Below are 288,358 nucleotides of genomic sequence, written 5' to 3'. Positions count from 1 at the left end.
ATCAACTGGGGAAGCTGGCGAATAACTAGCCAATCACAACACCTCTGTGCAGACAAGGGTCATTAGGGTTCAACATGATTTGGCGTCTTCATGTCCTTCTTATCTCTGAGTCAGACATAACTAGCCAAGAAGAACAGACGTTAGTTTACTAGTTAGTTACAAAGAATATCAAATTGTCACTAAAATTATAATAGTCTGTGTAGCCTGATTAGCATACATTTTAGTAAAGAAGGAACAACAACTAACACGAAAACAAACTGCAACAATGACTTACTGACCATTTTTCTTTAGCAAAAAAGCATAATTTTTTCAGCATGCCTACATTTATACTCTTTATCCAGTTTTCACAGGAAGTGGAAGGACAGAAGAGACAGAAGGAGGGGAGGGAACATCGTTGTTAGTACAGGACGTGTGCCTTTGTCCAGGGGCCAAAACGACACCCTGATTAACAGTTAACCTTTAACACTAAAGCAAAGTCAAACAGCAAAATATCGTGTGATCCTCGGAGCAGGGCTTGTTGCCAGACAGCTCTGAAAACACCCAGGTTCCATTTAAACTCCGAGCCAGGTTGAAGCAGAAAGGTCACAGCACACACAGAGGCACACGTTGCTGGGTACACACAAACACACACACACACATACACATACACACCCTCACACATACAACCGTGTGACTTCATGGGGAAAATGGTTGAAGAGTGAGAGAGCAGTAATTGCACAGCTTTTTAGAAAACTGTGGATGTAAAAAGGTCATGTAGACAAAGTCATGCACTGGTGTGAGTGAGAAAGAAGGCGAGACTGTAGTTACTTTATCTATCTCAATTGTTGTATAATTGTTTTATATCATATCAGTGTCTGAGACTTTATACTGGCTGCGATTTTGGTTTCTTTGGATGTTTATCTACCAGCCAGAGCTCCTTTCCAAGCCTCAAAGCTGCTGGTTAACTGCTGGCAAACACTGTGGTCATGATGTGATTTCATTGTTTCTCATAACCAGATGGAGACACAGCTGGCTCCTGGACACAACAGCCTTATTAAACACACTTTATTAGTGTTGCTTGGCAAATTATGAAACATCTCATTTGCTAAAATACCTTTGCTTGGGTCATGGTATCACGCTCGGGACACATTCTAGCACACATTCATCTGCAAAACTGCATTTTTTTTAAATTCCACAGGACACTTAGTCAGATATACAGAGGTACTGTCAAATGTCATTTGGCCAAAAATGACAGATAAAACACAGATCGTAAGTGACATCATATAGAAGACGCTGCTATTTTTGCTTTCAACTCTACTTCTCAATGCACACAAACTCATTCCACACATACCTGAATATCAGCAACAACAAGGGAGTTCGTTAAGATCCCCACCAGAAATAGCCAGAAGGCAATTATGCGATCACTTCCATGTTTGTGTGTGGGGGGGGTGTATGCATGTATGATCGTCAATCAGCTAATCTTCAATACTACTGTAATGATCAGCCTATTACTTACGCACATCCATGACTATATACTAAAGGACCCGATTCAGATTTTTGGAAAGAACCTTTACTGCACGTCTTTATGTTTTTATGGCCACAGGCATTATGTTTTCAGATTATCCTGTTCTTGTGGGCACAATGTCTCAAGATCGCCTTGAGGGAATTTCTTCAAGCGTTGCACAAAGGACCACTTGGACTCAAGAAGAACCGATAAGATTTTGGTGGTCAAAGGTCACAGTGACCTCATGTCCGCCTCATTTTCAAGAAGTCGAATCTCAGGAACGCCTGGAGAGGATTTCTTTAAACTTGACACAAATGTTCACTTCAGCTCAAAGATTAACTGATTACATTTTGAAGGTCAAAGGTCAAAGGTCACAATTAACTCACTGAACACATTTTTGGCCATAACTCAAGAATTTGCAGTTTGCTAGTGGGGATCTGCACCTCTGTGGCTTCTAGACACCGCCAGTTTTGATGCCCATGTTCCCGTTGCCTACCAACAACAGAGGTCTGTTCGTGACCTTTTTAAGAAAACGCCTGGACATACATAGAAAAATCTATAAATATTAATTTTCTGTGGTATTGTTATTACATTTTAATTGAGACTAAATAAGGCTGTATGCTTTGGTGAGATCTGTTCCCAAACTCGACACAACCCAGTGGGTTTGGGTTGGGTCAGGTTGGGTTGGGCCTTATTTCACACATTTTCTTTCATTTTGCTTTCTTCCAAATTCAGTTTGTGCCTATTGCAAACCCCCCCCCCCCCCCCCCCCCCCCATGTATTGTCCTTGTCACTGCCAACTCCTACTGTTTGGTCTAATAAGTATTATTTTGTATTGTACATGTTCACTACCTCCACACCACCTCTCCCCCTTGCACCCACACGTGCTGTGTTGGATAACCCTAACCCTTAAAGAGAGAAAGGAAAGGTTAAAAAAAGAATGGATGCTGAGGAAGTGAAAAAAACAACTAGCCTCAGGCAATTACAGCTTGATTGCACAGGAGAAAAAGCGGGTGAAGTCAGACATGTGGAAACACTTTGATGATGAGCACAACAAAAAAAATGAATCGATGGGTTATGTTCAGTGCAAAGGCTGTGACACCAAATACGGAAGCAAAAAAGATGGCCAATTCAATGCTGCAAAGGCATGCTGATTGATGCCATCAAATAGTGATGCAGAGGCAAATGCTTGTTAAGAAAAATGCTGAAAATATACTAGCGAGGGTCAGGTTCTTAAATATTCATTTTTACATTAAAAAAGTCAAGGTAGAAATTTAAAAACTATTACTTTAGTGTGTTAAAATGTTACTCAATGTCAATGGCATTTAGAGTGATTCTGACTGCTTGGGAAAAAATTAAAAGTGTTAGATTTCAAAACAGCCTAAAACCATGCATGTACTCCACATGGTTCAAAAGCAGCTTTCAGTTTACTTTGGGTGAACTGTTTTAACGTGGTGAAGGAGAAATGTCATAATTATGAGACAAAAATGACTTTTGGCTCACAGCTTCTATGGACATCAGTGTTGTCTGTAAGAGTACTGTTAGATGTCTCTCTTGTTAATTGGAGTTTCACATATTGACATGGCATCTCCGGTGTGAGACAGTCCATGATGAAACCGCCAGGCTAAAAGCTCGGTAGCCTTGAAATGCACTGGAGTTTAATAGTGTGCATGTTTGTGCATGTCTTGACCAACTCTTGACATCATGTGATTTCTGGTGCTGTCTTAAGAGGGACCTGGACCCCAAGCTGGGGAGCCAAAGCTCAAGGTTGCTCTTCTGGACAAAACACGATAAAGTGCCCTCTAAAGTGCCCCCACAGAAAATGTGATAATGTGCCATATAGGTGGCCTGCATGCTGAAAATGCCTTTAAATAGTTAAATAATTCCCTGAGTGTCTGTATGACAGAGTTAGTTAAGTTAAACAAAGAAGTCTGCAGCATCTGTGTTAGTGGGGACACAGTCTCCACTTTGTTATTTACTGTAGGTTGATAGGATGTGTTCATTTTCTTATAATAGGCTCGTGTTTTCTGAAAAAGCACAGCAATCTTTTCCGAGTAAAAAAAAAAATCCTAATCAAAAGTTTTTTCTTTTCATTATTCTTCTCATGCTTCCTTTCTCTGTCTGTCCTTCTGACTTTCCTGTGCTTGCTTTCCCTTCATTTGACAAGTGAACACAGCAAAGTGACACTGACGTTTCAGTTCAGTGAGATCTGCAGTTTATAATGCACACACATACACACACACACACACACACACACACACACACACACTTAAGTTCTCCTGGCCACTGACCATTTCAGCCCACTGACTCAGGTTTGGTTTGACTGAGAGGTGTGACCTGGGAAATCCCTGGTGGGACCACTAAAAGTGGCTGAGGCACAGCGAGAGAGAGATGGGGGTCATGGTGGGGTTGGGACATCTGGGAGGGAGACAGAGATGAAAAGCCTGTGGAGCAAGGGGGAAAAACACTGAGTTGCTCTCCAGTTTTCTTGTTTTATTCAGAATTTTTTTTGCTGTCTACAGTTGTGCTAACTTTAATCAACACTATAATGCCTCATCTTGAGGCTTACTTATTATGGTGGCAATTACATCAACATCCTTTCTAATTACTGTCAATCTTATACAATTTTTACACCAAAATTAGCACATACATATGAAGGTTTTTTGAAATGCGGGAACCCGCTAAAATAGGCAATTGAGTCTTTTCTTACTGCCAGTAGTTTTGTGTCGAGGTGTGTGTCAAAACTGAACGAGATGGTGGACCCAAAAATGAAGCAAAGCAAAGAGAGCAAAGCAGAAAGAGTTTGTAATGTGTTACTTGCAAGACAGGCAGGTCACAACTACAGACCAGAAAACAAACAAATCCTACAAGGGCAAATGAGCAACAAAAGTCCTAAAAACTGAATCCAAAGTCCAGCAAATGCAGCAAAGATCTGAAACACAGGGGATGACCAAAGGACGGTGACAAACTGACACAGAAACAGAGAAATACAAAGAACTACTCAGACACAGGTGGACTAATCAGTCACAAGTTAAACAAATGCTAATCACAAAGGGCAGGAAAAGGACAGTGACAGGAAGTAAAGTCAAGACACATGAGGGAGGATCAGGACTGCAAAATAAAACAGGAAATGACCAGATAAACCCCAAGGCCGTGACAGTTTGTTTGTGAGCATGACCATTTAACGGCTGGATGATGCAGTAAAACATGCCAAGACACAGAAGGTGTAGAAAATTATAAGGTGTTTATTCATAAAAACAAATGTTGAAAAAAAATGTTGAGCCCATAAAATTATTTAAATAAGTCTACTTACTGGTGTTTCACCCTTAAATAAACACCCAAATATACAGATAAACCCAGCTTCTTGTCCTCCCAAGTTGCGGCTCCGAAGATAGTCCAAAGCTCACCAGACCCACCGCCGAAGAGGCTGCAGTGATATCTTGCCAACCTCGGCCAACCCATGACGACCCCCCTGCTCCCCCTCAAACAAGTATGTATTACTCAACTTGTGTAGAAGAGCAGAGAGAAAGACGTTTTTAAAAGTGCCTGAGTGTTCAGCTCTCGGTACTTCTGTGGCCTCTAACTGAATCTCTGTGTTTTAATGTTTACTTCTGCTTTATTTTATCGTGCTGCTTTGTAACAAAAGCTTTTAAATAACAAAATAAACATGGAAATTTATCTTGAAGAATTTATAGGAAATGAAATGTGTTTATCCACCATTTTACAGCTGCTCACCATCATCAGTCCGAGTGGTTAGTCCTGTTGTAAAGGTGATCCAAATCCCTGCCGTCGTGGGCCGAGTCAAACCAAGTCAAACTAAGTAACAGCAAGCAGGCACATATGTATGGATAAAGGCTAAAAAGACACAAAACAGGTGGTCAAATAATGTTTTCTTTACCTGATGCTCATTAGCTCAGTTGAGTGGCCTGTAGTCTCATTTGTTGCAGTGAGTGAGGATGCCGGCTTTCACATTTCTCTTCAAATTATTGAAATCTCCTCGACAGAAAATATTCTGGATTTATGTCACTCAGTTTATTCTGTTGGCAAATGGTGCAAAAGACAGTTTTAGAATTCAGGCAGTGAGTGGTTTTCAATAGGCTCTGACATAAAAGTGTGTGTGTGTGTGTGTGTGTGTGTGTGTGTGTGTGTGTGTGTGTGTGTGTGTGTGTGTGTGTGTGTGTGTGTGTGTATGCACGCACATGTGCGTGTGTGTGTCACAGCTCAGCAATGATCCAGTTTATCAACCACGCTAAATTAGACAGGACATTCAATCACACACACATTAGAATACGGTGTTGGAAGACCAGCTGCTTTCTTTTCACACCGACACACACGTCAGTGTGAGGTGACACACAGGTTCATACACAAGCACATATACACACACGCACGATAAAAGTCTGGCTTATGGCATATTAGTGTAGGTCAGTGACTGACTAACCAACCGACTGACTCACTCTTGCCATTGTGTGTGTGTGTGTGTGTGTGTGTGTGTGTGTGTGTGTGTGTGTGTGCGCGCGTGTGTGTGTGTGTGTGTGTGTGTGTGTGTGTGTGTGTGTGTGTGCGTGTGTGTGTGTGTGTGTGCATGCATGCATGCATGAGAGTGTGTGTTTTAGAGAGCATGGGTGAGAGAGTTTGAACCTATGGTTAATTCAGCATGGCTGATAAACTATATCACCACACACACACACACACACACAGTAATAAGGTGCTTAGAGACCATCTGTTGCCTTTCTCAAACTGACAGATTTGAAGAAGCGGGAACACACTCACACGCACACACACACACACGCACACACACACACACACACACACACACACACACACACACACACACACAATGGACTGACTGACTTGAAAAATAAACAGTTAATAATTTCCTAGTTTACCAGTTGACTGGTTGGATTATTCACAATCTCTGTGACCTGAATCTATTTACTGACGGACAGCCTGCGCTGCATACTGAATGCGTTTAGTGTTGATGTTGTGTTAGAATATTGTTTGTCCGCAGACGTCCAGACTGTATAGATGTTGTAGACTTCAGGAGGTCACACAGCATCACAAACAACTTAATTTTCATCGGTTTGTTCTTAAGTGAATGCAGATCACAGACCACGCCCACCACACTCACTCAGAGTACATAAACCTCATTCCTGCCAGTTTTGTGTTATTGCTTTCAATAACTGCCACAAACAGATCCGAGTTTTGTATATTTGTCTGACACATATATTAGCATGCCTCTCTCTATACTGCAATCACACCTCTGTTTTTAATCAGCTGACGATGTGAGCACCGTTATCAGGCATGAATGTTGCTCACGTTCATCGATTGCAAACTGATCAGTTCAGATTCAGTTCACCAATCACCAAAAATATGAGCACGTTCAATGAACTCTCCTCTTTTAGTGTGTTCATGCACTTGCAGCTGTGTGTGAGAGAGCATTAACATTAGTGTGTATGAGGTTTGGCTGTTGTTGTTTTTATTAGATGGGACTCCATTAAATGTGTGTGTGAAGACAGTCAGAGTAATATTCAGCAGGATGCAGGTGGAGGTCACGTATAAATCCAACAAAATCTATGAACACACTCCATCTCCACGGCAACCGCCAGAACCAAAGTTATAAACTTGATAGTGGTGGCCGTCAATTCTGAGAAAAGTAAAGAGAGAGTGAAAGAAGACTGAAGTGAAGTGAGCGAAAGAAAGGAGGATGGCTGACAGAGAGAAATAGTGAGCTTAAAGGATATACAGTAGTTCCTGTCACCACACATCACAGACCACGTCTGCTGCAACACTACACTAACTTTATGATAGTTTCCATTTTCACACTCAGTCAAACACTTTCCACAACCTCTGTATTTATAACCACTCACAGACTGAGACGCGCTGAAAAATCCCCATCTACGTGTCATTAATCAAGAGCTGAGGTGTAAAATCTTATTCTGTTTGAAACTAATGAAAACATGTGCCTGTTGGCTGGGGTAATCTCATTTGTTCCCTAAGCAAATCCATTTGTTCTGAGAATTCTTCTTGAGCTTACCATCATTTTTTTTTCCATACTGTAGTGCTGTGATCTTCATTTTTGTATCTGTCATTTGTCTGAAAGGTGCTGCCTTCTCTTTTCACTCCCACTGTTTTATTTTTTGTTTCTTTGTCAGCAAGATGAGTTATTTCCTTCCTCCGCCTCCATTTCTCCTCTCTTTTCTTTTTCCCTTTATTTGACAAAAAGGGAGTTAATCAGTATGCAAAAAGGGACCCAAAAAAAGGTAAATTGAAATGTCATTTTACATTCATCAGCACAGAGGGTGGCAGTAGCTCCGTCTGCACGTGTTGCTGTTGCTATCTCTCCTTGTGAATATGAACGTGTGTTTCTCTGTTTCAGGACAAATGAGTGTTGACAGTATAACCTCCTATATGAGGCCTTTGGAGGTTTTTCTTATTTTCTGACACAGATTTACATATTACAGAAACTGTGTCTACAAGTACATTCATTTTCTGGAAATGTCATGACATAAATATTCACTTATGTTTCAGTCAAATGAAATTACAGAATACAGAGATAACTTCTCCCTTTTCTATTATTTTCCCTTTTTTAAGTACACATCATGGTTAATCACTAATTTAACCAACTAATTGCTTTTTCTATTAAAGTAATTTGTCCACTGACTAGTGTTTCTGGTAAACATCAGAGTAGCTGCAGAAAATCCAATCCTCCAAAGACACACAGAAAAGGTTAATGAGGAAGCCACATTTAACCCTCTATTGTGCACATAATGATTAACAGTTGCTTAAAGAAAAAAGTAATGTTTCTTGTCTTATCAGTAGACCAAGCAAATATAACTTGAAGAATTTCAAAAAAATATATTTTTGTTAGGGTAATGTTACCATGTACTTGGCCCAGACAGCTTAAATGCTATTTAATTTCAGTTTACATCAATACAATGAACAGGTTTTAATTGTGCAGTAGATAAGTGGTTGATTTTATCTGTCATGTCAAGGGTTCCCCTAGACCGGGGCATAACAAACTACTTTTTTTTTTTAGATTTTCTTTGTTTTTGACACCAGGTTAGTCTCTGTAACACTGTTTTGCAGCATGCTACAAAGACAGCATCTAAACATATGGACTTGACTAGACATTATCTCTAAACATGGTGTCAGAAGCTGATCCTTGAGGATGCAACAGGACACAGCAACTGTTGGGTCAAATGGCTTGATCCTATCAGAGCTAAAAAAAAAAATAAAAAAATGGGTGACAGAAGGTTTTCTCAATCCCTGTACCAAAACCAGTGGACATAAGAGGAGAAACATTTAACAAGCGGACACAGCACAGTTGGAAACATGTAAGCACCACGTCACTTTATGATTGCTTTTTCTTGAGAAATGTCCTTGTGACCAAAACTTTTTTTTTAATAAATCAATGCTGAGGTGATGAGTGTTCATCACCACTCGTTGGAAAAGTCAGCCAGCAATAAAACGGGAGACGTGTGTAAACAGGAGAAAATAGCCAGTGAGTTTCATGAATTCGTCAGAATTCCGCGGCTGCTGCTTATCGATTATGAAGGTGTGAATACACAGTGCAGACAGGATGTTGTGTGTCTCTGAAGCAAAGTCAACATATTTTTAGCAGCTGATCACTATCACAGTGTGTTTGTACAGAGCCTCCTCTTTACTCAGGCAGGCAGAATGTCCTCCTGTACAGTCTGAGACCAGTGGGGCCTAACTAATCCTAACTGCTTGTACCATCTTACAGAGAATATGAAACGTGCTTGTTTTGGCACTGATAGTAACCAAATATATTAGAAGAACCACCCTGTATAAAATCTAATTTGAAAAAGTTATTAAAACCACTGATATGAAGAATTAGTTTTTGTGATTTCTACCTAGCTATCTAGCTAGTGCACCATCATGTTGTAGCATAGCGACGTTGTTGTTTGTGACTTTGTGGCTTTTTTTGGAGAAGGAGGAAGATAAACTTGAGACTTGTGGGTTCCACTTCTTATGCATTTGAGCTGATGTGGGGGAACCTTTGAACACCAGTTAACAAGGATGTGTGCAATTTGGTGGTCAAAGATGTACAAAGTGTGCCTGCGTGGAAAGTTGGGTTATTGCAATTATGGACATGTGCAATATTACTGCAAGGGAAAATGAACACAGGAAAGTTAGCTTGCAAACTATTAAGTCAGCAAGTAAGAGGCAAACAAACAATGGAGTAGAAACACAAAAGCTGATTTCAGAAGGAAAAACTGAGAAAAGTGAGATGAGAAAGAAGAGGCAAAGCTTCTTTGGTTTTTTTCAGAAAGATGAAATAGTAAACACGAGTTGTAACCATGGATGTAGTAAGGAGATTGCGCCTGTGATGTAAGTCAAACTTATTTAGTTGACTTATGATGAATTTACACACCTTTTTTTGCAGACATGAATAATGTTGTCTGTGAGAAGTTGCACTGTCACCTTTTATAGCTTACTGTATTTTCATTTGTTAAAGTGCGCCGTCACCTGTTATACTCTATGTATACTCTTATATACCTGCTGGTGTGCCATCACCTGTTAAATATTTTCATCTGTGTTATGGTGCACTGTCACTGTTTATGTTTTCATACACCAGATTTTGAAAAGTAGGCTAGTCTGTCATCCTCTTGGCACTGCTATTATGCAAAAAGCTACATGCTTTCATTTCTTTCATCCACAGCTGACATCAACTTATATTACGTCTGATTGTGATGGGCAGAGCTCATTTTGAAAATCTCGCGCTGGGGCTCGGTCCTGACTCGGCTGTGTGTTGTCTCAGGGAGGTTTGATGGTCAGCCACTTTAACTGAAGCTGGCTGTCTCACCAGGAAGAGAAATAAAAGAAAGAAAGAGGAATGTGTGAGTTACAGTCCACATATGAGGTCAAGGTGTTAAATCACAGACTGAAGAGCTTTTGAATAAAACTTCAAAGGAAAGCAGAGGAACAGAGGATGATGGAAAGCCAGAAAAAAAAAACCTTAATGCACCATGGTAAATCTACATGTTATACCAGATCCCTGTCTTGACTTGACTTCACTTGACTTCACAATACCATGTCATGTTTTATTTGGCTTATATGTTCATCTCTTTTTCCACTGTCCTGGTCATTTCCTGTACTTGTTCTTCTATAATACCTATATGTGTGCAGGGCTTATGATACATGTATACGCATATGAACTGTGTAACCTGTCACAACCAAGTATCCTGCACACATGTACCTATACACACTCATTTCTTTATTCTCAGCCATACAAACTCCTGTTGTTCAGACAAATGTAATATCATGTCTGCACACAAACATGTCTCTGTGACTCCCACGCTGAAGGTGAGCAGGTCACTTCAACCACTGAGAGGATAATTAGAAATCAACACTGATACAAATCATTGCTGCTCCCATCCTGCCAGCCTCATTATGAATGTGTGTGTTTGTGTGTGTACTTGTGAGAGACACAGTGATGTTGGTGAATTGTTCAGTATTTGATCACTTCATAACATAGCACAAGGTGCAATAAACCTCTGGATTTAATGGGCACCAGATATTTTACAGCGAATATCTTCGTTGTTGTTCAAAACTGACTGTGATCCAATGAGACTGCAGTGAGATGTCATCATCATAGAATTAACAAAATTTTCCATTCACTGCACATTTTTTTATTATTATTTATTTATTTATTCATTTATTTATTTTTTGTGCTCAAAGAAACACCTCAAGTGAGTGTGCAAAATTTTGCAGTGACATTTTTGAGTTACTTTTTTCAGTCACTTTCCACTTTTTAAGATACCTTAGAAATTATAATATTATATTAAGGCTTAAAGTTATACACAATTAAGAGAGTGGCTATTTGAGTGACAGGTGGGCACCGTCACAGGTGGCTTGCCACGAGGTAGCTGCCTCATTCAGCCCATCTTAGCAACACCCACGCTCCAAATCTTTGCCCATTTTTAGCTGAGAGCTAAAAGAGAAATCTATAATATACCTACTGTAACATCATAAAATGATGATGATAGGTCATCTATTTCTATTCTAGGCTGGAATAGCTGTTTTTGTTTGCCCATTTCAGGTTAATTCGTGGTCAAATTGATGCCAAATGTTGGCTTAATGAGTAAGTGTCTGTTTATGAGTTGCAAGAAATCATTAATAATTCTGTAGATGGCGTAGATGTTCATAACTGTTAAACTGAGCAAAATATTAATGGGGTTTGGCAGGCGGTGAGACAGGCAGCCACTTATCTCATGGTCCAGAGTGTTATTTCAGAGCAGTGGGCTTTTGCTTTCAGGATGATGGGCTTAGCTTTACATAGACAGACAGCTGACAGCTATAAACAGCTGATCGCCTTACAGTGTAAGAATCATTGTTGCTTGTTACCGTCAATTTACATTGTTGTGCATGTCCTCTGCTCCTGCAGCGCTCCCTAAAGTTTGAAGGGGGCGAAGGAAAACAACTCACTTCAACCACCGATTGCATATCAAATAGGATTTTAACCTTTTTAATATACCGTCTATGGCTCTAACTCATTATTTAGACTGCTTTTTTGGACGCACAATTGTTAAAATTGCAGGGGTAGGCAGTTTATTTGTCATTGAGTCATTGTGCAAATGTTCCATTTTAACCTTCAAGCACAGCTAAATTCAAGTGGTCTACCAATTTCAAGCCACTAATCCATAACGTGTAATTTGACAGCCTGGAATTGGACTCCGAAATCAACTTTCTTCCTCGAGAATCGCTTACTGCACCTTTAAGTAGCATCAGACGCTGCAAAGATGGTGACAGTGGAGCCACCACACTTCAAGCTGGGTCTTCAAAAACCTACAGGTGACATCACACAGACTATGTCCATGTTTTATATGTCTATGTATCCACACCATAAAGCACTGATGTCTGTATTCAATTCATGAGTTTATAATAGTTATTATTAACAAGTCTGTATTGTCAACAGGCCAGAGCAGGCGACTACCCCGTGGCCTTACAGGGTCCTCAAAAGCACCACGCTTACCCTGCGTGAAGTTTTGTGTTAATCTAATTAAATCTTTGGGGAAATATCTCTATTAACACAAAATAAAAATTAATAGAAAGCACATTGAGTCAGGTTCTGCTTTTGTCACTTAGCATACTTCCGTAGTCTCATGAAATCTTTCTCTTTGTTAAAATGTTATTTGAGAGTCTTGACTTACCTCGGTTGCTTCGAGACAACCCTGCATTTTTCAGCTTTCTAAGAACAAAGACTTTACACACAGAGATCTGACCTGAGGAAGGCTGGAACCATGTAGTGCAATCAATTACTCACAAGATTAAATCACATGTTAACACTGGAGTCTGCAGAACTTCCAAAACTCTTCTTTTTTTCTCTTTATCTTCACCACTCTCTCCATCACACACACACAGACACACACATTTTATCTCCACAGTTATTCGGTCACTGACCTTGTTACAGACTTGATAATAGAAATAATAATTGCTCCCTGGTTTAATCCCAGCATTCCACTGGGCTTACTGGTTTTAATTTAGCCTGTCTTTCCAATCTTTGGCTTTCTAATTGGGCGATTGTGTGAAATAATGAGATATGGTATAAGCCATTATATCGTAATTATTTAAATCTCAAATGGGTTAACAGTCTGAGACCATATGATAACACAAACAATGACTTTTTTGTGTGTTTAATGAGATAAAGGAATCCATAGCACAAACAACAAAATGCCTTAATTAGTATGGTCTCTTAAGGGATTAGTCATATCCACTGCAATGTAATTTACACTGAACTAATGTGCTAATCATATTGTGAGATTGACTGTTTTTGTTTTCTGTACTTAATAGGTAGCATGCTGGGTGATTATCTGCACTTTCACAGATATTTAATGACTTGTTTCCAGCAGTGACTTTAACATAGCAAACACAGTGCAGATTCTGTGTCAGTTATATTCTTAACTGTAAATTATTCCCTCCGTGAAGCATCAGATTGACTCGATGTATCAGAAAATCTCCCCAGATTAATTCTGTCTCTCACTGAGCAGGATGATCATAAGTTAATATAGAAAATAAGTTCCCTTATCGGTGTCGACACTAGTTTAATTTTATGGATAAAAGATCATTGGACATTAATACCATTTGGTGTCCTGACTGTTCGCAGGAGGGGAAACTTTCAGTGTAATGGCTAATTTGGGAGCTGTAACATAAAAGTAATATAAAGACAAGTGTGAGGACTTACCTGTACCGTTCCTACGGTGCCTCACTTAATAGGAAATTAAAAATCACTGGGTGGTGGGTAAAATAGCTCCCTGGAATGCTGAGTTTGAATAAAATGTGAGGATGAATGTATGCAATAATTGTAGGATTTAACAGTAGAAGACATTGTTCAACCCACCTGTGATCTCTCTCACTCTGTCCCTCTTTAATACAAACCTTCCTTCCTCGCAAAAAAACATATAGCATATAAAAAGAATTACAAATCAGATTTAATTAAGGTGAAATATTGTCATCTAAGTTTTTGTACACTTTCCTGAATTGGGTTTGAAATGGGGTGTGGTTGTGCTCAAAAATTTATTACAAAAAATACACAATTAATTAAAAACCAAAATATAAAACCTATACACATACATATATATATATATATATATATATATATATATATATATATATATATATATATATATATATATATATATATATATATATACATATATATATATATATACGAGCAGGAAGTCAGTCAATTAGGAGAACATTGGATCCAAATACCATTTTCCCATCTTACAATACAACAGGAGTTTATTTTGGCCCTCCAAAGGTGGGAGTTTGGGCACCCCTGCTTTAGATTGGTAAGATGGGTCTTGCCAGGTGCTTCTTTTAAATAAAAGTAAAGGTAATAATGTGTAATGGCTACCATGGTGCTCATAAAACAGGATAGACTGAGGGTGGAGGACGTCTATGACTTAACTCACCCAGAAGTTGCAAACTCCAGCGCCACTCAATCATTTCCCATATCATTCCTCTTCCTTCTGTGTCAAAGCCAACAATGGCAGTTTAATTAGTCCCAGTGGCCAACACTCCCTATCACCATCGCTCTGTGTCCTTTCCACTCTCCATTTTGCTCTCAGTCTCTGTGTCTCTGCCTCTTTCTTCCCTTATTTCTGTCAGTCTCATCTGCCCCGTAACAATACAATAAGCCTGTGAACTTGGCAGGTCCACTTTTATGCTGATTGCATCATGTAGTCTGTCATTCTGCTGCCACATATCTGCTCAGAGAGGGAGATCACGGCTACAGAGGCCGATGGAGAACGTAATCTATTCTACCACTGGGACAAATTAACTGCCATTGCCGGCTTTGATACTGAGGTGAAGAGAAGTGATGCTGAAAAGGATTCTGGCTTGTGAAAACCCATAAGTACAGTAAGAGACAGGTGGAAAAGGAGGCAGAGGGAGCATTCTTAAACAAATGCATCCACTTCTCAGCCTTACTGGGGTATTACTACTATTTACACCTTCTTGCAAGACATCTAACAGCAGTAGAACCTTATTAGATATAAAGCTTGCTCACAGTGGCATTTGCAACTTTCAGAAAGTACACCATGTCATTCTGCTGCTGCATTTTTTATTACAGTGATGTTTGGTGGCTGTTATGTTTTGTTGTATTTTTAGTTGAAGTATTTAATGTATTCCCGTCAAGTTGGCACCCAGTGGGCATGCTGCTGACCCACACTCTGCTTAATGTGAGCAGCAGGGAAAGGAGTGAAAGCCAGGCTCTTAGATGGCAGGGAGAGGTCGTAACTGGTGAACTGATGCCTGAAAGAATGATGCAAAAAAGTTAATAACTGGTTGTAGCCATGACAGAGAGGGTTGTGCCACATAAACAGCAGGATACCCCGATGATGTCACTTAGACAAGAGCAGCATTGGCAGAAAACAAACTGAACACAGAAACTCTGTTAGTATTCATATAAAGGTTTATATGGTTGAGCAGGCCGATGATGTGAAGGGCAAAGATTATGGAATAACCTTGAGCTCATGTAGCTATAAAAGAAAACACATTGAAGCTTCTGGTTTCTCATCCAATTCTGTGCAAAAAAAAACAAAAAAAAAAAAACATGCCACACCCAGTGACTCTATTTGCACGGACAAAGCGGCAGTTGGATCATGTTGCTGTGGGCAGAAGAAATAGAGTTGGGATATGTCCATTAGCAGTAGAGGTCTGCACGCGTGTTTTATCGCACGGATATGAAATCTATTTCTGTGTTGTGAAAGCAGAAATGAATCAGACCTCACAGAAAAGTGTAGGTTAGATAGAAAAGTGTAAATTCCATTAGGAAAACACACCCAGATAAAAGTCTAAAATGACCTTGAGTCAGTGATTAATTCATGTCTATCCTTGCTTTTAGTGAAATTCAAGTCAGTGGTTCAATACCTGACTAATGCTGTGGAGTTTTTTCTTTTTTAAGTCCCATTTTATTGTCAAATTGGCAAAGATGTTTTTTTTTTTAATTTGCTTCCATTTTCCCTATTTGCATGTTTGCCATTGTAATATTGTGATAAAAAGAAATGAAAGACAACCTTTGTTTGAAGTGTGACATCCAAGCAGAGCTCTGAATATTGTAATGTTCGGTTCCACTGTTTTTTCCCCCCTATTTATTTATATTTCCCTGTAGATTGAGGTTCTGCCAAACAAATGAGTTCCTGCAGTTTTTCCACACAAAGCTTTATAGTTACCTTCAGGGCTAGTTGAGCTAATGTTGGTGTGGCAGTATAAATTTTCACAAATCCAACATCAAAAAACAGTTACTGGCATCCAACCTACTATTCTCAGTATTTAGTTGTCTTTAAATGAGGCTTAATCTTCACCCAGAGTCCTTTAATATTATATTAGTCCAATGTTGCCCAAGCCTGCTGGTCATCTTAGCCAACCAACATGCTAATGGTATGTTGAACATGTTGACCTGCAAAACAGACACTTAAACAGAATGAGTTTGACGTCGGGTCACAGACAGCTGGTACTGATCCATCCCTGAACTTGAACCATGCTTGTTGAGTTTTTTGAAGAATTTATTAATTTGTTAAATACAACTTAAGGTATAAAACAAGAAGGTCCCAGCTTCAGGAATAAAAGAAAAAAAAATAGTAGTTGTGCAGTTACTTGCCCTGAGGCTGGCTTGTCAGTATTTCAGAATTACAGTTAGTTCATCAAAGTGTGTTTTTATACACACATTAAAATTTAATATAATTTGTCTCCAATAAACACAATGCTGTCTATCCCTGCTGTCTAGTGTGCATTGCAATTAAGCAATTAAAAAACATTGCAATATTCGTTCCATTTCTGTTGTCTCAGGATAAATATTATCTGGAAGATATTTTATTATTATTTATTCTTGCATTAAGGTACCAGACACATTTGTGTGTGCACTTGCAGCATGCATGTATACCAGAGTACAACCTCAGAAATGTGCCTGTTTTCAAAGGACAACTGAGACTGCATTTTAAATGGGGCTATTTGCTATAAATGCCCTCACAAAGGCAAGCTCATCTCAGGCATGCTTTCTATTTGTTGTTGTTGCTGTTGTCGCAAAATAGTCGCAATCTATATCAAAATGATATGCTTATTCCACACAAACTCATTCATCATTCATTCATTCATTTTCTGTAACCGCTTATTCCGTAAGGGTCACGGGCTGCTGGAGCCTATCCCAGCTGACATTGGGCGAGAGGCAGTGTACACCCTGGACAAGTAAAGCAGGGCTGACACAGAGACAGACCACCACTCACACTCACATTCACACCTACAGGCAATTTAGAGTCACCAATTAACCTGGCATGCATGTCTTTGGACTGTGGGAGGAAGCCGGAGAACCCGGAGAGAACCCACGCAGACACAGGGAGAACATGCAAACTCCGCACAGAAAGGCCCTGCCCCAGCCGGGGAGCTGGGGGATGGAACTGAGGACCTTCTTGCTATGAGGCCACTGCACCACCGTGCCGCCGTCTACATGAACTATAAAAAATAATCTGCTCTATTCAGTTCAAAGAATGTAAGAAATTATTCTTTTAATTTGTCATTAGGGCCCATCTTAATAGTGTGCACTGGGGCCCTCTGTAACTACCTTACACCACTGAGTGCACTCTTGCAGTTTACTCTCTGATCACATGCTATTTAAACTTAAACAGCATTCAGAGACACTTGCCTACATCCATCAGTCACATGGGTGACAATTGCTTTTTCATCCTGTGTGTCATAGTAGGCATCGGGGATGTCTCACAAAGTCCCAACAAAATGATGAGTGTATCAGAATACTTTCATCTTCTCTTGTGTAGTTTGACAGCTTTTATGACATGTTCTGTGACATTGACCCATGGGAGCAGTCTCTTGTGCGCAGCTATAACCTGCTTTATGTCAGCTCTGAGTGAAGCTCCAGTGCCATTGTTTCTCCAGCAGAATAGTGGCCCATTTGTTTCTTCAACAGCATTGAGCATTACCTCAATTTCTGCATCACCGCACCGCCTCTATTTCACTTGCTTCACTGCCGCTTTGGTCCAGGAGATGACGGAGGTGAATGATGATCTCTATTGTGAAACATGGCAGTTCTGAGGTGGTGCCATCATGTTAATTCAAGATAAATAGTCCTCCATGAACACACTCTCCATTTATAAATAAATGGGTTTCATCAACATCCATTCATACATAGATGGTTCTGAACTATATAAACTTATTATAAGTAATTTATGAACATTTAAAGACAGAAATATCTGTAATCCTGTATAACCTTGAATAGAGCCTGGTTCAGGATTATTTTATTGACTTCCTTCTCCATGGTTCTGACATGCCAGATGTAGGTTATGATAATCATATGGAGATGGTATGGAAATGAAAAATTACCCCTATTGTTACCAGAGCACCTGAGAATGCAACCGCAGCGCTTTTACTACAGTATATGCAAATGAGCAAAGTGTTTCCTATCTGAGAATATCAGAGCATAGACTGAATATGAAAATGCCCTCCCTCTGACCTTAATTTAACACAGTATTTTCTATTGACCTTGATTTAGTTGCTGCTCCACTGCTTTTGCCTGGAGCTACCGAAGGTGAGATGTGATTACAGTAAATTTGATCCCATAAATGGGTCCAAATGACGCTGTCACTTTTATGGAAACCTAACATTAGGATGACTGATTAGGTCAAATTTAGGTTGAATAAATCTACAGCCGGTGTAAGTTTCATTACTACCTGTGATGAGTATAGAGTATTATAGCTGGATTATTGGGATAATGAGTGAAGTCATTTCTTCTCAGGGTTTTTAAAAAATATGTTTTTCTTCATAGTGCGGTATGATGATTCAGGGATTAAAGAGAGGACTGCTGTTGTGGCTTTTACACTAGGTGTCCCAGTGTTAAGGGTTTTTTGTGATTTTGCCTGACACGCCAGATGAATAAATAAATTTTGGGTACAACACAACTTAACATATGTCTACCATTTGTAGACATATTAACGCAGAAATGTCACATATTATAACTTTAAATCTCTGCATCTGTTTTAAATTAGTCATGGTACAATTATAGTTGAACGTGCAAGACCAGTGCATGTAGCTCACTTTGATGTCGAGTAAATTATCTGCAGGACTTCAATCATTTTATTTCCTCTTCAAGCATTGAATTCACCGCCATGAGATATACTGAATGTTTTGTATAGAAAATGATACAGAGTACTTTGCCCAAATGCAATGGGGAAGGAATCAGTCCTTGTTTATTCTTTTGTCACATTCATTATCGTGGAGACAGCTGATTAGAATTTGATGAAATGGGAATGATGTGTATTCACCCCACAGCTTTTGTTTACTGATTGGCCTAAAGACTGCATAATTTGTGGTTGACATTTATACGCATTTGCCTTGATTCACTCAGGTAATGAAACTTTTGCATTTGTTTTATCGTATTAGACTGTGATTGTAGAGATTGCTATTAGCACGTGTGAGTTTTGCACCACCTGTAAACATGGTGTTTTGTATGTGATGAGTGGTGTTGAGATTACAAGTTTAGAATGGTTGCTGTGGTTTGGAGTTGTGTATGATCATAAATAACACATTCTTCAAATTATGGACAGTTTAATTCTATATAGACTCATGTTGAGATTAATATCACTTTGTTTAAGTTTTGATGTCTACTGGCTGAAGAAGTCATATCATATCAGCATACAATGGATCCAACAGATTTGGATAAGGCAAAACATCACTATAACAATATTAGATAGACTGCAAACATACATGAACAATCCAGTAAGGCTTTATACAGGAAGATGCTGGCAAACTTTAACTGCTGCTAAAACAGATCCTGTACCACAAAAGCAGGAAAGGGGATAAAGCACACAAACACACAAGAGGCAAAAACTTTTGGCTCCATCACATCTATTTGCATGGGGCCTAAGAGACGACCCAAAAACTGCGCTCTTTATGGCCAAAAGGGGACACTGGTGCATGTTCTGACCGGGTGCAAAACTGCCCTCACCCAAGGGCGGTACAGACGGTGCCATAACAAGGTGCTCCTGTCCCTCATGGACACAGTAAAGTGGGAAAAGATGCAGGAAGAGGCCAGCAGGAAAAGGACAAAAGATGACCATCACCTTTGTTAAGGAACCACAAAACCAGAAAACACCAAAGTCCAAACTGTTGCAAGCTGCCAGCTCCTGGGAAATGAGGGTCGATGTGGGGAAGAAGCTGCAATTCCCAGAGGTAGTTCACACAGCTCTTCGCCCAGACGTCAGTCTTTGGTCAGACAAAGATCGTAAGATTATCCTCATAGAGCTGACTGTACCTTGGGAGGAGGGCTGTGAAGAGGCCAACAAAAGGAGTGCAGGAACAAGGCTTGGAAAGCATGGCTATTCCCTGTGGAGGTTGGTTGTAGAGGCTTCCCGGCCAAATCATAGTGGAGGCTGCTGTCATCTCTGGACCTGGATGAGAAGAGCAAGAAGCAGGCTGCTTGAAGGATGAGGAAGGAGCCTGAAAAGGCCTCTTGTTGGATCTGGCAAAAGATGGAGGAGGAGAGCTGGAAGCCATGAGCAGTGGGGCAGTGATTTGGCCACCACTGCCAACCCACCAACTGGAGAGTGATGTGTTTAAGGGTCAAAACACTCAATGAAGGTTGGGAACCACCTGATGACCTCTGCTCCTGGCTGAAAGTTACGGTCACCTAGCAAGGTGATCGAGGAAAGCACCCACCAGGTGTATCCTGCAACACAGGAGGAGAGAGAGGGATACGGACATTGATCACACAGATGGAGAAGAGCAAAGGACACCATTCACACAGAGGGAGAGAGATGGTCTGCATTCACACAAAGAGAAACAAGATAAGAGGTGAGGTTAAGTGTCCTGGAGGATATACATCCCGATCAAAGATGTCGTGAATGAGAAAGAGAAGAACGAGAAGTCCTCGGATGGTTGATGGTCCATCACGTGTCTGTACTTGAAAAGAGCAGAAGGGAGGACAGGAGAAGACTGATAAAGAAGGAGCAAAAGATGGGCACATAGCTTGGAAACTCATGCCTATTATTGTTGGACTGTCACCAGAGAGAGGTGATAGGAAAGTTTTGTTTTTTGTTTTTTTGTTTTCAAAAAGTTTACAGCATTTTCATGTGAGGGAATTACACGAACTTTGACAACAGATCTAAATGTTATTCAGTTGAACTGTAAATGGGTGCGGCTTAACTCATGAAAAAAAAAGCGTTTGCCAAATTGGATTTTCTACCTCTGTGAAAAGTTAGTGCCCTTGATTGAGAGAAAAGAGTGGCATAATAACACAAGACAGGCAAATTGGAAAAAACATCCATATTTTTAGGCACCAGTCTAGTTTAGTCTTTCATTATTCAGTGAGTGGGAGTCTATTAGTGAAACAGGAATAAAAGCGTTTCATTTTACAGAGTTTAATTTACTGTAACCTCTTTCTCTCCCAGCTACAGTGAATCAGGCAAGTCACGGTGTGTCATGTGAGGAGCAGTTGTAAAGCTGTCTCCTGTGCTAGAAAACTTTGATCAGTGAATCTCTAACATGAATAAAATGTTCATCTCTCCTTGTTAGACTTTTCTTAATCCCATCACAATTGTAGCCTCACTGCCACAGTCCTTTATCACATCATATACACGTAGGCGTTGAGGAAGACATCCTCGCTGTCTGTCTTGTTAAATATAAAATATAACACTTACACTCCGTTAATTATCAACCATAGCACAGCAGGCTGTACGAAAAGGAGATCATTTTTATCACAGTGTTATGTAGGTGTTCTGATTGGACATTAACAGCCTGTCTGGTCTAACAGCTGAGTGTTCAGTGATGGCCTCCAAAGTGCCGTAGCTGTTCCTGGTAATTGGCCTCTTCAAGTCTCAGCCAAACTTTACATGGAGACAGAATATAAATTTAAAAACAGTCATATTTTGTGATCTAATGATGGTCAGCTTAAGAATTAATAACCAAAGAATATGATTATAGAGCTTAAAGGAGATTGGCTGCAGAAATGTAGCTCTAAATACAATCTCTTTTGTGGCTGCAGTGCATTGTGGTATAATGAGACTCCAATATTGCAGAAATCAGTGAGAAATCGTTATCTCTGTATGTTTTACAATGGAGTTTTCATTGTTGAGCATTGATGCAATTATTTACTATCTATAAGAAGAAAGCACAAGCTCATAGAAAGCTCTCTGATTGGATGATCAGGTGGAACAAGTGGTTCACTCCTGTGTCATTAATGGTAACTGATAACTGAATCATACTGACAAGCAGGTGAGCCAGGAGAGGCTAATGTAGGAGTGCTGGTAAACTTGCTTTTTACCATTTCAGTTTGTCTTCTCATGTTGTCTCATCTCTGCATTGCTCTGCGGCCAGAACAGAGACCACTGTTCAACTGGTTTAAGCTGGGGTTCCAAAAGTTTTGAGCCTTTACAAGTTGCAGAAGTGCATTGGAGAGGGTCAAGGGATTCAACTATGTAATCGCTGCAAGAGAGCGGCAACAGATGACCTCTTCTGGAGGAGAAAAAGTTCATGGTAACTGACGTTTATAATTAAAAATGAATTAATAAAGTTCATATGAAGTTGAGGTGGTGGGTATAAGCGATGAAAAATTTTACCATTCACTATACAGACCCCTAATTAGTAGGGAGATGAAAATAAATTCACATTTGATGAAAAATTAAAAGGACACATTCACAAAATTAGACACTAAAACTGCAGACCCTCACTTCACAGACAAGCTCATTAATGTTGAATGATTTTGAAAAACCCTGGATTATGTTCAATTCCAAACTTAGAAAATGTTTTGCTTTCTGCGATATTTGTGCATGGCAACTACAGTATAATTAAGACTGAGGAACGATTGTGGTTATGGTTATTTTCTGCCTTGAAACTAGCTACAGTCAGGGATCAAGAACAGTTTCCAAATAAGAATCAATTACAAATTTATAATTCCAAAGGAGTCATTTAGAAATTTTATTTTTTTTATTTTAATTTTACTATGATTCTGTTTCTTGATTCCTACATAAATCTAACTTACACTTGTTTCAAATTAATCCATGTACTAATACTTGCCTTATAGCGACCTGGCTGGTCTGAGCCATCCTGTGTTCTAATGCATTTGTCTTATTAAATAATGAGTCTAGCATTATTCTGAGCTTGACTAGCAGGTGACAAGCACAAATTGCGAGTCTTTTAACAATGACCACCATTTAGCAAATGTCAGTCTCTCCGGGATTTCACAGGTCTTTTTTGGGATTGTTGCAGCATTGATAAAAGTTAATTACAACAACAAATGTACACCCCTGACAAAATAAATACATAAAGGCAACAAAATAATGAATAATAAAACAAAATACTGAGTTGGTTCACTGAGATGTACCAGTGTGATGTTTGCACGGAGGCCTGCTCTGATTGGTGGAACTCACAGGAAGCTACAATGATCAATGGTCATATTTTTTCAGAAAGTAGCAGAGTTTTGACAAATTTGCAAGGTTGCACAAAATTCATGGGGACTAGTTGAATTTGCGTAAATTGTTGCAATCGCAACAACGCAACTTCCTGGAGGGGCTGAAATGCTGCAAAATACTAAATACTAAAAAGTATTGGATACCGTTACAGTAAAGTAGCCTCAGCTAAACTACAAAATATTCAAGGAACCAGGAAAGAGACCACCGTCGTTAGTTATCTAGCTAATGCTACCTCGGCCCCTGAGACACAACTCAGGGGTGGTGAGAATTAAAGATTTTTTATTGCAGGGATGAAAGGGGAATGGAGGTGGAAGGAGTCAACAGGCTAATGCAGAGGGCAGTGCACTTTGCTACTGGAGTTGGAGATGGCTGAGAGATAGCTGGTTGAAAATAGGCAGGCAAGGAGTGCAGGCAGGGAGATGAACGTGGTCCTGAGGCACAGGGGGAAAAAACACCATTAACACAGAATCAACGCAAGGAAAAAGTAGATCTCTAGAGAAAATGTGAGGCCAGAGCTCTCATGCATTGCGGACTGAATGAACCAGCACTGGAAGAGTGGAGATCAGGGTTGATAGAGTGGAGGGCTGACGAGGCACAAGTGAGCTGACTGGGAGTGGTGATGAGATGATTCCTGTCAGGTGAGGATGGAGCAGAGCCAGGAACGAGCCAGGAGACTGGAGAGGGATCACCACGCCCACTGGACAAAGATGGAAGAAAATAGCCAGGAGACACAGAGGGGAGAGGGAAAACACTGGGAGATAACAGGAAGCACTGCCATGGCCATGACACTACCATGTGCAGTGCATCCACGTTACAACACTTCACAAGAGGTCTGAGTAAAACCAGTCAGTCTTACTGTTGCCAATTCATTATCATGGCCTCTGGCGAAAAATCCTTTCTGTGGGTGAAAAATTTTGAAAATAATATTAATTGAACTATTAATCTAACTATGTGTTTGTGCATAAAAAAGAGAGTAATAGCTGAACAAACAATTAAAAAACAACAAACTTAAAATGTTATCTTAGGAGAAACACTTTCATCATAGTTGGTATTGCAGTAATCCAAAAAGAAACAAAAAATAATGTGGTTACATTACTTTAATATTGTGATTCTTAGATTAAGATAGTGACGAGTAAATGTATCAGAATACATTTTTAAAGCAACCCTCCCAACCCTGGAAATTACTCAGTGAACTACATCTCACACGATATACGTCATCATCACCAATATCACCTACCTGAAGTGTTTTATCAAGTGACTCCTTATCCTTTTATCAGCCATGTAGAGAAAGAATCTTAGCATCATAGCTTCAGTGGTTAACATTAGCTTTTGGAGGAAGGAAGTCATGACATCACTTATGCGATTTCCGGCCACATAGTCTTTCTAATTACATATATTCATAGTCCTATACTCCAACAGTTCATCCAGTATGAACACAATGAGATACCGATCCAATGACTTATATGTCAAGATGTCATGTCAAAAGACATGCACTAAAGACTGGCGTGACAAACAGTAAGAAGCACTCAACAAGCCTGATTTAAAAAAAAAAAACTTCAGCGAGCTGCAAAACTTGTAATGGGGATTTTCAGACAACACCTCTCAAACTTGTTGACTCTCCCTCTAATGAAAGTACCTCTTGTCATCTTCCTTTGGTCTTTGACGGGAGTAAAAATAGAAACTGACGGGCAGGGATAGATAAAGATTAGCGTGTAACAATAACACAGATGGAGAGACAGGCAGCAAATAAAGCTGTTTTCCCTTTCTGAAGGATGTATTACAAGGTAGAGAAAATGTGTGGAAATAAAGAGACGCTTGCTTATCTCATTATTTGTGAGAAACAGAATGAGGAAAGAAATAGACACTGACTTTTTAGCATTTATTTGCATGACCTGCTGCATTCTTTCTCCTCTCCTATTTCAAATTCCTGCTGGGTTTTAAATGGAATCATTTGGCAGCAGTCGCTCTTTAATTCATATTACCAAAACCTCATCATGTACCTGTGATTCACAACAGCCTCCTTATTATGAGAACAAAACCACTCCAGCAGACTTCAATGGGAGTCATTCAGAGTGATTCTCGCCTTCGAATAATTTACATCTTCTTTCTCCTCAATTCCTTGTACAAATGGACGTCTCTCACACACACACGCACACATTTACAATAATTTTCATTACTTAGAGAGCCCTTTAGTGCAGGGAGAGAAAAACTCTTTAAACAGCCATGGCTTTTCAAGTGTCAATCATCAGAAATAAGAAGGAGGAGGTGGAGGAAATGTAAAGAAATCAGGGAGGACTATAGGAAAGCTTTCTGTGTAAACCACCAGAAATGAAGGAGACTGAGAGGAGGAGGAGAAAAGACAACATGATGAAGCCTCATGAGAGACAGCTTCTGGTGTCAATCACCACAAGATGAAAAAGGGGAAAAGAAGGCGAGTGCAGGGAGACGTGTTTAACATTCTCCGTCCATCATTTAAAAGTGTGCTAGATGAATACCTTCCTGCTGTTTAAGTGTTTGGAGGAGATGGGAGGGGTGAGGAGGAGAGACGGAGGGGCGAGGAGAAAAATGGCGTCATTAGAGGGAAAATGAGAATTGCACCCGCTAGAGGATCTCACGGCAGTATTACCTTGTTGGATTGGAAGCATGACAGATGGACATGGCAAAGGATTTGCACACACACACACACACACACACACACACACACACACACACACACACACACTGGAGCACAAACTTACACTGCTGCCCACATATTTATGAAATGTAATTAATTCAGCTCAGCAGTCTGGGGTACAATTATGCCTGTGCATCTTTATATAGGTGTATGAATGTGTCATGGTGAGCATTATTTCTCATAGACGGTGCTTAGACAGGTCTCAGAATAGAAAAATAACAGTCTGTCAAATCTTGACTATAAATGTGCAATAAGCACACTCATAACATTTAGGTTTCCTGGACATATCCCAAGAGACAAACAGAAGGGTTGATACTAATACTTATCACTTACTTTCTGGGAAAGTTCCTAGAATTGCTTACCAGTGACATCTGTAGTGCTTACAATTGCCTCAATAAGTGTATGTTTCTAGAGGAGAAGAAAATAAGACTGAGGCATGCTAGCTGCTCTGCAAAGCTGTACTTAAGCACAGTGGTGCCTTTTTTTCTTAGTTATTTTCTATTTTATTTACTCTAACAGTGTGTCACATATAATAAGATGTCGGACCCAAGAACGCAGACAGAGGCACAGCAAAAGTAATTCAAATATATTTTAATAAAAAAAAAAAAAAAAGGATGTTCCTCGGACTGATACACGTGACTGGATCTGTTTGCCTTTTTGGAGTCATCGTTTGTTTTAGACGAGCCAAAGATGGAAAAAGTGGAACACAAAAAATTCCATAAAGTTCCTTGTCCCTGCACTGGTCATTGTTTACAGTCTGATTAGCAACTTGAGATGCAAGAATGGGCTTGACAGCCAGTCTCTTTCAATAGATATCTGCATGTATGGACAAAAATAGTAAAATAATAATAATGCTTCATGCTGCCTCTTTTGCTTTCCACATGGACTGTTTATCTGCATGCAACCAAAGAGTGCTTAAACATGATTGGTCAATACTACTCAGACTTACAAAAGGAAACTACAATGCCTTCGAATACCCAAATCTTTTCCATTGCCTACAGATTGTAAAATTCATATGCAGATATCTGCTTGCAGAGATTATGGACACAGTAACATTTTGACCTGATGTCAGGGGATTACCAAACACATCAGGATTCATTGTCTGGAAACAATACCATTTTTTATGTTGAGATATTTCACTGGATGAGTGAAGAATAAGAAAAAAATCAGAGGATAACCAGAGTAGAGTAGAGCAAAGTAGTAGAATTGATCATCTGGGAATAATGATAGCATTCCTATAGCCATGCTGCTGTTGTGGCTGAAAATCACAAAGCAAAATACCTACTGATTCTTAACAGAATCACTCCAAATACATTTATAGATCAAGCATTTTATTGTGTTGCTGCACTGATTGTCCTTATAAATGTCCCATAGTTAAACCCAGCATCAAGCAGTAGTTGTGATTGACACAGAAATGACATTGCAGTCTTCTTAACAAATTACAATGATTGATCTAATGACATTGGCATCAAAGCAGAAAACTTTGAAAATTACACCAATCAAGTAAATGCTCCATTTGTATGGCATGGCGCATTTTCTGTGATGGTTTGGTGGTGATAAAAATAAGCTCTGTTCAACATACCAACACCTTCTTGTCAGTCAGGAACGAAGCATCAGATCAGGCGGAGCGCTGAAGTCGCACACACCACCAGCTGATCAGTCCACCCATCTGACAGCTCATCGGCTGATCAATCAGCCGACCTTTATGATCATCAATCACACTCAAACAACTCAATGAAGCGCCCTTTATGGTCTGACAGCCCACACTCTGCTGATCATTCATGTCACTGCTGCAAACTCCCTCCTCTCCACCTGTACACAGGATGCTGCCTGACCTGGTTCTTGTTTTGTTTTAGTTTTTAGTTGAAAGATATATTGGTAACACTTTATATTAAGGTGTCAGTAATAACGGTTTGTTAATGGGTAATAAGGCCTTTATAAAACAGTTATTAACTTTTAAGTAGTCCTTTATTATACTCTTATTTACTGTTAACTAATGCATTATGGGGTTGCAGGATCTGAAGTATGAACAGTGTTTATTAAGGTTAATTAACCTTGCATGCACTTATTTATTGTTAACAGATGCATGGTGGGGGTGCTATATCTGAACAATTAAGGTTAATTTTTCCTTTATTATGCTCTTTTTAAACTTAAACCATACACTTATTACAGACACCTTGATATTAAGTGCTACAAATATATCTAATTTTTTAAATAAAAATTATGAAATAAATACTCCAAAGTCCTTTAAGTTTTACCACACTGGGGTGAAATTGATTTTCAAAGTCAATACTGGACTACAATATGGACATTAGACACAACTGCAATGAGATATGGGGTTTATATACTGAAAATACACCCATTTAACATTAATATTCAGCAGCACTGCCAGTGACATACACAGTGAGTCATTGGTATGTACAATTAAACTGCAGAGGTCAATAAGAAAAGCAATCAATTCTAAGGACCTTATGAAAAGTTCATCCCCTGCTTATGGAACAGCAGTGGAACAGTAGAAGTTGGTAATGAAGTTGGATTCTCTAGAGGAAATCTGTGTCCAGGAAGGAAATGAGTAATGCTCTCTGTCTATTAGCAGCTGCTATGAGGGTGGTCTATGGCGAGGAAATTAACCTCCGACTTCCCAGGGGAGTCATTCTTGTATAAGATGTAAATGTATTTAACCTTCACTCGCCATGTGACCGTTGACTGCAGTCCTCTGGGGAAAAACTGTTTTGTGGTTTCAGATAGAGTTAAAAGAGTTAAAAATAAGATGCAGATGTAGGTTTGAGGTCAACATTTATGGAAATGACCTTTAACACCACAGCTTCAACACTGTGTTCAGCTGTAGAGGTTAATAAGGACATTTTCTGGAATATATTATTTTGTTAATCTATCTGTTAATATCATTGTCCTCACACAGACTAAGGTTTTTGTTGTGTAAATGTTAGACATGACTCTATTTAGACATGACAGGACTGTTACAGGAAGATCCCCAGTGCTCACACTGTAATTGGCACATGGTGTGCAGAGGGATGAGTGTCACTGTTGGAAAACAGAGGTGTGTTAAAAATGATGAAAATAAGGAGAAAGGTGACATCTTTTTCCTCACAGGTTGCATTACTGATGGATTTTAATAACTCTCTTTGCCATTGAAGCCTTAATTAATGCAAGAAGCGTACCTTCACATTACGGGATCATTTGTTTCCTGTTTGCTCAAATGCAGGACACATTTATTCTTTCAGCAGCATCTGCTGAACAACAGATCAAAAGCACAGTTTGGTGTGGCGTTTAGCATTAAAACAAGATATATTACGACTAGACAGCCACTCTGCTTGGAAATGGAGGCTCCTGAAACGAATAAAGCTGAAACCAGGCTGTGCTGATCAAATATAGACCAGCATTCTGTTACTACATCGCCTGTTTCTCACCTAAAATATTTTCAGAAACATATTTTAGTGCACTGTTTAGATGTAACAAGAGAAAGTTACTCACCAGGCTACCATGTTGAAAACGGACAGCAGAGAGGGACTCATACACTAACATGCACAATGAACCGAAGCTGTACATACACAGAATGTTCCCACTGGTGTAAAGAACGTTGCCTTGTAATGTTCCCAGAACGTTCCCAGACAAGAAGTTCTTTAAAGGGCAGGGGAAATTATTTGATGGACTTTCAGGGAACATTTAGGCTGTTTTGGGAACATTTAGCTAGAAATTATTCATTTCCAAAACATTTTGAGAATGTCCCTGTTCGTGTAAAGAATGTTGCCTTGCAATGTTCCCAGAATGTTCTGATTTGTTATTCTTTAAAGGGTAATGCAATGACCGTTGATTCATAAGTCCTCAAGAAAGTACTTATATGACCAAGAGGGAACCATATGGGAGTGCTCTCTTGATGTCCCAAATGTCCTGATTGTAATGTTGCAGTGGGACAAAATAACCAAACCAAATAACCAAAAAGGAACATCTTTCTAAAGTCAGCTTTGAACTGCAGCACTTTCATAACCAAAAGAGAATGTTTTAGGAACATCCCCACTGCTCTGTAAAGGTTCTGCTCATCACCTTGAGAGAACTTTTAGGGAACATTATGCAAGGTCCCCAAAACATCCCCTTCTACATGGTATAAACTTTTCACTTAAAGGTTAAATTCTTAAGTGCAGCATTATGTCCCTATGATGACAGGATATTACTGAACTGATAGCATACAGCATGATGCACTGCATTTTGTCTTGGGCTGGAAATGGTTTACTCAGGTGTAGTTCTGTTGGCTTAACACAAAGGATTATGTGAAACTTTTTCTTGCATATTTCAGCCAAGAGACATATGGTTCTCAGAGGTGTTATTGCTGAAAGTTTCAGCCTAGTTTCTGGACTGTGATCACACACTAACAAGCTATAGTATGTTAACACTGCAGGGATTCAGGAGGACTTGGCAGCATAAGAAATTCAACACAAAATGAAAATTTCTCTGTCCAAACCATCCCCAGAATGCTTCTGCAGCCCAATTTAATTTTCTCACCACCCAATTTTAGGTCCTGGCCCAGTCTGTGAGAGAATAATCTACAGCATCAATGTATAATTAACTAGAAAGGTCAAAAGATCCATCTGGTTTTCAATTAGACTGTTATCTCCTGAGGATGGGGCTAGTATTTGACTTCCTTCTATAGAATGGAAGTCACCGAGGTCAGCGAAATTAATGTCTCCCATGTCTGAACCAATCCCCCGAGAGGATTCATCCTCACTTATTCAGTAGGTTGGATATGACGTCTTTCTCCGCTATTAAAGTTTTTTTTTTTCTGAAAATCCATTTTCCTCATTATATGACCCACTTAGACCCTTATGTGAAAGTTCTAATTAAGTCCTCAACGAAACACTCTCATATGAACTGGGAACCATAAGAGAATGTTCACTTAACCTCCCAAATGTCCTCTTTGTAGCATTGCAGTGGTACCTTAAAATTACCAAAATGAAACATGCCCCTAAAGTCATATTGGGAGTGACTAACTTGGATCTATATGCAAATGTTCTGATTAAGTCTTGTTTCATGCAGTGCACTGTTAGCTTTAGAATTTAGATTTTACAGACAAATTTCACCTGATACATGTCTTAGAACACGGTTCCCAAACTTTTTCATGTCAAGAACCTCACAATAGATCTACACTAGACCACAGACCTCAGTCTGAGAGGATTTTGTCCTAAGGAATCCCTTCTGACTAATTTTTGTCTGAAGATTGAAAAAAAGTCATCATAGTCAATCAAACTAAACTACATTTCTTTCCTTGTTGCTCCAACTTCGAAAAAAATGTGCTAAAAGTTAAAGTATTCCATTTCTCCTCTTTCTGGGGACCTCCTATAACCCACCCCGGGGCCTCCGTTGGTCTCCGAAAACCAAAATAGTTGTGTTAAACGCATTATTACATCATTCAGTACACTGAGGTTAGTGTATGGACAAATGCTGGTTTACTTCACAAGAACTGCTTGTTAGATAGTCGAAGAGCTTTGGAGAACTGCTCATGTTCTCCAATAACAGACAGAATGTTTGAGTGTGTGTGTGAGTGTTTGGTCTGGTGGGTGAAGATGAGACGGGAAATTGAATTTCCCTCTCTCTGTTTTCACTAGTTAAACTGAGCAGACACTGTACAGTTTATGTCCTATTTCAGCCCCCAACTTATTTTAAGAATTAGGGTAATTTTGTCAGATGGGTTGTCATTTGATGTGCAGTTTGAGAGGGGAATTACACGTTACTATTATTCAATCAGGAGAGACAAGTGACTGGAATAAAGATAAAGTTTATTATAACAGATGATGTGTGATAAAGTCTTGACAGAAAGTCTTTGGCTGTTGGACGCTATGGGGAGATTTATTGTTGAAAGGTGTCTGCCCTGAGTAGCAACAGAGATAAATTCCCCCATGGAGTCCAGACACTGGTGGTGGCTGAGGACTCTGCTGAGACTGGGAGGATGATGAAGCTGATAAATCTGCAAAGACTGGGTGGTGATAGGGAGGTGAAAAAAACATACCTAAAAAGACTACAGAAGGATGATAGCTCAACAATGAAGGTGTGTTACTGTGCTATCGGACAGATGTGACCAGATGATGAGATAACACAGTAGACAGCCGCAGACGATGACAGCAAGAGATTATAAATGAGCATCATGAATAACAAGTAAACTATAAGCATAAACATGCAAAAGGATAGTCTTCCTGACCGAACCTTTACTATAGTTTCATTTCCACTGCTTTTGGTGGAAACTAGACATGTATCTTATTACCACTGAAAATTAATGACGCAGTGACAATTCTGAAATTTAAGTGGGCTTGTTACTCGTTATTTTTGTCTTACCTAAAAACAGTGGACAACTGCAGAGCATAGCAGACATATAAGATAAAAGCAGCCTATTCCCTGGATTTTCCAGTAACTTTTGTTCTAATGTCACCTGACTTTATGGTGACGTAACAGCCTTATTCCACCAGGCATTATTGGGTAGCATTACAGCTGCGCAACAGAGTGGGCAGGAAGTCAGGCACAGAAAAAGCAGAGAGAAGAGGGTCAGTTTTCAAAATAAAAGACCCGGTGTAGATTTATGATCATAAGGACAGACAGAAAATTAACTATTTAACGAAGTGACCTACTTATCCATGGTAGAAGCACAAAAAGCAATGAAATCTGAGTAAAGAGAACAGAATCAGGAAGGCAAAATGCTCAGCTGCTGAAACACTGTTGGTCAGGGCACACAGCCGTGTGAAAGACGAATCAAAACCACGGCACAGATGTCAAATGAACTGCTAAGACAGTTCAAACAACTGTTCATCAAATATCCAACGTGGTCTACTACTACCTCCTTCTGTCTAAACTATCAGCAAAAGTTAGTTGGTAAAAATGTAGGTTACAGAGACATCAGTCATTGCTGCCCTCTGGTGGTCAGGACTATTAATAACTCTTATTAATGATAAAGGGTACAGTGATAGATTAAAAATTTTAAAGTTGTCACCACGATAATATAACTACACTAGAAAAAAATATGGCTACACTGAAAATATAGCTGTGTGCATTAATAAGAGAATTGTATTACACATTTAACATAAAAGTTACTTTTCCCTTGTAACTAATCACTTTTATATAAACTAATTAGTAATTCAGTAATTTAAATACTTTAGAAAGAAGTCACTAGTATCTGTAACTAATTAATACATTTTAATAACTTGCCCAATGCCTGATTTATTGTGATTAATGATCTGGCCCTCAGATGATCAATTAGATTTCTGTCAGGTCAGAAGTTCTGGTTTGCGGTCTTTCAGTTTGAGCACTTCCATGGTTAGATTTCCTTCATGGCTGCTGTCAAAGAACAAGATAAAGAACATGTATAAAACTATAGTGAAATACTGCTAATATTACCAAAGTATATTTTATACATTGTGGCTGAAAGTCTTCAGTGCAGAACAAACAGACCATGTTGTCTACATATTCCAGCCATCTGTGGCTCCATAATTGCAAGATTGTTTGAATTAATATTATTGGAATTGTCACAGGACAAAAACCAACCAGGGGGATTCCTTTCATCTGAATGAATGCTGGTATGAGATTAAGGCTTGATTAGACATTGAATATCTTTTCTTGTTAATCATGCTTTTCTTGTTTACATGTTTTTGTTTCAGAGCAAACCTCTCTTTTGTTGACAATGTTGTACTGAAAAATATGAATTATAGATTTATTGCGTCTATTGAGGATGCTGAGGCCATGTATTCAGTGTTACAAAACATGGCTTAACTATAAAGTGTTCATAACTTTTCTATAGCAACGGAGGTGTCAGATCATCATCTGTTTGCATCTCTTTAAAAACCTCATTAGCGCTGTCTGACCTCGTCACTGCACTTTATAATTATTACAAACTAACTAAACTATCCTACCTACACATAAACAGATCACTGCAGCCATGACAGCTATTCTTTTTTATGCAAGAAGAATTTCTGTGTGTCTTTGTAAAAGTAATTAGCTTGCAGCTTATTATATAGACACGTTCATTTTAACAAAACAAATCAGTAGTTATTGAATTTGTAGCTGAATAAATGCATTTGAGGAGTTAATTCTGTGCAGGTTATTTCAGCAGTGTGTGGTGCCTGGCCCGCAGCTACCACCAGCCTAAATGGAAAAGTCATAATTATTTCTTTAGTTGTTTACTTTTGGGGGGAATAAGTGCTTAATATATTTGAGCTGGTGTGAACGCAGTTAGTCCGAGGCAAATCCCTCAGCCTGTTTTAACAAACAAATGCGATTACTGCACCGAAGTCAGTGTCCAAAGTCGACATCTGATTAATTATTTCAATATAAGCATGTTTACTGCTGCGCTCCTGACGATTTATTGTCCCAAATGGATCAAATCTAAGCAGTGAGCATGAAAGTGGTATTTAAAGGGAAATTGATTGGCGGTAAAATCAATGCCATGTGTCTGTCTGTCCTTCTGGCTGCCAGTGTTTCATAATTAACTGTCAACCCATTGGCTAGTTGGACGCTCATATTGATTCTGATTGGCTTTTATCCCTGTGGGTTTGTTCTAATAGCTCTCTCTGAATGTCTCTCCCTCTCCATCTTTGTCATCCAATTGGCCTGTCTCGCCTCAACGCCGCAGGCTGATTGGTCACTTTGGCAGACAGCTGTCTTTGATGTTAAAGACAGTCTTTGTAGCCGCTGGTGACTCTCTCTCTGTGTGTGTGTGTGTGTGTGTGTGTGTGTGTGTGTGTGTGTGTGTGTGTGTGTGTGTGTGTGTGTGTGTGTGTGTGTGTGTAATATTACAAAGTGAGACCAGGCCCAACAACAGTAATTTTAACGGACAGTGTGCTCTCATCCCTCCTCGAGCTCTACACACACACACACACACACACACACACACCATACATACACAAAACACATCATTCAGTTTAACTCCAGGCCAGTGACAGGCAGTGGCAGATGACAGCAAACTACACACACACTATACACACACACACACACACACACACACACACACACACACACACACACACACAGACAGGGAGTCATTTCTGAGCTTAGCTTCACTGCACACATTGGATGACAGATGTGTATTGTTTTACCGACGGTCCTTAGATAACGTGCACACACACAGAGACAGGTCAATTTTCCTTCCTCACAGTGTGTGAGTCATCCCTGAGCCTCCTAACATGGTGACGTTAACCTCACATGTAGTTCAACCGCCTCTGATGGTTTCATTAGGCACACCAATATAAACTGATCATACTTGCTGTATTAAATTTAACCTGCTATTTACCTTCACCAAATTTAAGTGAACTGAGAAAGCAGATTAAATTGATGTGTCTGTGGGTTTTTTACTTATTATTATTTAGGCCTGCACTGATTCATCAATGTAATCGATGTCATCCATTTGTGTTGACATGTTGCTAGGAACTGCTGCGTGTAGTCAGAGCATGGATTCATCTAGAGAACAAGCTGCAGAGATCAAGCCTCTCCACCGTCATCAGATGCAACAGTGTGGCTCTCTTTAAGCTCCACTAACTGGACATGTCTTAACACAGCAGGACATCTGCTCTGCATGAGCACTGGAAGTGAAGCACCAAGCGATCTGTCCTCCTGCAGCAGGAGTGAGACAGCATCATCCTGTTTGCTTCCTGTAAGCACCCAAGCATGATATATGAAGACTACCAACAGGTGGAACATGTTTCTGTCAGTAGGAGTCACTTAAGATCAATTTTCTCAATGTTTCTTCATTGCCCCCGTGTTAAAAATGATGTCTGCACCGCTGCTGTTAACTTTACAACATGCGTCATCTAACGGTGTTATTCAGCCACTTTGTTCTATTTCCTCGTCCCACATTGATACAAAAATGCACTGCCAGTTATTATCTTGCCAGCATTAAATAAATATTGTAAAAATACTGATCATCCAGTTCAGTGATTAAATTAATGCGCAGGTACTTTTGAATTTGAAGTTCAGTAATTTTCTGATCTGACATCTGACATGGAGTCTATTAAATAGGCTGGAATTTAGACTAACTTTAAAATATGTAACTATTATCATTAATCTAATGCACATTATGTATCTGTTTTTCTGGATTATGATTGAATAGAATATTGGAATACTAATGAGACAAGTTTTATATATTTATTCTAGGTAAATTAATTGTCGTATGAATTGAATAGATTAATCGATTAATTGAAGAAATAACCTTAAGAGCTGCAGCTAATAATTTTTTTTTAAAATGTTTAATCTATTATTATTATTATTATTATTATTATTATTATTATTATTATTATTATTATTATTATTATTACTGGAGCTTCTTGGACCTTTATTTAATAATACAGCTGGAGGCAGATGGGAAAGGGGGGACAAAAATGGGATGACAAGCATTCAGAATCAGACCTGGGCCACTGCTTTTTGGGGAAGAAACATAAAAAATCATGTGCACTAGTTCCTCAAACACATACCTGTTTGCCTAACTTGCAGCCCACTTAACCTAGTTAGGTGTGGAAGCAGATGCAATGTTGAGTGAAGCTACAGTGGTCAGGTGCACTGCAGTAATAACCAACGTCTGACACTACACCTGGAAACACAGCGAAAATAGAGCACTTCTTGTTACTTGAAGAAGCCTGTAGTTATATGTCACTAAACATTTTCTAGCTATCTAATTATTAGGTGCATCAGATGTTATGAAGTGGTGAAGCACACCTGATCACTGTAGCTTCTCTCAACATATCATATCATTTTCTTGTGTCAGGTGTAGGTCTGGTGTGCACCATAAGGTGTAGTGTAGGTGTGCCCCAGGGGTTAATGTTCATGTTACATATAAACAAAACACACATTTTCTGCACCATACGTGCATGACACCTGTGTAACCACTGCATGGCTTTGAAAGTTGTAGGTGAAATGTCAGATGTTGGTCAGATCAGATGTGTTGTCAGGTATTACTGAGGCTTTTGAGGTACCTGTGTGCATCACCACCCCTAATATACTGCTGAAGACCATGGGTTCCACCAGGTGAGCTGCCAAAATTTGCTATTACCAAAATGGCTGAAAGAATTAATGTCACAATGCAAGCATCAAAAGCAAGGCTACAGTAAAATAAGAGTATAAAATAAGAAGGAATAAACAGTTGCTCCATGAGGAACAGGAGATGACTGCAGAGGATGTACACTTTGATCTCTCCTGATCTTATCAGCTCCTGACAGGCTCAGAGGTAACATGCCCCGGAGCTTCCTCGCGGTCTGTACAAGGTTCTCCTGCTCACATTACCGTCCAGGGTTGAACCAGCTGCACAGCACAGCAGTTGTGTTGCCCCAAATAACAACATAGCATGACTGCCCTGCTCCCTCTGCTGCTGTTGAAGTATATGATCCTGAAGACCACGGGGGAGAGCCAGCAGATGTGCGTCATTACTGTGGCGAAGGGTGGTAGGAGATTTCATGCATGATGGGCATGATCTCTTATTCTTGTCACAGATAATTAATTCTCTCCTCTTGTTATCAGTTTTGTCAAGTTTACCTATCAAAAAAGTCACATAGCTCACGTGTGAGGTAGGTCTGGATATAAATTCCATATATTGAAGGTGAACTCCTCCAATTTTAGACATCAAAATCAACGTTTATAAAATCATTAGAAAAACTAATCAGCCTGTTAAAACTGTGAGTCTGTCATCAGGATTATATCCACACACTCCACTTCTTCTTCTACATATCAGAAAAAAACTGCATTTATTTTGACTCCCTCATCTACATCAATTATTGTAATCTGAATTTCTCACAGAATTCTGATATTGGTTATGGTCATGCTGACAGTATTACAGTCTTGCTGTGAGAATAAATATCTTCTATGAGCACTTTTCTCAGTTGTGCAAAAGCAGAAGAGCTACTTTATCTTCAACAAAGTACGAAACAACTCCTAAGCTCATGTGGTTCAGTACAGTGAAAATAAGGTATTTTATCTCCAGACAGTATTAGAGCAGTCCAGTGTCACAGCACCTACTGGTAAATAACCTCTTCTGGAGATGTTATCATGATGTGCCGCAAATTTAGCCGTGCACTGATTCCTTCATTATCATGCTGACAAAAACCTGTTCAACTAAAGAAGCAGTTGTCATTATACTGTCACATACTGGATGTTCTTCTCCCTCTACATGTAATTGTCAGTTGGGGCACCGCTGTAGCACAGTTGGTAGAGCTGATTGTCCCTTATTGAAAACTGATTGTACTTCTCATTTCTCAGTAAACAGTTCACGTTTCAAGTTCTAGTTTCAAGTCTTCTTCTATGCCACATGATGTTCATTTAGTCAAGTATGATTCCATTTAGAGCAAATAGAAGATAAATCGGGGTATGCTTTAGGGAGGGGATATCTAGTAATTGACAGTTCATTCTCAGTGAGTCTGTCAAACTAGACAGAGCTGATCAATTATGAATCAAGATTTGTGTGAATTCCTCCCCTAAAATATGTTTGAACCTTATTTTATTGCACTGTTTACTTGTAATACAAGTAAGGATCGCAACCAGGTAGCTGCAATTTTGGTCTGGTTTCCAACAAAGCCGTCCAAAACTCTGATCAAACTGTCAAACCAGGCAGTGTTGATCAGGTATGGATCAATGTTCTATTACTACATTGCATGTTTACAGAAACATTTTAGATGAAACATATTTTCTGTTTAGTTGTAATACAACAAAGACTGCGACCAGGCTGGCCACCAATATTTTCATACTGAACAGATGAGCTAAAACCAAGTGCCAAGACTGTGGATGCCAAGGTTACAAAAAACAAAGATGGCAAGCCCCATGGTGGTAATTTAGAGGATTCAGAACAGTCGTCCACGAACCAAGTAGTGATGTCATGGTCAGGTCACACTTGATGCTAACACAACAATTTACAACAAACAACAAACAAACCTCTACTCAAAATAAGTTAACAATGCAATCATTGGCAATGAATGTCCAATTGTTGTCAAAAGGGTTAGTCCAAAAAAACTCATTCTTATACAGCCCACTTAGTCTAAAATAAACAAAAGATGGAATAAATGTCTTCCCTCCAAAATGCAAAAATATAAATCATGAACTGCAAAAAGAAAAACCAAAACTCAAACTCACTTCAATTGATAGTCAGGCCTAGAGTTGGTCTCCAATAGTCATATGCTTGATGGTTATGGTTCTCTCCTCTCACTGTAAATTCCTTTCAAATCCAAGTGGGAGAGGTACAACCATTAAAAATGAGTTAAATGTCCTTTTCCCACTTTCTTTCATGCAGCAACGTGCTCACATAACTCACCCAAGTCCCCCTAACCAGGGATTGCCACCAGATGTGGCTTTGTGTGTCCCAGTTTTGTTCCGTCACACAAGCGACTGCAATTCCCACCAGCAGCGTTTCAGAAGCGTTTCAGCAGCGGAGCGTTTTGCCCATCTGATTACATTTACTTGCTCTGATTTTGTTAATTAAGTCCTCTTTCCTTGCTCTTTGTGCTTTTACCATGGATAAGCAGGCTACGTAGTTAAAAAGTTTATTTTCTGTCTGTCTTTATGATTGTGAGTCTGCACAGGGTCTTTTATTTTGAAAATTAGCCGGATTCTCCCTGCCTTTTTCTGTGCCTGACTTCCTACTTGTTCGACCTGCTCTGTGCTAAATGATGCGGCATCTGTGAAAAATATACTCAGCATGTATTCTCCACGGAGCGGAGCACTGAGCCGCTTCTGGGAAGCGCATGAAACACACCACGGTGCTTCTGGTGGAAACACAAGTATTGTCTAGAATGGCCGTGAATTGGCTCGCTGCGGCACAACCGTGCCTGGTGGAAATTGTTTGTTTTTTCTGTAAGCCACACCCTTCTACACCTGTGATCCTATAGATCACCTGACCAGTGTTTGCTATTAGGAAACTATTAATGGCAGACAAGTAATAGCAGGTGTAACATGGATAGAGTACCCAAGAGTTTTGAACTGTCAAGGGTTTCCAGTAATAAACCATATAAGTTGATGTCATATACAACTTCCTCTTCCTCTCAGATGTACTCACTTCATGTCGATCCACCGCTCCAAATGAAGAGCTCAACCGTGGCTCTTTGTATTCATCCTGAGGTTGTGTGTGGTCTGTGAATAATTTAGCATATTAGTTTCTGTACCTTGAGAATTGTGTGTTAATTGAGTTCAGGTAGCGGTGCTGCTAGTTAATTACATTGAATACCAGCGTTTTCTTAATCACACGGTGCAACCTGCAACCTGAGTACCGCACAAGAGGTTCAACAAATCTGGAACGTGTGAATACAGGTTAAAGGTGTTTCTGGCCTTGGGGAACACGTGTTTCTTTATGCAAACAATGTAATGGATGGGGATGTTTTAGGTCATAGTCTCAGTGTGTAAATGATGGATTAAGAAATGATGATGGATGGATTGACGGGGTGAAAAAGAGGGACTGAAGGATGGGGAATAAATAAGCTAGAGAAGACAAGGAAATGTCAATGTGTGTGTGTATGTTGGTGCATGTTACAAATATAGACACTTGTCAGATTGTGCACGATCAAAAAAGTTGAATGTCATGGGTGACCTGTGAAAGAGGAAGAGAGAGACAGAGGTGTGTGTGTGTGTGTGTGTGTGTGTGTGTGTGTGTGTGTGTGTGTGTGTGTGTGTGTGTGTGTGTGTGTGTGTATGAAACAGAAAGAGCTTGCAGAGCTCAAAATGTCAACAGCGTGGCATGAGGGCACAGACACTCAAAGCTGTTTCTCTAATGCCAGTGAGATGATGCCAAGCCACAGGCTGAGCATTTGAGTGTGTTTTTGCGTGTGTGTGTGTGTGTGTGTGTGTGTGTGTGTGTGTGTGTGTGTGTGTGTGTGTGTGTATGGAAGAGGTAGAGCAGCTGTTTGAAAGGTCAGAATATCCACAGAGGAAGCGGATACAAAGAGGGGAGCCAATGAATGGATGATGGGAGGAGGGATGGAGTTGGGGAGATAAAGAGAGGGAGGGAGAGACACTCTGATCAGTCAGTGCACAAGAGAGGAAGAGCCCCTAAAAATGATGAGGTAATGATGAGTCAGCCTTTTCTTTTTCTTAACTTTCTTTTTTTGAAGTAAAGAGCTTCCACTGTTCTGTTATTCCAGTCTCATGTGTTTGGCTTGTGCTTTATCCATTACTCTCTTTACTGACACCCAAGATCAAGAAAAGTACAGTACTGAAAGTAATTATTAGCTTTTACATTCTATGGTGTGTCTTGTGATTTACATAGATTTGATTGACACCTGAGCAACCACATGTTGATTAGCAAAGGCCTCCGAGTTGCATGTGTTCAGGTTATTTATTCTATCATATATTGCCTGCATGAACACTTTGTAATGTGGCCAATCAACCTTTTTCACACTATTAACAGCCATTCTGCTGATCACAGCAGTGAGAGAGTCGGAGCGTGCCGATATGGAAACGCTGGTGTGGTATAAACACTGTGTTACAGTGAGAAGACTGATTGATCCGTGTTATATCCGCTCCTCTCCTCTGTCTCATCTCCCTCTTCATCTCCCTGCAGGTCCCATGTATTAAGGGGTGTTCAATTTGCACGGGAAAGTAAGAATTTCAATTTCCCAGTTTGAAATTTCAACAGTGTGCTGGTGTTTACTGTAGTGCAAAATATTCTCAAAATGTTCTCAACTTTTTGTAAATATAGATATGAGTGATCCTGGGATTTCAAATTAAAACATGAATATCAGGCACCACTTGGTTTAATTTTAAATATTTACAATTATTTATTTTTTTTAAAATGGAGGAATTATACAGCTGTCATGAAAAACATCTGTTATAGTAGTTTGTTTAATTAGATGTTCATGCTAAGCTTTTGCCTTCTTATTACCTGAGTGTGAAAGGTTTGACTGTCAGAGATGTCTTTTAAAACAATATTCTGAGATTTTAGTGTCTTCAAATTCAGCATGCAGATCAGAGAAAGGTACTGCTCTTATCTTACACTGGTCAAGACAGAAAATAAATGTATTTCCCAGAATGTGAAACTATTGCGTCAATGTAAACATGGTGACTTCTGTGTCCCCCACCTCTCATCTTTAAAAAAAAAAAAAAAAGACAGCAAAACACACACATATACAATGTTTACTTTAATTTTTATCTCTAGTCTTAAAAAAATTAATTAAAATACCCAATTTGCCGTCTGTCAGCCTCCACACTGTCTGGACCTGATCTTCTTACTGCAGTATGGATGTGATTGAGGTGGTCCAGGCTACACAAGTTTTTTAAGCGTAAAAATAAAAACTTTCCAAAAGCGAAGATGCTGAAATTTTGGGTGAGGGGGCAGAACTTGTTTCCAAGTATTGCAAGTAGTTGTGTAACCCCCCGGGCTTCCTGCTAAACCACTTGAGTTTCCTCAGTCACGCCACATTCTGGGACAGCCAACACTCCACACCAGCTCAGGTGTCGTCCGCCCTTTTCTTAATCCCTCAGAGGGCGGATTGCCACTTTGGACTGAGCTGTACGGTGAACAGCCAAAACCAAATGCACCAAAATGTGTGAATCCCCTGAAACTTAGAGGGTGTCAGCACTACTTTTTACTGTACTTCTTCTGCACGGTGTGTGGTAGTTCAACGTGTGTTGTTTTGGGTGATGTGTTGTGTGTGTTTGTGTGTGTGAGGATTTTACATGACTTCATCATTTTGTATTCGAGAACAAGACTCTTAGAAATAAGGGTTCCAAAGAGGTTAATTCTGAGGGGCTGAGGAACTACACAGAATCATTTGCTTCTGAAGCACCCTTTTTTGAACGTGAGGGTTCATCAAAGATCCTCACTCTCACATATTCAAACATTTCATCCCTGTTTCAAGTGGTATTTTTAAATGTATCTGTGTCTGGAATCCCTTTAATCAATTCATGCATGTGTTCTTTTGTTTTTGCCTTATCTGTAGACAATATGGTTCTTTTGGAACCCTGAGAAGACAAGAGGGTTAGAAGTGAAAGCCTTATGAAAAGCTTATTTTTGGATCCCACTTGGTCTTGAAATACAAAAGGGTTCCTAGTAGACCAACCTGGGTTGGTTCTAGAATAAACCCTTGGAATATCAAAGAGTTTTTGGGTGGGTTCTAGATTAAACCATTGAAATATATAAGGATTCTCAGTAGAACCACTTGGGTGGCTTTGGAATATAAATTGGTTCTTGGGGTTCATATTAGCACCCTTACAAGGTGGAAGTGTTCTGGGTAGAACCAACCGAGAGGATTCTGAGTTGACCCATAACACCATAGAAGGATTCTCTGTAGGACCTTTCACAGGAGGTTCTGGGTGGAACCTTTCACAGATGTTTCTTGGTATAACCTTTTATGTTTATGAAAGGATTCCAGGTTGAATCTTTATGAAGGCCTCTACTAGGAATCAAAAAAGGGTTCTCCTGCGGGTACAAGCCAAAGAACCCTTTTTGGTTCTAATTCATTAGAAATTAATGAGTGTAAGATCTCTCTCGGGCAAACTGGTACATTTTCCGGTGTGAATCTGTGTCAAGTGAAGCCCCGAGCAGCTGTATATGTTCACCTACCAGGGTTATTGTGAGGAGAGACACAGTTAATTCCTCTCTGACCTCCACAGCTGAGATAAACTCCTGACAAATGCCGCCGTCACTCCAGCAAAGCTGTGTGTGTTTACACACGTGCATATGTGTGTTTTCCAGTGTGCGCACAGCTAAACTCTAAATCTCTAATATCCTCTTGTGTGCTGAACATTACTTTAACAGCAGGTGCTCTTAATTATATTTTCCATGATTACAGGCCCATTTGTAGACCTCTGTCCTTCTCTAACCTATTAGAGAAATTACCTCATAAAAAATTAATGAGAGTAATGAGATTACACAAGCAGCTCCACTGAGGTCTTCATGACATAATAAACATGGTACTGTACAAAAAAGTCAACATTTAGCGCCAGAGGCTGTAAAATATTCTAATCTGTGCGAAAGCTGCTCACCCAGGGTGAGTGCACACAGGTGAAGTTAATTGTTTTGGCTGATTAAAGTCACACCGGATTTCACCTCCCTTTCATTAATACGAGCAACAGGAGGGATGTATTCACTAATCAATCCCACCACGTTTTAGGCAGTATTCGAATTAAATTTATTTAAAATACGTATTTAATTACTTTTGAGCAACAAAAAAAAAAAGATAATTTGTAACACAATACTTTAAGAGCCATTTGTGTTTCTGAAATAGTTAAAATAGGCTACATTATTTAATGTCATTTTATTCCCAAATAAGACACATATTTTATTGCCAGGTTTAAACCTAACCTGCACAACATTTAGCATGAGCACGGTCACCGGTGGCTTTAGTGCCAGTTCTATGTGCACCAACTCATGTGACACACTTATTGTAAACTAGAAGAGTGCAGTCCAAGTTTTGCTACCATTAACGTGACCTCCACATACGTTGTCCCAAACTGAAACAAGATTTCACTGATGGCTCCTAGAGGCCGGTTAAGAAGAGCGAGAAGTCAGCTGTTAATGGTTGTATAAAACAGAGCAGCCAAAAAAATATAATTATTGCCTTGCAGTTGTATATCTCCATACAATGTATGTAGTGAAGACTTTGAAGGAATTTAATATGGAACTTACAACTATATTGACCTGTAACTTTGAAGGGATTAATTAAAAGCTATAATGTATTTTTTTTGGCAAAATGGAAGTAATAATTGTACATGTGTGGTTCCAGTGAATAACATCCAGTGAGTGATAGAAAGCTGAACATTATGTTGTCACAGCGAAGTTGAACTTTTGGATATAAAATGTCATTACCTAATCATTTTACCCCATTAGATATTTGTGTATAAGTTCCCCTTTGCACAGACACACACACCCAACTCTCAGACAACATACTGTATGACTCCTGCTCACAAGACTACATGCTACATAATTCAACAATTTAAGACGTGTGTCTTGCAGCTGCAAGGCTCCTGTGGCACATGTCAAGCACAGGTCAGCTCAAAAAGTAACCAAAAACCCAGACAGAGTTCTTCTTATTGGAGGAGCAGAAGTCATCTGAAGACCAGCACACTGCTGCATAAGAAGTAGAGAGTGTAATTAAGAAACCAGCAGCAGCCGTGTTCATCAACTCACCTGAAACTACTCTCATGAGCCATCAACCACGCCTCTCTGTCTCCTGCAGCTGTTAACCACACCCACCTCCACAATGTGTTTAGTGAGGTCACTGTGACATTTTTGACTTTTGATCAACAAAATATAATCAGTTCATCATTGAGTCTAAGTGGATGCTTGTACCAAGTTTGAAGAAACTGCCTCAAGATGTTCTAGAGATATCACTTTCACAAGAATGAGATGACCTGAAAACATAATGCCTCTGGCCACAGCTTTTGCCGGCACTGAGCCAAGGAGCTCACAGAGGTCCTTCAGCAAAAACATTGCCTGATCACTCCAGTTATATCATCTCATGGGTTTGAATCCCGGTTTGACATCATCTGTGTGGAGTTTGCATGTTCTCCACTTGGCTGAATAAACATATATGCATATATGTTCCAATCCGACCTATTGATTCAGGTGGGTTAACTGCAAATAATTCATTTGACTGTATAATTGTACTTTGTATGATCACAGTGAAGCTGGCCTTGCCTTTTAGAGCAAGTATGATGGAAAATGAGGGTCGTATTTCAGACATTACATTGCCTGCACCAGTGATATAATTTGCCTTAGAATAGATTTTATTTACTGTTTGTGAGTCACAGTGTACATGTGCATGAGCCTCGAACTCCCTCGAAGCTTTGGAAATATCACTCTGACTTTCTGCAATATGGATTTTTTTATGGGGGTCATGAACACTAACCTGATTATTCTGAGGGCCTGTGACTCAAAAAGGTCAAGAGCCACTGCTGTAACCCCTTCCCATTTACAGTGACGACCCACAAATTGAAATTGTAGGTCTCTTTTTAACAAGAGCCTGTTAAAGCCTCTATGTGCCCTTGCAAAAGTAAGTGTTCTACACTGTCTATTGTGGATACTAATAATCTAATAAAGCTCATCTTTCTCTCTCACAGTGCACAATAACGCCCTCTGTACATCAACACAGAAAATGTGCTTGTCCAGTGTTTCTGAAAGTTATGGCACTCTCATATCTGTGTGTTAACAACAGAGCTGGAGCCAGAGGCAGTGTTGCCAGTTTAGCAACAAATCTAGCAACTTCTGGGGAAGACCACTTCTCATCTCCCCTGAAGAGAGTTGTCAGTATTTCTCTATGAATGTATTCTTGTATGGATGTGGCTCTCTGGACTGACGGTTCTCAGTGAGTAGAAGAGAGCAGCGGCACATTCAGTAAATCAATCAGCGGCCAGACAGAAACGTGAATGAGCTGTGAACGTGCATACTGCAAGACCAATCAATCTTCCCCAGTCCGAGGGAACCCCTTCTCCTCTGTTTTTTAAGTTATTTAAATTGACTTTAAAAGTGTTTTTTCTTCTAAAAATACCCAGCTGTTAAAGCTAATCACATTCAGTTCTCCGCACTTTGACTTCTTATGGAAATCTCATATACAGAGGTATACGGAGGGTATGTGCTTGACGTCACAGTATGTCGAAGTCGCTGTGGTTAAACCCATTGAGCATAAATGCGACTGAGTGGCAGCATTAGTGTTCAGCTTGAATGCCATGAAAACACAAAAAGCACATCAAAAATGAGAAAGAGCTGTTGTGTGATTGACTGAACAAATAGATTCAACAAGAAATTACAGTCTTCCAAAGGCTGAAGAAAAGAGAAGCAAATGGACTGCTGCAATTCTCAGAAACAACTGGGATCCACTGAAACATGGATTTGTGGTTGCCATTCTGTGACAGGTATGTTGGATTTTTAGTAAAGTCACACCTTAAGCTATATATTGTATTAACTAACCTTACTCATCAATTAAATATTCAGCATCCTGTATTTATATTCTGTATAACTGAGATCTGTGTTCTACAATCACACATTGCATCACATATCCTCACTCTCCTATCCTCAATGCTGCATGTGAACATCTCTCCAGTAATGTAATAGAATAAAAATATCTGTATATACCTGTCCACATACAACCAGAATATCTTTTGCTGTCCTCATCACTTGAATTTTTCCAAAAAAAATCTCACCTTTAAATAATATTATGACCAAGTAACCCAGATTTTGTATGCCTTTGTTGCTTTGTGTATTTTCCCCAGTATCAAAATCAGGTAGGCCTGCGTATAAATGTCAGGAAATGCAATTACTGGCCGAAAGTTCATGGACCAGTGGTTTTCTGGTAATTTGTAAGAATCACTGTAGAGTCCAACTGCCTTTAATTTAGAGATGATTTCTTGTTTTACTCCTGCCACTCAGTCCGCATAAGGCGTAATGCTCCGGTGGGGAAAGTGTCAGTCTCTTTTCCATTTTGTTGCATAGTTACACAATGTCATCACTGAAATGGAAATCAGCACATGACTTAGCAATAGTGACATCTAATAGTGACTATTTTTCAGCTTCAGAAGTGCTGGTAAGCAGATGTCTGAGCTTTGAAAACAGCTAAACAATGCTAAGCTAAATTCCAGACATGAATTTGGTATTAATTTTCTCAAGTAAACCTCTTCCCAAAAATGTCAAACTCTAAGTTATGAGCAATGATACATTATCACAAAGCATTCGTTCATCCATTCAACAACAGAAATGTTGGTGAACGGATGACAAACAGCAACTTGAAGCATGTGACAAAGAAAAATAACAGAATGAACTCAAAATGCCAAGGATTCCCTTTAGGGGAATATTACTTTATGATCATTTGAACGTCTCATTAGTCATATAGCACGTAGCTACACATTGTTTTCAGTGAGGAATGCTAACCAATGCCAGCCAGTGTAGGATTTATTTTTTCCCACAAAAAGTGACAAATGTCCACTGAAGAAATCAGTGAGTGCAATGCAAAATGTCAATCGTCCCTCTCAGGAAAACGCTGCTCTCGACTGATCTGATGAACCCATAACTCAAATAGTGACAGTCTGTGGAGTTGTACAGTTCAGTGTATATCTATATTGGCATTTACAGTCGATTCACTGACATTTAGGGCTTTAGTTTTTCAAAAAAGTCTCCCAAAGTTTGTGATGCCTCCCTTGTTAAAGTTTTTTTGAATGTCTTTTAGGTTCTTGCCATGTGTAAAATACGATACAAATGTAAAGAGGTTAGAACCATAGGCAAAATTAGAAGACAGAAAAGAGAAGATTAGAGACTTTTTAACCCATTTTTAGCCCACACAGGTCGGTGCAGCAGTGCTTTTCCTCCTCCCTTTTTTCTTTCAGCCTTTCACTTTCCCCGTTATCTGCCTGCACCAAACTGTGATATGGAAGAAATGTGCTCTTCTCCTGTTTGTTTCAGAACAACCTCTTATCAGTCTGGTGGCAAAACTGTGAAATTATACAAAATTGTACCTAATTTTGATGATAAACTACTACATGTTGAACCTTTAAGTAGCCCCACGATGCTGCAGCTGAACCCACTTTGCCTCTGATCTGCAGATCATGGTAAGCGGGTGTGAATAATCCTTCTCACCAAAGGCTGCTGGGCCCCGCAGTGTGCTTTCCCATCACATCAGAGATCTGTGAATGCTAAGATGACATCAGACTGACAAGTGTTAGCTGGGCACTTGACGTCTGACTCGATGTTTCATGTCAGATCTGACACACAGTGGTTCAAAGGTGCCGCATCCAAATGCAGCAGTCACCTCGGGTCGAAAGCCTTTCACCGGTCACAGTGGCCGTAAATGCCAGTGAAATGCCACCAAACGGGATGTTAAGTGTGTGTGTGTGTGTGTGTGTGTGTGTGTGTGTGTGTGTGTGTGTGTGTGTGTGTGTGTGTGTAAGTGAATGTTTACAGGCTTGTATTGAAGCATTTGTGGATTGTCTGGTGCTAATCTCTCTTTGTTGATTTGTTTCTCGACTGATCCATCGATAAAGTCTCACTGATTGCAGCGCTAATCCACATCTCTCTCACAGACACGCACACACACACATACACACACACACACACACAAACAGGTTCTTCTCTGGATTGATCCCACTGATAAAACCTAGCATAAACAGCTGATTAAACTTGTACGCGCCTGCACACAGTGACACATGCACACACAATCATCTGCACGCTGTGTCACATACAGAGACAATGGGTGTCTCCTGGTTGCTATGGTAACAGACGGGTGATAATTCGTATATGAAGGTTATCGTCTTTCTTCTGTCCCTCTTCTCATTCATTTTTATTCCCTTTCATCTCTCAATTATCATCTTTAACCTCAAAGTCTTCCTTTCCTTTTATAATATAATTTTGTCTTCTGGTCATAACATCTATCCTTAGCTGTACTCTTCCTCTTTTTCTTCCTCCCCACCTTCCAAAACTCCTCCTTATTGCCATCCTTCTCTCTTCTTCACCTCACCTTTTTCTCCTTGGTGGTATTTTATTAACAGCTCCCCTCTTTGCCATCTTATCTTCTGCTTTTGCCTCCTTATGTGTGCACACCTCCTCACTTTCTCCCTCCTTGTCTTTCTCCCTGCTTTCTCATTCTTTCTTTTTCATAATCTTTTATTCTTCACTGTAAAACGAAAAAAAAACTATTTGTTTCGGCTGCCTTAAACTTTTAAGTTGACTGAATTTGAAAAGACAACTTAAGGTAATTTTGTAATGATTCAAAACAAATAAACTTCACTAGACAAAAAAACTTAGGCTTTTAAGTTGAACCAACAATTCTTCAGTCACACTGATGAACATTTCAGACAAACTTGATTTCCTTTCACACTTTCTCAGTTTAAATAACCTGTTTTTTATTTCCCACAAAGAACTTTACAACTGCAGCTGCTCCTGTTGGAGTTACTTTGTTATACAATATCTGAAACTGCTGATTAACTGATTAACTTTTACATGCAGTGGGGCCGGGACTGAATTCATGTTTTCATAATGGCAGATGCTATTTGACCCCAGGATGGAATAGCCAGTGTGACTATTTGCACTCGGGTGTATATAGCCTAGTATGGTACACAAAAGCATCCAGGTGTCTGTAGCCAACAATGCTATTTGCACCTGGGATGTAAATAGACATTGTGGCTGTAAAATAAATAAAACTGCACCCCTCTTGGCATTTTCTTCTCTCCCCCCCCCCACCCCCCACCCCCCGTTTGTCTCATTTTTTCTCTCTCCTCCTGCTTTTCTAACCACTTTACATTCTCCTCTCCTCCTGTTTTCTCTCCTCCTTCCTTCCCTTATTATTATCATTTTCTTCTCTCCTGCTCCTTATCCCCTCCACTCCTCTTTTCTTCTTCTCAGTATATCAGCTATAACCCAGTTTAGTCTTGTTTTCCCATTCCAAATACTGTCACCTTGCATTACCTCAGAGTTTCTACTGGGCGTCTCTGTGGATTATTTATGTGCACCCGTCTCTATATGTGCTTGCTCCTTCCTCCTGCCACCACATGCTCAAACAGCAGTGAAGGTCTTGGGCATTAATATTCAGGCCCTCCAGGCATTTGGTGCTGGAGATGTTTGGTGGAATATTGTTTTTAAATTTATTTTCTATCTGTATTTATTTATTCTTTCTGTGATGAGATTGAACAGGAATTCATTCAGCAGTAATATTTACGCCCCAAGGCGTTCTTAAGAGTTGTTTTCAGATATTGGTGGAATATTGTGGTCTTTTTTCTTTGTTTGGGACACTGCTCATCTGGCATCCTGCCCTCTGGTCCTTGTATAATCAAATAACAGTAGCGATAGTAAATATAGGCTGTCTTATAGGCAGTCGCTGCCAGAAACAGAGTGAAGCTGAAAAATGGTCCCCAACTTTTTGACTCAGTCTGGCCCACCAAAACGCCTACAGCGATACACCAGCATCCACACAACCAGTACCACGCTTTATGTAAACAATATTACTAAACAATATTGGTAACAACCACACCACTGTTAGGAAGAGGCTGGTTAGAAGGAGCACATATTCTGTCCACTACACATGCCCTATCACAACCTGGATCAGTATTATAAATTAGTAGTCTATTTGCCTGTGTAACAATAGCCACACGGCAGCTATTTGGCAATTTACACCCAGCCCCCTAATTTAGCTATAAAGCCTCCACTTCTTAATTCATTCATGTATAACAATGAGTTCAACATTTTGAAAGTAGCATGTCAGCCTTTTTTCAGTTTTCTGCCCCATTCAGACTGTGATTGGTCAGATCATGAAAAGTGATCCTGTCACCGTCCTCTGGCTCTGGTTGCTCAAACATGTCTGGATATGTCCGAGACTAGACTAGACTGCTAGACTGAGCAACAGACATCAGGCTTTTTGCGTAAGTACCGGAGTGCAAATGTGACCACCATACATATGCATGAGCCTGCTTAAATTGTGACTTGTTTCAGGTAATATGACCACTGTTCCTATGGCGGCACGTTAACATAGACTAGTCGACTATAACTGACTTTATGAACATGGCTGTTAGTCCAGTAAGCCTCTCTCTCTCTCCTTCTCTCTACCTCTCTCTGGAGGTTCCCCATTGTGCATTAGCAGTGTGCAAAACATTTACTATCTTTAGGAAACAACTGAAAAAAGCTGCCCATCCCTGCAAAAAAAATGTTCTTTTGTGATAATGCTAAACTTAAAAATAAAAAAAAAAACATTATGCTAACAAAAAGTGGCAGAACATTGTTCTGGTGCCCTCCAGCAGGACTACATCTCTGCCAGCGAGCCAACCTTGCCTGTCTCATCTTTATTGTCTTCTGTCTTCTCGCTTCAGCTGCAAAATCGTAACAGTTGAACTGGTATCACTGGGCTCACTGGGCTGCTCTCTCTGCTCCCTGCTGCCAGTGCCTTTAGGTTCAGATGACTGACTGGTAACAGCGCCAAATGAATAATTTGTTATTTTAAAACACTTGGCTGCTTCAACCTCTTCTTCCACTGCATTTCAGCACCACCTATAGCTTTTGGGGGTTTTTTTTCTCTTTTTGTTAGTCCGTCTTGCTCCACTCCACTAACTGTCCAGTTTATCGAAACTTACCAAAAGTAATTGGCTGGTAGACGGAGGCTGACAGATGTAAGACCACAGTGGTCTGGCAGACCACTCTCCTGGGCCAGTCAGCCACACAGCACTTATTTTCATTTAAGCAGAGCTGAGGTTATTTAAAATATGTAAATTTGATGTTGCATCAGGCCAAACTGTCAAATGCCCCACCAGGAAAACTCACAATGCTTCAAATGGCCAGTCTGTCATTGGTCACTGCTGCTTCCAAATAGCCTTTCTTTCCTCATGCTCATGCATCCTTAAGATTATACTCAAGCAGTGTTTTTATTGTTTATGGGTGTTATCCTGCAGTTTTGTGTTACAGGGTTAGAAAGACATATCAGGCCAATACTTGACTTTTTCAGACAGATATTGTCCACTCAGTTTCACCCACCTCTGTTAAGACAAAGGTTCCCAATGAATATACGGTATCAGCTGTCTGAGAAGAGAAATTATCATTGTGGAAAGAGAGCAAATGACTCAGAAAATCTGGAAGGCCTACAACGAAAGCTGACTCAGGCTGTGATCACAAAGGATGCATTTTTAGCGGCATGACCTTTTGTAATTATTTTCAATGGGCTTGAAAGGTTTTGTGTGTTTTTTCGTGCCTTACGCCTGTGCACCCGGTGCCTAATCGAGACCTCACTCCACAGTTCCAGAGCACTCCACTGTTACACAGTTTGTGTAACTGGGTCATCTGCACAGTAAACTCTGGTTAATAGAATTATATAACATATGTAAAAATATAGTTTTTACCTGCCCACTGCTCCTAACATAGGATCTGTCAAATTTAGAGAACGTATTTCACTATACATTGTACTTAGGGCTGCCACTTTCAATATGAAAAAATAAGGGACACCTTGTCAGCGACTCCAGGCGCAGGGACACAAATCAAGCAGGGGGTCTTGGGGCTCCCCCATGAGATTTTGAGCGTCAGAACAAATTGTTTTTTTTCTGCATCCATTTCAAAATCCTCTCTTCTGAGCATGAATATAAAGTAAAGGAAGACTCAATGAGAGTATATGACAAAGTAAGTCCACATTGGGCCTCTGCTCTTTTGTACTCGCTCCAGGTCGGACAGTCCACCAGAGGCGACAGCAAATAGTCAGAATGAGTACAAGGTCCTTTTGCCTTATACTCATTCCTACTGACAGGACTGATCTACTCATGGTCTGTCTGCCATTTAGATCTGTATTTGGACAGCTTCTCTCTTTTTACAGGTGGAGTTGAGCTTAAGGTTTTTGTCAGCATTAAAACAAAAGATTTAAAAAAGTGTGTCTGAGTCTCCGTAACCAGGGCAATGATGCTGAGTGACAGACAGCCCACCTGTCAATCTGATTTAATACTTATCTGCTATGCATCCTGAAACTGTTTAGGTTTTATTATTTTTCATGTAGTTCCAAGTATGTGAAAACATAATGTTATGCGTCAAGAGGAGGGTTTGACTGAAAATCGACTGTGCATTTTATTTTCTAGTACAGGACAATTCTATATTATACAGGACAGGTGACAACCCTTGTTGTACTGTGTATGACTTTGTATGTGAAACATAAAGTTGATTTATCTCACCCTACCATACAAGGAAAGCCTTCAGATCTGTACACTGTAAAGTTCAAGTTCAAAGTCTCTTCTCTATCACTTCTGTGGTCCCCACTGTGAATTCCTTCAGCTATATTTCAGCATATTGGCACTTTCAAAGCTGGTTACCCTAAAGTCCAGTAAGTTAAGCTAACACACATACAGCCACACATGCAGACTCTGCTGTATGTGTGACCTGTATCTTTCTTACTTTATTATTTGTCCTTGTCAGGAATGTTTTGTTGAACATGAGCTTATAATGTTGTGTTGAATATTTTAGTATCCATCCTGCTGTTTCTCATTTTGTGTACTGGCACTGAAAGCTAAAAGCTGCTAACTTAAAGTGACGGTGAACTAATAGTCACATTTTCTTGTCAGGTTTGTTTTGCTGTCTGAGTGTTTATGTTCTGTTTTGAATATTTTATTACAAAACCCCTTTTCACTGGTGTGCTGTGTGAGGGTTGGGTATAATAAATATTTATCATAATAGATTTCAGTACGCTTGCACTCGAAAAAAGTTTTTATGAGCTAAATGCTGCTAGCTTAAAGTCAGACTACGCTAAGCCAGCAGAAGCCACCAATTACATTTGCATTGTATTTTTTTGAACAGGGTATATTTTTAGATGAAATGACCATCTTTGTGAATATAGGCAGTTCCAAGTCATCATTACCAAAACCAAAGAAGTCAAATGGACCATGGCTGTAGTTTCGTATTTACCATATTCACACAGCGGCCATTTTCTTCTGATGTCACGCTCAGGGTGTGAAATGCAATGCTGTAATGGTGTGCTCCAGGTTACAAGTTGCGGGACATCAGGCCATATTTTAAGCTCGAATAATATATTTGATAATTAATTAGATACGATAGTGTTAAATGATACGATAGGAAAGACGTAAATTAATTTGAAAATATCACAAATATCGCAAATCTTGGACATCTTTATTTAATGCTAATCATGGAAGTAAAATACACTTGATGTAATCAAACTTGCAATGTATGCTAATATTAACATTAACTGTCTTGCTGTCTCTTCACCCGACCAAAGAAGTGTCCTGGTTAAGTTAGTAATGATCTATCTGTGATGAACGATCTGTCACGGGACCACATATTTCTGGGTAATTTTTCATAGACACTTTTGCAGCGTGTGTTTTGCATGGCAGTTATGATGTCAGTAATGTTAGCTAGGAAGTAGCAAATGGGTTATCAAATATGTTACTTTAGTTTGAAATATGGCCTGATTTCCCTCTGGATTTTCACTATCCATTGTCTTTTTATTTGCTGATCTACTGGAAAGCGGTGAAATGATGATGATTTGTCAGATTCCTTCGCCTTATGTAACCTTAATGGAGATTAATGGGCTCCTTTGCACCTGCAACCACACCCAACAGTGATGTCTCTGTGTACTGATATACTCTTTTCAGCTGTTTTTTTTTTTGTTTTTGTCGTTTTGGGCCATCTGTTGCAGCAAATTTGACAACACCTGAGCAGACACATCTGTTTTGTCAGGTATTAAACCTTCGAACGGTCAAAACATGACCAAACAATTGCTTCTTTTTAGTTACTGAGACATAAAGAATGAAAACACTCAAACCAAAATAAGTTTAGCTATGGAAGCAATGAATTTTGCTTAATGTGAAAGAAGTGAGACAGCTTGTAATAAAAATCTGAAATTGTACATTTTTGTAGTAGTGTTTGATCAATTTTTTCTTTTTCTTGCTGACATTATGCATTTAATCTTTGTGTGTGTGTGTGTGTGTGTGTGTGTGTGTGTGTGTGTGTGTGTGTGTGTGTGTGTGTGTGTGTTATATTTGTGTGTAATTCTAAGCTGGCTCCTCAAAATTATGATGTTTTGCTCATTTGGTTTGGCATCTGTGAAGCTTTACTTTAATACTGGGCTTTGCTAAGAGGAGAAATGAATATTTGAAATGACATTAATAGGATGACTTCTTCCACGATATTGATGATTTTATTCTTCTGTGAGGAAATTACAAAGTTTCAGAACAAAGTTTCTTTGGTGTGCAGCCCCAGCTACTGTTCCTCTCTCTGTTTTGTTTTGCTTGGAAATGTGTGGTATTTTATGGCATGGTAAGAGCACTTTCCTGTATTATATTTTGTACTGACAGTGTATAATATAAAATATAACCAAGTGCAAAATGAGCGTAGGGATTCTAAGAACAAGAGGGGAGATGGAAGAATGATGTTATATCTGTGTGAGAAGATGAAAAACAAATGAAGAAATAAAATATTTGCAACTCTGTCTTTCCCCTAGATAAACATCTCTTTCCCTTCTCAACGGGTTTGATCAGAATCAATCATTTTACCACAGTCTCCCCATTTCACATCTGAGAGCAGCCCAATTCCCACTCTGGATTATGCATCAGCCTGTAGATATGTTAGGTATCTATTCGTTGTCAGCCTGAGGACGCCGGCTTGGGGATCCCATGATTGCTTACCCACTACTTCCAGCGTGCAGCCATTTTTTTTTTTCTCCCAGTCGTGGATGCTGAGGCCCGGATGATATCTCTGAAGCTGCTGAGAGAAGTCACTGAGGACAAACTCGGCATTAAACTTTCAACAGAGCAGAGAAAATACTTCAACAGTGATTCAATTTAATGTTGTTCTGTTCAGTTTCTTCCCGAGTCATATTTCATTGAAATCACTCTGTAATAATGTGACACTCGCACACACACACGCACGCGCGCACAGAGACTGATTCATTGATTATATCATGTCTCCTGCAGTCATGTTTCACTCACATGTTCACTCTGTAATAGTGTAGCTGGCCTACTTATGGCCTGATTGAAACCTAATGAAATTTTTTAATGAGCAGTCTCTTTGTGACAGCCTCTGGAGGGCGAGGCTGAACTCACACACCCCTGTGATGTGCGTATGTGTGTGTGTGTGTGTGTGTGTGTGTGTGTGTGTGTGTGTGTGTGTGTGTGTGTGTGTGTGTGTGTGTGTGTCTGTCTGACTGTCAATGTGCTCGTTTCAGCTTGCTGCAAGACTTGAAGATATTTGTGCAGCAGAGAGTGTGGTGCATGGATGTGAGTGAAAGTGTATGTGTGTGTGGTGTGTGTGTGTGTGTGTGTGTGTGTGTGTGTGTGTGTGTGTGTGTGTGTGTGTGTGTGTGTGTGTGTCTGGCTACATGCGCGTCCAGTCTCTGAGGCCTGTGAGGGATTCTGGGAAGTGCCACGAGAATACAACACACCCAGAACAGGATTAGCTCAACTTGAAGTGATCAACCTCAGAATAATTAAAATATATTTTTTAATCTTAATCTGCACCTCTCTGCCTTCCTAAAAATAAAGGTGCTAACTAGAACCATAAAGGGTTCTTCGGGCGGGCAACCCTTTTTGGTTCCTGGCAGAACCTCTTATAAAGGTTCCACTTGGATTCCTTCCAGAGTTCTACCTACAACCCAACACAAAGGGTTATACCTAGAACAATTTGTGAAAGGTTTGACCCAAAACCCCCTGTAATTTTTTTAGACTGTTTCATCTCTAACACACCAACAGGGGTTCCACAGAGAAACCTTTTATATTCCAAGGGTTTTATCTAGAACCCACCCAAGGGGTTCTGGCAAGAATCTCCTTATATTATTTTATAAAGAACCCTTGATGGATTTCAACAGTCCCTGAAAAACTTTCTTCCAAAAAAGATTACTTGGTTGTAAATGTCTACTGAGACCCCCTTTATATTCCTTGGGCATCTTGGGCATCACAGAGAACTCACTCAGGGGGTTCTACCAAGAACCTTTTTATACTCCACCCAGAATCCACCCAGAGTGTTCTACAATGAACCCTTTTATATTCCAAAGGTTTCAACCGGAATTTCAAAAATCATCTTTCCAAAAAGGGTTCTTTGGCTGAAAAGGGTTCTTAATCCCACAGTTTTACAAAGAATGCTTGACAAACATTTTTCAAAAAAGGGTCCTTCAGTAGAACCTCGGCCCTTCAGGAACCCTTTTGGAGCCCTTATTTCTAAGAGTGTATCAAGTCCCTTCTCTTCCTATTCTTCTGCTTTGCATGCGACTCCAGTCGAAAATGTTTGCTCCGTCCCTCCCCTTCTCTCCTTCCTCTCTCTTCTCCTGCCTCCTCCCTCTCCTCTCTCCTCCTCCTCCCCTCTGCCCTGCTTCCCTGCATGTAATTTTAGCTTTTTAAAATGTTTTCTCTGTCTCCTCTTCCCCGTGGAGAGCAGGAGCACATAAGTAAAGAAGCTCTTATCCTCGCGCCGACGAGTAGATAAGAATAGGAATTACAGAGGCATTCACTGGAGAGAGCGATGGAAGGGGGGAGTGAGTAGAAAGAGAGGGATTGAGTGATCCAGACGGAGAAGAGGAGGGAGGGTGAGAGAAGGTGAGACAGAAAAAGGGAGGAGAGGAGGGGATAGAAGAAGGGGAGAGGAGGAGAGGGAGAACGACAGGAGAAAACAGAACCGCACACAAAGAAAGGGACATGCAAGCTGTGCTACGCCGCTCTGGGCTCGCTTGTGAATCTTTTTTTTTTTTTTTTCTCGCAGCTTGAAGTTAACAGAAGCGTGACTGATAACAGGGAACTTCTTAGATGGTTCAGCCGAGGACGGGGCCAATCCCTTTTCTCTCTAGGCCTATCTAAGCACAGAATATACAGGATCTGATGAAACTCTCCCTCGTGCAATAACAAGAAAATGTCATAGACAGAAATAAAAACAAGGCCAATCATCTTCGAGCTCCCCGTGGCCTCTAATGATATCGCTGGGTAATGCAATGACTGCTACATTATGAAATGTATCTGTAAATGGGGAGAAAATGTAAATTAGCTCAATTCCCTTCAATTTAATTCAATACTTTTATTGTCCCCAAAGGGAAGTTTGGTTTTTGCAGAGAGGCAGTGATTCAAGGACCTCTGAGATTCCACATCTGATGGCTGATACTGTCACTAAGCTTAAATGCAGGGCTGTTGTGTAGATGGCATTTTCCCTGCAGTTATTTAGGTTTGCTCAACAGTGTGGTATGCAGTGTTAGCTCACCATTTTTTTGCTTTTTTTGCAAATTACTTCATTTATGATAGATTGAGTGATTTGCTGCAGCAATGCTAATACCAGCCCAACACTGAGGGAGTTTCAGAACAATTTTCCTTCCCGAGAATCTGAGCAGAAATCTCAAATCTCAAATTATCCGTTAACGTGAGGGGTTAACAGATCCAATCTTCTCCTGTAATTTGTTCTTAGAATCATTAGGGTCGCCCCAAAAATTTCACGTTTGATATGTGTAACTCAACATGTCTAGTTCAACATGTGTAGTTGTATAGGTTTACTGACTTGTAAAGTGGATTCAGTACATTTTGTACCTGCACTCAGCAGGCAAGCCAGCTAGCCATTGTGCCATACAATAATACCTTGTCAAGCTTTTATAGTGTGCTGGCCAGCTGACTGTGGAGAGCCAACTGTATGACTGATCAGTATATATATTTTCTGTTCCTACCAAGACAATGAATGGCACAGAAATAGAAGCAAACATACCCAGCTTTCACTCCACCACACAACTCAACACAAAGCAGGGTCAAAAGCTTCCTTAAAGGGATAGTTTGGATTATTGTATGAGGTACTTATCCATAGTTAGTGTATTACCTACAGCAGATGGAAGTTTTGGAGAAGCAGAGGGGAATACCACTTTACATTGCTATCGGACAGTCTTTTCAACAGGAAACAGCTGTTATATCTCTCCAGAACAACCAGACTTCTTTGGCAAAATCAGTAATTGCAGAACACAGGAGTTGCTAATCTACTTATGCCAGGATTAGTTGGTTTGTTTTATTGTGCGACTTCGGTGTTTTAAAAGTTTAGTTTGAATTCACCAGATTGGTGAAGTGGTTCCAGTAGTGTCTGCTTGACTTGAGATGCCGTCGGAATTTGTTTAAGAAGGACGAAGGATGATTAAAGTCTTTATTTGATATGCAGTTTAAATGGAGACTGGCCAGGGACAAACCTGGACTCCCGATGAACTGATTCTGCGTCACTAAATTATTACTGTCTTATGAGACGTTGATATGCGCAGTCCTCTAAATGTTGCTCTATGATGAATGATATCCAGTCAGAAACTGGGCCGCAATTTCTGGATGTTTGACTTCTGAAAGCAAACCAGACCAGTTGGAAAATTGAAACAATGCATCATCCTCACGTTGGTTCGATGCAGGAACCAGACCCTCAGGTGTGAACCTGCCTTAAGTCTCTGTTGTAAGTGTTGTTTTTTATAATGTAAATCAAGCAGGGCATTTTTAGAATAAGAGACCCCAGTGAGGACAAACCACAACCACTAGTGTTAACATCTCCATGTGCTCCATTCTTTATCTCTGGGCACCAGGGAAGCCAGATAACACACGCACAGAGGTGAGTCTGTATTGTTCATGGGTTGATCTTGAGATTAGACCCACTTCTTACTGCTGTGTACTGCAGTATCTCACAGATCATGTGTAGATTACTGACAGCATAATTCCCAGGGCTATCTGAGCTAATCTGCTGTGTTTCACCTCTGAATAAAACAATCCCAGGTCACAGCCACAGAGCAGGCATGATAACTGATGTGCTGCTCAACAGATTAAATCTATTGTGACCCGGGGCCACCTGCATACTAGATGAGGTCATACTGTATGTCACTGTCTGTGGACAGAGCTGATCTGGTGTCTTCTGGTGCAGGAGGCGAGTTTTTAGAATCATTAGAGACAGACAGATAGAAGGAAAAGACAAAGACAAAGACAGAGAAAATTGATGTTTCTTCAGTTTAAAAGAGTTACTTCTTGTTTTCAGTCCTCGCAGTCCCTTCTAGCAATATAGAAACAGCTATGGCTTAGTGATCCTCACACAATACAGAGCTGTGTACCCAGTCTATAACAGTAAACTTTGAGGATGTGTGTGTACGTGTGCGACTCATGCTGGCTTTAGCGTTATTCTCCACAGCAATAAAAATAAAGTAGTGTTCCTTGCAGAGTGTCTCAGTATTGTGTCAGATATGTTATCATCACTCTCCATTTCTCTGCTCATCTCTCCACTGTCCCACTGCTGATATTGATGTCGCTGATACTCAGGACAATATTAGAGGCAATATCAACACCTCTCTAAAGAAGACGGATCTCTCTGTTGAATCTCTAAGCACCACAGATGCCTCTACGACTGTGCGATGTAAGAGATTTCAAAACATGAGGAATGTTTGCAATCACTCTATTTGAAGGGGCGCGTGCGTAAGACTGTCATTACACTGTCATAACAATGTCATGACAAATAACATGAAAGAGCCTTTATGATATGTTATGTTATGTTATGTTTATGATTGTTATCATTATGTGCAATTTCATTATGACATTAATCAAGCAAATGACATGACAACTTGACATTGACCAAGACAACATAACCTCTCAATGGCAACTTTAGCTTTATATTTTAATGATATGTTACACTGTCAGGTTGGTTTTGATACTGGCCATCATGAGATCAGTGTAAGTATGTCATGCATACTTTCCTTGACCTCAAGTAAAGTGGTACGTTTTGAACTTTTAACAAAGACGCCAGCTGATGGACAGACAGCAGTTAGCTAGTTTGCTTGTTGCTGAAGTAGGCTAGCCACTGTCTGCTGTTATCTGTAGCTGGCATTAGCTAATTAGCTCGGTTTGCCGTGGAGCTAGCCACCTAATTAGCCAACTGAAGTGTGGGAAACCAAATCCTGCAAGAAAACCACCTTGGTACTGCATTCCCTATGAAAGTGGCAACCATCGGTCAACAGTCATAAATATTCATGGACTTATTATGCTTCTGACAGATGTCATGACAGTCTCATGCACACCTCTTCAAATAAAGTGTTACCAAAATATGTTCTGATGTCCTACCCACCATCTCACATTGAAAAACTTGTACTTTCAGTACAAATGGCTCCATGCACCAGGAAACAAACCTGCGGTTAATAATGTCATGCTGTATTCACTGAGCTATACAGAGCTACGTGTGTATTCATGTAGCTCTTGCATATCTGTATGTGTTAATGCATGAGGATACTCACATTATCTCCTATTACCTGCTATAAAGGAGGTTAATTGCCTTTGCTGCCTGCCAGGTTTTTATTTGTTAATATATTAAATGGCCATAATGACCTGATTTGATAGCCCAAGGAAAATAGACAACCTACAGACACACACACATTTAGAGCCACATACAACAATGTTTACCTGCATTTGCACAATACTATGCAAACATATTAGAGGTCAGTTAGTCTAATTATGTTTGCATGTGTGATGAAAAAGGTGATTCATCAGCTTTTGCTGCAGGTACTGCGCTTCATATGAATGCATATATTGTCTGTGAGCTGTGTGTTAAAAAGGCAAACCTGTCCTTTCCTTTATAATTTATGACTGGGGATGTAAAGCTTTTTAAAACTCCAATCTCACACATTTACGTGAACAAGATGAAATGTCAGTCAGACAACAATGGCAATGTAGCAACACAACACAAAGAGACTGTGTTATATAAAGGTCAAGGGGGGGTCACCTTGAATCCATACCTGAAGATTTGACTGAACAATTTTTCCTCTCCATGGACAGTGGCACAAAGAAGGTGCGAGACATCATACTTGGGTGCACAGCATAAATGAAAAACTGGCTAAATGGGGTCACAAGGTATCAACGACTGCTAGATTAAAACAAGACTTACCTACTACTCTGTTGCAGGCCACATTTTGACATTTCCCATGGCTCAAACACTGCCATCCATAGAAAAGTCTCATCATAAACCATCTGCAGATTAACTCCATATAAACTTTGTTATGGTACACTAAAGTGTGGCGCAAAGCAAAGATGAATAAATACACCTTATTGGCTGCTGCTGTATGTCACAGCTCTGCCTGCACATACTGGAGAGTTCAAGCCCTGCTAGTAAACAAATGTAAGATGCAGATTTAATTACAAAATTGACTGTGACTTGTTTAATTCTGAACAGATTTTCATGACATTTGGTTGGTTGGTTTGGTTGTAAACATAAAACCTACACATGATTATTACTGGAATTAAATTTGGTTATTTGGGGTAATCTATTTACCTCTATGCCAACAAATTAACCTTCATAATAGCCACAACTTCTTCTGGGACATGCAGGCTCTGATATGTGAACAGGCAACATCAAGAAACAAAATAAAAAAAAAAAACATCAAATGTTCTAAATAAATAACAAAGTTTAAATTTAAAATTAAAATTTAAAATTTAATGTTTGAATTAAAATTTAAAAGTTTGGACTTTTCATCCCATTTATTGTTTTCTCATTACGTTTATACAGTTAGGTGAAAGAAAGACGCTAGGTTACAATGCAGTTACACTATTTTATGCATGCTAAAGAAAACTGAGACTAAAACAAAAGCATTTCATTCACAACTTTGCATACATGTAAGAAAACATGCACTATACTATACAAAAAATTTTATTCAAGCCTTTGCAAATCCACACTGCAGCAGGTGCTTCACTATCTGTCGCTTGGTGGAGATTTGCACTCCGCTAAATGTCCTATTCTAATTATCAATAGTGGCATGTATTGTATGAATACCAGTAAAACGTGTGTTTGAGAGTGCCTGTTTCCACTGCAGTTGTCAGTATACAATCATGTATTCTGTATATACATGCACGTTGCATGCATTATTTCTGCATCCAAAACAACTTCAAAGAATGATCCTTCAGGGCCTTCGTGCAGAATTGCATGCGTATTGTCTGTTCTAAGTAAAACATACAGTATCAAACTATTCTTAATGGTTAAATTAATATCTGGTGTGCAGTGAGATGATCTATTTATGCCCTCCCTATAATCAGTGTCATAGCAAGTCCTTATTAAAGCTCAGATAATCACAATCCAAGTGATTAATCATTGAAGCCAGTAGAATTAGAACATTATATCTTTGCATGCAGTGAGAGAAGAGACGTAATCCAATTAGTTAATATCTGATTACATGGTTACGTGTTAGTTTTATTTATGGGGTCCAGATTTCAATTCACATATAGGCGCATGATGGCCTGCATGGTTTTACGTCTTTATGTCTATGCAGCCGTGTCTTCCATGGCCTTCATGTACATTAGACATGTGGAATCTATAACAAGCTCCTGGAGATTTGAATTATAAATCTCTAAAAACAGAGGAAGAGTTGCAGCAACATGACAGGCGAAAAGAGGAGAGACGGGTTTTCTGCTGCTCCCCAGTCAGTGTGTGTTGCTCATTTAACACTGTGTTGATGCACCGCACTTTGCTGGATCCCTCAGCAGTCAAAGACACTAACAGGCTTTTAATTAATTCACTATTTCCACCAAGTGATGGTGGTTACGCAACAAAATCCTGCTGTAAAGTCAGAACTCATGTGGGCATTTCTGGAAGACTTGGGAATTGTTTTGGTAAGTAATAAAATCTAAATTTTATGCATGAATCGCTCCTTTTAAACACACCGTATGCAAGTTCTGCTGCTAGGGGTCTCTCATATTAAAACAGTAACAAAACGTAGTTTGAAGTAACATTTTGCATCCGTTTTATGTACACCACACCTTCTCCTACACACTTGAAAGAGGGGGTAAAGCAATCAGTATTCATGTGGTTGCAATTCACAACCTCACCACTAGATGCAACTAAATCCTACACACACTGGTCCTTTAAAATGAGTTTGTGTTTTAAAATGTCATTGCTTCATTTTATGTAAAGCACTTTGAATTGCATCTGTTTAAAAGTTGTAAGTGTAACTGCCTTAGACTTGCCTGAATTTGTAGATTTTGTTATCGTGATGGGAAAAGAAAAATCAAACAAAAATTGACAAATGGATTCTGCACCTCTTTCTGAAAACATTTTTAATCACATCAGGGATTGCTCAAGACTGATATTGCATTGAAGGATGATAATTAGTATCTACTTGTAATATTTTTTAAACTTTCCTTTGGTTTCAGATAATGTTGTCAGATGCCTGGAGCCTCTGGTGGAAATCAATAAAGTATACTTGGTCAGGGTGTTTATTGCTGTCACTTGGAAGATGGAGAACCAGCAGAGTGGAGGGAGGTGGAATGTGAAGAAGCCTGAGGCGAGGTTTGAGTTTGCGTCTCTTGGGTCTGCTTCCTGTCTCCCTGCAGCCCACTTCCTGTCTGTCCATCATTCTGCAGCTACGATTGGGTATGACACATGGCCCCTGCGTACACACCGGAGGTCACGTTTACTGAGACTTTTGCGTTTTGTGTCAGACACATTGTGCGCCTGGAGGCGTGCATGTTATTTATCAAACAGGCCCAGATCAGCACTGCCCTTGTCATCTGTGCGTGCCTCGCGTGTCATCAGTGAAGGGCGATTTTCTCTTCTTTGCTAATGAATTCATGCATCAATAATGTACAAAGATTTTTGTAAGTGTGATTCATTATGTTCAATTTGCTGGGGTTCACATAATTAGAGGAGCGTGCATTGCAGTTCTTTGCCTCTAAAGCTGCAGATGCATCAGAGCCGCATCTACGCCTCACATCCTCTGGTGCAAGCATTTGCTCTACAAAGTTGCTCCTGCTGTACTGATCCCCCAGTTGTGGCAGCCTGGGTTACTTCTTTTCCTCAGAGATTTGTTAACAACTCCTTCTGTACCACAATTCATTTTAGGAGAAAAAAATATTTTTTTTTTTTCTAATTTGGAGCAATTAGCAACTATTTGTATATTTTCATATAGATTCATGCAAGAAACTTGTGCTGCTGCTTGAATCTGGCTCAGACAGTTCATTACAAGGACATCTCATCCATGTTGGTGCCAAACTTGACTTTTTAGATCTTGATGTCGGCAGTCAACAAGTTTCCACTCAAGGTCCAATTTGCTTATGCTCGAACTTCTAGAGCCAATACATTTTGCTCACAGCATTATTGATTTTCAAACTTTCCATCATTCTGAGCTCTTTTGGGATCTCTCATCTATGCTGGCTTCACATTTGAGCTTTGCTGTTCATTCTTGAATTGAAACATGGCGCAGTTTCATCTCTGTGTTTAAGGTTAAGTTCCACAGCATTACTTGTTATCTATTTGTAAATACTATATAAAGGTTTACATGTTAGATGAGTAACATTTTTCATTTTTATTCTGTATTAGCATCTTTGACACATAGACAGTATATAACTGGAGTAAAGTGCTGGTGTATTAGACAGCTTCATCAGCTTCATCCCTCAGCCTATCAACTGCACATGCTACAATCCTACGGCTACCCACAATGTTTGAAGGACGCCATAACACAAGTTACATTACACAAACTAAACAAGCTCTCTAGATGGAGAAAACTCTGACTGGATGAGCATGATCATCAACTGAAACAGAACTTTTCATCACTAAAATAAAGTTCAGTTTCAGCTTCAATAATAATACAAATAATAGTAATAATCAAGAGAAAAAGTGCTGGTCTTGGTATCTGCAGATACCGTAATTCAGAGTTAAATCGGAACTGAAAAAAGCAGATCATGCATCTCTATTTAAAGTACTATGCAGGGTTTTCCTAAAATAAAAAAAATTGTCTGCCTTAATCATCAATTATGATCCACTAGAAGTGTGTGATTGTGGCTGCATTTGCAGTGATCCTGACCTCTTCCTGTATTTCCTTACTTTATCATTATTTTGCTGTTTTCAGGATGTTTCTAGCCATCAGCCTTTGGGCAGTGGCACTGTGACTCTATAAAAACCAACAGTTACATAGTTGTCTCCATCCCTCTCCACTCTGCTCTCTGTCATGAGTTGTCTGTTTGACACACTCAGGCAGCACAGACTGAAGAGCACTGGCCTCAGCTGCATTCGCCCAAAATTCAGCAACCAAAATCTCTGCAGGGTTGTGCACGTTTATTTATATGTAGGTGTATGTTATTTCTGTTTAAATACTAACATCCTCACCACATGTGAGCCTGATTAAACGTGTATCCATGTGCCAAATTAAGCTCCAACGTTGGGTAACTTGAATGAATTCATGCTGTCATTGTGTTACCTGTTACCTATAGAACACCGGACAGCTCCAGGAACAAACATCATCATCTTGAGCAGTAAGTAAAGGCATGTTATATTATTAAAACAAAAGATCTGCTGTTTCAGAGCCGCTGCTCAGAGACACAGTAGTGTTGGCCTGTAATGGACTTGGACTACGGAGCTAAAGTGCTTTGACTAAGTGCTCCATCTGCCTCACTGTATCTAACACAGGTATAACTGCTTCCCAAAATAGAGCAACATTGGCGGACACTCCCAAAATCTCATCTTTCTTTGATGAACGCAGTGGGCACTATTTGAAATGCGCTGTATATATCTGCAGATCAATCTATATAACTGTTTGGAGGCATAACTCAGTGTGGTGGTGTGACATATTGCTGAAAGGAGAGGAGAAATGCACTGCTTTCAAAAAGCCTATTTCAGCCTAGATTTGAAGGGAAATGTGAAGGTAAACAGTGTTTAAAATTCATCTTGTCGGCTCCTTAACGCTGCTCTTCTGTGCCATCAAGTTTTTTGTCAAATTCCCAAAAAATTAAGCAAAAGCACCAAGCACTGGAAATACCAGTTTCAGTCCAAAGATTTCAGTGTCAACCTTGGAAAATGACAATTTCCTGACAAGAAAAAGGAACAAGCATAAACAAAACTTGAAGTAACATATTTCACTGTATATTATGTTTTTAGAACGTCTTGTGACCTTGTGTAATTCATCCTGTCTGTCAGCCAGGCTCTATCCACAACCCTTCAGAGTATTTCCTTCAAGTGGTTTTCTTAAAGCATTATCAGCCACTGTGAGGATTTTTCACTTTTGCCCATGAGTGCAGCTCATTCCACAAAAAGTCATTTGTAAGTTATTGCTCAATCTGGCAGTAGTGATTCATCTCACAGCACATTACATTTTTCCATTTCAGCACCAAAATGGACAATTAGACAAGTCTCAGGCAGCATACAAACTGCTTTCTGTCAGAGATTTGACAGACCTCACACCAACATATGATACTAATATGTCTGTGTGTTATGATGAGGCTTTAAATCTGATAAATTGTGGTGTGCATATAGAGTCAGTGGTCCTGCTAGTGTTATGTTTTCATGTGCTGTCAGTGTCAGTTGACATAGCGTAAAGAGCGAGACAGTCCACATATGGAGGAGGTGGGGTGGTTGGAAGGGTCAAACAAACACAGGACTTTCACCCAGGGGTCTGGGGTTCATGTCCCATGTAAAACAATCAGGCTTTTCCGTTGTCATTTTTGTCATTTATTTTTCCATTGCCTCTGATAACACACTGTGCTGTACAAGTCAGGCCGAAGATGGACCAGCACTGCTGACCCACGGTGTCATCTCACCAACAGCAGCCAATTCAGACTCAATTCATGTTTGTGCAGAGAGAAAGATATTTCTCTGTGTTCAGCTCTCAGTGCTTTTGTAGATTCTAACTGAATCTCTGTGATTTAAAGTTTAATTTCTCTCCAGTGGTGCTGCTTCTACTTTCAGGTATCTGCTTTATTATACTGTTTCATGTTTGCTTTGAGCCGGACTGCTGGTTCTTAGTAAAATCATTTAAGTAGCAAAATACAGCCACTCAACTCCAGCTATGTTTGTTGTCTTCGATCTTCAAGCCTGATGTAGTGGAGATGGAAAATCCCTGCTGTGCTGGTTGATGCACTGAGTCAAGCCAGCATATGTGTATGGAAAAACAGGTATAAAACTCAACACTAGACAACAGTGACTTCTTTTTTACTCACATAATAGAGAAAGAAAACACAATGCATAGTGTTGTGACTATAAATCTGCAGTGACACAAGAAGTAGTAAGCAGCATGACATTTGCCTTTAAATGATAAACAAACGCTGTCGCCGTCACTGTTTTTCTTATGGTGGTAAGAGTTTGATTACATCTGTGATGACTTCGTCTTCACTCCAGTCCATTAAACATCTGTATTCAGGCGCACAGTCATGCAATACTGCGCAGAGAAAGGTTTTTGTCCAAGGTAAGTGATGTCACAAAGAGCTGTCCCATTTATCAGAGAGCATTTGGAACTCTCACACCCTCCTGCACTCACACATTCTGAGGTAATGTCACAGCTGATATCTATTATTCTTTGAGGGTTCAGTGCTTAGGGCTCAGGGGGGCACTGGAAGTGGTCCATAAAACTTATTGGTAGCAATGAGAAGTAGTACTACCTGAGAGGCTAGGTTCAGGGCTAAAAAAAATCATCATTTTCTTTCCTTTAAAATAATGAGGAAAGCTGTGGGTATACAACACAGTTTCAGGATTTACACAGAGGTAAGAACTTGACTGATGCAGTGAAACAAATCTGATGGTGACTCCACACACATAAGTCACCAGACAGCGTTATCAACACACTGAGTGAAAGACATTATCGCCATTGAAGGCATTCACATTTCAGTGTGTAAGTGAGGAGGAGGATGAGAGAGAGAGAGAGAGAGAGAGAGACGGTGTGTGTGTGTGCATGAGTGAACGAAAAAGAGAGGCAGAGAGTGTGTTTTTGCATGTGAGAGGGAGGGCGAATGGGAGAGGGGCTGAAATCATTAATTCCTGGCATTGAGGAAGGGAAGCTCGGCCAGTGTGAGGAGAGACTGTGACACACACATTTGTTGTTTGTGCAGATCAACAGTGCCCCCTGTGTTTGAATCAGAGAACTGTATCATCACTGACTGAACAGACTCTGAACTTCCGTATCTATCTATCTATCTATCTATCTATCTATCTATCTATCTATCTATCTATCTATCTATCTATCTATCTATCTATCTATCCTATTAGATGCTCTCCTAGTTGATATTCTGTCTGCTAATCAAGTCGTCTCTATCTGGTTTTAATAGTGCTCTGCAACCCTAAAAGACATGCACAGTAAGTGAAGGGAAAGAATAAAAGTAGAGACACACAGGGAGAAGAGTTGATGAAGACATCAGTCTGTCCTCTGAGGGAAGTGTGATATTACATTGGAACCCAAGCAGCAGCAGCCAAGAGAGACAGACAGAGATGAGGAGAATACACAGTCTACAAGGGAACAGGGATTGGTTTTTAATCAGTTTACATTGTTAAAGATATATATATATATGCGGCGCATGCAATGGCTAAATTGTAGCTGCATTGCTTTCAAACTATTTAAACTAATAATGGCTATGTGGACTTTGTGTACCACATATTATGGTACACACTGGTGCCAACCTGCCATGTCCTGAGGAGACTCTCCTGCCCGCTGTGGGGGGAGGGGGCATCATTTCTTTAAAAGTGGCATGTATTTTCTGTTGCTAATTATGCTGGTCATGTTGGGATCTCCTGTGGTGAGGGTTTTCTTTCATTTGCTCTTTTGTTTGTTATTCTTATGGTGACAAATATGATGAGCTGGGGTCAGAAATTGTGGCGTGGTGTGCGCGTTGATTCACTGACCGCTCCTAACACACTATCCCGTGAGAAAATGTTGAACTCATGTACCGTATATTACATAGCGGATGGAGCTTCGGGTCTTAAAAGTTTAAAACTGCATTCTTTCTAATGGCCAGCAGGGGGCAACTCCAACTGCTGCAAAATGAAGTCTGATAGTATGTCTCCTTATGGAAAAATAACCTGATTTCTCACTTGATTTATTACCTCAGTAAACAGTTTCCTAATGGGTTTATGGTCTCGGTCACTAGTTTCAAGTCTTCCTCTATACAGCATGATGTTCATTTAGGAAGTTGAGGTCCCATTTGGGTAAAAGAGACGATAAAGCAGAGTATGTTTCCAGATGTGGCTAGGGCATGAAGCTCAGATCAAAAAACAAGAACTAGTCAGTGCTGATGAAATATGGATCAATGCTTTGTTACTACATTGCTTTTTCCTCACTTAAAAGGTTTTCAGAAGCACAAATTAGTGACTGTTTGGCTCTAATACGAGAAAGTTTGTGGCCGCCGTTAATGCCAGCTGAGCGAACATGCAAAAATCAAGCACCGCCCAAACCTTTGAGCTCCACATTCTCGTTAGCAGAAAACCAAGATGGCAAACCCCCAATGCCAAACTTGAAGCTTTGAAACAGTAGCCCACAAACCAGTGGGTGACATCACGATTGGTTCACACTTGGTTTAACTTAAATGCTGTCTAACTAACGAACCCGGTGGACACACGTTGCAGCAAGCAAGTTGGGGGTTTTTGAATTACCGCGGTAATTGGTGGTGGAAGACGAAGAGGGCCAAGGAAGACAAGGAAACAGCATTATGATTTGAACAGAGATACATTTTACCATTAGTTGCAATCAATATTCAGCTCCATCACATTTAGGCACAATGGGGAAATAACACATGCTGATTTGTATGAAGAGAGCATAAAATAACAATGCATGATTGTGTCTGTTGTACACTTGCACACACACACACACACACACAAAAAGATAGGCTATATATGAGTGAGTGAGAGGCTCAGCTGTGTCTCTCAGAGAAATGGCAGCATTAAATATTCACATGATTGGCTGCACTCATCTGATGAATTTAAATCTAATAGTACATTGACCTCCTTGTGTGTGTGTGACACACGAAAGTGAATTGAGCTTCTTTAGCAGTTAATCCACGACTGATAGCGCATACTGTAAGACTCCATACTGTGAAACACTCTCACACAGACTCTCTCTCTCACACACACACACACTGTATTCATGGTGTTCTTATACTTGGACTAAATTAATTACCAGAGCCCTAATCCGAACCTCCCTCCACGCTCTAAATTTATCCTGATCCCCAAACCTATGGCTTTGTTCGCCGCAGAGGTCAGTCTATAGTTAAATCCATCAGTGGACTGAGACTAATCGTGTGAATATTTAATGGCTCCATTTCTATGGATAGCTGCCTCTGAGTCACTTCTCAGTCAGTGCGTTCAGAGAGCATGTGTGTGTGTGTGTGTGTGTGTGTGTGTGTGTGTGTGTGTGTGTGTGTGTGTGTGTGTGTGTGTGCGTGTGTGTGTGTGTGGTGTGATGGTTAAACCAGCCCATCTTACAAACAGACCCAGTGATTTCTTAATGAGAGTTTCTCACTTGTAAAGGTCACAACAGTTTCTGGCTTCACTCAACAGTCTGAGAGGAGGAGATAGAGGAGAGGCCAATTAATGCACAAGTTTTCATGTCGGGAAATAAATCCCGCGGGATCACAGCGCAGTAAACCACACTCTGTGGGCTCAAAGGAGCTTCAGAGTTTCAGACCCAAATGTGGCTGAATGAGATCATTTTATATTCTTGGCCAATCAAATCTAATCTAATCTGTGTATTCTTGGGATTTAACCAAACGCACAATTCAGACAAAAACTAGTCTGACTCACCGGATGCACAGCGTCGGTATAAGTCTGCCACTGGCCGCTTGCTTCAAGCAGCTTTGCGGCGTCTTCATCTTCACCGTCTCCACGAAACAAGAACAACCTCCAAGCTGCAGCTGTCAACTGTCTACTAAGTGTCGCATTAGAAAAGGTTGATGGAAATGACAAAATTCGAACATTCGGAAATTTCCCCAATTTCAGAAAAAAGCTTGAGGTGTTTTGCGACGTTTCTGAAAAAGAGTTAAGGAGCTTAATGAGAGCTGGAAACATCCAAATAAGTTCTGACTTAGAGCAGAAACAGCTGATCAGTCATGTGAGTTAAATGCTTGCTGACAGTCTCTCTCCCTGCTCTCACGGCTCTATAATACATCCATGATCGCTCCACACAGATCTGATGTAACCTTCCTCATATTAACACATGAAACAAACAAAATGTCATATTTCCATCCTGTTTTTCACTTTTTGTCATTTTTCACCATTTGAGGTTTGTTTACATCTTCTTGTTGCGTCCTCTTCCTCTGCAATGGTATAATAATTTTTCAAATGGAGAACTGCCGCCACCTGCTGATTATCTCAATGAACCAGCTCTTAATCACACAATGGCAGTGGATGACAATAAGCACTCGCTTGCATTTTCTTTTGCGGATTTACCTGAAATTCAGTTAAAATTTGCCACACATTTGGATAGAAGGCTACAGGTCATATAAAATGTGCATGTGAAAGCAGCCTGAAGCATGTTTTTACACCTCAAGTTAATTTTCTTCTGTGACACTGCAGTTAATTTAGTGATGACTATATATTCCTCCTGTTATCTGTCACACCAGTTTTAGTTTATAAATCCAGCTACTTGAGGTCAGACAGTTTTTGGATCAAACATCAACATCAGATACATGGACTGTACTAAGTCGCGTTGTTTGGTGTCTGCTGATCAGGCAAACATAGCCACCCCCATCGCCAGCATACACATGCACTCTTCTTCTGTGAGGAGTGTTTTTAGACAGTTTAGTCTTTCAAATAAAAACAGCAGAAGTAGCCTTTTGGCAGTTTTTAGATGGATGCAAACAGCTTGTTGCACCAGAGGTAATGAGACCTCTGCTGCTGAAATATAGTCCTGTTTGCAAGGAGGTCATAAACTGGGAACTTACAGTAAAATATCTGGTTGTTGAGGGTCAGTGCTTACAAAAACTTAGAGTCACTCTGAGTTTTCCTGGTTTCTCAGTTCTGCAGGAGATTAATCGGCTTCTGTGGACTTACTTGTCATGCTATAGAAGTTACGTTTTTTTTTTATGGCTTGTCTCACATTAAAGTACTTTTGGTCAGCATTAATAACAAAATGACTGGTTTGATTAAGCGTCAAAGAACTACTTTGTGCTCTTTGCAGCAGATCAAAGAAGAGAAAATGTGCATCATGTAATAGATTTTTTTAATTTTTTTTTTCCAATGTTGAAAATGACTTCAATGCAAGTGGTGAAAATTGATTAAGTGCTTAATTTGAAGAAATCAATAAGCCTCATAAAGAGCTATTATAGAACATAATGATTGGCTTTTATACTAATTCAGGATAATTAACATTTCAAGGCTCTCCTGAGGCAGCATCGTAAGCTTGAAATTGGTTGGTTTTCCTGCATGTTGTACACAAGTGTATCACTGCTTTCCATTTATGTGCACCCTATTGATCTGCAGCCACCGAGCAATTAATCAATTTTCAGCCCCTGCATTGAAGTGGCTGCCAACTTTTCAGTTTTATTTTTTCCACACTGTTCTCAGGTCAATAGTGTAATTTATTACTGAACAGTAACATATGATATATATACGTTGTTTATGCAGCTTCTATGCACCTAAATAGCACATCACAGCAACCTCAAACAAGCATTTAGATTTCTCTTGTAGGCAATGATATTTTTGCTTAAATAAGGTATAAATTTAATTTTATTCTGCTGTTGCAACTTATTTTGAGTTACTATGAATAACAATGTCACATAATGCCAACAAAATACTATGAAAACACAGCTTACCACCTTGGGTTTTTAGTTCTACCGAGCTTAAATTTCAGTCAATTACCACTAAACACTGTTTTATAGTATTAGAAATATGTAGGGCTGTGTCCTACTAAAGATTTTCCTAGTCAACATGTAGTCGTTAGTTCAAGCCATTAGTTGGCTGGTCATTGCACATTTATGATATTCATTTAATTATTTAAATATACATTTTTTAATATATACACAATGCCTTGATCTGGCCATCCATGTTCCACGCATTCCAATAGATCCTTGCTCCAAATCGGGTGGTCCTCCTGGTGTAGGCTGGTAGCACTAAGGGCCTTGCCTAAGGGCCCTCACTGTATAGATGGTATTGCCCTGTCATAGTCAGTAGCATTAGCCACTAATCTAAACAGCTGCTACACATGAACATGTATGTATATATATGTGTGGATTTATATATGTATGTATACACACAATGCCTTAATCTGGCCATCCATGTTCCACACCATGTGGAACATGGATGAACTGTGTATCAGGCGTAAAGTGCTACAAAACAAAGTTGAGCTGGCCTCAACTTATTTTGGCGCTCCATGACACAGTGACACATCAACCAATCATATGTTTTTATTTTGGTATTTCCACTTCTAATATCCCCACAATTCCTGTGCCATATACACAACAGAAGAAAAAAAATTTACCACTAGCCAGTTTACAATTTTATCTTACCGTACTGTTATCTCTTACCAGTGCTTAAGCTACTCTTCAGTGACGACTTGGCGACAATGGAGCTGGTCAGGTTTGGCCATTTTGCAGCTATGTTGCCAGTAGTGTGAGCATACACATCAGGGGCAGCCCTACAAATATGTAACAACAAGATGCTAGTGGGTCTGTACTTAGGCACAGCAGTGAGTTAAATGTTAATGTTAGCATGTCAACATGCTTAAAATTAAAATGTTTACTGGGTGATATTGATTTGGTGTGTTGCCAACAGTTGCTAAATAACATGATTAACAGATTGATGAAGTGGTGGATCATGCAGACCATCCAGCCAGCATTCCCATCCCCAGAACCTTGCCATGAGCATGGTTAAAAAACAAAGTCTGTACTGCACTGTACACAATTTATCATCATTTTTCATTGCACAGATACACGTTTTAAGAAGCTTGTCCTCATTTTTCAGCTAAACTTTATGGATTTTTCATTGAAAACTGATGACATTTGTCAGAATTAAAGCAGCTATCCTCCTGCTGGTTACTTTCTGATGCTTTCAGCAGTGAAGGACGCTTCCAGCAATTTATTTTAGGGGAACAATTGACCATGAATTTTTAAATGCATCTCAAATTGCCCCCTTAAGTCCAAATCCCCACTACATTAATGGCGTTTTGCCTTAATATAACAACATGATACCTGACAGTGCTGTTCCCCTAGTTCAGCAAAGGACAAAGATTTTATTTCTCCTCTGGAAGGAAAGCAGATTAAATTTGTATGAAAAGCAAAGAAAGCATTGTTCTGTCAGCTTGTTTAAAAGTGAGATGCCTGTGCAGAGAATGCAATCACATCACATGACCCTGCTTCTTGTATCTTATTTCTCAGAATAAAATAAAAATGTCAAATGTGTCATGGACCAGCCCTGTCTTCTGGAAATTGTTTGTACACAACTAATTTGCAACAGCAATACATTTTGAGGGAAACATAATGCAGACCCAATTACATTATCTATTAACATAATGAGGGAATGTGGTTAATTAATGTACCTGGCAAGTCACAAAAAGTTTGTCTCTGAACAAACAAATCAGCATATTTCATTTGTTTTCTTGTGTTCATTAGTTGTTTTCCTTGTGTCTGAAAGCTGTGAAGTAAACTTACAAATACTTAATTATGTATGAACCACACTGGTCTTAATTGTTATAAGCCTCAACATTCATTTGACCGGACACTTTTATCGATCTACTCCCTGGGACTAGAGGGGAGTTATTGAACTTTGGGGAAAGTTACAGTGTCGCTGCAGGAGGCACTTAACTGAGTCAATAATGATAAGTTTTCTAAATGTTGCCACAAAATTGCAGCGGACTCTCTTATGGAGCCTCGCTACAGCTGCATATAGCTCTTTATTCCACTTGTTTTCATCCAAGATACTCTGTCCTACATGCCAGTGCTTCTTAGAGCTTAGCCATGGACTTTAACTCGAAGTGCTAAGCAGAGAGGAAGGAGTAGTCTACCTGTTGTCACTCATCTGATTTATACTTTATTAATCTATTGTGCTCGAGGTTTGGTGGACTGCTTTTACCAAAAATGTTTTACATTTTCTTTTATTCAATTGCTTAAAAATCAAAAATGCAGACAAGTGATTCAAGAGTGAAGCCAAAGAAATAATCCATGACCGTTATTTTTATATAGCTGCTGACATGGCAGCTCCCCTTAAATCTTAATCGCCCCCTGGTGGCTGGCTGCAGGATAGATCATAAACACAGACCCCTCCATTCTAGTAGATAGGAAATGGTACAAACTAAACAGCAAAGTAGATGTCAAATAAATTGTTTACTAACATAGTTTCTGCCAGTTGTCACTGATGCTTGTTAAAGTCAGGTTGGTTTTAATTAGATGGTATGAAAAGGGGGTTTCACATCATGATTGACAGCTGAGCCCTGCTCACAACTGAGTCAGCCGGCTGCTGCAGACTCTTGCTTCAAACGATGGCCACACTTGCCTCTGGGATAATTTCGTTGGAAGAAATGGAAACAGGTCTTTATTTGTTTCTCACATATGAGCATCTAACCAGGGTGAATCCATACACAGGCTGTTCCATCTTTACCGTCTAAAATCTGATTATCTCATGCTTCTAAAACAGGAGAGACCTTGTAGTAACCAACCATGAAAAAGCATTCTTATTCTGTTTTATATTAATATACAGCTCCAGTGCATAATTAGAACTGCAACAATCTCATCTGAACGATTTTCTTTCTATATTTATTAGTGTTTTGTCAGAGATGATGATGATTAAAAGGAGGAAAAAATATGAGGAAGCCCTCAAATAAGGTTAGGATCTTCTTACTTGTACAAGAATCTACTGATACACTGCACACAGAAAAATCATTCTGTATGTAGTTGAGTGTTGATACCCCTCGTGCCAAGTTGTTGGCAGTAGGTGTTTCTGGACTAGAGGAACTTTTTCATAGCTCTAAGAACAGTTTTTTATTGTGTCTACATTGCAAGAACTACAAACAATCATTTTGTAGAACTTTGTTTGACAGACTTTTTTAGCTCCTAATTAGACTCTGTACTCTACAAGCACAAAAGGAACCTTGAGTGACCTAAGTGTACAGTGATTGGTCCAGACATGAGTGTGAGACATTGACTGGTCATACACGAGACAATCCAGCAAATTGCTATACTAACCACTGGTCAGCTTACAGCACTTCAGCGTTTGTATTGATAGTGTAAATGCAAACACAAAAAAGCCATTAAGGGTATGTAGTTCTTGGGGCAGCTCCCCAGTGGGCAGTTTCTTTCAGGGAGTCCCCAAAATGTTTGGTCCTAAAACCTAATGTTACTTCAACAGACATGCTTGTCCATTTACAATGTTGAGATGGCATTTCTAAATCTTCACTGGAATATAAATCCTGTCTCACACAGATGACTTTCTCTAAATTTGGTAGTCTGTAATGGTGGCTATTGTCTGCGGCATCCCACAGGGCTCACATCTTGGCCCACTACTCTTGTTTAGTTTTTATAGGAATATAATAATAATGTTCGTTTTGTGTTGTCTGCATGTTCTGTACCTTAAAGGCAAGTGACTGAAGATGCTCGAATGACCACATATATTATATCACACACATGAAAAGCAACATGTTCTGTGTCGTTCTTCAGCTAAATTACTGTAAAGTCCCTCTCCGTCTAGCCTTCCAACTCCATCAGCTGGATTCAGAGTAGACTCAATAGAATTTCAATCAATACTAAACCATTGGGAGCACTTTTTGACCTCTACTTTACCCAACAAGTGATTAAAGTAATTTTGTCGGCCTTCCTGCAACTGTGAAATATCAAACTGATTTATTGCCTCATAATTCCTTCAACTTCAGTTACACACAGGATCAAGAGTGTAAAATTAAATATTGAAAACATTTTCGTTATTAAAAGCAGGGGTGATTAAAAGTTAGACATATCTAGATTCCTTATAAGGAGAGAAAAATGAGGAAGTGTGTGTGTGTGATTGTGTATGTGTGAGTGTAGTCCTTGGGGAGCAGGGGAGCAGAGGGCAGCTGCAGCTATTTCTAATAGGTTTCTACAGTTTGTCTCTGGAGAACACGGACACACACACAGAGTCATTACTGCTCTGCTACCGTTCTCTGGGTATTTTGTAACCTTTGCTCCACCTCACAACAAGGAAAATGGCAGAGCCAAACCAGACGAAAGAAAGAGGTTGGAGGAGTGAGGGAGGGAGGGGAGAGGAGAGGAGAAAAGGACAGAAACAGGAGAGCGAGGCTTGACTCCGCAGACTTCCAGCTGAAACACTCCAGCGGGGGTTGGCAGCTGCAGGGGAAACCCTTTTTAACAGTTTTCAATGGAATTGCTGTGATGGACGGATGATGGAGTGATGCAGGGACAGACAGTTATGTTGCTTTTAGATTTGGATAAAACAGATAAAACTTTCAAATCCTCACACACTAATACACTAGTAGGTCTTTTAGACATGTGCTCATTGTTGTTATTGGTTGTTATTGATACTGTTCAAATTACAGCAGTGGTAACCAAAGGATTTAAATCCTTTACCTTACTAAAAGTACTAAGAGTACACCATATAAGTACTCGTAAAAGTTTAAAATCAGGAAAAGGTATGTAAGTATTAATGCTCAGGAGGCTAAGGAGCTTTTAACTCTTTTAGTATAGGACAACAACTAATGATTATTTTCATTATGGATTAATCTGCTGATTATTTTCTCCATTAACTGATTGATTGATTGAAAAATTCTGAAAATACTGAGAAATGCCATCACAACCCAGAGCCCAAAGTGACACCTTCATAACATTTGTTGTTTCCCTTAATATATATTCACATTATTACTATTCACATTTATTCAGACTTGTTTTTGACGGTCAGCTCTGCAAATGTTTCAGCTGGATTTCAGCTCCTCGCTACATATCTGCGACCTGTTACCGATAGCAGTATTTATAAATTTAAGGCCAGTAAAATGAGGTCAGCACACCCTCTATGACTGCATGTGTGTGTGTTGCAGTAACCATGTTAACTGTGTGGTCACAGTTATACAGGGCAAGCTAACTGAGTTAACCAGTTCACTTATCACTTGGCAAGGCTGCTAACTGAAACAAGAGTCACTGTGCTTCTTGAACCTGACAGCACATCGTCAACGACTGCTGTTCAGCATCAATGGCTGAAACATATCAGAGTGGAGCGACAGGATGCGGAAACAAATGCATACTTTCAAAGTAAATTTTCAAATCAAAAAATAATCATCTAAACCACTGTCTCTTTCCAAAAATCATGACCAGGTTACTCAAGATAATCCACAGACCTTGCTGTGAGCAGTTTCAGCTTTGAACTACTTTGTTTCGTGCATAAAGGAAAGTAGTTCCAGTTCCTACATTTAACTGTTCACACCAAGCTCTGTGGATTATCGTGAGTAATCAGGTCAAGGTTTTTGGAGAGAGGCACTGGTTTTGAAATGTATTTACCCAAGTGCAATTTAGTCCCATTATATTGGAGAGAAGGCAGACATCTCAATGGCCAATATCTCCAAAGTTCGGCAACTCGCGCAAAAAAATAAAGGTCAATAAATAGCACTAAAGACCAGGGGAAAATATGTTTTTTTGACTTGGGGGTGAACTATACCTTTAATAAGTGGTTATGTATTGTACAATTTACATTGAGGTTCCTTTTTCCTAGTTAATGCTATAGTAACTTGTTAGTAAGATTAATTAACAGTAAGCAGCAACTGGATCTTGCCACACACTGAGCACACATTGATATATTAAAACTGTGTTATAACTTACAGCATTTACAGCCTCATTAATAACCTACTTATAAACTATTTCTGAATCATTTATAAGGGTGGTCATATTATAAAATGGTACCGATACATTAAATCTATATTGAAACTTGGGACATAAAGACTAAATGGTGTGAAACAAGCAGAGTCAAGTAGATTTGGTCTACTGCATCTCATTAATCCTGTTGTTTTGGCCGAGTCAGCAGCGCTGCTGTCTGACTGCATGTGAATTCATGTAATGATACACACAGCAAACTGAAACCAAGCTGCAAATGGACGTGGATTACTTCACTGTAAAATGTGAGTCATCACAGCAAACAAGGATCTCCCTCGTATGATTCTGCTACATATCTGAGGATAACCAGGCTTTTCATTTATTAATGAATTACTTTTAATTAGCAACAATTCCAATAGCTTTCTAATCACTTGAACACCTGTGGGGGAGAGAGAAATATCAGGAACCAATAATACAAGCCAAGCTTGGTGAATATCTAATTCATTTATTACACACCTGGAAAATTAGGTCATTAGAAAATAAATACAAATTAATCAGGTTGGTTGTTTGTCTGAAAAAGTCAATTTCCTGCTTCATTTCAATGTGCTTAAGGGAAATAATGCTGATCCAGTTCAATGCATTATGGTGAATTAAAAATAGATTTGCTCAATAAGGATAGACAGAACCTGATCATCTGCTACAAAATCAATACTGAATTATTTATTTTTTCTATTTTCATGTCACCAGCTATAACATGCTACGAGCACCGAGTGACAATACTACAAAACACCTTTACTGCTAAGGGTGTGTTATGTTTTATGAGCACATTTGTCAGTATACTCGTGACAAAATAAAAGCAGCTTGCATACTCATACTTCGATTAGATTGTTCAGTCTTATATCATTATCTTATTTTTTAATATATATTTTAAAAAACAGGGTAAAAAAGAGGAGAAAAATATTACTCCCATATGTTCCCACCCATTAAGATTTTGTGAAAATGTTTATGTTCATTTTCCATTTTTGGCTCTATACCTTTGTAGCCGGTGGCTTCTTTGCCTCAAATCCATCAGAGCCTCCAGCTGAGAAAATTAACTTGAAAGTGAAAATGCTGCTTTTTGCTTTAAGCTACAAACGAGAAAGCAAAGAGAGTCAGTGGAGTGCTATCAATTTAGGAAGGACATTTCTGAAAAGCCAACAATGGCACATTTATCCTGAAGGCTTCGGGCCCCCTGAGGCTCTGAGGCAGGTGCTCATTTTCCCAAGTTGAAAGCCATCTTTGATTTGACGAGAGGATGCAGATGAGCATCCGTATGTAATTATTTTACAAAAACTGGTTTTGAAAAAAGTCATAAATTCTGCATAATACTGTGTTTTTCAGATCCAGATCACTGTTTATTCAAAAAGAGCAATTTGTCTTGTGAGTCTCTAATGCAGGATACTGCCAACAAGTACCCTCAAGCAAAATAATGTCTATTGAGTTCTTCTCCAGAGATGATGTGCATGAGAGTAGCTTCAAAAGACTATATACACAGAGGTCAGATATCAACACCAGTACACAGCAAAGACTTATGTACTGACTGTATTGACCTAACTGATCATTCACTAAGCCCCTCCTCCGAACAGCAACTGTCCAATCACAGATTAGCAACCGTAACTAGGCATCACAGGCCTGTCAAGCTTTGCATTTCTCTACATGTTGAAGCGGTATGCCTGGGCCTTTAAGAAGACGATCAACATCCAATCAATGTTTGCTACAGCTTTAGCTTTAGCCTCAGTCTGTTAGCATGAACACTGCGTACGCAGCCATTGAGCAACTTTACATGTTTAGGACAATTTTACAGGGTTCTTCTTTTAAAATGCGTCAGATGGAAACATTAAAAAGTCATCAGATTTCTCAGCTGACTCAAGGAGTTGAAGCATTAGCATAGGATACATTAGCAACCTACACTAATGAAATCTGCTAGCGAGAGTCATCGTTATAGCCGACAAAATCGACAGCCATCAGCTAAAAATGAAAAGCCTGCATTTTTACCAAGACCGAGGTTCAAAAATTACTGCCAGTTTCAATGTAAAAATCTGCCACCATTATGCGCAGTGCAAGAATGGAGGTCTGGGCAGGTGTAGTGACATAAGGAGGGCGAGGCTTAGCAAAGGGTCAATTCACTGCTCCTGATATGAAAGGACAAGCAATCTACCAACTCCTCTAACAGCCACTAAACAGTAGGCCTATATAAGATATTCTCAACCTGTGGGAGACACTGCACAATCCCACAATCTGCCATGATTGGAGAAAGGAAAAAAGGAGAACCCTGGACCATTCTGCTCACAGCCCACATGGTATCAACTATTAAGCTGTTTTAGGTCATGTTCTGATCCTGGTATTTGTGGCTATGTTCACCTGGTGGAGACATCTGCATCTTTGACTGCCCTGTATGATGCTGCTGAACAACAGGTGGAGCCTTTAATTTGAAGGAACTGACCAAGACCGAAAGTTTACATTGATTTTTTTAACTGCAGAAACCTTGTGGAACGGTATTATGGCTGCACTGGGAATGTCACAGTGCAACACCGATTTTTCTATTCTGCCAACTGTTCACAATCAAACTGGCAGTCTAGCTACATGATTACAATGAGTCGAGGTTGAGCTGTCACTGCAGCTGCACTTCTTGCCATCTTCACCGTGCCGCTAGCCGTTCTTCTTTCCTTTTGGCATTTACGACACTTGTAGGCGTACATGCTGCACCTGTCAGGTCCAGAGGATTTGCATTGCTGGCAAGGACCATCACCTTTTTTAGAATTTTGGCATTAACTTGGTACCTAATTATTGATTCCTGTGACATCTTTAGCCTATATATGGGAGACATCATCAAACTGCGAGTTAGCTGGATAGGATGGATGGATGCCTGCCTCTGAGCTCCTGTTTCGGAGGAGAACTGCAGCCAGATTAACACCAAAGTCGGACCCCCCTGTGGGTTTTTGCAATGATATGTCACTGACACGTTAAAGAAACAAATACCACCAGTCAAGGTATTTTATGATGTATTTTGTATGCTATTACTTTGTGTACTATTACTAACCTGGTCAAAAGTGCCCCTCTCTGGCCCTCAACTCAACAAGAAACAAAATGTGCAGTGTGTGCCAATCTGTGGATTTTTACATTAACTTTTTCCTGTTCTGTAAAGAAGGATGAGATATTTTTTCTTGATACATGTCAAAACTTAAATCAACTTGAAAGTTTTTTTTTTGTCATAATGATAGCTCCTGCAGTAGCATCTCTCCTCACAGCTCCTTATGAAAAAGAAGAAACATCTCTTGGCACAGAGGCTTCATGCTCTCCTACAGATTCTCCAGTTCAAAGGGCTGGCAGACATTTTTTTGTGTGAGTTTGATCTCCTTTCTGTCTGTCTTTCGTCCTACCCTTTTTCCCATTTTCTCTCAGTCTATCCAGACAAATGCCACCCCCAACCTTCTTTTCTTCCCTTTCTTCACAGATATTTCCCTTCTTGCTGCCCGAGTCCATTCTTTCTCCTATCGCCTCCATTTTCCTGTTTTTTTCCTTTTTCTCCTCGCTCCTGAATCCCTCCTCCACCTTCATTTCTCAGTCTCACCCCTAAACTGCAACCTCCCATCATCTTCTCCGTCTGGCTGTCTATCTTAAAAATCCAAGCTTCATTTCATCTGTCTGGTCCTGCTTTACAGCCTCATGACCGCACACACACACAAACTGTGCAGTGACCTCAGGACCACACACACTACAGCCATCTCATAAAGCCAACCAATCAAAACTGTTATGCCACTCGACAGTGTTTAGTGTGTGTGTGTGTGTGTGTGTGTGTGTGTGTGTGTGTGTGTGTGTGTGTGTGTGTGTGTGTGTGTGTGGCTAACGTTATATTGGTGGATGACACCAGCAAAGCTCAGTATATTTGTTGTTCTCTCTTAAATTCCAGGAGTTAGTAACAGTGGGAGCAAGTTTCTCTCCACTTTTCTGATTCCTTGGTGCTTGATATTTTTCAGAAACTTACAACTCTCTTTAAAACCTCATAATAAGTAGTTTTATGCTTTTTAGAAAAACTACTTTTAGCAGAGTAGTCCAAACTAGCCCAGCTAGTTCAAATCTAATTTAAAATACAGAATTTGGCTTTTCATTTCTAACCACCAGCCGTCAATTTTTCCATCTGAAATGACCACTGCTCCAACTGCAGCTAGTAGTTGGTTAGGCTAAGGTTAACAAATGGTGCCTCTGACTGACTTTTTAATGTTCCAGATAACTTGTTTTAAAATAAAAATCGTGTAAAAGTGGGTATTACATATACACTTGATGTTCTACATACATTATATCATGCTAAAATAGGGAAGGGCTACGGACAGAAAACACCTGCTTAGAGTTAGTGAGAGGTCATGGTTTGGGTTAAAATGTTCACTCTCACAAGATCTTTCATGGGTCTGGGCGTCTCCTTCTAGACACAAGAGCCAAAATGGCAGCCGCCTGTTTACAATCTTTCTCATTTTACGACAAAACAATCATTAAAATGAGCTTCTGAAAAGATTTTAAACAAGAATTAGGCAATGTAGTAACATAATCTTGATGCACATTTAATGAGCACTGGCTAATTTTAAAGAGAAAATGGGAAAACAATATGTGCAGCGCCCTCTAGGATAAATGTTGTAAATGCTGAATGTTGACTGTTGATCTGCAATGGCTTGTCTCCAAATTCTGGTCCTAACTTTTATTACCATGGTTACCAAACAGTTAAGATATGATCTGCAAATGAGCAAGTTGCTGTAACACGACTTGATCTATTGTATTGTGGATATAGATGCCATCACTGACTGTGTTCTGTCAAATAACCTTCTGCCTTCTGGAAACGGAAATTCACTGGCTTGTCCAGTTCAAGGTGAATGTTGAAATATACTGCCTTATAGCAACCTGATAGATCAGACACCAGCACTCATGACAGAGCAGATGAGGTGACACAGCAGCCGTGATGGAGGACAGATGTGACACCATCATCTCTCAGGTGGAACAGAAGTTTTCACCGTAAACTGTTTGACTGCTCATTTTCTTCACTTCTTGTCGGGTTGATTCCTTCCCCTGAGCCTCACTCTGATGTCAAACCGCAGCCACTTCAGGAACCAGGGAGAACTTGAGGTCTGAGTTGCATGCTCTGCTCCTATACACTCCGGGCCTCGGGGTGCAACAGCAGTCCTGTCTCTGTTATCACCCGTCCACAAGCGCCTCTAAGACAGGGCTTGTGCTGACACTCACACAGTCTGCTGAAAAATCATCACAAATCCTGTGTCTGAGGCAGACAGAAACTTTTCCACCTCAAAGAGGATAAAAAACTTGCACCCTCAACACCCTGACTGATTTCACTGGACCTGCTCTTCACTGAAAACCAGCTGATTCAGCACCTGCAGGACTGTCAAAAATGAGGCTTCTGAAAGGTTCGCCCACGGGAATTACTGCTGTACCTCTTTCTCTTCATCCGAGCTGCAGCATTGGTGAGTTTAAGTGTCATTTTTATCATCCTGCCTTTTCTTCTAAGTGCATCATCCATGTTTTGTTGTTTTCGTGCTGTGACGAGTCTTCATGACTCTGGATTATGTGAAATTATTTGATAGTTTTTGTTGTTGTATTCAGTGGTGCTGAAGTGATGTGTTCCCTTAGAAACCTGCTGGGTCATTAGTTGTTAACAATGCAAAACCTTGAGTACTTTTTTTTCTCTTTTTTCCCCATTTCTTGCTTTCCACCCTTCCATTTTTGTGTGAGATGTACTATGTAATCTTACTAACCAGTTTAGAACTTCATAACCTTTGTACATACTGTATCATTTTATATATATAGATATATATATATATAAATGTATTATTCATTGCATCAGGTTGTTCTTTACATGTTCTGTATTTGTTTGTTCCTCCCTAACACTCTGAGATATTCACAGCATCATTATACTGCATTTGGATTTCCCAGTGGTAGCATAAAATATCACGGAGTACAGCATGTTTACATGATCAGCAGAGTGTGGAACACCAGCAATAAAATAATTATCCACACTGGATATGGAATGCTTATTACCTTATCAGAAAGAAGACAGGTGCTGTGGTGCTATATTATATTCAGCAACTTTTTCACAATTATTTTTCGTCTTAAATGCATATTTATGTACACACAGATGCACATACTGGCACGGTGGGTCACAGATGAGAAGCTGGAGATGGTTTATTCATGTTGATGAATCTGATTCAGTATCCACTATTGATGTCACTCCTGAGACAGATAGCCAACCCACATTAAGGATCACGGCCCTCTAAAGTCCATATTATCATTGTCTAACATCATGTATCCATACTTTGATGATCTGCCAACAAGATTTGTTTAGGTTTGTGGTCTTCAACTTCTAGTTTAAGGTTAGGGAAAGATTGCAGTCATGGTTAAAAGAAACCCTGGTAGACTGATGTCAGCAAAGAGGATTTCAATAGGGGTCCCCTGTTTGAAAGTTGCACATCCATCTCCCTTATCAGACTGGAGCCAACAAACAAAGGATTCACATGGAAGACTGAAAAACACAAGGTCTTTTACTGACAGAAGAGTTCGGTGCACAAATAATCGGTCCAAAAAACACAAGCAAAGGTATCCAAAAGACAGCAAGCTTAAGCTGGATCAAGTATACAAAATTCTGGCCAGATCCAAAGAGAAAACTAGGGATATAGCTAAAACAACATACTCAAGGAACTGAGAACAAACAAAGGGCAGCACAAATACACAAGGGAGGAGAGGGACAGGTGAAACCAATCAGGGTGGGGCAGGTAATCACACAGGAGGGAAACACACAGGGGCAGGAAGCATCTGAAATGAAAGACAAGGATGAGTATCAAAATAAAACTTTATATTGACATGACACAATTTCTACCTTTGCTTTTATTCATCTTGTGAGTGCATTGCATGTTTTTGAGTTCAAGAACCTTAAAAAGTTGGAGGTTATCAGAACTTGAGTATTTGCAGTTGGTGTTACTAGTGTACTTTTAATGTTAAACTCAAGTAAACTCAAAGTAAATGCAACTTTTCATTCACCCCTTTCACTACAATAAGAGAACTGAATAACTTTAAGTATATAAAATACATTATTTCAGGTCCACTAAAGTTCATAACACAAAAGAAAGAAAAGTCTACTGGCACTTAACATTTTTAAGTTTGTAGAACTTCTGAACAAATTTTAAGTTTTCAGTCTCTAATTTTGATACTTAGTTTGACTTTGATCATTTTGAAAGTACATTACACTGATGCTACTTTTCTTAGACTTAAAAGGGTTTAGACTACAGAACTTACTTACCAATATGGCACTGCTGCTTTTACTTAAGTAAAGGATGTGAACACTTTCCTCCAGTGAACCATTACTAGCCGATTTCTTTTTTTAATGTAGAGGGCAGTTTAATGGATTGAATATATATAATCTCTGACAGATGTTTTATTGTGCAGTATACCACATTATTACATGTACTCTGACAGCAACACGTGACCTTTTCGTGGTTCATGGACTACGTAGCCTGAGCGGGCAAACTGGCAAACTGATCCACTAATTAATGAATGTAAATGTTAGTGTTAACTGGCGGGAAGCTGTCTTCAGGAAAGACCCCCCATGCACACCCTGTTTTATCTCCATTGAGTGAAAACATCTGTTCTTTTAGTACCAATTTTCTCCCACTGCCATTTCTCATATAGATTGGTTTTATTATGCTATAAATTTTACTGCAGCCTATATAACGCTCAGGAGAACTGTGTCATAAAACACGTTGTGCCAAACAGTCAGAAGGCTTTTATAAACAAATCAAATATGTCTAAGTTTTATTCTTTTGTGTATGAGCATGTGAGTTTAGGGCGTAGATGTGATCAGCAGTTCAATCATCACAAATCTAACTTTGCTTTACTACGTGGCACTAATAAGGACAAACAGCATATAGGTATCATTAACATAATTCCACATAACTCTTCATACAGATGTCAGGGGGGCTGTTAGTCCTGTTTATTTCTGTTCATGTTCATTGCTGAAGTAGTTGTCGACAGGAAAACGACCCTCTTGGGGGACAAGCCCAAACAACATAAAACTACAACAAAAAACATCCAGAAGGGGGGAAATTTATAGCAAGCAATGAGTGGGCGTTAATGATTTTCCATTATTAGATCCAATCTTTACTGACACAAGCGTGCACATAAATTGTTATGCCTTCTTTAATTTATTTTTTACCCAACCTCGATTTATGGCACACAAGGGAAAAACAAGTGCTGCATGTGTGAATGTAGTTGGAATTATTCAACATTCTGCAGAAAGTGCTAATTTGGTTTATGGCTAAGAGGTAGATGAGAAGAATGATGTCACTTTCATGTCTGCAAACTAAACACAAAACTAGAACAGGCAGGCAATTAGCTTAGCTTAGCTTAGCTTAGCTTAGCATAAAGACTGGAAAGAGGAGGAAACTGTAGGTGTTTGCAATCAGGGATAGCAGTGTATTTGTAACTCATAATTTTATCAAACATACAAACAGTAAGTTCTCTCACACATTAAAACGATAATAAAGACTTCGTTTGATGAAGTGGTGAAGTGGTGAGGGATCATGGGATTTGCTGTCATCACTTATAAACAACCGCCAAAGCTGATGAAAATCTATCTGACATGACATGAGAAATCATGATCATGGACGAGGCAATATTAAAGGTTTATTCATGTTACATTAAGTCATCTTCACTGACTTCCTTGCTCACTCTCTGATGTTTTCCTGGAAGTTATAGCAACTAGTTAGCGACAGCTAGCAGAAAACATTTCCTTGAATTTATTATGGATTTCTCTGTGGTTGAATATTGTTGGAAACAAAATGTAAGCACACAGCTTAACAAGATATATATAACATATGGCTAGTGTTTTTAGAAATGAATATAGTAAGTAATAATAGAAAGTAATTTGTGTAACAAAGTCAAATGTACGTTTGTAATATTCAGCATCATAATTATACAAAAATTGTTTCAGTTGTTATTACCTGACACACTTAGGCCTCCAATAATCGATATGCAGAATGTTTGAGGCTCAGTTACTGTACCCATACGCTGACTTTTTGGGGTCCCCCTTTCCTAAAACGGGTGTCTCCCGCCTTACCTCCCTCCTTTTGCTGTTGTACTCCATGGGAGAGGAAAGCGAGATTGTTGTCATAGTAATTTCCGTGTTTTAGCGGTATTAAGCTATGTTTATATGTTTATACGTTTATTAACTTATTAGGTAGTAACTTATATGTTACTAAACATATTACTATGCTAAAATATTCCTGTGTCATTTGATTTGTGTAGGGGCTCAAGTTATACAGTCATAATCAATGGAGGATTTTGTTTTTACCTCTTGCTGTTGGTTGTCACAAACAAACAGAGATCACCTCCAAAGATATCCATAGTCCTCTTCATCACAACACAACGCAGACAAAACTGGAGTCCACCAGTTACACACATACTTGAGTAAAACTCATCAGAATAAGTGTTCATTTTGCCACAGCTTACTCCTAAAAACTACCTTTAATGCGGAGTCTATGTGTGTCTGCGCTAAGAGCCGTTTGTTTGCCCATGTATAGTCGCTTTTCACACCGTGTTGTTCCATGTCAGGTGACGTGACATTAAGTCTTCCTTGGTCTAGACTGCACCTTTTCCCACCCAGAAAATTGGGTGCACCCAGATAGTGCAACTGTTATAGACCTGAGTGTGTATGGTTTGGCACGAGCTGCCATGAGTGAGCTAATTGGTTAGCTTGTCTCATGTCATGTATCGATGGCTACCAGGTTTTAAAGACCAGTAGCGTCTATTAAAAGGGCATATGGATGCCATGTGGATATTACAGCTTTAAAGACTTAATTTGGCAGTTCAGTTGTGAATGCACATGGCCTTTACCAGCTAGCTGCTCACATTTTAGTGCAGAAATGGCAGTCAGCATGAATATATCCAGGCCCTACCAAAGATTTTACACATTGTCTTGTGAGTAAAAAGCAGCTGTGGTTGTTAATGGGAAATCAACACCCAACCTGTAGGATCTTACCCAGCAGCCTTTGGAAAATGATTTCACAAAGAAAAGTCAAAATCAATATAATACATGAGTTAAAGATCTAATTTGCGTGACAAAAGGTCCCTGCTTTTTCCCTAGAGCTTTGTACCCCTATGAGTTTTTGCCCTTAATTGAATTCAACTGTTTGAACAAAGTCTTTCTCTTTCCTTTTCAGAGACCTGTTCAGGCCGTTTGGCATGTAGTTGCAGTGACTGATGCTGGAGAGGCACTGAAGCACAGCAGGGGATTGTCCAACATGGCATTCACGGAGCACAGCTGGCATGAACTAGCAAGTCTCTGACAGCTCAGAGCTCTGCTCACACATCAATAGAAACTCAAAGCCAACTTTTTTTTTTCTGGCAGATATGACTACCCAGTTTAGTTTGCTTAGTATTGAGAATGCAAAACTGCATCCATTGATCAGTTCATAGGCCTAATACAAGTTAAGTACTAATGGAACATGTTCCACTGATTAATTAGCTAACAACTTCTCTCTAGCAGCACTGCCAGAAATCACAGCGTGAGTGGAAGATCAGGTGGGCCTATTCAAGCCAAGACCATTAGGTTCTCAAACACTGTTTTAGCCTAAATTAATCAAGTGAAAAATAAATTACACCCAGGAGGTGCCACAGCAACATGTGGTCTGGCAAATCCTGATAATAAAAAACACACCAAAAGACACAGTAGGGGGTAAAATTACCAACACTAGTACAACAAAAGACACAGCAGGCACCTGGCTGAAGCAGCAACATCCATACATCCATTGTTTATACTGTGGACCACCCCCTTATCCTTTAAGAGTTGCTGAAATAGAAGCACAGAATCTAACTACAGCCATTTAGTCTCCACAACATTATGCCACATAAAGTAGTTTAAACAGCCTTTTAGACAAAGGCCAGTTTGTCAACACCGATGTCCTAATGGCAGTTTTTCGACAGTTGAGAAGAACACCTTGGACATCATTTATCTCGGGGATATTTGTCACATGGGTCAGATGCCCAGTGCCTGAACCAGGGATGAAAGGTCTGTCTCCTATGAACTGCTTATTAAAGCGCCGCACAAACAGTGTATGTACTGCATCCTTCACACCTAGTAAGTGGGTGTTGGCAGGTTGCTTTAGGGCTGTTTCAGCAGTCATGCTTGTCTACAGCACTTACTGGCTGATGGGGAGAATCGCACAGGTCAGGGGAGCAGGGACTGATTCTGTCTGAACTCTTATTCTTTTCCCATTACGCAAACTTGACACCATTATAATCAATTACCAAAGAGGGAGATGTTTCTGACATCATTTCTGAGCCACATGACTCATTTTATTGTCTAACCGAATTTCAATAGATCGTACTTTGCCATGCAGTGTACAGGGGGGAAATCAGCTGCTCTCAAATGGCAATGACATGTCATTTTGGTGGCTATGTTATATGTTCAGGCTCTCTAACAGTTGAAGCAGAGCCTCAAGTCAAATCCCCAGGGTCAGTGACTTTTTTGTTACCGTGACTGTACGAAGTGGCAAACCGGGCACCTGAAAGTGCCATGGCAGCACGACATATCATGTGCATGGAAAATATGGGCAGTGAAATGTAGCTAGGTTACCAATTCTCTCTGCAAAATGGACAAGTCATACTGTCCACATCTTCCTAGCTACCTGCAAGTCCATATACACTGGCGCCTGACCGAACACTGTTTCTCACACATAGACTTTTCTTGGGTGGGCCAGCCAGGTAAATTAACAAGAAACTCCATCACTAACAACAAGCTGAAAACTGAAATTCAAAACCCAACTTGTGCTTGATTAAACATCCTGATGATGAAGATCAGACACATAGAGGGAGAGAGAAAAGGAGGGGCGAGGCAAGCCCTGGTGTGTGTGTGTAGTAATTAGGCGAGAGGGGTGTACTATGAAGCAAGATTAATGGATTAGAGAGGTGTGTTAAGTCTCAGAGTCTCAGAGTTTTTGGTGGCACAAAGCTGGCTGACTTTTCCCCTGGTGAGATCACCATGGGAACTAATGCTGAACTCATAACCTGGTCAGGAGCAGGTTATGTTCTGAGTTTCTGATTAAATCAGATTTAAAAGCGTCTCTCTTTCGCTGATTCTTTTCCTCTTGATGTTCTTTATGAATAGCACAGATTCTAAACTGAGGGTTAGAAATGCAAAGTTGATTAGAAAATTGATTTGGTAGTCCAATTTATCACAGAAAATATTCTACCAGTAACTTTCTGTATATTTTGATTTGGCCAGAAATTTAATTTCCACATCTCCTTCATAATGGGACAGTGTGAGACCAACAGCATCGTGTTTAAATCTGCTCTACAAACTTTAATTCCTTAATGTGCAATTGTCATGTTAGAAATAAACAGCAGCATTAAGAGCTCATTAGGTCGATCAGTGGTTGTCTGCCAGTGTTCCTCTCATCTCATTTGCAGCCACAGTGTTGCTTTTGCTGTAATGCATTTTTTTTTATCTTCTCCATAACTCTACATTATAACAACCTGTTCACCTTGACTGAAGTGGGTGGCTTGCATGTGGAAGAGGAGTCAAATGATGCACTAAACACCCCATTTTATGCAAATGCACACAGAATCTGAAGAAGAAAGCCTGAGTTACCAAAGACAGTTGATAACCACCCTTGTGATACCTGTTATCTCTGACTGGGGTTTTAAGTTTTGTCGAGCCAGCTTGAGCAAAGAAAGCCAGGCTGTGTTATGTTTGTGTCATAGTACAGCTCCCAGAGGTGTGTGTGTGTGTTAGTATAGAAAAGAGAAGGAAAAAAGGAACAGAAAGGTGAGCAGATTAAAGTAATTTGTCTTTAAACACTGGTACACTGCTTTACATAACAGATGATTTACTCGTACAGTAGGAGTATGAATTAAACCACCACATTTCTAAACTCGTTATTATTATGTTACTGACTTTTGTGAAAATGAATCGTATCTTATGGAAAAAATGTTTTCTGTTTTTCACTCTGATGTCCTCCGGCTGCTCTGCCTCAACTTTCTGTGATTTACAAAGTTTCCTGATGGGCCGTGAAGTAAACGGCTACTAAATGTAGCTGCTGTTAGCTAATTAGCCATACTGGTAATACTGGGAGATTGGAGTATCGAGAGAGTTTACTGAGCAAACGCAGGAGCTTTGCACCACCAGGAAAGGGAGGTTTTTACACCAAAAAGTGGCACCAGTGTGGTGCCAGAAAATATAGGACTGACCTTTAGTTGCTTAAGTAATCATTTAAGTAATATAAGCATACAGTTATAACAAATGTACAGGTACAGCTGTCATATTTACAGCTGTGGTGTATAAGTGCATTGCACTCTAGAAACCAGTGGCACCAAATTTCAAAAAATACCAAATCTTACATAACGTTGCCTTAAGTTTGAGATTAAATCAACACAACACAGATGTGAGATCAGAGTGGGCAGTCAACTCAGCCATGGACAGTAATTATGCCGAGACAACTTGACAATGATATACTGGTGCTTAAACATGCTACATAGCATCTTCAAAATGGAAATGTGTTGAGTGAGCATTATGAATACTGTATGTGAGTGAAGAGTTACAGTGCGGAGGTGATCACACAGGCCTGCCAGTAATAGCACATTTACAGCTGATCCCCTCTGATGAGACACTGAAATCAATCCTGCTACGACTACATGAAACATGAATCTCACAGCCTGCTGACACACACTCACAAACATGCACACACACACACACACACACACACACACAAACACTCCCTCTCACTCTGGTTTATTGACCCAGTAAATTTATGCCCCATATAAACCACAAAGGTCAATATCATATTTGATAATGAGAGGCTATTGAGCATACATGTCACATAAATGTGTTGGTGTTTTATACATGTGCTGCTGAATAAATTAGAGCCCAGACTTTCACTTTTTATACTCCTTGACTGTCTGGAAATTTGGAGCTTCTTTAGCAATCTTTCATCTCTTTCTCTCTGTTCTCCCACTTACTCTGTCAATTAGATTACTTATCCACCACCGCTGGTGAGATATGCTGTTATATTATTTTACATTGCTCATAAATAATCACTTTCATGTTTCCATCTGTCTGCGTTTCTACCTGCTCCAAAGAAAGCCTTAGTGCATATTAAAGGGCTTCACCTGCCAGAAATTACTAGAGCAGGAGTGAGGCTCACACACTTTGCTGATGAAGAACTGGGAAAAGGGGTTGCCAGAGCAAACTGGAGCAATTTAATCTGGAAGAAGTCAGAGGTCCCACAGCAGCAGGATACTGGTCATTAAGGTTGGCAGCAATCTTCCACCTACCTGATGTACAGAGGAAGCTGTCATGTTTGTGCTGTAGACTGCTTTTCTGCTGGTTAACATTATGATGTTTATTGTGGGTGGAGCTTAGGGGAGGCAAAACAATTCCCTAAATATCACTCACTCACTCAAACACAAAGCAGATTGGTACAATTTGGACTACAAATATTTGTTGCCTTTATAACCTGACAGTTCTCATCATTACTCTGTTGGTAACAGCAACAGCATGCACACAGCCTCTTCTTTTTTCAGGTGGACTTTTTGAAGAAAATAATTGTGTTAGTGGTGCGTGTCCTGCTGCTGCTCAGTCATTCTTAATACCAGCTGTCTGTTCAGAAATCGCTTTAGGGTGGAAGCTGAGCTTCCCGTCAGCGCTGTCGGCAGCTTAAGACCACGGTGACTCTTCTCAAGCAGCTTACTCACAGCAGAGATGCCAAGTAGAAGTATTTTCTGCGTGTACGTTCATATATTCTCAGTCCAGTTTAAGCTTTGCTGCTGTGCTTATTGTTGGCATGAGCTTGAGACAGTCCAATCCTATGTATGTATTATAGGCTGTTTTCTTGCCAGGCTTTATTGTTTTTTCAGGTCTGCCACCTAAATTTGATGCAGATTTCGACATTGTATTAAAGCTATAATGTGTAATATTTTCATATTAAATTGTCTAAAAAAAACACTCAACATGTTTGTTTAGTTCTGTACTTAAATTATTCCAAATTTAAAATGTAATTTTCAAACAATCAACCTAATCTATGAGATCTGACGGCTATCATTTTCCTAACATTCCAGAGAGAAATTGGCGATAGGTTTGATACATCCCAGCCCACTTTTTAACCGATATTTCTGAAGGTTGGATTACTCCAAGTGGATGCATACTCAAACAGCTGCAGACATCACAGAGGCACCGTGCATCGACCCAGATTCATCCAAATTTGTGGAGGGGCCGCCAGGCCACAGCTTGGAGGGGTTCCCCGCCATGGCTACTGCTTCAGGAGGCCTCTTTGGGCTGCCCTCCACCACAGCTGCTGCCTGTGGGTGATGGGTTGTTGTTGTTGTTGTTGTTGTTGTTGTTGTTGTTGTTGTTGTTGTTGTTGTTGTTGTCTATACCCACATCCTCTTTTCCGTGTGTGTAGCAGCACATATATATATACTTTTGAAATAAATAACAATATAATATCCATTTAGAATCTGTAAAACCATTTGGATATTTCACTTGACTGTTGTTTGTTCTGGCATTTTCTGATTTTTTTAAACTGGTAATTCATGTTTGCTTTAAAAGATCTGAATTTCTATGCAAACAACCGACCACTCTTCCCCGAGGGCTGAAAAGCAGAGTGGAGGTGATGTTCTTTCAGAAGCTCGCTCTGCTGCTGCTTTGTTGACAGCGAGCGGGGAAACTGTATGTTCCCATGAAATAAATTAGTTTGAGATTTTGCACCCGAGTGTACTTTGTTGCATGGCAGCACAAACATTTCTCAGACAGCCAATGTGTCCATCTGTCCTTCCTCCCATTCAAAGCCTGGCTACTGCTTCAGTGTACACAACACAAGACTTGTTTTTTTAAAGTCTTGTCTGAAGTTAGGCCAGGAAAACTTTTTTTCCTTTCAGATGCACTAATGATGTCTCGGTTCTTTTTTGGTGTCCTAGGCCTGAACCGTCTTCTGCACCTTTTAAAAATGGGTTATTTTGTTTCTTTGCCTGTCCGCTTCGGCAAGCATGTAATCACTGTGGGTGAAGTGTGGTCACATCCTCTTCAATATTGTTAGTCATCCAATGAATTCTTCAATGAAACTCCTTCATGTTGGCGTACATATCAACCAGCAACAGTGAACAGAACAACTGTGCACATGGCTTGTGAATTTGTGCTTAAGCTTTTGGTTGTTCTGTATCCTTTCATTTCTTCTGTATCTTCAGTGTTTGACTGAAAATTCCTTCATTGCTTTCCACATAACTATTTTTTTTTCCAATCCAGCAATGTGTATTGTATTTCAGCTGCAGACTTCATTTCATTTTCTTCTTCTCTGATCATTTTTACTCTGTTATTACAAACTGTTTTTTCTTGCCACATTGTAATTTATTGTACCAGTATTTGAGAAAGTGTGTACTTTGTATTTATTCTTTTTTTTTTTTTCAAACATTACTGTCATATATGGTCCTTTATGTGCCAAAACAAGGCTGAGAGTCTATATATAATCTGGCTACTTATGCACAGCAGCTCTTGGAGCTAAATGCTATTATCAGCATGCTAACATGCAACAGCAATGTAACATGTTGGTGTTTAACAGGTATAGTGTTGACATTGTTTGCTGTTTTAGGTTTGTGTTTTAGTATGTGCCTTCAAATGTCACATGACCTGACTAAAGTCAAAATTAGAGACATACATGGCTCACACTGATAAACGACTCAGTTTGACTTTGACTTGGTATTCATGACTTGAGACTTGATTTAAACTTGAGAAAAATGACTTGGCCCTTTTTTTAAAAAAAAGTTTTTAAGAAGACAGTCTATGCACAAGATATCTATCATGGTTTGGGCTAGTCCAAAAAATAAAATAAAATTTGAATTCAATAATTATATTGTTGATGATGGTAATAAAAAGAGAACAGTGGTATTCCTTGTTTTAAGAGAAGCACCTTAGACAGATGTGTTATTAGGCCAAGGAGAAATGGTGTCACCAGCTAGGACTGCAGCTAACGATTAATTGGTCAGTTATTTTATCAGTTAATCGATCAATAGTTTTTTTGCCTATAAAATGTCAGAAATTGTGGAAAAATGTTGATCAGTGTTTTCCTGAGCCCAAGATGACATCATCAAATATCTTGTTTTGCCTGCAACCCAAATGTGTAAAGTCCATTTGCCGTCACAGAGGAGTAGAAACAACTTGCTAGATTCTTTTCACCACAGTAACTTAAGTCTGGACCAAAGGCTCAACTTTGTGTGTAAAACATACCCATGATGCATTGTTCAGTACTATGCAGCCAATCTGTCATGTAAACTTTCTGTTCTGCTGAGTTCTGTTCTGTTACGTTCTCCTGTTCTATTACAATGCCTTTGCCAGTGAAGGGAGCTGGACATGACACACACATTGAACAGATAGAATTTTCTTCCATTTTCCTCTCTACTAGTGACATTTGAAAACTATGTACTTTTACACTTATTTACAATTGAAAAACAGTCAAGGTTTGACTACTGATTGTTGCAATTTCCTCATAACAAGCGGCTATATAGTTCTGTTCTTTGAGAAGAGGCTCTTCAGACAGCCTCCTTAATAAACAAGATGTTCTGGTTTTGTGAAGAATGCCTGGCTGACCACATCCTAAGCACAGCATCTCGATAACAACATCTTATGCTGCCCACACACATATACACCCATTTAACACATTACTCAGACGCTGAGAAATAAATGCCCACATGTATTGCAAATCACATCGCTACAGCAGTAGTACACCACCTTAAGTGGTTAAAGCAAATTTGCAAATCTCCCCTTGTGGGTAAAATACTGAACACTGATGGGATCCATTTGCACTCTCATCATTTATCTCTATTATCCTGTTTTAAAGGACACTGTATCGAGAGACCATTGTCTGATCTTAAAGCCAATTCAGATATGTTCCAGTGTACCTCAGTATTTATTGTCTTTTCAGTTGCTGATCAGTCAGAAGCAGTGAAATGATAATAATTTCATAATTTCAAATAATTTGTCAGGTTGCCAACTTTTACACTGCTTGTATTCTGGAATACACCAGGACAACATTTCAGCTTCCCAACCTGAGTGTGACCACAGAGCAAAATGGGCACTGTGTGGATATGGTGAATGTGGGTTGTGCTCTCCTACGAAGAGATCCAGAGGTAATTTGACTATTTTACTATGTAGCCACATGTGACCCAGACATTATAACAAGTTAATGTCTAAAACTGTCACAACAGGTGAACAGAGAAAGAAGCTGTCTTTATGCAGTCCAGTGTCCTTGCCATGAAGTTTGTCCCTTCCTCCATCCTCTTTGTGGCTGTTTTTTTATAAAATAAGTTAACCATACTTGATGATTTGCTTCACTTATTGTTATGCTCTTCAGTCAGGTCGTGCCATTTATTTTTGAGCATAATGAAGGGGGTCCCATTCATTTTGATGATACGATTGGTTTACCAGCTCACACATCCTATTATTCAGAGCCTGTTTCACTAAAGCGATTTGTGAGCACCGCTTAGACACAGATTGCAAATTATGGCAACATCACGTTTCACAAATGATTGTCGCTGACAAATTGCAGATACATTTCTAAGCCCCACGGGGCTCTCACACACACTCGGTGCATTGAACACAACTACAGTGTGGCATTTATTTTGATTTCATGAAACATATCAATATTAATGGGAGAGTAATTCAAATCAGATTTTTCATGTTGAAAATTTGCTAAAAAGGTCTAAATAATTAATACAGAACATCTTTGAATTCATGGTGGCTGTGCTGAACCAATACTATTTCAATATATTTCCAGGGGTGTTTCTAAACGGAGGGGGCTGTCCGGGACACTGGCCACCCCTGAAATTTGATTGCTCCTCACAAAAACAAAAACAATAACTATACACAAATACATAGTAAATAATGAATACAAAATAGAAATCGTAAAAATAAAATTACTTCCTCACACTGTGAGGAAAGAGGTACAACTGAGGTTAAATTAATGTTATTCTCACATGTATGCATGCATGCATGTGCACATACACACTTACTTCATGCCATCCCTGCATAAGTCAACGCCCCACTTGGGCCACCCCAGTCAAAAAAAAGTCTGGACGTGTCCCTGTTTATTTCTGTAGTTATTTCTCCATTAAATGACCAAGTGCAATGCTCTGTGAATAAACTTGCTTGGTGGTCAGGACTCTCCTTGTTCCTGCTTACACATACATGCAGTTTTATCTCCAGATAAGATCTCTTGTCCTTCCAATTCATGCATCATATGTGAGAAATAGCCTCCAATATTTCTTTTGGCATTAACGCCTGAAATATTTCTGTTCCTGTACACAAATCCAGTTGCATTAATGATGTTTTTTTTCTATTCTGCATGTTATTGACTCAAGTAATGATTCAGGAACAATGCCACTGAGGATCAGTCCACTGCTGCTATGTAATGTGCACATTGCAGCTCATTACCACAAGCTCATTTTCCAGACCACAAATTCATTTTGAATTTATCCTCAGATATCAGCCTTTTTGTTCAGAAATTCCAGATGCAATAATGGAGCTGCACACCGTATGTAGTCAAGTCACCAGCAGCAGCTGCAGTGTATTTTGGATGTTATCCTTGCTTCGGGCTGTGGGAGAGCTTCAACAACACACTCAGCTTGATGGCCAGCTGCCTGTCATGCCTCTCCACCTAGTCCTCCAGTTCTTCAGTTCTTCAGACAGACGGTCTGTTAAAGGAGCTGCCTGTGAATCAACCTCCTCTTGAGAATGGCCATCTTCCTCTCTACAGTCCCTGAGGTCCTTCAGGGTCTTATTTCACACCCCTCCAGCCTCTACTCCTTTTTCCTCCTGAGCTGCAGCTCCTCACTCTCTTATGTCAGTCATCTGCAGCCTCCCCATCTTCAGTGACTCACATACGTCCAGTTTAGATTTCACATCACTTTGGACTGTTGTTTTGCTCCTCTTGATGTTTAAGATTTCCCGCAAATTAACCGAAAGTTAAACTTTACAAAAGACAAATTTGATTTGAACAATGGATTAAAGCAAAACTGTGTACATTAAAGGTTGAATGAATTAATATAAAACACACCCTTGTTCAATTTAATAAACTCAGAGGTTTTGCCCCTGAAACATTAGTTGATCTGGTATGACCAGTGGTTTACAGTGGCTAACGATAGCTAATACCAGCATAATTTGAAGTGTAACTGTGAGTCCTAACGTGAGTCCATTTGCTTAATTTATGTGTGCTGTGTTTTGCTCTGAAGCACTTACTGCGTGGCATCTGAGTCTTAAAAAAAAACAGATGAGCAACTGATTTAAAAGCCATCTGTTTTTGTCTCCATGAGTGAAATCCCATAGGCTGTGACTTCACACATTTTCAGTGGTGTAACTGGGAAACTGGGCACGCTTGTCATAATAGTAATACATCATCAGATTGTGATGTTTATTGTAACTTAATTTCAACACGAAGCTCTGCTCAGCTCAACAGAGCAGCTCTGTGTCTTCACCTTTCTGGACATCGCCTTCAATGTTGATTGGTTATTATGCATGAAGTGTAACCAATCACAGAGTGCTGTGAGTGGGACATTGAGTGACACAACAGAGTGTATCATCATTATACGGTAGAGTGTAAAAAATATCTATTACATGTATTAACCTGCTATAACACAGTAGCATAGTATTAGTAATACACTGAATAATAAAGATGTTGATTTTTCTGAAGAAGAAAACCAATCAGTTGTTCATTTTAAGTATATTTACTATTGCTCTTTGATAAAGCAAGTTGTTATCCGATTACTCAATTAATCGATGGTATCATTGGTAGAACACTAAAATAATCAATAGCTGAAGCTGTGCTCTTATCATTGTAAATACGATACGATATACTTTATTATCACCAGTGGATACAGTGGCTAGTAGTGGCCAGCAAAAGATACACAGTCTTGCTTTAACATAAATCCAAATAAAAATGTTTAATCCTGTCACAGTCACATCTGAGCAATGAACCCAACTAATCTTTTTTTTTTTTTCTTTTTTTTTTTTTTTGCGTTATTATTGCCCTAGATAAAAACTTGAATGGATCTCTATGTTATTTTAATGAAGCTCTATGTTAATTCCAAAAATATTTTGCCAAAACTTAAAATAGCCAATCTCCATATATTCTTTTAATACTGTTTACCATAAGCTTGCACTTCCAATTATCACAACAAGTTTGGAATTTTTGGTTTTCGTCATCATTTCATAACATTTTCTAAACTCTTACTGTTGACCCCTGCATTATACTTACTGTTTATTACATAACTGTAGACTGTATATTCATGTATGTTACATATCGGTACATACTTTACATCCCTTCACAGAACTGTGTGCATACATTGTATAGTTATTTCCAATACACACGTGTGTTGTATTCCAGTGAAGCACCTTGCTTTATAAATATAAAACAAAGAACTAGACCTGCACTAATAATGTACAGAATATTACCCGACAGTTCCAGTATAGTCCTGTTTTGCTGTCTTTCTTCTACATATTTATTTATTTCTCATCTATCTATCTATCTATCTATCTATCTATCTATCTATCTATCTATCTATCTATCCATCCATCCATCCATCCATCCATCCATCCATCCATCTGCATGCCTATCTATCTATCATGGAGGTCTACCACCACCCAGTGTTGTGCAGTGGAGCTGCAGCAGGCAGTGACGGCAGGTGATTCAGTGCTAAATGGATGTTTGCCTGCAGGGCGGAGGTTCACAGACACTGAGAACAGAGCTAGCTGAATTCATCCACCACATAACAACTAAATAGCTTCTCTTTATGTTCTATCTGAAAATTGTTGAACATGAAAATTAGCTGTGCGTACACATAGGGGCAGACTGTTTGTTATCCCATAATGCTCTTGTTTGTTGCTCATTTTATTGTCTTGTTAGGATGTTGTCTTGGTGGCATCACAGCGTAAAAAAAAATCTGTCTGTGGCAGAGTAGTGCAGAAGAATGCAGACAGACAGACAAATATCTGTGCTGTGGAAGCTGATGAGTATTCAGGGGAAGACGCCGACACGTCTGCAAGCAATCAGAGCAGCAAGATAGGGTTTGGAAGGATGTCATTGATTAGCAGGCTGCAACAAAGGAGGCCGACTGGTAAAGGCTCATGTTAATGGAAACCACAACTGAAATGTGAAGTTTTCTTTCTGTTGTTGTCTCTGCAGTCACTCAATTTTCAGCGCTTACACCGTAATCAACATGCCTTTGTTCTTGTTTTTTTTTTTTTTTCAGAGACACGAATTCATCATCAGCGGGAAGCACTTATCTTTACCACAGAGTAACGTGTGAAGCATCATTAAGGTATCAACATGAGAGCCGTAGCAGCTGCCATCAGACGCTGCAGGTGGAAATAAAACAGATTATCTCACAATTGGGTAGGGGCGCTTGAGAGTTCTGGCACGTCCTCGCCGCACATTGGTATTCAACAACATTAAGCTTTATTTGATGTGGTGTACTTTAATTTCTGAAGAGGGAAAGCGTGTTTGCCCTCTGGTTAGGGTGCAGGATCAGCCAGCAAGTGGGATTAAGTATCTTGCTCAAGGACACTTCAGTAGGACGCCAGGGCTCCTGCTAAAAAGATCTCACTAACTTCCACTGCAGACTGATTGAATGCATGGATGGAGCAATTACAATGCCTGTGCAGAGGACACGGAAACTTTTTTCTACTTCAGTACCATTTTTTCCTAAGGCCCACTGAACACACAAAATAGCTATAGATCAACCAGTCAGGTCATGTTCTGCCCTCTTTCACCCTTCCATCTTTATAGCATGATTGATTTTTAAGTGAACCGCATTAGCTTGCTGGTCACAGTTATGACAGGAGTGTTGCGATTTCACAGAGAAAGCCACACAACTCTGTGAATATCAAATATGCAAACTGAAACTGACTGACCTCTGAATCTAATGGCTAGTTAATACCATTGACTGCAAAGAGAGATTGTCGCCACATCTCTGCTTCCTCCCATGGTACAAAAATAAAGCCAAAACATCCCAAGGCCAAGGTTTGCTAAAAAACATATTTGGGGGGGGAAAATATTTGACATGTATTTTAATATTTTTGTTAGGCCCTTGTCTTGTCTGCGAACATGGAGGAGGCGGGGTTAATGGCCTATACTGCAGCCAGCCACCAGGGGGTGATGAGGATGTTTTGGCTTCACTTTCGGGGAGCTGTCATGTTGTCTATCTTTATATATGTGTTATATATGACTTGATGGGGTTGCTTTGAAAGAGACAAGGGCTTGTGATTGGGTGAATATGTAGAGGACACTACTGTCCTGAAGAGAGAGAGAAGATTATAAAAAAAAGTGATATCGTGTAATAAAATCTGATATGAAATTAAAGTATCAAAATGCCATATGAAATAAAAACAGGCTTTTGAAAAGGGGCATTTGGAAATACTATGTTTTTGTTTTATGTTTTACACAATTTATTCATATGATTATTTAATTCAGAATGTTCTGTTTACTTTATAAGGACACTTAACATCACTTAAAAACGGAGTATATTAATAATATGAGATATGCAATCGTACATTAACATAAAAATATGTTATTATCTCAACATAAACCCCTACAGATCCATTAAAGACAAGTCAGGCACCACTGTGATATGAGAAAAAATTGCATTAAAACTATTAACAAATAAACTATAATGGGCTCACCGGTTAGATTTTTTTTTTGGTACTTTCTCCCTGAGCAGCAGATGGCAGCATGTTTTCTGTTTGATGTGTTTGATTCAACAGACGGATATCAGGGTTGCTTCTTCCGCATGGGATTCAACTAATGTGTAAATGCTGGTTTAAAGACTGTTGTCATATGAGGGCCCTTGAGACAGGCCTGTAACTCAACAGGATCTGAGACTGTTTATGCTGTTTGTTGCTTTAAAAAACAGACCAGTCCTTCTTTATCCAAGAGAACATACCAAATAATTTATTCAAGCGTGCATGTCAGCCAGTAAAAGCTTCTGCGGGGATGGTAAGGTGAAACAAGGATATGAGTTGTGCAGAGAAGATCTAATAGCACATGAAAAAGTTAATTAAAGCTCCATACTTTTTCTCTACAACTTTGAAAAATTATATTATCTAACAAATAGCCATTTAATGTATTCACTTACTGAATGTCTTATCTATGAGCCTCCATCTTTTCCATCTCCATAGAGTTAAAAAAAAAAAAAACTTTTTATACTATGGAGGAAGCAGGTGTTGATCACTTGCGGCCCTCATGACCAGCTGAGAACAGTGAGAAATCAGCTATTACTGGGTGTGTAAAACAGATTAGTCAAAAAATGGTTAAGTTATAGTTTGCTTTCATGTCTGTCCAGACTCATATAATGTATGCAGTGACATTTAATGTGGAGATTACCATGATATTGACCTGCAACTTTAATTAAAGGTATGAAGTGTATTTTAAAATAAGTAAAAATAAAATAAAATTAAAATAGAAGTTCTCATTATACATATGTGATTCCAGTGAAAATTTTCCAATGAGAAACATGATGTCTTCACTCAGAGACTATGTTTACAGAGGAGGACAGGGGACTGATGGAGAGCTGGACATTGACCTTTGACCGTTTGGATATAGAATATTGTAACCTCATTATTTTATCTTATTATACATTTGAGTCCTTGACATTTGACCTTTAAAAACCAGAATCTAAACAAGTTCATCTTTGAGTTACAGTCAACATTTGTGTCAAGTTTGCAGAAATTCCCTTAAGGTGTTCGTCACAAGAATGGGATGACCTGAAAACATAATTCCTCCAGCCATTAAAAAAAAACACATAAAGGGGTAAAAGTCATAAAAATCACTTGAGATAAAATGCTCTAATTTTTTTTGTTCTGCTTTTTTGCCAGAGTACCCTGTAAGTGGTTTGTCACTTAGACCTAAACAGAGAATCTCCTTCTCTTTCCCTCTCCACACCTGATCTGCTCTGAGTAATGCCCTGTCAGCGAATCAGCGATTGTGACTGAAGAAGAATGGACGAGATAGAAGCAGAGAAGTGATTAAAAGTTCTAAGGAGGATTCACTTAGTTGGTGTTGCTGTGCTGAGTCATTATGCTGCTATCTTGTGGTAATAAGTGGAACTGAAAGAATATGCTGCAAGTAGAGCTCACAGACAGTGCTGCCACATCGCAAGTTGTTTAAGTCTAAATATCATAAGCCTACAGTGATTCTCAACCTGAAACCTGAAAATAAATTGATTCACACTGTTTTTCTCAGGCAGATATGTCAGTTTTGCATGAAGGGGTAAATGAAGCTATTAGTAAAAGAGAACGCTGATCTTTGTGTGACGACAAAGTGCAGTAAGACCAGATGGTGAGCTCTGCAGGGGAAGACAACTATTGTCTGAAGAGGAGTGAAAGTTGCACAGAAATGAGGATAATTCTGGTCCCTTAAATTTCGGTGACTACATTATGGTAAAGTTTCCTGATGTTTAAAGCTGTATAAACGCTTTGAAATGTTGCCAAAGCATTAAGAAACAGGAAATACAGGCAAAGGTCAGGTTGTCTGCGGATACAGCCACCACCACACATGGTCATGATGAATGGGACTATGTAATGTGAGATTTCAATGGAAAAGTCACAGTTTATACTTTTAATGTTTGTTCAATAACTGCCCCCTGGCCTCCTATCATTTTGCAAGAGAGGACCTTGGTCACCTGTCACAGTTTATTGTTTCAGTGACCTGATGTCATTTTAGACAATAAATTTTGTTGTTTAAATGTAAAACATCCTGCTTCCATTTAACATCTCTTTGTCACAAGTGATTGATAAGCACTTTTGAGGGATCAATGTAAAAAATGTCTGTATTGTATTCTGTATAAAGAGTACTGGCTGATATAATGATTAGCATTGGACCCAAAACTCCAGTATCAGTTGGGCTCTATTATGTTTCATACATTTGATTATAATTCTGGTGCATTTATGTGTGAGGAACATTTTTATTATGAGCTCATGTTAACACAAAAAAGTGTTCTAATATGCTTATCCATATTTATCCAATAATTCAAAGATTGTCTTACTAACCACTATTTATTTTCTCCCATCTTATGTTTCTCCACTACCTGAGCTGTTGCAGTTCACCGTAGACAAAAAACAGTAACTATGAGGGTCTGACCTGTGAACAAGGTGAATTAGAATAAGTTATAATGTAAACCACAAAGAAAACACATTAAAATATCAAACAATTCAAAGATTGTCGTACTCTCTATTATAATATTTTCTGGGGCATATCTTTGTCAGAAGTTTACACTCACCTTTGGTTACTTTCTTCAAGTCAGAAGCTCAATCTAACCTTTTTTCAGCTGTGGTGAACAGCAGCAGATTGATTTTAATGCTTGCAGTACATTTAATTGATGATACTTGCATGCTTTTACTTAAATAATACTTTCAGTACAGGACTTTTTCTTAACAGTATTTTTCCAGTGCATTATTAGTACTTTTACTTAAGTGAAGAATCTGAATAATTTCTCTACCACTGCTGTTTACAGCCTGTTTACATCAAAATGCATGCTTGTATTTTTTTACTACCTGTATATACCATTATATACTGTGTATGTGTAGGCCACTTATATGCTTACCTGTACACAGCCTGTTGCCATTATGTTATATTTTTACTATATTACTGCACATCCTGTTTGTTTTACGATTACTCACCTGGTTACTACAGTTGTCACCTGTCAAGCACAGTATTACATCTTATTTTGTATTTTATTATGTATTATATTATTCTATTTGAGCTGCTGCACTATTTTATGTCTCATGTTCAAATTAGATTTTTTCAAACTTATTTTTCCACTTAGCTCTTTAAGGAACCAAATGTAGCCCTTTGATAATTTATGAATATTGAAAAATATAAGTATAAATAAATAACTTCTTCAAATGAGAGAGAGGTTTATTAGTACATTTTTCAGCTATGTCTGTTGTCAAGCATAGAAATATTTATTTTATCAAAAAGTTTTAACTCAGGCTGTTTAAGCAGAGGCAATTTAGTAGAGTCACTGAATGAAAAATTGCTTATTCTTGTACTTTTGTACAAAATGTTCCATTTCTGACTGTGAAAATTACTAAAGTGGAGGGCAAAAAATAAAATGTGCATTGTTTTACATATTTAAATCCCTAACTTTACAGGTCAGACATAGGAAATGTTAAACACTGGCCCCTCAGCACTTAACATTTTTCAAAACTGGCTCTTCTAAATTGCCTGTATGTATACAAGCGATGTGGGAGTGATCCTGACATCTAGGAATTGTTTCACTGTTATACTGAAGAACTCGTCATATGTCATTATTTTGTTAAAACTTAACACTTAATGTTATGTTGAGGTTTTGTTCACCTTCTGTAATGTCTGTAGGGAATGGGGTGTGTACTTGAGGTTGGGTTGTGTCTGGGTGGGAACAAACTCCAAAATAAAGATCACGTGTTGGGTTGAGTTGTTTTTTTTTTTTGTTGTTGTTGTTTTTTACTGCTGGGAAACACCGCCTCCTCGTGGCAAAGTCCAGTATGGCAAAAATAACAGCACTTCAGGACCGAACCATTCACTTGACAACGCCGCGATGCAATTACAGATTAGCTATAATCTGGAGAAAATGTCACTAAACATTAATATGGTTGAATAAATAACAACATAGTTTCACAAAACGAAAATAACGACACGGGTGCCGTTGCAGACAATTTTTAAAAAATAATTCTGCGGATTGTTTTGTTCCCCGTGCAGTGAAAAGCAGTGGTGCGGTCCAATAGTATTGAAGGCAAAGCTTTAAAACGGTTTGTTTTCACCCGAGAGGAAGAAGAAGCGTACGTTGCTGAAATTCGCCGCCGCTGCACCGGTTTTTAAAAAACGGTTATAACATTTTTTTTTATATCTGGTTGGTTTTCTGACAGCAGCTTTCTCAGCTCGCCATGGCTCTGTGCGGGGGTGTCGGAGCCATGGCTTTGCCCAGCGAGCTTATCGTTCACATATTCTCCTTTCTGTCCGACCGAGACAAGCTCCGGGCCTCGGCCGTGTGTTCTCGATGGAGGGAGTGTCTCTTCTACCCCGCGCTGTGGACCGAGCTCAAACTGCGGATAGGTGGTGGTTGTAACGGCCGCGGCGGCGGCTCCAGCGCCGAGGAGACCCCGAGGCTGGAATTCCTCATGCGGAAGTTCGGTTCCTTCGTGCGGGAGCTGCAGCTTGAACTCGCCCCGGTGGAAGGCTACCTTAGTCCCCTGAACAGCGACCCGTCGTCCACCAGGATGGAGCAGCCTCCAGGTCCCGATAATGACCCGCAGCTGTCGGAGCGATGGAGAGACGCCATGGCCACCTATTTGGACCAGGTGTTGTGTGTGTTCACCAGCATACGTAACAACAGGTAACGTTATCGTTACATTTGCTCCAAAATGCCTATATGAGTATTTGTTTTTATTCAACTAATGAAATTGTCATGACACTCCATCCATTTTTTGCAATTTGATTATTTGGTGCGTCGCAGGAAGCTAGCAGCTAGCTAGCTTAGTTAGCTATAAACAAACCCTGACATTAGCAGTTACGTAAGCGGGTCATGTCTTTGCAGTGGCGTTAACGCTAGCAGCCAACGTTGCCTGAATAATGGTGTTCATGTAACAGTATTTTACATAGACATGCGTGAAATGATGGTCCGTATGGTGTATGCTTCAGGGGCAAACGCTCGTCTGCAGTTCTTTTGTTAGCAGTTCCATTTTCAATGTTACATTGGGGTCTTCATACCAATAGATTGGCTACAATGCAGCACTGGTGGTGGCTAGAGAAGGCTTTGTTGGCTGTGACTTGCTGATATCAGCACTGACACACACATATACTGTGCGGTGTATGTGTATTTATATGTACCTCTGGTTGCACACTGGAGGATCTAAGTTAATCATCTGTGTGTTGCATATATAAAATCAAGCCCCTTGACTCATTTATGCTGCGGAAGTTAGTATTCTGTGATTAAGATCCCTGAATTCAGTGCAGAACTTCTGCCTATCAGACCTTCTCTCACATTCTCTATTATTCTCTACGGTCCTTTGTGGTATTGAAATAGTACCCCATCCAAAGCAGCTCATGTCTTAGTTGTGCTGAGGGGGCTGAAACCTTTTCTGTTGTTTGACTTCTTCATTGAGCAGTTTCCAACATTTTCCGTTCAGAAACCTACTGACAAACCTCACCTGTGTCACTGTTTTGGGCTACACACATACTAAGTCTAAAACTTTTCTGTGTTCTAGTGTATTCATGCTGGAAATGTTACACAATCTGGTACAGCCAGATGTCAGTATACATGCTGAATTTGCTCAACTTTGAAATGTTGTGTCAGGCAATGAATTTGGAATTGAGCAGAGGTTGCTGGGGTTGGTGCATGCCTTGTATGATTTCCTGTTGGCACTAAACAATAAAAAGGCAGATTTTTTTTGTATACTAAGGATGTCATGAAGGTAAGTATTTAGTACGTTCTGTAGAGTAACATGTTGTGTGAAAGGTGTATTCTGTGTTGGAACTCAAACAGGAATTTCCACAAGCCCAGTTCAGTCTCTTATTTCCAGACTGCCATTAGTAAACCAGTGATAAAAAGCTTTAGGCCCACTGGGCAAATAAGTATTTTTAGATATATATATAATAAAATATGTATTACTCAGCCAATTATATATTATTTCATTTCTGTTTACCATGTTTATCCATTCAAACTATTGAGCACTAATCAAGACAAATGCCAGGTGCCATAGCTAACTTTTCCTCCCACGTTATCAGTCAAAAGTCAGCATCTTATTAAGCTAGCATTGGTCCAACACAACTGGTACTGGTGTGTGTTCAAATTTAGAGCTGCAACTAATTATTATTTTCTAGATTAATTGTTTATTGTCTGTAAAATGTTTGAAAATAGTGAAAAATGTCCATCATAATTTCTCAAAGTCAAAGGTGATATCTTCTCATGTCTTGTTTTGTCAGTCCAAAACCCAAAGATATTAAATTTAACATAATCATAGAACAGTGAAAAGCAGGAAATTTTAGAGGCTGAAAACAGCAGTTTCTGCCATTTATGCGTGAAGACTTACTTTAAGAAGTAATCGATATCAAATAGTTGGTGATTATTTTTCTGTTGGACTTAAAGTCACAGCTGTACTTCAAACTAATGACAATATATAACTCATTGTTTATTAGTGTGTTTGCATACTAAGTAGCTGCTCACAAGAGTGCTGGTGGTTTCACTGCAGAGACATTTTGTGAAGCTTAGCTCTCAGATGATTTACAGGAAGTGGGCTGCATGAAACCTAATGTACACAGTACCTAGTAGGTTGGCTTATGTCATATGTGGCTGCATGTCACACATGTGGTTGATAATTTTTTCCCACAGCTTACATTGGTGATCTTCCAAACATTACTTTCAAAACAGCTGTAGAAGGTCTGTTGCGATTAGGTGCCCTGCGTCCTCTCTGTTTACCTAGGCTGCTTTTAAAAGCATCAACTTTTGGCATATGGCTGCTTGATTGTTGCCAGGTACCAGATGGTTACTAGGATATAAAGCAGTTTAGCGGTGTAGGCTAGTCATAATTCTGTCGTGATAGGGGGTGACCCAACAATATACAGAGTGAGGGCTTGATTAGATTGCACAAAATGGCTACAGTTTGTTAAAGACGTAACACCCAAACAGTGACAAACACTGACGTTCTTGGCATGGAAAATTATCTTTTAAGTTGACAAACAACATATGTGTGATTTATGGCACAATTCAAATGGAATCAACAAATAATTTGTCTCTTGCCACTGACTACAGTTTATATTTTTTCCAACGTTAGGCCCCATGGTCTTCCCCTAGAAGGGACATGACTTAGGCTCTCTAATCTCCAGACCTAAGGGGAACACTCTTTGTTACGGACCCCAACAAAAATCACATCACCTTTTTTAGATTTGTATCAGTGAAAGTGAAATTCACAGTAAAATTATGACTCATATTGCAGTCACAATATCTGTCAAAGTAATTGCAGTCTGAATTTTCAGCCACACAAATGCACAATGTGTGATAGAACCAGATACACAACTTACTGCAGTAATGACTTTAACAAATATTGACAGAGCTAACAGACAACAGTGAGATCCTTCCTTTTGAGGTTGTTGTGAAATATCTAAGTTTCTCCGTCAAGTCTGTCTGTTAAGAATACTAACACCAATTTAATGGGGTGTTTTTCTTTTTCATGTGATGCAGATGTCTCAGTAATGACTTTAACCTCACACTGGTGTTTTCCCATTGTTAATTTGGAAGAAAATGCCTTGCTAAAACCACTCTTGTTGAAAGTACAATTTTCACATATTACTTTATATTTGCAGTTTTAGTCAGTGCTACTCGCTAAGGTTTGAATGTGATTTGACCACAAGAGAAAATAATCCATCTATTTTTAATGCATTTTGAATACATTTCCTGAAGCTGTCTTGTTAGCATAGATTGATCTACTATAGACCTTTGACAGTGCAGCCATATTGATGTGAAATAGTTGGGTAAATACAGGTGTTACCAGTGATACTAATTAAAAACCTTTCCAGTGAGCCAACATGCACAATTGCAGCACCCTAACTCCATATTACCATATCATTGGTAACACCTGTGTTTACCCCACTAGTTCACGTTAAAATGGCTGTTGTCTGTTAAATACTTTTTGTTTCTTTTCTGCATTTCTAACAGTTTCACTCTCTCTTTCCCTAGAAACCTGCAGAAGCTGAGTCTGTATGGAGACACCTGTATTCTCCAGCAGGAGGGACTGTTGGACAGTTCCAACCTGCACCAAATTCACCAGGGAGACAAGAAGATCAATGAGTGAGCATGGCAACATAACTTCCATTTCTTTTCAGCTGTCAGAACTGATTAAATTCAGAATTTGTTTCCGTCCCTAGAGTTGTTACTTGCATTGTAAATACATTTGACTGTATATAGGACTGGAACATGGCATCATGTTAGTAACTGATTATCACAGAGGATGAATGGACTGAATATTTGTTGTCTTTTTGATATTCTGTGGATGTTTGTGTGGGTTTGGGAGAGTATTATTTACAAAATGGCATTGTTAGCCCCCTTGTTTGGAGTTGGATACCATGTGTCGTGTTTGGTGTTTGAGAATGATAATTAATTTACAAAACTGTCACAAGACAGTTTGGCACACAGCATCACCACATTACAGCACACAGCCTGTCTACATTAAACACACTTACTGTGCGTGACCAGCTTTCTGTCAACAAATGTAGCCTGGAGTGCTCAGCAGCATCAGACTCTAGGGATCACAGTCTCTGGAGAGGAATTATTTCGAGACTGAGAAGTGCAAATGATGATGTACTGTGGCCCTAATAGAACAAGTCTGAGTAAATAAGGCCTGTTGATGTTGTCAGGGTGATCTAAACATGGTCTGGGACACATTAGACTTTGATAAGTCTGATGTTTCTTCCTTAATTGTTGCACTATGTATGTAGATAGTTATATGGTCTGTCAGGTAGGGGTGTCACAATTTCAATATTAAATTGAAAATTGATCAAAATGAGCTTTCAATTTCAAGAATCAAATTAAAAGGCAGAATCTGTAGTTCTCCCAGTCTTTGTTTTTCCTCTCCAACCCCGCCTACTTGCAGCATACAGCACATGTCAGAAGAAAAAAACAGCACTCAAATTCATTGTATCCCACTTGATACCATATAGACTATCTTTTTGAAGAAATATTTGAAAATGTAAATGACAGTTGTCAGGGCATAAAAGCAATGATCTGCTCTGATCTTTATGAATCAAAACTCGATAGTCTAACAGTAGCATAACCATCAGGACAAAAGAAAGATGTTTAAAATCAAATGTCCCATAGATTCGTGGATTTGGAGCACCTTAGTGTCAGGATATTCAATCTCAGGAGCCATTTCAACATACACAGCCCTTTGACTGTCCAGGATGGTATAAAGATTATTGCCAATTTTATAGGCCTTTTCCTTTTGGAATCACAGCACCTCTCATTCATAGCAACCAGTGTGGGCTTGTTCTGAAACAAAGTGGTTGTGAGGTGGGTGGCATCACATGAAAATGTGATCTCAATGCATACCTTCTGAGTCCTGCTTTGGAGACAGGCCTGGAAAATTTGGCACAATTTAGCTTATCTTAGAGTTTTTATGAACCTTTTTATGAATTGGCCAAATGATGTCAAACTGAATGAACTGAAATTCAACTGGATGGTCTAGCAAGGTTACCCTGTGTGTTGAATTAGTGCTTGAATTGAATTATCCAAATTTAAGACCAGAAGAGTTTAATAGAGTGAAATTTTATGTTTTGTATCATAAATCTAAAAAACACATAAATGCATAAAAATACCATCTTTCTCAGTTCTTGTTTTTCTGTTGCACATCTTTCTCTTTGCGCAACTTTATATCTTGGTTTTGATCGAGTTTTCCTTTCTTTACTCAAAAGATTCACTGTGCTGACTGCTTTAGCGGGATGGATTGGCTGTGGGGTGGGGTATGCTCAAGTGAAAGTAATGCAAATACATTAGGTAAAATATATATATAACAAATAGTATGAATGATACAGTGTAGTGGTGCAAAAATTGTGCTTTATTTAAAAAAAAACTAAAGAAACAACGTGTTCATATCTGTACATTAATACATGGCAAGCTAGCTAGGCTAGCCAGTTAGCTTAACATTTAGTGAGGCTAATTTCCAGGTCTTGATCAACATTTCAGTGGTATAATAAATGCATTTAACTTCAACCAGACTGTGCAACATCATGACAATCAAGCTACTGTACTGCATGAATCTTATTGCAGTAATATTGGTATATAATATTATTATTATTATTATTATATAATATTGATTTCTGCACCGGTAACAACAACCTAAACTGACCAGAGAGGACGAGTGTAAAGAGAATGAAGTGGAGACAAACCCAAAATTTCAGAACAAAGGTTTCTGAACATAAATGTCTTTGAATGTGAAGAATTCAAAGCATGAATAAAATATTTAGTTTCTTTTGGGGGGAGGTGTGCCACCCTCAGAGGTAGTGGTAGTTCAAGCTAATGTGTGCTGAGATGGAACTTGTGTGTGCAAGAGAGCAAAGAGATCAACTGCTCTAAGTACTTTTGTAGCTTCTAATTGAATCTCTGCGGTGTTAAGTTTAGTTTCTATCCTGCGTTGCTGTTTTTACCTAAAGGTATCTGTTTTATTTTATTTTTTCCAGTTTCCTTTCATCTGAAAAAGCTAAGCCAAACCAACACATGTATGAAAATGGGGTAATTGAGAGCTGAGGGTTTTTTTGTTTTTGTTTTTTTTTTTTTTTGGTATGTGTGTGAGGATAAAATTTGTCTTAGACTTGATTTGAATTGGCATAAATGGCTCTCACCACTGCAATTAAACTTGAAGGAAGCCGTAATCAAGCTGGTAAAGTGAATTTAATCCAATTCTCCTCATCCCTCTTTTCATTACCCTTCCCCTGTGCTCTGCAGAATCCAGCAGTTGTTCATGGAGTTATTGTCGAACAGCAGGCAGCTGAGGTGGTTGTCTTGTAGCTTCATGCTGGGTCTTGTGACTCCTTGCTCTTTAGCCTGCCTGTCAAATCCTTCAGCTGAGACCCTGCAGCACCTCAGTTTACTGGACCACCAGCTGGGTATGTCCTGGAAGAATCTATTTGTCTTTAAATGTGTAAATACAACTTAAAAAAATTGGATTATATCAGTTTAAATCCGTGACACCTCTCCTGAATGTTCCTCAGGTCCCCTCATCTCACCATCAGAGTTGGATCGTCTGTCTAATCTTCATTCTCTGGCGCTGGATTTCTCTGATTTGACGTCTGAGCTTTGTGGTCTGCTGGCATCTCCACGCCGAACTCCACTGCATCGCCTCTCCCTGCTGCTCAACGGTGCGGCTCTTGAGTTCAAACCATTAGAAGGGACAGCAACAGAGGACGATTGGAAGGCGCTGGTAAATTTTGTTTCTCGGTCAAAAGATTCCAAGCCATGCTTTGGCTCTGTTTGATGAAAATGATGCCACTTTAACTATTGATTAGTCTACAGATTAATTTCACAATCAAATTTCAGTCTATAAAAGATTCTTTACTTGCTTTACTTACTTGAAGCGTGAACCAGCAAACATTTGACATTTTTGCTCGAAAAATGACTGAAACAGTTGTAAAATTAGTTTGGAATTAATTTTATTTTGATTAGGGCTGCACAATTAATCGCAATATTTTTGAAATCAAAAAATCCCAAAACCAGAACTAAATCGCATTTTTTTGAAAAATATGTGCGAAAACAGCATTATGACAAAGTACTCTAAGTGCTGCAGTGATACACTGGCCTTCAGATGAAAGAAAATATGGTTGTTTAGTACAGGCTAGGGCTGCAACAATTAATCAGTTATTATATTAATTGCCAACTATTGTGATAATTGATTAATCCATTTAATCGATTTTCTAAGAAAATGTTAGAATTCTCTGATTTCAGCTTTTTAAATGTGAATATGTTTTGTTACCAGCGGCTGCTGGTTCAATTCCCAAATGTGGCTGCATGTCATCCCCCCTCTCTCGCCCCCTTTCCTGTCATATAAAATCCCCAAAAATAATATTTAAAAAAAAATAATAATAATAATAATGACTGTTTCACCAAATCATGCAGCCCTAATTTTAATCGATTAATCAGCTAATTGCTGCAGACCTATTACATAGCCACCGCTGCTTCCAGCTTTGAGTAAGTGCAAGTATCAGTCAGATTTACCTCTTCCTCCCCAGGTTCGTGTGAGTGCCAACCTGCGAGTGTACATCATGGCCCTAGAGGTTGACAGCTTGGAGCTCCTCAGGGTTCTAAAGCCCAGCCTGCCTCTGGAGCGCCTCCATGTTGACAGTTACAATACACTGGTGTCTGACGCTACATTGGAGCTCATCTCTCAGCAGTACAACAAAACGCTGACTCACTTCCTGCTCCTGAGGGATGACCCCGACTTTCCCGACCTCAGTGTCAACCGGAATGAAGACCCACTGGTCCTCTTGGCATGGAGATGTACTCAGCTGGCTGTACTGGTGATACATGGTGAGTTCAGTTCGTTATTGCCTGGATGTACAGTGTAGGACCAACCGTATGATGACAAACACAAGTGGTTGTAATGTTTACATACTGTATAGTGCATATTGGCTCAGGCTTTGGACTGCTTCTTGATGTTAATACTATGAAACATTACTTCAAAAATTACCAGAGAGAGAGAGAGAGGAGATGACATGCGGCAAATGGGCTACATAATAATATTACCTGACTTATTACTTGGCATCAAAAGTAATAACATTGCTTGTTACATTACTTTTGTACTTTGTTGGTGGACTTGTTGCTCCCCAAAGTTGAACTGCTGATCCAGTGAACTGTTAACAACCAGAGAGCTTTTGTTGTTAGCTGTCCAGATGTCAGCTGTGGTGGGAGCAAAGTCGACCTCTCCAAGTGTGGCCTTCAAATTAGATTCCATCACCACAGATTTTCTCTCGAGGAGCCAAACAAGCTCAAAATAATGACAGTACTCCCATCCGTGGAAAGTATGCCTCTCTCCCTCTCCCTCATTCTCCATTCTTCATTTAGCTTTTTGGCTAACAGTTGTCATGACTTGCGCTGACCGTCTGCATGAACATGTCATCAAAAGACAACCTTCCTAGGTCAAAAGGCAATTCTGTAAGTTAGACTTACTAGAAATAGTAACTAAAATATAATTACTCTTTTGGCAGTTGGTAATCCCTTGTACTACTCATTACCGGAAAAGTATATATAAATATTACAGTAATATATTGCTTGACACTTGGATAGCAGTGCAAGGAGCTGCATACACAACACAAAACTATTATCACATTCTAAAGCTGTCATGCAAACAGTTGTTCATTTACACATTCAGCAGACACAGAGCAACATAAGGACTGATAAGGACTGTTGTGTTTCTGGCTACCTGATGCATTTAAGCCCCCTATTCTCTCAGATCTCTTTTGCTCTCCAGGAACAACTGATACAAAGTTAGTGACTAATTTGTGAGCATTTAGCAGCTACTCATCAAAATATTGTTCTGTCTGATCTTTGGTGGCATTCAGGTAACATACAGTAGGTTTCTTTTCACTGAAAACCACTTCCTGCTATGCTTACAATCAAAGCTGATTAGAGCGAGACCAGCCATTTAAGTTGCTGGCAGAAAAATACCAGAACAATGAACCGAGAGAAGCCAAAGCCATTGAGTGGTTATAATTTGTGGATTTGTCACAATGAGAGTCTTCTTTAACTTTTCATCCAGTGGCAATGTGAAACTAATGATTACAGCCATCTTGAAGCTTGCATGATGTCTGTGGGAGAGCAGCTTCCTGTGTGGGGAACAAAATCTCAAACATTAAGAGATTTGCTTAGTTTGTCTAGATACTATTGCAATATTTCTGTTTTGTCAGTGTGTTCAGTAACTGCTTGTCCTACAGGTGTTGTAAAGAATTAGGTCAAAGTTCCATCTGGCTAACTATGTGAGAAACTGCAGGAATCCTAGTTACTGTAAATTAGCAACCATATGTGTTTTTCTCATTCTGTTATTATTTGTACATGGAGTGCAAAGCTGTATGACATTTTCTTTATTTATATATTGATAATATTAACAAGATTAGACCAGTTTCCCTGAACTTGCCTCTCTCTGTAGGTTACACTGTGTGGTCCCATAACTTGGTGGCCATCTCTCGCCTGCGGGGCTCTAGTCTTCGCGTCCTGACCGTCTCTGAGGAGAGCATCGACTTCGACCCGGACCAGTCAGTGTGCATGGAGGGCGACCCAGTCCATAACCTGGTCAAGGAGGTTTCCCTGGGCCTCGGCCGCGTCTGGCACCCCTGCCTGGATTCCAGCCTGGTCTTGTCCGAACCCACTCAGCACTTCCACCGCGAGCTGCACGCCTTCAGCATGGGCATGTAGGCAGGGACGGCAAATCCAACACATCACAGCTTAAACTGTGTCAAGACCAGGCCAGACCAACCAAGTTCAAGTCAACTCAGACCTGTGTTACCAGGCCAAAACCAGACCTAAATTAAAAATTTTCTTAAAACAATCTCTGAATTACATTATGTGAACTTTGTGAGCTGATTGCTTTTATTTTACTTTTATTTTTTTATTTTTTGGGATTTTCTTTCACAAGGGTTTTAGCACACAATAAGTCATTCCAATTTCAAAATGAAACCCAGTTTCGTATATTTGTCTCTTGATTATCCAGTTAACCAGTAACTTGGAAAAACGGATTCAATCTTTTGAAGTTTAAAATACATTTTCCAATTAAGGCTACCCAATGAAACCAGATATTCTAATGAAAAGTTGATATTCCTACAGTTTGAAGTCTGTGATCTTTGACCACAGACAGGACTTGAATCATGACCACCTTTAATTTGTCTGCTGAAATGGGTCCTTCTGCTGCTTCAAACACCCTCTGATCTGGCATGGCACAGCCTGGTCTGGTCTTGATCAACAAGTGTTCAGAGCTCGATGTCTCTCCTTCACCATAATAACCTCCAGAGCCTCTATATGATGTAACTTTGATTTGTTTTTTTGTTTTTTTCTATTTTTTCTTTCTTTTTTTTTTTTTTTAATTGACCGCTTTTCATCTCTCCCTGCTCTGTGTATAATCTTGTTTTCCTGTGTGGTGGTTCCCTTGCCTGTATAGGCTTTGTGTGTATTTAAATACAGATATATTATTATCCTGCTCACCGCTAGAACAGGACAGGCAGGCGGGTTGAGTAAAGGACCGGCAGGATTTATGGGGGGAATGTGTGTTCCGACAAAAGCTACTGGCTTCAGTTGTGAAAGTAATTTGCTTTTCTGTTTGTTTGTTTGTTTGTTTGTTTTTTTCAATACTTTGCTCTATGTCGGTCTGTCTGTCTGCTCCACTCTAGCAAAAGCTGGAGTTTGTAAACTAACCGATCAATCACTTCCTTGGTAAGACAACCTTAGCTGCTTCTGTTGTTGCTCTCTGAAAGAGCATGTTGTGCACTTGTCCACCAGTTTGAGAACCTTGCCAGCAGGGTGGGAATCGCCACTGTAATGTGGCAGACTATGGCAGGTGCTCATCACTTTTAATTAAGTTTTCAGCAGCAGCCATGTCAGTGTGCTATGACTGAGATTTATTGTAAAGTGAGCGGCATTTCAAAGCCAAATGGTTTTATTGAGGATTCTGCACGCGTTATTGATGGTGTTATGGAGATTACTGTTACATGCTTGCAGCACTTCCCACCCTGCTCACTTGTCGACTTTTTGGGAAAACCTCACTGGTCGATTTAAATAGGGAGCCGCGTCTTCCGACCAACATTCAGAGCCAAACTCTCTAAGATTCAGCCCGTCACAGTACAACGCACCCCTCCTCTGTTCTGTTTTGATCTGTAGTGAGCTGGTTATAAATCTTTGCATCTTTTTTCTATATTCAGGGTGAATATAGCTGCCTTTGCTCTCCACAAGCGATCAAGAGTTTCTGACTAATGTTGCTGGTTCCAGAGCCCTTTTGTATGAAAATGTCAAGGCAAAGAAAAGAACAGGAGTGTGCGTCATAATATGAAGGGCTCTGAGATTTAAAACTCATCAAATACTTGTGCATTAATCTTAAGAGAAGACAGGTTTTCATTCCATAATGCCATATATATATATATTAATAATAATGGATAATGTGAATCCATGTTTTGAGAAATCTCTGTGACTACTTCCAAGTTCATGGTGAGGCCATGCTAAAACAACAGCAGTATTCTGTACGCACAGCTTCCTAAGGTTTTGCAGTCACTCCAGCAATTTTGTAGGCAGGAACTAGTTTTTCCTCAATGTTGGATTTCTTGTTTTGGAGTAAAACATGATAAAGAACAGGGAAAAGAAAAGGATGTACTGAATGTAACTTAACTCTCATTCTGTCGTTCTCTTGGCCAGTCAGGTTTTTGTTTTATACTGAAGGCTTACTGTATAGCTATATTTGCCACAGAAATTTGGCAGATGCATATCTTGCCACAACAGCCATAGCTGCTGACTAAATTAGTTCAGACATTGTAGGCTGGGTATTTTTCTGAGAACCTACAGCACAACAAGGTTTTAGATCATGTGGCGCATTTCTGTGGTGAAACTTTTCTCTGTCAGTCTCAGGTAGGCTTTTAACATCACTATGACCAGGACAGTGGTGGTGATGATGTCGAGTCGGGTGTGTGAAACAATCAGTTAGTGTTAGATATTGTCTTTTTTTTTCTTTATTTCCTCTTGAGTCACAGTTGCCTTGGAAACATGCCCCTTGTTTTCTGGATACAGTTGTTGTTGTTATTAATGTTGTTGTTTATCTTGCCATCTGATAAACCCTTGCAACACCTTGGTTGGGGGGTCAGCAAACCTAATCATACATTTGTTTTCAAAGATTAAGGTTGATAAAGACTAAAGAATGGCAAAAATGATCTGCTCATTGCACATGTTTAATGTCTGCAGTAGATGTTGTAGACGAGGGACAGAGCACGGCTGTGGAGTGGAAGAAAATCCATGCTGTTGATAAGAGGACCTGCTGGGTGCAAATAATGTCTGAACTGAATGTAGTCAATTTTCTGGGGTGAAATGACTTCTGTCTGGCACAGTGGATCTTGTCTGGCTTTCATTCACAAGGTTGAAGGCATTACTTTGATTCAATCGTAGTCACTTTTCCATAGTCTGACTCTAACCTTTAAAGATTACTGGTTTAAAGGTTTGCCTCTGCCCTAATGTTATTCAGGCTCTGTGGAAGTACAAGAACGCCATGTTCAAGGCTTAAGCCAGGCATTGATGACCAAATATCTTGTGCTCCACAAAAACAGTACTGAGTGTGACCTAGGCCAAGAATGGTTAAATCTGACACTCCAGTGTTGTGGCTGCTGTGGTAAACCGGTGTCTTATTAAGGTGTTTCCTGAGCTGAGTTGGTATTTTACCAGGAAATCAAAGTTAGGTTTGGCCTAACTTTCATAAGTAAATATTGTCAACTAGCCATTATCTGGAAAGCCACTCTCCCAGATGGCTTCAGCTCAGTTACTGTTGTGCGCACCATGGCACTTTAGAGGTCGGGGCAATTATTTTGCAGACTGCGAAGGTCCATATCAAGGTCTGTAGTTTACAAGGTAGACCTGTGATTCTTTTTTTCCATGGACTGATGTGGAAGCAGTTATACCATGTGCCAGCACTTTGCTTGGTCCCGAATGAATTTGTCCAAGTGGTGGGCCTGTGGTTACCAAGTGTTTGCTCATCTGTTAAGGGACCTTGATGGTTTTCAGCCATGATAATCTCTCTAGTCCTTGGTCCATATCTCAGGATAAATGCACTCTGGTACCAAGAGTTTCTTTTATAGGCTGCCTGTGGCTGTATATACACTCACACATTCAGAGGGGATTGAAATACCAACGTAACACATTCAGACCAAAATATGTTGGTTTTTATCTTATCTTCTTCTTACCCTTCTCCGATTTTCCTCTTTTTTTAGATTTCACCTTTGCTCCTTTATGTGAGAAATTAAAGATGTTATAAGTTTTGTTTGTTTATAGACATCACCTGATAAAGAGGGACAGTTCACAGCAATCTACTGTAGAATGTAATTTCAAAGTAGTTGATCTGAGCTTTTAGAAACAACTGATTTTTAAAAAGCTGATTTTACAAACTCCACCCTCACTCACCATATGAGCTTCCTCCTCTGTTTCCTTCTCATGTCCCTACATGTTATTGACTCCAGACTAGAAGTCAAATTTCACTTTTTGGGCTCTCCAACTTGGCCTACTTGTGGCTATGTTTCTGCCCAGAATAAAGGGGCTGTGTTTTTTCCCAGATTTATGGTAGAATAAAGTTTTCATTCAACTATAACATTCCCACTTGAAAAATGTAGAAAATCATGTTCTCATCACGAAAAAGTCTTCTGATATTGAGGCTCATGGACAAATTCTTTGTCAGAAGTTAATGTTTTGACAAATTGTGATCATATAAATAGTTTAGCAAATTTTACAATGACAAAACTGGACAATGAAAGATGATATCCACAATATGCATGAGGCATTGCAAAACAATATATTCTTTATGATTTCTTTTGTTAGTTTAGGCTCTGTGTTTTCCTTGTAAGGAGAGAAGAGGTGAGACAAATTCTGCCAGTAAGGTGACGCTGATAGGCAAATTATGACAAAACATGGACACATACAGCATAGCATTAATATTGAGCCATCTTGTGCCTGGAAGCTTCTGGAGTCTTTCAAACCTCTGCTCTCCCCAAGTTATTAGCTTATGTGTTGTTTGTTGTTGTTGCTGTGATTGTTACAGTAGTTCACTCTTTAGGGAAGCAGCATTAGAAGCTACAGTAGCTAAGGTTTCAGCACGTGTGTTTTAATTTCTCTTGGAGCGTGCCTGTATACTCTGCATAAGTTTTCAGAAGTGTATCAAGTAGAAACGTGAATAAGATGGTATGAATGTGTGTGTGAACAAGTTGTCAGCAGTGCAGCCATCATATGTTTTCTGCATGCTTGTGTGTGTGTATTTAAATGGGGGGGGCTCATGTTCAGCAGTGTAGTCTTATCACTTGTACTGCAGCAGGAAACAGGAACAGAAATCGTTCGCTCTCAGGGTACAATCGGAGGGAAAAGTTACAATAGCTCAGGCCTCTAGTTCACTCATATGAGTAACAGGAGTCACTGGATCTGTTCTCCTTCCTTGATGTGTTTTAAGCTGCCAAAGACCACAGTGGAACAAACTAAAACCCAGACACACGTCTATCTGAAGTGCCCATGTTACGCACATGCTGGCAGGAGGCCGGTCCAGTATTCTTCTCTACTCTACACCTCCTTCTAGTGCTTTCCATTCTGACATCTCATTACCCTTAGTGGTGCAGCTCCACCTCTTCCACTGAACTCTGACTGCTACCACTCTGTTTGTGTCCAAACTCGGCACTTGTTATGCTATGGACCATACTGTGCTTGACCAGGGAAAACGTCAGCGGTGTTGTTCTGTGGTCAAAACGAAAAGAGACCAAAGCAGACCTGCACGCATAGGTTTGGCCAATGTTGTTAGTGCCTGAAATGTAGGATTTCACACTAACTGTACAAAATGTGTGTTATGGAAGGCACATTTATACCCAACATGTTGCATAATAAGGGTAAACAGCATTGATGCACAACTTATACAATTTGGCCAAATTCCTCAGGGTCTACACTGCATGTTGCTGAGGCATCGTAGAGCAAAGCAAGGCCTTTCTAGTCCAGTGCAGTGTACTTCTATAGTGTGACAGAGGTTTGTCAACAATATGTGCTCACCACCATATATTCCTCCCTCTTTACCTGTTTTCCATCACCTGTTTCACTGTGAGGAGTGAGTGAATGTAAAAACTAAAGGCGAGGACAAGGAGTTTGGTTCAGTGTCAGAATACATCAGGGACTAAACACTCCCTCAGTTGCTTCCAGAAGCTACTTTGACAGATTGTAGCTTTCCTAGCTAGGACAAAGGCCGCTGTGCCTGATCTGGCAGGCCAAGGTCAAATTTGACGTGGGAAGTGTTTAGTCCTGGACTTTTGGAGCTGTAAAGTGATTCACTGCTAGAGATCAGTTAGGAACAGGACATTCCACATGGGGGTCGCTCAGGCCATCTGACTAGCAAACAGTTTACAATGTGGCTAAAATGTCTGCATGGAAGTTAGACTCTATAGAAATATATACTATATATTTTTTTTTTACTTTGATCTGTTTTGGAAAGTATCAGGCATGCAGCTAGTATCAAAAAGTCACACCGGATTACCAGCTGGTCTGAGCAGAGCGGAGGTGTGATACCATTTAGAAGCGGTTGTTTAAAGTGTGTTGCTCTTTCAAAAGGTTGACTGGGTTTATAACATGTGTTACTGCAATGTCAAGCTTCACTTTCATTTGATGCTTCAGCATCCAGAGGCCATTTTGGGGGCCTTTTTGTGTCCGGTACACTAAAGGTCACACATGAAAGCCGCATACACTGACTGTGCTAAAATGTGACGACTAGCTACTCTGTCCATGAAACCCATTGAATCAGTCAACAAAGATAAAGAACATCAGAATTAGGCTTGGGTGGTATCTGCTTTTTTTTTCCTATGCCTTCCTCATATTCTACCAGGGTACACGGTATTATGGCAGTATTTGTGTAAAGTTTCTCAGCTTGACTCAACATAGGTGGACCTGATGGTCACAACAACGCTATTCCTGCAGTTGGGAAACGATACTCACACTTTGAGAAGCTGCAGCTTTTATTTACGTGTAATGTCAAGCCTAAGATGTACATTTACTGCCAGTGTGACACCTTCACAGTTCACCTTTTCCTCCGCTCAGTGCACATTCACTGTCACTCTCTGTTACAAGGGCAGAGGCATTTTTCCTTCTTTACTAGTCAGACCTGTAACTTCATCCCCCAGAGTCTGACTTATTGTGGCATGTGTGCACACTACAATACAGCTTCTCCGTATCAGTTTAATAGAAAGGGGAGTGTCTGTACTTTTGACGATACTACCTTTGGGATTTGTTAATACCCAGGTATACCGTATTACCTTTATGTCACCCAAGCCTAATCAGACTACAATTTGAAGACTTTAGTCTGCATGTTTAGTATACACATGAACACACACATTAGATGTTCACTATGGATACATGGGCTATGGAGTCTGGACTGGCCTTATTTCTACACCATATGCAGACAGACATTTGTGTATAGCTATACTGAAAGACTGACTGACACACAGCTAACAGAGCTTTATTTTTAGTGAGTTCTGCCATTAAATGACAGGTTTGAAGGCTCTAGAGGGGAGATGGGGTGTCAGTTATTCAGGAGACCATTACCCGCAGTTACTGTACATTGATGGTTGCAGCCAGTTCAATCTGCCCATTTGACCTGTTTATGTTTTGTTTATATCTATGCTCATTATTTGCATTCATAGAGAAATCCTGGAAGATAGCAGGGCTCCCTGCAGAGCTGGCCTCTAATGTAGTCCATCTGAGACAGCTTATTAAAACTGTTGTGATCGCAGAACTGTAGAAGAACCAGGATCTGGATACATCTGTCCTACCAGGCTCATATACAAAGAGTTGGGTTTGACACTTCTTTAATAGCCCGTCCGTTTGAAATGGACAGAAGTGAGTGTGTGTTATTTTTGTACCAAAGCAGCAGAATGTGTCAGATCTGCATCAGTCTAAGACAGAGGCTCAGAGCCGCTGGCAGATACACATCAGACATGACCAGTTTCATTTCCACTTTGATCATAGCTCAGACTTGATGCCAGCGCAGAGAGCTTGTAATGTCGATGCTTGGGATGTTTGCAATGCTTTGGAAAAACTAGCTGTAGAAAAGAGGTAGTGAGATGGTTCTGGGTCTAAAACCTTCTCTAAAAAGAGATTCGGGGAAGGTGGCTTGTTTCTGAAGGGATTACCATTAAAAGACAGGGTTTCCTCATCACTATGTGAGATTTCAGACGCTTCCTGTTTGTTTTATTTTTTTTTTTTTATTGAAATGCTAAAACCATAGACTACTACCAGTACATGCAAGCAAGACCTCTGACTGGGCTCACATCGGGCTGGACTCATGCAGGAATGTGAAGAATCTTGATAAACATCCTGATATATGTTTCTGTTACTTGGAGAAAAACACTGGATGTGCATTGCACTGGTATAAAATCAGTCCTGTGTAAACAGATATAGATAGATGTGTATAAGGCTCAAAATAATCTGGGTGAAGGGGGGGGGTTCACACAGAGCAAGGCCATTAGCAGTTAGCCACACCGAGAGCCTCCAGGTTTTAGCCATAGCTGACACTAAAACTGTTTTTTTCCAGCCAGCTTATGATGATGATGATCCCAGCATAACAGTGACAGTAAGGGTATTATCATACACTTGCCACTCTGTAATTCTAGAGAAGAAACAACAAAATGGCACTGATAGCATAACCTGGCCAAACTCTGTCAGTAGCGCTGATGCATGCACGCCCCAGAGGTTGGTGTGTAACGCCTGGCTATATCAAGGAACTGATAGATATTCATGCTCAGTGTCAGCCAACTATCTTCATTTAGATCTCAGCTACCGTGGCTCGGATGTTTCTGGCTGCTAAACAAAGTCTTTCTTGTCAAGTCTGGAGAGCCAAAGCTCCTAATTAGCCAGGCAGGCAGGCCTGCTGCCCAGTCCAGCCTCACAACTATGCAAGAGGAATGCATATAATCCACACTCTTCTCTCTCTTTTTTTGTTCTGTTTTTATATTTTGTTTTTCTTTTTTTCACTGTCACGCAGTAGAAACAAAGACGTAAAAAAAAATGAATAAGAACTTGCAATGACAATACTTCTTGGCCTTATGATGATTTATGAAATCTTTATCATTTTAGTTTTAAGATCTTTTGATTCTGGTCAGCCAGCCCAGCGACAGCAGCGGTGACGGCGGGCTCACTCTTGGTCTCTGTGAGACTGGCTAGACGGCCCCTAGTTTTATCGTGGTACGAATGTTGTGCATTTGTTTAAAATCAGGACAGTTTGCAATAACAGCAGTCTTACTAGTGGCCACAAAGGGGCACAAGCAGTGCTGACAGCGCCTGGCTGCGTCTTTAGAAAACCATAGAGGAAGAAATATAAACTATATAAATAGATATATAAACTCACACAGTGCATATTTGTATAGGTCTCAACAATGCATTACCGTGGTATACTCTTATGCAACACATGTCCGGGTTCAATTTATGAACATGAAGTATATTATAAAATCACACAGACTTTGTAAATCAGAAGCTATGTCGTTGTGTGTTTTTTGCGAAAATGGTTTTACCATCTTCAATGTTGAATATTCTGAGCGTTACGTTCCTGTGTGATTGTGTTTGTTAAAGTGAGCACATAGCAGTGGGTTTTACCTTCATCCTGTAAGCAGGGAACCAGAAGGAACCCAAAATACAGCTGGATCAGATTTCAAAGAACACATTTTAATTACATTTCCTTTGTTTCTTAAAAACGTTCAAATCTGAGTGAACTCTCTAACCCAGATAAAATGTTTCTGCATGATTCAGACAGTTGTATGGTTTCAAATACGTCTTTGAAAGTATTCATTAAGACTTGCTCTAACCAGCAAAGTTAAGTTCCACTCCCAAAACATTCCCCTATTGTCCCCATTTGAGAGCATTTTAGACTTAATCTATCTTAATTGAATTTAAGACTGAAATGATAGAAAATAAAGCTTTGAAACCTCTCCAGCTGTTTTTTGGTTCAGTCTGCAGGGAATTAGTCCTCTCCAGCCAAGAGGACAGATTTTATCATCGAGTGTTACAGTGTTGATCCATGGTTCTGTTGTGGAGAAAACATTACAAACCTCCATGTAAAACCTCTTAACTGACAGATGGCGTACACTTGAGGGGTCAACCTGCCGAATGTTGATTTGAATTAATGTTGAATGAATGCTTCTCTTCTTTTAGTCAGTGAATAAAAGCATTAAAAAGGTCATTTGTTTCCATTGTCTCGTTGTTTCTTGACCACGTTTTTAACTAAAGCAAAATTCTGGGTAGACAACAACAGCCGCGTTTCCACTGCAGGAACTTTCCCCAGGGACTAAAAACCTTTTGAGGAACTTGCAGCGTTTCCTCCCCAGAGACTGGGGTCTAAATTAAGTTCCAGGAACATTATTTTACCCGCCAAAAAGTCCCTGCTCAGGTGGCAGTACTTTCCAAAAGTATGTAAACTTTGGAGGTGGGGCTTGCGGTGCTGAACGTGTCAGTTAGTCGACTACTTGCAGCACTTTATTTCAGCCTCCACTTTTAAATTCTTCAGCCATTAACCAGTTTGTTTATTAGCATTGATTACAAGAAGCTGGTCATCAGTCTTTGGGTTTTACAGCCCTTTTAGTGTTGAACTTGTAGGGTCGGTGGATGGCTGATCTCTAAGAGTTCCTCCAGCTGATTTTCCCACTAATGAGATGCTGAACCACAACGGAAGTCAGCGACAAAACCACCTGTTGATTGTCTCAGTCATAATACAAGCTCACTGCTGGAGGTGAAACAAAACAGGATATGCTAGCTGAGTGTGTCACAAACAGAAGTGCTTACTCTGGTGAGTGTGGAGCCACTATACAAGTTGGCAAAAGGACCTGTTGTTGTTGTATCTCACTCAAAAAGGACATTTATTTTTACTAAAGCCAAAATAGGTGCAATTGTCTAAAGAGCTCTAATAAAGAATTATGTCAAGTTTTCTATGTATATATTACAGAAAACAGACTTCATCCAAAGGAGGACAGTGGATGAGGAGGAAAACACTGGTGTGAGCTCCACTCAATACACTGAAACTGCAGAAAGGTCCATTAGCACATCCCCGCAACGCTGGGCTTTCTCTCAAGGGAGGAGGCAACATGAAACACTTAGAAATGTGACTCAACCAATGTCACCATGGAAACACAACAATGGGAAATGGAGGGGAAGCTGAGAGAGAGATGAGGTGAATGGGGGAGAAGGTGAGACTGAGCCAAAACAGACAGACAGCAACAAACCAGGAGGAGTGATGGTTTCTCTCTGCTCACAATTAGAATTTATTGAAAATATAAGATATGATGCAAATATAAGACATGTAATGGAAAATATTGTGAGGAAACAGCGAGGTACAGTACCTAACCCCCCCCCCCCCCCCCCCCATGGAGCTTCCTTCCTATCTAGCCCCATTGAGTTTTCATGCTCTGATGGACAATTTACATTTGAGCAGCACTTAGTTTCAAAATCATGTTTCATTTGGGGAAAAAACAACATGGAGGCCATAGATAGAATATGATAGGACAATGATGATGCAGCCAAAAACCACACTTAGCATCTGTGGATCAAGAGTCCAACTCTATTTGCTTTCTTTAATATGAAAAAAACACATTTTCTATGGTTGCTTTGCATAAAATTGAATATTTGCCCATAACCTTTGCCAAAAATAAACACTGCTAATTTCACTTTGTTTTCAGCTCATACAAAGAACTTGTTCATGTTTGGATAATCAGACTATAAGATTATCATGTTGTGCAATTAAGCTGAAGGAATAACAGATTTTTCTGTGACAAACAACACACCAGGTGACGTTCAATCATTCCACAGCAGAATGTTGATTAATAACAAAGACTGGACACTGGAATTGGAGAAACTAATACATTATGATTATTTTTATATTGTTGCAACTTCTTTTAGTCTTATAGATGACTTGAAGTCACAATGTTATTTTGAGTTCATGTATTTCCTGGTGAAATGACATGAGTTTGTGGTGATATTGGTTGCAATTTGTTTTTGTCAGAATTCTACTGGATGTTTAAGACTGGAGTAAAAAAGAAATCTGGAAAATGAAATGCTAAAAGGACATAACATGAAGACAGAATTATTGTTTTGTTTTGTCAAAACCTAAAATGACACCAGAAGGTATGGGAAAAGTGCGTATTACTAATGAGGCTTTTAAACTTGGTCCTTTCATTTCAAAATGCAGCTACACTTCAAAAAGTGATTGAAACAAAACATTTTACCTGGGTTATGATTAGATTTATGTTTTCAAATAGAGCAAAATAGACAAATGTATATTGTGGTTTAGGGTGGATTTTCCCTTTAATGCTGACTTCATGTGATAGTATAGTAGTATAGTATACTTCAATATATAGGCTCTTCTGCAGCTCAGTGTTGGGTGCATGAACATGTCACTGTGCATTTTGCACTCACATGCACACAGTTCATTGAGTTCACAAACAAACACAGCAGAGTAACACACACACTGCCGCAGTGTATTTACATATTCAATAAATCATTTATGTTGTGATGCTCTCTAGACATGCACATGTAGGTAATGTAGCAAAATGACGTTCATATAACTTCAGGGAAACAGCAGAAATCCAGCAGTGCCACATGCAGATGTGAACCAGGAAACTGACTGTGGTTTGATGGTTGGTTTCCACTTTGATATGCAAGAGCTGCAAGAGCGGAACTCAAAGGGGTTTTATTTTCAATCTTAGAGTCACAATTCTGAGCTCACTGCAGCTTGTGATACCGTTCAAAAGAGGCAGGCAGGCATGTAGAACCTGGCTGCCAAGAGAAGAAAGAATATATTGTGGCTCAGGAGAAATCAAATAAAAATGAGGAAGACTTTGTTCTGCTAAAAGAAACACATACTTCCCAAATCCCTGAGAACAGAAACATTTCCAGATTTAAATTCAACAAAAATGTTAATTCTCCTTACAAAAAAATCACAGTAAATAGTGTCACACTATAATTTAACAAACTTTTTAAATTATGACTTTTTAATTTTGTCTTTTATTATAAATTCACTGTTATGGTACAAGTTATTGTACAATAATTCCTGGGGACCTCATGACTTCTGACTGCAAGAGCAGTCATATACATTATTATTTTGCATCAAAGAATTTTTCATTGCTCTTATGACAGATTACAGATGCTTTGTTTCCCTTTAACTGTTCTTTCAGGAAGTATTGTGAAACAAATATAGCCTCTTGTTTTTACGTGGGTGGGAAGATTAATGCAAGTAGCAACATGGTGATACAGTGATGCATGCACTTGAAAGAGCACATAGTTTACTACAGTCTTGTACAGGTAAATAAGAACTATAGACCTTTTTCACTGCAGCCATTTCGACATGAAATAGTAGAGTAAGCACAGGTGTTACCAGTAATACTAATTAAAGTTCCGTGCAGAAAAGTCAGGGTGCTGCTATTGTGCATGTCGTCTCACTAGAAAGACTCATTACATGGACCAGTACCTTAAGTATAATTGTTAACACCTGCGTTTACTCTTGTCTCTCATACCAATATGACTGCCGCGAAAGCACTCGTGAGCTTGTGATTGTGATCTTTTCAGGCAACGATAAGGTGCGCAGACGTGAACACAAAGTGAAAATACAATTTCAGCGAAACAACTATGACATTGAAATTTGTTTTAGCTATTACATGTAGGATAAATATTGAGCAGCAGATGGCGGCAATGCGCCAAAACGTCGGATGTCAGTTTGGTCGTGACTAGAAGGGAACCCCAGACCGGCAAAAGATCTCGCGAGAGTGCTAAGATTAAGACAAAACGTGATATTTTCCTAACCCTATCAAAGTTTTTTGGTCTCTAAACCTGCCCGGACTTTAACCACTGCGTTATTACAGTAGAAAGCACAACAGGTGCACAATTAAGAGACAAGTCTTACAAATCTCGCGAGAGTTTCTCAAATAAAGGCTTCCCTTGTAGACGAACATGTCCGCTCCCGGTAAATACCCGAAGAAGAAAACAGAGCGAGGGTACAAATAGAAGAAGAAGAAAACCATGTGACTCGCGCTAACTAGAGGCAAGATGGCGGTAGCGGTGCGGAGCTTGCAAGACCAGCTCGAAAAAGCCAAGGAGAGCTTAAAAAATGTGGACGATAATATTCGTAAATTGACGGGACGTGACCCTAATGAGTCGAGGTAAATAAAGCCCCTTGGTTGTTTAGCGTTTGACCTATTTGTAGCGATAAGTTAACCAACTTGCTAACACACATACGACTAGCTATATGTGGTAGCATGAGTCGGTTAGCTAATTAGCAAACATTACCACCTACTCAGATTGTTTTGTGCCAGCAGAGCCGACAGGAGCTCCCCTTAACTATATCCAAACTTGTGGCTTAGCTTGTAAAGTGATAAATGAACCAGGAATTAATATCTACTTTTAACCTTGATGTGATTTATTCAACCTAGTAGTAGGCTAACTGTTGCTAGGCCGTGTAGGCGTCGTCCGAAAGTCACCGCAGATGTACCTGTTTAAATAGTACCAAATGGCTCCGATTCTAATAAAGCAACAATATAATGCCGAGTATACGGCTTAAAACATTTTATTCCCCTTGTGATATGGCTCGGTAGAAAAGCTGATTGTTGGTTTGATGTTGACCTTGTTTCTTGCTGTATCCACAGACCGGGTCAGATCCGTCGGCTCGGCGGCCCCATGGCAGGCCCCGGTGGAGGTAGAGGCAGAGGAATCAACCTGCTCAGGTAAAGTAAAGCTGTGGTCTAGTTAGCGAAATGCTGCATTATTTTCCATTCAGTGTTTTCGGATGATGTGCTTGCTGTGCACAGTGTAATTAGAAGACAAGTGTTGATTGTGCGTAACAGAACACCCACACTCCTCATAATCAAACGCATCCCTGAATGTAGCAATTAAAGTTTCCTCTAATTTGCACTTAATTGACAAAACATTGAAACCGCAAAATTAATTTATTATCACAGCAGAGGTCTAGTTGGTGGGTACAGAATTACAAAAGCAAAAGGTTTTGAATTGTGGAGTTTCCTGTTGAGGTTTGATAGATATAGAATAATTAATACAACACGACATTGATTTTTTTAAAAACCCATTCCAAGAACTGAGAAATACCTGCTTCTCATTGCTTATACCACTAAGATAACTGGTGACTTCACATTTCGATATTTTAAAACAAGTTCATACAACGTGCAGTTTATGCACAGCTGAGAGTAAAAGAGGCTAAAATGTGTTGAGCAAATATGGATGTTTTAATATTTTACTTGTCAAATATTGATTTAGTGTGTTCTAATAAAGTTAACCAGAAAACCTCATAGCTCTAACTCTCTAAATTAAATGCTTTGTTGTGTAATTTTTCTCTGAAACTGAAAAACATCCACTCTAATCTAGAATGCATGTTTTTACCCTGGTGCAACACTTTGATTACATGACTACAACACACTGCACTTACTGTTCATCTCTGTGTTTATTGGTGGATCACAAACCAACTTTGAAGGTACCATTAACTTCATTGGAGTGTATATATGCTGTGCTTGTTAAGTAAATGAAAGCAAATTGGCTTCATCTTATGTATTATATACTATATATAATTTATTGCTCATAGTTTTATTATTGGATTAACACAACATACAAATTTCCCATTACTGTGCCATTGGATTATATGTTGTGTGTGTAAACATGTCTATGTGTGCATATATGTATGCATATATATATAGGCTGCACCACAAATAAAAAACTTCTAAAGAAGACTGAATCATTACCTCTCTAAAATAGTTAAACCTACATAATTGACAGCTGAGTGTACAATTCACTTGTTAGTATTTGGATAATAACACTTTTTGTGCTTTGGGCTGAAACAGTTGAGCATATTCACATCAGTTTTTATGTGAATACTAAAGAACATGGCAGAACACACACAGAACATTTCTCTCTTCTTGTTGACACTAAAGTGTTTGAATCAGAGTGATTACCTCTAACCACTGTCTATTTTTTTTTCTCAGGCGTAGTCTCTCAGACATTGGAGGCGGCGGCCCCCCTGCCAAGCAGAGAGACATCGAAGGAGCCCTGCTGAGGTGAGAAATCGTGGGATGCATGTACATCTAACTGCTTTACTGACAGCAACTCTGCACACAAGTTCAAAGTGGTAAAACATCTCAGCTGCAAGCCAAACAAGATTGAGAAATTCTAATGAGTTATCTTATGCTCTGTAGTCATGTTTTGTTGCTGCCTTTCAGTTATTTTTTTTTTCTCTTTCCTCTCGTGTTCAGAGCACACACAGGGAAATAATTAAATCACTTTGATTCTTTACTTTCTGACAGACGGGAGCTTTGATCACTATGTCTGCCCTGACAGCTGAGAAAGCAGCAGGGGCTGTGTTTGCATAGATTGTGATGCTTCTGCCACTTATGGGCATCTTATCCTTTTGTGTATGTGACTGCAGGCTGGCGGGGGACCAGAGGGCCAGGAGAGACATGCGTCACGACAGCGACGCCGAGGATGATGACGATGTCAAAAAGGTAAGACAGAAATGATCACTTCATCACACAAAATGTAGGAGAAACATTTAGGTGATTTTGTGACTTTATTGAATTTATTATGTAAAACACCGGCTGGCCATGGAAAATACTTGTCTCTGAATAGTTAGGAGATGTCTGGATTTAGAAATTCACATCTATTTTGTCCATTAATTTTGTGTATCAGAGCACCTTGGCCTGCATTGTTGGACTATTTTGCCAGTATTTATACAAGTATAATGCTTTCCATTGTTTGCTGTCATGTATTTTACTATTAGACCTGTTTCTGTCTGAAATCAACATGCATCCTGCGTAATCAGTTTAAATATAGGCAGACCAAAAATCTCAGACATTCTTTTTTTTTTTTTTGAAAGACAGACCTAACAAACAAGTTTTCTTTCTCTGATGTTTTCTTCCTCCCTCAGCCGGCGTTGCAGTCGTCTGTAGTAGCTACCTCCAAGGAGAGAACACGCCGAGACCTCATTCAAGATCAAACTATGGATGAAAAGGGCAAACAGAGGTATGATAATATGAGCTATAAGCTGGCTGTCCTTAAATTCAGTGCTGCTGACTGTCAAATAAGGAAAAGCCAGAACAGAACTGAAACTAAAGGTCTATATTAATCATGAAACAGTTTTGAATTGTGCTTGATGGTGGGTTTGTTGTCTTGTTTAGGAATCGGCGTATGTTCGGCCTGCTGATGGGAACCCTGCAAAAATTCAAACAGGAGTCAAATGTTTCTACAGAGAAGGTGAGGAAATCTGTCACATATTAATAGATTGTTGAGCAGACTGTTGTTTAGGAGGACAGGCAAAACAAATCCACTTCCTGAGTAGTCAGCTGAGGTACATTAAGGATTTTTAATGAGTTCTACAGGTTGACTAATGTCAACAAGGCAAAGGACAAAAACGCCCCTGAAATATAATAAAGCACATACTAGATCATGTTTTTTTAGCTGCTGAAACTAGACTGATAAGGTTGAACTTTTGGGGGGTTAACAACAAGTTAGGCAGTTACTTAATGTTGGTTCAGCTGTTTATCTTCCTCTAACTCTTTCTCTCCTTTATCCTGTCTCTGTCCATCTGTTGCTTTTGCCTTGACAGCAAAAGCGACGTACAGAGATCGAGCAGAAGCTCGAGGTTCAGGCTGAGGCGGAGAGAAAGAAGGTGGAGACCGAAAAGAGGGAGCTGTTTGAGGAGAGAAGAGCCAAACAGACTGAGCTGAGACTCCTGGAACAGAAAGTGGAATTGGCTCAGCTGGTGAGACGATACTTCACATCATTTTGATGACAGTAGAAACAAGAGACATTGAAAACTGAAAATGAAGGAGTTGGATGGGTGACTGGAATATCTACCGGCTGTTAAAATTTTCAAATCAGTTTTTTGTTTATTGGTGCCATTGACAGGTTGTCGGCCTTTGGGATTAAGTGATTGATAAAATTCATGCGTAGATTTCATATCAGTATGGTGCCATCCAGTGTAGATTATGTGCAAAACACGTTTTGTTTTGATTGTGCATAAACCAGATGTGATGGAAAGTTTGTACTTAACCTGAATTTCATAAAGCCTTTTGATTTCTTACTTGACAGCAAGAGGAGTGGACCAGCCACAACAATCGTCTGGTGAAATACATTCGTACCAAGACCAAGCCTCATATCTTCTACCTGCCTGGAAAAATGTGCTCCGCCACACAGAAACTCCTCGATGAGTCCACCAAGAAACTAAATGGTCAGTAGATTATATATTTGCTTCTTAAATCTTTATAACGAGATGTTTGTCCAGTCACCTAAGCTGTGTTTACACTCAAAGTACTGAGAAGTTTTAGTCTTAGTCCTAGGAACTACTTCTCAGTTAACTAAAAACTTCCTCAGCCTATTGTTAACTCCACTGTAGTAAAGACCACCAAAGAAATTAGTCAGCTGATGGATAAAAATGGCTTTTTTTCATCAATACTTTTTTCTTATTTTTATTTTGCATGAATATAAAATAATGTTGACGCCTTTGAACGCAATGGACAGGCATTATTTCATCCTCAACATAAATGCTTAATCAGACCTGGACTTTGCCATCAGTCCATCTGTCATGTGCTTTCTTCTGTAGATCCATGTTTATGTGTTGATGAACAAAAAACAGACCCTTTTGCAAGTGCAGATAAATATGGTTGTGAGTGAGTACTTGGTAAATCAAACATGTTCAGCACTGCAAGTCCCAAAGTTGCTGTATTTTTGGAAAGGGACTTTTTAGGGGTTAAAATTAGGGCAGCACAATTAGTCCAATTTTTTTTCGAAATTGCAATATGGCTTCTGCAATTTTCCAATCACAGGCGGTGCAATACTTGTTAAAGGCAAAATGTGTCAAAAAACTTGAAATTGAATGTATTTTGTAAGGCAGAGATGTCCTGTTCTGCACATCAGATTGTATTTGATTGTATTTACAGTTTGTACAGATTTCTGCAAAAAAAAATCAGTCATTTTAATGTGTTTTTCAATCAAAATAATCGCAATTAGATTTTTTCCAAAAATTTCCATGTCCCTGTAACTTAATTCACACACTGATCCCTGTGGTGTAAATACACTCAAATTCCTCCAAAGATTCCCAGTCCCTATGGAATCCCTCAGGAGAAAACAATTTAGTGTCAGTTGCTCTCTAACTTCTGTGTATTGTTTTCTGCACAGCCATATTTGAGGAGAGGTGTGAGGCTTTTGCTGAACACCTCAGCAAGATGGAGTCCCGCCCCCGGCGACAGCCGAACCGCGACCAGGATGGCAACACGGCAGCAACAGGGACGGACCATCCAGCGGAGGGTAAGCCCGCAGGTCAGGTAGTCAAAGTGACAGGTAACAAGGGGGTTACAGAGATGGAGGAAGAGGAGGAGGAAGATGAGGAGGAGGAGAGAGAGAGGGAGAAGGAGAAAGAGAAGGAGGGGGACAGAAAGTTGAAGGAGAAAGAGGAGGTAGAGGAGAGGGAGAAGGATGTGTTGAAGAAGGTGGAGGAGGAAGATGAGGAGGAGAAGATGGAGTTGAGTGAGGAGAAGAAGAAGGTAGAGGAGGAGGGGCTTAAAGACAGGCAGGACAGGGCAGAGAAGGGAGAGAAGGAGGCCAGTCCAGAGTCAGAGGAGATGGAAGTGGAGGGGGGAATAGAGCAGAAGGACAGGAATAAGGAAGAGGAGGGGGAATTGGAGAGTAAACAGGAGCCCACAGACCACCTGGATGAGAAGATGCAGGACGCGCCGTCCTCTGAACCCACTGAAACCATTCGGGAAGCTGTGGACACCAGTGAGCAGCCGCAGCTTAGCCACAGCACAGAGGAACCAGCTGCTCAGGGGTCTTCTGAGGGTCACGGGTCTCAAACTGCCCCCACCGTCCCTGCGCAGGGGCTCCTCATCCCTGGCCTTGGGGAGCAGGACTCAGCAGCTGAGACCCTGGCTGTTGAGGAGAAAGGGGAGGAATCTCCCCAAAAGCTTACAGAGTCCAAAGAGGCTCAAAGCACCACCCCTGCACCCTCTAAGGAGGAAGAGGATGGCGGCAGAGGGAGGAAGAAGGACAAGGAGCCGAGGAAGGGCCGCAGCCACAGCAACAGCTCCTCCTCTTCCTCCTCCGGCTCCTCCTCCAGCGGAAGCTCCTCCTCATCCTCCGGATCCAGCCGCTCATCTTCATCGTCATCATCCTCCTCGTCCTCATCATCCAACAGCAGCAGCCGGAGCCGCAGCCGAGACAGCGGCAAGCGCAAGAGGCGGCTGTCAGACAGGGGCAGGAAGAAGGGAGAAGAGAGGAGTCACCGCAAGAGAGGAGGGAGTAGCGGAGGAGGGAGGGACTCGAAGGGATCCAAGGAGAGGAGGAAGAGGAGGAGCGAGGAAGGGAAGAGCAGGTCATCCCGCAGCGATAGGGATAAAGATAGAGACAGGAAGGACAAGAGACGCTAATGTGGTTCTTATAACACAGGAAAACACTGAGGGAAAATAAACCAAACTATTTACATGAGATGAAGAGTTTTTAAACTTTCACTTTCCCAAGAAGTGCTACATAAAGGCCTGTTGAAGTTTTAATGTAGGAGGATTTTGTCCTCTGTAGGATTTATACATCGTCAAAACTAAAATGAAACAGTGGATGACTGGATCTAATTGTCCTCCATCCTTTTGTCTTGGTAAAAGCAAAGTGAACTGGACATTTTGTCAGTATTCGGCAGGACACCTTAATAAATGCGTTTCAGACAAGACTAATTTTAGTCATTTTAAATCCAAATGATTTCTCTTCAGCTTGGTATTTGGGTTTTTTAAAAGGTCTTTGTAGCACGATGAAAGGATGGTGTTGGATGTTTTGTTTAGTTCTTCATCATGATGCCAGAGGCTGGTGGGGGTATTGTTGGTTATTGAGGCAGTAACCATGAACGTACAGTAGTTGTGTTTTCAAGTTGATGTGACAACGCTGTGGATCCTCATTTATATCTGCCATTTGATCGCTGTCAAGGCCCTTCTATCTTCATGACGTGGGCACGTGTGATTTGCTCAAATTCTGGGTTTTGAAAATGTTTTTCCATTTTTTTGTACCACTGATATACTTCAAACTACAAATAAAAGGTGAGGTATTAGTGTAAATGTGTGGTGTTTTTTTTCCACTTGAATTGAAGATTCAACTAGAGACGGAACGATGAACATTTTGTATCAAGATAAGTCACGGTATTGTTAAGGTGCTAAAATGCTTAAATAATGACACTCTGAAATTATTTAACAGGGAAGTAAAGAAACCAGAAAATAGACATTTAAGAAGCTGACATAAGAATTTTAATTTTTTGTTCAAATGTGTTTCTTAGTTGTATTATTTCAAAAGGACTTGCATCTTGAGACTAAGTGTTTCTTTAATCTACAGTTTTCTCATTCTGCAAATTTAGGAAAACTGAAGCTAATATTTGGTACAATAAATATCTATGCATCACTAGTGAAGGCAGTTAGTAACCTGCATTTGGTGGGTCATTACTCTGAAACAATTGAAAGCTTTGCTGGATGTCTATATGTCCTGGTGGATGATATGTGCAGTGCTTGTGTGCTTGCAAATATTTCAATCTGGACATGGAGCCTTATTTGGAGTACCCATACTGGCAACTTTATGCAAGATTTTGTTGAAGCTTTAACATGTGACAACCACACAAGTAGTTATTCTACAAATCATCACTGTTTAATACACAAATCTTGCATTTTAACACACTTAAACCTCAGTAAATCCACAAATAAAAAGCTGCACTTATCAAAAATTGTCGTCATACTGCTTTGGCTTCTGTCCCGTTGTATCAGCAGAGGTCCATTCAAGTTGTCAAATCACTTGCAGTTGTGAGTTCATGATCCAGTTCTGTCATTTCATCACGACATGCAGAACCACCACGGCCCCCTGCAGGGTTGTGTGCACTTTCGCTTCTCTCCTCTGATTTAATTTGACAGAGCCTCCATCTTCAGTTGTCCATAAGTGTCGTGTTGCTTGACTGCAGAACCTGCTGTCTGAATGCTGCATCAGTAAGAAGGTTTACATCATATTCCTTCTTAATGTCTTTGATATCAGTCACTACAGTTCAACCCTGTCTTCACTCCGGCTGGTCTGCCAGATCATTCTGCTCAAAATATCTGTAGAACAGACAAAAGGTAACAATCATGATTGCATACATACAGTGTTAACCACACAAGTCTGACATGTTTTACAGACACTTTAAAGCTCTTACTTTCTTCGCATTTAAATGTAGGAAAACCAGTCACGAGGACAGCCCTGATATACACTCAAAAATATGTAAATGCAACACGTGTTTTTGCTCCCATTTTTTATTGGTTGAAGTAAAAAGTTTTCTTTTGTGCACACAAAAGGTTTATTTCTCTCACATTTGTTCAAATCTGTGTTAGTGAGCACTTCTTTACCAAGGTAATCCGTCCACCTGTGAGGTGTCGCATGTAGAGATGCTGATTAAACAGCAGGATTATTGCACAGGTGTGCCTTAGACTTGTCAAAATTAAAGTCCACTCTAAAATATGCAGTTTTATCTTGAAAAATGGACTGAACTATGAATATTTTGCTTGCATTCATTCCCATCATTGGTTGAGTTTAAGTGTAGACACGAGGAGTAACGGATTAGGGCAGTGTTTCCCAACCCTGGTCCTCAGGGACCCAGCCCTGCATGTTTTAGATGTTTATCTGCTCCAACACAGCTGATTCAAATGATCAGCTCATTATCAGGCTTCTCGGGTGTGTCGGAGCAGGGAAACATCTAAAACATGCAGGGCAGGGGTCCCTGAGGACCAGGGTTGGGAAACACTGGGTTAGGGTATAGATATCAGACTAAGCAAATTAGAGGCAGAGTGGGATAAGTTCAGTTCAGTGCTGAGTAAAAGTCTTTTTTTTAATTCTAGATCAAACTGCACATTTTAGTGTGTGCTTTAATTATCATTAGTCCAAGGTACAGCTGTACAACAATCATGCTGTTTAATCAGCATCTCTATATGTCACACCTGTCAGGTGGATGGATTATCTTGGCAAGCAGAGGTGCTGAAAAGCTCATGAAAAATGGGAGTAAAACCAAAAATGTTGCGTTTATATTTTTGTCGACTGTATAAAGTGTTACATGACCTGACCAATATAAACTATTTGGACTTAGTGATAGATACCTGGCAACAAGACAGATGAGCAGGTTGAGGGCAGGCAGTTTCTCATCCTCCTGACTCTCCTGTGCAGTAATGAAAAGAGGACAGACAGGCTGTCAGCTCTAATATATGACAAGAATCAAATGATCTGACAAAAAAAGGACCATATTGCTGTGACTTCTTTACATTAAAATATAGTTCCATCATTTAGAAATGGAAATGCATTGACTGATAATGAATTTATGTTTGATAGTGAATTATCCATTCATTATTTCTGGAAAGTCACCACTTGGCAACAGCAGTGAGGTTTTACCATCGAGAATAGACAAAATGATAGAGTGGCAATTTAAAAGATCTTTGCTTAAATCCACAACAAAACACACATTGTAGTACTCCACAGAGGATGGCAGCACTAGAGCAACACAGGCAGTGGTACAAACTGAATCTTACCAGTGTGCTGCGGAGCTGAGCAGATCTCCTGGCCAGCTGTCTGATGCAGGAATGGGCTTCAGGCAGCAGAGGTTTCTCCAGACAGGCCAGCAAAGAATACAACCAGCGGCCCTAGCACAGAAAAATGACACAGTTATACCCTACAAACTTAAATTACACCGAGCAGAAAAACATGGAAAGTAAGAAAATTAAAAAAAAAAAAAGCAAGCAGTGAATCAGAATGGTCAAGCAAAAACAAAATGTAAAAGTAGTTCTTCCTCTCTAGATTGGGTGGTGAGAAAACATAACAGTGAAATGTGACTGTAACATTGGACTTGTGAGGAGTTCGCAAGAAATTGAAAAAAGGGGAGAACTCACCAACTGTGGAACAAACTCGTGCTCCTCAAACCAGCTGATGAGAGTCTCCAACACCATCAGCACTGTGGACTGTGGAGAGACGAGGAGAAGACAAATGCATAACTATCAGACTGTTTAACTGGTTTACTGTGGACTCGGTGTCTAAATGAAGAAGTAATTTACCTGGTTCAGTCTGCTGACTATGCTGAGGAAGGGAGGGAAGCCCACCTGAGCACAGACAAATCAGTGACAAGAAGAAGCAACAATTATACCTGTGGCCTGTTTAGATTTACCCTGCTGTAAAACAACTTGTACAATACACTCTAGTGTTTTACTTTGAAGTGGCTGTTGAACAGTTTTAGAGATTTCTGAGGAATTTTCTTCATATTTGAATAATAGTTAAATACATGAGTCTTTTTGTTTGGTTTTTTTTACACACAGTCATACAACCTTGCTATAGTCCAGGGCTGGCTCTGACTCAGCATCTGTGTGGCAGGACGAAGTGCCCAGATAGACCGTCTCTCCTAAACAAAATCTCTTCCAGCCCTCTTCATCTGTTAACTTTGGCTGTGGGACAGACAAACACACATTAAAATGAATTTATAACAAATGAAACCACTGGGATGGTAAAAAAAAATGTACACTTTTGTAATTAGTGAATAAACTGTGTCCATGCTGTCTCCTCACCATCAGCACGTTGCTGTCCAAAGTCTGGCTGCTCCAGTGTTTCCTGTTCTTTGTGATGCTCTGAAAGCAAAACACAGAAACCCAAAATAGACTGATTCTGAAAACAGATTATGTCGTGAGCATACATACCTTTACAGAGCACCTCTCTGCCTCTTTCATTCTATAATTGACTAGAAGCATCATCACAGCACATTCAAAAACAAACTCTATCCTGTTACAGCGGTCCAGCTGAGAATTGCTGTTTTTATTAGTTTCATCATCAAAATTGAATAATTTTGGGTTGTTGACATTTCACGATTATTTCCCTTAGGTTTTAGTCTTTAGTTTTAGAGAATTTATGGACTACAATAAAAAATATAAATACTTGGAAGTTGTTTTGTGTGATTTGTTTTACCTGTCTGACATCAGAGAAGTTACTGACTTGCTGCTGCTGCCAACTGAGACTGGGGCAGAAACCCACTGGAGCAGCATGACAACCTGCCACCTGGAACACAGAAGACACAGTTCTCATGAAATTGAAGAAACAGCATTTTAACATTAATAACATTTTTTCCTCCTAATTTCATTACTGTCAATATTCTACATGTGTTCTTGGTAGCTCATTTAATACTTTTAAAGCAGTATGACTACTAATAAAATAGTGAGTGGATTTGATTTATTCATTTAAAAACAAAATACTCCAGCTTGTTTCAACTTGTACCTTCATTTTAAAATATTTATGTTTTATCTCCACACAGGACTTCAAAGTAACCTTTGTAATATCCATCCCAAAATGGGATTTATAATAAATATACCCACAGAAAAACAAGTTTTTTTTTACCTAAAATAAAATTACTCAAATTGAATAAATTGCATCAAAAGGATCATTATGATAGATGCTGTACTGTATGTTTATGCAGTAGATTTTTTTTAATTATTATTTGAAATAACATGGCTCACAGTGTACATTTACTCACAGAGGCATTAACTGTTTGTTTCTTCTTCAGTTTCTTGGGGTCAATCTGAGCAACCACCACCTCTGGACATAGAGATGCCTCCAACCTGATGGTAAGGAAACATCATTAAAGCACATGACAAAGTGAACTCAAACTCAACTGATGCACTATTCTCACAAAAAGTCTTACCACAAAAGATGATTACAATTTAGCAGGCATGGGATCTTTTATGAGTAGAGTACATCTGAGCTAAGGGTGCAAATGTACGGCGAAAAAAATGTGTAAATGTGAATTCTAACGCTTGCTGTCACAGTAAAATTCTACCTTCTGACTGCCATCACTGTGCACTATATTTGCAATAGACTTAACACTAGACTGTAAACACGGGCGTTACCAATGATATTAATTAAGGTTCTGTTCAAACTACATTTTCACAACAGTCGTATTGATATGAAATAATAAGGTAAACACAGCTATTACCAATTAAACTAATTAATGACCCGTTCCATTTAGTGTATCAGGGCCTTTTCAAGTGAGCCAACATACACAATAACAAGCCCCCTAGCGCTGCTTGACCTGAATGGAACAGAGCCTTAATTACAATCATTGGTAACACCCGTGTTTATGCTACTATTTCAGGTTAAATGGCTGCTGTGAAAAAGTTCTATTCCCCGCTGTCCCAACGTGCAAAAAAAGCAGTTGATTGAGATGAACTTACTGGACTTGTCGGAGGTATTCCTGGGGGTTTCTTGGGGGTCCGTTCAGGTCCAAGTTCTCTGCACTGGCCTCAAACTCAACGGGAAGCAGCCTCGGCATTAACTCCTCCACGTCCGACTTCATTTTGTATCAGTTTTAAGCTAAAATCTATTTAAATATGAGCTGAGTTGTTGCCAAGTGCGAATAAAGCGCCGACGTACAACAGAAACTTCTTCTTGCGACATGAACAATGAATTTTTCACAGGTGGTGAAACTATTCACAAATTACGCAGCCATGTTGGTTGTCGCGGAGTGTTGACGTAGTATATGTGCGCGGCGTTGGTTGCCATGGTAATGAATGCCAGCTTGTCGTCACTTGGTTTAGAATGGAGATATCCGAAAGTCTCGTGAGATTCGTACGCGTTGTTTTTTCCTTGTGCACATTGTACAAATGAATTGTGTTTCATAATGGATGAGCAATGTGGATAAGATCTGCTCAGGATTTAGGGACAAGTAACACTGTTAGGACTAGAAAAAAAAAATGGTTTGGGTCAAAATATTTACTCTCGCGAGGTCTTTCGCAAATCCAGGGTTCCCTTCTAGACATGTAGCCAGGTACTCTTGGACAAAGGCCTAAGTCCACAAAATGTCCACGTTTTAACATGTCAAAACATTTACCCATGACCATGTTTGTTTGTTTTTTTTATTTCACAGTGATTTTTTTCCTCTAATATTCAACCATTAAAAATAAAATAAAACCTTTGACCCGTGACCAGATAATATTTTGTATTGCAAGCAGCCCTTTGGTGTTAATGATTATCCCTTATGTTGGCCTTATATCTTATCTCAACTCTCTCATTTGCTATTGAGTCTTCATGACAGCAACAGCTTAGAGGCAATGTCCACTTGCCAGCACAACTGGCCAGAGTTATTTCCTTCCATTATGGACATTTTCTCTTGATGCACTCGTGTTTAATGAACAAGAATGATGGCTGTTTCACAGACTTGCAAAATCCTGTGGGGTACAGGCTTGTTTTTTGTGATTTTACCTCACTTAAATCTGGGATTGTTGTCTGACTACAAGATCTGTGGAGACTCTGAGTGTGAAAGTAAGTCCTAAATTATTAATATATTATTCTAATTTATGATATACACTTAGTTTATATATAATGGAGTTATATATAAAATTTTAAAAGCTGTCTTTATGATTTTTTTTTCATTTATATAACCTATCTTTTATTTAAATTACCTCTTTGTGTCTGTTTCTTTACTATTATGTGTGTGTGTGTGTGTGTGTGTGTGTGTGTGTGTGTGTGTGTGTGTGTGTGTGTGTGTGTGTGTGTAGGCCTGATGAGCAGAGTACAGGCCACCAAGGACCACCATGGTAAAGACTGCCGTTTCTTGAACTTCAAACGAGGAGACACCATCTTTGTTTACCACAAACTGACTGGAAAGAGGGAGGACCTGTGGGCAGGCAGTGTGAGTCTGACACCTCCATCTCTTTCCCTGTCTTCCTCTGTGTTTAAAGCAGAATGTAGTGAATAACGTACTCAATACAATCAGTCGCTCATCTCATGGTCTAGGCTGAAGAGATTAGTCTTAATTATAATACAGACAGTTTTGGTTCTTAGCACTGTTCCACGTTGCTGCTGTTGCTATACAGAACTGATTGCTGCTCTGTTTCCTTTTCCTTTCAGATCGATAAACAGTTTGGTCATTTCCCAAAGGATGCAGTGCGAGAGGAGCAGGTTTATGCAGCTATGGAGAAAGTAGTGGAAACACGGGTAAACAGTCTTTGATTTCTGTATCCCTTGAGAGTAGAGGCTTTGAACAAAACATACTTTAATAATAACTATCAGAGACTGTAAATTAATAGAATACATATTTAGTTAACTTGCATACTGTTATATTGTATAGTATTTACAAGGGATGTAACAATATCAAAAACTCCATGTACGATCATTCCATGATTTTAAGAGTCCATGATATGATGATACTATATTTAGCCCAATATTAACAAAACAAAGAAAAATGACAACATGAGAAATGTAGTTGTTAAACTATAAATCTGTTTGCACAGCATGTCTTTTATGAAATAAAGTAAAGATAATAAAATAAAATAATTAACCATGTAGTATGTACAGTATGGTCTTGGGACATTTTTTTTTATCACTATATCACAATATTTGATGTATTGTTACATCCCCCTGAATGAGTACTTGTTGAATCTGTATTAAAGTGTCTAATTTTCTCTCTTCATTCAGGAATCTGATTTCTTCTGTATAGATGAGTTTGGTCATATCATTGACTCCGGTCATCTGGACACTGATGATGATGATTATGATGTTGATGAGCAAATCCAAAACACGGAGTCAGAAACCACCCAAACTCTTCCACACACAGATGACGCAAATATGGAAAGTTCTTCAACATCTGCAGACGTCCCCACAGAACCTCTGGCCTCAGCACAGGAAGCTGATGGCACATCAACAGAAGAGGACGAAAGCAAAAATGCCGGTGACGCTGCTGCTGGGACTCACCAGGAAGCACAGGAGTCTCCCGACAAACAAGGTGGGTCTGCTACCTCTCCCTGGCTTGGTTCTTCAGTGACAGGATGGTTAGGTCTCTCTACAGAGGAAGAAGAACCTGGAAATTTGGCTGGAGGAGAGAAAAAAGATGAGAAAAAAGAGATGCAGGCCGAAGAAACTTCTTTCACTTCTTCAGTGACATGGTGGCAGGGGTTGGGAGGAGGAGGAAACCCAGATGAAGTCATGGACGGTAGAGAGGAGGAAGACAGAGAAGAAGAAAGAGCTAATTCTTTCACTTCAAGCATGACTGGGTGGCTCGGCTTTGGAGGGGAGAAAGAAACGGATGAACCCACAGAAAAAGATGAAGAAAGAGAAAATGATAAAGAACAAGAGCCAGCAGAGACATTCAGGAGTAGGAGGATGTCTCTGGACTTAGAGGGCAGTCAATTACATAAAGAAGAGAAGGAAGAGATGGGGACATTGGGTTGGCTGGGAAATGGACTGTCAAACACCCTGGGGTTTGGCCGGACCAATCAGGAGCCTGACAGACAGGCCAAAGAGACAGTCCAGGGGGAGAAAGAACAGCCAGCGTCTAACTCTTGGTTTGATATGGGGGTCAGGGACATGTTAGGCTATGGAAAAGACAATAGTGAAGTTGATGAGAGTACAGGAAGTGGTTTTAAGGAGACAGAAGAACAACTAACAGGCTCAGAGAATGTAGACACCAGTCAATCACAAGCTGCACTGACAGAGGAGGTGAGGACAGAAACTATCGACAAATCAAAGATGGGAGGAATTCCAAAAGACCAAAATGTCCCATCAGAGACAGAGACGGTGTCTAACAGTAATAGAGATACTTCAGATACTTCTCCTCAGGCCGAGTCAGAGGAAAAGTCCCAGGCTGGAGGTTTAATGTCGTCGGTGCTCAGCAGTTTTTTTCAAACGGGCAGTGAAGAAGAAACGGAGGATGACATTTTAGATGTTAAGCAGAAGGAGACAAATGCACTAGATGGGGAAAGATCTACAGAAATGGAGGGTAAAGATAATCAGACGCCCGAAACAATAGAAAATGTGGATGAGGATAACATCAGAGAGCCAGGAGAAAACGCAAAGGATCAGGGTTTTTTGACACAATCTGACATCAACTTAGAGCCCGACTTAAGTGAGGCAGAAGAGGACAAAACAGAGGGCGTGGTGGAGCAAAGGGCTGAGATTCTAAATCAGACTGACAACACAGAAGAATCCACTGATACTTCTGCTAAAATGGGTGCTAGTGGTGATGCTAATGAAGGTGAGGGGAATAACACAGAGACAGATCACGGAGACATTTTCACAACTGATGGAGGCGTATCAGGCACAGTCGAGGAGCCGAGCGAACCCGCTCACAGCGAAGAAGACAGTGTTGATAAATCAGATTCACTGGCAGAAGAAGAGACACATCAGGGTGAGTTAGGCCAGGAGGGAGAGGGGCACCCTGTGGAGGGCAGCTCTGCAGAGTTTGGAACATCTGATTCTACTGATACAGCTGCTGAAATCATGTCTGCAAATGCCTCAGAGGAGAACAGAACAATATTTACCATGAGTGAGAGCAAAACACAGATGGAGGAAGATGCAGATCAGGACTCTTCTCAACAAAGTGATGGTGATGCAGAAGTGCTGAAGGGAGCTGAGAAAGAAACAGAGACAGAGGAAGTGGAGGAGTCAAAGGAAGAAGAGAGGCAGAGGGGGACAGAAGAGTCAAGGGAAGAGGAGAAACAGGAGAAGTTAAATGAGGTGGAGGAGATAAAGACAGTGGAAAAGCAGCATGAGGTGGATGAAGAAAAGCAGGGTGAGGTGGAGGACTTAAAGGAAGAGAGGAAACACGAGGAGCATGAGGAGTTAGGGGGTAAGATAGAGGAGTTAAAGAAGGAGGAGGCAGAGGAGTTAATGGAGAAGAGAAAGCAGGAAGAGGTGGAGGAGTTAAAAGAGGACAATCAGGAGCAGTTAAAGGAAGAGGAAGAGCAGGGTGAGGAAGAAGAGGCAAAGGAAGAGGAGAAAAAATATGAGATGGAAGAGACAAAGGAGGAGAAACAAGAGGAGGTGGGTGAGCTAAACAGAGAGGAGAAGCAGGAGGTAGTGGAGGAGTTAAACGAAGAGGAAAAACAGCAGAAGATAGAGGAGTTACAAGAGGAAAAACATAAAGATGAGGAAGAGTTAAAACAACAAGAACAGAAGAGAATGGAGGAGTTTAAGGAGGTGGAAGAAATAAAGGGAACGGAGAAAGAGGATGAAGAAAAACAAGTGCAGTCATCTGTTTTTGAGGCCGGGATGGAAGACGGCCTCCACTCTTCACCTCACCATCAAAAAGACGTCGACAGGCCAGAGTCTGATAGCACTGAGAAAGAGAGACAGGGTGAGAAAAGCTTGGAAACGTCCACACAGGCTGAACAGACAGAGACCGAAGCCCCACAGATGGAGGAAGAAAAGAAACCGGAGGAAAACAAAAAACAAGAGGAGGTGGAAGAGGAGGGGAACCCAAAATGTTCAAATGAGCTTTGTCCTCAATCCAGCGAAGATGGGTTTGTGAGGGACAGAGATGATTCTGTGGATGGATTGAACTCAATAGATGACTCAGTGACTGACAGTGACCAAATATCAGCAGACGGGACAGGAGTGAGTCAGACAGTACAGTTTCAGAGCATGGAGAAAGATGAGGATAGAAAACAGGAGGAGGAAAAAAGAAACGATGAGGGGATCGGAGAACAGGGGGAGAAGAAAAACAGTGAATCAGATATAACTATGACTGAAGACGTCAAAAGCAGCAACGCTAACAGCATCTCTGATCTTAATGCTTTGGGAGTTAATCCGACATCAGACAAGGATCTGCTTTACTCAGGTGAGAGTGGCCAAAACAGCCGTCCTGGTCACATTTTAGTTGATCAAACAGCCGAGAGTAAAGAAGATGATGACTTTTCTGATGATGATTTTCTGCTGGAAGATGGTAAAACTAGCAGCTATGGGATTTCAACAGAGCAAACACACTCTGGGGATAAGATAAACGCAGAGGAGGACACTGATATGGAAAAGAGGGAGATAAACGTGAAGCCCGATGATGTGAGGGTGAATGAAAATTATGGTAATACAGCTGAATTCATGGCCGAGGGAGGAACCGAAAGTTCAGTTTCATCAAGTGACCCTGCGATATCTGAACAAGCTGTTCCACAGGAGTCTCAGCATCCAGCTGGTTCTTCACTTCTGTCTGATGGTGACAATAAAGGCCCAGCAGAAGCTGAAAGTAGAGGGGCATTTGGCCTTTTCAAGAACGCCTTTAGCTATTTCAACCAAAAACCTGCCGCCGAATCCACAGAATCTGCTCCAAGTTTGGATTCTAACACAGATGAAACATCCGAGGCACAAACCACCCTGACAGCAGATTCAGCTGTGGATTTAACTCAGGTATACGGTCAAGATTTGCACACAGATGCTCCCATGGCTCAGTCACAAGAACAGCTGGAGCCTTCTACTCCTCCCTTTATCCAGACATCGTCTCCAGCCTTGATGCAGGCCCATTCTCTCACCAGTTCTCTGTCTCCAAACACAAAAACCCTCTCCAAACATTACAAGAACCTTCTTGCACACATGAGCCCAGATGAGATGACTATTTTGACAGAGCTCTTTGGGCGACACAAGCTCCAGTTTTTGGATTACATTTTAGGAAGCTCAGAAACCTTGAACGACAACTCTGATCACGATGAATCCATATTGTCGGATGTAGAAAGACTCCTGCATCATCACAGGGAGACGCTGGTCGCTCCCGGCGTGAGACTTGTAGATGCACCACAGGAGGACAAACACAGAACCAGCACACTCATCGCACTTCAGAAGCTAGAAATGCTGTTGGCAAGAGTGAGAGAGACTTTCAACACAAGAAAATCAGACACGACTAACACAAACCATCAAGGTATTTTTGTGTACATGGCCTCAAAGCTCAAGCCTGATAGTAGTGATACTTTAAAGGACCAGTGTGTAGAATTTAGTGGCATCTAGTGGTGAGGTTGCAGATTGCAATCACGTCGCCTCACTCTCCCCCTCCTAGCACACAGGAGAATCTATGGTGGCCTCAAAACTCATGAAAAATGTGAACGGTCCTCTCTAAAGCCAGTGTTTGGTTTGTCCATTCTGGACTACTGTAGAAACATGGGGGCCTCTATGGAAGAGGATCTGTACCTTCTGTAGATAAAAACAATTCACTCTAAGGTAACAAAAAGACGAGGAATCTTATATTCAGATGACTAATGACAACATACTAATGAATATTACATTTCTGCCACATTCCACTAATAAATACCTATAATTCATACACACTGGACCTTTTAGTTCATCTAATATTTTGATTTTAGTGTGGGCTTGACTTTAGAGGTGCAACTATTAATCAGCTAATCAATTAGTTGCCAATTATCAAATTAATCACCAACTATTTTGATAATTGATTAATCTGTTTGAGTAATTTTTTCAGACAAAATTCTCTTCCTTTTCTTCTGTAGGCCTGGATAACATCAATCCAAGAGATGAATGGCTGGGAATGTTTAAAGAGAATGATGGACAACTGGATGGAGGCATGGGAAAAGAGGGAGTAACTGAGGATGAGAAAAGAGGAGAGAAGGAAAAAAGAAGTGAAGAAGAGAGAGTGCCCCTCGACCCGCCACAGCCTCTGGAAGGTATGGATGATTCAAGCATGCCTTAATCAAGAAGGATTAAAAGATGATATAAAGATATTAAGCAGTAACATATGAGGACGAGCACTACTCAACCTGCTGCACCCTCACTCCTGTGACACACAAGATAACAAGCTGGCCAGAATATTATTATTATTTTTTTTACAATACTCATTATTACATAAACAGAAAATCTTGTGTTGAAGTCTAATAATATTGTATTGCTAATATTGTTACAAAGGAGGAAAGCTTGTATTTTTAATCCGATTATGTTTGCAACCCTAGGTCCAGGGATAATGAGACAAAGTCTGGATTTTGTTCATCAGGTCACTGAAGACTCAGCCACTCATATCCTTGCAGTGCAGGAGCTCCTCGTTTGGCTGACTGTACAGGTATGAAGAGATATCAGCTGATTGAAATCCATGTTGAATGATCTCTAAATGATCTAAGCCGTAAGTGTAACTTCACATTACAGCACGTTTTATTTTTCTTCAGTCTGTAACCTCTTTCAGGTTTGTTTCTAACACCATTAAATTCAACTTACAGAGATAAGCGCAGTGTGTTTGACATGGATGCATAATCGGGGTATATATAGGCATAAAAGGCCTAAAATAATGGTTACAGCATGGCAATATTTTGCATGGCAACATTGTATCAATACATAGACGCCAAGTACTGATCTTTTATTATATAAATGACTGATATTCCAAATGTGAATTAAACCTTTTGATGGTAGAATAATAAAATCAGTTGCTTTTTCAGCCCATTCGATGGTGCTGGCTGTTTTGCTGGGAGGTTAGCAGAGGTCATGGTCAGGAGGACTGGTACGTTTTTGTGACAGTGTTGGACAGTCAGTCTGCTTGACAATCTTAGTTTTCTGCAATGAAAATGATTGAAGTGAGATGAACAGACTGAAAACTTTATCTTATTATATAAAACAGATGTTGCCAAAAATTTTCCTGTGGGGTCATAATTTGCTTTTTTTTTTTTTTACAGAAAATTAAAAAATCACAATATATTGTAATATATGTTATTGCAACACTTAGCATGTTGCAGATTTTTTTTTATCACAACAATAGGGCCTCTGGTAATTCCCACCATTACTAAACAACATGAGGACACTTTTTCCCAACTAAGAAGGAACAAATGTAAAGAAAAAACATCTAATTTATGAAATCAATTATGTTAATTCACTTTTTTCCCTCTTTTAGTAGGTCTAAATATGATGACTATGATCAAAACAGCTTGCAACATATTTTGTCAAGTAACTTAGAGGGTCACAGGACATGTGTGCATGGCTGTTTTTGTTAATTTTGTAGGCTTATAGGGCATCTTTTGTTGCCTCTGGATGCATAATTAACTTAAGTTAATAAGCTCTGTTACATCGTCAGTGGTGCATACAGCTGTTCTTTAAGTACCTATGTACTGTGGAGTCTGGTTCTTTAAGACACTGAACTTGTGACATGTTGATCTTTGCCTACGTCTCAGCTGTCAAACCAGCTTGGCTCCGTCAACACCACTCACATTCCTCAGTGCTGCTGGCTCCATTACACACATTGAGCCAGCTGGCAATCCACTTGCTCTTCTAAGGTTAAATTGTTTCAAATGTTTTGAGAAGGCTTGTAATAGTGTTGTTTCAAATGGACGAAAATGAGGCTAGTTTGGTGAGTAGTACCTTTTGAAACATTTAGTGAAAGTTGTACGTCAGACTGAGTCAAGTCTTCACCTGTGTCCTACTTAACAGCTTGTTATTAAGCCAGCGGCCGTAACTCAACACAAGTGACACATGGCCGTACGGTGCTCCAGAAATATCTTTTTTTAAACATACTTCTTTGTGTTTATGTGTATTATATGTGTTTGAAATAATTATAATAATTATTCGGGATTATCAAAGTCAACATGAAAATACACCACTGAGTTTAGTGACACCTGTTTCTTTTGGTGTCACTTTGAAAGCGCTCCGATGTGCCAGTGTGGCATTTTACAATTGGTGACGTTGCGACTGAACCATTTATGCGGGCGGGGGTAGTTATATCCAAATGAGTCTATGAATGCTCAAGTCACTGTATATTTATTTTTTAATTCTTCATATATAGTATGTATGTCGTATTACTAACTTACTAAACAATAGAAGTCTAGTATAATCTTTACGAGTAGCTCGTAGAGAGAATCCAGTACCCCCTCCCCTCCTACGACGTACAACGTGACGTGGTCCACTCTGGAGCGTCGGTGTTGTGAATAGGAGGATGTGAAATCGCCGCTAACCCGGTTGATGGCTTCAACTTCGGTTCCAAATGTCAGTTTAAATGGAAGATACCACTAAAATAACAACCAAATGAAAGACATCTGAAATGGCGGAACATACGACAAGCGACCCCTTGGTCAGCAAAGCGGTCGAGTTTCAGGCGACGGCGGAGGCTTACTACAGTATCGCCGTGGAGAAAGTGAAGGATGTACGTTATGTGGCAGGTTTCGTTAGCATTTCCCAACTAGCCTTCACAGTTGGCAACGTAACGGTTTGTCAAGCTGTCGAAAACAGCTCAGTATTATTGATGAGTACATCTTTTAATGTTGTACAACTTGTGTTTTACCACGTGTGTCCTGCCAATGCTGGTAACCAGCTGTCAAGAATACAATAACATTTTATGTTGTTTTTGAGATGTCTGTAAATCCTCATAGAGTTAGCTTGTAATAGTTAGCTAGCTAATTGATAGTAACGTCAAATCAGGTGTTGTTGTGCTTCCCTGCTGTTTCTAAACGTTGACAAAATCTGGCAGGAATTCCTCTTGTAGCAGGCATTAATCTACTAGTACAGCTCTCCATCCTTTCATTTTGTTTCTTAATAAATAGTCGAGGCTAACTGTCTGCAATACCAGCTAACTTACACTTGTTACATACATTCAGTTATAAGATATTAGAATGTTACAATTGCTCAAAGATTGAAATTAAAAACATCGTTTGGTTCCTTTTTGAAATGTAATTAGCATAACCCTACCTACTGTAGAAAAAGCTGTTTTGTGGGTGTCTAATGTCTTGATTAGAACAACTGCGCAGGCCAGTATGACTGGGTGATATACTGGTATTCAGTAGCATGATATGAGACCAGAAATCGTCTTAGATTTTGGCTATCATTGTATCCTGATATGGCATAAGTGTTGTCTTTTTTTGGTTTTAGAGGCTGCATTACAGTATTGTAATTTTCTGAACATACCAAACTGTTCTAACTCTTCTATTAATTGCCACTTAGTCAATGTATCGTGATTACTGATGAGTCCATGCAGTACTATGGAGCTGATCCTAATGTTTATTATGAATATCCCTTTATGTATAATCTACAAAGTTAAAAAGAGTGAACCAAATTTGCTCCCAAGCTTAAAAGGATCAAACAAGTCTTTTAAAATATGTTCATTAAGACCTGCTTTACCGAGACTAAACTGATCTCTCTTCTTCTTTCAGGTTGTATCGTCACTGCCTGATGACATCAGACCCGGGCCAGACCTGTACGGGGTGCCATGGGAACCGGTCATCATCACTGGCCTGTTGGGGTTCATGACAATGCTGCTGTTCACCTGTAGATGTTATAGCTCTGTAAGTACATTTCCATGAATATATACATCGATATTAAAAAGATTTTATATATTTACAGTATATGAATTTGTTCTGGTACTGTTAGTTGAAACATTAATTATTAATTAACATTGATCCCTTTAATGACTACTTGTTCTATCATTTTTTTCTTATCCTTTCTTGATAGGTCAAAAGCAGAATGTATCGAAGTAAGTTCTCACTATTTATTTCTTAATACAAAATTTTTATGATTTGACAAAAGTAAAATTAATACATCTAATTACTGCCAGTTAAACCTCTCTCTGCACACGTTATATTAACTCATTAAGCAAAAATGTTTGAGAAACAAATGAGAAATATTTTAAATGTGTTTATAGGTTTTGTATTCTCTTTTTCCAGGTAGAGAGCGGTGGATGGCTGAGCAGATTGCACAGCTGCTGGATGAAAAGTGTAAAGTCCTTGAAACTCTCAGCAAATGTCAACAAGAGGTTGGTACTCGTGTCGATGCTGACTGATGACTGACTAGAGGCAGAGCCTGCCTGTCTGCTAAATTTGTTTTGATTTTCATTGTGTGAAATGAAAATGTGAATTTTAAGATACAAGTCTTACGCATGTTATCTGAGGTTCGATCAAGAAGCAGAAACTCTCTCATCTCAAAGTAATTGCAGACACTTCACAAATGTAATTTTAAACATACTCATATTTATGTCCTTATTATGTGTCATTTGCAGCATGACGACTTGGAGAGCTCATTGAGGGACAGTGGTGTCTTGGCCCAAACTCAAAAGACAGAACATCTAGAGGTAAGGCAGAGAGAAAACAGTATTAACAGAACCACACTGCTAAACAACAGACTTATGCTTGGTGTTTTGCTAAAAGTTAATTGTTGTTCATAAGATGTATTTTGTAAATCAGTCAGTCATCTTTTGAATCCTTTGAATGTTTTAAATGATTTACCCAACAACTGTAGAGATTTTTTTTGTATATTACTGTTTGCATTTTCCACAAGTGGCCCAATAATGTCATTTAAGTCAAACCTGTTATGGTGATCTTGTTAGCAAACAGTTACTTATTTACACACCCAGAAGTTATGCAATAACATTAGTATTCATGAAGTGTTGTGTTATTGGCTACATGGTGAATGTCATTCAGTCTCTGCTTTTGGTCCCCACCAACTCTTGAGGGAAGCATATGGCTCTGCACTGTGACACACTTCACAAGCTAAATGCTAACTGTGTCGTTCAGCTGTTTGGTGCTGTGCAGGTAGTGTACAGTGGGTTTTTAAGTTTGTTTTTTCTCTGAAAACAACTGCCTGCTACAGCTGAAAATTATTCAAAGAATGAACCAAAACAGTTAAGTTGCAACTGGACTGACAAACAATCAGGTGAAATTCATTATAAACACCACGTGTGAACATTTAACAACAACACTTTACCAAATTTGTAACGATGACTTATGACATTTTGGCACTAGGATCTGACATTTCAGGTTGACTTCACACTCTCTCACTCTTTAGTCTTACTTGAAGGAGTGTCCTGAACACATCTTTCTTGTTCCTCCAGGGCAAAACCAGACAGTTGGGACATGTTAAAAGGGAGCTGGAGAGAGATCTTGAGCAACTGAAGGATCAACTGGAACAACAGAGAGAACATAGGATAGAGCAAGAAAGGAGGGTAGGAGCACACACACTACAATCAACTGTAACAACTACATTTATAATTGATGAAAATCCCTAGCAGGGGTGTGATACTGATACAGTGGATTATTTTTTGGTTATCCTTCTAGTTAGCAGTGCTTGAAGAGAACATGAAAACATTTGAAGAAGAAACCAAAGACCTCCAGTCACAGGACGAGCAGGTGCAGTCCTCCATTACCTAAGCTTTGGGTTAATTCTTTCACATTCTGCCATCTCCTTTACCGCTTCATCTTTTTTCCTCCTTTGCCCCGGTCTTCATATGAAATTATTGCTTCCTCTTTTACTTTAGGCACAAACCACTCTGAAAGTGTATAATATGAACAGCGACAGACTGCAGAGGAATCTGGAAACGGCTGGAGAGGAGAACACACTGCTGCAGGAGAGCAACGTTCAGGTAGGATGCTGTACACACACACACACACACACACACACACACACATATATAGACACCAAAAAATACTGTACATGGTAGCAAATGGGGCGGTTTTGCTTTTGCATGGTTGAAATGAAAGTTTTATAATACTGCTTTGCCAGTTTGTTTGTATTCAGTCCATCCAATCACATACTTAATTGTATTTGTGGTTTTCTATGTGAACTCTTTGTAATCCATGTATGTAGAATTATTAAAAATATCTGTTTATGGCATATTATTTATCTTTGTCCCTCCCCACGTTCCCCCCCTGCCCATATTCCCTCTCATCCCTTACACCATCATTTTGCTTCTCTGCCTGGGTCTTTCTGTCTGCAGTTGAGGCAGCAGGTGGAGGGCTGGGCAGAAAGAGTGAGTGAGTTGGAGGCTGAGATGAGCCGGTACGAGGTCGCCTACAGCGGGATGCTGCAGGATGTGACCAACAAGGATGAGCGTATAATGGTATTAATTTTAGTATAATTAATTTTTTTCAAATAAAAACTAGGGTTCAAATATTGCACATATCTCAAAAACCACTGCAAGAAAGACTGCAAATTGATTTAAAATATGAATTTTAGTCAAGAGATTCCATTACATTTCTTTGTGTCATTAGAAATGATTTTGATATCAAATATTTTTATCCTTTCAGTCCTTGACAGATCGGCTGCTGAGGATGAAGGGTTGGGATTCAGACCTGGAGGAAGAGGAAGGTGAGGAAGGGGGAGAGAAGGAGACGTCCAATGGGACAGCAGGGAGAGGAGAGGAGAATGGAAGAGGAGGCAAAGAAGACACACAAAACCATCTCCAGAAAGTCCAGAAACTTATCTATGCTGCTAAGGTATTTCAGTCACAGCGTTAATGGCATTGCATTTAATGTAGACTAATGCTTAGACTGGGATAATATCACTGATGTTGCTAGGTCCTGGGTTTGTGGCGTGTTAAAATCCAAAAGGGCACAGTCAAGTCACTATTGACACGTCCATGACACAAAAAAATCCACCGGTCAGTGTTCTGTACCATCTGTGCTTCTATCATGTGCAGACAGGATCTCATGTTCATAGTTTCAATCACTGCAACATGGTTCTTTTCCCGCAACAAAACCAATCCTCAGACAAATTTCATTTCAATAATCAAGGCGTCCAAACTTGATAACGGTGAATAAACGTACGTGGCCACTGTCAAGAATGATCAACTCTGATTGATGCTGTTTTCACTTATCATGATGATGACAGACAAGGCTTTACTGTGCAGGGGATGTGTTGCGTTAACCATAGACATACATTAAACAAACTTTTGGAGACAAAAAATAAATAAATAAAAGTAAAAACTCATTTGCCACCATTTTTCTTACCATCAATCTCAATTATTCTGAATAATCAGTGAAAATGAAACATATTACTGGCCACCAAACACTTAGTCTTACTCTACTCTAACTTGCACACACTTTAATTTGATAATTCATTTTGATGCCACTATGGTGCTACAGACACTATTTTGTTTATTTGAATTAGTATGTTATAATGATGTGACATTGTACTGATTACCTGCTAATATTTTGTTTGTATTTATGCATAGCTGAATGCCGACCTCAAATCAGTAGATGAAGACAAGGACAGAGCATTTGCCAAACTTAACGATGAAATCAAAGCAAAAGAAGACTTGCAAGGTGAGTCAACTACACACATATGTCTATTTTTACCAAGGTTGTCATTAAGATGTCAGTCAAAGTCAGACAAAGCCTCGGGTTGTAATTAACACTGGGGACAGATAAACTGCAGAGTTCTAACAGGTTACAAATAAGGTATAAGTAGAGACTTGACATCTCACTGATGTAAAATTTGTTGCATTTCTGTGTCTTTTTCCCTCTAGAGAGCATTAAGGAGATGGAGAATGAGAAACTGTCCCTGCAGTCAGACACTGAGCACTACTCAGAACAGGTAGCTGACCTCAACTATGCATTGGTGTGATATTTTATTATTTTGCTGTTACACTTTCATTTGATTTTGGATCAATTTCTCTTATTCATGTGCTCAGGTCCAAAGGTTACAACAGAAACTCCAAATCATGACAGAGATGTACCAGGAGAATGAGCTCAAGCTACACAGGTAAACACACACAGATAAATGTATGGAAAAGTGCAAATGCAATGCTACAGTAGCTGTTCATGAGGTTGATGAACATGTGCATTCACAGGCTGCTGACAGTGGAGGAGAAGGAGCGCCTGCAGAAAGAAGAGAAGTTAAATAAAGCAGACAAGAACATTGCATTGGCTATGGAAGAACTCAACAACTACAGGTAGCTGCTTCCCCGAAGTATTACCAAACACATTTGCGACATTTGTGAGTGTCCCATGCACAAAAACACAGCCTGAGTCTCACCTGTACTTCACTTTTTTTTCAGACAACGAGCAGAAGAGATGGAGGAAGAGCTGGAGAAAACCAAACAGTCTTACCAGACTCAAATATCAGCACATGAGAAGAAGGCTCACAATAACTGGGTTAGTAAAACCACCTCAAACCACTTCAAACCCCCCCAAAATTTTAAGATTATTCATGTTTTACAGCAAAATGCACAGTCGTCTAGGTTTGTGTGGCTGTGATGGTTTGACCACCATGATGATCTATCTGTGTACGTACTGTTTGTCATGTTATGTTACTGATCTCTGCTTGATTTTCTAGCTGGCAGCCCGAGCAGCAGACAGAGAGCTATCAGACATCAGGAGAGAGAACTCCCTCTTGAGACAGAAGTAAGCATACAGTAACTGAACCTAAAAGGATAGTTGGATTTTTTTTAAATAGAGGTGTATGAGGTACTTATGTATAGTCAGTGGACAAAAGATGGCAGTGGGCACACTCCCAGTTTGAAGACGCAGCAGAAGTACCAGTAGGAGACTAAGCAGCATACTGCTGTGGACAGCACCAAAACGTATTCTAGCCACCTAAAAAATCCGCATCAGCAAGTGTACACTATATTTAGAATATTGTCATTACTTTACCTTCCCATCAAACAGCCTTTTCCAAAAGGAAATAGCCATGATAACAGCCAAATATTGCTCTCTCAAAACCAACCAGACTCCTTTAATTTTACCAAACAGAAAACAGGAGTTGCTGGTCTTCGGTTGGTTAGTTTGTTTGTGTTATTGTGTGTTTTTGAAGGGATAGTTCAGATTCACTGAAGTCATACACTAACACAAACAGACTAAATGATCAAGGCAGTGATAGTCCAGCAACTCCTGTTTCTGTGAGGAAAAATCAAATGTCAATCAAATGTTTTTGCCAGAGGAGTCTGGTTGAGTGAGTAGAAGCATCATTTGGCATAACAGGACAGCAAGGTAAAACAGTGAAACTATTCTAAATGTAGTGTACTCTGAATTGTGGTACATTTTTTAGGTGGCTAAAAATGTGTTTTGCTGCTGACCTAGTCCACAGCAGTACATTGCTTAGCTTCTTATACCAGTAAGTTGCTGCTTTCCCTTACTGGTGGTGTGTTGACTGCTATCAATTGTAGGTAATACACTAACTATGGGTAAGTACCCTATGAAATCTCACTTTAAAAAAAAAATCCGAACTATCCCTTTAAACTAAGCACATTAAGTCTATGTCTGTGGTGTCCAATGTGCTCTATAAATAAAGTTGATTTAAAATCAACACGAGATAAGAGTGTAATCATTTTACAAAAATACAAAATACAAAATTCTGAATTCCACTGAAATGTCTACCTATTATATAATGTACACATTACATAGTCAGGACCAGAAAATGTTTGTCATGTACTTTAGGTGTGTTTACTTTAGGTGTGCTTGTTTACAGGCTGACAGACACACAGTTTAAATTGGACACCATCGACAAAGATCCCTACGCCTTGGACAGCCTGGCCAGACCACTGCCTTTCAGAGGTGAGCACTTGCACGCATAAACCACACTAGCATCATTAAGTTTACATTACATCCTGTGGTTACATTCCTCAACTTTGCACTCACCGAACTATCTTTCACCTCCAGCTGAACGGTCACCGTATGGTCCGTCTCCTCTGGGTCGACCTGCATCTGAAACCAGGGCTTTTCTGTCTCCTCCTACGTTAATGGAAGGACCACCTGCTCGACTGTCTCCCAGAGGTATATATATATATATATACACACACACACAGAGACAGCCACAATCCACAATTATAGAGACACAACTACAAGCAAGTATTAATAAAGTTTCCCCCGTTTTCATTTATATGCTTTCAGGACATTGCCCTATCCATATTTTAATGTCTTCTAGTGGTGTAGTTGCGAGCTGGGTTATTTTAAGTACAGAAATGTCCTCTTTTGTCATTTTTAAGCCATTTTCTCTATCACAAGGTTTTCAGTTTTTGCTAAGTCAATCTGACAAAGTCATTACAATCTTGACACTAAACACTTGGAGCATGTTGGAAATGATCAGCTGCCTGTAGCATGATCAGCTGTAGATGCTTAAATATGAGTAGTAGCATGGTCTGTATGCTAGCATGCTGGTGGTGCTCTGGACACTCCATGAGAAACACTTTCTCTTTGTCTCTCTCCTGCAATCACACTCGTCCCGGTCTAATCGTCTGATATTTTGTCTTTTTGCCGACTGGTTCTGCTTGTTCCCTTCCCTCTTTGTCTCTTTCCTCCGGCCTTTTTCTCAACAGTGCCTCGTGGTCCAGGTGAGCCCCCAGGTGGCCAGGGGGAGATGGAGCGGAGCGGAGGTCCTCATTCAGACAGCGGCTCCCTCTCTCCTACATGGGAGAGAGATCGCAGGGGACCCCCACCAGGACCCCCCGGGCCCCTAGGTCCTCCAGGTCCTCCAGGTGTGTGTGAGAGAGACAAAGAGAAAGACAACGCGAATCAGTAACAAATAGTTCAGCTTGTAATATTAGAATGACCTATTACTGCTGACCAGCCCTGACCTGCCCCTGAACATATCCAGGATTAAGATCTAGATCATATTTAACAGAAATCAGTATGTTTCCTCAGTCTGATACAAAACTAAGCAGGTAAGTGCTCAAGAGTTAAAACTCCGTTATTTTGATTTCACCAGCATTTTCCCTCGCTTATGATACAATTTAAACAACTGTTTAAAGGAGCTTTTTTTTTCAGTGCTGAGGAAAAAAAATAATTCTAGTCCACTCAGCGTGACCTGAATAAAAACAAATCACACAGTGCTGATAATATTAGCACTGGCTTGTGGTTGCAAAGATGAAAACAGTTTTATCCCACTGATTCCTGCTCTTGCATATCAAAGTGAGAATCAGCCTTCATATTGCACCAAGCAACATTTATTTTTATATGTCCTCTCTCTCATGGGGAGATATTTGCATGTAGCACTGCTGGATATCTGCTGTGTCATTAACAATTCACTATGTTTTTTATTACATTATTTATACAGCTGCACATGTGTAAAAGTCTGTGTGGCATCATGTGCACCTTGATGCTGGTTTGTTCAGGCCCAATACTTCTTGTATGTTCTAAAGACACTGTGTCTGCACACTCTTTTGGAACCCAAAAGGCCTTTTTTTTTACAGTTGAAATGTTAACGTAAGACGGCCACTGCACAGGTGGAGCTTATAATATTAATTATGGCTCTGTTTCCATGGCAGTGAGTCACCATGTTCAGTCTCTGCAGCCATAGTTAAGATTATTAGTTGCACCTGTGCAAGTCAGCAGTCTAAGTCATACAGTGTGCATGTGCATGCTGAATGCATGTTAACTGTGCATGTGTGTAGGCCTTTTTCACAGCAGCTATTTTGACATGAAGCAGTGTAAACACAGGTGTCGCCAGTGAAACTAATTAAGGTTCCATTCCATTCAGGTCAAACAGTGTCAGGGCGCTGTTATGTGCATGTTGGCTCACTGGGCTACACTAAATGGAATTGGACCTCAATTAATATCACCTGTATTTACCCTACTACAGTGGAAATCACCACATCAAATTAATGATTATAAGCGATAGTAATGCAAATTACCACCCAGTCCACATTTGTGTATTTACTACACAAAGTAATGAAAGAGTTGCACTGTATTTTAATACGATCAGTAAAGTTCAGAGGGAAGAGGTAAGCAGTCTGTTTCAAACGTTTTTCAAATTACTGTGCAAATTAAATTACTGTAGTATGTGTAGTTCAACTACACTATAATACAATACAGTAGGCTACGATATATCAAATATAACTTACTGTAGTTTCTTGGCTTGTTTTTGGCAGTTTGTCATAAGCTTCAGCTACATTTTTCATTAAGAGAAAATGACAGGATTATCAGTACAGTATCATGGGACTAAAGTTTTTGAAAAAAAATTTCATAGTTTAATATGATAATAATAATATAATATTTTTTCCAAATGTTGTCATGTATTAAAATACCTCAGATGAACACTGTAGTTGGACTGCTTAATTACAGTAAGTGAATTACTTCAACACCATTGTTTAGGAAGGATTCTGTTGAAGCTGAAGATGAGCATAACCAGGATCACTGTATTTCGTACCAATATGGCTGCAGTGAAAAAGGTCTAATGTAATTAATGCATTTTGAAACTACAGTTGTATAAGATCATTTATCATGTGATCCTGAGAGAGGAAGTCCATAATAAGAAGCATAATTTATACAACTTTTTGTTAAAGGTAAAAACAAGAAAATTCAATCAAATATTTCTTATCTTTAAGCTGTTATGCATCAAACTTCAGAAAAACTTTGAATTTCTACGTCATTACTTGTAAACCTCCAAAAATCTCAACATGATATGATGACTACAGATAGGAGATTTATTTGACTTATTTACATTATGTAAATGGACTGCACTTTGTATAATGTTTTTTTAGTCGATCAACCACTCAAAACTCTTTGCAGTTACATGCCATGTTCACCCATTCACACACACATCACACACACATTCAATTCATTCACATGCAGTTTGGGGTTCGGTATCTTGCCAAAGGACACTTCAACATACAGACTGGACTAGCCGAGGATCGAACCACCGATCTCTAAATTAGTGAACAACCCCCACTACCTCCTGACCCAGAGCCACTCCTCCCCCTGCCTCACAGCTCTTTCCATTATTTTGAAGAGAGCTGTTGATATGATAGTGATAAATCTTCACATGTCTCTCACTGTGTCTTTATCTCAGGCTACATGTTCCCAGAAGCAGGAGGTCCAATGTACAGGAGACCACCACCTCATCCAGGAGCTATGGGCTTTTTGCCTCCTCCTGGCCCCCTCCCACCCGGCCCTCTCCATCCAAGGGGTGTCCCCCTGGGTCCCCCTCACCCTGCAGACATGGCAGGTGAGTCACTGCGAGATCTCGACACCTGCCTCTCATTCCTCCAGTGTGTTGTCATCTGTACTGTCTTGCTATATTTGACTGTAAATAATCTGCAGATCACACCAAAAGCAGAATACAAATATGAATATCTAGATATGTGTTGGAATGCAAATTGAAACAAAAAAACAACTTCATGATTGTTCATTTCCTCTATTCATCTCTTCATTTCAGATGGCCCATACAGAGAGAACCTTGGGCCTGGTGAACTGGAACACAGAGAGGTAAGAGATGTATTTGTGTGAGTAGTTTCAGAGTTCATACAAAGTCTTGGAAAATGCTTAATTTGAGGCGTTATGTTTTCATGGTTAAGGATATGGATTTTGATTCAAATATACTCAATGAAAAATGCTTCATTTTCAACATCATGTGGTGTTTTTATCTACACAAAAACTTTATGTAAACTAAAAATATTTTTAATATTTAAGAGAAGTGATCCTGTTGTGATATTTGTTTGTTGTCTCAAATGAAAATGTTTTTTTGTTCTGGTGTTTTTCAGCTTTTTTCATTTCATCTGGTGTCACAATTTAGATGTGATGATAAAGGCTTTGAGAGTCTAGAATATTATTGTTTAGGTATTTTGGAAGTGTGTGAAAAGTGCTTGAATTTTATTCTTAAATAGCTGTACGAACCCTGTAGCTTGTGTGTGTTTGGATGTGTGTTGTGTACTTCTGTAACATTTACCTTTTCTGTGTCTGTCACCAGTCTGGTCCTGGTGATCGAAGGACTCCCCCTGAAGCTGATCCAAGAATGGGTGGCCCACCCCCTCCTGGACCCCTGATGGGCCCCATGGACGGTCCCTTTCCTCGTAGAGCCCCTTACGGACCACCACCTCCTGAGTTTTACCTACCCAGGGGACCTGGGGGCCCTCCCATGATGCCTAGTAAGTTATCACAACTATCTTCACAACTTTTAAACACCATATTTTCTGTAAATGTCATCAGAATTAAAGTCTTCCATTTCCTTCTCCTCCAGTGTGGGCCCCTCCACCTCCAGGCGTGATGTTCCCTCCTCGGTTCCCTCCTGGTGGCCCTCCTCTTCCGCCTCCTTCTCATCCTCACCACGGTCCCCACATGCGGCCCCCTCTGCCCGATGGTCTCCCGCCTGCCTCCATGGGTCCTGTCCCTCCTCAGCAGTCCCCACCACACAGCCAGTCACCAGAGGAGCAGGCAATGTCACCTGAAGACACCATTTAAGCCTGAGCAGGTTTTTGAGCTGTGAGATGTTTGAGGTAGATGAATGGTTGGGCAGATTGCTGTTTTACATCCTTATATTTTAACTTTAACATCCACTTATTAACCAGGAGGATGGAGTTAATGAAGAGGCGAAACCATCAGCCTTCATTAGCCCGCTTAGTTGCCGTTTGTTTGCCTCTTTCTCCTCGATTTACATCCTCTCTTCTGTGCTGCAACTTGCCTTTTTTTTTGTTACTCTCACTCTGCCCCACCATCATCCAGCTACATTCCCTGTGAAGTAGGTCCTGTTGCTGTGGAGTCACAGTGGGCATTTGGGCGCTGTTGTGTAACTTCACAGGCAGGAACACGGCAGCTTAATCTGTACGTCTGTGCGTGGGAATGTCGCCACGCGAATAAGAAAAAGTTGGTTGTTTGCTTGACGATGCCAGAAAGGTTTTTAATGGCACTTGGGTTGAAATGTGTGCATGTAGGAATGCTATAACTGTGAGATGAGGAGTAAGGAGGTTTTTTTTATATAGCATCAGTCAACATTTCCTCCTGATAAATGATCACAAGCTATCAGGGAAGGGAAGCATCTTTTTAGGCCTAATACAGTATACTTTGTTTTACCAACACACATGCCATTGTCACCAGAATTCTTTAGCCACTTAGCATCTGTGTTGTCATTGACCTGGTTTTAAGTAGACTTGAATCACATTACATCAGGTGTTGTTTTGTCTGTGAGTGAACAGAGTTGGTCCTAAACTCTAAATATTCCTCTGAGGTCAAATGAGACAGTTTCTTAAAATATAATTAAAGTGTGTAACTGAATTAGCTGGCTTCCCCCATGGGACTCGTAGGACTCTGCCTTCATCAAGAAAGCTATTATTTCAAAGAGGAATGCTTTTGATCGTGTTTCAATGACTTTCATATGGCCAAGGCTTGAAAAAAAGTGGCTTACATTAGCTGCTTGTGTTTCGTCGAGGTAAGCTGTGACTCGTCTCTGGCAGTCACAGAGCAGTGAATTAAAATGGACTGACTGGAAGAGAGGCTACCTTCAAAGCCATAAAGATGACACCCATGTGAATTTTGTAAAAAGTGATTATTAATAGATGAATAAAGACTGTCAAATTGTCAATGTCTCCATATTTCACTGATGTATTATTGATCAATTTGTTGTTCATGGAGTCGAAGAAGCAAACTCATCAGTGGCCACAGGAGTAACAGAGTATTGGAATGTTGTCTTTTCTACAATGCTGTACATACAACATGCAGTTTTCTTTTAAATAAGATAAATATGCAATTACAAAATATTCCAAACTATACTTGAATTTATTGTAACCATGATTGTAAGAGACATTCCATGCAACTTTTTACATGGAGAACAGAGGCAAAATATAGCACCATCAACTAAACAAGCACAACATTTTCTTGGTTTTACAAACCAGAGTATCTGGTGGTATCATGGTCAAAACCACAATGACCTCCACTGTGGTTTTGACCATGCTGACAATTCCTGCTTACAACTGTCTTATATGAATATTAAGTGACTTACCTGAGAATTTGTGGTTGTGCACCTGTCATCTCTTAAATATTTCTATTTGACTAGGAAGGGTGGGAAAGGCACCTCCGCCATGCACCCTGTGGTCAGTGTTGTTTTAGGTAGATGTGGTTGTACAATATGTCTGAAGTGGGATCAATAGTAAATTTATTAGGAGAGAATATGTAGCCTTATTAGTTCCTCCTTTTTATATGATGATCTTTAAACCCTGTCTGTAAACACTTTCAAAAAGCTGTTAAATATTTCATTGATATTAGTGAGGTTATCACTTGGAAAGAACCAGAGTTAAATATGTGGAGGCTCCACTTAGTCTGCCAGCACTTTTACTGTAATGGAAACCATCAACATGCTCACCTAAGCCTCGCTGTCAGTGTCTTCACTGCTAAAAATACAGACAACAGAGAGACCACAAAGTATTTATAAAACAATTTTTAATTGTACAAACCACCCACATCATCAACGAGAAGGACACAAATGTAACTGACACATTACTGAACATAAACGGTCAAAAAATATTGATTTGACTTTAACATCCCCACCACCTTCATCTTCAAAAACCTCCTTCATAAAATCAATATTATTAAATGGCAGTTTGGTCATCTTTTTTATAAAGTGAAGATTTAGTGGTGGGGTTGGTAGGAATCGAAGGACACGGTTTAGTTCCTTCCTTGTTTGTACAATTAGTTACCATCACAGAAGGCTTTATTTAAAAGAAATGTCTATTTGCACCAGGGTGAGAAAAGTCATGACATGACAGCTATTTGGCTACTTACACCTAGTTTAGCTATAAGGAGTGACAAAATCCATATAGGGAGGAGATTGTGGTGGATGAGTAAGCAAAACACAGGACCTCTACCCAGAGAGTGGGGTTTTTAGTACAGTTTGAAGCAATTTTATACAATCATTTTAAGTTTTCAGTCGCAGTTTGTTTATGTTTAGGCACCAAGCCAAATTGACAATTCTACCCTGGGTGCAAATAGCATTGTTGCCTACTGACACCTGGTGCTAAAAATCCAAACAAACCTGCACAGCTATTTAAACCAGAAATACAATTTAACAACAAAATCAACTCTTATCACGATGTTCATAAAGATGGAAGCATTTTCATGTTCATGAGTAATAATGCAAACATGGATTTTACTTTAAAGAGTGAGCGACAGAGAGAAGAGGTAGATGCGTAAGAAGAGAATGTAACAGTAATACCTGTTGAATAGGAAATATAAAGGGATACCTCAGTGTTTTAACTTTTCATATTTTGTTTGTATTACATTCAGTTATTGAGTCTGGTTTGCAATTACAGTGATGTAGTGGTAATTAGAGGGGAGTAAATTGACTTGTTGATGTATAAAAATAACCACCTTTGTTGAAAATATAGGATTTTATAATAGAGTTTGGTGAGGAAAAATTACAATTAAAAACACTCAGGTATCCCATAAACACTGTATGTGGTCTAGAAGAGGATCTACTGAAATAAGCCCTGTTTTTGCAGCATTCTTATCACCACTTCCCATCAGAGGTGGTGGTATGAGGAAGTACACTGGTGGTTTATAAAGGTTTAGTTAAAGCCTAAACTGTCAGAGTCCAGTACAAATCTAATACCGTCCTGACTTTGGGCTTTATATGGAAAAATCAAAGCATTATTAGTCTTAATAAGTCTGTCTTGGTCACATATGCGCACACATTCTTGAAATATCTTTTTCCTTATCGTGCATCTCAATTATCACTGAGTTTGTCAACAAACTATAACTCCCTAAAAACTCTCAAGATGCACAGCTGAAACTAGAGAGACGCCTTTCCATTTCAATATGTGCAAAGAAGAATGGGGCAAAATGTCAAATGTAGGCACTGCGGAGGTCTGGATGCTCTCTCAAACAACAAAAAACTGCACAATCTGTCCAATGATGATCACCTAACTATTCAAAACACCATGACAAAAAGAATTTATTCTCATGCAAGACATTGAAACGGATCCACATAAAAAAAACAAAATGAAAATTTAAAATGTTTCATGGCACGATCAACAAGGCTCATATATAAATCAGTATTTGCTCATATGTCATTGGAAGCTTTGTCAATAACCCTCCAGGTTTAATGACAATGACAATGATGTGGAGCCTGTGAAACCAAACCTTCTGCTTGACCTCGTCATTGCGTGAGCGAGGATTGTGACTTCCTGTACTCCATGAACCTTCCAAAAGCTCCAGTATCGCCAAATAAAACTCAATTTTAGATGTTTGTAAAGGCTTTTGAACTGCTGGTGAATACAGTGCTGCAAACAATAGGGATGCACGCGCTTGTTAAGTGTCCACGTCAGATAACGGAGCCTGCTAGTTGCTAAACGTGTGAAAAACAAAAACAGTCACATAACGGTTTACCAAATAGCAAGGTGACAGAATCCCACTTATTTTAACTATGTGGACACACCAAATAAATTCAGCTTAGAGAACACTGTCAGACACTTCAATGTATAAAGACATCAGCACCAATCAAATGCTAGATCCCGGGTGTATTAAAGACTTATGCAGGACAAGACCCATGTGGATCCATTAAAGATGTCAACAATAACTGAAAATCCTCTGTCAGCAGATTTCGATCCAGAATGTGACACTTAATGTGAAGAAAAACTGCTGCAATCTAACGCTCAGAGGTGTCTGAAATGAGATTAAGTACACATGTAACAAATAAATCTGATTTAAGGTCTATTTAAATCATATTTAAACTGTTACTTACCGGGTAACATTTTGTGGATTTTTAACCTATTTAAAAGATATTATGATTATGATAAAACTGACAAACAAACATGAAACTTTGTTTCACCCACATGCTCTGATTTCCCTGATTTCATATACTTTTGTTTCTAGTGGTTCTTGTTTTTTACTCCCTGAAAACAACATAAATGTGGGTCACACAGTAATGATTGTAATGAATACTGGAATGAGTTTCAGTGGTTCGAACACAAATCAGCCTTTAAAAACCTGCATAGGTTGAGCTCTGGGTATCACATTTTTCCTTAATACTTTACATAGTGTTTCATTTTGGAATTTAACTCTTTATTTGCTTATAATTCACCAATAATAGGAAAAGTTTTTCTTAACTCTCCACTGAGTGAACAGAAATCACAAACTGGTACAGTCAAAAAAAAACAAAAAAAAAACAAAATCAATAGCTCAATCCTGACCGGAAGTACTGGTATAATATTCCTACTCCTGTTTGTTTGATGTAAACCCTGCGAGTCCTTATTGTGTGTGCTTGTTGGCACGAGATGCAGCTTACCGACTGGTGTCGCTGTTCACTGAGGAGTGTAGTGGGAGAGACAGATAAATGTTCAGCTGTGTACGTGTTAATGCTCGTGAAGTGAATGCTACCATGTGTGTCATATGTATTGTATGTTTGCATGTATTGTGCATGTGCTTGAGGTCCTCGTGTGTTTCCTGGTGTGTGTGTGTGTGTGTGTATGTGTGCTCCTCAGCAGTTGAGAATGGGTCTGTTTCTGTCCGGTCTGAATGGGAAGACAGAACTGTCGGAATCAGCCTTCCCTCTGTGGGGACCCAGTGTAGCCACAGCCTGAAAGACAACACACACGGTTATTAAAAGATGCCTCCACAGACACACACCGACGCCACCAGCGGAGAAAGACATGGTCCTGATTATGAACAAGCAAATAACTTTCGTGACAGTTTTTGCCAACAGTATTTCCACAAATGAAAATGAAGCGATAACTAAATAAAAACTAATTTATGATGATGAAATATCTTGACACTTTTGTCGACAAATAAAAATGAGTTAAAAATGTTAGGCAGGGACGACAAATGTGAGTATTTTCAGGTTTCTTTAGTCCTCTTCTGAAAGTAACTGAATATCTTTGTGTTTTTGACGTAACAAAGCATTTGAAGATCTCACACTGGGCTTTGGAAAACACTGATCAACATTTTTCACCACTTTTTGACACTTAATGGACCAAAACACTAATAAATGAATCAAGAAAATAATCAATTATGAAAATAATTCTTATTTGCATCCCTAAATGTAGTATTGTTAGATATATGACTGGAGAAAGAAGCAGAAAAGTAGTATACCTAATGTTGGACATATGATGTACGTGTTACACTTGAGATTTTAGTCCATTAATTTTCTGTAGATTTGGATAAATCTTAGGATATTTAGTCAACGAAAACTAGACAAAAACTAAAAGAATTCAGATGACTAAAACTAAATGGCACTTTAGTCAAAAGACTATGACTAAATCTAAATCTGCTGTCAAAATTAACACTGATGTTGCACACCTTTCTGATAGCTGTCCAGTCCTCCAGGATGTCCAAGTCAGGCAGCATGTAAACAATATATGGGCGTGTGCAGAGTTAAGGACAGTGCCACAAGGAGCAGGAAGGAATTCAAATCTGACAGACAATCTAGATTCTGGCATTTGGGATTTATAGATGCAGTAAAAGTAGAAGCACTCAGTAATATCAGTGTGAACAATAACAGAAGTATTAACAGTGAAAGGATATCAGACACCACTGAAGGTCGTCTCCTCTTCTTATCTGGGCTCAAAGCGTCTCTCCTCTTCTTCCTTCCTGAAACCTCGTCATTCCACAACTCTGACAGAGACAAAGACAGATTAAAATGCATTGTGATGCACTGAATATAAAGCATGTGATGGATGTTTGAAGTGTGTCGTTATTGCTGTAATTAAAATGTGTTGTATTTAGTTGCACGAGCGTAACATAACATAATGTAATGACTGTGCTCTACCTGATGTAATATCTATGCTGTGTCTGTCTTCCTCCAGTCGTCTGATTTTCTCCTCCAGTTCACTCTGTACTGTATCAAACAGCAGCAACTTCTCACTCTGCACACACACAGACACACACAAGCATAGACATAAAATTAGAAGAAACCATCAGATCGAACACACAAGCATGCATCCAAATATGTGCATACAAATACATACATGCATACAAATGTATCACAGCTGCAATGCTTCTTTGTAGGGCCAAAGGTAATTAAAGTGTGTGTGTGTGTGTGTGTTTGTATGGCTTTGTAAGAACCAATTTTGGAATGGAGCCTTAATGAGCAGAGTGAGGGATAAGTCTTGATTTTAAGATTAAGATTATAATTAGATTTAGGTTTGTGTTAGACTTAGCGGTATCAAAATTCTCCAAATCCACAATTTGACTTTTGATTTTAAGTTCACGATTCATTTAGATTTTTCAGAATAAACACATTTTTAGCAGTGCTGTCAATTCTTTTGTTTAATGTTAATCAAGTCTTGATTTGTAAAGATCACCAGATTATTGGTTATATGCCCTGACAATTGTCATTTCTATTTTCAGATTTCTTAAAAAATCTTTAATCTTCTATTACTTTTGCCAACCTAACTCACAAGTACAGAAGTATAAATGTGTGTGTGCCTGACCTCCCAGTGCTGGCATGCTGCCTGGGTCTCACACTCGTACTTGTTCTTCACAGACTCCAGACACAGCTCTCTGTAGATACCTGACAAAGACAGAAGGTGAAACACAATAGGAGGGTGAATGAGGAGGCCAAAGTGTGTCTAAGCCTTCATGAGTGTGTATCGGTGTGTTGAGGTTACCTGCCACCTTGGTGCGAACCTGCATGTTCTCTAGCAACACTGCTAGAGGTTCCAGATATTCTGCTGCCCGGCCAGCCTCCACCTCTGCCAGCTTGCTGTTCACCTGACTGAGACGCTCACGATACAGCCTGCACACAAACACACAGATCTAACTATGGCCAGAGCTAATTTCTGTGAATGCTTTTTTAATTTCACTTTTTAAATGTCAAAGTCAAAAAGCAAGTTTGACATAAATCAATTTCAGCCTTACTGGTCCTTGAGATCTGTGAACTGTTTCTCCAGGTTGGACATTTCATCCAGACACTCCATCCTTCGGCGCTCACAGTCCTCCTCATCCATTTCTGGAACATGACAAAGACACACACAAGATTAGGCATTATGAGTTGTGATGGAAGAAGGAAGCCTCTCAGAAGTCAGCATGGAAGCAAAACCTGGCAAACACATATTTCTGATTGGCTGTGTGTCGACCGGCCATAAAAGATTTGAAATTCATTCCAGCCATTAAAATAATTTGAATAAGAGTGTTGTGCTCATTTTCTACTCTCTCAGAATTTCTCACCAGAGCTGTCTCCATCCTCGGACACAGAGGAAGTGTCAGAATCCTCTTCCTCTGAGCTGGACGCTTCTTGCTCCTGCTCCTCCACCTCCATCTCCTCTGCTGTGCTCTCCTTCTTTTCCCGATCGCGGTGCACTGGCATGGTGATGAGTCAGCGTCAGACTGGGAGAGTTAGAAAGCAAGTCAATGTGAGAATCCTTTGGGGATCTACAAACCATATTTACACTTTTAACATATAACTTGATTATGTATGTATATATATATATATATATATATATATATATATATATATATATATATATATATATTTATATTTATATTTATATATGTGATAAAGGGCTAAAAGATTTCAAAATATGCACACACTACATGCACTGGGGGAGCATTATTAGATCTGCTTGTATAACAGAGATACTGTGACACTTTTATTATTACTGATGCTTTGCCATCTGTAGGATACATTGTTATATCTTCATGAATGTGTATTAGATGAGAAATGACTTTACAGAGCAGTCACTTCACACAATAGAGACGTGATAAAATGTATACATTTTTATTACATGACAACTTAAATGGCTTGGCAGTTCAACAAACTGTAATTACAAATAATTACAATTTGTTGATGAAGACATAATTTTGTCACCTGATCAATTCATGAAAAAACATACATTCACATTTCTGTTTTTTTCATCCTCTTAATTGTGCCATATCCCTTAGTTGTTTACCAAATGTAAATAGTTATGTAGCCATCGAAATTCTATTCCAAGTGAACGATGTATCAAGCATATATTTTTTCTTAATTAATCTATACGTTGTTGGAGCATCGATTTGATAAATTCTTCTTGAAATGTTGTGGGAAATACTGTGTTACGTCAATGGGCATCCAAGAAAACAAGAGTGAACCCCTGTTTGGTAAATGGATTTATTATATTGGTTGGAATTGATTATTTAAAAAAAATAATCACGGAAAGAAATTTCAACTGACTAGGAGACCTAGCCGTTTGCCGTTTAAATCATTAAAATATTCGAGACAAATAAAGATTAACGACAACACATCGAGTTAGCATTACGTTAGCATGTTAGCAAGCTAGTACAGTTCAGTAGCATGCAAGATTAGCATGACTTGTTACAAAAATACATTAACAAGGACACTTAAAATTAAATCATAACTCACAAGATGGGGAGGTGCAGGACGTTTAGGAGAATGTTGTAAGAAGAACAATTTCCAGAGGAAAGAAGCTTTAACTTATTTTTTTCTCGGTTACAATTTCACTCGTGTGCCCCAGCTAAGCTAAAAACAAATCACACTACGGCGCTCTCATTTGTATTGGGAATTGTAGTTTTCTGTATCGCTAATATTCGCGTTACTAAAGGGCTAACGACCAATCATAAACTACGTTACCCAGGATACAGCACTGTGGCCCGAGGCGGAGAGCTCGAGCAGAATTTTCGACAGTCGTTTAAAATGTTATCGCCAGTAAAACTGGAAACGCTGTTTGTGTAAGAAGTATAATGCAATTTAACAACATTCATATATGATATAGTCTAAGCTGAATAATCAAAGTTGGCACACTGTTGAAGTATGTTGTCGTTGAATTTCTCTGGTATCCATTATTTTGTTTTCCCTCCTCCCTCCGCCATGATGTTTTCTAAGTGAACAGCCGAGCTAGCTAACTAGCTAGTTTAGCCTTCAGGCTGCAGACTGTTGTGGAAGGGAGGTGCGATGGATGGATGCTTTGCCCCGCTACGTTTTACATATTTGTCTTAGTTTAAACAGAATGCGCCTTCTCCGACTAAATTTACCCTTTGATATACTCCGCGCTATTGCGGAGGGCTGCTAGGTCGCAGCGCGGCGTTAATAAATGTCCCAGGAGCAACGGTTTTTCGTTATAGTTTGAAGATTAACGCTAGCTGAGGTTGTTTAAGTGGCTACACAGCTAGCCCCTCCTTGCTGTCTACCATCGCATTCTTGTGTCTTCTGCCCCAGGAATGTTTTCCAAAAAACCTCATGGGGACGTTAAAAAATCAACACAGAAAGTGTTGGACCCAAAGAAGGACGTGTTGACGAGGCTGAAACATCTCAGAATAGTGATAGGTAAGTTAAACATCATTATTAAGCAGTTAACAGGTTAGCTTCTACGTGCCAGTCTGTGCATACTGGGATTGTAACCCGTACTCCTCTCGAAAATCATGAAATTCAAAGTTGACTCGCTTGAAAACTGATGCACTACCTTTTTGTAACAAACTTAAAGGTAATTTCAGATTTTTTTAGTATCCGCTCACGAATTCGGCATCTCATCTGTAGTCCATTTCAAAGCATTTGATCACTTATTAGTTATGTTTTTCTACATCCGTTCATCTTAAAAGTTATTGCTGTTTTTTCACATTTCCCTCAGAATGCCTATGAAGGGAATTAATAAGCCTAGGGTATACAGGCTAAAAATAGAAATAATGTACTGTTGTGCTAAAGTAAACGAGGCTAGCTTTATCCGCTGTCAAAAGAATCTGTTGGGTTAGAAGAGTGTGCAAGTGGCAGCTCATTTACATTGACAGATTTTTGAATGGATTTGAACTTCAGGTCTGTAGAAAAGAGAATCAGATGTTATGCTTTTACTACTGTGGGAGTAGATGTGTGTATGAAGCTGACTACATAAAGTTAAGCAGCGTGATGCTACAATCTGTTAGTCAGAATGTTGTGATTTGTCCAGGGGTGTGTCTCGGTGCTGGACAAAGACCTGGTGTGTGAGAAATGCGAGTGTTTCTTGTACATGTTTAGCTGTGTTGCAACACAGCACCAGCTGCAGTGGTTCGAACCTGTGTTTGCAATGTATGGAAGAATGGGAGGATGACAGGGTAATGGGTATGTGTGTATATCTTTTCCCTGATACACACTGGCTCTCACACATGCACACACCCACACATACACACTGACCGGAGAGGGAAACAGCCTCTACTATTTCCTCTCTGTGTCTCTATACAGTAGCTCAACTTCCTGTTTCTATTGTAAGAGCTACTGCTGTGTGTGTGTGTGTGTGTGTGTGTGTGTGGTGCTGGACCGGACAGTGAGAGAATGGGGTGTGCCCCCTCTCTGTGCTCTATGGGGAACACAAGGCCTTGATAACAATCCCAGAGACGTGCACAAACAAACACACTTGAAGTCACATTGTTAGAGAAGGAATGGCCAGAAAGCTGAACAAAAGCTAACAACACACAGTTTTAATAATGATGGTTGGTGCCAGACCACCACTTGAAGAAAATGCGTATGGGCACTATTAGTTGCAGCACTGATAAGAATTGATAAATGGAGCAGGTTAAATAATAAATGTCACTGCAAGAATTACTGTTGTTCATGTAGCCATCGTTCTCATTCTCAAACTGATTTTAATTTAGTTATTTTAGTGTTAACCATTGAGAGGTGGGAACCAAGACTGTTGTTTTAAAGTTTTGTAATAGAATAGTGCATATCTGATCTGTAAGAATAGTTCAACAAGAAGCCATTTCATCGCTTTGCAATCCTTTTGATGCAGCCAGGTTATTAAGTAACTGTTCCCCAGCCCTGTTTAGCCCTGCTGTTGACGTCAGAGTAAAAAACAGGATACTGTCTAAACCTTGACAATGTTTATATGGAGGTTAATAATCTAGCCATCCTCTAAATAAGATAGTATTATGTGTAAAAGCTATTTGGTGCTTCTGTTATTAGAGGTCAAACTCAGCCTTTCATTCTACCATGACGATCCCTTGAACAACTTCTTGTTATGTAATTGTTTTCAAAAACACTTATTCAGGTAAGGTTATCAACTTTAATGATTATTAAAACTGTGTTTACTTACTGCATATTGAAATATTCACTGTAAACACTGTCCAGCTTCAACCAAAGTTCGTGATAGTCTCCCAGATGCAGGTGCGCAGGTGCAGCATACAACATGTTTTGCATCACTTAAAGCATTTCAGAAGACATGATGCCATTTTAATTTATTGAGAGGGCTTCAATGTAAATCTTGATAAAATGATTTCCCTGTGTGTATCAGTACTTTTTGGACATGTCCAGAACATTTTAACAATATTGCTGGTCATTATAATTGTGTTATGAAATGTTGATTCTATTTCATCTCTGGTAATTTGAAAATGCTGTTTTAATAGTGTTAAAAACGTCAGTGCCCAGAGAAAGAGATAGAAAACCATTCAGCTAGACCACTAAGACCTTACAAGGGCAACTACTATGGCATAGAACACAGACAGCCCCTGTGTGTGTGTGTGTGTGTGTGTGTGTGTGTGTGTGTGTGTGTGTGTGTGTGTGTGTGTGTGTGTGTGTGTGTGTGGCAGAGTTCAGCTTTAAGACTTCATATAAACAAACCCAGAGTCTATCACCAGAGGCTCTTCTAAATGTGTGTACGTGTGCACATGCTTATGTGTGTTGTCAGTGTATACATATACCAATGTCTTGCATGCTTGTGTATTTTCTTTCACTTTTGACCCTGAACCATAGTAATGGCCGTATTCTCAGTAAGATTGTGTATTTTATCTCTGTATCTGAGTCAGTGTGTCTCCTTGCTGCTGACAGTCAGTGGTGTTCAGATTTAGTCCAGAACACACATGTAAAGGTAAACTTCCCAGCCTTTACAGTAGTACATATCTGAAAATGTATTTGGAACGCGGACTGGACTGTCAGTCTTTTTTACTGCTTGTTTTGAGAACCCAGATACTGCAGTGAGGTTACATCACTCAAACACATCCTTCCTGTGATGAAAATTCACAAATGTGTGGTCTTCACAAGCTCACAACAGGTTTGTTTTTTCTCACTGTCATCAATGTGTTTAGACTTCAGAGTCTAAATCATTTAGACTAAAAATGGACAGAGAAAAGCCCTTAGTTATTTTAATTGTCCCTTTCAAAGTCATCTATATTTATTTTAAAGTCCAAATTTGTTACAGCTCATGACTATTTTATATTATGTTTGGATATTCCAAATTAGTCTTTATCCTGTATGTCGCATTTTTCAATTAAGCATACAGGATATGCCAGTATTTTTTGGGTTTAGGAGCAATCTTTAGACATGTATACTAAGCTATCAAAATATGCGCCTTAGGGTTTTTACCCCAGTGTGCAACAGATGGCGTCTTGCCTGTTTACGATCAGTTCTGTGCACCAACTAGCCAATAGTCTTCAAGGCTGGAGAGATGCATGCAGAAAAGAAAAGAAAAGCCCCAATCTTTGGTCAGGGGATAAATGCACCTACTTTTAAACATTATCAAAGACTTGGATACCAGCAGGTTTTTTTATCCTCTGCAGGGCATAGCCATAGGATGCAAAGTTCATTTTTTTGTTCACTGGCCAAATGGCTAGTGAATGTTCACATTTTACTGGCCACTCAATAGTTTCAGTTTGCTGGTGACTGTTGCTTATTTTGTACCCTTTGTACATCATTACCTTAATCGGAGCAGGCATGACTCCATGTAAATAGGAATACAAAACAGCTTAGTTGGAATATTTTAAACATGTAAACGTAGTCAGTTACGATGTCATGGAACCAGACTGATTGCTGAACACTGCTGTCAGCACTGAGAAAGTTTAAATTCCTGGAGGAATTAAGGGCAGGTTTGTGGACAGTTTTCAGTGTTCATCTCCTGTGTGTGTGTTAGAAAATTCGGAACTTTATTTCATCTCTCATTTTCCAGAAAATGCAGAGCCTTCAGAGTTGAAACAGTTCTTCGACCAGAACTATTCCCATATCTACTATGTCTTCTTTGAGAATTTTGTTACCATTGAGGTCAGCCTCAAGCAAAAGGGTAAGTTTTACTCACTGTCAACATCAAGATCCAAACAATTAAGATGAGTTGTGTTTGGTCAGCATTCATACAGTAGAAAATAGACAATCAGTATACCATTGCTATTAAGCTATATCATTGTGATTTCATTCAAACTAATGTGTGTGTTTCAGGTCACAAATCTCAGAGGGAGGAGCTGGACTCCATCCTCTTCATCTTTGAGGTAATAAAACACTATTGCACAATTCTAATTAAATAGGGACTCCATAGAAAATGGAGAAAACCCTCAGTAAATACTCAATGCAACATGACAACAGAGTGGAGCTCTGACACTATGTTGTGAAACTAGTCAGTGAAGTGTTTGTGATTCCAGGCGCTCTAATTTCTGTAGGTGGTCTTGGTCGGCACCACAGCAACCAGCTGGCATTGACCTCAGACTGAGACCACTGGCATTTAGCAACACTCAGTACTGGGTGGTGGTGCTTAAAGTAGCCAGGATAAGATAGCAGAGTCAGTATGTGTGTGTGGTGCTGACCTCTACTTGGCCCTTTACACACTTGAAATTCAGAACAAGGCTGGCCAAAGCAGAAATCCAGTGAGTACTTGAATAAAGACTGTGCTTAATATAGTGTCTCTCTCGTAGGTATCAGTTCAAATTAGAGCAGGACGGCAGCCATTTTGACATGAAATAAAAGGGCAAACACAGGTGTTACCATGATACTAAAGTTTCTGTTCCATTCAGGTCAAACAGAGTCAGGGCGCCGCTGTTGTACATGCTGACTCATTGGAAAGACTCTGATACAGTTAAGGGACTTTAATTAGTATCATTGGTAACACCTGTGTTTATTACATATCAATATGGCTGCTGTGGAAATGGTCTGTTGATTACTTATAACTGTCACATTGACTTACATTTATATATATATTTTCTGCCATTAAATTATCTGAATCCAGTGAACAACCAAACAATCAATCAATCAAACTTAATTTGTTTAGCACTTTTTATACGTTAGTGCCAATTTAAAGTGCTTAACAGATGACTGACAAACCAATAGTAAGACAGAACAAGTGAAGACTGTAATAGAGAGAAATAAAAACTAAACTTAAAAAAAAGGACTAAAAATGATGACAATGGCATACAACAAAATAGAATTAAAATGATGGTAATGAAATAGAATTAATTAAAACTTAGAATAATAACTACATAAAAGGGATTAAAAAGACAAAACGAAATTAAAAACAAATAGAATTGATAAAAGGGATTAATACTAATAATAACAGATAATGTGAACCAGTGAAATCTTAATCATTAATGTACATATTTTTATAGTATTTTTCTGTAATTTATTGTCTGTTTTCTATTTATGCTTCTTGACTTGCAGTTTTTTTCCCTCTTTTTCTTCTCCAGAAAATCCTCCAGCTCTTGCCGGAGAGAATCCAGAGCCGATGGCAGTTCCACAGCATCGGTAACTCACAGAAAACTGCCCTCATCCCCTATGCTGAAACACATTACAGTAGATCTTATACATGCGTGCAGCAGATCAGATCATCCCAGATAACTATGTGGTGTTGGTTTTGGGCCACATGGCCACTTTCATGTAATGTCAGAGACCAACCAGCATCTAAACTTTGCAAAGAGAAGAATGCATGGCGCAGTGTAGTACTGATGTTGTCCTATTACCCTGCATGTATTTTACTCTGGCACTGAGGCTATCAAACTGTTGATCTTTACTGAGGATCAGTAGGGCAAATGGCCTTTTATCTAAGACCTGTATGAGTTACAAGGTGATCAACATTAACATATGCTTTACTGCAGTGTGCAAAATCAGCTTTTAATGTTGTCAGAGCTGTCTAAACCTATATTCACTGTGTATTGTAGTTTGAAACGCCCAGGCTGACATTTCTTTGTCCCTCAGGGTTGATCCTCAAGAAGCTGTTGCACACTGGGAACTCTCTGAAGGTACTGCTTTGTTTTGCTGATAACCCTGTCCACCACCCTCCTAGATCCTAATCCTCCCTACCTCCTAAGGGGATGTTATACAGCCTGCTCTCATCTTTTTTTTCTCATATAAATTACATAAAAAGTGTTCACCAAAGAAGTAACTGCATAATTTTGCATCTCTGTATGATCAATAAATTCTGAGTGCATGAAATTTTCTGATATTGGTATTAACTTAGATGATTGTGAGTCTTTGTTGCCATTATACTATATTTTACAATATGCACACCTTTACCCATCTTGTGTACTGATGCATGAAAGAATATTTAGTAATACACAGTAATTGATTTTGTCATTAAGTTAATTACAGTTTCGTTTCATTTATTTTATGTGACTCAAGATGATGACATTGTATGAAGCACAGACAGAACATACAATAACAAAATGATAGAACTCAGCATAGCTAAAATGCACAAATTTTATTTAAACAGAGGGAAGACATTAAAAACATTAAATTTAGTTTATAAATAACCGTTTGCTTGTCTGATTGTAATAACAAAGTTAATTTGAACATGGATTGCTGGTTTAAGTAATAGTTTGGCAAATACCTTTCTCTGTGATTAATGTTACTTCCATTTTTACATTCAAACAAAGTATGGTACTTTTTCAAATTATACTCGTTACGAAGGTTTTGGATCCTCTGGTCTCCAGCCAGCCCTTTATATCTCCCAATGACCAGAGGAATTCTGGTATGTGTTCACTCTAAAAGTACAGGCAGGTTATTTATAATTTTAGTTTTCATACAGCAGGTAATCTTCCAGCTTAAATTCTGCATGAATATCACTTTTCAATAGTTAGTTTTACGTTTCACCTGAGTACTTAGAATGTGTATTTGGATGTAATCCGGTAATAACTACTCTTGTCTTTGAAACAAATTGACTGCTGCCACCTTCATTGTAATGACAGGGTTCATGAGAAATGTAATCTTTAGTCAAAAAAAAATTAATTAGTAATATGAACCAATTTAGGTTTCTCCTCACCTCTCCCTCTCTTCTACACTGTAGATTCGTCGTGAAGGTGTGCGCCTGTTCTTGCTGTGGATGCAGGCGTTACAGAATAATGCAGAGCGTGAGCAGCTCTGCATGTTTGCCTGTTTGATTCCCGGATTTCCAGCTCCACTCTGCAATGGGACCCCACGCACCTTGGACACGCTGATCAACCCACCATTGAGTTTGACAGAGAGTTAGTAGAACAAGCACAAACACACACCCACAGACACACACACACACACATACTAGTCTACTGTATTATATATACAAATGTATGCAATGTATTAGGCAAACAACAACATATTTTGCTCACTGATTGTGATATGAACATTATATCTCCCTGCTTTTCCCCCCCTGCAGCTCAGGTTACCCCAGAAGAGATCACTCCATTGGTTCCTCCCCAATCAGGTGACAAGAACCAGGAAGACCTGACTGCTTACTTTTTAGAAGCTCTACTCAAATACATGGTAAACCAGGTATTATCATCGTTTCTTACTAACACCGCTAACACTACATCATTACACTTGGGATGCCTTACTAATGCCACTAATGCTAAACATAGGGGAGAAACCAGGCCCGTCATTTGCTGACATTATCAAATGAAGAAACTATTAATCCTGTCATGCTACCACTAAGGCCTCGTCCACACATACTTGGATATTTATAAACCAGCATTTACACTAAAACAATCTCCATCCAGATCAGTGTTTTGGGACAGTTTCAGGAAAGATCTCTGTCCATATGAAAACACACATCACATGAAAATTCACCTACACAGACCATCCCCATATCGCCATAAACAAGGAGCATATTGTAATAATAAGGCATGAAAATGTGTTTGCTGTTCACATTTTCCTCCAGCATAGTGCTGTTTTTATTCAAACATTTTTAACAGCATGTGTTTTTGTCTCCCTTTTCCATCATTGTACTTTCAGTGTCCTTTTGTTTCTTTCTACAAACAGACGATAAAACATCTATTCAGTCAATGTACAAACTCAAATACTCCGCAATCATAATGCATAATGAGGTCATAGTTGCCAGTGATGCATATAGCCTCCACACACACGTGCTCCTATACCTAGGCTATTTGTTAAACTGCATATGAATTATTTACTGTACAGCAGCTTTGGTATAGCTGAATTAATTTAAATGGTGCTTACATCTAGTTATATCTACTTTGCTAAGCACCAACAGAAACACTAATGTGCTAATGCTAAATAATATGTTCAAAATGGACAGCAGACTGACCAAAGCTATCATGTATTAGCAAACATTGATGCATTGGAACAGATCCATTATTGACAACAATGTCCGTAAAACTTTCTCTGTCCTTTCAAAGGAAATGTCCCCCTTCTGTCCATGTAGTCTTTGGATTTAGTTTGGGCTTGTTTTACTTTGCTGTGCAGTCAATACCATGTGTTTGGTAGAAGTTGATGACAAGATCCTTCACCTCTAGGTCTGTGTTTTTTTTGATGATGACAGGTACAACATGCATCCACAGGTGCCCTCATTTATGTTGTTGCTACTGCCACAGGCAGAAGTAGTCTTGTGCTGAGGCTGAATTTCATACCATTTCCCCTTTGCATGAAAAAGCATCTCATATAAACAGACAGGGTAACCACTCAGATAGCGGCGGACATTGACATCAAACACAGGAGACAACATCACACATTGCTTCTTTAAAAACCTGTGTATGTGTGGACAGAGCCTAACTTTTTCAGATACAAATTTCATCACTTATTGACACATACAGACTTTGTTCTTGTATTTCCTCTTCTTGCTGCTATGACACACAGATGCAGGCATACACACACTGATAACATTATCCCCTAAAACAATGGTGCTCTTCTCCACTTGACACTATTTCGCGTGTGTAATGCTCTCATTGTAACACGAACTTGTTTGTCTTTGTGTGTCTGTGTTTCCACCAGGCCAAGTCTCTTGAGTGGCGTTGTAAAGAGAACCATGAGCGTGGCTTCAGCTTCCTCTTTGGTCATTTCAGGAAGTTTTACCTTCCTCACATCTTTCCTAACTTCGCCATGGAAACCAGTCTCTACAACCCAATACTGGGTCAGTTAAATCTTTAATAGCTACTGGATACTGTAAACCCAGTAGCCTGTTGACACACATTGAACATTAGTTTTTATCATTGTTACAGGAGGACATTTAAAAAATAATTCTTTTCTACCTGCAGATGTGCCTCCAATGCGGCCTAAGCCTTACTACAGTGTGGTACGCAGAGAGCAGGATGGCGGCGAAACACTGTACTGCACCAAGGAGAGCTTCCTCCAGGCCCGAGTCATCTTCATCCGCTGGCTGGTTTCCTTCTGGCTCGAGCCACGACCCAACACACAGACACACATCCCAGGAACAGAAGGAGAGAATGTCCCCAAGAACATACAGGTGACACACACACATATTTTGGCAACAGAGGGTGTTTTTTATTTGTTTCTAGTGATTAATCAATTAGTTATTTCTTTAAAATAGTGACAGATTTCCACCACAGAGTCCAAAATGATGTCTTCAAATATCTTGTTTTGGCCAACCAACCAATAGTCCAAATCTAAGTCCAAGGAAATCTGGGCTGTACCAAATAGCATTTTTTGGGGCTTCAAAGCTTCAGTGAGATTTACCTGCAGATATTTAAAGCTTTGCAAGAGGGTGGACCTTGTCTCCTCAAAATAGCGGAAACAAGGGCGGGGGGGGAAGCAGAGCAGAAATACTCCCTCACAGGACATGCCTGGATTTTATGTGCATGGGTTTTGAGAATGATAAAACACCATAGAGGAGCTTGATTTTTGGCTTTTTATCAGTCCTCTTTTCCTGTGAAGCCGATACAATATTTCATCCCTTTCTTCAAAAGACAAAAACAGATGCATTTGAATACTGATTTGGACATCAATTACCATGGCAACTGTTCACAGCATTAGGGTCGGCCCTACAGAAAATCATTGCATTAGAAAAGATAGAACCAGCGAATTTTAACATTGAAGAATGACCCAAGATTAATTGATTATAAAAGTATTTACTGATTAATTTTTTGATCATCAGCTACTCAATTAATCAACTGATTATTGGAGCTCTAGTTATATATCAGCTCTTCTTTTTTAAACAAGGCATCAACTCCTGTTGTTGAGAGGGTTTATCCTGAAAAAAGTCCACTAGACTTTAGGTTTGTAAAAGATTGATGAAGATATTAGCTGGAAATAATAATAATAATGTATTATTGAATACTGTAATAATGTTCTATTACACCAGATGTGTGCATAGCTGACAACACGACACAAAAATATATATGGGACATTATTTTCTTATTTGTATTTATTTTCTTGCTTGTAATATAACCAAAATTTTTCACCTCCAGCGAGCAGCAGCAGGGCTGGCAGCTCGCTCTGCAGGCAGCTCTGATGACAGCGGTGGAGGTGGGCTTCGATCTGACAGCCACCTGGAAGGTAGCGGGGGCTCATCTGGACCAGGTGGAGGCAGCATGGGGTTATCTGGTGGTCCAGGGCCTGGGAGTGAGCCTGAACAAAGCCACTCCAACACATCCACATTGACAGAGAGGGAGCCCAGCTCCTCCTCGCTCTGCTCCATGGATGAAGAGCAGCTGACAGACATGGAGGTGGTGAGGAGAGTGTTGACCAACTCCAGAACCAACGTCAACTTCATCACTGAGATCTTTAGACAGGTGAAGGACAAATAACTTTATTTTTCAGGGAGTGTGAAGTTTATGGGACCAGCACTTTCATGTAATGTTTATGTCTGCAGTGGAGTGGATCTAGGTGGTTTGTTTTTAATATCAGATTTTATTAACAATATCATTAGTCCACCTGTTTTTCTGTTCTTCATCATACAATATGTCTTCTTTACTTGGTTTTTCACTGCTATCCTTTTTTGTGTATGATTTAAAGTCCATAATAATCAATACAGTATATGTATTACTAGTATTACCTGTTAATATTTATGTCCGTCTCCACCAATGTAGGCATTTCTCCTTCCCATGTGTGAAGCTGCAGCGATGCGTAAAGTGGTCCGTGTTTACCAGGAGTGGATCTCCATGGAGGACAGGCCAGTGTTTATGAAAGAGCCGGAGGAGGGTCCTTATCCCATAGCCACTGGTGGCAGTCTGGACTCAGGCTCTCAGCTCGGAGACAAGGAGGATGAGGTGAGGGAAAACCTGATATCAGTCATCATACCCTTAAGTGCTTCAAATAAACGTAGTCCATGTGAACAGATCTTTATATAGTGATTTACTGTGGTTCCTGGGTTGGTCAGACCACTAGAAAAGAAAGGGTGATTTAATTTACTGGGAAGGTCCGCAGACTTCACCATGGGGCTTCATACTATAAATCCAAGGCTTGGAAAACAGTCTTCTAGGCTGTACTGTGTTACACCAATCTTATCTTCCAATTTCAATTTTTTGCCTAAAAATGGATATTTATTAATTAAAGAAAATAGTTGATTTGTTTCAGTCTAGTTTTAAGAAAGAAGAATGTGTGTATTTGCTTGTATATATTTAGGTAATATAACTTTAATTGTGTGTTGTTTTTTTCTCTCATCTTCAGGGAATGAACAAGGCAAGTGACAGTGAATTGCTGGAGTACAGTGTCCATGCTGGAGTTCAGACTACACTACAGGTACACACGTTCTCATTTTACCTTGAAGAATTCTCTGTGTTTGTGGACCTATTCTACTTAACATCTCAACTGCTTGTTTCCTTTTCAGGTATTTATCACCCACTCCTCCAACGTTTTCCTACTGGAGCCAGCCAACGACATCAAGATCCTTTTGGAGGAGCATGTGGACATGTGCAAGCGAGTCCTGAACATCTACCGTAGCCTCGTCATGCATGAGACCATGGACCAGAAAACATGGTAAAAAAAAAAAAGAAGCACAGACACCAGATACAAAATAAACTGCACTTGTTACTGTGGACTGGGAGACATTTAAATACATTTCAGTAGAATCATGATGTTAAGGGTTCTGTCACATTTGTTTGCAGGGAGCAGATACTACTGGTTCTACTGAGGGTGACGGAGTCAGTAATGAAAAGGCCTCCATCCATCATGCCACAGGGCAAGAAGAGCAACACACTGTCAGGCAGACTGGCTGGACCTATCTTTCAGGTATATCACTATCACTATATCACACACTCCAGGTATGTTTTGTAGGTTGTAAACATATGGTTTTGTACAGTATTATCCAGATTATTATCTGTGTGATAGAATAAGACAGAGGTGTCTCTGTGCTATATTAAAAATGATAAACGAATATGAAAACCATTGCAGTCATAAAAGTCAATAAAATTGCTATTGTTTATAGCAGCACAGCTTATGGTAGACAGACTGGCTTGTGGTGCTCTAAATACTTAAAATATAGTTGACTACAAAGACAAATTTAAAAAAGATGTACTTTGCAGTGTAAATTGTGTAAAAGCACATGATGCCATTCATGGTGATGTTTTAATTATCTAATGAAGTAGTTTATTTGAATATGTTCTTGGTCTTGTGCTCTTATCCAGCTGCCTTCATCTCTTCTATTCAGAATATAGTAATGTTAATCAGTTAAAAGAAGTCCTGCTTGCACAGTGGTGGGTTTTATTATTTATCAAACGTTATTTTCTGAGCACCTTAATGAACTTTCCTAATATAACTTTCTATCATTTCATTCCCCTCTGTCTTTACAGACACTGATAGTCGCCTGGATTAAGGGGAATTTAAACGTCTACATCAGCAGAGAACTGTGGGACGACCTCCTCTCTGTCCTGTCCTCTCTGACCTGCTGGGATGAACTGGTCACTGAATGGTCACTCACCATGGAAACTCTCACCAAGGTACTGGAAGTTATTTCAATCATGGAATCATCTTCTGAGCATTATATCCACACTTTGAATGATTTGAATTCATTTGATATGTTGGCACAGATTATTTCATTTAATTTTTCTGCCTCAGCTGAGATAAACATTTTATTAATATCTTTCTTTTAAAAGGTCACCTTCTCAGTTCAGATACTAACATCAACAGTGGAAGGAAGGAGGAAGCAGTTGTTTCATTACTGTTTCTATTCTATGCCTGTTAATTCTGACTCTGTGCTCACTTTCATAATGTGGCTGGACTACATGGAGACCTTTCATACGCATATTTACGTTCTTCCGCATATGGAAAATCAGCTCTTTGCCATAAACTCTGGTTTAAGTCAGAACAGCATTGTTGCTGCCATCTTAACGAGTAAAGTAAGATAAACATGAAATGTGTTAAAGCAGTGTATATGTCTTTGTGTCTTAGGTGCTGGCCAGGAACCTGTACAGTGTTGATCTGAATGAGCTGCCTCTGGACAAACTGAGTGAACAAAAACAGAAGAAGCATAAAGGAAAAGGTCAGTCACTCAAGAGAACCTCTAAGAAACATGCAGGACTGCCTACCAGTGATCTGAAGTACAGACAGCTGTGCTTGACATCTTGAGAAGCACAGATAATTAAATATACAGCATGAACGACCTTTATGATAAAAAATAGAAATAAAGATAAATAAAAATATGAAGATAAAATAGGGAGGCACAACTTTTGATTCATTCTTTCATACCTGATCATATGAGCTGAGAGCACCACCCATTTGTTCTCTTGTATTTTGTCCATTTACCCCAGCGTTTCTCATGGCTCCCTGCTTTAGTCCTTACATAGTATTTTATTGGCAATATCAGCCACTGTTTTGAAGTTGGAGGGTCACATTTCTCTTTGTGGCGGCCTTTGTGTGTGCACACAGGATTTTGAAGTGATAATGTCCTTCTTTTGAATTATCTCATTGCGTATCAGTCCCAGGTACACAGTTTAGAGGTCCTTGGGGAATAATGTAGCAAAACAATCCTCAAGAGTCCTGTCCTAGACCCTGTCCCAGAATGTTTGTATTTTCATACAAGACAGGAAAATATATGTGATAGGCATTCATCTGCCCACATTGTCTCCAGCATTGCTGCTGTATACCCAATTGTTATGTTTTATTGTGGGGTGTAGTTAGGGCTGCAACAATGATTATTTTCTTAATCGAGTGTTTTCTCGATTACTCGAGTAATAGTTGTTTAGTTACAAAATGTCAGAAAATTGTGAAAAATTTTGATCAGTGATTCCCAAAGCCCAAGATGACGTCCTCAAATGTGTTGCTTTGCCCACAACCCAAAGATATTCAGTTTACTGTCATAGAGGAGCAAAGAAATAAAAAAAAAAATCACATTTAAGAAGCTGGAATCAGAGAATTTTTACTTTTTTTCTTAAAAAAATACTCAAACCGATGAATCAATTACCAAAATAGTTGGTGATTAATGTAATAATCATTTAACAGATTAATTGTTGCCGTGATAGCTGTAGTAAACGGAGCGTGTTAAATTCTCAACTGTACACAAGACCTTTTTTTTTACACATATCAGCACATTGTCACTGATGGAGACAATGTATGAAAGGACATTGAAACATTCTGTTCTCTTCCATCCATCTACACCAGGTATCGGTTCAGAAGGCCAGCGACAGATTGTGGATCGTTCCTTCTCTAAAGGTTGGAGCAGAGACCAACCGGGCCAGGCAGCAGCCATGAGGCAGCGAAGCGCCACCACCGCTGGCTCACCAGGCATCGAAAAGGCCAGGAGTATTGTCCGCCAGAAGACTGTAGGTCAGTATTCCTCCTCTTAGACAACTCTCCTCCTGTGTGTGTGTGTGTGTGTGTGTGTGTGTGTGTGTGTGTGTGTGTGTGTGTGTGTGTGTGTGTGTGTGTGTGTGTGTGTGTGTGTGTGTAAAAGAAACGCAGTTGGCAAGAAACAGTGCCCTGCTTTTCCTCAGCGCACTTAAGATTGCTTCTCTGCCATCTCTAGTTTTATTTAAGCTGACGTCTCTTCGACGTTTCCCCTCCTGCCTGTCTGTCTGACAGGAAGCTGTGGCGTATGCTTACTGTCATTCCTCCTCCTCAGTAGACTTGTGTTTATACAAAGCCTTCAACTGTAGCCATTGGAGTGAATGAAACAGTCATAACACCACAGTGTACTGAAATATCAGTATTTGCACAGGGCAAGATGATGACAACTCATGATAAACACACGTCAGAAGATGAAGTTGGGATGTTGAAAATATTTAGAGGAGCAGATAAAACATTAAAACAAATACTGTAGTAATTTGTCATCGGCTAGCACTCCAATGCATGCTATAATACATTCATGCATTTTCGTAAATTGCTGAAAAGCATACATCATCAAGGATCCTTCCAAGTACACGCACAACCAAATGTATTATTTAAATTTCTCCTGCTACTGCTCCTTTTATTGATTTTGAAGTATGTTATTTGTTTCAATAAGTGAGTTCCTGCTCGAGTCGTCCCTGATGGTGATACATGCATAACCTTACAGAGTTGGGTTGAAAATGATTAAGTTAGTGCAGACACCATAGTGGACTCTAAAAAACAACCAAAAAATAATACTGTAGGACCTAGAAAATCTAAAAATGTCCACATTGTATATTTAATATCTCTAAATAAAATGAGAATTGCTGAGAATTTCAGCTTCTCTGGGCCTGTAAGCTGCATGTAATGTGGTTTAGCACCACTTGTACAAGTTTAAAAACTTCTAATTGTGCTTTTCCCGTGAGTCCACATATGCTAACCTCCATTCTTGCAGAAGTGCACTTGTTGCATTTTTTTCAGTTGCATATTCAGCATCAAACTTGGCTTGGGTGGTATTACAGTATCCCTGGGTAATACAGTATTAAGAAATCACAAATACTGTCAAGAATATAGATACTCCTCTTTCTAGCAAATTGGTATGGACATGCTGTATTGAGGCGGTGTGTTGTTGTGCACAACTCTTGACACCAGAGGTCAGTCTCTGCTAGGCTTGGGCGATGTCCAAATTGCCATGTCTGGTTTTGTTCAGCCTGTAAAGCTTGAAACAAAGTTAGCCAGCCTGATAGAAATTACTGAGACAGCAAAGCTAAGAAAACAATGTCGTAAATAACGAAGGTGCGATTGAAAGACACACACTTAAAGCGCCCCGCAGAAAAGAAACGCTGCTGCCACCAGTGTAACCGAGCATCTTGGATTCGCCTGACTGGGTAGGTTTAAAAAGAAAATAAAAAACAGGACAAGGAGGTGAAGTGACCATTAGCAACAGCTTCTTTTTATTTTCTCTCCCACATGTCAACAATGTAACTGAGGCAACAACTCCTGTATCACAGCAACTCTGATGGGACACACTTCCTCAAATACAGACAGCTTTAAAATCACAGTGTAACGATGGTAGTCATATACTCTGACCAAATGTCAGGAGGGCTGAAGGTATAAAAACAAAGATACCGCCCAAGCCTAGTATGAATGTATAAGAAAAAATCATACACTTGTACATAAAATCATTTTGTCGTGACTGCAGTGTATCTGAGCGAGTTTTAAAAAAATGTAGTGCTCCTGTGTATTGTGTTCTTCAGAGGAGATTTGAGCTGTACTGTGCCAGGCTGCCTCCAGTCTCTCACTGTCTCACCGTCTTTCCTCCAGTGCTAACCCTGTCTCACTCCTCTTTCACCTTCCCCGTCTCTTTCCCTCTACGTCCGCCCTTAAACCACCTGTCTCTTTTCAATTTCTTGTCTTTGACCCCCCCACCCCCCAACTATCTTTCTGTGCTGTGTCTCTATTCCATAAATAATGTCTTTCATTTTTATTTCCACCTATTTCTCTCTATTGCTTTCTTTTATTCCTAACACTATTGGTTTTGTTTCTTCTGTCTTTGTTCCATTTTTTCCTACCTACTATCTTTATTTTTTTCCTTGTCTTACTTATGACACTTTTCCATCCTCACCTATACATCCACCTTTGTTCCACTTGCCTTGTAACCTCACTTGTCACTGCAACAATGCCCTCTTCTCTCCTCTTACTTCTTTCTTTCATTGCCTTTGCTTTCCTTTTCTGTCTCACACTCTCACCCCCTTTATTCTGTCTCTCTTCTATCTGTTCTTCCTACCTCTTCAGCCCTGCGTAGCTGTTCTACGGGGGACTCTCTGCTGTCCTCAGCCTTTATCCGCAGTGCCAAGAGTGCTCCTGCTCTGGCTCCGCCTCTTCCTGTCCTCCTCCACCACCACCACCCTTTACTACCCCCCCTTGCCGACCAGCTGGCAGGTACACACTCTTTGCACTACCTGTCTGCCTGCCTGCCTGCCTGCCATTCTACCCGGAGACTTTACTTGTCTGTACGTCTGTCAGAGACTAAAACTTAATGCCTGTTGTCTCATCTCTGTCCAGCAATTTTCTGGCCATCTATTTGTCATTACTGACTTAACAGTTTGCATGTGGTCCATCAGGAATCATTCAGCCCTTCCCTTTTTGATCTGTAACGGGGATGATCAGTGTGATTTTAACAAATGCTTGACCATCAAAGACGCATCATTGTCCTGAAGCTGTACAATAATCAGATCAGCGTTGCTTGATATTTTGCATGTGACAAATGGATGATCAAAGCATATTGTAGCGCCCACTTAAAGGAAATTTTTGTCATTTTGAGAACAGAGAAAATGTATTGAAGAGTTTAGTTATGATGGTTTTTGTCATTGTTTTAACATTAGTTGGTACATTTGATTTTTGCTTAGTAAATAGCACAGTTCTACAAAAAAAAATCACTAACTGACAATTATTTGATGTGAACTGGACATTTTTTACAGGTATATGGAGACTGTGTGTCTCTATTTTTATTGTTTACATGTCTGCATGGAACTTGACCTACCTGTTTTCCTGTCTGCTGCCTGTTAACCTGCATCTTTTATGTATATGTCCTTCTGTCATGTCTTCCTCCCTCTGCCTGCACTATTTTCTGCCTATTAGAAGCATTTATTTCTCCTTTGTTTCTTTGCCCTTCTCATTGATCTCGCTATCACTGATGTCATGTGGTATTTAATTTGATGCCATTTATTCTTGGTATGGCATTTGATTCAACTCCTGCCCTTCCTTTATTGAGGACAATGGTGATAATTTTTCTTCATCATACGCTCTTCTGAAATGATTTTACTTGGATATTGTTTACTTGTTTTTTACTTTTGGCATGTGTGTTTTTGTGGTAGTTTCTTTTAGATGATTGCAGCTCTATAAAAGTTATTTATTTACAATCTGACATGATCAAGGAGAAATTTACCAAATGGGAAATACTAAATACTTTAGATTTGGTTTTCTTAAAATTCAAAAATATGTGATTGAGGTCAACGTCTATCAATAAAGTGTTACTGCCCTTAGTGGTATGACTTCGCCTGTTTGCAATTATCTGCTTTTTCAAAGTTGTTGTTGTCACTCATTTCGTAACCACAAGTCACTTGCAATTACAATTAAGGAAAGTGCTTACAATTTGCAACTATTGTAGCAAAACAGAAAATGCGAATTAGGAGTCTTTAATTAACTGTTGTGGAGCAAATAAACTATGTGGATGAGGGTGAAAGGGGGGCCAGGGCAGAAGAGGATGATAATGTAAAGTTATGTTGCACATGGCTGTGATAAACAGAAGAGAAGAAGTAAAGGGTCATGAACCTGAAACAGCAGTTATTTGCTAATTGCCAATATCGACCTTAATTATCTACGAGAGAAACATGGAGAGAGATCTTAAGGAATTTGTTTCAGTTTTCCAAGTTATTATTCTTTCATGTCAGCTATATGAAAGAACGAGAACAGCTGCTTCATTTGAGTTAAATGTTTGTGTTTCCATCTCCCATTAAGCATGTTAACTCTTTTTCAAAAAAGGCAAAAAAAAAAAACAGATCAAGTGAGCGTAAAAACTTTTTTGCAAAAATGAGGATGTTTGCTTGCTTGCCCTCAACCTTTTCGAATGTGACACTTCAAAATCAAATATCTTGATGGAAACACAACTAGTTTTTGCTTACTTGGCTGTCACAGCCATCGTACTAACAGCATCAACAAAAGATAAAAGGCACTTTAATTCAGGACTCCTCCAGTTACCATCCAGGAGTTTATCAGTTTCTACTTTTTTATACTAAGGTTGAATGTCAGATTAACAGTTTTAGTTTTATGATCCACAACCCAGCTGGAGAATTAACTGTGAAATGTCCACAGAGACAGACCACAGATTTGATTGCTTCAGCATTCACTACTTGATGCATGAATAATTAAATAAGTAACAGTAATATCAGTGTGTCATTTCTGTTTGAGTATCTTTTTGGGTCTTTGTTCAGTGTGCGTATGTCTGTACATGTGTGTTAACATGTATCCACTCCCATTTACCCTTCCACTAACCTCACTCCCCTTCCTTCATCTTCCCCCAATCACCAGACCTTGAGGACCCGCCAATCACGCTGACATCACGTGCCTCTCGGATGCGCCACTCCTCCCAGAGTGATGAGGCCCCTCCTACCTCCTGTTCTGAGGTCTTCCAGGGAGTGGCTTGCGATCTGGATGGCCCTGCCCCTTCCTCCCTTGCAAGGAGCAGCAGCGCCTCGGACATCATGGAGCCTTTCATCGCTGAGCGGGTCAAAGGTGAAGACCCCCAGAGGGATCCCGCTTCGATCCCAAATCCTCCCCACCACCACTCCACAACTTCTTCCTTACTCGCAGCCAGCAGCCACGCAGCTCAACCACTTCCACACACCCCCACCTCCCCCTCTCCCACCCCTCTTACCTTTTCTAATGGTGTTGTTGTCTCATCCTCAGAGGGACAGGATGATGGTAGTGTTTATGACCAGTTCTGGCACCAGACTGGCTCTCGAAGCAAAGGTTCTAGTTCTGATTGGGTAAGCGACTGGGATTCTGCCTTCGCCTGTTCATCTGAGAAGGAAATCGATGTGGATGAGGGTGAAAGGGGGGCCGGGGCAGAGGAGGATGATTTATTCTCCTCTATTAGGGACTACCTCACTCACAAAGGAGGTGAGAGGAAGGAGGAGGCAGGAGGGAAAGATAGTCCTGCTCATATACTGGAAGCTGTGCAAACAGGTGTAGCTAAAACGCAAACCGAACACACAGGACAGGTAGGAGAGGCTAGACAGGACAGACAGACATGCAAAGAGGACAGACAGGTAAGTAAATCTGTGAGACATAGCAGTGTGGATTCAGCAGAGGAAAATGAGGCAGAGCAGCGGAGCATCTATGAGTGTCTGGAGTTGCAGTGCCAGTGGCCATCACCCAATGCCAGGGGGAGCGCTAGCTTAGAAAGACACAGTGGGGAGAAAAAGGGAGGAGAAAATACAGGAAGGGCAGCAGGATGGGAAGGGAAATGTGAAGTGTGGAGAGAAATAGAGAAACAGGAGGATAAAGAAGCAAAAGAGAAGTCTAGTATCATTAGACAAGACACTCACACAGTAGAGGCCAGTGCTGAATCAAATCAAACTTCTGACACAACTAAGGCCAAGACGCCCCGTAGCACCAAGAGGCACCACTCTGGGGGGGTTCATGTCAGCTTCCGGCCCTCAACCGAGTCAGTCCAATTCCACAACCCCCTTGAGAGTAAAGAGGCCCACTGGAGAGCCAGGCTGCGCCGCCTCAGTCACTTCCACACACACAGCCACTCAGCAGGAGATCGGCCTGGGGCCGGAGGTGGGGCAGGGTCAGGTGCCAAGTTGGGAGCAGGGGGTGCAGGTAAGTTTGGCTCTGTAGCTAGCCACAGGGCAGGGGCACATGAGAAATTAGCCTCTGGGACTGTTACGGATAACAGCGGGGCAGGGAACACCACAATATCTGGAGGCCCAGAAGGTAGGGCTGGGACTGGAGGGGACAAGGACAAGCAGCATCATGGATCCTCTGTGGGATCCAGCCCAGGCTCCGAGGCTCACCCAGAGGTGCCATCAAGCAGTTCGGGTTTCTCTGGCGTATCATCAGGGGTGCGTGGCCGTTTGGGACGTTCAGCCTTGCGATCTCGAGCCTCCCGCTCACGTTCCCAGGAGCCCGGCAGCACCACCTCACGACACCACCAGGGGGCTTTCCTTGTCTATAAGACTGTGGTTCACGCTCTGTCCTCAAAGCCCCGGCCCCGAGGTCAGGGGTCTTCCCAAGGCTCGTCGCCACAGCGACAGGGCCGGGCCGCCATGGGCGACGCATCGCTAAGAGACCTCTACTCCCATGTCCTGGGCTACTTTGGACGAAAGACGACCACGCCAGGTGAGGATTGCAACGAACGAAGCGCTCACAAAGGACACAACAGATACAGCAACAACTTTGGAAAGACAGATACTCACCAACACACAAACACCAACAACTCTCTTTTCCTTTTTGGCTGTTTTTAACTGGTTTGTTATGATGGAATGATATTTTTTTGGCTGACACTCATCATCTTGCTGCTGGACTGAAATTCAAACTCCCTGTTGATGTGTTTCCTCTTGATCGTAGCCCCTCCTCCAGCCTGCCTCCTGTTAAGGACCCCCCTCCTCCCCTCATACCTTCCCACCTGTTCCTCCACCTCGGAAGCCCCTACCCTCCTCCTTCTGTCCTCTTTCTTCTAAGGGCTTTGGGATTTTAACCTCCTCTCCTCCTTCCCCTCTTCTCCACCTCCTCCTCCCTCTCCTCGATGTTGCATGCGGCCTCCTCGTGCCTCCTCCGCCTTCTCCTCGGACTCCGGCCCCTCTTCAGCTGCACAGGAGGAAACAACAGTCCACAGAAAAACACAACTGCCTGTAGAAAAGATAAAAGATAAAGAGAAAACATACTTGGCTTTAGATAATATTTCCAAAGCCCCCAAATGTTTGTGTGATTTTCCATCAGTACTTTGTTACATTTACATTTAAATGTGTAGATAAGAAAGTTTACTTTATAAAGGTGAATCAGTGTTTTAGAAGAGCAAACACTACTTGCTGCATTTATATGTAAATATATTACTGTAGTTCCTCATCAGACCACTAGAGTGCAGCATAAGACCTTATGTGAGAATGGATATCTTGATAAAAGTGGTATACAACATAGAATTTGAATGGATAAGAAAAGGTTTGCACTTTCAAATCAACAATCTTGAATGGTTATTTGCCTTGTACACTACCATAAGAAAATGTCAAACATGATAATTGGTTAAGAGCACATTTCAATAAGCAATACAAATACCCTTTTTCTATTCATTCTAATTCTCGGGGGAGCTGACTACAGAACTGGAATTAAATAAATTTGGCTCCGGGTTTAGATGTTTGATACGAGCACAGTGATTCATCAGCTGAATCTGTCTTGATGTGGAAATACTGTTGCACAACCACATATTTTCCTTATCTTTAGGGCTGGATGATATGGACAAAGTCAGATATCGTATTTTCAACCTAATAACTTGATATTGCAACAATATTGTAGGGATGACTATTGGTGCTTTCACAAATATCAACACAATGAGATTTCACATCAGTAATGTGGATATAATGACTAAGTGGTTAAAGGCAAATAATAGAACAGCTAGAACTGTTCTGGAAGTTAAGAATATCACATTACTGTATAATGCAGGCTTTTAAACCAGGAAAAGACAAAACTTATGTTATAACAAGATAAAACTATATCCAAGGTATATCTCGTCGTATCACAGTATCAATATAATATTGATATATTGCCCAGCCCTACTTTTCTTACTTTATTCAGGTGTGTTGCTTGCCAACTTGAGCCAAATGGCAACTACCATTGTTTATATGTTTGTTTGGTTTGTCTGTTTTTGTGCCAGATGTGTGGAATATGCCACAAGTGATAGTACAACAGAGGCCATAATTATTTTAACATTATAGTTATTTTTTTAAAATATTATTATCAAATATCCATGCGTGGATCAATAGTATTGACAGCAATTTCACTTTTACAATGCACAATCAATTCATCTGGTACTCCATGCAGACTAAAGCCAGATATTATATGTTGTGACTGTCTGGTTGTCTGTCTGGCTGTGTGTTGAACTACTTAAACTCTGACTGCTGGTGGTTCTGCATAATCCTTGTTCTATGAACACAGGTGGAGCTTAACCACACAACTTCACAGATCATAACGCTAAAAATCTGCATGTTTATGCTCAGACGATTAGAATGAGCTTGTGCAACCACATGGGAACTGGCCCCATGAAATGAACCCGTGTACCCATTCCTCACTCAAGTCTTCAATGACAAGTGAATTGACATTGAAGCATATGTCCTGTATCCAATTGTGCAGCTACTTGAGCTGCAGTTTTGCCATGCTGCACTCCTTAATACTGTATTGCATCCTTGAAATAGCAGTTAACTGCAATCAAACACAAGTGTGACATAGGAGTCACCTGTCAGTCCTCTGATCTGCTTTGCTGCACAATGCTACCATAGTTGTAGTATAGTCCATTTCAGTGTTTCTGATCCTGTTTTGGGCTATCTATCTGGTAAGAATATCAGTAACCTGTTCCTCAGTATCTAGTTAATTGGCAGGAAAGCTTTCATTACTGCACTGGAGATCCTTGGGGAATTATCATTATTCACACCTCCATAGATTGACAGCAGTTCTCACACAGAAATGGGCTCAACCTGATGGGGTGAGAACATGCAGAACATGCTAATATTCATTGCAGAGATCTACATAATGAAATTGTCAAGTCCATAGAGCCATGTCAGAAGTAAAGGGCAAATATATATGTTATATGTGAAATGTAACAGCATTTTTATAGTGCCACTTTTTGCTTGAACCACAACATGAACCCTGTCATGCTGTTGTTCCAGTGTGAAATGCATTCTACATGTAGGCATGTGAGTATTGATTTATTGAGCCTTAAGTGAAGCAATAATGTAACTTAGAAACTGATTGGCATCTTATTTTTCCGGCCAACATATTGCACCGTATACAAGTCTCATTCGTGTTGTTGTTGGTGATGTCATGGCAAATAACCATTACAATCTAATAGCTTACCTATAGACACAGCTATTTTCATGTAATTTTAACATCTTACCTAGTGGACATATTTTAATAACTTACTAATTGTAAGTGGGGATAAATGGTAATATTAAAAGTTAATGCTTCACAGTAATCAGCAAAGTTAACCTGAATAAAATTCAATTTGGGGCTGTTTGTTTGCTGCTAACATCAGTTCCCTTCATATGACCACATCAGCGAGATGCTTATCCTTTAAATAAGCATCTAAAATTTCAATGACAGACAGGCATCTTTGCACTGACCTCTGGTTTGAAAGTTTCAACTTTGTTGCACATCTGTCAACATCTGGGACAGACAGTGTCCTGCCCTGAGTGATCTAAGATTGCACCTTTCAGTTTTGCTGCAGCATATCTTGTTCTGTGGTAGGTTACCGTGCTGTAAGTAGAGGTTTCCAGTCTTTTTTCTTGAAGGAAGAATGTGCAGCAAGGTAAAATTTTCGTCAGCTAGGTGGAAGCAAAGTCAAGATTTTCATTTGGTGATCAGTAACTCCTCACTTTATTCAAAGTAAAGGTATTGGGATTTGAAAGTAACCAGTTTCAAGAATTAAACATTAATAATGCTGTATACAGCATATTTATCTGATTTGGGATTGATGGACGCTCTCTGCTCTCAGAGGGAAAAAAACTCACACTGACCACTGTCATTGCTACCAAGCTAACAGCAACATAACTCATAGTAACCATAGCTGCACTAATGTAGGTATATGACATGCTGCCTGTTTGGGGCCTAACAAGATGATAGGCGCTCTCACTCTTTGTGCATGGTGTGAATTAACTCCTGCATTGCTTTTCTGGTGGGTTTGCCTGCTGTGTTGTGGCTTTTTTTTTTAACAAGCAATCTTTTGCTAACTTCAGAGCCTACAGTACATACACATCAGGACTGCTCTTACAATTCAGAGAGATGATATTGTGTCATTTTAATATAATATCTGAACACTAAACTATCAGCAGCAATAATTTAGACAGTCTAAATTAAAAACCTACCCATCATATCCATAATAGACAGTTTACAGATAAGATAAATAGTCTACTTTTAAGGACTTAAGTCAGACTTGTTTATATAATTCAACAAGCTCCTAAACTCCTTTGAGCTGTGTATGGTTATGGATCTGTCACCGTCTACAATTGTGTGTTTATTCATTTTTTTTCTCCATTTATTTGTCAACATCTCAGCTGTCTGTGTGAGTTTTCATCCATTTTTCCATCATTTCTGTGTGCGCGTGTGTGTGTGTATATATGCAGGTATTCTCTGTCTTTGACTGTCGTCATGTGTCTGCCTCTAGTCAACAAAGAGGAGGTGGTCCAGAAGGCTCGTCCTGTCTCCAGCGACGTAGGAAGCGCCAACCCAAACTTCTCCGACCTCATGGATGAGTTTATACAGGAAAGACTGAGGGCCAAAGGAACAACGGTTAGTACAACACACAGACACACACTGATCAAAGATTCAAATTCTAGACCGGGTTGCTCTAACAAACATCAATTTAATAATAATAATGATAACATTAGTTCTCAGACTGTACTAAAACTAGGTTTAAATGAATAAGTCGAGATTTAAAATTAAGCTGAGCTTTGTTGAAGATTTCAAACCTTATGTCTGTTTAGAATATCCAGCTTTAGCAGTTGAAACCAAAATTAAATCTATTCTAACTGATTTGGTGATGCTTGTTTACCCAAGTAAAACAAGAAAACTAATTTTAAAAAATGTAAAATAAAGTTAGTTAGCCTACTCATGATGGCTCTAATTTCTCTGACTTTGAGAAAAACTATTTTGCTGAATTATCAAATGGAGTTAAAGAAAGAAGAGTCGCATCCTAAAACTCAACTGGGTTGAGTCTATCCCTTAACTTTCTTTGAGGAGCTTGATTATTTTTCTCCATCCATCTCAATAGGGCAGCTTTTTTAAAGTCAAACCTCTTCAAGTGTAAGTGGAAACTAATAATGCATCACATTGTATATCTGAGTTTATTGTTTTGATGCAGGAGAAATAAATTTAAGTTTGGAGTAAAAACTAAACTGAGTCTTACAGAGAGTTTTAAGTATAATCTTTTGTGCAACAAAAAGTTAACCATGGTTTAATCAAGTTTCAAAATGAATCCTTGTTGGTGCAACCTAGTCCCAGTGTCATAAAGCAGAGCAGCTAAAACTGGTTTCTTCTTTATACACAGGGGCGTCGCGGCAGCAGCCCGGGGAGTCTGGAGGTTCCCAGGGACCTGCCAGAGCTCCTAGAGGCAGGTCAGAGTCCTGGATCCCGGCCTTCCGATGATCCTCGTCCTATTGATGATCCGGGGGTCCCCTCTGAATGGACATCACCTGCAAGTGCCAGCGGTTCTGATGTCATCAGCTCAGACAGCCAGTCAGACTCCTTTAATGCCTTTCAGTACTCCACCTGCAAGTTTGACAGTAAGGAATGAAACATCAGTTGTTTATTTCTGTAGTTTATACAAACAGTGACAGACTTTTGTATATAAAGATAATTTGTGATTTCCGTACCAGTTTTTACCTTGTCAAAATGAAAAGAAATTATGTAAAATAAAAAAAATGTATTTAAGTTGGAATAGTCCAAAACACTAAAATTATTTTGCTGAGGCAGTACCAAAGCTGTTGGACCAAGGCATATCTCCTTCAATTTCAATGGTTTTTTTTTTCATGTTTTCATTTCTATAATTTTAAGGGTGTTAAAGATAAAGCTCTGTGTATCCATGATTTGCGTTTACATGGAGACCTTGCAAATATGTCAGCCCTGAAAAATCGATAACAGTCAACATTTTTTCGTAGATTTTACTTTCAGTACAGAAGCATGTGGAGGGGGAGCTGGATCTGCAGGAGGAGGTCGTGGCAGCTCACTGGACCAGGACAGCCTGGGAGGGGGCGCAGCCTGTGAAGAACACGAAGTAGCCAGTTTGACAACACTTCACCTCGACTCGGAGACCAGCAGCCTCAGCCACACTGTCACTGTTACTGGTACACACATAAAATAAAGATCTCCCTAGTTACTGCATTATTTCAGTTGATTTAAACAGGGTGATATTCATATTCACCAACCAAAGGCCTAAATAATGGTTACTTTAACAAGCAGCTTAAAACTCCTGAATTGGCAGAATTCTGACTCCTGGATCACTCAATAATAAAATACTGCAGGGGTTGTTTGTCTTTCTCCTCCTCCTCATGTGTACTGTATATTTTTTTTCTGACCAGGTTCTGAGAGTGCGTCTCCCATGCATTCCCTTGGGGGCTCTCGCTCCCAGACGCCATCCCCTGCCACGCTGACTGCAGATCACACCGACCACACACACTCCCACTCTCACACACACCTACAGCTGGACCAGAAGCTCCACAATTCTGTCCTGCAGACTCCTGATGACCTGGGTATTACTCACACATGTGCACACTCAAACATGTACTTCCTCCTTCTGAGGTCTCAGCTCTAAATTAGAGGCAAGAGTAACTGATTGATTCATTGATTGATTCTAGAAACCAGCGAGTTCCCTGGCGAGGACTGCAGCGTGATGGCGGGTGGTTCTCTAACTGGATGGCACGCAGATGTTGCCACGGTAATGTGGCGGAGGATGCTGGGTATCCTGGGTGATGTCAATAGCATCAAAGACCCAGAGATCCACGCTCAGGTCTTCGACTATCTGTGTGAACTGTGGCAAAACCTGGCCAAGGTGTGTACTGACAGGCACTGTTGCTATAATACAACAATTTCAAACAAGATTTTTGGGACTTTCTGAGTGAAAATGACACTGTCTTTTCAGATAAGAGATAATTTGGGCATTTCTCTGGACAACCAGTCGTCTCCCCCTCCCCCTGTTCTGATCCCACCCCTGAGAATCCTCACCCCCTGGCTCTTTAAGGTGGGATTGAGATATCTCTGTAGGAACTCTGGTATTCATTACACTGAGATATAGTTACATGTGACAATAAGAACCATCTGGTATTTACAGCTTTTACTGTACTTGTTTATGCTCACATGTGTGTGTATATGTATTTGTGTGTTTTCCCTTAGGCCACCATGCTGACGGAGCGTTACAAGCAGGGGAAACTTCATGCCTATAAGCTGATCTGCAGGATCATGAAGAGACGACAAGATGTGTCCCCAAACACAGACTTTGTCACGCACTTCTACAACATCATGCATCAAGGACTGTTGCACCAAGACCAGGTAAAGTGTGGGTGAGAACAAGTGTTACCACGCTGGCAAATATTAACCTGTCTAATTCCAAAATTACTTTTAAAGACAGTACACAAACAAACATCATAGAGCTGCACAATAATGGCTTAAAATGATTATCAGGATTATTTTTGACTGGTTCTTATTACCAGTGCATCTCCAAAAAGCAAAATATTAATAAAATTGCAAAACTTTTTACCTAAAATTAAACAACTAAGCATTGATTTCACTTTCACACTGTGCTTCATTCATTCAATGTCATGCTGTACACCGTCACTGTTGGACGCTACGCTATTCTTTCTGGCCTTCATGCATTGGTCATACTGCAGTTTGTGTTGTTTTTTTCAGGGGGCTGAACAAGTTAGTTTTGTTACTTTGAGGCGCAGACCTAAGTCTCATGCACTCTTTGCATAAGATTTGTTCTTGCTTTTACATCTCTTACCTTAAATCTGAAATGCTTCCGAACAATGATCTCTTTTGAGGAACTACCTAGCATTACTCTTGGCAGCAATATTCAGGAACTTTGGCACAGACTGCTGCTGCTGCAGTGCCACTGGCTGATATGCAGCAGACATTTATATTTTTAATGTCAATATCATATAGATTAATATTCGATTAATTGTGCAGCCCTAAAACATATTCTACTGGTAGATATTACAGTAACAAGTCCACATTCATTTTGATTAATTAACATTTTTAAGGGACTTAAATACTCTGTTTATCACCGTTGTACAACGTAATAAACAGACTTTACTAGTTAAAGTTTATACTCTTTCAGATTCAAGGATTGTTTGTTGGCTTTTTGCAGATGTGCTCTAACTGTGACTGCTATAGCAGTAAGAGTGTGTTTAAAAAAAAAGAACTGTGTTGTTTCTACAGGACATAGTGAACACTATCATAAAACACTGCAGTCCCAGGTTCTTCAGTATCGGCCTACCAGGGTCCACCATGCTGATCCTGGACTTCATCATTGCAGCTTCCAGAGTCACCGCATGCTCATCACTCAATGTAAGAAACACAGACACACCCTCATGTGCAGTGTTGTTTGCCGTATTCCAGTGCAAATAGTGCGGTACACTTGTAAGTTACCTGCTCGCTTACATAGGTGACATTTTCTCTCTCTCTCTCTCTGTCTCTCTCTCTCTCTCTCTCTCCCTCTCCCTCTCTCTCTCTCCCTCTCTCTCTCTCTCTACTTTTTTTCTGTCTCTATTCTTTCCCACTTTTTCAGGCTCCAAGAGTAGAGGCCCAGATTCTTCTTGGATCTCTGGTGTGTTTTCCTAACTTGTACGGGGAGCTTCCAGCCCTCCACCCCACCACAGCCGATGTGGTGCTCACCAAGTTCCCTGATGTCAAGGTAGATGGAAGCAATAGTAGTTTGGGTTTGAGTTGCCTCTGTCCTTGGGTAAAATTATTTTCCTTTATGATTGTAAATCATAGTAGAATAGGCAGAATAGAGGAATAATGCAAAAACTGTCACCGTCATCTCTGTCACAGATGTTACTGTTACTAAATCAAAACATGACAGCATGCTTTAAAACTAATATCTACCAAAGCATGGGGTCAGATACTTAAACTAAACTTTATCTGCTTTGTGTGTAATCTAGGTCAGTCCAAACCTTGTAATGCACATGTCTGCTGTCCATAGGGGGTCTCAGAACCAAACTAATAGGTTAATGTCTCATCAGTCATTCTTGTAACCGTCCAGAGCTATGGGAGTAATGTTGTTTTTGTTGTTGTTGCTGTGTAAACCGTTAATGCCATGCGTGGCAGCATCTCAGGCCCACTCACTGGCTTCTTTGGTTCTCTTACAAGGCAGACACTTGTTGTGAATCAGTAAGCGGTCATTAACACCGACCAGAGGGACAGGACCAGTGAGTGTGTGAATGTGTCTGGGTGTGTATGGGTGTGTGTGTAGATAAGTCTGCTTCACGCCTGTGTGCACCATGTGTGTATGATGTACATTATTAACACATCATATTGTAATTCCATAAATTTATTTTTTCTATGATCTGATTCTCTTCTCTCATTATACATACGTGGGGGAAAGGTTAAGTTGTGTGTGAAACCTTTAGAACATGTAGATATTTACACAACACAGAACCAAGGGTTTTTATAGTTTTAGGCAAATTAATTGGTTTTCTCGGTATGCTTTGTTTTTTAGGAGCATGTTATCAAAACCATCCTGACCTCTGCCAGGGATGAACCCTCTGCTCCTGCTAGGTAAGTGCTGTATTGGATAGCATTGTATTAAAAGATGTCTCTAATCATTTGTCCACCCATATACATGGCAGTGGGTGAAATTAAGATTATTTTATTTTATATATATATATATATGTTGAATTATTATATTTTAAAATTATAGGGCTGTACTGAGTAGGTCAGATCTTCAAATCTTTGTTCATAACACTTACATTCGAATTCTAAATGAATATTTGAATGTCCAAAAGTCAAATTTTATTAGTCCATGTATTTATAACCTCAAATTTTCACAGGTGTAACAAATTACCTCACAAGTCAATTTATTAATGAACTCCAGCTGTGTAAAAAATGAGTTGATCATCTGCAGGTTATGGCAGTGTAACAGCAGGACATCTCACTACATCTCTTTCTGTTCACTTTTTGCTAATGTGTTTTTATCTTGTGTTAGTCGGTGTGTTTATAAAATAGTAAGGCTGTGCTGAATAGTCCAAAGCTTCATTCATAACGTTGACATTCAAATTCTTAGAAGATTAGGCTACACTATTTATTAATATTATACTATTTGTAGAATTAGATTCCAGTGGTTGCCGTGTAGGATTTCGTTTTTCTGATTCATCTGACCTAAACATTTCCAGTAACAAATGGTTGAAACCATCTCAAAAATTCACATAATCTTTTCAACTAACAACATATTCTACCTCAATTCATATTTGTTGGTGTTTAACCTTTCAAAAACAACATTTTTAATCTGGCAAAAAAAACTGTTGGCTCTTCTGCTTGCCACATGCATAGATAGTAATGCCAGTGTATTAACATGGCAGCTACCATAAATTATATTGACATCGACAAATTTTTCAAGATGTATTCATTCAAATATAAAGAAAAAAAACAACTAATCGGATTTTTCTAAAAATGACTAAAGACAGTCAAGGCCTCATTTGAAAATCTCAATCGAAGCTTCAAATGTCAAAAAGGCATTCTGCACAGCCCTAGAAAATTATTCATACTTCATACATTCATAATGTCAGAGTTTCACAGATGCAACAAATTACCTCACAAGTCAATTTGCTAATTGACTCTAGCAATGCAAAAATGAGTTGATGACCAGTAGGTTATGTTAGCGTAACAGCAGGATATCGGACTACACTTGTGTTCACTGCTTGCCAATGTGTTTTTTTTTTCTGGTTGTTTGTGTTTTTATTAATGCATGTGCAAAGTGTGCGCTGAGACTGTGTGCTTATTGATTACAATTTACAGAATCATATGTGGCTCTTTATATGGACATCATACATGTAAACAGCAGTATTTGTGCACAGGTTGCTCATACTGTTTCTGTTCTATTTCGTTAGGTGTGTGGCTCTGTGTAGTCTGGGCATCTGGCTCTGTGAGGAGTTGGCTCACGGGACTCAGCATCCACAGATTAAAGATGCTCTCAACGTCATCTGTGTCACTCTGAAGGTCAGTCACAACTTTGCACTGCTGTTATATCCAGGCCCTAAAACTTCCTGAACTTCAAACACAAACTAGATATTAGTCATTGAAATATAAATCGACACAGGTCACATGTCAAGCCTGCTGGAGAAGATGATCTCATGCAGTCTTTAGCCTTTGCCTGTTGTCGAACTTTGTCCCTGCTGACCATGGTCTCTGTCTCTAACTATGATCCAGCGGGAACAGACCAAAGCAATGAATCTGTATCAAACAGACTGCCGATTGGCCGCCTATTACACTGATCTACACAACACTGGTAGAGTCTAAACATCTGTTCCTCTTCTGTCTGTGAATGTTTGATCACGCCTACTTTAGTTTAAAAAACACAAACTTGATAAAACTTGATGATTAGCTATAATAATATACACACCCACTGCATAAATAAGCAACTTTAATATATAAATGAAGCTTTAAATGAGAAAAAATGAAAACAGGTTTACATAAAAATCTAGTTTCTTGGACATTTTCATAGTAACTGTTTTTAAATTGTAATTCACAATCCTCTCTTTGCATGTTTATATCAACTTTTATATCACATAATGAAAGAACTTAACTCTGCTCTGAATTTTGTTGTGTGGTTATCCTGCTGAGACCTAGTTGTTTTATGGTCTTTTTTCAACCTTCAAAGTGATCATATCTATGACTCTATATAAAATAAATCTACACTTATCAATTTATTCACTTTTTTGATTAATCTGCAGATTGTTTACTCAATTAATTATTTAGTTCATTATTTTTTAAAAATTGTGAAAAATGCTCATCACAATTTCCTAGAGCCCAAAGTGATCATATTGTATAAAGTATTCATATTGCTTGGAAGTTGACACGAATGCACCAAAATACTGACTGTAAGCTGGATGCTTGGGGTGTTGATGTGCTTAACATGGCAGGCTGCATGGAGCCAAAGTGTGATGGAAAACATTGTTGGAGACGTTTGTTGCTGTTGGTGGAATTGCCTCAGTTGGTATTGTCTGTTTCAGGCCACTAGACTGGGAGGCCTGTGGATCAGAAAAATACTGTCCAACATTTACTGTCTCATCTATAGCCAAGTGGCACTAGATGGATACACACACACACACACACACACACACACACACACACACACACACACACACATACACATACCTTTTCCACCTTGGAATCCCTAGCTTGTGTATCGGCAGCCAATGGCCTCCTAAGACATTACAGCAACACACACACACACACACTTGCATTCACCTGCTCCTGGGAGCAAACCCTGGACTGTCAATATGTTTGGTCCTCCTTCAGATAGGAGACTAATCCAGAGGGAATGCTGCAAGCTGTGTCACACGCACACACACATACACACACTCGCAGTATCACACACATACACACACGCACACACACATATATACACATCTTGTCCACTTCTGCACGTCTTTCACTCATCCCAGCAGCCAGTACCCTCAGACTTGAGCCATGTAATACACACACTGTCACACACATACGCAAAGCTTGAGGGATTGTCATATTTCCATGCGCAGCCACTTCTTCCTGTTGTCCTTGTAATCCCTTCTGCTGTCTAGAAGCATCTTTTTGTAAGTGGAGATTGTCATTAGAGCCCCATTGAGGTATAAATTGTCTTTCTTTCTAATTGAAGTGTTTTTATTGTATTTTTTGTTGCTCCTATTTTAATGAGTTGTTAAGAAAAAATATTCAGAATACTACAACTGATGAATGAACCTTTAATTCTTAACAGTAAACAGACATTGGAATTAGAGTGTGAAACAATATTAAAACATAAAAATAAAAAAAATATATATATTATATATATATATATATATATATATGTATGTGTATATATATATATATATATATATATATATATATATATATATATATATATATATTGTTTTTACTTTCAAGTATGTTGGTTTATAGAATGTTGTTAGTATGTTACAACCTGTGAATGAACACAAATGTTTTTTTTATCTGTGTTTTATCACTCAGTACCCCAATAAGAACGTAGCGCTGGTGGCATCAGACATCCTTCACCTCCTGATCAGTCATGTGGACCACCTTCAGAAATTCCCTCCTGACACTCCAAAGAAGATCGTAGAGGTGAGACATTACCAAACCAACCCTGGCTTTATTTAGTGTGGCCACATATCCTGATAGATTGATTTGTATTGTGTGAGGCAAAGGCCTGATTTAAATAAGCCATATCACACTGAAAGTGTCCCTTACAAGTCTGTAAAATGTTGCTGCTTCTTGGTGGGTTAACTCAGGTGCTCTGTTTCTTTTAAAGACTATGTACAGTGTAATGTCATATTTGATTCTAATTGACTTACTCAGTAGTGATTGCAGTTGTAGTAGTGACAGTTTTAACATAGACGACCATTTGTTTGATGTTATTCTTCTTAGATTTTGATCGCCACTATCACATACTTGCTGCCTGCTACCGAGTCCTCTCCTCATGAACTGGATAAGAGGGTAACATACACACACAAAAATCCTCTTTCACACTTTCTCACTACAATATGTATTCAGCTTCAAAAGTAGCTGTGTACCCATGTACATCTGTGTGTGTTGCAGCTGGTAGTGTCCCTCCTGTTGTGCCTGCTGGACTGGGTGATGGCTCTGCCTCCAAAGACTCTTCTTCAGCCTGTTCAAACAAGAAGCCCTCCAGAGAAGGACCAGCCCACCAAGACTTTGCTCAGCTGTATTTATAAGGTGTGCTTATGTGATCATGACACAGCCCTTAACACATACACACATTCACATGAATAATGTTCATTCAGCAGTAAGAGTCTACAAATATGTTTTTTTGTTTTTTTTTTCTTGGCTGATACTGATTAGTAGTACTGATAACCAATATTTAGAACCAGTATACAGTTGCTATAAAAATGAAAATCAGGTAAAAATTTATGATGGCAGAAACTCAAACAGAAAACTAAAGATATGTTTAATTAAAACTTTTAAAGTGCAGGAAGTTGCCAACAGCATTCCTTAAAGTTAATTGAAAATAAATAAATGAATAAATAAAACAAATAGCTCCTTGAAGTTTTATGTAGTAAAATAAATAAAACTGGTGAGACTGACATTTTTACTGAAAGGCTTTTAAGAATATATTGAGCCAAAGAAGCAGATTTTAAAACCAATTTAGCTTATTGGCAATTGGATTTAATAAAAAACACACACACACACACACACACACACACACACACACACACTGCTTCTGATAAAAATGCTTCACATTGTATCTGATAATCACCCAGGCTGATAATTGGTCATCACAGAAACATCGTCACCACTTCTACTTTAGTTTATTTAATTTATAAAAGGATAACATTCAATGACAGATCTAGGAAAGATATTTAATTGATCTTATCTAAATCTAAATCTATTTCCCCTAAAACTTGACCCATAGTTAAAATAAGTATTTGTATCATAATGAAGTATAAGTTTCAGTGCATTAAAGCTAAACATGAGGCAGAATGGAATTCCATCTGAAACAGTATCCCTTTTCCATTAAAAATCTGTCTAGGTATTGCATGGTTGTGTGTATGGAGCCCAGTCCTTCAACAGTCCCAAGTATTACCCGCTGCAGCTATCAGACCTGCTGAGTCCAGACTACGACCCGTTCCTACCATTAGAGAGCCTCCGAGAACCAGAACCCCTGCACAGCCCGGACTCTGAACGCTCCAGCAAACTACAGCCTGTCACTGAAGGTAGGTAATCAAAGATCAGCAGTGCGATACATAACTTTTAGGCCCATTATTAAAACAATCATTTGATGTCTTTACTGATTTAGGATACAGAGGTAAGTCTGAGCATGTGAATGTGTATTCTGCCATTAACATGTTTAGAAATATATTGCAGACATACAAAACACACTCAGTATATATCTATAACTAATCCATTACACAAAGTCTTGGACAAAATGACCAGAGCAGTCCACCAAACCACTGCCAGTCACTAAGGATAGAGGAAGTTAGAAGTGTGTGTGTGTCTGTGTGTCTGTGTGTCTGTGTGTGTGTGGATGTATGCATGCGAGTGCACCGGTCTGCATCCGTGTGAGAGTGTGTATTGTCCCCTGCTGTGGTCCACCAGGACACAGTGTCTAGTCTAATGACTGGAGCACCTTGATACACCATGCCTCTCTTCTCTTCTTTTCGCTTCGTTTTCTCTTTTTTTGTATCTTCCTGTCTTCACTGCTTCACCTCCTTTCTTCATTTAATATTATTCTCTGCTAATTTTCTTTTCACTTCCATTACATTTTGTCACAAGCCTTCTATGTTAATTTTTCTTTACTTGTTTTCTTTTTCCTTCCTCCTCCTCCCAAGCTCTCCTGAGGTTTAGAGAGTCATTGAGAATGTCTGGTCAATACATATCTGTACTCTACACACAGCTCTGTCAATAAGGAGCTGTTGGAGAGTGTGTGTGTGTGTCACAGTGTGTGTGTAATGATGTTGATTAGCCAGGATCTGCTGGCAGCACAGTGTGTGATGGCATTGGCTTCTTCTCAGCATGAGGCAAACTATGTGCAAGCTTGAATGAGGGTTTGTACCTCCTCCTAGTTTTTCTGTAATTCCTGAAGTTTTGTTGTAACTTTGAACTTAAACATCAAGTCTGAGAAACAGTTACACCTTTTAACCCACTAAATAATAAAATCTAGAACATGGAAATGTACTTTTAATGTCTCTATCCTTCTTGTAATGTATGTCCTCTGTCTGTGTTTTTCTTCTTTCTGTCTCTTCTCTCTCTTGTCTGCAGTTCGTAGTCGTATTCAGCAGGGCCTGGTTTCCATTGCAGCCAGAACAGTTATCACGCACTTGGTCAACCATCTAGGACATTATCCAATGTCTGGAGGGCCTGCGACTCTGTCCAGTCAGGTACTGTCACTTTGTGTGTGTCTGGTGATAAAAGTTCTGGTTGTTTGTTTTTTATTCTATCTTGGCATTTTGCTAAAGCAACACCTTGACCAATGTTTTGTAGGTGTGTGAAAACCAAGACAATCCATTCTGTGAGAGTGCAGATCTCGGACCAGAGCTTTTCCATTCACCAAACCTGCAGTTTCTGGTTCTGAATGGCTCCACGCTGCTCTCTGTGTATCAGGTAACCTCACCTGAAGTTGCCATGACAGAATTTGACACTTTGTATTTGTATTTCTAAACTAAAACCAAAGTCACACTACATGACTGAGACGTGGCATCATGACTAGCATCGAATGAGTTTAAACATAAAAGACAAGACAGAAAATGTCCATTGTGAGCATGTAAACATGCCAACAGTAGCCTAGCTATGCTTTTAGCTTAAAAGTGCTGTATACGACAGTCAGTGACATCTAGCATATCTCACCAGTACTTACTGAATTACTTACCTACAACCTACCCGCTTTAAGTTCGTTTTAGAATTCAATTTAATATCCTAAAGCCCTCCATAGCTTGGAGGGTATGGCTATGTGTCTATGAGGGTCTGTTACATATATGTGATCTTTTAAAGTAAAGATTAAATAAAAAATGCTTTTATGACCCTTTTAGGTCACAAACCCAGTCCCCTTCTAAACAAAATATGACTTGTGCTCATGAAGGCTTGAACCAACCAATTTCAGCCAATGATAACATGACATCCATCCATCAATCAGTCTTCAACCTTTTGAAGCACAGAGCTAAGATTCATGAGTTAGCTAGCTACTGTGGTTTGCAGGATTATGACATGCACACTTTCCAACATTCAAATCAAATTCCTGCCAACATTATGTCCCATCTGCCTGTTCTTTGTAACTCAGAAATACATCATTATATGGAAGCTAAATACTCTGTTACTCTGCACCAAGACCCCAAAGGTCTGGCAATCAAATGTTGTTTAAATCCACCTTTCTAGGCTGACATTTTTATAAATTAATTGTCAAATCATTAATTAGCAAGCATTCTTTTACGTTTTGTTTATTTCTCTATATTTAAGCCTTCTTGCACCTGTGAAGCTCCATGTAATTCTGGTTTTAAAGATGAGAGTATGTTGCTAAAATGATGCAAATGACTGAATAAAAGGATTTTTAAATAGGTTTGAGTTTTGCTTTGTGGCAGTTGAGATGTGGATTGTGTGAATAATGTTGCATCCTAGTATCAGAATTACTTGTTTAATCTTTGGTACATTTAGTGTTTCAACATTGCCCTTTGTCTTCCTCTATTTCTCAGATCCGGTCAGAGTCTGATGTACCAGGAGGCGGAATGACAGCCGGTTTGTCCTCTGCTCCTGCTTGTGTTCGTGTCATCATCCGAGATGTGGCTGGAAAACACTCCTGGGACTCCGCTGTCCTCTATGGGCCTCCGCCATGTTCCCCAAACAGCCCGACACACACATTTTTGTCACACTCACAATCACCTCATAGCGGGAACCTTCATTTACGCACACCACCAGGAGGTCCGCCGAAAAAGATGGGAGTGAAGAGAGAGGACAGCGAAGAAGAAGGGCAGGAGGAGAGGGAGGCAGAGGAGGGCGGAAGAGGGATGGAGGGTGAAAGGCAAGGGTTTGAGGAAGAGGGGGAGGAAGACGAACGAGAGGAGAGGAAAGTCAGCGAGGATGAGAAGGAAGATCAAAGAAGGGGTGAAGACGGGGAAGAGGAGGAGCAGGAGGAGGAGGAGAATAACGAGCAAAGGATAGACGGGGAGGGGGATCGAGGGGAGTCAGGCTTGGAACAGTTTCTTGCTCCGCCATTGGCCAAGCGTGTGTGTCGGGAGGCGGTGCCAGCATGGGACTCACTGACAGATGGGGACGATGCACTGGATGAAATGCTGCAGTACCTGGGATACTCGAGTCCTGAGTGTCTACAGAGAGCAGGTGCACACACGCACGCACGCACACACACACACACACACACACACACACACACACACACACACACACACACACACACACAGTACTTTTTATAAACTATTATTTGTGTCATGATTTTTTATTTAATCCACAGCTATAAAAAATCCATTGTGCACAGATATACATGAATGTGTTTTTTTGTCTTTTTTAAGTGTTTGAAAGGAAACAGCCAATAGTTTTTGTTTATTCTGTATCTTAATCCCATTAGTCTGGTTCCCAGGCTATAAAAACAGAGGACCCTGCATCAAATCAAAGTAGGACACTGACTAACCAAGGTCCCACAGGGTTGGCACCTTGAAAGTGCTTTAATTTTGCTCTTAAAAAGCCAAACACACTCTTGTCCTGAAGTTCTAAAGAGAACAAAACACAGACCAATTTAGATTGTTCACAGCTAACTCTGTCTCCTGATTGGTCCCTTTAGGCATGCCGCTCAACATCCCAGCCCCTCCTCCAACGTGTGTTTCAGAAAAGCAGGAGAACGATGTGATCAACGCCATCCTGAAGCAGAGTGCTGCTGAAAGAGAGTTCGTCCTACATGTACGCAGTGACCTTATCTCTATGAATGAAATGAGTTTTGAGCTGCCAACTCAAAACCAGCTGATGTAGTCCCAGCTGACAAAGTGGATACTTAATTACCAGTAGCTTTAGAAAGTGCAGCTTTAGCCACTGTATATAGTTGGACTACTGGGTTTCAGGAAGAAAAAGATAAATCACAACATTTTTGTCAAGTACTGTAGAAATATGTGTTTTAAGTAAAGCCTCTTTAATGTTCCGAAAATATAGTGGGATTTAGTCTGTCAGCAAGGTTGAAATCTCACAATGTCAACAATTGAATCAGCTTGGCACCATCATTGTGGGGTTTTTTTGTTATAACAATATATCATTCTGCCAAAGGACAATAACAACCATGTACACTAATTTATGGGTGCATAAGTTTGATAGTTGCTTTGGCAATCAGTTGAGACATTTCTGAGAGTCAAGTGGCAGAAAGGTATTAGCCGGGCAAAGTTCTGATTGTTGTGATATTTTTAAAATTATCACAAATGTCACTGGGATCCCTTTAAAAGAACTGACTCTTTTTTGCTTTCTATTTGACTTTTTTATGATTTTCTTTTTGTAACCCTTTTTGCATGAAATTGAATTGTTGAATGTTTCAGAGAGGTGAGGAGTTGAACATGAGGGCAGTGCAGCAGACTGAACCAGAGACTGAGACACCACAGTCAGCCTTCTACTACTGCAGACTCCTGATCAATATACTGGGACTCAACTCTTGGGAGAAGAGGTAAAACCAGACATAGACATACATGTAGGCCTGCATACTATATTAAAGCAGATTTCTAACTAACATTACTCACTAACATTCATGTAAGAATAATAATATATATATATATATAATGCAAACAATAAATGGTAATGTTTGGTCTTCTTATATCTTTCTCTTGACTTGACATAACTTGGCATTGATTATTTTCCAATTTACTTTTCTGGACATAACAATCTACTTGTTACTATTGTTAAACTAAATGTACTGAAAGTGGTTTCACACCTAACCTGTTTGGGTTAGTTAAAGCAAACCCAACTAATGCGGCTTGTTTCGGTTGATGTGAAGGCTGTCAGTCAAACCCTCCTACAGACAAAACAGCCGACTGAGATCTTTTGAAGAGTGGGACTCAGTCCGGTTCCAAGCGGACTCTGGTGCGGTTCATTTGTAGTGTTAATGCAAACAAACCAACTACAGGATTATATGGTAGCAGATTTGTGAATTTAGCAAATGACTTTTGAAAATGATTTCAAAAGTTAAACCACAAATAAATCCACCTGCTGATCAAATCTGTTCAGGAGGCGATCTTATAATTAATCAGCAGGGGTATTTTCACTGTTTAAAAAAAGCTGTTCGGACTGCTGTGTTTGTATCCGTTTGTATTGTCAGTTCAGCAAGTCCATTAAAAAGTGTGTTCCGGCAATCTCACAGTAATAAGCCCCGAATCATTACTGTATAAGACGCCTCCTTTTCATCCTGTCTCTACCGGTCATTGATTATAAGCATTATTTAGCAAATCAGCTGCATGTGATGAATACTTACTTCTTCTTGATCTGTTTGTGACTTCAAAGAACATTAATATACACATTAGGAGCATTAAAGTGCTGCATAAACTTCTGTCGGTTACCAGAATTTGATTACTCCACGTGCGTCGATGATGTAGGCTGAAAATCGGCGAGTTAGCATTCAGTCTGTATAACCTCACGTTTACACCTCTTGGTTCATTTGAATAAAAAAAAAAGTCAGCGTGAACAGCAACCCCCTCTCCCCCCTGTCTGAACAAAAACCGAACTACAGGTGTAAAAGAACCTTAATAATAATAAACCTTTTATGCCTAAGAAGGAATGAATGAGGAGTTTTCTTTTCTTTTTTTTTAAAGCTTGCTGTTGTCCATGTGTTTATTAATTTTTGTCTCCCATGGAACAAACCAAACGAAATGCTTGTTGAATGCATGAGGCAAAAATTTCAGTATAAAAGTAAAGTATTTTTTGCTAATTAGACACCACGTTTTCCCATTCAGGTGCAGCATTTCATCTTCTCAGTGACTCTGGGCTAAAATACACAATGTCAAGGTATCACTTTAAATGTGTCTAGCCGGCTAATGGACACTCATCGCTCTTTATACTTTATCCAGGGAATTACAGCGTCTGTATTCAGCCTGCACAATAGACTTCTTAACACACTGCGTGCGTGTGTGTGCGCGCGTGTGTGTGTGTGTGCGCGCGTGTGTGCATGTGTGTGTGTTAGTGTCTGAAGGAGAGTGTGATAATGAGTATAGTACTCTATTGATCAAACTCAACCCATTTAGAGTTAGAATAAAAGGCAGTAGTTGAAGAAGAGAATGGTGGTGGCAGAAGTGGCAAATCAGAAAACAGGATGAATGGGGCACATGTAGATGGAGAGTGAGGATGAAAAACAAAAAAGAAATTAATTTAAAACCAGAAACTGAGAAGGCTAAAGAAACTTGAATATTGGGGGGAAAAGAGGATAGACAGATGAAATGAAGAGGAGAAAGGTAGTCTAATCATCTGTTATTGTCCCCTTATGTCTCTCCAGGTATTCATACGGGACATTACAGACACTAAGATACTGACAGTCACCCGTGTGCATGCATGCATGTGTGTCTGTGTGTACCCTTTTATGCTTTTCCCTATAATCCAGGGTGTAAATGGAGTCTTTGAGAGCAGAGAATGAGGCCATTACCAAGTATCAGTTTAATAAAGAGCAAATTGCTGTCTCTCTCTCCCTCTTTATCTCCCGCTCTTTCACGCTTTTTTTCCCCCCTCTGTCTCTCTCTAAGAGTGAAAAGAATGACGTGTCATTATCAGTCCACTCCAACCCTCACTGCTAAAGTCTTGGTTTTATATGGGCAGGGTAGAGGTTGGTGGCTGGACACCAGGATATTTTGAACAGTCCACAGACTTTTCAGTCAGTATAAAGGCTTTTGTTTTGCCCTTTTCTATTTGGAGGCTGAAAGTGGTGATGATGCTAGCTAGGTCAACATAAGATATTGTTGTATTTGCTTATTTATAGCACAGTAATATTAATATGTAGTAACCTGTATTTAAGAGTTGAGGCATCAGTACACAAACAGAAGAGGTTATCAGATGGCCAAAAAATTATATTTAAAAAAAGCTTCCATAACATTTGGTCATGTAGTGATATAGAGCATCCTTGTTCTTCACACAGTAATTGCCAGAGTCTTGTGATCTCCAAACCCTCATTATTCTTCCTTTTTAAATGTTTTTCCATCTCTTTCAAATGTAGAAGTTGCAACTGACAGAGTTGTAAAAGTTGTTTGAATGTATTTTTACCAGGTAACAGAGCATCTACCTGACTTTACAAATTAGTCACATTTATTATCAACAAGCCAAATATATGTTTCAGCTGATGATGATGACCTGATGACAGTTTCAATGCATCATTACTGAAGGGAGTATATTGGTGACTGTGAAAAGGCCCAGTTTTATATGTATCATGCTTTAAGTTTCAAAATTGAAAAAGGAACAAACTTCATATCAAATCTTATATTCTACTTACATACAAGCTGTTTTTAGATCAGTGCTTCCAGCAGCACAGGGTTTAGGAAAATCCTGCCCAGACAACAAGACGACTCAGGTTGCTTGGCTCGTCTCTGACCAGTCAGTGGTTTGCTGTGTTTTAATTCCACCTTTTAGTGTGAGCTCAGCACTCTTGGAACTTGGAACAAACAGAGGGTAATGGGGAAAAGTGGGACCGAGTGAAGTGGCCCTATTGGTGCCATCCACAACTTTTGCCATTAGAAATGTGAACAAGCAAACATATTAAACTAAACTGGACCACTTGCTTGAAACACAGCTTATGTCTTATGAACTTAAGACTTGTTTCTAATGCTCAGTTTCTTTTCCTCCCTTTTTTAATCTTGAGGGGTTTTTTTTTGGTCCTTTTCACCGGAAGTCCTCCCTGAGAAGCAGATTTAACATTAACTTTGAGAACGACTCCTCACTTGTGCACGATCTGTGTCTTACAGGAGTAACTTTCATCTGTTGAGGAAAAATGAGAAGTTACTAAGGGAGCTGAAGAACCTGGATTCACGGCAGTGGTGAGAAAATATCAAAAGTCAAGCACCTTGTGTTTGTAACTGAATTTCCAGTTACCTGACTCTTTTGAGCTTAACATTCAGGTTTTAGTGAGTTATTAGTCTGTTTTTGAATGGAAAATTAACACAGTGGTGTCTTCATTCAAAACCTCCAAACAGACTGGTTTAGGGGAACGTACTCAGATAAAACCACTGCAAATTAATAAACTTGTTGAAATTGTTAAAATAGTTTTTCAGTAGTTGTTAATCATTGGTTTCCTTCCTTCTCTAGCCGTGAGACTCACAAAATTGCAGTGTTTTATGTGGCTGAGGGCCAAGAGGACAAACACTCCATACTAACCAACACAGCAGGCAGCCAAGCTTATGAAGACTTTGTCTCTGGACTGGGCTGGGAGGTAAGAGCACATTTATTGAAATAATGATAAATGTTATTTATGTTGTGCCATTGTCCATCTTCTTCATATGTTCAAATCGCACATTTATTTTTTCAGTTTCCTTTAAATTTCCCGAAAGAGGCTTAGGACTCCACCTAATCTGATCTGCAAATAACTGAATTATTTTTATGTTATAGATTATTTAACTGATTAAAGATGAGAAAACTGACTTACTGCTGTTGTTGTTCCTCTAAGCTTTTTTAACTGATTTTTTGTTGTTGAATTTTGATTTGCTGGTTAAAGAGTTCAGAGGAAACATCAGTCAAATTTTACTGTGTTTCATATAAAGCTTTAAGGCAGCAAAAGGCAAGAAAGAAGTATATTATTTTTAATGTATCCTGCACGGTCTGGCATATGTGTGTTTGTCTTGTAGGTGGACCTCACGACTCACTGTGGCTTCATGGGAGGTCTCCAGAGGAATCGCAGCACAGGCCAGACTACGCCTTACTACGCCACCTCCACAACAGAGGTCATCTACCACGTGTCCACGCGCATGCCCCACGACCAGGACCACAATCTTACCAAGAAGGTAACACACACACCTGTCTGACTGGTGACCTGTCATCTCAAGTTTCCGTTGTTTCTTCTCTTCTGTCTGGTTAATGGAAGGGAACCCAATTTGTTTGTAGCTGAATCTGAAAACACACCAACACTGTGACCTTGCAGCATTTTCTGATACGCTTGACAGTTGGGTAGAAACATGCCTTCTTTTTGTCAAGCTCTCTGGATCTGTCTGTCCTGTTATCTATAGTTTTGCCCTCTCTCTAACTTCTGCAGCAGTGTGTCATGATGAGAGAAATGGAATAATTAGTTATAACAGCATACTTATTGTTGTTGCTCTAATTTTACTCCTTTTATTTAATGAGAGGAAATGTGCAGTGAGATGAGATGAGGAGAAAAAAAGTCGTCTGTAGTCCTCTCTTTCATTCCCCTTTGATTCCTCTTTCTTTTCCCCCTTCCAAATTATTTTCATTGTCTGGAATGTAGAGCTGCAACGATTAGTTGATCAAAAGAAAATTAATTACCAACTGTTTTGATACTCATTTAAATTGTTTCTCTAGTAAAAATGACCCAGCTTCTTAAATGTAAGGATTGTCTGCTTTCCTTTGTAATTTATGATAATAAATGAAGATTCATTGGGTTTTGGACTGTTGGTTTGACAAAAGAAGCAATTTGAAAACGTAACTTTAGGTTCTGGGAAATTGTGATGAGCATTTTTCCTTTTTTTTTTTTTTTTTGGACATTTTATAGGCTAAAAAATCAATCAATTCATCAAGAAAATGATGATATCAGCATGCCATCAGTATCTGTAGATGAAGGTTTTAAAATGAAGTATTGGTGTCAGCCCAAAATGAACATTTCTGCCAATGTGACAGGGATAAAATGACACTTAAATTATTCACACAAAACGTGATTATCTCTGCTCTTGGGAAGGGCTTTTGAAATGTCTGAATTGGATGGCAAAGTTGCTATTTGTTAAGCTAGAGGGATCCAATCATATTCCTTTAACATTACACATTTATTTGCCCGTCTAAAACGTCATCCTGATCATTATGCACTGTATTTTATATGTGCGTATCAATTTTGATTGTCCAAAATTATCTGGAAAATAACACCATATTGGATATCTGCAAAAAATTCTGCAAAAATATTGCGGATCTCTAAAAAGTAATCATTAGTTACAGCCCTACAGGAATGACATTGCAAATGAATATAAGTCACCACACACACACACACACACACACACACACACACACACACACACACACCCATCTGTTGATGTCAGTGTTTCTAAAGCACATAAATGTCTTCAATATAGCAATCAAGTCCGTGTTTGTACATGGTGTGGGCTCATATTAGTGTCTAGGCAGTCAGGTTTATTGTGTTTGTATGTGCGTGCAATTCTGTGCGTGTTTGTGTGACTGGGTGCGTGTCTCTGTGTATGTGTGCACACCTGTCAACCCCCAGGCATTGGGCGCTCTGCACATGGCCATAATGTCCCTTTAATCAGATCATACTTCCTGCTTCTCGGCCTATCACGTCGCTGCAGGCTCCTGATTGGATTATCAGTGCCTGGTCCGACACCATCCGTCTCCCTGATCAGCTGATGGCCCCATCAAACACGCATAGTCACATACACACACACACACACACATACGCACTATAAACCTGTTTAACTTGATACAAACACACATCCACTGAGGGCTTTATTCACATCAGTCTGCACAAATAACCACACGACTATAAATTTGTGTTAACGCTGGACACAGAAGCACACACACACTTGCGCGCACACACATGTTAGTGAACAGGCGGCGGGTTTACAAACACGTATACTCAGAGTTTGACAAATGTGTCCACAAAGAGGTTAAACTGACAGACATACACATGTCCATACTGGCAGGGATTTATCATCCATTCTGCTGCCACACACACAGACATGCGCACGCGCACACACACACACAGAAAAACCCACATGCACGCAGCACTGTGATTTCAGTCCGTTGCAGGGCATTTGTCCAGCTCTCACTCTTTGCTGTGTGTTCTGCTGCCTCTCATACCATATCTGCTTGAAGCGTGATTAAAAGGTTCAAAGCTGTATTACACCAACTGATTGTGGCATCAGAGATGACATCACTCTGATCTTCATGATTGAAACATTTTTAAAATAGTTATGTGGATCAGACAGCAAGACTCCATTTTGCCTAATCATACTGTGCCGCGTAACTGTTTTGACACCCAAAAATACAGCTCAAAGGTCATAATTCCAACGCTCCAGATGCGATCATGGCAGAGCTGTGAGTTGTGTGTCTTACTGACACTTTGAATTGCGAGCACCGTCAGAGGGAAGTGCCTCTAAAAGATTTATTTTAATTAGAACTTGATAAATACATCTCTATTCCTCCTGTGTTTTCCAAACTCTGTCTAATATATCAACTTAATGTATCACTCGTCAAGAAAATATCAGGCTAATTAAACCTATAACTCAAATTTGAAATTCAAGTAGTGTCATTATGGCAAGTGGGTGAAGTCACTTTCAAACATGATGAATAAGGTAACTCTTGCACAGTCCCACAGGCCTCCATATTAATTAATTCAACCTCAGGCTTGCATGGGAGATGGGTGAGCTGTGTGTGTGTGCACAAACAAGATTACATTTCATTAAATCGTGCATCCTGATACACCGTCTAATGAAATGTGGACAGCTTCATGGGTTAATAAATCCCTTCTGTAATGCAGACTAATTGCACTTCTTAAAAAATCTTGACAGAGGACAAAATACCAGAGGAAGGACCAGGTCATTGTCATTCAAGTAGGGCTGAACAATTAATGGAAATTTTATCATGATTTTTGACCCGCACATTTTTGCAGTTGTTTTTTTGTTTGTTTGTTTGTTTGTTTTTGTTGACCACCTCATACTTTTTGTAGTTTGGTTTTCTCCTGCAACATGATTGGATGCTGTCAGATTGGGTCAAAGTGGATCTGGGAAAATTCAGCGTCAGTTTGCTGGGAATGTATAGATTTAACATTAGATGATTCAGGAAATAAATCAATTTTGTTGCACTTTTTAAGTAAAAGACATCATCAAGGGAAGTCATCAGGTATTTTAAAGTAAAAAAAAAAAACTCAAGTCCAAGTGAAGTCATGAGTTACTGGTGTGTAAGTCCAAGCCAAGTTGCAAGTCTTCTCTGATTTTGATTTAGTCTGACTCAAGTCTAAGTCATGTGACTCGGGTCCACAACTGGGAAATACACAACAAATTCTAGTATATCACACATTTGAAAGGAAACGTCTGTAGTGTGTTTGTCTCAGGGCCAAGGCCAAGCACAGCAGGCATGTGAAGGTGTGTGACACACCAGACAAGTAGAGAGTTTTGTGTGTGTGTGTGTGTGTGTGTGTGTGTGTGTGTGTGTGTGTGTGTGTGTGTGTGTGTGTGTGTGTGTGTGTGTGTGTGTGTGTGTGTGTGTGTGTGTGTGTGTGTGTTGGCAGACATCAAGGTTAATGACAGACCTGTCACCAGCCCTGACTGTAGCCCACCGACTGAATTTGAACCAGACACGCACACATGCACAGAGATTCACACAGCATCAGCCTTGATCCCATCTGTCTTCCTGCCCGCACTCCATCTTTCCGAAGCTTCACTCTGTCTTTGTGTCCACTCTCCATCTTCACACACTCACTCCATCACCCCCAGGGCCACCTATAGCACGTACACACACAAAATCAAAAGCCTTGGGGTTATGATGGATACAGCCCATCTACCGTCTGTGTGTGTGTGTGTGTGTGTGTGTGTGTCTGCTTGTGTGTGTGTGTTTGGGATTGACTTAGTTTGTGTTGTTTATGCTGCTTGAAAGAAAAATGTGAGATGTTTATTCTGTTTTGATTTCACTGTTCATTTCTCTTTTCTGTTCCTTCCTCTTCTTTTCTCCTTCTCCAGCTTAGACACCTGGGTAACGACGAGGTCCACATTGTTTGGTCGGAGCATTCCAGAGACTACCGACGTGGCATCATCCCCACTGAGTTTGGAGATGTGCTAATCATCATCTACCCCATGAAGAACCACATGTATTCCATCCATATACTCAAAAAACCTGAGGTAAAAACAATCTTCAGCATTTCAGTATTGGACTCAAACTGCCGCTTGTCAATACTTTGCGCAATTATTCAGCATCTTTGCATTTTAGTGTTTCCTTGGAATCCTTCAAACTCATCATTAAACCCCAGGATGATAATTCAGTCTCCCTCCGGGCTAATCAGTAATAATTATGCTGTAAACTGTTGAGGAAGTGTAATTGTAGTGTGAATCACTGGCCAATCAGTGTAATTTGGCCACAGCTCTATGGATGGCACTTCTGGAATTATTAGATGACTTTTGTGAAACTGGGTATAAACATTCATTGTCCCCATATCCTTCACACTTTTCCTTACTTACTTTGGTTTATGATCAAATATTGCAAAACTAATGACATACCCCTCCTTCAGCCTCAGCTGTACTTTTATGTATAGTGTTAATTAGCAAAGGTTAATATACCAAACTAACATGGTAAACATAGTAAACATTATACATACATAACATCAGCATGTTAGCCTTGACATAGTCATTGTCATTAGTTGATGATAAGCAACTTTTCATGTGTTGGATTTAATTTTTTTTTTTTTGCTCACATGTAATTTTTAAGGTGGTATTAAGTTGTAACCAGTTATGTTAATATAAATCAATCAAATAATAACTGATGAGAATTAAACTGATTAAATATGTATTAATCACAATTAAATAAGGAAACTTGAATTGAAAAAAGAATATGAAAAAAATTAGGGGAAAAATTGTGTATTGTATCTTATTAATTAATAATTATTAATCAATTGGAAGCATTTTCAACTATCAGTGAAGTAAAATAACCATTAGTTGCTGTCCACATAGAGTGACCTGGCTTAATTAGAAAAGTTATTTATTAACATAACACAGATAAGTCAGCTAATGCCATAATTAAATGCTTTTAATGAGTTTACTGGTGGGGCAACATGTCTGGAACAAAATTGCTTTGTAAAATAAAGTTTCAAATTGTTGTCTGACACTAGTCTCAGCCAACCCATAATCCAGACACTACAACAAGTGCAACAACAGCCCTACCCTCTGCAGTGCCCGGTATGAAAGCTCATGAACACATGGAAGTTGGAAGAATGACTTCCCAACTACTGAATTACTGAAAGTAAATCTGCCCAAGAGCCAGTTATTGGGGTCAACACATTTAATAAATAGAATACTAAATGTAGAGACACCAATCAGTCATCCAATTAAACCATCTACAGTCACATAGTGGATAGACACATGTCACACTTTTACACCTCTAGATTAATATTGATATTACATCAGTGATTGAATCTTGATATTGTATAATGTATTGTAATATGGAGGTAAGTAGGAATAAAACTGTGAGTATGAGCAGTGCATCATTTTATGTTTCCTACCAGACTATACAGATATGCATCCAGATTGTCTAACAATCCTAGAGAGAGTCTTGCCTTGAGTCTTGCTGCTCTGGTTAATGTATCAGTCTAAAACACACAGACATTAATCCCACAGCACTGATAGCATAATTCCATTTGAAACAAGACCTAACACAATAAAATGCTGCTTTTTTGGTATGACATAGATACCACAGCACTAATAACATAACCTCATTCTGTGTCATTCATTCTACAAGCAAAAATATTGAATTATCATGAACCCAAAAACAAGTTAGATAAGATATTCTTTCTGTTGTTGTCCTGAAAGCAATGTATTCAGTCATAGAGTGCATGGCTCAGAGACCTGGTCTCCAGATAAATCCAATAAAAAACCTGACATTATTCTCTTTGGTGGATTCCACAAGCAAAGTATGTAATTGAATCAGAAAACCATAGCCTGAATCAAATAGTATACTTCAGTCATTACTTGTCAAGCTTAGTTCACTGAAACCCAGAGCCTCCCAGGCATTATTGTGTTTAAAGGCACAGTTCACATTAAAAAATACATATTTTTCCTCTTACCTTTTAGTGCTATTTATCCATCTGGATTGTTTTGGTTTGAGTTGCAGAGTTTTGGAGATATCGGCCGTAGAGATGTCTGCCTTCTCTCTATAATGTATATTTAATATAATGTGATGAGATGGCACTCAGTTTGTGGTACTCAAAACTCAAAAAAAAAAAATTTGAAAAACTCAACAGCTATGCCTCTCTCCCAAAATCATGACCTGGTTAATCAAAATAGTCTACAGACCTTGTTGTGACTAGTCTCATGTTGAAAATTGAATTTTTTATTTTGGGGTAAACTGTCCTTGGGGACAGTAATAAAAATATAGTGAGTTGTATGGTTCTCAGAGGCTTCCGTAGCAGTATGTTCATTATTAAAGGGTACTTCAGGTATATAGGTAGGTGGGTAAAAAGTCCAGGTTCAGCGACGTAATCGACATCACTGATTATGAAAATTCGTTGACTTGCATAACATGCATCGATGCATCGCTATGAACTGTTGTGCGCAGTCGAGCATGGATTCACCCAGAGCACTAGCTGCACAGAGCAGGCCTCACAGCAGTCTAAAGCGTACCACTGCTGCTCTGTACGAGTGCTGGAAGTGAAGCACAGCAAACACTTCCTGCAGCAGCATCACCCTGTTTACTTTGTGTCAGGACCCAAGCATGACATATGAATTTCTGTTAGTAGGAGTCACTTAACACCACGGGGTTAAAAGTGATGTCTGCACCGCTGCTTTTAAATTTACGCCATGTGTCATGTAATGGTGTTATTTAGCCATTTCATACTTTCTGTTCACTTTATTAGCCATGTATGAGTCAGAAATGATTAAAGCTAATGTTACAGATTGTAATTCATTTCAGTTATTTTCTTTGCCACACACTGATACACAAACACACAGCCAGTGATCATCTTACTTGCATATGGCTGCAGTGATGAAATAACTCCATGTCATAACCAGTTTAGGATTTAAGTCAAAATACGGAGTCTATTAAATAGGGTGGAAATAAGACTAAGTTTAAAATGTGTCACTATTGTCATTATTCTAATGTGCTTTATGTGTTTATTTTTCAGGATTATGATTAAATAAATTATTTAAATATTAATAAGACATGTTTTTGATATTCATGTTTATTTTAATTGTTATATTAATAGATATGAAAAAAAGTTTGATTAATTGAAAATATAAATATTAGATTAATTGTTTGAAAAATAATCGTTAGCTGCAGCCCTACTGGAATTACCCTCTTAACTATACAATGAAAAAAAAAGTGACTTCCTTTTTCCTGCTTTAATGCCTGTTTCACTGCTTGTCTTTGTGTGTGTAGGTGCCATTCTTTGGTCCACTGTTTGATGGTGCCATAGTGGACATGAAGATTTTACCCACCATGGTCAGAGCCACAGCTATCAACGCCAGTCGAGCTCTTAAATCCCTCATTCCCTTATACCAGAACTTGTATCCTTTGAAAACCCATCTCAGAATATCTAAAAGCAGGATCAGAAGCTAAAGGTAGGAAGAACCCTTCATTAAATACCTCATTGTCAGCTCTTTAAAAGTTAGTTGTTTTGCAGACTCTCTTTAGCTACTTTAACTTTTTGGAATATATTTGCACCACTGTGTTGACTGTTGAAATCCTTGCACATGTATCACTCAGCTCAAGTGTTAAGAATAGCAAATCAATGTCCAGTGGTGTTTGGCTTTCAGAATGTAAGTGCTAGTGTGATAGAGCTGTATTTAGTTGGTTCTGAAGTGCCATATATCAAGTGTGTGTGTTTGCCGTGCACAGCCGAGCAGAAAAAGTTGGGATACACAGCCCGTGTGTACATGTGTCTGTGTGCAGGAGAGAAAGAGAAACAGACAGACAGGTGTGCGTACAGTCTGTCTGCTTGATCCAATGCGATGGTAGTTTGGTTGGAAGAAGGCCGGCGGTCAATACTTATCGATGACTCTCCTCTCTAACGCTGTTCCTAAATGAGGGGTTTTGCTCTCTGGTCTCACACACAGACATGCACGCTCAAGTACAGACGTGTCCACACTCATGCACAGTCTTATTTCTAACAAACACGGACAGACGATTACACTGGCATGGACACAAGCTCCTCTGAGGAACAGCAGTGTACATACAGACACACACTCACACACCATTGTGAGGTGACAGTGTCCCCTGTTGAGGCGAGCTGAGCTACGGACTCATCATTGGAATTTCTTCTAAGTAGCACTTAAGGCAATTTGATCCCCTAATGATGCTGTCTTCCTGTCCACCTGCTTGTCTGTCTCTTCTTATCTTGTTTCCCTTCATTTCAGCCCCTTAGGTCCAAATAAGTTCCATTTTTTGCATCACAATAAAATAAGGTTTCAGATTGTAACTGCCATTGTTGAAAGGATGAATTTTGGGGTGTATGCCAGAAGCAATACTTTAGTAAAAGACACATTATAGCCATCATGAGCATGTGAGCATGGAGTTATTATACCACCAAAATCACCTACAACCTGAAATCACGTAGTGGGTATAAAATCCTTTGATTGTGTTCAACAGCATCCTCTCACAGTTCTTCTGTGAATTGTAAATGAAAGATGAATTTTTGCTGCCTCAAAGCTTAGTTTCATCATTATACTATTGTATAACATGGGACTGCTGTCGCTGAAGCATTTAATTGATAGCACAAGTTAAGGTAAAGGTTCCCTGTGGATTTTTCTTGTAAACAAAAAAAGTTATGTTGACAGTGTTGACCAAAACACATTGGACCTCATGCATGAATCATTCATACTAGGGATTAATGTTTTTCCTGAAAATTAGACTTTTTCTGTCCTGGGAAAAGAAGCCAGTTTTCTATTTTGTGTTAATTAATAGACTGTTGTGTTTTTCCAGCACGCAACACACACACATATCTGCTGCATGTTTTATGACAGTAAACTGCCAGCTTACATTTCCAGGCCTTCCAGAGAGAGTTTGATGGTCAGTCTGATATATCCCAATCCACTGTTTAACCAATATTCAGGCTGGATTACTCTCTAGCACACGTGGTCACCCCAAACAATTAACTCCACGGTTTCATTCTATACGTTCCTCTGGTCAGCAGGCCAATGAATCCCCTGTACACATGTGTGCATCAAAGCGCCATCAACACATCTGTCGCCCATCCTAAAACGGTAAAAATCTATAAAATAAACAAAATAATTTGTTATGCGCAGGATTTTGAATGCCTTGGCCCGCTGGCTGGGAGGGTGAGGGGCACAACCTTAATGCACCTGCTGCACCTCTGCATAAGAGAATCCTCTTGAAATCACTATAATGAAGCTCCAGTGTGATCCTCCATGTCTGTTGTCTGGGGGTCTGTGTTTTCTACAAAGACAGTGCTTTTCAAAGTAAAAACAAAAATAGCCAACAATGAATAGAATGATGGAGGACTTGAAAATTACAATAGTATAAGTTTTTTATCTCCACATCATACAAACGTTGCTCCAAAGCACTACTAGTTGTCAGAAATTCCACATGGTACCTTTTTCAGGGCAAAGAGGAAAAAGAAGAGGCAGGCAGTAAATAAACAAGAGAAATTTGCACAGCTTTTGAACCATTTACTTTCTGAAACCAGCCCCTAGCTAGCAGCTAGAGCAATAGCACAGGCAAAATAACTGTAGTTAGCTATGGCAAGCTCTGCAAAACATATTTATATTATGCATCTTATGTGGAAAGGCAAGACCTTTTTTCAAAAACTGGTTACGCCTTTCCAGTCAAGACGACGATGACTGCTGCAACAGGTAGCCATGCAATCAGTCTAACCCTAACATTCTTAGATACAAAACAGTTTTGTGGTTTTTTTTGTTTTTTTTTTTACCCAAAAGCCACACCCCTCACCCTGGACTCCATCCTTTTCCTGTCATTATCCCGCTTGTATCTCATCGTAATTTTTCCTACATCCTGCCTCCTTCCTCTGCCCTCTCTTTGTCCCTGTTTACTTTGTTTCTTGTCCCTGTCTCCCATCCCCCATTCACTGTGTTCTGTCTCTCTTTACTCTCCACTTGCCTCTTGTCCTTTATCTCCGTGTCCTCTTTTTCCCCCTCTTTTCCAACTTTCTCCCCTCTAATTTTCTCTCGACCCTAATCTTTCTCTCCTCTCTTTCTTCCCTTTCCCCCCTTTCTCCTCTTTTCAGAGAGATAATGTGAGTATTAGCAAAGATGCTGGCCAGGAACGTGGAAGGAGCACAGGGGGAAGGGGGAGACTGAAGAAGCCATTTTGCGCTGCCACGTCCACCCAGCGAGACAGAGACTTAGAGATTGTTAGGCCCAGTGTGGGGCTGTAGCTCGTAGCTAACACCCCCCGACCCCATTGTGTGTGTATGTGTCTCCGTGTGCACCTTCTTGCACATATTGTCTCTGTGTCAATTTGTGTGTGCTTTTTATGAGTGTGCAGACATGTAGACATCTTAACAGTTGTGTTTTTTCCTACATTTTTATGAGTCTGTGTGTATATCCATATACCTACTGTGTGTGTGATGATGCACACTTGCCTCAGGACACACTTGTGTCGCGCATGCTCGTTTCGAGGTGTTGGTGTGTGTGTCTGCGAGTGTCCTGGTGTGTATTGATTGGTGGTAGCAGCAGGTCGATGTCTCTGACAGGCTGAATTACAGTAATCAGTCATTATTGACTCCCCATCTCTCTGCTACACACACCTCTCTCTTCTCCTCTTCTGTCTCTCCACCTCACCCCCCCTCCCTGCTCTGCCCTCTACTTCTGTCACTCCTCCTTTCTTTCCTTTTCCCCATCTTCTGCCTAGTTTGACTTCTCTGTCCTAACATTCATCTTCGTCTTGTTGTGCCTTAATTTTTTTTTTTTTTAACTCCTGTTTTGTATCACTCTTATCATCATTTCTCTATCTCCCTCTCTAATCCTGTCCCTGTATTTTCTCTCCGAACTCCCTCATCTCAGTGCATCTGTTTCTTCTCCTGTCTGTCATATTGTCTGTTTTTCCTCTTTTTCAGATTTCTTTACTTTTCAATCTTCATTCAGTTTTTTTGCATGTTTTTGCTCACTCTTATTTTACCTTGTAAGAGTTAATAAATGACAACACATAAGGTAATACAATACATTAAGAGTATGTAAAAATTCCCATTTTGTGAAGATTGGGATCTGGTCATAACTACTGAATTTAAAAGAACATTAAAGGGATTGTTTGGGTTTTTTGAAGTGGGGTTGTATGAGATACTCATCCACGGTAGATTTCAGTCAATACACCCCCAGTTTGGAGAAGGACGCAGCAGTACCAGCACAAAAGCCACTTAAAAAAAAAAAAGACCACCCTGTGGCCTGGTACCTCAGTTGGTAGAGCGCTCGCCCCATGTGCTGAGGCCGTGGGTCCTCTGCGGCGGCCGTGGCTTTGACTCCTCTCTGTGGCCTTTTTGCTGCGTGTCATTTCTCTGCTCTTACCCCCCCTTTCCTGTCATGTCTTCAGCTGTCCTGATATTTTTCAGGGCCTAAAAGCCTCTCATATATTAAAAAAAAGACCCACCTAAACAAATCCATATCAGTGTAAGTGTACGCTATTTTAGGAATATTTTCATATTTTCTTTATCTTGCTGTCAGACAGCCCTTTATGATTGGTAACCCTGGTTATATAAATATAATTATAAAGCTCCCTCCAAACTAACCAAACTCCATAGACAAAATCAGTCATTTTACATTGCAGAACACTGGAGTTAAGGGCTGGTTCTGATTCACAGAAGTTACACAAGCGATCCAAACATGAAGCACAACAACAGAGGTGGAGCCTTATAGGGACATCTAATGCACAGCTTTTACCTTTTTGTTGTCAAATAAGACCAGACATTCCTAGAGACGAGCGCGCATGAGGGTTAGATGCCCTCAAGTACCTCAACAAGCTGCGTGTCATCCGTGTTTCAGCGCTGCATTGTAACATCAAGTATCATCACAGAGGGAATGAAACAGAAGCAAATAGGGAAAGAGAGGTGGAAAGAAGGCTGGCAGGGCGAAGTGTGTCAGTGGTTAACTGGCATTTTTCTCTTCTTTCTCTTTCTGTCTCTCTCTGTCTGTCTTCCTCTCCCCCTCTCTCTCTGCGTCTCCTGGCCCTCAGGGTGGTCCATCTGCCTTCTCTCCCTCTCTCTGATCTTTCATTCACCATGACTAGAGCCATCCAGCAACACACACACACACACGCAAAAACACACAGTGCCAGGCTGTTGGGGCAGCTGTGTGTAAGCACAGCTCTATCTCACATATCAGCTCACTGCAGCAAGAAAAGCAATCCAAGACTCCCCAACACACATAAATACACACCCATACATACTGCCCCTCTCCTTATATCCCTCACTATATTCACGTCTCAGTAAAATCTATCACAGTTTTAAAATTGACTCGTACAAACAGCAGCAAATCTTTGAGCAGTGCAGAGAAAGAAAAATGGATTCCTCTTGTAGCTCCCCACCACAGTGGAATCAATCCCTCTGAACTCATAGATTAGACCGGATCAAAGTAAGAAGCAGGCTGCTGAGTGATATATTGGGGTCACCACACCATAAGCGAAAGCTCCTGAACCTCTCGTTGCATTCAGATCATATCAGGAAAGTGGTCAAATTTGTGCAAAAGTGCATCCAAGGGACTTCTAAAATTTAAACACTCAACCTGGATTCATCCATTAAGATGAGATTTTTGTTTTACTGTAAACAATTTGCATTAAAAGACCTAAACCAAAAATAAATTGATCTTACTAACTTATTACTAAAGCATGACTTATTCATCTGTCCCATAGAGCTGCTATGTAGTTAAAAAATATTAAAACACAACAATAACCATGAACTTGCACAACATCCTCAACTGAAATTTCTCCCCAAAAAAGGCACTTTTTACTGCAGTTTGAGTAATGTTTGCTTAAAACTACAACTCCAAACTGTAGAAAGAAAATAGAACTATAGATTTGTGAAGCATTTTGAAAGATATACATCCTCAGCCACAGAAACAAAATCAGGAAGTAAAGGAAGTTTTGTGAGATGAACTAACATGTTGATTTGTTAACAACTGAATAACACCAGCTTTTTCCTTTAAACAGGCATTTGAAATATGGACTTGCAAAACAAAGTTGATAACATGATAGATTAATTGTATGAAGGTAATGACTTCATTAATTAAGCATCAGGTTAATAATTGCAACCCAATTAAAAATATCTGACTCGTCACTATTCTATCATTTGTCAGCAAAAGTTAGGTAACATATCATTCATATCAGTCATGGAGCTTTAATAACTAAAAGCATTGATTGCAACTTAATGCCGCAGTGATTCATTTTGTATATTTGGAAAGTGAAAATTGTGGTTACCAAGTTAAAGGTAGAATAGGTTGGATTTATCAGTTGCTGTTCGTAAACACACCAGTAAGATAGTTGATTGTTGAGACTTATTTCCCAAGAAGTCAAATACAGACATTTTGCGTTGGTGTCTCAAGCACAGCAAAATAATGCGAAAGGCCACTGGTGGAGGGCAGGGTCTCTGCGGATGCAGGTGCCACCACATACTTATGGTGGGTTGTGGGAGATTACTGAGAGGGTTTATTGCCATGCTTCTTTGGAAAATCCTGCAAAGTTTGCTCTTAAAATTGAAGTTGAATTGAGTTTTGTGATCACGAGTTGTTTGAGAGGAGCCACTGTGGACGGGTCGAGCACTTTGGCCAAGATTCACCTAGCTCAATCTCCTACAGCTGCTCTACCATCTGATAACACTGTGCGTGTGTTTGTTTGTGTGTGTTTGTGTGCGTGTGCCTGTGCGTGAAAGAGAGAGGGAGTTTGAGAGACATTTGTATATGATAGATAGGTGTTTGCGTGTGTGAGGATGTACATGTTTGTCAGCGTTTAGTGTGTTTGTGTGTGTGAAAGAGAAAGCTGTGGCTGTCCTCCATCTGCTCCTGGGTGATTGTGGTTCTGGGGAACAATGTTGGAGAGATACTAAGCTGTTACATACACACATACAAGCACAAGTTCCAGTAAGTGTGTGTATTTGTGTGCATGAATGTTGAAGCGTATATATCATCACTCCATTCACACTTGTGTACTTCATGGTGTTTATGTTGCATGTGTGTATGTGTATGTATTTCACTCTCAGGATTAGAGCTATTGTTTGTGTGTGTGTGTGTGTGTGTGTGTGTGTGTGTGTGTGTGTGTGTGTGTGTGTGTGTGTGTGTGTGTGTGTGTGTGTGTGTGTGTGTGTGTGTGTGTGTGTGTGTGTGTGTGTGGGACATCCCCTCTAGTAGTTGATTGGCAGAGATAGCTGCACTGAGGCTGGGGTCAGCATATGGCTCAGTGTGATAGCGATGCTGTGTTTGTGTGTGTGTGTTTTCTGTGCGTGTGTGTGTCGCTGCCTTTCCCTCTCTTTCACACTCTGTTCCCAGTGAAATGATGGCAGCTCTGGGCATGTAGCGCTATTATCCCCCATATCCACACACACACACTCAACCAAGAGCAGCCAAACGCCTAGCGGCCTGCCTGCCTTCTCTTTGCCAACTCCCACAATAGAGCCTATTGTCCCAGCGAGGCTACAATCTGCTGTGTGTGACAAGGAGTGTGTGTTCCTCACCATGGTAGAAAGGTGAGGGCAAAACCTTACAAATTGAAGACATTTTGTTATCGCTGATGCTGAAATGGGGTCATGTTATCCTTACCCTCCCCTGAGCTCCACTATACCCCTCAGCCACAGAAAGAGCATTTTGTCTGACATGAAAGAAAGCTGCGCTGCTGCTTCCTGTCTTCAGGTTGCATCCTGCTGTGTTTGATGGAATTAACAAATCAGTGAGATTTTAATTACAACTGATGATGCAGATGCATTGAAATCTCACTGAAATGTCTGACAGTTCATTGTAATATTTTTTTTCTAGAAATTAGAATAATTAAGAAGCATACATTTACATAAGACTACTAACGAGGTATGGAGGACATTAACTGCCAAACTCAGAAACAAATGAATGACTAATTAATTAATGTGCCAGTAAATGCACAAAAAATAATATTAAATATAAATGTAGGTATGAATTAATTTATAAAATGTGAAAATTGCTATTTCTGTTTCAGTTTGCTTTGTATTTATTAACCTTTGTATTAATTCCCCCTTTTTACTTATTAACTTTCTCGCTTAATTGCCATTTTATATGTTATTTTTTGTGCATTTACAATTGCTTTTTTTCTGTGTTATTTTCCTCCATTTATTTCCCCAAATGTTGTTACAGAAGCAATTTATGTCCCATTTTATAAATTCATTTAGGACAGTAACTAATAATTATTTTCATTATCAATTAATCTGTTAAGCATTTTTTCAATTAACCAATTAGTTGTTTAGTAAATAAAATATCAGAAAATTGAAAATGTTGATTACTGTTTCCCAAAGTGACAAGTGACAAAGCGACATCCTCAAATGTGGATTAATCATTGCAGCTCTAAATTAATTAATGCCTACATTTATTTTTAATATTATGTTTGATGCATTTAATGGCATATTTATTTATCTATTGAGTCATTTACTTTTGATTTTGACAGTTACAGTCCTCCATACTAAAGAGTCAGTATAAAACATCTTTTTAGAGTGAAAAACAAAGCTTCTTCATATTGTAAAATGGATGAATATAAATATATTTTGTCTCTCTGTTCTTCATTGAAAAGCCAGTTTTCTGTGAGCAGCTATACTGGCAAAAAGCACAGCACGTTGAGTGGTATTTGATGCTTTAGGACACAATTAGGATTAGGTTAAGGGTCTGTGTATTGAGGGTTAAGGGTAAGGAAATGAGTATGCGTGTGTGTGTGCGCGCGCACATGCAGAGGGGGGAGGTGATCGTGGTTAATTGTTTCCCATCGGGTAGATAGAGGAAATGAAAAGAAAAGGGTGAGGAGGAGGGGTCATGGCTAATCTCTTCCACTTCTCCTTGGGGAAATGGGTGTGTGAGTGTGTTTGTGCGGGTGGGATCCTTTCGGGACCTCAAGTCTGTTTCACAAGCACATTTTAGCACTAAGATTTTTCGACACTTAGGCTGGTGTGTAATGAAATTATACAGATGTTATATTTAGTCTGATATTGTGTTTGAATTATAAGTCACATGCTTATTTTTCAAGTAAAAATATGTTTTGTTTTGTTTTTTCATAAATCATAGGAATTTTTTTTTGCTTGACTGGTCCTTAAAATTCACATTCCCACCTGACTGTGAGTGAGTGAATTAAAACCCTTTTGGGTTTGCAATAAAACATGTGTGTGAGGGCTGAAAGGCTGCTATGTTGTATGGTTGGACAGAAGACCTACCATATCATGTTGAGAGGCTATTACTTAATTGGCATTAATTAAAAATACTAAAACTGTTTAAAGGTGTTTTCATATGTTTATATGATTTCATATACCATAGACAATAATTTCAAAAAGAGTGACCAAATGTCCTGAACATGTAGGTACAGTCTAAATTAAGAGCATTTGTCCAGAATCCCAAATTCATTTTAACCCTTCTGTCGTGACACGCCCACCCTCAGCTTTTCACCCATTCTCATCTGGTCATACAACAAGAAATATTATTTTTAAAGCAATTCTGTCATTCTGTCAGCACTGATATTACATATTGGTGTAGCAGAAAATTTGAGATGCCTGCCTATTTTAGACATTTGCTGCCATGCACACATAGATGTCTGGGTGACAGTCTGAGACCAGAGTTATCAAAGAGAAAAAAAGGCAAATAGCTGCTTAGCAAGGAGGAGTATTACTTTAGATATTACTCATGTCCTATCATTTTTTGTGGTCTGATTTCAGGAATATATGATTCATGTAATGGGCGAGTGTGTCTATGTATGTGTGTTTGTGTGCACTCATACGCTCCTTGTCGCGGAGAGCTGTGCAGACACATGAGTTGTACCCATCAGTGGCTTGATCACATCTTGTTGGAGCAGACCCCCCTCTGACTGGTAAACAAGCTAATCTGTGGTGTGTGTGGGTGTAAATGTGTGAATGCACTTTGTGGCAGCTTGTGTGAATGTAAGTATTTTTATGTGACAAGGTGTTTAAAATTCAGGGAGGGTGTCACGGATGACCAAGACCGCGACGGAGCGCAGAGCAGCAAACTGTGTCAGAAACACTAACAGTCCTCTTTAGTTTGGCCTTTAAGAGACTCAAAGAGGAGGATGGTCTTCACAGGCTCGGAGCAGGGATGTTAGTCAATAACTGATGATTGATTAACCACTGTTTAAATTGGATAGAAGAGAAAACATATTAACCAACATCTAATGAGTGCAGAGTCTGACAGTATTTCCCTGCAGGTGTTTTCATTGCGACCAAAAAAGTTTATCGGGCACAAGTTATCATATATTTTCATTGCAGATTAATGTACTGATTGATTTCTCAATTAATCAATTTGTCTGTAAAATATTGTTTATTATAATTTAAGATTAGCAAAAATGAAAAATCATCACATAAAGAAGGTGGAACTAAGGGTGCTCTGCTCAGGATTTTTTGCTAGAAGCACTATCAGCCATTACTGATCATGTGGTCTGTTTGAAGCCTTCTATTTATCATGGAGCATCATTTTTTTATTTAATAATTCTTAACAACATTGTATATTTAGTACAAGTATAAAACAATTTAGCACAGAGGTACTTGGGTAGCCACTGTACAACAATATTGTTGAGTTTGCTAATGATGATGTCTATGATGAGAACTGTGTCCATAGCAACAGTCTGCTATTCAGAAATAACAGACCTTAGAAAGCTGTAACTGACAGAAATGGAGACTTGAATATTTAGCAAAGTGGTTGCATACTTACAGTGGATCATGAGTGATGATTGAGAGGGATTATTGCCTTGCTTTTCTGTGCCAAATTATTCTGCTTAAAAATATATTTTAGACTACTTATAGAAAGTGCTCTGGGATAAACGGAAAGACAGGAGGCAAATTTTCCTTCACTTTGAGTCTTCTTGAAACAACAGGGATGTCAGGAAATACTTATTTTTTCATGTCACCTTTCATATCCACAGTAGGGATTCATCTCTCTCTCTCTCTGTGTGTGTGTGTGTGTGTGTGTGTGTGTGTGTGTGTGTGTGTGTGTGTGTGTGTGTGTGTGTGTGTGTGTGTGTGTGTGTGTGTGTGTGTGTGTGTATGTGTGGAGGATGAGCCTGCAGATAAGAACAGGATCCATCTCCTTAATCAGAGAATTATTGTTATGGCCTCAGTGACGTTCACCAACACCCATGCTGTGTGCGCGCAAGTGTGTGTTTGTGCACTTTGCCGTGTGTGTCCGTTAAATAAAGCTTGTAATTGCGCTGGCAGCTTTAGGGCTCCCCAGTGGTGACAGGCAGGAGGGTTAGGGCGCACACACACACACACACATATGTCAAAGGGTGAAATAGTGGTGTGACAAGGGGCCAATTAATGTATCACGTCTGTTTTTCTCCTTGGCCTCTGCTTCTGCATTGGGTTAAAGAGCAGATGAATTGGGGTAAATACAATTGTGGAAGTGTGTGCGCAGGGGTGTGTGTGTTTCCGCGCACATCGGCCCCTAACAATAAGTAGTGCATTAGACCAACCTATCTCTGTCCTCATCTTTTGGCGTACGTGGACACACACACACTTTCTTAATGAAATCACAAAGCCTCCATATCATTGCTATCACAGAAAGATATAAACCCATTAGCTTGTTCCTTTGGGCATGGACACACACACACACAGACACGCACAGGTTTATCATTACACGCTGTAAAGCTTTTCCAATTGTATTATCCCTCTGATGTCCTTCTCTCTGTTGTCTGTTCCAATGCCTGGGGTGGAGAGGACAGATAGGCTGTGTGTTTGTGTGTGTGTTAGCGTGTGTGAGATGCACAGTGAGATACTGTGTGTGTGTGTGTGTGTGTGTGTGTGTGTGTGTGTGTGTGTGTGTGTGTTTCAGAAGAGAGGTATCTTGTAGACTAGATGTTAGAAGTTGTGTAATTGCACTTTCAGTTTTTACCTTTCAAAATAGATTTAAAAGCTTCACTGTGAAATATTAATACATAAAACAAACATACAGATTTGTTGATACATCTGGATAGGTTGTCTTGCTTCATGCTAATAGAGATTACTTATATGACTTGGTCACTTTCTTGTCCAAAGGAAATTATTCATAAAAAAAAATCAAGGGGAAATCTGAATAGCAGTGAGTGAACACTGTCCAGAGAAAGTTGGAGCCATCAGCATCGCTTTGGTATTTGTCAATATAAAGCACACCAGCTGGGCTTGTAGACGTGAGAGCAGTGTCTACATTTAACTGATGAGATGCCATTTGGAACCTTGTGCAGCTTTAACTGTGTCATCCTCAGGTTTCTAGTAGTTTTCGGTTTTCACCTCTAATGCTGAGGTCTCCAGTGACATGGTGTCTTGTCTGTTTGCCCTGTGCCATTTTCTTTCTCTCTTCCATTTTGAAATCGGCACAGTCAAATCACGTCTTCGTCATACCTCATGTCCACTGCATAAGTTTGTTGTATGACAGTAATAGGCATCACTGGGTTTAGTGTATATAATCATATGGAGTCAATGATCAGTGATTTTTAGTAACTGCATTACTTGAGTTTCTCAAGGAATCTTTTCAGATCAAGCTTTGAAATTTGACACTAAAACATATATACTCCCACCAAAATTTGAATGTTTGGGTTTCAATATTTAAGGAGCAGTAATGAGAAGCTACAGAATGATTTAAAAAAATATATAATAATAAAATAATTGATCCACCTGGCTGGCAGTATTCTAAATTGACATTCTTACTGCCAATTAATACCTCTGTATCCAAAGCTTGATATAGCTTATTCGTCTCTGCAATATAGCTACAGAACTCAAAGTGCGACAACAAGGGGACATGTTGTGTTATTACCATGAAAAAGGGAACTACAGTTTGTTTTAGCTCCATTTAATTTACCCCATCCTGCTGTCGTGAATAAACCTTGCAAGAACCAAATGTCTTTTGAATCACAGCTGAAACTGGTCCCTACTACTTAGTACTTTTTCAAGTGACATTTACTTTGTCTTTTTAAACACACAGTATGTAATTTCTGCCACAAGGGCTCTCTAAATCAAATGATCAATTTTTAAAAAATCAAATCAAAAGTCAGACTTTGATGACGTTGTGAAGTAGCATGGGATCATGAAAACTGGAAGTCTTCACTGTTAAACAACCACCATTGATGATGAAAATCTTCATGACTCAGCTAGATGTTCTTGGACGAGGTGATGTATTTGTATCAGTTAGCTTTTATTTATGTTATGTTTAGTCATATTTGCCAACTTCCTTCCTTGGTCTCTGACATATCTCATATTTTCCCCCAGGAATTATAGCAACAGGCGACAAAATGATGCACACGTTACCTTGAGTTAAAGTATTTCTCTGAGTTTGAACATAGTTGGACACATTTGGGATAATGTCAGTACACAACTCAACAAAATGTATAACATAAGTCTAGTCTAATTTTTGGACCAATGTGGAAATGTTACATATTGTAGCTTTAATCTGTTTAAAGCTAAAAGTATAGCTTTGTGATGCCATTTTATGATGTTTTACATCATCAGTAGGAAGCAGTAGGTATGGGGCTGAGCAAAGTCAGAAAGTACTGGGAACTGTAAGCATATTTAATAAACAAATACACTGTTGCAAAGGACTGTATCACAGTTTGACATTTTTCACTTTTTTAATTATTTGCATTAGATTGTGGTTTTCCAACAACACACAATTAGAAAAAAAAATACTAAATGAACCCATTTCGATCTAAAGATGTCATAAAAATGAATGGGGGTTGAATGTTTCCAGCAGACTGTATACATTCACATGTACAGCTACAACAGTACAGTGTATGTTGGCACCATATTCGACATACAGACAGAGTCCTACATACAAACCCCCCCCCCCCACACACACACACATCACATCGCAGCGGTGGGCCCAGCTCCTAATGCGCTAACAAGCTCCCTTTCTCCTCCCCTCGCCTCCTCTCCTCCTCCAGTCTCCATCAGTCTCAAGTGATCGCAGGAGTCGAACACAGCCACAATGAATCGCTCTGCGGGAGAGAGAGGGAGAGAAAAGGGCTGAAATGGAGAGAGAGAGAGCTGGAGAAGACACGAACACTTTACTCTCTCCTCTCTTTTCAGCCACACACAAGAAAATGAGTTTCTGACTCAACACAAAAGAGCCTTTTTATCCGCCTCCTCTCTCCTCTATCTTTCTCCTGTCTGCTTTTCTCTGCTCCGCTTTCTCCCTTTTCTCCCTCACCAGCCTTTTCCCCCCTTTCTCCTGTATAATTTTCCCTCTTTCTCTCCTTTTTTTTCTCTCCAAAAGAGATATTTTTCTGCTAATGACTTAATAAGAGGAGCCATCTGAAATTCAATTACAGTAGATTTCATAGTGACGACTGTGATTTGGATGGAGGGAGGGAGGGATGAAGGCAGAGAAGTGTGAATGCAGTGCTAGTTTATTTTCTTTGACCTCTCGCTGGTTTCTACTTTTTAATAGTAATAATAATTTCATGCAGAGTTGCCACACAAAATGCAAATGCACAAAACATTAATAACAAAGTTAAACAAACTATATGAACAAAATTCAATAATACTAACCCTAACCCTGATGATAAATGTCAACTAGTGTTTCCAAGGTACCAAATACTTGATATGTACAAACCGTAATAACAAACCTAATAGGATAAAAGTCTTGACAAATGTAGAGGTGACATTGCTCTCATCCTCTCATGCAAAAAAGTAATGCAGTGGATTTTTTTTGCCAGCAGCTACAATAATTTGCTTTGAATAAACAGAAGAAGAAGTGGGTAGGTGGCATCAGTGGTCACATCTGCTGGCACCTGTGCACTAAATAAATCACCAATTAACAGAAGTAGTGAGCACACAGATCAACATGTGTGCTTTGACAAAAGAAATCCAAAAAAGTAAGCATGGAATTGTGCATGGCAGGTTGTGTACCTGCCACGTATGATATCCCTACAGATTCTAAACTGACAGTTACAGTGCAGTTACTAGTTCTTATAGGCCAATTAAGAAGAGTGTGGAGTCAGCAGTCAATGGCCGTACAAAACGATCTCTGAGATTAGCTGCAGTGATTCGGTTGTAGGCTGCAGGCCGAGTGCAAAACAGCATGCTACTAACAATTCCGCCATGCAAACTGTCACATTTTCAAGGTGTACAAATTACAGTAGGCAGCACTACAGCAGTGATTACACAAAGTGATGATGATTCATAAGTGTCTGAAATCTCAATTTTCTATAATGAGTTACTCAGCACAGCTTGTGTGCACGTATACAGACTGAGCTGGAAGGACACTTTCTTCGCTCTCCTGTTAGTTTTGTTGCACATGTTAGGTCAGAACAATTTACATTGCTCTCATAGGCCTGTTTCACAGCTGGCATTTTGACTTGCCACAGTAGGAAAAGCACAGGTGTTACTAATAACAAACCCTGACTCTGTTTGACTTGAATGGAAGTCTTAATTAAATTCACTGACAACACCTGTGTTTACCCCACAATTTCATGTCAAAATGCTACTGTGAAAATTATTTTTAGTATGTATCTGCTGGATAAATTTAGTATTGGACAACAAGAGACCCCACCATTAATAGAAGTTTAATGACAAATGGTTAAAGGAAGATAAGTTTCAGAGGACTATTCAAAAGTTTGGTGTCAAAGGCAATACGTTAAGACTCCTTAAATTGTCTCCTGTTTAAAGAAAGTGTTTAGCCAATATTTGGGGCTTAAATTACATTTGTTGACATCTTAAAAGGTATTAAAAAGCACTGAAATTAACTTTTTTGTGTAAGCCCTGTAATTAGCAAGAATAACTAAACACGCGTGGCCTTGCAAATATGAAGGTGATACAAGTGCTCAAGCGACAGTTTTGCACCAAGAGGGTATCCATCTCTCTGCTGATGTTGGCTCTTCCCAGCAAGGAGCTGGTGTTTGTGACATAGTGACATAAGGCCGCAGGCAGAAACCCACGCTGAGAGGAAGAATGAGAGAGGGGTGATATAAAGGAGGCAGACCGAGAAAGAGTGAAGAACAGTATAGTGATGTTCTTGTCATTTATCTCAGCAGTGGTACCATGTCTGTATATTTATTTACCTTTCTTCTCCCTGTTCTTTATTTCTTTCACTTTCCCCTGACACTGTAGACTTCTTTCTCGTCTTCACGGTGTCCTTTAAACCTTTTCACCTTCTCAGAAATTACAAAACCGTGGGCACTCATATGGCAGCTTATTTCTAAGAAATTATGATTTTTTTTTCCATAACTGCTGCTTCACACAACCACACAATATTCAAACATGATATAAGGATAATGAAGTGTTATTTGCAGGAATATATGATAGTTTGTGTTCCTCACACATTCATTCACCAAAGGGAGTGGAGTGCGATGCAGGGGAGCAGGAAAAGGCAAACTGTGAGATCACATCAAGACTCGGCGTGTGAGACGCTAGCTTGACGCTCTGTGTGTGACTGCTGCTCTTCTCGCAGCTCGCCGCGGGAGACAGACACACACACTCTCACACACACCGCATTGTGTTATTGCTTAAATATCCTCCTTCCCCACCTCACCTGCTGTCCTCCCCTCTCACCTCCTCTGCAGGATTCTCACCCCTCTTCCTCTCCACCCTTGCTATTTCCTCCCCCACTTTTTTTTTTTACAAGTTCTCTTCCTCCTTCAGCACCTTGCTGTCTTTGCACCTCTAAGCTCCATCCCTCCCCTTCCACTCCCCCCATTTCCTTGCCAACATTAGTATGACTTTAAGCAAGGCCCTGAAAAATATTTTTGAAACAGTAACTGCTATTTTTAGATCTTCCAGCCCTTGAAGCTGCTTTGAAATCAAGAATGTTTAATATCAGTAAAATCTTCAACAAACTGCATCATCTGTCCAAAGTTTATTTAAGTTTCTTCCTATCTTCTTTGCCAGCTTTTTCCACTCATCCTCCCTCTCTCCATCTCTACCCTCCTCCTTTTTCTTTAATTCTGCCAGTGCAGTCTGTCCCTCCACTTTAAAGGAGCCATATTGTTGTTATTATCATTGTCTCTAACTGGATCAGTTACCATTAGACCTGAATCTTTCTCCTTCTGAGGCCCATAGACCAGCTCTCTAACCCAATAGAAAACCCATGGGCGCTATTACAGATGGCTGACCCATTCACAACGCGCCCGCGCACACACACACACGAAAGTACAAACACACAGATTTCATTCTGAAGATTCATTGGCCTAATCCCATCACACACTCAAACAGGGACACATGCACTTACATACACACATTGTGCCTGTCCACAACCAATCTTATCAAATACACACACACACACACTGCTCTCGTTGAAAATCTTTGGTTATTGGAGCTCACTGAGTAAATGGTAATACTATTGGGAGATGATGGGACTGCGTTGTGTGTGTGTGTGTCCGAGAGGCTGTAACAGCTGCATATGGCTGTCATTATGGTTGGATGTATGAGTAGGACTAAGGAAGAGAGGGTAAATGACATTCTATCAATGAGGTTATCTCTAATAGATGGACAGTTGAAGTCCTGGTTTCCATTTACTCTGCTCTCTGCTGAATCCCTGAGCCTCTCTCTTTGAATTCATTGCTGAAAGCTGTAATAGCAAGTGATAAAAGGTCTTTGGATTCATGTTTTCCTCTTTTGGCTGCAGCTTTCTCAGTAGATTCTCATGGTGAACTAGGTATATGGAGTTAACTGGCCTGAGTTGCGAACAGTGTCTCCATCTCAAAAATATTTTTGTACTTTTCTTATTTTATTATATTGTATTTTATTCTAGGTTTTTTTTCCTCTTCTTAAGTTTTATATTCCATTTGTGTTTTTTTAGCTTTATTTTACAGTCTCCAGTTTAGTTTTCAAACGTTATATTACAGTTTCTGCTCTATCCTTGTGATTGTTGTTTATGTCAGACATTTCTTAATTTAGACTCTATGCAACCCTGCAGTTTCTTATTGCACTTGCATGATTTTGGGAGAGTGTGAATATTACTCATGTTTTTTTTTCCTGAAATGTTTGGTGAAATGTTTTTTTAATGAATTTTGAACTGTGCAGAGCAACAACTGAGTTCCATTATAAAGAATGTGCAAACACTAAAACAATCAAGAAAATGTACAAGATTTAAATCAGGGTTCACTCTCACTGAATTTGTCTCTATAAAGTTGAGAGACTTAACAAAGGATGGCTAGTCTGAAATTTAGTTCCTAGTATGGATCTGTGGATCCTACATTCCCCATAACAGTTGGGTGGTCTTTAGTTAGGCCCTCCTGTCTGGTGAACACCCATACCTGTCAAACTCCACACTTTGAGTTTGTGACCTTATTTTTATTTTACCTTTATTTAACCGGAGTCATTAACAAACACAAAAAACAAATTCTTTTTGACAATGGTGGCCAGATATAAGGCAAAGCCTTTAATAAAGGTCCCTTGTGTTAGATTTACTTGCAATTTAATAGCAAAACATGGCAGAAATGGAATATAATATTCATAAGTATGTGTTCATTAGTGTATAATCAACTGAAAATAAGTCCACCATGTTTCTACAGTAGCTCAGAACAGACAAACCAAACACTTGCTCTAGATACAGACTTTCGCTTCTCTTTTTTCATGTGTTTTGTTCGTATCTGTCTCCGTTTTTTGTTGTCATTTGCCCTTGACCTTTGACCTCAGCTACGAGGAGCGAGCCAGATACCTAGAAACCATCGTACAGCACCACCAGGAGCCAACCACATTTGAGGATTACGCAGCTCGAGTCTACAGTCCTGCTCCCTGCACACACCTGTCCTCTGACACAGGTAACAGCCAGCAAACTTTCACTCTGTGAAACATCCAGTAACCAGGTGAATATTATGCCACATCAGCAGCTTCACCTATCAGTCAAAACCCCAGTGGCTTTGAGAGAACTGGTGACTAATACAGTTTCAGTAGACAAAATCTGGATAGAAATTTCCCATCTATTTCTTGTCCCTTACCACAAATCTTTGGGAGAATTTCGAACTGAAAGCAAGTGACATTAAAATATACATTATAGAGAAACAAAATATAAATATTATTGCTAAATACTTGGTGTATTTGTGTGTTCGGCCAAGTTAAGTGACATTGAACTCGCTTTTTCTCTTTTTAAATACTGTACAATAATTGTCCTGCCTGCTGGACTGTAAACTACCAACCCTCCAGTGTTTTGAACTACAGAGTTTTGACACACACACACACTGGCAGCTCACAGTGTGATTCACAGTCTTGTATCTGATGAGTCCTGTTTTCTGTCCAAAGCTGTGTTCAGCCTTCTTCTATCTCCAGAGCATCTCTGAGGAATTAGCTGACATCTGATCAGCCGTAGAGATGCCAGACATGCACATGGGAGTCGTATTCTAAAGTATGACTCTCATATGTATCCTGTTAGGTTTATTAGACGGATACTCATAATTTTTGTCAGTAATGTGTCTGGTTAACTGTAATTTAAAATAGTGTACTGTCCTTTGACTCACACATAATGAAATTATTTAACGTGGCAGTTATTTGCAATAATTTGATTAAGCGGCTCAGCCACACATTTTCTTTATAAAGAGGTATGATAATATAGAGCATAAAGAGACACAGCTGTCTGATGTAGGTCTGTGTTAGTCACACATCGGTGTAATAATGTAAGTTTGTCATGGTCCAGTGACACATTTTACTTAATTTGCCAGTCAAGCAGAGGTGTGTGTGTTTGTCTAAATGTGTGTTATTGATCGCTGTTGTTTTTCTCAGCCAGCTGCTCTTCATCTCACCAGCTACTGTGTCAACAATATTAATAATTATACAAATATAATCAATCTGCTTTGAGACTGAATAACATTCACAATCTGACAATCTATTAGTTTCCCCAAATGTTCATTCAGAATATTGAATGGTACTCAACTCCTCTGCCAGAAGGAGTATATTGCTCTTAACTAGGTTGTCAGTGTGTTGTTCAGCCCCAAATGTTATTTCCGAACACAGGATCAAAAAGGTAATCAGATAATATTAGAGCTCCTCATAGCTTCGTATTTCAGAACACTTTTCAGTTTGTCAAATGTGCATATAATGTCATGTCAGGTTCATAATTCAGATCATGTTTTTGACAAAATCAGAGCATATGATCCTGTGCTCTGAAATAAGCCTTGCTCAAATTACTACAAACCACCCCTCCCTCTTATCTCTCTGTCTGTCTGTCTCTGGGCCCTATCTTACATCCCACGTTCACGTCCAGCGCTAGTTAGTCTTAATATGAGGTGTGGTCAGGCACATTGTTGGCATATTGTTATCTTGAGGCAGCAGAAAGTGATTGTGCCATTGACTAACAAAAACCCGATTTAAAGTCCACGGCACAATATTTTCCTGCTATTTAAAGGATAGATTATTCAGATAACAAGATGCACCTGCATAAGGAAGTTTACCAACCACATACACTCTACAGTTAATCCACAGGTCATAGAAATGAACATTTTGATTAATAGCAGATGGGATGTATGTGGTTAAAACAGGGTGAAACTTCAAGAGAGCCACTGTGTGCATTCACGCACGAGTCACAGCAGCTGTAACTTTATTGTGTTTAAATCCAACAGTATCTGTTAGGATCTGATGTCAATCAAAGTGTTCTTCTACACATTCAAAAGGTGTCACACACACACTTTAGGTTCAAACAGTGAAATTCTTTGGAGCAAAGCAGCTTAATAAATCTTGACTTCCATGAGAGCATTCTAAAAAATTTTCCACCAGAAAGTTTTCACTGACGTGTCAAATTTATACCTACAGTTTTTGGCTTTGCTTCTTAAGTATTAACAATAATTGCTACAACGTGCATGGGTAAAAATGACTGACATCAGTCTCTCTGATTATTAAATTTTATTTTAAATTATTACGAGGAGTGCAAGCTTTCCAGGTGATTCCTTTATTATGTGTTGTATTGATGTATTAGTGTTTTCTTCAACATATACTGTAATGATTACAGAGACTGCTTTCAGTAATTAATGTACCCAAGTAACTTTTCCATGCCTGCGTTAATGTCACAACAGTCATGCTGCTGTGCCTCATGTATAAATGCGGACAGCCTTTCTCTTACTGGGGAGTTGCTTCACCTTGTTTCACCCACTTTCAGCCCATCCACTGTTAATCGGTGTTAATCTTTATGATCTGGCTGCCTGACCCGTAGGTTAATAGCAGTGCCTACAGTTTTAACTGCAGTCAATACATCACTACTAGTGTTTTCAGCCTCCCCGATCGCTTCTCTAACATGTCGAATCCAGCATTTAAATAGCAATGCACTAGGTTGAGGTGCACATGGCTTTTAAAGGAAATGGGTGATGACACTCAGATTGGTTTAATTAATGTTACACCCCAAACTCAACTAGGATTAATTAAAAGACTAAATCCAACCTTTTTGTACCCAGATTTTGTCAGTTTAACCAGCAAAAGTGTAGTTGAACATGCCCTAAATGCACCTGTGTCATGCACTTTAGGCCGTGCGCTATACATCATCTAAATAGGGCCCTCTCTTTCTCTCTCTCTCTCTACCCCTCCCCCTCCCTATATTAACTTACAGGTTCCCCTCCCTTAACAGCACAATGATCAAACATTCTTCTCTTTTTCTGTTTTCATTTTAATTTCACCTATTTTGTTCTTTTATTTGATTCTTCACTTTATTGTCTTTACTTATTTTTTTAAATTTTCTTTTTCTTTTTTTCTTTTTTCATTCCTTTTTATTTATTTATTTATTTTCATTTTATTTTTGGTTCTGTATATTTTTCTTTTTATTTCTTCTTTTCCTTTTCTTTTTGTCCCCCCTCCTCCTTTAGATCGTAATGTCTCACTTGCCTATAGCTAAAAGGTAAGCCTGGTCACATGATTGACACGCTCCGTTCTGATTGGCTCTTCCTTACTGACATTTCAGCCTGACCTGTGCTTTCCTCTGATTCCTCCACCGTATTGTGTTTTCTCAATTTTTCTCAGATTTCTCCTCTGTGTTTTCCACAGTTTGAGCCGGTCTGCATGTGTTTATAGTTCTATACTGTCTAAAAGGAAGTGTCATTTTCTGCTCAGTTGTGTGTAGTTTGACTTAACACAGTGTGTAACACTGGTCTGAACTTAAGAGATTTATTTTTAAAATGAGCTCTGTCTCATTATGCAACTTTCCATCTTGAAACATCGAGTGTAATATTAATCCTGTCCTCCTCCCACTTCAGGATTATGTCCTGGCGCTTGTCCTTAATTGTTATTAGACTGTACTAACTGGCCCACAGATAGTGGACCTCTTGAATGTATCTGAATCTGCTCTTTTTAAGGCTGCCATTGCTGTGAGTATTTTAAATCTGCATTAACTCATTATCTTGGCCACTTTGGAGGCAGCAGAAAAGCTTGAAACGAAACACTGACACATTACAACCTTATAAGGTTGTTTTGGTGAACGTTTTAGCAAACTGTTGCCTATTTACACATCTAGCAACATTAACATTCATTTGGAGTTGTTTGTGGCCATCTGATGAATATAAGTCCAATATTCATGCTCCCTTTACCTTTGTTTTGGTCTCTACCTGCTCCTGGGGGAAATAACTGACTCTTCAGCTCCTAAATGCTGCTGTGCACGATAAAACCAAACAATGAGCTGATGAAGTCAAAAATACTCCATGGAGTTCTATTATTGTTCTATTCCACTGGGATTTTGATTCCGTTGTCTTCATGCGTGTTGACAGGCTTCAGCTGTTCCACATGTGTGACTGACTCAGGAGGATTCAGCTGAAGTAACTATTTATCACCGTGTGACTTTTAGTCCTCAAGCACTTTACCTGCTTCATACCAAACTACACTCAGTGATGAAAGTGAGACGTCCTTTTTTTTATAACAACGTGACATTTCTGCTCTCTCGTGTTTTCACTCACTCAGTAATTTTCCTGTTTGTTCTGTTAACCTGCGATGTCTCACTGACCTGGTGAAACTTTACCTCTAACCTTTTGTATGCTCCTCTCTTCCTGGTTTTGATACGATGTAGTACTGTAGCACAACACACAAACACACACTGACACACACTTTAAAATGGGTAAGCATATCTAATATAGGTTCACACATACACATATTGAATGTACAACTTTAAACTAACAAGTTTTCCTCCTTCTGTACTACAGTTGTATTGGTACATTTGAAATAAGTAACTTAATGGTGGGGATAATAAAATTAAGCATAATAATAATGTAGTTAAAATGATTTATGTATCACCATATGTGTGTACATGTTTTGTACAGTGTGTGTTGTTGTCTGTTTTGTCTCTTATTTCTTTCCATTCTGTTGTGTTGAATGTACTTTTTCTTATTGTTTGTTATTCATTTCTTCAATTTTGTTTCTTTTCTTTGACCATCCCTCCTTCAATCACCTCAACTGCTCCTTCATCCATTTTCCTCTTTTTATACATTTTTATTTTCTTCTCCTTCCTTTCCTTGTATTTTATTTCTCCTCCTTTTTGGTGTTTCCTTTCTTTATCCCATCCTTTCCTTTCCATCCATTTCCTGTCCTTTTTTTCTTTTCCTCTCCTATTCCCTTTTTTCTTTGCTTTCCTACCCTCTCCTGATCTTTTATTTCCTCTCATTTCTTTCATCTCCTTTCCTTTCTTTTCTTTTTTCTTTCATTTTCCTTTCTTTCCCCTTCATTTTTTATCCTTTCCTTTCCCTTCCCATCCTGTCTATACATTTCCTCTCCTCCTCTGCCTTTTTTCATTTCCTCACCTCCTGCTCCACTCCTGTCCTTTCTTTCCTTTCCTTTCCCATCCTCTTCTTTCTATCTCTGACCCTTCCTTTCCCATTTTTCCTTTGTTTCCCCCTTCTCTTTCCCCCTTCTCCTTTCCTTTCCTTTTTTCCTTTACATGCATTTCCTTTACTTCCCTCTCCTCTTGTTGTTTGCTTTCCTGTCCTCTCTTTTCTTTCATCTCTTTTTCTTTCCCCCTTCTTTTCCTCTCCTTTCATTTCCTTTCCCATCCTTTTCCTTTCCTCTGCATACATTCCCTGTCACTTCCTCTTCCTCTCCTCTCCTCTGCTCTTTCCTTGTCTCATCTCCTTTCCCATTTTTCCTTTCCTTTCTCTTCCTTTCCCCCTTTCCTCTCCTCTCCTCTCCTCTCCTCTCCTCTCCTCTCCTCTCCTCTCCTCTCCTCTCCTCTCCTCTCCTCTCCTCCCTAGAGGAGCATAGTGTTATGTGTCTCATGGTCCCTAAACCATTAGACAGCTTTAACCTGCTCAGGGTGAAGGGGAAGGGTCTGAAGCAGAAGGTCCTTCATGCTAGCTGTGAATGGTATGCTACATAGGTAGAAACTTACTTTAGATCCTCTTCCTCGTGTACTTAAATATCAGTTTTAGGCCCAATGGTCATGTCTTTTTCTAGTCTAGTTTTCTAGTCTACTTTCACAGCAGCCGGTGTAGAAACTATTCAGAATTTTCCATGTAAATCTGTCTACTAAAATATAAAAAGCATTTACCTGCATTTACCTTATCTGCTGAGGTAGGTCAGAATTTATTTGTAGCTAATATAAACTGTAAACTCAAATTCTTGTCTCTCATAAAAAGATCTGTGTGGTCACATCATCCTTCAACATTTTTAATCTAATAAAGTGACCCAATGGTGCTAAATATCAACCGTGTTTTATTCAGAACTGTTTGGGCAAATAATCAGTCGGTTTGTCTGACAGTATCTTCTACAGTATCTTGTAACTGGAAACTTGCATTGACTCATTGCTTGAACAGAGACTAGCGATGCCCAATGTGAGCTGAGCATGTGTGCACGTGTAGCTTCAGCACTTAACGTTTGTGCTATCACTGAATTTAAATAGTTGTCGAGCACATGTTGCTTCGACAGCAGACAGCAAAACGCAGGTGTTAAACATTTGACATGGAGACAAGTTTATTTATAAAGATTTCAATGACACGTACAGTTTCAGGAGGCCTCACAGGGAAAAGTACTTAAAACACCACACAAGGCTTCATTTTTCAACCCATTTACTAGTATAGTGTTTCTCCAGCTGTAGAACGGTCAGCACAACGAAGTGTGACATCAAATAAAGTTGTTTTAAGGAAGTGTAGTCGTTTTATGGGAACTAGAATGAACCCACTGTACACTGTAAAAGCAACAAGGTTGAGAAAATGCATAAAATGATTTATGAGTTTTGAGCCAAACTGAAACTTAATTTTTGAAAAAGTTTTACCAGTGAATAATGTTTTGTTCAGATAGTTTAATTTTCTTCTTTAGATAAACTTAAATATTTAAATTTAAGAAACCCCCAAAAAATTAATATTCAACTGTGATATTTAGAAATCATGATATTGATATCATGTTAAAATAAACATACGATAATATCATGTAGATAATCTGTAGTTAAACATACTGTATGCTCTTAAGTGAGTTACAGTTATGGTTACAGACTCTCTCCACTTCCCTACACTCAGATTTTGAGTGTAATTCATTTGCCAAAAAAGAAATAACACACAGAGTAAATAACATTGAATTTGACAGACATGATTATTCATTAATTAATTTATTTAGTTTGTTAGTTTATTTATTTATTTCAGTTTTTCTATAGATACTGCAATAATATTGTTATCTGGAATTATTTTGGCCATTTTTGAAATTTTATTTCTTTAAGGAAGGAAAGCAGAAACACTTGAAGTTAAAAGAAAAAATACTGTGTACTGACAAAAACTGCTGTACACATCATATTTATTATTTAATAATATTAAAATTATTTTAGAGTAGTCATTTTTCTTCATTTTTAAATATCGTATCATGGACTTTTCACCGTAGTATGATCTTACTTTGAGTAGAATAAATATTGAGTAAAATAGAGCTTGTCTGTTGTCTTTCTAGCTGTCTGTCTTGTGTGTTGTCCTGTCTGTGTGTGTGTCTGTCATTCTGTCTGTCCTGCCTGTGTTATTGTAGTTGTGCATTCTGGCTCAATAGAACAACATGGGGTGTGATGTAATTTTCTTGTTGTCCCCTTATCCTTTTCTGCTCTTATTTACCTCCTCCCTCCTCTCCTTTATCCCTGCCTTCCCCCGTACATCCACCCTCCACACTCCATCTCCCGGTCCCTTCACCTCACCTCACCTCACCTCACCCGTCCTCCTCCTCAGGCTCCTGCCTAGAGATTCTTCGGGGAGAAAGTCCGGCTCTTGGGGAGGCCGGGAGCGACTCGGCGTCCCCCATGTCTCCTCGGACTAGCAAGAGCCGCATGTCCATGAAGCTGCGACGCTCCTCGGGATCAGCCAATAAGACTTAAGCTCTCTAGATTGCATGACCTAGTCTGAATGGACACTTCAGGTCCTCAGAAGATGTTCCTCCAGAGGAAATCTGGTCTACAATTGTAGAAAAAAGTACAAAGTAAAAGAATTAGACGTGAAATTAACAGATATACAACAGGACAGATGATGGGTGGTGTTCTCCTCCAGCATGCTGCCGCTCTGATCGGACACTGGCCTTTTTATGTACAGAACGCTTCGTCGCACAGTTGTACTCTCAAAAACACGTGTAATAGTATTCTGTGGACTATATAATATACTGTAACTTTATTTTGAAACTGCTCACAGCTGCTGAATTTTTATCCTTAAGCTTTGCTGTTAAAATAAACAGTTGAACCAGTGCTGCAGCATGCTGATGTATGCCACAGTAGAACAAATGCAGCCTAAAGCAGTGCAGTATTAGTTCGTAATAATCTGTGCCATGTTAGCAATTGCACAAACTCCAGTGTAACCAGGACTGCAAAAAGCTTAAGTGTGCCACATTCATACACTGAGATCAGAACAAAAGCAGAGGCTCTTCGGTCTCTTTGTGTTGCTGAACGTTGCTTTTGGGGACTCTGTATATTTATACTATAGTCGGTCCATGTGTGTACAGACAGAAATATGAGTTTTGATATAAAAAAGAATGAAATCGGAGTGATTGCACCTATTGTGTTGCCTAAAGAAAGTGAGATAAAAGTCTATTTTTGTTCTCAGTACAGCATCAGGCCTATAATGATAGGGCAGGGGTCACTTTCTAATCAGTCCTTGTAAAATGTAAATAGAAACTCATCTATTTGCTAACAATAATTACAATACCAATAAAAAAAAATGATAGCCTGTCCTTGTGGATCTGGCAACACTCTCTAGCCAAAAATGCTCTGATGAAAATCCCCTCCTTGAACTTACAGGACTGAAAGCTGACCCTCTGAGTGAAGCCACATGAGAAACTGTTAAAGTAATGATGGAGGGAGTATTTGTCTTTCATAAAGGAGAGAAAAGCGCTTTCTATAAAATTAACGATCAAAGAGGAGGCACTTGTTAAATACAGTTTTTTGTTTGTTTGTTTTTTTGCTAATGCTGTAAAATGTGGACAAGCACTGATTTTCGTTACATTTATGTTCCTTTTTTTTGGTCCATTTTTTAAAAATTGACTGTAAAATGTTTTTTCTTTTGACCCGAACAAGAATGTTGCTGTATTTTTTAAGTTCAGTGTCACTCTGTCATCTGATGCAATCGAACCACAGCATTTTTTTCTTAGTTCTTTTGACTATATATATAAATATTCTGTATATCTATATATGTATGAGTATAAATATATATATATAGTAGATATATGAATATCTATGAGAATATGTACAGTGTGAGGAGGCTTGTTGTGTATATACTGTTATGTGAGAATAGCTGCCAAAGCCAAACTGTGGTTTAACCTCAGACCACATATCTGCTAAAAATGGGTTGACACTACAAGATTTTTTTTTTCCTTTTTGTTAACAGTTTGCACTTCATTTTCTAGGACTTTAAAGGTAATGTCATTGTAGCTCGAATATTCTTCTTTACTGTTTATGTCTGTGACCTTGATATCACAACCAGATTGATGAAATTCGATAGAAGAAACAGGTTCAGGCTGTCATTTTCCTAGTTTTCTTTGTTTGTCGTATTTGTAAGAGGCCCAGTGTCTTCTGAGGCAGGTTTAGTTTTCAGCTACCTTAACTGGGGTGGAAGAATGAAAGAAAAATACTGTAGATCAAAGGCCAAAGAGGGGGAGAAAGGAAAGAGATGTCAAGTTACGATCACTGAAATATCAATGGTTTTGTGCTTATTTTTTTCACTCTGCGCTTAGATTTAGACTCATCCCCCTGTTCCATGTCTGGATGGAGGGGATCCGCATGTAATCACAAAAATTTAACACTAACTGTAGATGATTTTCGTGTATTTAACGGCGTCGTTTCAGCACTCCATAAAACTGACGAGGTTTAGAATCAGCTTACTTTGTCTTGTCGTTTTCCACGTCTCCATTATTTCTTTTATCCATGGTCTGATCCCTGGTAAAGGAAACATACATACGTGAAAGATCTGTATTTGAACATATAGATCTGAGTTAAAGATCTTGCATTATGCTTTGCTGCTTGAAGTATTCACAGTTCTATTTTCGGTTACTGTTTTTAATGTTTTATTTCAGCAATAGATTCTCCATAGAGAGGAACGGGATTGTAATTTTTTTTTTTTTTTTTTTACCCCTCCATGGGGGATGAAATTTTAGAAATTTGCCCTTGTCAAATTCATGTGGTGTTACTTGTTTGCGTGTGAATATTTGAAGTCAGCTGAGATTTGAGTTGTCCCTTTAAATTATTGCTGTTACATTTGTTATCATTGCTGAGGTTCAAGCACCATTGATCGATTGAGGCACGTGGTCCAGTAGCCCCACTGCACTCTGGGACTGATCTGTACATGCTGTATATAGACTACAGCTCGCCTGGCTGCCAGTCAGCGACTGTGTCACGTCGACAACCTGAACCTGTTCAGGCTACATCCCAAACTGTCTCAGTACCAACACCTGTTTACACTCCTTTAAAATACCAGTGACTCCACATGATGCTGCTTTTATGTCCCATACAAAAGATGAGAAATGCCACTTAAAATTTGTTCTATGAATTTAAACTACTCCTAATGGTTTAAGTGTTGAGCTCAAAATTATCTGCTCACTAAGCTGAGCTGAACGATTATGGCTCCATGAATGCGTGTTATTAGTTTAAAAACCCTGATACGCAGCAACCAAAATGTATAGAAAACCTAAGTTACCCAAAGCCTTTCAGCATTGCAGAAGATTCATCGACTACTCTGGAGGATCTTGACTCAGATTGTTTAGGCAGAAATCATTTTCGGCCTTTTTGACCCCAGTCTGACATCTTGGTTGTCTAAATACACAGCCAGTCGTATCAATCTGCGGAAATGTCCCTTCATAAATAAACAAAAATCTGTGCCTGTGCCGATGGATGCTCTGAACACGCAGGCTGTGACGGATACGGGTTCAGCTGCTGTAACTACTGACTGTACATACTGCATGACACCAGTCCAGTACTAACTGCATGTGTTGATCATGTAACAGCTGTATCACAACATAAACACACACACTCCTCAAACTATGTTACTGTCAAACCTGTAGTATGTAAACGTGTAATGTCTCTTTTGGACACAGAGCGATGATGGAATTTGACAATAAATGATTCGTACCACTGACTCCCTGACCCATTCAAATATTGTGTGCGTGTACGTGTGTGTGTGTGCGTGTACGTGTGTGTGTGTGTGTACACACCAAGCCAGGACTGCTCATCAGTGATACCGTATTAACATTTATTGACAATCATTTAGAATGATTTCACATTTAACTTCCAACATATCAAAATAGTACTGTATAGGCTTCATAGAACCACAATTACATTTTAGCATCATGAAGGCATGTAGCAAATATTTCAACAGTCATTTATAATCAATAAAGACAAAGGACATTTTTTACAAGCAGTGCTAACATTAAATGTTCTATTTCTGTATGAAAATATTTTATAGCTGAGTTTACTGGCACAGTTACTATAAAAGGCATATTATGGTTTATCTGATTATTTTCTCTTTTTATTTCATTGTTTTTAATACTGTTCACTGTACATGAAATAGTCTTTGAAATAGAGTTAGGACATTGATTCTTTCTCCAGTTCTTGGGGTAAGGAAGGTCACTTTCTAATGTAATTACAGGTTGCTACATATTACACCGGTACGTAATGCAACACACTACACTCCTCCTGAGCTTCGGTATGATCCGATTACTTTGCCACAGAAGTATGCTGACCATGAGTTTAAATGTCTGCCACAGTTGGAGAGAACTGTCATTCGCTGCTGCAGTATACAAAATATTTCCTCTTACTCTAATTAGGCCTCATCAAAATGGCCTTTCAGTCAAACCTCAGTTTGTCCGTTGTCTCATGTTCTGGCTGTAGAGTTACTGTGTTTTAAAACTCATATACAGGGTGCACTATGAGAAGATGCAAGAGAAGCTGAAAAGAGATGTAATCCTCTGTATCAGTACAGATAAAGAAATATAGAAGCCATGTCTGACTTTTGGTTTTATCACTGACTGTGTCCCATGTAAATTAAATACTGAGAGATAATCTGTTTTCCTCTGAGGAATTTATATCAAGTTCCCTTAAAAAATATAAATATGTAATTATCAGTACTGGTCATGAGAAGCAAGTCATTATGGGTTGTCAATATGGCTGAAAAAAAAAACGGTAATGCATCACTAAAAAAATAGCCTCTTTGAATAAGGGTCATTTGTTTCTGCTCCTATTAATAAATGGGTTGAATGCAGACACTGACTCTCACTGTACGTTGTACTCTGCCAAATTGTGTAAGTGACAATAAAATTTATCTTTACCTTAGAATGAAAAGAAGTAAGATACTCTTTATGGTTAAAGTATAATTCTGCTTGTTATAAATGTAGAACAACCTGTGGAAAATAACTAATCGACTTGTGTCTGCGGACACGGTTTCAGTACCATGGACAGGGATTGTGGTTTTTTTTTTGTACAAGTTTCAGTGGGTCGTTTGTTTAGTTTCAGCACTATGGACAGTTCCATGTGTGTTTTATTTACTTGCCCAGCTTCAGCTTCACAGCAAAGTTTTGTGTATGGTATTACTTTCCTGACCACGAATAACCTTTGCATCTCTACTGTCACACGTCGACCTGAAACAACCTAGAGGTGAAGATGCTTAATGACATTTAAAACAAAAGGCACAGTCCTGTCCTGTAACACACCGTGATAAGCTTTTCGCGTTTTGACCACAGCTGAGACAAACAGGCCTCCGTCCTAATTTACAATAGAAGCAGGGCTGCAATAAATATATACTTGATTGTGAATAGAAACAATCAGTAGCCACAGTTCAATCAGTGACTGATCATTTTCCACATAATCTGCTGAGTGTGTCTGTATCTGTTTTACGGTCTCACGGTCATCTGCAGCAGCATCACCTGCCGGTTCTCAGCGGGATGAGACTTGTTGATGTGTCTCGCGAGCCCCGGGGAGCTGAAGAACGTTGATGGACACTGCTTGCACGTGTAGATTTGCTGCTGCTGCTCGCAGTCCCTCACGCCGCTCTCTTCCCCCTGCGCGTGGAACACATCTGGCCTGAGCGCTCCCGCCAGCAGCTCGTCTCGCATCGCGTGCCACAAACGGTGCTTGTCCCTGATCTCAACCGATGGGAAGCGCGCGCCGCACAGGTGGCACAGGAACACCTGGCTTTGTCCGACACTGCTCTCGCGCGCCTGGCCGTAGGAAGAGGGGGGCGGAGACGCTCGTGCCGCCATCTCATGCGCAGCCAGGTGTTTTTTCAGGTAAGCCTGTCGGCGGAACTTCTTCCCGCAGTACCGGCACTCGTACACTTCCTCCTCTGGTAATGACTGGACGAACGGTAACGGAGGGTGCGGGAGTGACGGTGGCTCCGCGCGCTCCTCAGGGTTCAGTAGAAGGAGGCTCGAGGGCGGGCTGTCCGCCGCTCTCACGTGCTGCAGGTCCAGACAGCTTTCCACCGGGTTCCGATAAAGACGCGGGGAGTCGTAGTGAGGAGGCGCGAGGCTATCGCTGTCGGGACTGTCTCGAGACCGACCGTGGAGCAACAGCAGGGAGGGCTCGCGCCTGACATTGCGGGAGCTGTCCAGCGCCGCGTGGTGCTGGTTTGTGTTCACGCGCAGCAGCTCGTTCTCTTTGCCCTCCATCTCTACCGGCTGCCGCTCGTGCTGTTGAATGAGACCTCCCCGCGTCTCTTTTAACGGCTGGCTCTTGTTTGTCGGAGTCTCTCCTCCCGGGTTGTTTACCGGACGAGGTTTGTGCCAGCGGCGGTGCGAGGCCAAGTTTGCGGGACAGCTGAAGACTTTGTCGCACTCGGGACACCGGTACTCCACGCGCACTATGCGGGAGCACTTGTGCTGCGCGAGGGAGAAGGGATCGGGGTACTCCTCTTTACAGAGCTGGCAGATGAACTCCCCCAGCGGCTGGTTCCCGCTGGGACCCGACGACTTCTCCCGCTGTCTCCTCAGCTCGGGACTCTCCTTCTTGATTCGAAGACCCAGAACCGGCGAGGTCGTGACCTCATCCTCGAAGTTCAGTTTTCGGTTCACTTTGGGTTTCTTTGGCGTTGCGCACGCGGATTGTTTGTTGTGTCTGCTTGGTTCAATGAAAGAGCGTTTTCTCGCCGCGTGCTGCTCCTGGTTCATCAGTGTCAGTGGCGGAAATAAGTGCACATGCCCCATATTCGGGTCATATTTGTCACTGTGGCCGTAGGACGGCGCGTGGCGGCTGCTGCTCGCGAGGAGCCTCTCGATAGAAGCAGATACGGAGGTCGGCGTGGAGCTCACGAGAAACGGTAGCTCCGGTAACTCCTCCGACACCGGGGAAGATGTCAGGCACCTGCTGGGAAACAACGACTGCTTCTCTCCGTCCTCGTGTTGCTCCAGCAGTCTCGTGCCCACCGGTTTAACGGGGCTGTAAGAATCAGATAATGTCAGGTCGCGTGGAGGTGGAGGGGGAGGCGGGAAGAAGTAGGAGAAATCACTGTCAGGAGTCAAAACGTCCACCTCGCTCACCTGCTCCTCGGTCTCCGGTAACTGCGCGCGCTGGTCCGCCTCCGCCTCCAGCGCGGACTCCACGTGCGGGCTCCACGCCTCTCTGACAGAGCCCTCGCGGGACACCTGGAGCAGTCCGTCCGGTCCTTTTAACGGGTAAACATTCCCGTCGTTCTCCTTCACCGCCTCCGGGTTTGTCACTTCACAGTTGTCGCCGTTGTTCCAGTCCCCGTTATGAGTTACAGGTGTGTTGTTACCGTTACTTCGTGAGCGGTACGACGCCGAACACCGCCGGGTTCTCTTCACCAAAAATCCTCGAGGCATGCTGATGATGACGATGATGCTCTGCGCGTGGCACCACCAGGCGGAAAGAACAACTCTTGTCTCGAGCCCACTTTCAAGTACCAGAGCTTTGAAGTCCCAGAGAGAGAGAGAGAGAGAGAGAGAGAGAGAGAGAGAGAGAGAGAGAGAACAACAGAAAGATAACACACACACTGGTTGTGGTGCACGCTTGCACGCACATATGCCTACGTATATTGCACCCCTGACTTTTAAGCCTGTTAGTTCGGTTATCATCAGTTATTTAGCAGTTGAAATAAACATAAGCCTTTTTTTCACTGTGAAGACATCTAGTCCAGTTTGACACACAAAATGACTTCCAAATTTAACATCAGTAACTTTAATAACTACCCATATTTGTCTAGTATGGATAAAACTTATTTGGATGTCTCCTACACAGTCAAAGATTATGTGAGTTAATGTCAAATACATAGAGTTCTGTTGTTACAGCCTACCCCACTATGGGGTGAATTCTAACACTAGCTGGGGATAAATGTAACAATGGGAGGAAAATTGCTGAATTAAGAGCCACACTATCTATTTTAGCAAAGAACCCTATTCAATAAAAGGAGAATACAGTTTTGAATGAGGTGAACAATTTAAAGTGACAGAAATAAGGACAAATAGGTGTACAAAGATGAATCAGATTTAAATGTTGGTGGTTCAATGAGACTTCCAGTTAAAATTTGTGTTTTAACCCACATGACCATGTGTGTTAGTGTACGTTTACCAGATGATTTAAAGAAGCTAATACCCTAAAATAAACATTTAGTGTCTCATGGGATACACTGCATAAACTATATAAACATTTTTTATGCAAGTATATATTTTTATGTGATACTTGTCATTTTTGTCTGTGATTCTTGTCAAAATAGTGAACAGGAAATCAAGAAAAACTTTATTATTATTATTAGTAGTAGTAGTAGTAGTAGTAGTAGTAGTAGTAGGTGGTGTGTTGTAACAACGGGTTAGTTGTGACACTTGGTCAGTTTGACTAATTAGGAAAATGCTGCAGTGATGTCATCAACATGGCGCACCCCCATTGCCTCTTTGAGTTCACAGGAGAAATAGCATGTCTCTGTGGCAACATTATTGATTTTATGATGAGAAATCTGATTCATTCATCATTCATCAGCTAATTCATTTCAAGTATAGAAAATATAATTATGTCAAGAATTCTTGCTTGGTGTTAATTGTATTTTACATATGATGGTTTGATGTACGTAACTCAAAGTAGAAGTTTCTCAGTTGAACACAATGAATTCATGTTTCTGTCAAGCCCATATGCTAAAACAGTAATGGCTGCTTGGGATGGGAATAGCTGTAACAGTTATTTAATATGATGAGAATTTGTACATGGAACAAGTTGCAAACTCAGCCTGTGATACATATATATAAAATATTTTTGTCACTTTAAATTATTCACTTCCTAGTCTCCCCTATCATTATTATTATTATTATTATTATTATTATTATTATTATTATTATTATTATTATTATTATTGTCGTTGTTGATGATGATGATGATAATGATGTATTTAATTTTATTCTTTTTTTTTTATTGTGATTGTTATTTGCAATAATTCTACTTCTTGAATTGCTTTAGTCAGTAAAATTAGTCTTTTCAGTAGTGTAATTTTCCAGCCACTTTTTTTCCCACGTTGATGAGCTTCTGCCACTGATCTTTTCCTCTTATGTCTAGAAGCTGATGTGGCCTCACATGTTCCATGAAAACATAAATGTATAGCTATAATTTCAAGAAGAAAACCTGATCCCATGTGTATGTTGAATTAAAAAACAGCACCTCGGGGACTCAGATACAGATCACTTCTTTTTAAGAGTACTAATGGACGTTCCTGTCCTGTTCAAGTGTCTCATTATCTGTGTCTTTGTTGGTGGTGGGAATACCTCGGGCACAGCTTTCCCTCTGCGTGTGTGTCTGTGCTTGTGCATGTATGGCGTTATCTCCCCAGCAGGACAGAATGGTGAAAGAGTGAGGGGCAGAGGGGGAGATGGTGGTCGTGTGTGTGTGTGTGTGTGTGTGTGTGTGTGTGTGTGTGTGTGTGTGTGTGTGTAGGGGCCTATTCACAGCCGTCCTCCCGCTAGAAGCTGCTCTGGCTGATAAGAGATCGCAGGGAGATTCATCCATCCATCCATCCATCCTCTCCCCCCCGGGCTCGGCCGGCCCCTCTGCGCGGGCCAGGCGCTCTATAGCTCGGCCAGTGGGCTGAGGCCAGCCGGCGTCGCTCCCTGGAAATCAATCAAGGCGGATGAGCGTGAGAACGAGCTTGAGGGTCGGGCTGCTGGCCTGACGAGGGCCGCCTGGGGAATAGAAATGAGAATAGAAATGAGATGGGTGGTGGAGGGTCCAGCACCAAAAACTAATTAAGCAGCAAGCATCATGGATCTTTAGTTTTGTTTCTTTTTCACAGTATAACTGTCAGCTGCTAATGTGTCCCATAGAGAGGAGAGCTTGACCCAGGTTCAGCCTGTATTGACCTGAAACAGTAGTGAAGGGACTGAAGCCTCTGCTTCTGTAACTTCATATGGTTTCATGTCAATCATCTGGCCCTACATTTTATTGTATTGAAACATATTTCTGTCAGAAAAAGAAATAAATAGATAAAATGTGAGGAATGGCTAAAATGAAATAATATTAATAAGCATGGAAAGAAAAGAATATATAAAATATAACGCAAACACATAAAACAGCAATAAAATAATAGAATACTAAACTAACCATATAAATACTTTAAAAATGGCAAAATCTGTACAGAGAGCAAAAACAAACCTCATGTTGAGTCAAAACAATTAAGAACTGGTCAAATTATTTTTCTTGTATCTCATCATTTTCACTTGCTTTCTCATAATTTTGACCTGAAAAGTCAAAAATGTGATTTTGCAATATGGCACTCGTTCTTTTGAAACAGAAAATATTACAGTACATTACATTTTTCTGTTTAGGCTACTGCAATAAATAGACTTTCCCAAAGTGGACTTAAGTGAGGAAAATCAAGTTTTTGTATCATGTAAATAGTAAATGCTTTTAAATGCAGTAGACCAACTGTCAAAGATAAGGATACATTATAGCTATACAACAATATTCAGAACTATTTTAAAATTAAAATTATTGTTTAGAAATAAGCTGAATTATGATAATAGTTAATTAAAAGTGGGCTTCAGGGGACATAAAGTTCTACAATGAGGTTAAAATAATGAAGCTTCATATTCAAGAAAAAGGAAGGCTACAGGATGACAGAAAAGTATTGATCATACAGCTTTCAGTAGTTTTAAAAACAGGGTAAATGTTCTCTGTCGATGTCCAGTAAAAATATGGATCCACAGGCAGTCTGAGGACGCTGCTGGCTGGAGGACATGAAGTGTCTGTGTGTGTATGTGTCTTTAGTTTGCATCGCATCAGTGTGCAGTGAGGTGGATAATCCTCCAGACTGCTGAAAATGACTCTATTGATCTGTGCTTCTCAGTCACAAGCCTTAAGTACTGCAGTATTATACAGCTGAGCTGTGCGTCTGTCTGTCAGTCCGTCCGTCTGTCTGTCTGTCTGTCTGTCTGTTATGTTTGCATTGAGTTTTCTCACCTAATCAGCAGTCTAGCAGTTTAGTTTTAGGATTTGAGATTATGGTTAACTGTAACAAGAGAAAGAGGTTTAATTTAGTGTGAAGAAAATTAGCTTTCCGTGAAGTCATGAGAAGGTCTTTATAACTACACTGATGGATTATTTGTCTTTTCCACCAAGTAAAAAAGATCAATTACACATTAAAACAGCTCTCAATTGGTTTAAATCTCTTTCGCGCACATAGTGAGGCTGTGAACTGTGTGTGCTCTGTTGGATGTGGCAGAGATTATTACAAGAATAAAACCCAAATTAAGCAGTGCTTGTATTAATATTTTCTTGATTAAATTAACTTATTCAATAATTATTTTTTTTAAGTTAACATTCAGTAAGACAAATAAAGATAATAAAATAACAGAATCCTTGATGTCAGTGAAATTTACCTTTTACAGCACAGCCTTTTAAAAAAAAATTTCCCTTCTTAAATTTACACTCTTTAATAAGATACCCAGCCATCAGTCAGTTACAAAAAGGCTTTAATATGTTACCATACGGTACCATACATTCTTCTTTGGCATTTCCATATGGTGTTTTTTGCACTGCACAAAAAAAGCTGATCCCTGTCTACATGCATATGTCTACATATAACCCTTGTCACTATAATTAACTTAAAACAATCAGTAAAACTCTCCAAATCAACCACAGATGTCATTGTCATAAAGAGTTTATGCACTCTGTTGTGTGACAGCAGATGTTTGTCACATCTGAATAAAGTGGTCATCTGGTTCCATCTACTGGTAGAGAGTCTTAGTACAATTATTAGCAGGTGAATTTGCTTTTGTATTCTTTTTCTTTTTGGGCGGTGAGGATGGACAACTCCAAAACCTGTTATGGATGAAATCATAACAACTACTGAGCTTGCATGAGAACTGTTATTACTTCCATGACAACTGAGCAAACACTGATGAATACCTTATGATACAGCTGAAAGCGCTGAAAAAAGATAGTGAGTGAGCCTTGAATTAATTCATTTTTGTTCAACTGTATTGTTGTTGTTGTTGTTGTTGTTGTTGTTGTTGTTGTTGTTGTTGTTGTTGTTGTTGTTGTTGTTGTTGTTGTTGTTGTTGTTGTTAAACCAGTTTGACTGTGTGACAGCAGCCCTCTTACTCCCCCTGGTGGCAAGGAACTTGTCTCTTATTGTCACTGACTAAATTCTTCCTGTCTGACCCACACTGGGGCTGATGTTTTATCAGCTGTGTTACACCGAGTCTGTGCAGCCTGATTTGGCATCTGTGCATCCAGTGAGCATCTCACTGTTAATTAGATGAGATCGACTTTCCCTCATTGGCACATTGGGATCCTTGTTTAGACTTGGTCTTCAGGAAAGACTCTTGTTGTCTGATTACAACACTAAATAACAGGAAACTGGAGCTGTGAATCTGGCAGGATCATCACAATTTGCACATCTGTTTTCAACACGGTGTAGTAACAGAAGCAATGAAAAACAATCAGTTTTAACAAAAGGGAAGTCTGCCCTGCTGACTGCTTAAAACCCCGACAGCCCATTAAAGCAGACTCAGCAAAATCCAGGAACGTAAACAAACGAGTTAACAACCCTGCTGTGAAGTAATGACAGCTAAACCCAGCAGTATTTTAGGATTAGCTACTTGTATTCTCTGTAGAAACTTAATCACAAATTTAACTGCATTTGTTGCAAATATGAAATGCTTTCTTATTTTAACAAAGAAAAAGTCAACCAAAATGTAAAGTGGTTTTCTTGGGAATAAAGAGTGAAGAATTAAGAGAGTGTTATAAAAAAGACACAATGCAATACATATAAAGTATAATATCATTAATCCATCTATTTGAGGAAGTGTTTTATATACAAGTATATTCAGCAACACTATAATGTAAAAAAAAACCCTTTGCTTCTGCATTCAAAATCTTACTTACACTAAGTAAAAGTACGAACAGTACAATGAACTTAAAGTATCAAAAGTACTCCTGCCCTACAGTGTTTAATTATTATATATTATTATTTATTAGGATATTTCCTTATTATTGTTAACCAGCTGATTTGTGGGTAGTATTTGTGTGTTACAGCTGGTGGAGGTGAAGCTTATTTAACTACTTTATGTACATTCAGTATTAATCTGTACCAGTCGTGGAAGAAAATTTTAGATCTTTTACTTAAGTTGTAGCTTGAACACTGTAAAAATTAGGCATCGCTTGATATTTTATCAACACATATATATATTCAATAGCGATACTAATACAGCAGCCGCGAGTATCTGCAGATACTGATACCAATCTGATATTTCTTTTCCGTCTCTTAAACTAAGCTGTTAATGACACATCTGAATGGATGCACTTTGCTAAACCTTGCCGTATAAAAAAAAACTCATCATGTCCAAACAGTGAAAATATTCTGCTCCCAAGAGCGAAGAAACTTTTTCGCTCGCAGACATTTGATTGGTCATTGCCACTCATGTGCTCACATTCAAAATGAACCTTAAATAAACTGTATAAGTGCATATATTGCACAGAGCTGCTTTTGCTTTTGTCTTCCTTGAGCTTAAAATAACACACACTCCACACAGCTGACATGAGGACGACACTGCCGGCAGGACTCTCTCACTTCACGTTCTACCAGCTGTTCACATGACACGTGCTGCTCACCTGTGTTACTCTTGACACATCTCTCTTTACAGCATGTCGCTAAAAGTTTACTTAAAGTTTAGTTTCATTTACATGGTAGTTTAGGCTAAATGATGCTATCAGATATACCGATGCTGAGTTGGTATCAGCACATCCCTCATAAAAGTACTCTCTTATAAGTAAAAGTACTGCATTCAAAATTCTACTTCAGTAAAAGTACTCGTTATGAAGAAAGGCCCAATTCAGAATCATGTATATTATATTATTGGATTATATTTATTTATTCATTAATGTGTTCATCACTGTAATGTCGCAGCTCATAAAAGTAGAGCAGATTTGAATTACTAGTACTGCCAGGGAGCTTAAAGTACTAAAACATCATAATCTATTTGTTGATTTATATTTTGTATTAACAATCTAAGTCTGCAAAGTAACTAATGCTTTAAAATACACATAGTAGAGTAAAAAGTACAATATTTGCTATAATTTCTGTAGTGGTGTGGAACTATAAAGTAGCATAACATGGAACTACTTTAGTAAAGTACAAGTGCATTAAAATTGTACTTAAAGACAGTACTTGAGTACATGTACTCAGTTACTGCTGATCTGTACATCATATTTTATAAATGGATACTATGCTTTGTCAAACCTGAATCTGCAAAGTGACTAGTACCATCACTGTTATTAAACATAGTGGAGTAAAAAGTGTAAAATTGCATAAAATAGAAATTGTCAAATAAAGTACAAGTACCTCAAAAAGTACAGAAGTACATTTGACAGTTACATCTCACCACTTGTTTGAAATAGAGATGTATACTGAGGGAATGGACTGAAACAGAAGCAAACATTTACAGCACATGACTGTAAAATCCTGCAGTAAATACAGAGTAAAGTCTTCAAGACAACGAGTCATTCTGCACACAGTCCGGTAAGGAAGAAGGAAATGGGAAAAAAGTGAAGCAGGTAAGGAAACAGGTTAAAACTGAGAAATCACTGTATGTCAAAGTTCACGGGGGGTTTTGGTTTGAACACAGTCACACATCTAGAATGTGACTTGATGAGCCATTGTTCACTTTGACCCTTTACCTTGAAGAATTTTATTGTGTGTGGCTGATTGAGTGATTCATGGTGAGTCATTGTGTGTTTTACATGTCTGCTCATGTCCAGAATGCTCAGGGATTCCCACCGACGCACAGATACTGTACATGCATTTATGTAACGATGACTAGACTTTTTGTCACAGCAGAGATTTTAACATGAAATAGTGTAAACAGAGGTGTTACAGCTGATTCTAATTCTGCTGTTGTGCATGTTGGCTCACTGGAAGGAGTCTGCTACACTAAACAGAATGGGACCTTAATTATTGGTAACATCTGTGTTCATACTAATACAGCTGTTGTAAAGAAAAAATATTCTAGAGGATATTAAATAGGCTGAGAAATACTGCAGCTCACACTGTGAAGCTTTACACATTTTCACACTAAGTAATAAAGCAAAGACATATTTTTAAATGCTGCAAATTGATTTGGTTCCAACAATTCTCTCCCAAATTCATTATACATCTAAAAATGTGTTAATTTAATAACATGTAGTATGGTTATTATTATACACTGTAAAAAAAATAATAATAACACACAGGAAGTTAGTGCAATTAACTGATCTTTTCTCATTTAGCTAACATAAATGTACAAGTTTTATTTGTTCCAAGTTAATTAAAAATTATAATTTCTATTTATTTTCAGAACACTTCGAAAGTTATACACATGAGTACATCTAACTTAAAGTTCTGTGACTTGAAATAAGTGGTTGAATGAATGTACAGTACAGAGTTCAATCAACACGAGAAACCAAGTTTCTCAGGAAATATGATCTGCATGTCAGCAGACTTCCCATCATGCAGTATGAAATGAACAACCGACTCCTCAATCTGAGAAAATGTAAAAGAAAATCAAATTTGTCTGTAATGTTCCCCCAGTGTGACTGAAGAGTTGTTGACTCAACTTAATAGCTTAAATTAAGTTCTCAATTACAGCTGAATTAATGTCAATTAATGACAAGAAAGGTTTATTTGATTTTAATCATTTCAAAATTACTTAAAGTCTCTTCAAATTCAGTCAATTTAATGTACCCAAGACATTAATCACTAATTTCTTCATGTTAAAACAAACTGTTGTTTTTTTCTTTGTTTTTTTTTTCTTTGTTTTTTTTTTTTTACATTGATAAAATTATTGAATCATCTGATAACTTTAAAAGAGCCCATCATGTGGTTTTGTGACTTTGTTTTCAACTGGTAAATACTGTACAGTAACTCACTTGAGGATCATAGTAAAACTACTTCAGCCTCTACTATACTCACATGCCACACAGAGAAGAATGAACATAACTGTGGTGCTAAATTGGCCCTGGTTTAAAGAAACCACTGGTGCTTAGTAACAATGTCCTGCAAAACTGGCAGTGTTAGTCCACTGTGCCAATGTTATTTTGCCGCTTTCATGTTTTCTCTTGTGTGATCAGCGTGTTTTCATTATTGTTACTGTTAGCAAGAGAAACATTTAGGTTGCCAGGAAAAATATCTGGCTTTCACTCAACTCACTTCCTTGTGTGTATTTTGTTCCAGTAAACACAACAATAAATAGATAAATAAATCCATTAATAAAAGATTAAAAATGGCCATTACTTAGTACACAGTCTGCATATGTGATTTATACACAAGAAAAATGACTAACAGCCCACATACATGTATGATTACATGCATGTACTGTACCTCACATACAATCATTATGGCATAATCCTTTCTTAATTGTATGAATGCAACAATTTTACAGTCAGTAAAGTAAGTCTTTTTTTCCATATACATTGTAGTTAGTTAATCAGTGATAAACTAAATGACCACAATCACAGGACTACTGTAAGGACAGAGTTTATGGCACAGATGTTCTGGATGTTCATACTGTCTCTGAGGTCTTGAATAGAAAAGGTGATTTAGACCAGAGGTAGTTAATATTACATGCAAATACACGTTCTAAAATGCTTCATTTGTTATTACATTAATTATCAAAAGGGGATTACAGAGATAGTTCAAGATACAGTCTGGGGGAATTTTACAGTTTTTCCCACTTTCCCAGAGTCAGAGGTTAATAAATGCCTTAGAAAAGACCTTTTAAAAATGTGTTTGTTGTAGCTGTAGTTGTAAAAAAACAAAAAAAAACAAAAAAACAAAAACAGAAGTGTTATCCCATAGAAATCCAGGATTTGAGCAAAATTAAGCAACCTTTTTCCAGGCTTTGTCTGAGGAAAGGCCCACAGTCACAGACTTTGAAAACCCCTGATTTAGACCCTTTAACAGCTGTTTTTGGTCCCTAAAATGAGGTAAGCTAGTTCACAGTGTAATGTGATAACATTTGATTGTCTCCTGGCACACAGATGAATACTACTTAATTGAAAGCAGGCAACAACCTCACTCAAGAGAGGGATGATCTCCAAAACAGGAGGGTAAGTTCTATAGAAAAACATGGTTGCCTTTTATAACTTACTTCTTACTGTCATGAGGTTTTTTTGGTGACCTCGTACTGTACATGTGGTCCAGGCGGTTGTCACAGCTGTTGGTGCATCTCTGCAGACTCTGTGTCTGTGGGCGGTTAGACAGCAGAAGTCACAACATCCTCGTCTTTAAGTTTAACAGAATGTAGCATTCAGTCTCTCCTGCCAACTGTTATTTATTTAAAAAAAAAAAAAAAACTTAAAAAAAACATCATATAAGGAGGATAGTTTTTCTTTGTGCAAGGTTTGGTTGCTAAATTTATACACAGATGTTGAACCTGCTGAACTCACAGTGAAAGGTAGCAGAATCCAAAACATATGAAACAAGGCGAGCATTGCTATTAATTAAAGCTACTACCAAGAACTTTCATATTTTGTTGATTTTGGAGACCCCTGTGGACAAAAACGGTAGAGGCTCCACTGTGATAATTGTAAAATATAACATAAAAATTAAAATGATCTATAATCTTATATAATTTTTACTTCATTCAGTATTATTCTTTACCTTTTTTTTTTTCAGATTAACTGTTCTCTGTTAGGAAGACTGTTAATAAGACAATACACTCTTTTGTGTTACATAAATTTGTGTTATTATGAGACTATTTTTTTAAATTACAAATGTATAATTCCAAATGTTGTGCAGAGTTATGGTTTACAAGATCCAATTGATAAAAGCACAATAAAAACAGCGTATAAAAATAGAGCTTATCAGAGACTTGATAACATCATCTCTGTTTCCTTCCCCATGTTTTCCGGTTAGATCACACTCCAGCCAGTAATAGGTAATGCGTGCAAGTCTTGATGACTGTTTATTGTTTGAAAAGCCCATGAAAAACCAGCAGGAAAACACAAAAAACACACACAAAAAATCCAGGATGTGCATTTCTTATGCAAGTGTAGTTACTTCCCCCCATGTCTGAGACTTCCACAGTAGTATACGGTTTAGGTATTAGCATTTTGTTTCTGTACTGTTTTAAGCATCAGTTGTTTCAGACTTTCATGGCAGTTACCGTAATGATGCCGAGCTGTGCTGGTTTCATCTGACTGGTTTCCGGTCAAAATGATTCAGTTTTACTGAGTCCAATCATATCGGCATCATTTACACATAATCTGCATATAAAACGGATGAGGATAAAGAGTGCTTCATGCTAATGTCCAACACTGTTAATGTGCTTAAACATCATATTTTAGATGGTTCCGCGTCGGGACCTTTATTAAACGCTGTTTTTTCAGTTTTATCCACAAAAGTGGACATGGCATAAAAAGCGACTCTAAAATGTTTCAAAATGTAAAAGTAGTGAGTGACTGTTCCTGTTAAATATTGAGTGACTGAAGTTGAATGTTCCCATCTGTTTAAATACATAAAGCTTTGTGTGTGTGTGTGTGTGTGTATAACTGCTTTGTTTCCCCTTTGTCCCTGCGTCCTCCAGCCTGCTGGTTGCATTCCTTTCCTCCATTCATCTGCCTTATTCTGGTTCAAACAGAGGTCTTGTTTTCACTGTGCATTCAAAGCTGATTGTGATCAGCAGGCTGGATACATAATATGTATTCAGAATGAACTGTGAGTGTGAATGTGGCTTGTGTGTTTCCTTGTCCTCTCGACAGTCTTTCCATTCCTGCCTCAGAAACTGATTTACAGGAACGATGTCAAACTGAAAACTGCAATCGCTGGACGGTAAACGGAAACATTCCAAAAACATTTTTCCCTTCTGATTCCGATGTCGGAACTTTGCATATCATCCAGTAATGAGTAATCTTTTCTCATTAACTTAACCTGAATATACAATTTATTTGTTCAAGTTAGTTCAACTTAAAAAATTAAGTATCTATTTTCAGTGACTGAAGAGTTGTTGGTTCAACTGAACATCTTAATCTTATTGATGTGTTTTTCCTCATGCACAGCTGAATTAATATCAAGGTTATTTGACTAGAAAACTTTATTTTGAATTATTATAAAATTGTCTTTAAAAGTTCAGCCAAGTAAAAAAATTTAAGCAAGCTGCCATGTCAGGGCTAATAAATTACATGATTTCAGATTTGTGCATAGTCATGTGTAGCTGATTCAACATTTTAAGTTTTATTGGAGGCATTTATGATACTGTTATCAAAAGAACTCTAAAAGTAAATTATTGTTAATTCATCATTGTGTAACATGGTATATGCCTAAACCTTCTTCATGGTGCACAATACTCTGCACAGAAGCTATTTTCCCTTTGCAACACTTTGCATTTTGCATGCATATGTGCATTTTCCTAACCAGAGTCCTAACATGTTGCTCAACAGTTGCTAACGTGACAATAAAAAATGTGCTGAGAGTGAAGCCTGAGCTTCCCAGTTTAACTGGTCACACAGCTGAACAATGGGAGGTAAAACATGCCTGGAGTTTCCCTCAGGCCCTCAGAACACCACGTTCAACTTGTTTGTTTTTAAAGGGATTGGTCACAACCTCGTGAAGTCTTGCGGCCTTATCAGGGACTTGGAGTCCTTCCATTTTATCTGCAGAGGAATTGAATGAGTGATGTGATACTGGGTTATTAGAGGCTCTGCACTTGAATTGGTGGGAGTTTAATCCATCATTCACCATGTTCAGAAATAGTGGGCAGGATGTTGACAGTTAGTAAATGCTTGCGACCTCTGACCTCTCTGCTTGCCAGATACTGTTTGCACAAAATCATTTTTGATTATTATGATTTCTCAGAACAGACATAAACAGGCATATATTACAGCAATCAGAGAAGCTCCCCTGACAGAGAGAATAAAAGCTGTCAAAGGTACCTTTAAGAACGAACAGAAGCTTGGCAATGGGGGTCAACATCTGAGGATGTCAGGGAAACTCCACTGTAGGCCTGTCGGTTTGTTCTGGTGTTTATCATATCATATTCAGAGCATGATAAGCAAACTGAAAGCATGTTGCAATCACACCTTAACTTTTGGAGGAAAGTCCTATGCATGCTGCAGCCCACCCTCCTCCCTGCTGTAGGCCTTCACGCCCATTCAAAACACAGAGGGCCTCCTGAGCAACATTTCCTTTTGCTCAAGTGATTCAGTAGGGACGTGTTCATGAAGGTGTAGTTTTAGGACTTTCCATTCATCCGATCCCTCGCTCATGTCAAAACAGAAACTCTTTAATTAGGCAACACGGCACAAGAGGGAAAAATAGAAAATATAGTCGCTTTGAGGCTCTCAAAGCATTAAAAAAAAAATACGCAACAGTAATATCTCTTTACAGAAATCACGATCCAGTAACCCAAGGTAATCTGCGGACCTTTTTGTGAGCAGTTTCATATAGGAAGTCATGTCTTTCTACCATTTGCCAACCGTATCACCACACAGAAGCAAGCATGCATCTGCCTATGGATGAGAGGTTTGTGCTCATACCAATGCGAGATGTAAATATTACTGGCGTCCTCCTCGGCTGAGCTGTAATCTCTCATCCATGAGTAGATGCAGACTTACTTCTGCACAGAGATACTGTTGGTGGGTGTAGTTCTGTAGCAAGAAAATCGCTCCTTCATGAAATTGTCTCATACAAAGCAATGAAGCATGAAACCAGTTACAATGATTTAAAACCACACCGGTTCTTTTTTGTCAACATTTTTATACTGTGGACAAAATAGTAGATATCGGTCAGCTGATATTGGCTTATCACAGCTATATCGGTCGATATTAGTACCAGCATATATGCTGTCTGATATGTATCTATATGAAAACTGTATTTAACAGAGCATACTGTAGATTGCTTTTATTTATTAGTTTTATAGGCAGCATTTTGGTCTTTCTTCTTAATTCAAGTTTAATATATACATACATTTTTCCTCTATATGTGGTTTTATTTATAGTTATGTATAATTATTAAAAATACCAGTGAAAACTCACTGTTTCAGTGTCCTGATATCATTTGTAACAGTAAAGTTTATTTATAAACTATACAATACATCGATATCAGAATGTTTCTACCATGTATGTATTCGCTATGAATGTATTTGCCTATCAGTATCTGCATCTGCCCCAAAACTCCAGCATCAGTTGGATGCTAGTGTTATAAAGAAAATAGTGCCTATATGAACATGCTCACAACAAGGGCTGTGGATTATCTTGAGTAACCAAGCCATTTCTGGAAAGAGTTTTACAAATGCAGGTTTGCACTTAGAGCACCACAAGCTGAGCACCATCAAGTTCTATTATATTAAAAAGATGGCAGACATCTTTAAGGCAAAACTCTGCAAGTTACACCTAAACTATCTAGATGGATAAATAGCACTACATGTAAGAGGAAAAATATGTATTTATAATTTGGGGTGAACTGTCCCTTTAACATTTGATCTGTTTAAGCATTGATGTGGCTTTAAGGCTGATTTCTTCCTTTAATTTTTAGCTGGTTTCACAGATTGAGTTTGGTTAAATACAACAACAGTATGCATGATAACTGAGCAAAATGTTTTCAAGGTAACTTTAGGTTTGAGGTGCAAGTATAAAATGCATATTTGTTATGGAACTATGGCATTTTAAAAAAGTCCAAATGAGGACAGAAATACTGCAGAAAGGTGTATTTTAAGTGCAGCAAATGTAGGCTGCAAAAGTACTTTGCTTTCTCAGTGACAGAGTGCAGTATATTTATGTGTCTCAATAGAAATCCCCTCTTGGAGCCAGCAATCTGTGTGCTATGTTATGTTAAGTGACAGTTTCGTGGAAATCCCCCACCTAGTTGTTAGCTCCGCCCTCTGCAGCCACACACACACACACACACAGAGGGCATTTACAGACTGCTGCACGACTCCGTCAGAAGACAACCTAACGCACCTCGTCTCGAACAACAAACCGTCATGGACCTCCACCGGACCAGTATATTAAACCAAATGGATTACGGCCGAGAATCTAAAGAAGGGAAGCCGGCCCAGTCGACGGACGAGCGGCTGGACAGCGGCTTGGACTCGCTCAAAGAGGAGGAGTACCAGGCTGTGGCGGCCGAGATCCGTCAGTTCCACTTGGACTGTGAGCCGCCGCAGCACAAACAGGCTCCCGCAGTCACCGCAGAGCTGCACGAATGGAAAACGCAGATCACAGAGGACGGAGACACGTAAGTTTTACACCAGAGATAAAGTTACGGAGCTAATTTGTGAATTTTCAGAGATAAAGGCTGCCTCGTAGTATCGGCTGAGTAGGCCCAGCTCGGGTCTTGGAGGTAATTTGATCCTTTCCTGTGGGGAATGTCTTCCTCCAGCTTGTCATTACAATTCACAGGCCCGAGCCTAACTTTAGTCCGCGCCGGAGCTTAACTTTGCAGCACTGTAGCTTATAAAAGTATTGCTGCAGCGTTAAAAATACACATACCGGGTGTCCGGATTTGATAATGGGTCTGGCTGTGGTCGGACACGGCGGTATTGGACGTAAACAAAAGGCTATTATCAGGAGGGAATCTACTATGGCCGCGGGTCAGACTGGGAAAGTCCCGGGCGCGTCGCCAAGGAATCCGACCCAAGCGCGCTCCCGTGGAGCGAGAAGAAGGGGAAAAAAAACTAGAAAAAGTACCTTAAATTACACAAACGTACGTCTGTGGAGACTGAGGGCGAAGATCCGCTCCGCTATACGTGTCTGTGGCTTGTTGCTATTATAAAACCAGGGGGAATAACATTATGAATAACTCTAAATGTTATTTTTGTTATAACGCAATTCATCCGCCGGGAAATATAGTCCAGATTCCAAACTCAGGACAGTACTGTTAAATGTTGTAATAGCACGTGCACAAATTATGTAATATTAGGCTTAAGTAGAATAATGTGACTTAACTGATCATAGGATCTATCCATTACAAAGCAATGAAGCAATGAAGCATGAAGCGGTTACAGTGATTTGCAGTCACAGTGTGGGGTCCGGGCAGCGCTTTGGGTCATCAGCAGCTTCTACAGGAGCCATTTGTTTTATTCATCTGCACTGATTAATTGCAATTAGCATTCTTTGTAAATGATCCCAGTTAACTGTAAATTGATTGCAGTGTTATATTTACAAAGCCCATCATATTGATTTGAGTGTAGAGATGCAACAAGTAACCCAAGAATCAATTCGTAAATTAACTGGTAACTTTTGATAATGGATTAATTGGTTTGAGAAAAAAAAAAGTTTAGAATTCTCTGATTTCGGTTCATTAAAGGTGAACATTATCTGGTTTCTTTTCTCCTCTATGGTAGTGAACTGACCATCTCTGGGTTGTGGGCAAAACAAGCATTTGAGGACGTCATCTTTGGCTTTGGGAGCCATCTTTCACCCTTTCCTGACATTTTATAGAATAACTAACCATCAATTAATTGATGAAAAAATGAACAGATTAATTGATGACAGAAGTAATTGTTAGTTGCAGCTCTATTTGAGTGCAGATTAAAAAATAAAGAATCACATTATCCAGTATGTAAACTGCATCAAGAAAGAACTATTTTTTGTCAATTTCAAACATATGCTACTGAGCATTTTCAGGGCTGATTTACAAATTCTCTGCAATAATGTGATAAAATTAGGGCTGTGATTAACATTATTGATCAATCTGCAGATTATTGTTAGTGTCTACTCCATAAAATGTTTTTTAAAAAATGTGAAAAATGCTCATTAAAATTGTCTTGAGTGACGTCCTCAAATTTCTTCTTTTGTCAAACCAACAGTCAGTGACAAAGAAAAGCAGCAATCCTTACATTTAAAATGTTATAGACAGCATATGTTTGACATTTTTGCTTCAAAAATGAATGAAACAATTAATCAGTTATCAAAATAGTTGGTAACTAATTTTCTTTCAGTTGACTAATTGCTGCACCAATACCATTACTTGTAGTCTGTGCCCGATTTAGTACATTATAAAGCTGTTTTCTGCTTTTCTATATTTTTCTGGCCTGTCAGCTAATTGTTGTGCCTTTTAAACCAGTTATAGACCCATTAGTTATTACGTCAGTTCTTCACTATTCAAAACTAGCAGTAGTTGATATAGATGGAAAAACACACACACAATCAGAGGTATTCTGTATGTATTTGCTGTTATTTACTTGCTTACAAAATGTCAAGTGACTTTGTGTCACTTGTTTCCTTGTGGAAAATCTTCCTTTTGTCTTGTAGATTTTGCTGTTGCGTACGTGTATTCTAACAGGTTTTCCAACATCTCTCTGTGTCTCTGTAGGCTGCTCCACCTGGTCATCATCCACGAGGCCAAGGACTACATCAGAACGATGATAGACTTGTCCAGGAACACAGACTTCCTCAACACACAAAATGACCAGAGACAGGTGTGTGAGAGATCGTCTTCCTCTCCACCCCATTCTGTTTGCTTACTCTGTCTGTCTGTCCTCTCCACCAGGCTGCAGCAGTAATAAAAATTAATGCACTATGTCTGTTATCACATGAAGAAAAGTGAAGGTTCCTGCTGACTCAGTAACTCAAACTGTCTTCTCCTAACTTCCTCCCATCCCAGACTCCTCTCCACTTAGCAGTAATAACAAACCAGGCGGATGTGTGCCAGCGCCTCCTCGTATCCGGCTGTGACCCCACATTGGTTGACGACAACGGGGATACACCTCTTCACATCGCCTGTCGCCATGGTAACCTGCTGTGCTTCAGCGTCATCACACAGAACTGTCAGCCAGAGCATCTACATGCGATGATGGCCGCCTGCAACTACCATGGTGAGATTGTAGAACAGTGACACTGACTTTTCCTTTGTTTGCGTTCAAAAATGTTTGAAATTAGCAGTGGTAAGTAGGCAGAATATTATATTTTGTAGAAGTGGTGATTTTCATTCTGTGGTGATGCATGGAGACGGATGAGACACTATCCAGTCTGCTGCTGGTCTTAACTGCTAGTTAAAAGAAAGAAGAGGTGGGCCTGAAAAGAGTCATTTCTGCTGCCCATTATCCCTGAACAGTATGGTTAGGAGGAAGGAAACATTTAAACAAGCAAGGGGAATACCATGGCCATCACATCCTGACAAAAACCCATCTATTACATGGCACGTAATGTTAGATGCTGAGGCTCCAAATTGAAATGTGGGATGCTTCAGTTTCAGACTTGAGAGCAGATGTTTTTAAGCCTTGAGTACAGCACTGTTGGCTTGTTTGCAGACCCAAATTTAAAAAATAAAATAAAAACATGAACTAATGTCTCGTTAAATGAAAAGTGTCACAGATCAAAGTCCACTTTCCTTTAGTAATCTACATTAACATGGCAGATTAATATAAATCAATGTATAGACCCACCATTTTCTAGAAAACTGCGGGTATAAAATGACTGGTCTGATTGTTAATGTCTTCTTCTGATCTGTTTTATTTCCAGGTCAGAACTGCCTCCACCTGGCTTCAGTTCAGGGTTTCCTCTCACTGGTGGAGAATATGGTGGATCTTGGGGCTGACATTAATGCAAAGGTAAGCACACACACCAAATCTTTGTGGGGGATTTTCACATTTAGAGTGTACAATCACCAAATGTGTCTGACCCATACACCAAATATTGGCACATTTAAATTAACCTTTAAATCGAATTGTTGTCAACTATTAAACTAATTGCTAACTGTCAATTAATTCTCTGGTTGAAATTTCTCCAATGTGAATATTTTCTGGTTTCTTAACTGAATATCTTGTTTTCTCTCTTTGTGTCCTACAGGAACAGCGCAACGGTCGCAGCGCGCTGCACCTCGCCGTGGACCAGCAGAATCTCTCCCTGGTCAAACTGCTGTTGAAGAAAGGAGCGGACCCCAACCTCCTGACCTCTGGAGGTCACACTCCCTACCACCTCACCTATGGCCGCGACAACGACGACATCAGGAAAGAACTCTTCTCACTGACCAAACCTGACCTGAGGGAGCTGCCTGACAGCGAGTCAGACGACAGCGAAGAGGAGGAGGACGAGGAGTCTGATGAGGAGGTATGTTGAAAATTCAGAGCTTCCACTGTTGCATTAAAAGTTGCTTTCCAGCCAGTATTTAACCATTTTTCTGACTTTTTCTAGGTTGGTTATGACGACATTCAGTGGAATGGACATTAGCAGGAAAGAAGAGGGCGAGAGGAAGTTACAGAGGCTGCGGTGACGACTGTAAAGGACAAGAGAAATGGCTCGGCATGTCTGCTTCTTCCTGCAATAACGTCACAAGAGTCTGAAGGTGTGGGTGACACGGCGCCGGTGTGGCCACTGACAAAACAGACAGGACAGGCAGCTGCGAAAGGAGGAATCAAACAGAGACTTGATGGCCAAATAAACGGATGAGTCCGCTCCAGGCTGCAGGAGAGCAAACGCACGCTGACATGTGAACACATGAAACATTATGATGATGATGATGGGATCGCTGTATAATAAAAGAGGATCGCTTGTATTTTGTGGGACACTGCGAATCATTTGTCACAAAAAACATCCATCCGCACAGATGTACCTGCAACAGCTCTGTTGTATGATATTGTAAATGCTGTGTATACAAAGATGTATTTTTTATGGAAGCTGTGAATGTGTACAGTTGAGCAGGTTGTATATGTCAGACGGCGAACAGTCCAGCACACTCCAGTTAAATTAAAAACACTCATATTTAACAGTAAAAGCCTGTGTGAGTATATTTATTGAGGTTGTGATGAAGGGGAACAGATGACATGTGAGTGGAAAATTGCAGTTGGCAACAGAGGCACTATGTTTGGACAAGAATGCTTTTGCATGTGTGTGTGTGTGTGTGTGTGTACATAAAACATAATAATCTTGGTAATATCACTATAAAGATCATACAGAACCCAGCATATAATCAACAGCGCCTGACAATATTACAAAGCTGCAATTATATGGGAAATTACCTCCACCACGTCCCATTTTCTGCTGCCGTCAGTGTGTCTGTGCTTACAAAAAAAGCTTCCATCAAAGCATGACAGCTGAGTTTCAGTTCTGAGCGGCCGCATTTTATTTTCATATAATGCATGTCATACAGGGAAGTGCTGCTGATAACTAAACAACTCATTTCCACTGAATGAGGAACTGTTGGCGAGTTGAATTCCTCACAGTATGTGCGTAGAGATAAGAGTGTGTGAGGCTGATTGCTCAGTGCTCTAAATCAGGAAGTTTTTGGGAGGGTGGGGCCGAGAGGGGAAGGGACAGGAAATTCCCAGGAACAGAACACTCAGCTGTTCGCGACATTCCTGCTTCTCATTCCTCCAAAGAAGGGAATCTCCACGGAATAACAGGATGCTTCAGTCAAATTCAGGGAAACGGGGAGGAAGGGAGTTTTACAGAAATTCGAGTAAAATAAATATGAAACGTCAATTTCAAATATACTTACACAATTCTGTGAATGTTTTGCAGACTTGCTCTGCAAATGCAACTTCCAATGGAGACAAAGCACTTTGGCTATAGCTGTAAATATTATAAAATGTAGAAGAAAATACATATTTTAAATAATGGCAGTTTCATGTAGGAACTACTTTCTTGTAGAAAAGTATGACTAGTAGAAATAAAGTAGTTGCAGTAGATTCTTCTGCAGGAAGTAGTTACTACATGAAACTGCTTACAATAAGGTCTATGGATTATCTTGAGTAACCGGGTCAGGACATTGGAGATTAGATTTATCTATCTATTTAGATTCATTATTTTGGAGTGAAGGCAGACATCTCTACCCATTCTCCAATCCAGGTGATAACTAACACAACAGGCCAGGGGAAAAAATATGTATTTTTGATTTGGGGGTGATTGTTCCTTTAAATTCTGGTGTAGACACCACAAATTATGTTTTCAAATTAAACAGATATCCATGCTTTGCCTGAAAATGTTAGTCACTGTTCATGATTGAGTAAAAACATTAAAACAGCTGCGCATGTGCTGTACTACTTTTTACTTTTACCTAAGCACATTTTACACAAGTAGCTAATTTAAATGTTTTATTATTATAACAAATATATAAGTATAATATTCCAGTACTGTGAATAAGATATAAAGAAACATGAACACAGCATCACTGACATTTAGGTTTTTCCCTCCACCTGTAGGATGTTCTTCTATATATATATTTCCTGTAAAGAGTGAAGAGTATTTCCATCGCAAAACATAATCTTTCCATTTAATACACCATGATTTCAGTTTCTGATTGTTCAATGTCCCCCAGTTCTTAGAACTTAGTTTGGTTCAAATTCTAATAATAAAACAAAGATTAAAAAGTACAATATGAGGATGTGGAAACACATTTCATAATTCATTAAATACCTATATTAAATCCCCTTTATGCTTTGAAGGCCCAGCAATTACACTGAAAATGCATTTGCCTGAATTAATACTACTTGTGGTATAAATCACATCCACTTCTGGTCTTCTATTCGATTGACAGTTATTATTCAGACAAAATGTTCACGTCCTGATTAAAGTTTTTGACACTGACCAGTTGGCGAACAGAGCCACAGAAGCACACAGAAACTTAATTTAAAATAAGTTTGTTTGTATCTGGTTTTACTTGTTAACAAACTACAAATATGTCACAGAAAAAGAACGTTACTTAAGTCTGTTTCAGTGGTGTGACTACAAGGTTAAGAGACGAGTGTTGCCATCTTGGAATAATGTGCGAACATTGGTGAGTCAAAGGTACCACCGTCTTGCTGTTGTTAACATTCTGCTAACAGCGTGTTAATGTAGCATAAAGCTCAGCATTAAGGTCGGACTGAGTAACATTTTTGTTGCATGTCCAATGTAGCACAAATATGAATAGAATGAGGTCAGATTAATGTGAAGGCTAGAGTGTCACAAAGTTAAATGCAAAGAAACAGAAACAGGGAAACAAAGTGTCTGATAAAAACACTGAGTTTAATAGAAGTGCAGTAATGTACAGAGACAGAGGAGGAGGATCAAAACACGCAGAAGAGAATGAAATAATTAGAGACTTCCCGTTGATGTTGACCTGAGCAGACCTCAGCAGGGGTGTGATGACTGTCGCAATGGGAGAATTCCCACAGCTGTTCCCTGGGTTATTATCACAAAGTACATCAGAACATAAACATCATCCTGGAACTGAGGACAGCGTAGACTTAAATGCAGTTGTGGCAGCCCTGAGTAAAGATCGGAAGCACTGTTGAAACACAGCGACTCAAGAAGCTGCAGGACACCAAGTCCATACAAAGTAATAAGAGGTATTCAGAGGTATTGTGCTGTAGTTGTAGTGTTACCACACCCCCATGTTCCAATCTGCTCATGTCACACACATTAGCTGAAGTCATTTGGGCTGAGCTCCATCCAGAGAGGGCCAATGGATGTCTGACACCATCACCGACCACAGAGCATATCAAAATATCAGACTCATGTGTTATATGGCTGACAGATTTGAATGTCCAGCATCTTTCCAGGCTCGATGCCATTTGGCAGCTGCCTGCAGTGAGAATGTCTCAGCGTGGCTAGAAGGAAAACACAGGAGATGTCAATATGTAGATAATATCGTGTCCTGTAAGCTCCGGGGTATGACGAGAAAGGATAGAGGGAAGGCTGAGTGCCAGTGCAGATGGGTAATGTAGTCTAACCACCTGGTTAAAAAGGCCATATTGTTCTTAATTGTTCAGTTTTTTGTTTGTGTTGAGCTCACTGTGTACTACCACCTCTTCTGAGCAAGATGATACCAAGTCCTCCTCGTACCCTCCTTCTGGACAAGAGTGGAGGAGGTGGGGTTTCCCATGTTGCCGTTCATCATCGTTTTCAGAGCAATGATAGCAGCAGCAAAATGGCTGCTAACTTTCCTCACTCTCTTTCAGACAAAGCCACCAGGTGAGCGTCGATCTCAGACTCTGACAGAATTCTGGAACACGAACACACAAGTTAACGGTCATAATGACGCAATTTGTGGGTTTTTTTTGCTGCGTTCACATGGAGGCAGGCAGACAGTAGGTGGCAAATTCATTATTATTTTAGTGGACATGAGCAGTACAGTAAAATTAGGTGAGGCCAGAATAGAAGACTGGCAACAGTAACAGCATTGCCGTCCAAACTTAAAATATTTTTGCCGTCTCCCATGACTGGATATTAAGTAGCTCTGTCGCACAAGGAAAAAATATGGGCAATCTGGACAACAAGAAGCTGATCATTTTAGTGCACCGACGAACAATAACGAGTGATACATCAAATTCAGTTTTCCTTTGTTTTTCCTTTGGTTTAGCATTAATTTTAAACTTGCAAAAGAATTTTAAGAGAAATTACAAAAAATATATAGAATTGAATAATTATGTGTATTTTAATCTGACATCACCATAGCAACACATCATCATGCGTGCTTTGTTTTGCCATCAGCCCTTCCATCTGACTGTTTTTTCCTGTACTAGTGTTGTCCATCTGCTGCCTACTGACGGCTTGAATCCATGTGAACGCACATCACACACAAATGCACATAATGAGAACACATTCAACCTTGCAGGCACTTACTTTGATCTTATTTCTGGTTTTAGTTTGAGGGAATTTCTATGACAAAACATGCCTGTTTTGATCAATCCTTAAAAATAACGGCAAGACTTCAAAAGCAGAAGAAATTGTATCTATTCAGCATGTTTTGTTGAACAGCTTTTTTTCTTTTTTTGTAGAATTTATCCAAGAGGTTTGGCTATTTTTGCCTTTTCTCAGCAACGCCCTGCTTCACTTTTGTTTTGCAAAACCCATGTACAGCAGCTGCTGGGCAGTGGAAAAAGTCCTTCACCTGTGGCCAGGTTCATATTCCTAACTCATGGATATCAAGATATTTTCTCTCTTTGTCTCAGGAAAATACTCACTTGAATCTAGGTTCCTGTGTAGTGATAACTCCCACCTCCAGCTCCGAAGGCTTGAAGTCGATGGACAGAACAGCTGACAGACATGAGATTGCCGTCTGTTTTGAGAAGCAGGACAGGGAGGGGAGGAGAGGAAAGTAAATGAAAGATCATATCTGAGAAATAGACGCATTTGGAAATAGCAAAAAGCAAAGAGGGGGACCAGCTGTATTTGAATCTCTGTTAGCATTTTAACAAAAATGAATATAGTCATAGTACATATGTTTGTCATCCTGTTCTCCTTGTCTACAGACAAAGCCATTGCAAAATGTAGATGTAACACTAAATGTAGGTCTGGGTGACATATTTGACTTGTTTGCTTTGATCTATTATTCTTTTTTCCAACAAGAAAAAAATATTAACTTTTTTGAAACAATAAATAACAGTTCTTATTATATCAAGATCAGGAATCTTACTGTTCCTCATTTGTATAACTAAATCCATAACTTACATATTCATTCCTTTAACAGCTGCAACAGTTTTCCACGCCAGTTGCTGGAAAAACCACTAATGCAGTTACATTCTAGCTCAGTGAAACTTGCTGGCATTTTCAGACATATAAAGAATACCCTAAGTTAACCCGTGCCTGTGAAATTCCCAAAACTAAAAATGACATTCCAGAAATTCCATAACCAGTGGCAACCTTGCCATGTAATACAACTCATGGAGGTGTGTCAAACGGGTTGACACAATCAACAGGTTTGTTTCAGGAAGAAATTCCAATGTGTCATCATGAATCTGAATATACCAGTTATAATAAGCAGAGGAAGCTTGATAACAGGTATTTGTGGTATGTGTGTGTGTGTGTCAGTGTGTATCACCCACCTCTATAGTCTGTTCATAGCTCCAATCCAGTTTCTTCTTGACTTTCTTCTCAAGGAAGCTGGTGGCCTCAGTCTGTTTGACTCCAGCTGCTGTGGCCTTAAAGCCACAGTAGTATCCCGCTGGATCACACTTATACAGCTGTGGACCCAACTCTTCATCCAGTCCGATCACTATCATACCTAGAGGGAGGATGCAACACAGAGGGTAATGAAGACAGGGCAGTAGGAACAATGGCAAAGAGGTAATATCAGCTATTTAAACATCTGGATGATGCACTAAATAGCACTTTGAAGAATCCATTTTACTTTTGTCAAAACATTTGCAATCATGGTTAAATTAAAAGTGTCCTGTTTAGTCATGAACATGTTTTAGCAACCTTGTGCAAGAACACAAGGACTTGACCAACAACAGTTTTACAAGACATAAGATGTTAACTGGTGCTGCAAAGAGCAGATATTTGTGCTCAAAATCAGCCTGCAATTAACATTTCATAACAATAACACTGGCAAAAACAGGTTTCAGTGCAGATGCAGCGATGCTAAAATAAGAACATTCACCAGCTCTGGTCATGGAGAAACATTTATTATTTTGGAAATGGATGGCAACCATTAGGGACTACTCACAACAGCCTAGTGGCCTCATCTCAGCATTCTGCGTGTAGACTTGAGATATGTCCGCCATGCGTTTGCACAACATGTCCACAGGAATCTCATAGCCGTACTTATACATCCAGTTAGCTGCTTCATACCGTGCCCTCTGCACCTGAGACTTGCTGTCAGCTGGGAAGAAGAGGCAGAAAAAACATTTTACACAAATGTATTTAAGAAAAGATAAACATAGAGATGAACATGACACAATCAAATTATTTCTGGCTTCAAATAAGAACATTAATAACTTGACAGGAGAGTAACAAACAGCCCACAGGAATTTTTTATAACTATTGTTGATGGAAACTTTTAAAACAGAACCATTACATGTCTCAAATTTACGGTATTCACTATCAGTTGGATTGCTTACCAGTCATGCCGGTCATAACACAGCCAATGTTCTCTGTAATTCTGAACAGATGCGTGACTGTCGAGGCATCCAACAGCTTGTCCTGAGAAAAATGCGAGACAAAGACAAAAAAGAAATGTACTCCATACACATACTTTGGAATCTGACCACACGCTGTGTTAAGAGACACAGAAACACAAACTCCTGTGTGTTTATAATATGTTTGTTTATACTCACTGGAACTTTCTTTTGTGTGACGACCACAACACAGTCTTTCCCCCTGACCGCCACAGATGTCAGTCCTCCCTGGTTGATGGCTTTGAAGGCATACTCTAAAGACAGACAGGAGGAAAAATAAACTCAGGAGATACAAGTGTACACTTCAAACTTATCAGAAACCAAGCTACCTCGTTGTTTTGAATCTTTAACACAGGTTGTGGTTTGAGCATGCAACTAAAGGTATGGTGCATGTAAATTTATGACTTTTGAAGCAGCCAAACACACAGTGAAAGAAAACACACATTAAGAGAGTAAATGAAAAACATGAACAAAACAGCCATATGTCCATTATCTAATAGGACATAACATACAAATCTATTATCTTTCAATTTATTTATCAACTAGTCCATGAGCATTTTACAATGTCATACGTTGTCAATTCTTTCCATTTACTAAACAAAAAACATAAAAAAAAAAAAATTCTTACTCTATGCAGACGGTAGGCTTGGGCAGTATCAAGGTATTATCAGGGTATTTAGAAATCCCGAAGGTATTATTTACAATATTGACATCATAAATAAAATTATCTGAAACACTGAAGTTGCAACAGAAGAATTATTTGGAGGTAGAAAAGAAAAACCTTAACACTCATTTCTGCTCTATAGCCTAGGTCTCCTTGCTAAATAAATTAATATGGCTAGATATAGAATCATGAAAATATTGCCACATATAAATTTGTTTATTTTCTATAAAAGCAGTTTATTAGTCACATGATAATCTGTAAATCATCTCCATTCAGCCAAATGAGGCGTTGGTATCCACAGCTACAAGTTACATCAGGTCTTTTTACAGGAGCCTATGGAATAAGGGTTCTTATTTCCAATCTACTCATTATTCTATGGGCCTTAAGTATTTAAACCCAGCAAAACTTGTCTAAAAAGGCTGATAGCATGTAAGACACAAAGAATTGTGAGCTAGACAGTGTCATATATGCTACAATGACTTCTATCACCAGCTTTTAATGACTTGGGTTTTTTTTTTACACAAATACCATCATATACCTTGGTGAAATGTCAGGAACGTGTATGAAGGTATGAAAAAATACATACCACCCAAGCTGAGCAAATGGGCAATTTTTTCCCTAATAAAAATCTCTCTCATGATGTCTAACCATTGTTATATAATAGGAGCTTCAGTCTTGTACCATATTCTTGTTGACGCCTTCTTGCTTGTGATCCACAGTATGTTTTAATAAGTATATTAAATATCTATTATTATCGATGGCATAATCATTTATATTTCCAAAGTACACTGCATTCCTTTGGTACTGGATATCCCATAATATCTTTAATTGTAATATGTACTTTTCCCCAAAATTTCCAAGTTCTGTTTGTTTTGAATGTATCTGCACATAAACATGACATCCCTTCATCAAAATACTACACAGTGTAAACCTTTGTAACATACGCAGAATGGCATTTTAGTTTTACAGTTTTTCTTTTGACAGTTTGTCCTAGATTAACAATTAATACAGCTCAGATAACGACTCCAGTATAAGAATAACTGATGAAAACTGTGAGAACAGGAATAAACGGTGTACTACTAACTGGCTGCTAAATAAGATGAATCAGAAATAAACGTTACTTATGGTTGCACTCCACAGCTACATTAAGCTAACTAAGGTAGCTGAAGCAAATGCAAAAAAAAAGGAACCTGGTTTGGTTTGTTAATTACTGCTTAGCTGTATTAAATTAAAGGTAATTATGCATGAATTACATTTCGCCCCTACTGAAATAAAGTTGGGTTTTTTCCTACATAACACTGAACTATGAGAGGGCTAGATAGCTCACAGCTGCTAGCTACTATTAGCCTGTTAGCCAGCAGTGATGAGTAGTGATGACAGAGCAGGTTGAGTTTGATTCATTTCTGTCACTACTTACCGACTTGGTAGAGTCTTCCCTCCGGAGAGAAGATGGTGATATGGCGGTCAAAGCCTGCACTTGACCCCCGTGACATGACGGCTGGAGATAATTAGGGTAAACACTGATGTAAACTGAGGATGAAACTAAACTGAAAGTAGACAAGAGGCAAAACATGCTAAGCAGCTACCCCGGATGTGATACCGGCTTTCATATCCGGGTCAACTTAGCAACTTTGTAGTTCTCGGAAGTCACCACTGACTACAACCCTGCTGTTCCTTTGCATAGATCTTTTCTCGGCAGCTATATCGATATGAAATTGAGCAAACAGGTTTTACCAGCGTTACTAATTAGCTTCGTATTCCATTTAGTGAAGCAGAGCAATTCTATTGAGCCAGCATGTTCAACAGCAGAACCCTGACTTTGTTTGACCTGAATGGAATGGAACCTTAATTAATATCATTGTTAACACCTGTGTTTACCTCACAATTTCATGTCAAAATGGCTGCTGTGAAAAAGGTTTATTGTTGCAATTAGATGACGCAGATATTTATGACAATTATTTTATTTCGAAAAATCAAATCTTATTTCTTATTCCTATGGTTCAAACTTAAATTTAAAGAGTGTAGACCACTTTGTTATTTGGCGTAAATGTTTTATTTACAGGTCCACAGTTATTACCAAAGTATATGAGTTATGATACAGTGTGTTCAGTGCTTTTTGGTGAGGCAGAGCCATCGTTGTGGTACTTCATGGCTGCTCCTGTCCTCTGTGTCGTCATAGGGAAGGTGCCACGAGTCCACTGAAGTCTGGACAATGGTGTCATAGCTGGGAATACTCTATACACAGACACACATACACACAGTTAATTGGTATGCTTCTCTCATCGACCCTCTCCCCTCACTCACGCCCTTCGATTCCCTCCTCTTCCTCACCAGAAAATTGACTCTTCTGCCCACTGCGAGGGATCCATCCACTACCAGCTGGTGGCCTCTCTGCCACTTGAAGAAGAGCCGTCTGGTGGCTCCATCTGGCAGGCAGGCCTTGTGGTCCCTCATCAGGTCCCTGCTCACAAACTGACAGTGGTTCCCAGAATGCAAAGTGGCATACAGCAAGAAGGGGTCGTCCTCCGAACTGACAGACACATAGAGCAAAATGTGTAAGGTAGACAAATAAATTCTCTCAAGAACAAAACACCTGTTAATAAAAAGAGGTACTGCTGAAAATAATATTTTTAAAAAACAACATTAACTGCTGTGTTTCATGTGTTGTTGTTTTTTTTGGCGTATAATCCATACAATTGTTTTTTATTCTCAGGTGCTCACATGTTGTCAGTGAAGAAGCAATGAGCTTTCTGTCGGATGAGGTCCATGTTGTGTCTTTCCCAGGACCTGGAGGGGCGCAACATGTGTTTCCTCCCCAACACCAGAATAGTCCGACCCTGACGCTCCAACTCTGACACCACCAACAACAACTGAAACACACACATACACAACTCAGTACTCTGAATACATGAATCTTTGATGACACCAATGTTAGTCTGGGTGCCAGCTCCGTTTAGATATTACCACACCACACCTAAAGGGGCCTGCAGCAACCGCATGACAAATACAGGTTTAAAACAAGTTTTTACATATTTTTCATCTGCTGATCTGAATGGGTGTGTTTGTGGTAAATTGTGCAACATGTCATTGCACATAAAAAGATAAACACTGGAGATATACAAGTGAATTCTACTAAGTTTTGTAAGTTACACAAAAAAATGCAATGAGAGAGCAGGTGTTACAGACATACAGTATGTAAATGAATTGCCTTTGTGCTGTAACTGCACACACCGCAAGTCATGTTTTTGGTCGTCTTTTTAGAAATGCCACAGGGACAGGAAGAATAGCGTGTACTGTAATAATGCAACAAAGCACTTCTATCAGTTCAGGTACTGCCATAGCAAAAACTACCACTCTTTACTTTTGTAGCACTGAATCAAGAGTGTCTCTGTTAAGCAGAGATGTATGATGAAATTTTGGGGGAATCAGTTGTTAAAGGGACAGTTCGGTTCAAAATCAAAAAAATATATTTTTGCTATTTATCCATCTAAATTCTTTTGATGTGAGTTGCAGAGTTTTGGAGGTATCAGCTGTAGAGATGTCTGCTTTCTCACCAGTATAATGGGATTAAATGGCATTCAGCTATTGTATTGGCTTATGTTGC

The 288,358-nt window shown here is 39.6% G+C and overlaps 10 protein-coding genes across 16 annotated transcripts in view; 5 read left to right on the top strand and 5 right to left on the bottom strand.

Annotated features, from left to right (window-relative positions):
• The first annotated feature begins 107,218 nt into the window (after positions 1-107,218).
• fbxo33 (F-box protein 33) lies at positions 107,219-118,804 on the top strand. Its single transcript, XM_084741924.1, has 6 exons — positions 107,219-108,361; positions 111,701-111,811; positions 114,461-114,621; positions 114,727-114,935; positions 115,741-116,038; positions 117,654-118,804. Exons 1-6 carry the CDS (start codon positions 107,913-107,915, stop codon positions 117,917-117,919), a joined length of 1,494 nt encoding a protein of 497 aa, XP_084598050.1. The 5' UTR covers positions 107,219-107,912; the 3' UTR covers positions 117,920-118,804.
• A 12,432-nt stretch (positions 118,805-131,236) lies between these two features.
• Positions 131,237-138,330, top strand: pnn (pinin, desmosome associated protein). The gene is made up of 9 exons (XM_084742064.1): positions 131,237-131,397; positions 131,881-131,958; positions 133,225-133,296; positions 133,665-133,740; positions 134,163-134,257; positions 134,413-134,488; positions 134,841-134,996; positions 135,326-135,464; positions 136,412-138,330. Exons 1-9 carry the CDS (start codon positions 131,285-131,287, stop codon positions 137,656-137,658), a joined length of 2,052 nt encoding a protein of 683 aa, XP_084598190.1. The 5' UTR covers positions 131,237-131,284; the 3' UTR covers positions 137,659-138,330.
• Positions 138,331-138,809: 479 nt separating this feature from the next.
• On the bottom strand, positions 138,810-143,787 carry gemin2 (gem (nuclear organelle) associated protein 2). The gene is made up of 10 exons (XM_084742065.1): positions 143,479-143,787; positions 142,782-142,866; positions 142,220-142,309; positions 141,826-141,885; positions 141,589-141,705; positions 141,322-141,366; positions 141,160-141,228; positions 140,803-140,913; positions 140,377-140,435; positions 138,810-139,347 (listed from the first exon to the last, which is right to left on the bottom strand). The coding sequence occupies exons 1-10, from the start codon at positions 143,598-143,600 to the stop codon at positions 139,308-139,310; spliced, it is 798 nt and encodes a 265-aa protein (XP_084598191.1). The 5' UTR covers positions 143,601-143,787; the 3' UTR covers positions 138,810-139,307.
• Positions 143,788-144,429: 642 nt separating this feature from the next.
• mia2 (MIA SH3 domain ER export factor 2) lies at positions 144,430-164,963 on the top strand. Its single transcript, XM_084742297.1, has 28 exons — positions 144,430-144,565; positions 144,802-144,935; positions 145,154-145,240; positions 145,721-149,924; positions 150,508-150,681; positions 150,964-151,070; positions 154,135-154,266; positions 154,433-154,458; positions 154,649-154,733; positions 154,977-155,048; positions 155,808-155,918; positions 156,031-156,102; positions 156,231-156,335; positions 156,690-156,812; positions 157,000-157,188; positions 157,926-158,016; positions 158,220-158,287; positions 158,385-158,455; positions 158,544-158,645; positions 158,751-158,847; positions 159,029-159,096; positions 160,160-160,245; positions 160,351-160,464; positions 161,007-161,165; positions 163,478-163,633; positions 163,844-163,893; positions 164,375-164,552; positions 164,645-164,963. The coding sequence occupies exons 1-28, from the start codon at positions 144,442-144,444 to the stop codon at positions 164,863-164,865; spliced, it is 7,206 nt and encodes a 2,401-aa protein (XP_084598423.1). The 5' UTR covers positions 144,430-144,441; the 3' UTR covers positions 164,866-164,963.
• A 4,639-nt stretch (positions 164,964-169,602) lies between these two features.
• On the bottom strand, positions 169,603-174,187 carry brms1la (BRMS1 like transcriptional repressor a). The gene is made up of 9 exons (XM_084742200.1): positions 173,729-174,187; positions 172,558-172,716; positions 172,249-172,339; positions 171,999-172,126; positions 171,822-171,901; positions 171,158-171,254; positions 170,914-171,003; positions 170,689-170,753; positions 169,603-169,969 (listed from the first exon to the last, which is right to left on the bottom strand). The coding sequence occupies exons 2-9, from the start codon at positions 172,694-172,696 to the stop codon at positions 169,871-169,873; spliced, it is 789 nt and encodes a 262-aa protein (XP_084598326.1). The 5' UTR covers positions 172,697-172,716; positions 173,729-174,187; the 3' UTR covers positions 169,603-169,870.
• A 57-nt stretch (positions 174,188-174,244) lies between these two features.
• On the top strand, positions 174,245-253,391 carry ralgapa1 (Ral GTPase activating protein catalytic subunit alpha 1). Of its 7 annotated transcripts, none has more exons than XM_084742199.1 (47): positions 174,245-174,649; positions 178,230-178,340; positions 178,493-178,542; positions 179,728-179,785; positions 180,236-180,279; positions 181,323-181,500; positions 181,668-181,783; positions 183,239-183,377; positions 183,502-183,710; positions 184,672-184,995; positions 185,293-185,472; positions 185,873-185,944; positions 186,033-186,181; positions 186,310-186,433; positions 186,994-187,140; positions 187,592-187,682; positions 188,801-188,965; positions 191,300-191,446; positions 193,595-195,412; positions 199,443-199,567; positions 200,325-200,559; positions 200,935-201,120; positions 201,355-201,525; positions 201,631-201,824; positions 201,915-202,013; positions 202,166-202,321; positions 203,210-203,338; positions 203,559-203,684; positions 204,492-204,550; positions 205,879-205,987; positions 207,992-208,102; positions 208,406-208,474; positions 208,577-208,714; positions 209,529-209,712; positions 210,758-210,876; positions 210,980-211,099; positions 212,182-212,824; positions 213,282-213,397; positions 214,018-214,142; positions 217,411-217,482; positions 217,751-217,874; positions 218,287-218,442; positions 222,352-222,510; positions 225,755-225,882; positions 244,107-244,231; positions 249,617-249,728; positions 251,561-253,391. In XM_084742199.1, exons 1-47 carry the CDS (start codon positions 174,544-174,546, stop codon positions 251,646-251,648), a joined length of 8,406 nt encoding a protein of 2,801 aa, XP_084598325.1. In that variant the 5' UTR covers positions 174,245-174,543; the 3' UTR covers positions 251,649-253,391. The 7 variants fall into 7 exon arrangements, with proteins under 7 accessions (XP_084598325.1, XP_084598321.1, XP_084598320.1 ...); XM_084742195.1 differs by lacking the exon at positions 249,617-249,728 and adding an exon at positions 247,253-247,284 and having other exon boundaries at positions 251,561-251,716; XM_084742194.1 differs by lacking the exon at positions 249,617-249,728 and having other exon boundaries at positions 174,246-174,649; positions 181,668-181,774.
• Positions 253,392-256,161: 2,770 nt separating this feature from the next.
• Positions 256,162-258,719, bottom strand: insm2 (insulinoma-associated 2). The gene has a single exon (XM_084742191.1). The coding sequence runs from the start codon at positions 258,639-258,641 to the stop codon at positions 256,695-256,697; it is 1,947 nt and encodes a 648-aa protein (XP_084598317.1). The 5' UTR covers positions 258,642-258,719; the 3' UTR covers positions 256,162-256,694.
• Positions 258,720-273,150: 14,431 nt separating this feature from the next.
• Positions 273,151-277,984, top strand: nfkbiab (nuclear factor of kappa light polypeptide gene enhancer in B-cells inhibitor, alpha b). The gene is made up of 6 exons (XM_084742225.1): positions 273,151-273,505; positions 275,585-275,690; positions 275,876-276,086; positions 276,733-276,821; positions 277,060-277,320; positions 277,405-277,984. Exons 1-6 carry the CDS (start codon positions 273,252-273,254, stop codon positions 277,438-277,440), a joined length of 957 nt encoding a protein of 318 aa, XP_084598351.1. The 5' UTR covers positions 273,151-273,251; the 3' UTR covers positions 277,441-277,984.
• A 2,212-nt stretch (positions 277,985-280,196) lies between these two features.
• On the bottom strand, positions 280,197-286,369 carry psma6a (proteasome 20S subunit alpha 6a). The gene is made up of 7 exons (XM_084742382.1): positions 286,172-286,369; positions 284,250-284,344; positions 284,034-284,115; positions 283,640-283,795; positions 283,017-283,195; positions 282,156-282,250; positions 280,197-281,194 (listed from the first exon to the last, which is right to left on the bottom strand). The coding sequence occupies exons 1-7, from the start codon at positions 286,245-286,247 to the stop codon at positions 281,137-281,139; spliced, it is 741 nt and encodes a 246-aa protein (XP_084598508.1). The 5' UTR covers positions 286,248-286,369; the 3' UTR covers positions 280,197-281,136.
• Positions 286,370-286,786: 417 nt separating this feature from the next.
• Positions 286,787-288,358, bottom strand: part of prorp (protein only RNase P catalytic subunit) — a 14,384-nt gene continuing 12,812 nt past the window's right edge. Inside the window, exons 8-10 of the mRNA XM_084742422.1 lie at positions 287,476-287,624; positions 287,086-287,284; positions 286,787-286,989 (exon numbers count right to left, since the gene is read on the bottom strand). Coding sequence (XP_084598548.1) covers positions 286,861-286,989; positions 287,086-287,284; positions 287,476-287,624 — 477 coding nt within the window. The 3' untranslated portion in view covers positions 286,787-286,860. The remainder of the gene's footprint in view (positions 286,990-287,085; positions 287,285-287,475; positions 287,625-288,358) is intronic.

This window comes from Lutjanus erythropterus, chromosome 18 (assembly GCF_056507025.1).
Source record: "Lutjanus erythropterus isolate fLutEry1 chromosome 18, fLutEry1.hap2, whole genome shotgun sequence".
NCBI lineage: Eukaryota > Metazoa > Chordata > Actinopteri > Lutjaniformes > Lutjanidae > Lutjanus > Lutjanus erythropterus.
This window is presented reverse-complemented; position numbering and strand designations above follow the sequence as displayed.

What these genes read in the sequence shown, in the direction of transcription:
- fbxo33 (XM_084741924.1), top strand. Translation starts at nt 107,913, where the DNA reads ATGGCTCTGTGCGGGGGTGTCGGAGCCATGGCTTTGCCCAGCGAGCTT. An exon ending in TTTACTGGACCACCAGCTGG is followed by an intron (nt 114,622 to 114,726) that starts GTATGTCCTGGA and finishes AATGTTCCTCAG; the next exon opens with GTCCCCTCATCTCACCATCA. An exon ending in AGGACGATTGGAAGGCGCTG is followed by an intron (nt 114,936 to 115,740) that starts GTAAATTTTGTT and finishes CTTCCTCCCCAG; the next exon opens with GTTCGTGTGAGTGCCAACCT.
- pnn (XM_084742064.1), top strand. Translation starts at nt 131,285, where the DNA reads ATGGCGGTAGCGGTGCGGAGCTTGCAAGACCAGCTCGAAAAAGCCAAG. An exon ending in AGAGGAATCAACCTGCTCAG is followed by an intron (nt 131,959 to 133,224) that starts GTAAAGTAAAGC and finishes TTTTTTTCTCAG; the next exon opens with GCGTAGTCTCTCAGACATTG. An exon ending in ATGATGACGATGTCAAAAAG is followed by an intron (nt 133,741 to 134,162) that starts GTAAGACAGAAA and finishes TTCCTCCCTCAG; the next exon opens with CCGGCGTTGCAGTCGTCTGT.
- gemin2 (XM_084742065.1), bottom strand. Translation starts at nt 143,600, where the DNA reads ATGAAGTCGGACGTGGAGGAGTTAATGCCGAGGCTGCTTCCCGTTGAG. An exon ending in ACTTCTCTGATGTCAGACAG is followed by an intron (nt 141,886 to 142,219) that starts GTAAAACAAATC and finishes TTTTGCTTTCAG; the next exon opens with AGCATCACAAAGAACAGGAA. An exon ending in ACGAGTTTGTTCCACAGTTG is followed by an intron (nt 140,914 to 141,159) that starts GTGAGTTCTCCC and finishes TTTCTGTGCTAG; the next exon opens with GGCCGCTGGTTGTATTCTTT.
- mia2 (XM_084742297.1), top strand. Translation starts at nt 144,442, where the DNA reads ATGATGGCTGTTTCACAGACTTGCAAAATCCTGTGGGGTACAGGCTTG. An exon ending in AAAAGACAGAACATCTAGAG is followed by an intron (nt 155,049 to 155,807) that starts GTAAGGCAGAGA and finishes TTGTTCCTCCAG; the next exon opens with GGCAAAACCAGACAGTTGGG. An exon ending in GGGCCCTCCCATGATGCCTA is followed by an intron (nt 164,553 to 164,644) that starts GTAAGTTATCAC and finishes CTTCTCCTCCAG; the next exon opens with TGTGGGCCCCTCCACCTCCA.
- brms1la (XM_084742200.1), bottom strand. Translation starts at nt 172,696, where the DNA reads ATGCCAGTGCACCGCGATCGGGAAAAGAAGGAGAGCACAGCAGAGGAG. An exon ending in CAGCATGCCAGCACTGGGAG is followed by an intron (nt 171,255 to 171,821) that starts GTCAGGCACACA and finishes GTGTGTGTGCAG; the next exon opens with AGTGAGAAGTTGCTGCTGTT. An exon ending in CAGCATAGATATTACATCAG is followed by an intron (nt 171,004 to 171,157) that starts GTAGAGCACAGT and finishes TGTCTCTGTCAG; the next exon opens with AGTTGTGGAATGACGAGGTT.
- ralgapa1 (XM_084742199.1), top strand. Translation starts at nt 174,544, where the DNA reads ATGTTTTCCAAAAAACCTCATGGGGACGTTAAAAAATCAACACAGAAA. An exon ending in TCATCTGTGTCACTCTGAAG is followed by an intron (nt 205,988 to 207,991) that starts GTCAGTCACAAC and finishes TTTATCACTCAG; the next exon opens with TACCCCAATAAGAACGTAGC. An exon ending in TCTCTGGACTGGGCTGGGAG is followed by an intron (nt 217,875 to 218,286) that starts GTAAGAGCACAT and finishes TTTGTCTTGTAG; the next exon opens with GTGGACCTCACGACTCACTG.
- insm2 (XM_084742191.1), bottom strand. Translation starts at nt 258,641, where the DNA reads ATGCCTCGAGGATTTTTGGTGAAGAGAACCCGGCGGTGTTCGGCGTCG.
- nfkbiab (XM_084742225.1), top strand. Translation starts at nt 273,252, where the DNA reads ATGGACCTCCACCGGACCAGTATATTAAACCAAATGGATTACGGCCGA. An exon ending in CACAAAATGACCAGAGACAG is followed by an intron (nt 275,691 to 275,875) that starts GTGTGTGAGAGA and finishes CTCCCATCCCAG; the next exon opens with ACTCCTCTCCACTTAGCAGT. An exon ending in GGCCGCCTGCAACTACCATG is followed by an intron (nt 276,087 to 276,732) that starts GTGAGATTGTAG and finishes TTTTATTTCCAG; the next exon opens with GTCAGAACTGCCTCCACCTG.
- psma6a (XM_084742382.1), bottom strand. Translation starts at nt 286,247, where the DNA reads ATGTCACGGGGGTCAAGTGCAGGCTTTGACCGCCATATCACCATCTTC. An exon ending in GGGAAGACTCTACCAAGTCG is followed by an intron (nt 284,345 to 286,171) that starts GTAAGTAGTGAC and finishes GTCTGTCTTTAG; the next exon opens with AGTATGCCTTCAAAGCCATC. An exon ending in TGTTATGACCGGCATGACTG is followed by an intron (nt 283,796 to 284,033) that starts GTAAGCAATCCA and finishes TCTTCTTCCCAG; the next exon opens with CTGACAGCAAGTCTCAGGTG.